This window comes from Aotus nancymaae, unplaced genomic scaffold, assembly GCF_030222135.1.
Source record: "Aotus nancymaae isolate 86718 unplaced genomic scaffold, 86718_ANA_hifiasm-v0.15.2.pri h1tg000017l, whole genome shotgun sequence".
Lineage (NCBI taxonomy): Eukaryota > Metazoa > Chordata > Mammalia > Primates > Aotidae > Aotus > Aotus nancymaae.
In genome coordinates this window covers 415,419-646,081 of record NW_026988429.1, presented here as the reverse complement: position 1 = coordinate 646,081, position 230,663 = coordinate 415,419, and the positions used below count along the sequence as shown (strand labels likewise).

Sequence of the window (230,663 nt, the reverse complement as noted above, 5' to 3'; positions counted from 1 at the left end):
TATAAGTATCCAGGAATTTGTCCATTTCTTCTAGATTTACCGGTTTATTTGCATAGAGGTGTTTGTAGTAATCTCTGTTGGTAGTTTGTATTTCTGTGAGATCTGTGGTGATATCCCCTTTATCATTTTTTATTGCTTCTATTTGATTCTTCTCTCTTTTCTTCTTTATTAATCTGGCTAGCAGTCTATTTTGTTGATCTTTTCAAAACACCGGCTCCTGGATTTGATTTTTTTGAAGGGTTTTTTGTGTCTCTGTCTCCTTGAGTTCTGCTCTGATCTTATTTATTTCTTGTCTTCTGCTAGCTTTTGAATTTGTTTTATCTTGGTCCTCTAGTTCTTTTAATAGTGATGTTAAGGTGTCGATTTTAAATCTTTCCTCCTTTCTCTTGTGGACATTTAGTGCTATACATTTCCCTCTAGACACTGCTTTAAATGTATCCCAGAGATTCTGATATATTGTGTCTTCATTCTTGTTGGTTTTTAAGAACATCTTTATTTCTGTCTTAATTTCATTATTTATCCAGTAGTCATTCAGGAGCAGGTTGTTCAGTTTCCATGTAGTTGTGTGGTTTTGAGTGAGTTTCTTAATCCTGAGTTCTAATTTGATTGCACTGTGGTCCAAGAGACTATTTGTTATGATTTCCGTTCTTTTGCATTTGCTGAGGAGTGTTTTACTTCTAATTATGTGGTCAATTTTAGAATAAGTGTGATATGGTGCTAAGAAGAATGTATATTCTGTGGATTTGGCATGGGAGAGTTCTGTAGATGTCTATTAGGTCTGCTTGGTCCAGATCTGAGTTCAAGTCCTGGATATCCTTGTTAATTTTCTGTCTTGTTGATCTGTCTAATATTGACAGTGTGGTGTTAAAGTCTCCCACTATTATTGTGTGGGAGTCCAAGTCTCTTCGTAGGTCATTAAGAACTTGCTTTATGCATCTGGGTGCTCCTGTATTGCGTCCCCATATATTGAGGATAGTTAGCTCTTCTTGTTACATTGATCCCTTTACCATTATGTAATGCCCTTCTTTGTCTCTTTTGATTTTTTGTTGCTTTAAAGTCTGTTTTATCAGAGACTAGGATTGCAACCCCTGCTTTTTTTTTGCTCTCCATTTGCTTGGTAAATCTTCCTCCATCCCTTTATTTTGAGCCTATGTATGTCTTTGCAGGTAAGATGGGTCTCCTGAATACAGCACACCAATGGGTCTTGACTCGATCCAATTTGCCAATCTGTGTCTTTTGATTGGGGCATTTAGCCCATTTACATTTAAGGTGAATATTGTTATGTGTGAATTTGATTTTGCCATTTTGATGCTAGTTGGTTGCTGTGACTGTTAGTTGATGTAGTTTCTTCATAGTGTCGATGATCTTTACAATTTGGTACGTTTTTGCAGTGGCTGATACTGGTCGTTCCTTTCCATGTTTATTGCTTCCTTCAGGAGCCTCTTGTAAGGCAGGCCTGGTGGTGATGAAATCCCTCAGCAGTTGCTTGTCTGTAAATAATTTTATTTCTCCTTTGCTTATGAATCTTAGTTTGGCTGGATATGAAATTCTAGGTTGGAAGTTCTTTTCTTTAAGAATGTTGAATATTGGCCCCCACTCTCTTCTGGCTTGTAGGGTTTCTGCCAAGAGATCCACTGTGAGTCTGATGGGCTTCCCTTTGTGGGTAACCTGACCTTTCTCTCTGGCTGCCCTTAGCATTTTTTCCTTCATTTAACCCTGGTGAATCTGACAATTATGTGTCTTGGGGTTGCTCTTCTCAAGGAATATCTTTCTGATCAGTTCTCTGTATTTCCTGAATTTGAATGTTATCCTGCCTTGCTAGGTTGAGAAAGTTCTCCTGGATAACATCCTAAAGAGTGTTTTCCAACTTGGTTTCATTCTCCCCTTCACTTTCAGGTACACCAAGCAAATGTAGATTTGGTCTTTTCACATAATCCCATACTTCTTGGAGGCTTTGTTCATTTCTTTTCACTCTTTTTTCTCTAATCTAGCCATCTCACTTCATTTCATTGAGTAGATCTTCAATCTCTGGTATCCTTTCTTCTGCTTGATTGATTCAGCTATCGAAAGTTGTGTATGTTTCACAAAGTTCTTGTGCTGTGTTTTTCAGGTCCATCAAGTTGTTTACGTTCTTCTTTACGCTGGTTATTCTCATTAGCATTTCACCTAACCTTTTTTCAAGGTTCTTAGCTTCCTTGCATTGGGTTAGAACATGCTCCTTTAGCTCAGAGAAGTTTGTTATTACCCACCTTCTGAAGCCTGCTTCTGTCAATTTGTCAAACTCGTTCTCCATGCAGTTTTGTTCCCTTGCTTGTAAGGAGTTGTGATCCCTCGGAGGAGAAGAGGCGTTCTGGTTTTTGGAGATTTCAGCCTTTTTGTGCTGGTTTTTTCCCCATCTTTGTGGATTTATCTACCTTTGGTCTTTGAAATTGGTGACTTTTGGATGGGGTCTCTAAGTGGTCATCCTTTCTGTTGATGTTGAAACTATTTCTTTCTGTTTGTTAGTTTTCCTTGTAACAGTCAGGCCTCTCTGCTGCAGTTCTGCTGAAGTTTGCTGGAGGTCCACTTCAGACCCTGCTTGCCTGGGAATCACCTGTGAGGGCTGCAGAACAGCAAAGATTGCTGCCTGTTCCTTCCTCTGGTAGTTTCGTCCCAGAAGGGTATCCGCCAGATGCCAGCCAGAGCTCTCCTGTCTGAGGTGTCTCCCTGTCAGGATACATGGGGGTCAGGGAGCCACTTGAGGCAGTCAGACCTTTATTGGAGCTCAAGCGCTGTGCTGGGAGATCCATTCCTCCCTTGAGAGTTGCCAGGCAGGGATGTTTAAGTCTGCTGAAACTGAACCCACAACCACCCCTTTTCCCAGGTGTTCTGTCCCAGGAAGGTGGGGGCTTTTTTTTTATAAGTCCCTGACAAGCTGCTGCCTTTTTTCAGAGATGCCCTGCCCAGCAAGAAGGGAGTCTAGTGACAGACTGCCTGCAGATGACTTGCTATGCAAACTTCCTGGCGACTTTACACAGGTGAGGTTAAAACTGCCTCAGCAAAGATGCCCCTCTCCCACCAAGCTCCACTGTCCCAGGTCAAGCTCAGACTGCTGTGCTGGCTTTGAGAATTTCAAGCCAGTGGATCTTAACTTGCTGGTCTTTGTGGGGGTGCGACCCGCCGAGCCAGACCACTTGGCTCCCTGGCTTCAGCTCCCTTTCTCAGGGGAATAAGTGGTTCCGTCTTGCTGGTGTTCCAGGCACCACTTATATAAGAAAAATGAAAAAAAAGTGCTGCCGCTAAAACAGCTGCCCAGTTTTGTGCTGGAAACCCAGGGTGCTGGTGTTGTAGGCAACAAGGGAATCTCCTGGTCTGCGGGTTGTGAAGACAGTGGGAAAAGCGCAGTATCTGAGCCAGAGTGCCAGAGTGTCCAGAAAGTCCCTAATGGCTTCCCTTGGCTAGGAGAGGAAGTTCTCCACCCCCTTGCACTTCCTGAATGAGGTGACACCTCCACCCTGCTTTGGCTTGCCTTCCTTGGGCTGCACCCACTGTCTAACCAGTCCCAGTGAAATGAACCTGGCACCTCAGTTGGAAATGCAGAGATCACTTGCCTTCTGTGGCTCTCACTGGGAAGTGCGCACCAGAGCTGTCCCTATTTGGCCATCTCTTTTTAATTTATTTTTTTAAATATTATTTTCAATGTCTTTCTAAGAGATTTATTTGGCCATCTTGAAGATTCTTTCCTTTTACAGTAAGACTAGAAAGAAGCAATCATAGTGACTAGAGTCAAACAAAACTGAGAACCCAGTGTCTATACTAAAGCCAACCTACTGGATTCAAGCAATTCTCCCACCTCAGCTTCCTGAGTAGCTGGGATTACAGGCACCTGCCACCACTCCCAGTTAATTTTTGGATTTTTAGTAGAGACGGGGTTTCACCATGTTGGCCAGGCTGGTCTCGAACTCCTGACCTCACGTAATCCACCTACCTTGGCCTCCCAACGTGCTGGGATTACAGGAGTGAGCCACCACACCAGCCTAAAGCCAACTGTTAAAGCTGCCACCAGGGAATTCAGTGTGAGTGTAACAACAGACTTCTGCCTCTCTCTGGAAGATATAAAAACAAAAAGTCATTGGAGGCACAAAAGATGATCACATAAAAGAGTGTAACAACTGATGTTCAAGTAATGCCTTTCAGGGTTTTTAAAATTTATTTTTATTTATTTATTTATTTATTTTTTGAGATGGGGTGTCACTCTGTCACCCAGTCTGGAGTGCACTGTCGCGATCCTGGCTAACTGCAACCTTCACCTACTGGGTTCAAGCAATTTTCCCACATCAACCTCCCGAGCAGCTGGGATTACAGGTGACCACCACCATTCCCAGCTAATTTTTGCATTTTTAGTAGAGACAAGCTTTCACCATGTTGGCCAGACTGGTCTCGAACTCCTGACCTCTGCCTGCCTCAGCCTCCCAAAGTGCTGGAATTACAGGCATGAGCCACTGTGCCAATTTAAAAAATATTTTTTTATTAAGACAGGATCTCACTCTGTCACCCAGGCTTGAATGTAGTGGAGCATTCATGACTCACTGCAGCCTTGACTTCTGGGACTCAGCTGATCCTCCCACCTCAGCCCCCCAAGTAGCTGGGAGTACAGGTGTACACCACCATGCCTGGCTAATTTTTTCTTTCTCTCCTTCCTTCCTTTCTTCCTTCCTTCCTTCCTTCCTTCCTTCCTTCTCTCTTTCTTTCTTTCTTTCTTTTTTGTAGAGTTCAGGTCTTACTATGTTGCTCAGGCTGTTCGAACTGCCATCAAGTGATCCTCCTGCCTTGGCCTCCCAAAGTCTTGGGATTATTTTTTTTTTTTTAAATAGCCTTTATTGTTTTAGAACAGTGTTACATTTACAGAAAAATTTTGAAGATGGTGGAGTTCTCATATGCTCCACATGCAGTTTCCCTATTATTCACATCTTCCATTAGTATGAGGCATTTGTTACAATAAATTTGTTGCACTGTTATTAATGAGAGCCCATAGTTTATTCAGGTTTCCTTAGTCTTACCTTAATGTCTTTTTCCTAGGTGGGCCCTCCACGACACCACATTACATTTAGTCATCATGTCCCTTTGGTTCCTCCTGGCTATGGCAGTTTCTCAGATTTTCTTTATTTTTGGTAAGCCTTAGTCCATGTAAATATATTCTGGGGGAATTATAGATGGGTTTGACAGAAAGCAATTTTAAAAACAAAAAACTACAAAAGAAGAAAGTCACAATCAATTGACCAGTTGAAAGTTACTCTATTCCAAACATCTTGGCAAACATTAAATAATCACATTTTGGAAACCACACCAAGCAAAAACAACACCAACACCAACACCAACCACAACTGCCTTGAGTTATGGACATCAAGAAGCAGTAGCTTTGCACGAAAACGATGGGTTTAAGGAGAACATAATCATCATACATTTATTCACACAACCCCTTCTCCCATGCTCTATAGAAACCAATTGAGCTATTTTTCTGAATCAAATTTGCACAACTTTAAAGAAAAAGAAAAAACCTCACAGAATAACATGTTTTTCCAGGCAGGCATTTTAAAAGCTAATTCCAATTTGCCCTGTTTTAGGCTTTTTCAGTGTTTAACTTGCTTTCTTGGGTAGTCTAGAAATGAGTTGATCATCTGATATAGGATGGTCAGATTTTAATATCTTCTGTCTCTAATTCGCTTGGTTAAATGCCTAAAGCTGGTAATCTAGTGCTAAAGGAAGAGAGGAAGCATTTATGGCTCATTAGAACCAATCCTCGTGGTTTCCAGGTCAGCTGATTTTCTCACTACAATACTTAACAGCAAGATGAGAGGCTTTATCAACATCATGTCGGTAAAACCATTAATAATTCAGAAGAAATTTTAATTACAAACCAAAAAATTATATAGTTGTAAACTAGTCTGTCACTAAGTAAAGACTACAATAGTTCACTTTGGGAAACCTTATAAAACGTAAGCTAACTCACTGCTAAAACCTTGAAACAGAGGTCATCCAGATCAACAAGAATGAGTCAGTCCCTTCTGCCAGCTTCTGATCCCCTGATTTGAGCTTATGAGATGAGCCAATAATGCAAGGCAAGAAGCTCATTTTTCTATCTAAAACTAAGTCTCAGCCTGACACTTTCCCTCTGACCCAGTTACAGCTAGTTCTCTGGTATGTGCTTCAATCCTCTTCCCTGGGCACCATTAAACATTGGACTTGGTAGCTGCCTATGCATGTGACCAATTTCACTATCCATCCTCTGGTGTCAGTGCCAATTTTAAGAATGCAAATTCCTACATGGTCAGATTTCTATAAAGGTGATAAATTATTTTATTCTGGGTAAAGTTAATCATATTAACATTTTCTAAAGTTAGCCTTTACATTTACTACTTTTTTTAAAAAAATTCCAGGCCAGGAGTGGTGGCTCACGCCTGTAATCCTAGCACTTTGGGACAAATAAAGAAGGGACTTAACTCTTCATCTTCATTTTTCCAAAAGCAGATTCACCCAGCACCTTCATTTCCCTCTATAACATACAATATTTTTGCTTCCACTATTGAAATTGTTCCTTCATTCTGACATTCAAACATGTAGAGGGCTTTCCAAGTCCCTAAAGCAGGAAGCAGTTCCTCATCATCAAATTCATTATCAAGGCTGGGTGTGGTTTCTCATGCCTGTAATCCCAGCACTCTGGGAGGCCAAGGTGAATGTATTGCTTGAGCCCAGGAGTTCAAGGCCAGCCTGGGCAAAATGGTGAAATCCCATCTCTATAAAAAATACAAAAATTAGCCAGGCGTAGTGACACACGCTTGTAGTCCCAGCTACTTGGGAGGCTGCGGTGGGAGGCCAGCTTGAGCCTGGGAGGTCAAGGCTACAGTAAGCCGTGATGGAGCCACTGCACTCCAGCCTGGGTGACAGAGCAAGACTGTCTCAAAATATATATATTTATTTTTCACTATCAAAATCCATGACCAGAAGTCCTCATCCCACTCTCTTGACTGGCTCCTCTATGTAACTGCCTTCTGAGCCCTTCCAATCTTGTGCAAACTTCTCTGGGATTTTGGATTTGGTTTTTGTACATTCCACTCTGTTGTCAGGCCTGCTCACTTGGTTTATGTGAGCCTGCCTTCAACCTCAGCCAGCTAGACTTCACATTTTTGGGCCTCTGGTTTTTCTATATTTTTGTCTAAATTTTGTTCATTTGTGACAAACTGGCTGGGTCTCCCATTTGAGAATTCTTTCGGTACATGTTTTCCATTTTTGTTATGCCATCTCTGATCCATCTCCGTTTGTGTTTATTTCATTGACTTTCTCTTTAGGTTTTTCCTTTTCAGTTGAGGTGGAAGACTGCCAATATCCTCTGGGGTTGCACCCCTTACACTACAGACTTTTTGTTTTTTTGAGGTGGAGTTTCACTCTGTCACCTAGGTTGGAGTGCAGTGGCATGATCTCAGCTCACTGCAACCTCCGCCTCCTGTGTCCAAGTGATTCTCCCATCTCAGCCTCCCAAGTAGCTGGGATTACAGGCGCACACCGACACCTGGCTAATTTTTGTATATTTGGTAGAGATGGAGTTTCACCATGTTGCCTAGGCTGGTCTCTCAAACTCCTGACCTCAAGTGATCCACCCACCTAGGCCTCCCAAAGTGCTGGGATTACTGGTGTGAGCCACTGCCCAGCCTACGTTACAGACTTTTGAAGCAGCCAATTTTGGGTTTGATCATGAGCTCATTGAAGCAGTCGGTTCCTTTGGCTGCTTCGGAGCCTCATTTATACATTTTTATGAACAGCCAAAAGTTTCCTCTGGATTTGCCACCACAACTGACCCTGGTTTGCCTTCTCCTCAGAAATTTGAAAGACTATTATCAAGCACTTCATTGGCAGAGTGTAATCCTCATATGTCTCGAGGAGGCTCATACTCTGACTTGAAAGTTTTTATTACCAGCTGTGGCATTTTTCTGATCATTGATTCAGCTGCCTTTACTGTTGTCTCTAAGCATCTCCTATTGATTGCTATCACCTGTTGACCGATCGCTCCTATGTCTTCACTGATTCTCCCATTCTCACTATCCTCTTTTCCTCCATCTCTTGTATGTTCTGAAAGTTGCTGGAAATATTAGAATGGTAAAATTCTTGCAGCTCAGTGTCAAATTTCTTGAAGAATTGATGAGTAATTCAATTCTCATTGAGCAGTCTGCTGTCTTCTGCCATTGGTGATGTTTTCTCAGCTTGGTGGTGTGTCTCTTTCAACACTGACTTTTAAAAACGTGTATGTTTTTGAAACATATGGCATCATTTTCTCATAATACTGATGTGCCTTTTGTAATTTCACTCTATTGTCTTTTACTTGACTCAAGTTGCTTCCATCAGGTCTCTGTTGGTGGTTTTCGCTTTTGGTTTTGAACATGGCCTTGTAACTCCATGGTGATCTGAAAGTTCAAGACCTTAGAGAAGATAACTTTTTAATTTATTTATTTTTAGTTTTTATTTTTTGAGACAGAGTCTTGCTCTGTCGCTCAGGCAGCAGTGGCATGATCTCAACTCACTGCAACCTCCACCTCCTGGGTTTAAGCGATTCTCCTGCCTCAGTCTCTGGAGTAGCTGGGACTACAGGCACGGGCCACCACGCCTGGCTAATTTTGGTATTTTTAGTAGTGACTGGTTTCACCATGTTGGTCAGGCTGATCTCAAACTCCTGACCTAGTTAGTGATCCGCCCACCACAGCCTCCCAAAGTGTTAGGATTATAGGCGTGAGCCACCGCACCCAGCCAAAGACGATAACTTAATGTTGCCCAGTGTGATCACTAGTTTTGTTCACAGGAAGGGAAGGAGAGTTTTGCTTAATGTATTCGTTCTCCTTCCGGTTCTTTTTAGGTTGGCATTTCTTCAAACGATTCCTGAGTTGTTTTGCATAGCTGAGTTCAATCTCAGTCCTTTCCTTGGCAGATGTGATGAATTTCTCAAGACTACCATTTTCCTAAGTTGTCAAACTGATCCCAAGCTCTGGGCCCAGCTCTGGGCGCAGGCAGGGACGCGGGTCCCTACCTGGCCATCCCCTCCCCTCCAGAGAGGCGGCTGCCGCCTCACTCTGTGGGCTCCTCGCAGCTCCTTCTTTTGGTCCTCCCTCACCAAGATGGCCGGAGGAACCCGCGCCACGACCTGCAGTGCCGCCCGCCCTGCGTACTTGAACTTGTGAGTGACCCGCCATTCGCAACTTCAGCGGCGCACGCACACTTTCCCGAAGGGGAGGGGCTGGGCACAGCCAGGGCACCTGCCTGAAAGGGATGGGCGGAGAGGTCCGGATGTCGCCCGCCACCTCTCCGGAAGCTCCAGGCCCAGGCTGGGACCCCAGCAAAGAGCCGTGTTGAGAGGTCGCCCCCTGCAGCCACGAAGGCCGTCAGCCAGGGCCACTGACCGAGTGACTGGAGGGCGGAGCCTGCAGCCCGGCTCGGGGGATGAAGCGCTCCGGAGTTGAGGTGGGAGAGGGTGGGGAAGCCGGGCTCCGGGAAGGGAGAGCCCCCGGGAGGAGCCTGGAGCAGTGTCCTTGGGGTAGAGCTCTCCCGGGAGTGCCCAGGGAAGAACCTGGAGGTTCAAGCCGTGGACTCAGAGGAGAAGGGAGGCGGCCTACCGATGGCCCTAGAGGCCGGGGTAACAGGGATCCGGGGGCCACTAGTGCATCTTTCCTGCTGACACCTCAGGCCTGTAACAGAAAACAAGCACCCAAGGAATGATGGGGACAAATGATGATGTCAAAAGGCCACAGGAATAAGTTTGAAGGGGCTGCCATTGGTTGAATTTGGTACAGTTTTGCAAATATTTATTTAAAAACATTCAATTCAATCGTGTTAATAATTGATTCAGCCAGGAATCACCAATGGAAGCTAAACTATTAGCTGAAAGACTGGGAATAGGTTATTTACACAGTCTTAAAGTAGCACCTCCTAGATTACTTATTAATTGTAAAGGGGACAATTTTCAGGCAATGGAGACATTTGCTGGACATTGCCTTAGCCAAAAACCAAACTTAGCATTTCCAGTAGTAGGACAAACTGATGCTGTGTGTCTCCTTGTGTGAGGAACAGGAAGAACACACATCATCTGGGTAGTATTTCTAATACGCTTAACCTGATTAATGAAGAAACAGACAAATCAAAACTGAGGAACATTCTGCAAAGCAACTGACTTGAGCTCTTAAAAGATGGCAATATCATGAAAGAACAAAGTGGCAGGGCAGCAGTCTGCAGATCAAAGAAGATTCAAAAAACTACAACTTAAATGCACGGCGTCATTCTGGACTGGATCTTCGTTTGGTTCTTGGTTTAGGAGGGAAACACCACAATTATATGAGACATTATTTCCAAAGTCGGATAAATTTGAATATGAACTCAATATTAGATAATATTATATCAGTTTCCCGGGTGCAATAATTTCATTGTAGTTATGAAGGAGAATGACTTTCTTCTTAGGACACACAGGCAAAAGTATTTAAAGGGGAAGTGTCCTGATGTCTGCAACAAATTCCCAAATTCTTATATTTGTAATATATGTATGTTAATATATATGTAAATGTAGACATGTACATGTAAATATGTGTGTGTGTGTATATTCAGAGAGAGAAGCAAATACAGTGTGACTTTTGAACAACATCAGTCACACATTCTGACTAACCCACATACAACTTTTGACTCCCCAAAACTTAACTACTAATAGGCTACTGTTGACAGGAAGCCTTACTGATAATATAGTTATTTTGTATGTTATATGTATTACATACTGTATTCTTACAATAAAGTAAGCCAGAGAAAATACTAGTAAGAAAATCAGAATGAAAATACATTTATGGTACTGTACTGTACTTACTGATACCGTAAGTTTCAATTGTCTTTATAAGATGAATCGTCTGTCTGAAATGGTGGGCACCTGCAGCTGCAGACCTCAACCCCTGCTCAATCTACATATCAAGCAATTCAACTTGTTCTTATAATGTCACAACTTTTCTCTGCTCCTTGGGAGCACTTCCAGCATTACTAGAGGCACTCCTTGTGGGTCCCATGGTGTTATTCAAGATTTACAGCATTGCACTAAACACAATGAAAGACATGTGAAAACCACAAGAGATCATTTTTTTACTACAGTATGCAATTTACTGGAGATAGTAACGGCTGTTGTGGAGATGATAATTAGTGTTACAGGCATTTAAAGCAAGTACTCGGTTTTGACCAATTTTAACTTTTTGTAATAGATTTGTGTATATTTTATGGCAGAACATGATAAAATAGACTAATATGTACATATATTTTATGCATTCATGACAAACTGGTGTTCAAGGGACACCTGTATAACAAAATGCTAAAAAATGGTGGATCTAGGCAAAGAGCATGTGGGTGCTCATTGTACCATTTGTGCAACTTTTCTATAAATTTGACATTTTTCCGGACAAAAAGTTCTGTAATCCCATGTGCACCTGTGGTCCCAGGTACTCAGAAGGTTGAGGCAGGAGGATCACTTGAGCCCAGGAGGCAGAGGCTGCAGTGAGCCAGGATGGCACCACTGCACTCCAGCCTGGGATAAAGAGTGAGACCTTGTCTTAAAAAATAATAAATAGGCCGGGTACAGTGACTTATGCCTGTATTTCCAGCACTTTGGGAGGCCGAGGCAGGCGGATCACCTGAAGTCAGGAGTTCGAGACCAACCTGGCCAAAATGGCAAAACCCCATCTCTACTAAAGGTACAAAAATTAGTTGGGCATGGTGGCAGCTAATTTGTAATCCCAGCTACTTGGAAGGCCAAGGGAGAATTGCTTGAACCCAGAAGGCGGAGGTTGCAATTCAAAAACAAATCCTGATTTATCTGTCTGCCTTCAAAACATAAGCACAATCTGACCACTTCTTACTACCTCTTCTGCTCAGAGTTCTCACTGGGTTCTTCTTCGTACCCCTTAACCATCTTTCTGCTCCCCTCTCCCTTGCCTATTTGAGGGGCTTCCCTGAGTTCCCTGACTTCTGCTCACCTCCCTCCTGGCTTCTCTTCCCTGCCAGTCCCTTAGTGTCTGAGTCTCCTTCTCCCTCCCTGGAGCATCTCATGCACAGCTGGGGCTTTGCTTACCATGGACTGCTGACAGCTCCCCCAGCCACACCCAAAGTACTGGGATTACAGGCGTGAGCCACTGCACCTGGCAAGATGCTCTTTTTAATCTTTTTGTTTGTCCTTTTTATTTTTTAAATTGACAAATAATAATTGTACATATTCATGGGGTACACAGTGATTTTTTTTTTTTATTTGAGACAGTCTCACTCTGTCGCTCAGGCTAAAGTGAAGTGAAGTGGCACTATCTGGGCTCACTGCAACCTCCACCTTCTAGGTTCAAGCGATTCTCAGGGCCTCAGCCCGGCTAATTTTTGTATTTTTAGTAGACTGTGTTTTACCATCTTGACCAGGCTGGTCTTGGACTCCCAACCTCAGGTGACCCACCCACTTCAGCCTCCCAACGTGCTAGGATTACAGGCATGAACCACAGTGCCCAGCCTCATAGTGATGTTTTGATACGTGTAATATATTGTGATCAGATCAGAGTGATTAGCATGCTCATCATCTAATTTATCATTTCTTAGTGTTGGGAATGTTCAACATCCTCCTTCTGGCTATTCGAAACTATTTAATGTCTTGTTAGCTATAGTTGTCCTACAGTGATCTAGAACACTGGAATTTATTTCTCCTATCCAGCTGTAATTTTTATTTTATTTTTTGAGATGGAGTCTCACTCTGTTGCCCAGGCTGGAGTACGATGGTGCAATCTTGGCTCACTCCAACCTCTGCCTCCTGAGTTCAAGTGATTCTTGTGCCTCAGCTTCCCAAGTAGCTGGGACTCAGGCACATCCCACCATGCCCAGATAATTTTTTTGTATTTTTAGTAGAGACGGGGTTTCATCATGTTGGCCAGGCTGGTCTCGAACCCCTGACCTCAGGTGATCTGCCTGCCTCTGCCTCCCAAAGTGCTAGGATTACAGGCATGAGCCACTGTGCCCTGGCCCAGCTGTAATTTTGTATCCTTTAGCAAATAGCTCCCTATCGCTGCCTTCTCCATACCCTTCCCAGACTCTAGTACCCTCTGTTCTGCTTTTTACTTCTATGAGATCAACTTTATTTTAGCTTCCACATATGAGTAAACAAGCAGTGTTTAACTTTCTATTGCTGGCTTTTTTTTTTTTTTTAAACTGAGTCTTGCTTTGTGGCCCAGGCTGGAGTACAATGGTGCAATCTTGGCTCATTGCAGTCTCCGTCTCCTGGATTCAAGAAATTCTCCTGCCTCAGCCTCCTGAGTAGCTGGGATTACAGGCGCCTGCCACCACAGCCGGCTAATTTTTGTATTCTTAGTAGAGTTGGGGTTTCACCATGTTGTCCAGACTGGTCTCGAACTCCTGACCCCAAGTGATCCACCCACCTTGGCCTCCCAAAGTGCTGGGATTACAGGCGTGAGCCACCATGCCCACCCAGATATCTCTCTGATATAACAATTTCCTTTCCTTTGGATAAATGCCCAGTAGTGGGATTGCTGGATCATATGGGAGTTCAATTTGTAGTTTTTGAGGAACCTCCATTGTGTTCTTCATAGTGGCTGAACTAGCTTTATATTCCCACCAACTCTTATCCCACTTGCATAAGAGTTCCCTTTTCTCCACTTTGGGAGGCTGAGGCAGGAAGATCACAGGGTCAAGAGATGGAGACCATCCTGGCCAACACGGTGAAACCCCATCTCTACTAAAAATACAAAAAATTAGCTGGGTGTGGTGGCACATGCCTGTACTCCCAGCTACTGGGGAGGCTGAGGCAGAAGGAGCACTTGAGTCCAGGAGGCAGAGGTTGCAATGAGCTGAGATTGTGCCACTGCACTCTAGCCTAGAGACAGAGTGAGACTTCGTCTTAAAAAAAAAGAAAAAAAAAGAACAACAACAAAAAAAGAGTTCCCTTTTCTCTGCATCCTCACCAGCATTTGTTATTTCTTGTCTTTTTGTTAATAGTATCCTAATTGAGATGAGATGATAACTCAGTGTGATTTTGATATACATTTCCCTGATGATTAGTGATATTGGGCATTTTTTCATATATTTTTTGGCCATTTGTATATGTCTTCTTTTGAGAAACGTCTGCTTGGATTATTTGCCCGCCCCGCCCCCCCCCACTCCACTGCCTTTTCTTTTGAGAGAGGGTCTCACTGTCGCCCAGGCTGGAGTGCAGTGGTGCAAAGACGTCTCACTGTAGCCCTGTCCTCCAGGGCTTAAGCGATCCTCCCACCTCTGCCTTCTAAGTAGCTGATACCACAGGCATGTGCCACCATGCCACGCTAATTTTTTTGTATTTTTTGTAGAGACAGGGTTTTTCCATGTTGGCCAGGCTGGTCTTGAGCTCCTGGGCTGAAGCAATCCACCTGCCTGGCCTCCCAAAGTGCTGGGATTATAGGCATGAGCCACTTCACCTGGCTCATTTGCCCATTTTTAATGTTTATTTATGTTTGCTTATTTATTTTTAATTTATAGAAGCAATCACCTTTAGCACATTCCATTGAATCATCTTCAACATTAAATTTTTCTCTCAGCTAGGGCGGGCTCTCTCTCTCTCTCTCTCTCTCTCTCTCTCTCTCTCTCTCTCTCTCTCTCTCTCTCTCTCTTTCTCTCTTTCTCTCTCTCAGATGGAGTTTTGCTCTTGTTGCCCAGGCTGAAATGCAATGGCATGATCTTGGCTCACCACAACCTCCACCTTCAAGGCTCAACCTCTGGGCTCAAGCAATTCTGCTGCCTCAGCCTCCCGGGTAGTTACCAGGCATGTGCCACCACGCCCAGCTATCTTTGTATATTTAGTAGAGACGGGGTTTCTCCATGTTAGTCAGGCTGGTCTGGAACTCCCAACCTCAGGTGATCCACCTGCCTTGGCCTCCCAAAGTACTGGGATTACAGGCATGAGCCACTGTGCCCGGACTCTCTCTCTCTTTTTAGCTCTATCCAAATTAACAAAATTTTAAATATTTCAACAGCTTTAGGGGTACAGTGTTTTTTGGTTACATTGATGAATTGTACAGCGGTGAAGTCTGGGCTTCTGGTATACCTGTTCACCCAGATAGTCTACATCGTCCCCACTAGGTAATTTTTCATCCCTCATCCTCTCCCATCCTCCCTACTTCTTGGTCTCTAATGTCCATTATACCCCTCTGTATGGCTTTTTAACCAATGGCTTAGCTCCTGCTCATAAGTGAGAACACGCTGTATTTGGTTTTCTGTTCCTGTGTAAGTTCACTTAGGATAATCATTTGCCCATTTTTAAATAGCGTTGTTTGTTTTGTTGTTGAGATGTTTGAGTTCCTTGTATATTCTGGATATTAGTCCCCTATCAAATGAGTAGTTTGCAAATCCTTTCTCCCCTTCTGTAGATTGTCTTTTTACTTTGCTGATTGTTTCAACTTTACTGTGCAGAAGCTTTTTAGTACGATATAATCTCATTTGCTTATTTTTGCTTTTTATTGCCTGTGCTTTTGAGGTCTTATTCATAAAATATTTTCCTAGACCAATGTCCTGAAACATTTCCCTGTGTTTTCTTCTAGTAGTTTTATTGTTTGGAGTCTTACATTTAGGTCATTCGTCCATTTTGAGTTGATTTTTTTGTATAGGGTGAGAAATGGGGTTCTAGTTCTTCACATATAGATATCCAGTTTCTCCAGCATTTCTTTTTTTTTTTTTTTTTGAGATGAGTCTCGCTCTGTCATCCAGGCTGGAGTGCAGTGGCATGATCATGGCTCACTGCAATCTCTACCTCCTGGGTTCAAGCGATTCTCCTGCCTCAGCTTCCCAAGTAGCTGGGATTAAAAGGATATACCACCATACCTGGCTAATTTTTGGTATTTTTAGTAGAGATGGGGTTTCACCATGCTGGCCAGGCTGGTCTTGAACTCTGACCTCAAGTGATCTACCTGCCTCGGCCTCCCAAAGTGCTGGGATTATAGATGTGAGCCACCATGCCTGGTTTTTTTGTTTTAAAAGATATTTAATTTTATTGTGGCAAAATATACAGAACATACAATTTATCATTTCAAGTGTACAATTTAATGGCACTAAGTGTAATCACATTGTTTATTTCAGTAAGTTTTGGGGTACAGGTGGTTTTTGGATACATGGATAAGTTCTTTCGTGGTGATTCCTGAGATTTTAGTGTACCTACCACCTGAGCAGTATATGTAGTGTTTTATCCATTGCCCCCTTCCAGCCCTCCCCGAGTCCCCACATTCCATTATATCACTTTTATGTCTTTGTGTCCTCATAGCTTAGCTCCCACTTATAAGCCAGCACCATTTGTTAAAGAGATTGTCCTTTCCCCTATAAGTATTATTGGCATCTTTGCCAATAATCAGTTGGCTGTAAATAAGTGGATTAACTTCAGATTCTCTACTGTATTCCATTAGTCTTTGTGGCTGTTTTTATGCCAGTACCAAGCTGTTTTGGTTATTACAGATTTGTAGTATATTTTGAGGCCTAATTATGTGATACCTCCAGATTTGTTCTTTTTACTCAGGATTGACTTGGCTATTTGGGGTCTTCTGTGGTTTCATACACATTTTAGGATTTTTTTTTTCTTGTATTTCTGTGAAGAATGTCATTGGCATTTTGATAGGGATTGCATTAAAACTGTAGCTTGCTTCAGGTAGTATTGTTATGTTAATAATATGAATTTTTCCAAATCTATGAGCATGGGATGTCTTTCCATTTGTTTGTATCCTCTTCAATATCTTTCATCAGTGTTTTGTAGTTTTTCTTACAGACATCTTTCACTTCCTTGATTAAATTTATTACTAGGTATTTTATTTTTTGGTAGCGACTGTAAATGGGATTGCCTTCTTGATTTCTTTTTCTGCTGAGTTTGTTGTACATGTATGGAAATACTACTGATTTTTATATGTTAATTTTTTTATCCTGCAACTTTACTGAATTTGTTTATCAGTTTTAAGAATTCTTTGGTAGAGTCTTTAGTTTTTTCTATATATATGATCCTGTTATCTGCAAACAGGGACAATTTGACTTCCTCATTTTCAACTTGGATGCCTTTTATTTCAAGTTCTTGCCTAATTGCTCTGGGTAGGACTTCTAGTACTATGTTGAATAAGAGTGATGACAGTAGACATTCTTGTCTTGTTCCAGTTCTTAGAGGAAAAACTTTCAGCTTTTCCCCATTCAGTAAGATGTTAGCTGTGGGGATTTTTAACCTGTTTGAAAGTAGATTGTACTTTCTGTCTGATTGTAGTCACTGTCTAATCTCTTGTATTTCTTGCAAAGCACTCATTGCTAGTCTTTGAGTTCTTAATATTTGTTTTTAAAAATAATTTAAAAAAATTTTTTTTTCTGTCTCGATCGAGTTATAATTTAAAAAATTTTTATACCCCTTAGATCTGCTTGTTTTTTACGTAGTAAAACTTATTTGGCTTTAAGTCACTTGGTTCCCTGTTAATTTTCTACTTCATTGAGTATAATTTTGCTGATGTTTTGGTTCTTATTGATAATTTTCTTTATTTGGAGTTTTATAGTTTATGTAAATGTTTTAATGGATTTTGAAAGGAGTTTCTTAGATACTTTATAAATAAATAAACAAATAAATGGGATGAGTTATTGGTGGTATTACTGGCACTACCATCAGAAGGCCCTTCATATTTGAGAGGCCACATGGGAAGCCACCCTGAGCTATCCAACAGCCCAAACTCATAAGGGAGGTCAGAGCTAGACATGGTTTTGGAAATCATTGGCATTAGGGTCATAGTTGAGGCCTGGTGGCTGAACAAGTCCTTTGAGGGAAAGCTTATAGTCTGTGGAGAAGATTGAGTTGATTCTCTTGAGGGCATTTGTATTTAAAGGACATGAAGTCACAAAGGGGCCTATGAAAGGGGGCAGGGTCCTGGGACAGTGGAATATTTCTGGCTATGCAGTCTGGGAGCAGAGGGTTTTCAAGGCTTTACAGAAGTCAGTGAGGATGAGGATCCCTGGCCTAGAAACTGGCTGTTTCTGGAGAAATGGGTACCGGTGAGTGAGTGGTATGGACCTTGAAGCTAGTAGGCTGTCTACACCTGCAGACATGTGGCGGTGATAGCAAGGAGTGGGATAGGTGTATGAGGCAGAGCAGGGTCAGGCTGGGGTGAACCTGAAAGCACGTGACAGGGAGAAGCTGCAGAAAAGGGTTAATGGATGAAGCATGTTCCACAGGAGCAGCACAGGGTGCACGTGGAGAGAGCGAGTGGGGATGGGGCGGGAGTACCGAGCAGCAGGAGTTAGTGTGTGTGTGGTAAAGAGGATGGACAAACAGGAAGATGGTTTGAAGTGTAGTGAGGGAAATTGGGCAGGCTCCCTGGGCCTGGGGTTGGGCTTCTCAGTAGAGGAAAGCAGGCCTCTGCTAAGACCTCTGGAGTGGGGATGAGGCACTGCGGATATCTAGACTTTTAACAAAGCTTTGTCTTCGTCTTTCACATCTTCTATGTTGTCTTCCTGGCTCTGACAAGAACATGCACCAGATTATGTGTGTTGAACTTATTTTTAGGGCTTCATGAATGGATGGATGCACCATGCCATGGACACGGGATGTTGAATGCCTATTATTTTCAGAGTACAATGGGAGGCAAAGATGACTAATAGGTCTCCAAGCTTAAGAAGCTTACAAGAGCATCAGAATACATAACGATAGTTGCTGACCAAGTTGTGTAGCTGGGTTGGGTAAACAAATACTTTGACAAAATTAAGATTCAAAATAGGCAAGGAGAGTGGGTTAAACAGTCAGTCCATTTAAGATGGCTACACTTCAACTGCTGTGTGAAGCATTAAAAAAAAAAATGAACTGCATGAAGACTGGAGTTGGTGGACCTGATTTGGCAGGAGTTCACAGAAGAGGTCACTATATGGTCCAAAACTAGTCTTGGCCTCCTTAGTGACCTAAAGCTTTGTGTATGTCAAGAGTAATAATGATAGCTCTTATTACCTACTATATATATCCTTAATGCCTGGCACTTTCACTACTGTAGCAACTTTTGGATCCTTATGATCAATCTCATGTGGTATCATTAGCTTGTTTTATTGACAAAATGACACAGGGAAATGAAACGTCTCATCAAATCGCACAATTGCGAAGTGAGGGAGCCATGTTCTTTCCAAGCCACAAGGCTTCAGTAAAACTCAGCTGCTTAAAAAGCTAATAAGCCTCGGTGTGCATTTATAAAAATAGCATGTCCAGATCGTGGGGCTCCTTGGTGTCTTTGTGCTTGGCTTGTGTGAGCCGGATCCCATCTGGAACAAATTGCTCATTTCTAGAGATCCCAGTATGAATAATGATGCTGTAGGTGTGAACAGACAGGGGCGCGGTGGGGAGTAGTGGTGGACAGGGCCTGGACTTGTTACAAGAAGGTTCATGGAATTAAGAATGTAGTCATGTGGCAGAGGGGAATTTACTGTGTCGCTTCTTAGCATAGAAAGAAATAGACCGAGTGGAATTTACATGGAGGCACATTTTGATTAGTTCAATTTATAATTGCAACAAGTTGGGATGTTAAAGAGTTTGGTGATACGGGGATGATTAAATGCTTCTATATCCATACCAAAAAAAAATTGCTAGGCAACTATTTAAAAAATGCTATTCTGCATACTGATAAAGACAGTTTAAGTGCAAAAAGATTACAACATTGTATTATTGTATTCCATTAAAAAAATACATATGGGTCATATTTACACACAGAAAATGTTTGCAACCAATATGCAGTTCTCTTGTGGTGGAATTTCAGATAACTTTTAAGAACTTCTTCTGTCTTTTAATTTTCTATATTTAACATGGAACATGTGTAAGAAGAGATGGCAGCATAGTTTTATAGCTAACCAATAGTGAAACCAGCCCTAGCTGAAGCAGGAATGTCCTGGCCCTCCCCTCAGGCTCTGCAGATGGGGTCATCATGACAGGGGCTCAGGAAGGGGACAGAACTAGGTCTCTTCCAACTCAAGGAGGAAAGCAGCCGGTTACAAAGCACAGTGTGACTCCACTTTTGTAAAACATATAAACATGTTTGAGGATGCCTGGATAGCCAGGTGTGCCAAGGCATTTCCAGTGGGTTCCTTTGCAAGCAAAGTAAAATGGAGATAAAAACCTCTAAGCCCATCACCGGGCACTCATTATGATCATGGGGTTTTCACTGAGATGCCCTCAGAGATGAACTTCCTCATCTAGAGTGACTTGGGATGTTGGGATATTTTGCTGAAGTCCTTATCAACAGTTGGGCTGGTTGTCCCTCAAAGATGCTGGATCAAGTTCAGTCAGATGTTTCAAGCTGGAGGAAGGGGGAAGAGCGCGATGGTTCCCCCCACTCACTCACTCTTCTCCTTCCTCAATTCATATTCCCTTTTCAAGAACAGCTACCTCCAGAATTGGCAATCTGAATTAAAGAAGGTAGCTACAGGCATGGGATCTTACGGGAAACCTTACGGGTCAGCAGAATCTTGGGTTCCATATTGGCCACTCCCTACTAGACTTGCTGTTCAAGCCATCGGAACCAAGCAGCATTCAGTGATCCTTTGGCAAACCTAACAACATCAGATGTTAATTTTGGTAGAAGGGGGGTATCATCATCATCTCCCAGTGGAAAGAAAAGAAAGGGACAAAAACATAAAAGGGAAAGAAAGAAAACAGAGGAACACAGATGAGAAAAAGGCCATCTCTACTTTCCCCCTTTAGATCCCGTTTTAACAGCTGATAGCCTTTGAACATTCCTTTATGTCGGCGGCAGAATGGACAGGTTCTGCCACTGCTATTAGTGAGGGCTTCATTTGTGCATCTACAACATACGGTGGGCAGGTGAAGTTAGTTACAGGGTACCTGACACATCACATTCTAGAACTGGTTCAAGGAGGGGAACAAAAGAGCCCACAATGAATTTGAGTGCAAAAAATAAATATAAAATTTATTAAAACACCCACAACATTTTAAAGATACCAGGAGTAATACAGTTCACAAACCCAGTTGTTTGTGTAAATTATAATAAAATACAAATCAAAAAGGATACATACTTGCAATTTCTAGGCACCCTAAATTAAATTTACTGAAACACTGGGGGAAAAAGGAGGGTAAGGAGGGGTAGCTCAGGAGGCAAACCAATAGAGTGGAAGGAAAAAATATTAACAAAAAGGTAAAAATTATACAAAATAAAATTATCAGCATAAATTTACTGTACTAAGAATATCTACAGTTTAATACACATCCTATTGCCTTGAGACATTGCAAAAATCTACCATTCATCCATCAACCCCAGATAAACTTCATTTCAAGTAGCCACAGTTTACAAAGTCAAGACGGAATATTCAAGTATGGTTGTTAAGTTCACCTCCATTGGAAGCCAAGTAACCAAACAGGAATTCAAAGAGATAAGAAATAAAACACATCAAAAAGCTACAGGGGTTCTAGATTAAGTCTAATGTATTAATATGCCACTATACGACCTGCCCTTGTTTCTTTGATTGGAATACATGAAAAAGAAATGACATCACTCCTGTTTTTCCTCCCCTCTTTTCCCCTCAAAAGAAAAAAAAAAAGGGTATTGAAACCAAGAAAATTTGTAATGTTCAAATGAGCCAATTAGTTTCTTAATTTAAGTCCCCACGTGAAGAGTGATGAGTTACCCCTGAATGACGGGTAGTCAAAACGCGAAGAGGGAGCAAACAAAACCACTACAAAAAGCATCCCTGATATCAGAATAGAAGCCAATGAGGAAGTAGGCCAAATCGCTCGCTGATTCTTAGGCAAAAAGCAACTTTAGACCTCGCATTTCTGCGCTGCGGTCTCTGCTCAGGGGAGAAGCCTATTGCTCTGCTCTTGCCTGCAGCTCTGCAGGAGGAAGGGCTGGGAGCACCAGAGGGGGCCGCCCCTCTCCCCGCACTCGCGGAGAAAACTGTGCACCTGGATGTGGGACTGTGTTAACTTATGCTGGGGGTATGCACCTCAAAAATGTTTTGGTCCAGGGTATACTGAAGTTGGCCATGTACTACAGCAGAGGCAGCTGGCTAATAAAACTAGGTTTTGAGGGAGTCATTTCAAATGACAGCAACAGTGACCGAGAAAGCTCAATGAGATGGGCATAGAAAATTCACATTTTATTCAAAAGCAAAACTTAAACATGAAATACAGCCAACCACGCTCCTTCCTTTCGGCGTTCCGTTATTTTAACTGCTGAAGAATGAAAAACAAAATGATCCCAGATTTTTCAAGGTCAAGTACGTCATGAGACGGACAACCTGCAGGTATCAGACCCTCATGGAATCTACTGAAGTTGTCATGATGTCCTGTTTTTGAGGTATTTAAAAAAATTATTGTGACAGTGGATGACACAAAATGGAGCTTCCTGTTGAGTTTTTAAAACATCAACTTCTGTGGACCCAAGAAGAAATTTAGGTTAGCACCAACTAAAAAGCAGCCTCAGTGGCATCGAGTGAGCAAAGAAAGCTCCTTCCTTTAGTCTGAACATAATGGGTTACCAATGAGAGGCAGAAGCAACGCTGGGTTAGAAAATGAAGCCCCTGCCCACCATGGTCCCGGCCAGTGCCAGGGGAGGAAGGAGGTCCACCTGGTCTCCCTTGGTGTGCCCTTGGGACTCCCAGAGACGTCTGCTTAGCACCCTGGGCTGCAGGAGAAAAATCTGTGTCCCTGGCTATGAGAATGCCTATCATGCTAGGAGAGGCAGGAGTATCCAACTCCCCTTCCTCAAAAACAAAAACAAACTCAAAAAACCCTTTGCCCTTTCTTTCACATCAAGCCTGAGAAGACAGGTGTGGAACCAAAGCACCTGTAAAGCCAGGCAGGCCCACTCCGGATCACAGCAAGGGAGCTAGCTGCCTTCTCGACTTGCTTTGTTTGGCCACCAAGGGAAGAACGATACAACAAAACACAACACTGCTCAGAGCAGATTATAGCACGGTAAACGGGTCTAAGACAGCACCAAAAGAGGGGAGGGAAAACAAAAGCCAAGAGACTGGAGCCCACCTTGTTTTTGGTTGGTTGTGGTTTCAGAACGTTGATAGCACCTCAGCAAGACAGGATCAGGGACAGTCACATTAAAACACCATAGCACCATTTTATTTAGACTATTTCAATTCATAAAAATGCTTCCTAGTCCATAAAACACACTTCAGTAACAAAAGGAAAGAGATACTGGTTGAGGCACGTCAGGGATATCCTATTGTTTTCCACCAGCTTTGCCTTGCTTTGAGATCTCATGGTGGTTAAACCTCTAGAAGCAAGTCTGGCTGGATTTCTCTCAATGAAATCAGGTTATCATTGACTCATTGTCAACCATCCTTGCACATCTGCTGCTGTGTGATACAAAGCAGTTAAGCTCTGCTACTTCTTTCCTTGCTTTAGCACTTTAAAAATCCCTTGCTCTACAAACTACTGTTTCCAAAAGAGGCTGGTGGAAAGACCAAGAGGGGGCGGTGGGGTATATCATCTCTTTCCACGCACACCATCGTCACCTTGGTGAGAAGGCAAAGCAGTACCCATGAAGCCGGGGTGTGGGAAACATTGGCCCTGCTAAAAACCAGACCCAAAACCAAAAACCAAAAAACCCCCAAATCCATGCAACACCTTTAGTCAAGATTTCTGATAGTCAGATAATGATTTCTTGAGCTAGCACCAGTTATTTTGTGAGAACCTGCTGCGAAGCGATTTTTATTTTAAAAATCTCTTAGCACAGAACTTTACAAATACTTCCCTTGCACGCGACAGGCAGGGAAAACAAAACAGAGCAGAAAAGGAACCAAATGTTTTGCACTGCACGTGGATGGTGTCCGTGGACAGGGCACACTGGGGAGATGACTAAGACGCCATCGGTTTCCGTTGCTATAATATTACTCTTCGAACTTGGTCATGCTGTTAGGTTCTTTAGTTGCAATGGCTTTATTTTTCTTCTCATGATAAAAATGTCTGTTAATCATCTTAGGATTTAAAAAATGATAGTGCCAGTAAAAAATAAAAATTTGATTTTTCTCTTTAAGAAACCTTCAGCAGCAAGGGGGGATAAAGAGCTGTGCATAGTTACTTTTTAAATATATGTCTAAAGCATGCTAATTTTAATGACTGAGATTTGAGGTAGGTTAGACATGTAGTGTACAAATCAGCATGGGCTTGAGCACGGCAATCGCACTGCCTAACTCTGGAAACGCTATTCTGAGGGGAGTGGGGACATCCAATGGAGACTGCCTCTTGACTCACCGCTCAGCAGCCTATTTCCTACCCTAGAAACTGATGAACCAAGGCAGTTTGGGCTGGGGGACAGACGTCGCATGCTTTTAGCTTGTATTGGTTTCTCCTTTCATCTAATGGCTTTCCTACCAAAAGGTGATGAGGGGAAGAGTGTATTTAACACACATCAGGAAGATTCACACATGCCAAGTATCAGCATCACCTGGGTTACACTCAGGACCTTCCAAACCAACAGCCAACCTGGGGCTTCCACGGGTCATACAGACGGTCACATTCTCCACATGTTTCGTAAAATATTGTATTTCTTGCTTAAGATCATTTAAAATGAAGTTTTCAAGGCACCCCCGCATCTACCTAAGCACGGAGTCAAATGAGACCTGCATAAAAGTACTGATGCGATAAGCAAAATAGCATTTAAAGGACCCAATTTTTCCTCAAAACTAGAAAATTAGCATGCTTATTAAAGACTCTGCTTCCTTTAGCTTGTCAAACTGAAGGTCAGAGGTTTTCCTATAGATCTGAGTTCTGAATAATTCTAAGTCCTGATAAGCTCTTGGGTATTTATTTCAAAGCAATAATATTTCATTTTTTGTCCTGTAAAATAAATGCAACTTTACAGAATATGGTTAAAGTGGAGGATAGACAAAGCACATTAAATATTCAGCTACTATTTACAGTTTCTCCCACAATTACATGTTAAAACATACTTTTTTTTCAAGTTGCTGTTTAAATCTAGGCAAAAGTGCTTAAAAAAATCTTTCACTATTTACAGTTAAAACCAGACCACATAAATGCTCAGGACATCTTAAAACGACCCTCTGCCAGTGCTTCCAAACAGATACAGTAAACACCCAGCAGGCCGGTTCTCAGCTCTTACACAAGGCACCCGGAAGCTCAGGAACTTGCCTCTAGCTGTCATCTGATTGTTAAACATAATTCATGAAGACCCATATCTGAATACAACTGCTCAGTAAATACCTGGTCATCTCAGGGCTTGGTGGTCATCCACTGTGTGGCCACATTTCCCTCTGTGTGTCCTGATGAAGCCCCCCATTCACCACATCCACATCCACATGGGTAGCGTGAGATCATTTCTGCTAATATCACAAGAACAACCGACACTCCCAAGCAGTTTGACTTGGTGACAATGCATGTTGCTCCCATCAGGCCCAACCTATCTCAACAATGTCACAAGAAGTAAGCACCACATTCTCATTTCAAAGAACCGAATGAATGCACCAGAATTTTACAACGGGTATGTTAAAGTGGATGAAGAGAGGAGAAAGGAAAAAAATGATCAAATGGAGAAATGGCACCAATTAGGGAGGAAAATCATAGCAACCTGTTGAAAATGTTTGACTCTTGCACTTTAAAATTGTTAAGTGTAGGCCCCTGAACCCGACGATAGCATGGAGGAAGCAGGCTCAGGTATGAGGCATGCACCATTGTCCAATGTGGAAATTCAGGGATCAGGATAGATGCATTAACTGTTGTTACACTGGTCTGCTGAGCTCCTGTAGGATGTGACCTGCCCAAGAGTCAAGAAAGTCCCAGCACAACACTATACAGCACCAGGCTCCGCACAGCACCATGCACAGAGCACCACTGGCTTTTCACAGCTTGGGTTCAACTTCCTGTTTTTAAAGATACAGTAGCCCTTTTTCAATATCAGCATAGACTTTGGGGGCATTTTTTTAAAAAACTGCCACTAAGACAAATTCCTTCAGCCCAGCATGCATTGGCTTGGCAACATGGTAGGCGCGGTCCCTAAGAACCTTGCACTCCAGTTCCATCGTGAGGTGCTGCCTAGTGAACCGTGACATCGTGTGACTCCATAAATAACGGACAGAGGATTCAGTGTGGAGACTAGCAAGCTTGAAGCCATCTACTTCCAACCTGGTTTCTGGGGAAAGCTGTGCCAGCATCTCAGGGGCGCTGGCCTGGGGTGCATCTGCCCCTCGACTCCAAGCCGGGGACTGGAAAAGGGACCCCAGATGGTTTTCTGCAGACTCTCCCATCCTATCGGAGAGGACAGAGGCTGTCCTGAGGCTCCCTTCCCCAAAGGGAAGGTGTGTGTGTCAGGAGGGATGAACTGGGTGGCTACCGTCTGCGCTTGGCTCTCGAGGGGCAGATGGCTGAGGACCTCGCCAGCGCCCGAGGGGCTTGGCTCGCCGGGCCCAGCAAGACTGGGCGGGGGAGCACTGCTGGCCTTTCCTGCCCATCCTTTACCATTACTATTGTTGCTTTTAAAAAATCCAATAAATACATTTTAAATGGAATTTAAAACTACTCCTTTGTGAAAGGACACTATAAACTTTCTTTCCATTATTGTGATATACAAGGATAGAGTTTTAAAAACAAAGAGAAAATAAAAGCCCCCCAAATAAGGGGGGGGAAAACAACTTGGAGATATAAATATTAAGATCACGGAAAAATCACCCGACAGCCGTAGTTTCTTCTTCAAAGTGCTGGGGAAGTGGGGGTAAGGGAGGGGCGGGTCAGTTCTGAGGTTTGGACCATAAATACATATATATGATATGCGCATCTATATATGTATATAGAGATAAAAAGACTTCTGCACCCCCAACCCGCCCCCAGGTATGAGGGCAAAAGCACCACAGAGACAGCTCGGGCCGGGCCCGACGCTGAGGTACGCTGGCTCCCTGGCACCTAGATCCAGCGGCTGTAAGGGCCAGTGACCTTCGTGTAGGCATAGGAGGACACGGTGACCGCCGAGTCTGTGGGCAGAGCCAGCGCCTGCCGGGTGGGGACGATCCCCTTCTTCTCTTTCTGCTGAGGCTCGGCGACCATGGCACCCCCCCACTTGCGCTTCTTCCCGTAGAGCTTGGCCTCCTGCTGGCCCAGGCCCAGCCGGGCGGCCTCCTCCTGCCGTGCCCGTGCCCTCTCCGCCAGCTGCTTCATCTTGGCTTCCCAGAGGGCCAGCCCGTGGTTGGGCTGGTTGAGGTTCTTGTGCTGGTAGAAGACCAGCGAGATTCGGGTGGGGTGGCAGCGGTTGGGCTTCTTGAGTGGTGTGGTGGCATGCAGCTCCCGCCGGGCACACTCGATGAGGATGGAGCCGTGGGCCGGGGCCACGGCCACGCCGCCGATGTTCTCGTCCAGGAAGTTGTGTTCACTGTCCGACCACAGCTCCTCCTCCTCCTCCTCTGGACCGCCACCAGCCTTCTCCTCCTTCATGGCTCCCTTGCTCGGGGGCTCCTCGGCCACCCCATCCTCCAGGCTGAAGGGATCCCACAGCTTCTCCTCGGACTTCAGGGCCCCAAACAGCTTTTCGCTGGAGCCCAGGGGCATACCGAAGGACTGCCAGGCCTTGTCCAGCTGGCTGGACCCTGCAGCTGGAATCCTGCCCTCCTCTCCTTTCATGGGGTTCCACAGCTTGTCTTGGAACACAGGACCACCTTTCAGGGCCGAGTTGAAATCTCCTGCCCCCAACCCCCAGGGCTTCTCAGTCAGGCTGGGCCCAGCCAAGGCGGAGGTGCTGTTCCCAAACTTGCAGGGGCTCCACGGTTTGCCTCGCAGCCGTCCTCCAGAGTGGGGAGCCGCCTGCTGCCCCTCGCTGGGGAACAGCCCCCACTGGCCATCTGTGAAATGGGAAGGGGCCAGGCAGCTGGCCCCAAAGGAACTGAGCTTGTCGGGGATGATGGAAGGACTCTCCCCAGATGAGAACACACCCCAGCTGCCACCCACACTGTTAGTCCTCTTGGGGGACATGCTTGGGCCTCCTGAGTACTGTCCCCAAAGGTGACTGGGTCCCCCATTCTGAGATGCCTCAGGCAGAGGTGTCTTGCCCATCCTGCCAGCGTCTCTGGGCACAGGCTCGGCCTGGGTCAGCAGGTCTACTGGCTCTTGCTTGATGGATCTGTTGTAGCAACTGGAGCTCTGGGCAAAGGGGGAGGGGTCCCTGGACACTGAGTGGATTGGGTGGGCCTTGGGAAGCAGATACTCCTTGGGGCCTGGGTACGCAGGCTGCTGGTGGTGAGGAGTGGGGTGGTGGGTGTCCGTGGAAACAGCCTGGCTGGGCAGCTCGGCAAACTCAGCACCACCGTAGGCCGGGCTCAGGCTGTTGTGCAGAGCATGGAGGTCTGGCTTCTTCTCAAAACTGCCACTGCTGCCACTGTGCCCCCAGGCACCAGGACCCAGGAACTGAGAGGGGAAGACGGGGTTGCTGGATGGAAAGCCATAGTAGCCAAATGATGGGAGAGCGTACTTGGAGTGGAAGCCGTTGACGGAGGTCAGGCTGGGCTGTGCATAGTAGGAGTGGTAGGAGTACACGCTGTTCATGCTGTAAGGGTCGGAGGGCCGGCAGTTGCCCAGCACCGAGTAGCTCTCCACCACCGCGTTGCCACTGTACTTGAAGGAGCTGAAGTGATTCTGCGGCTCCATCTTGAGGGAGGGCTTCAGGCCTTGCTGGGACAATCCACCCTTCAGAGACAGGCCTGAGGAAATAGAAGGCAAGATGGCAGAGGGGCAGACACCACCACTGCCTGGAGAGGCCCTGGGCGAGGGACTGAGGATGGACCCTCCCTCTCTTCCAGGGATGTTTCCTCTTTTGGGACAGCCAGGTGAGGACATGCTGAGGCATGTCCAGCCTGGACCTGGACGTGGGTCCCGCTCAGCACAGGCCCCCAGCCTCACTAGGGGTGGGAGGAGGCGATCCCTGGTGGAAGCAGCTCATGCAGGGTCCACAGTCCCCCCTGCCCCCACCCTAAAGAACTCCAGAAGTTGCACTGAAGCACCACCACCCCCTGTGCCCAGCCCAGTAGGGATCACAGCAGGAACCAGGCCAGGAGACGAGAACTCAGATGCCTGCCAGCAACCATCTCTCCCCATAAGCCCCTCTGCCCTGGAGCACACCCACGTGGCCTGAAGTGCTGCTACTCGCCTCAGTATCTCAGAGAATAACAAACTAGAGCTCAGAGGGGAGCAATCTAGATAAACCCAGTGCTCCCCCTCTACCAAGCTCAGTTCCACGCAGATCACAAGTCCTGCTATACTTGCATCCCCACGGCCTCCCGTCAGGCTGGGTGTGTCCTGCGGCTGCTGCTGCTACCTTTCTGAGTTAAGCAGAGGCCGCAGTTCCAGCGTGATGCAGGAGGGTGCGTGGAAGAGTGAGGGCCCTCATGAGGACAGCGCCAATGCCACCCCTGGCAGGCACCCTCCCCCACACACCTGGGTCCGACGTGACGCCTGCCAGCTCCAGGGCCTCCTGCTTGATCTTCTCGGGAGTGCTCAGCTTCTCCTTCTGAATCTTCTTCTTCTCGGCCGCTGCCTTTCTGGCTTCCAGTTGCCGCTGGCGGCAGGACTTGGCAGGCTCGGGCAGGCGCCGGACCTCACGGGGGAAGGCGGTGAGCACCTGGATGGCTCCGCTGCCCACCTTTGCATTCTGGTTCTCCTCGCTACCAAACTCATCCGTGTTGGCCATCTTGTACAGGGGGAGAACGTGCAGCTGCTCATCCTCGGGAATCTTGCCCACGCAGCGATTGTCTTCCTTGGTCAGGGTGCAGACCTGCCCCAAGCAGTTGGGGAGAGAGGACATGGGGTTAGGGGACTGAGTGCTGGCAGAGGGGGGGTCTGAGCACCCCAAACACGTGACCTCGTCTTTCCCCACACAATCCCAACACCAGCCACTACTATTTCCGAGAGTTTCTGGAAAGCACATTGATCTTGGTTCACAGGGCAACAGTATCGCCAGCATTTACAGTCCGCTCATCAACTTTCAAGGCACATTATCTCCTGTGATCCTAAGAAGGCTGAGAAGGGAAGAGATGCCTGGCAAGGGGCCTGGCCAGGACGAGGAGGCCTGCTCTGCCCTCTGGCATAGCACTGAGGCCATGGCACCATGTTGCCCAGTGGAGCTCAGACCGTCCACCATTATCTTCCTTGTTCTAAACGCTCAGCCTCCTTTTGCTCTTAAAAAAATGCTTCCTTTTTATGAAAAACCTCTATGTGCTGATTGTAGAAAATTTAGGCAAACAAAAAGGAAATAAAATCTCCCATCCCACCACCCAGAAATAATCACTTTAAATACCAGGGTCATCTAATTGTGTACATACATAAGTACACAATTACTTTTTGGATATAAAGGGGACATTATGCAAATGGTCATATAATAGCCTCATTTTTTTTAACATGGTATAAATATTTTCCTGTGCATTATTCTCCCCCAATATAAGAGTTGTGTAATATCATTCTATTGTATCAATGTATTAGTTTAACTAATTATCAGATATTTCAACTTGTTTCCAATTTTTTATACCATAAACAATACTTTTCAAAATACCCTTTTAGCTAAATTTTCTAAGATTCTTAATCCCTTAGAATGAATGTTAAGTAGAACTGCCAGACTGCCCTCAGAAATGATTTGGTTTTTCACTCATACCAGCAGAATGTATTCCAACTTTCCTATATTTTTTCCACTAATTTCTTTGAAAACTTTTTCCTCATTGTTAAAATTGATTTTGTTGGTGTACATTTCTCAACAAGATTTGCTTTTTTTCCCCAAGTTTACTCTCTATGCTTGCGTTGACTGTATTTTCTTATTTTCTATATTCTTGATGCTCTGGCATTTGAGGTCTTGATCCCAGACAGGCTGCTCCTCCCAGGGCTACTTAATTCCCAGAGATAGCAAATGACTCCCTGCAAGTGTGCCTTTGATATATGAACTAGCAAATCCAGAGCCCACATCCCCAGCCATCTCCTTTATCATACTCACACACCAAGCCAATATTTCCCTGGCCTTAAATTGTAGACGGCCATGAGGAACCATCCCAAAGCTCAGAGCCGGCCAAAGTATTCAAACTGTCCAATCCTAAACGTCCCCAGTGTAGCTACCCTGTGTCACCCATTCTTTGCTGCAAAACCCCACTAAAGACTCTGGGCCATGCTCCCCACTCTTCCTCTTCTGCTCCTGACTGGCCTGCTGCTTCCCCAAGTGGCCCCCGAGCACAACCTGCCTCCTGTTTCCAGGATCTAAGTATAAACTTCCTTCCTATTATCCAGGTCTGCAGGTCTTACCATACCCACTTAAAATAAATCCTTGGCCCATTTTAACACAATGCTCTCATTGTCCTCCTCCTTTTGTGAGTTTTATGACTTTTGCCCACTACTAAATATGACTAGTCATTTCTTAAATCATGAAGTCATCTTTGTATATTAAGGTTATTGTTTGTTTATCCCATGTTACAAATAGTGTAGCAGTTGGAGCTCTGTGAATTATTAGCCACTGTTAGCATTTAACTACCCAGACGTATATGTGTGTGCATGTATGGCTATATAAAACTACAAATGGGATCATATGATATGTACATGCTATTCTATAACCTGCTTTCCTTTTTTTTTCTTGAGACAAGGTCTCACTCTACTGCACAGGCTGCAGTGCAGTGGCATGATCAGGGCTCAAAGCAGCCTCAACCTTCTGGGCTCAAGTGATCCTCCCACCTCAGTCAGCTTCCTGAGTAGCTGGGACTGCAGGCATGCATAACCATGCCCAGCAAATTTTTGGTAATTTTTGTAGAGACTGGGTTTTGCCATATTGCTCAGGCTGGTCTAAAACTCCTGGGCTCAAGTGAGCCTCCCACCTCAGCCTCCCAAAGTGCTGAGATTACAGGTGTGAGCCACCGTGCCCAGCCTGACCTGCTTTTCTTTTTCTTTTTTTTTTTTTTGAGACAGAGTTTAGCTCTTGTTTCACAGGCTGGAGTGCAATGGCATGATCTCGGCTCACTGCAACCTCCGCCTCCTGGGTTCAAGCAATTCTCCCGCTTCAGCCTCCTGAGTAGCTGAGATTACAGACACGTTACACCATGCTCAGCTAATTTTTTGTGTTTTTAGTAGAGACAGGGTTTCACCATATTGGCCAGGATGGTCTCCAACTCCTGACCTCAGGTGATCCACCCACCTCGGCCTTCCAAAGTGCTGGGATTACAGGCGTGAGCCACCATGCCCAACCTGACCTGCTTTTCTTAACTCAAGGATAATTCAAGTTATCCAGTTTGTACTGGCCTTCCAATTGTGATTCTGGTGTTTTATTACACTGAACAGAAACCTTATATTTTTATGACACTAACTTTATTAACCCTTTCACTTAGGCACTCTAAGTGAGTTTGGTGTCATGCCCTACCCAGCTTGTTTCTTCCCAGACTATGTGTGGGTCTTCGACTTCCTCTGCTCTGACCAGTCTCCTGTGTACTTTCTGGGTGAGACTGGCCATCAGCCCTGCTTCCTACCGGTCTGTCAGACCCAATGCTATAAACAACAGACCAAAGGGAAAATGCAAAGGATGAGATGTGGCAGAAGCTGTAATTCTCACAAGAGATACCTTACAGATGTCAAAAGGTAAGGTTATCCTGATTAAAAAAATAAATACATGAATGGGATAGTCACAAAGATGAAATTAAAATGGTTAAAAAGAAACAGGAAAAAATGTTCAACCTCTCTAGTAACAAAAGAAACACAAATTAAAGTGAGATTGTATGCTTCCCACTCAGGCAGCAGGCAAAGATGAAAGAGACCACCTAAATCCAGTGTTGCCAAGCAAGCAGAATTAGTGCCCCAAGCCTGTAAAAGTAAACGTCAATGCAATCTCAAGGAGGTTACTGTGCCACTGCACAAATACATGAGAAGAATGGCCTCTCCCTGTGGTTTACAGAAGGGAAATGGCTGAAAGCACTTACTGTCCATTGATAGGGGACTGGTTAAATAAATGATGGCAGAGCCATACACACAGCCTCAGAAAATGAAGTCCATTGACACAGAAAGCTTGAGTTAAGAAAAGCAGGTCACAGAACAGCATGTATATATAATGTGACTCCATTAGGGTAAAATTTCATAAAGCCATATACATACACACACATATTTGGGTATCTGAATGGATGCTCAACAAACTGCTAACTAGTTATCTCTCAGATTTCAGGCAACCTTTTAAATATTATTTAAATTTTTAAAAAATGAGTAGTTACTGTTTAGAAAAAAATAATACTTTCCATTTTGGAAGAAAATAGTCCTTTTTTCCACCCCAAACTCTAGAAGCTCTGGGGTCCAGATCACCTCATGGTGCTCTTGCTGTCACCCACCTTCCAGTGCCCCCCGGCTCTTCCACCTCTCTAACCCTGTGGGCCTGCCCTTTCTGTGTATTTCATCTAGAAATCCTCACAACAGAGTGCTGGCGGGAGCTGCCCCTTCTTGCTTCTCAGTCTTGGACGTGGGGATGGAAGACAAGTAGAGAAATGAAATCCTGAGGTGGGGCCATCAATCCCCAGGGGGCATGAGCTACACCTGGAATCTGGGAGCCCTCTTTCCAGGTGAATTTGCTGGTGCCCTTGCCTCTTCCTCAGACCCTGGAAGCCCTGTCTGCCCAGAACCTGGCTAAGAGCAGAGAACTAGCATCATCCCTTCAAGGGAGCCCCTACCCAAGTCCAAACCTCTCTCTTCTCCATCTGCACTCACTCTCCTGGTGATGGCGTCAGCCTCACGGCTCTAACTATAAACCATGTGCTCTCCAGACCCTCCTGCCCCCTGCCTATCCACATCTCCACCTGCACGTCTAGCAGGCATTTTGAAACAGGATTCTTGATTTTTTACTCCTAAATTCAGCCTTTCCCTGCTACTCTACATCTCAGTCAATGTTCTAACACACCCGGACGCTCAAGCAAAAAGCCTTGGTGTGCTCAAGTCCTGCTCACCTAACAATGACACAGTCCTCTTGGCGGTCCCTTCCACAGCATCCAAAATCTGTCCCATTAGCACCTCCCCGCACTCCTGCCCAAGCTGTGTCTCCTCCGGCCTGGACGGCTGCCCCAGCCTCCTCCCTGGCCTCCTTCCTCCTATTCCCTCCCGTCTACCTCACCCTGCCCCCACCATCACACACCTCATTCTCTAACCACAGCAGCAAGAGTGTGTCTAACTTTACAATGCAATCTTACTGCTGCCCAGCTGAGAAGCTCTCAACAGCTTCCCATCACACTTACAGCAAACCCCGCAACCCTCCCCTGGCCCTCAAGGCTCCCTGTGAGCTGGTCCCTGCCGGCCTCTCCAATCCTGCTCCCCGGCCCCTTGCTTACTCCCTTCCTGTTGTTCCCTGAACACACAGCCAGCCTGCTTCCCACTCAGAGCCTGTGTGCATGCTGGTCCCTCTGCTTGGAGCACTCTACCCCCAGACAGTGGCTCCCTCACTCTCTTGCACCACTCACATCTCAACTCAAATGTCCCCTCCTGAGAGCAGTCTCTCATCTAAGGTAGCATCTCCTGTCACATTGTCCCTCACCCTGCTTCATTTTTCCCTCTTGGCCCTCATTGCTACAGGACATTCCCTCACATACTTGGGCAGGAACTTTGTTCGTTTCATCCTGCAGCATGGAGAGCAGTGCCTGGGCACAGCTGGTACTCAATACACATTTGTCCAAAGAATGAATCAAGGGTTTGTCTGCGTTTAAATCCAAGTGTCCACAGAGACCAGGACCCATGCTTTAGATACTGGGCACTCCAGGTGCCCAATGGGCTGCATCCTCCAGCATCTCCCTAAGACACGGACACAAAGCCAGCCTTGTCTGTTCAAGGGTTTTCTGGTGAGAGTTTTCTCTGGGAGGTGGGCAGAAGCAGGCTGTCTTGCAGGGCACCTTCCAGAGTTCTGAGGGTCCTGTCTCCATGTCCCTCCCTACCCTCAGCCTGCCCTTCTGCACAGACCACGCTGGGTTCCCTCCCACAGTCGCCCCACAGGTGGGGCTGTGACAGGGCACAGGTTCCTTACCACGGTGCACCCGTTGTAGAGGTTATGCTGGTCCTTGTGGGCGTGGGCACAGAAGTCCATGCAGGCCGTGACCCCCGCGAAGGGCCGTCCTTCCTTTAGCCCCAGACGGCAGTCAATCGCTACTTCCTCGTTGGTCACCTGTGTAGATGGCCAAGGAGAGGTGCTCACATGACCTGAGGTGAGTGGCCCCGATTCTGCACCTGAGGAGGCCAGGTCTTGGAAGGAGGGATGTAAAGGATCATCGTCACCTTGCCCTTCGACTGCAGGAGGGAGGCTTTCTGGCTGAGAGGCCAGGCCCCAGCTCCAAAAAAGTTACTTTAGGGCTCCTGTAGGAATTACTTCCTTCTGGGTTATCCCAAGTCCCTTTGCCTTGTCTGGGAGATGCAGGTGTGACAGGGGAGAGAAACTCGAGCCTCACCAGTGGAAACCAGACCAGAGGAGGTGGCAGGTTACCAGGGGAAGGGGGAAGACCAGGATGGAAGAGGAACAGTGTGGGATGCAGGTAGCCTGGTGTAAAAAAGGGGTTTCAGCTGGGCGTGGTGGCTCACACCTGTAATCCCAGCACTTTGGGAGGCTGAGGCGGGCGGATCACGAGGTCGAGAGATCAAGACCATCCTGGTCAACATGGTGAAACCCTGTCTCTACTTAAAAAAAATACAAAAATTAGCTGGGTGTGGTGGCCCACGCCTGTAGTCACAGCTACTCATGAGGCTGAGGCAGGATAATTGCTTGAACCCGGGAGGCAGAGATTGCAGTGAGCCAAGATTGTGCTACTGCACTCCAGCCTGGTGCCTGGCGACAGAGCAAGATTCTGTCTCAAAAAAAAAAAAGGGAGTTTCATCAAAGAATGACATCATCGCTTTACTTCTAGGCTGGGCTCTTCCCATAAGAAAGCAAAAGAGCCCACTCTCCCACTTCCCACCTTCAGAGCCTGAGCAGAGATGTGGACGGTGACATTTGGGCAGCAAAAGGCCCAGGGCCCGTTACCTGGTTCTGATAGGCCTGAGGGGCTAGCCGCTTGTACAGGGGAGCAACTTCGGTGGCCAGGTCCTGGAAACTCTTCCGGAGCACTTCTTCCTGCGGAGAGAGGAGCAGTCACACATCCAGAGCAGCCCCTCCTGGCAGACGCTGCACCCTGGAAGTGGACCGGCATTCCTGAAGCATTGTGGGGGAGGCTGGGAGGGTGGTGTCATCAGGTGTCTTCCCGGCCTTTCCTCAAGGAGGGCTGTGGTGCCATGTCCATTTCACAACTGGGGACCCTGAGGCTCCCAGGAAAAGCTGTGGAAGCCATGGCCTGAAGTCTCGTCATCCTGACTGCTAAACTACCGCTCCTTTAGGCTCCCGCCCAGTTCAGCCCAGAACACATCAAACAGTTTCTTGCTTTTGAATGCTGAACACCCTAGGTCAAGGGTGTGGCATAGTGGGAATGAAAAAGCCATGAGGAACAAGTGTGGCTCCTGCCTCCTAGGCTACAGACAGGAAGAGAGGCAGGCAGGATCCATGCTAGAAATTCCATAGCCAGCTCAGTCGAGAGCCTGCCATGAGCCATGGACATAGACTTCAAAGCTCTAGCCGCTAGACTCGTACTAAGTAATGTGTTATTTACAAGCCACATATAGCTACAGAAATACAGATGAATTCTAACTTTTTTTTCTTTGAGACAGAGTCTCACTCTGTCACCTAGGCTGGAGTGCAGTGGCACGATCTTGGCTGACTGCAACCTCCGCCTCCTGGGTTCAAGCGATTCTCCTGCCTCAGCCTCCCAAGTAGCTGGGATTACAGGTGTCCCCAACCACACCCAGCTAATTTCTTTTGTATTTTTAGTAGGGACAGGGTTTTGCCTGAGGTCTTGAACTCCTGACCTCAGGTGATCTACCCGCCTCGGCCTCCCAAAGTGCTGGCATTACAGGTGTAAGCCACTGTGCCCGGGCTGAATTCTAATAAAAATTAAAGGAATTCAGTCCCTCAATTGCACTAGTCTCATTTTAAATACTCAGCAGCCACATGTGGCTCCTGTACAGACAGAAGAGAATGTTTCCACCATCACAGAAAGTGTTGTGGGACAGCACTGCTCTACATGAAGCAGTAGCCCCTGGTCACATGTGACAGAGTTCCAGGAGTCCACAGACTCTGGCCCTCCAAAAACAAGCAGGGCTTGAAGGGCTCCTAGGATACCATGAGCACAGGCACAAAGGGTTTATGAAGAAGAAAGCAGGAAGAGAGGAGAGAGAAAAAGAACAAAGCACACAGAATGAGAAACGGAAGGTGGAGACCCACAGCTCAGCTGTCCATCCAGTGGGGTGACTAGGGCTGCCAGCCACTCTCGACCAGGCCTCCTCCCTGCCTGCTGTCCAGATGCTGCTACCAGCACAGCACAAAGTGAGGCTTGTGAGCTCTAGGGACACATAGGCCTGAGTTTCAATCCTGCCTTCACCATCAGCCACATGGCCTTGAGGAAGCCATCTGCCTCATCTGTAAAGTGAGGGGTTAACAGTGCCTTAGTCACTGGGGTGGAGGGTCATGAAATCATCTGAGAAACCTGTGAGGGGCTTTGCACAGTACTTAGCACATCGCAAGAGCACAGGAAGTGGCAGTTGGTAGAACAGGGAAAGGATTTGAGAGAAATTAAGCCAATGTCTTTCCATTCCCGGTAGTTCATAGGTCTTGGTGGCCCCAGGGTTCCATTCATTGAAGCAACTGCATCTGCTGCTCGTGGGGGAGGGTGGATCTTACCGTAAATACAAATCTAATAACAAATTAGACTATTTGTGGGTCACACAATAGTCTAAAACCCAGGTCTGGGGTAAATAAAGAGTTCTAAATTTTAATATGCTTTCTTTTCCTTATGAGGACCTGGTGAGAGCACAGCAGGTGACATGGGCGTTGGTGTGGAGAGGATGTCCGTGCACCACAGGAAGTGGGAAGCCCGAAGCCCTTCTGGTACTAGGAGCTTGGAGAGATTTGGAAGGTTGTGACTGAGTCCAGATATTTAGATATTGGTCTGTATCCTAGCAAAGGGAGCCAGCACCCCACTCGCTCAGGAGCCCAGGCAGGAGGGAGGTGAAATGGCAGACAACCTGGACAGGCTTGCGCCTTCCTTGCATTTGGAGCTGAGTGGAGACCACCTCCCGGGAGGGCCTTTGCCATGCAGGCATCAGAGAAGAAACGGCAGGGAGGGGGCCTGAGGGCGCCTTCCCTTGTTGTTTCAGGGCTGGGGGAGGCCCTGCAGGCAGGGGCGCAGGTAAGAAGCCTGCAAAGAGGAGGTGCTGTACCTAGTGGCCATACTGTGTGGACGCCAGTCCACAGCTCAGGGACCAGGCCAGGTTCCCGGCATGGAGACTGCAAGGGTCCGGACGACTGCCCAGCATCTGTCCAGCAGCCAGGTAGGGTGGTATATGCCTCGGGAAGTACAGCAAAGACCCAGAGGGTTGCCCATGCGCCAGAGACCGCCTTTCCTGCTAAATCTAACACCTAGAAAGATGACCTGGGAAGATGAGGGAAATGATCTCTGAGAGGGCCAAATTCTCATGAGGAATTTGAATATGTATCTTCAATATCTGGAATATTTGCCTAAAAGAGATGGTTTAAATTGGAAGGGTCTGGGGCACCTGTAACTGCTAAGTCTAATTTTTCACACTTGGTGCCCTCCACACATACCACACCCCTTATTTCACAGCAAGGTAAGGTCAGCTTTAAAAAAAACTAAAACAAGTTCCACTTCCTGCGCATCTGAGTCATGGCGTGCCAATCCTACCTCCCGCTGGACTACTAAGGGTGCCAGGCGAGAAAGGGTGGGAGGCAGGGTTCCTGCCCAGCTCTGCTCACCTCTTTGGGATTGTCCCCCGCGAGGCGGAACTTGCGAGGTGTCTTGCTCCGAGCATACTTGCAGCCGTTGAAGTACATACTCCAGGAACAACCAAAGGAGAAGGAGGCACCGCAGGTGTTGGGGTCTTTGCCTTGGCAAGCGCAGGTCCGGCTGCAACATAACAGCACAGGTCGGGCATATGGATGCGACATCCCTTCGTTCTGGAGTATTTCTCCTCCCTCAAGGGGTGGCCGTGCTGAACCCTGGCATCCACCAGCCTCCCAGTGACTGGGACTCATCCTTCTCTGCTCCCAACCTCTTTCTAAAGTTTCTTTGAGTACAATGCCAGCTCTAAGCAGCCTCTTCTGCCCCCACCACTGAGAACCTACAGGTCTAACACTGAGTCTTGCTGGGAGCAGCACATGGGTTTACTGAACTAAGGGGGAAGAATCTGGTAAAAACCCATGAAGGTTTATACTTTCCCTTAACTCTAATATCTTAACCAGCTCCAGCATAGACCATACGAACAGGGAAATGATGTGAGCCCCAGGATTTGAGCGTGCCTATTTCCTATAGCCCAGATGTTAACAGGCTTTTCAACAAAGTATACTAAGATGAAAATTACTGCTTAATACAATCTGGAAAAACAATCCAAATGCCCCTAACTGGGGAATGAATAAGCGAATTGTGATAGATCCACACGGTGGATTATGACTCAGTGACTAGACTAAAAGGAATGAGCTACTGACACACACAACACAGTTGAACACTGAAAACACTACATTCAACGGAAGAAGCCAGACTCAGAAAGCTACACCCTGTACGATCCCATTTATGTGACATTCGTGCAGAGGCAAAACTAGAGGAACAGGAAACAAGACTGCTGGCTGCCCAGGGCTAGGGGAGGGCTTGCTGATAAAGGGCACGGGAGACTTGCAGGGAAGATGAAACTGTTCTGTATCTTTTTTTTTTTTGAGACGGAGTCTCGTTCTGTTGCTCAGGCTGGAGTGCAGTGGCGCAATATTGGCTCACTGCAACCTCTGCCTCCCGGGTTAAAGTTATTCTCGTGCCTCAGCCTCCTGAGTAGCTGGGATTATAGGCATGTGCCACCACGCCTGGCTAATTTTTGTATTTTTCAGTAAAGACAGGGTTTCCCCACATTGGCCAGGCTAATCTCGAATTCCTGGCCTCAGGCAATCCACCAGCCTCAGCCTCCCAAAGTGCTGGGATTACCGGCATGAGCCACCAGGCCTGGCCCTGTTGTGTATCTTGATAGTGGTGGTGGCAGCTACGTGACTGTAAACATTTGTCAAAACTATCCAAACTATATACCTAAAAAGATGAATTTATTGTAAATAAATATACCTTTATTTTTTTTTTAACCTTCATTTTTTTAAATGGGAAAAACTCTAATAGTAAATATCATCGACACCTTCTACCTTTGGGGCACATGTACTTCACACTCGCTAACATCATTAGTGGCCAGTACATCGACCTGGTGTTTAACAGCGAAGTCAAGTTAGCAGACCCTCCAAAGCCAGAGCTAGAACCCAGCTCAAGCAAGATCTGCGGATAAACCTTCCTCAACCACAGTCCTAACTGTGCAGGACAAACAGTGCCGCAGAGATGGCAGGAGCCTTCCCCGGGGTTGCCCGCAGTCTCCTGTGACCCTATGGGTGGGGCCCTGGCCCTGCAGCCCCCTGTTACGTACTCATCGTTGAGGCCGCATCTCCGGCTGGTGGGGTTCCCATACTTCCGGAGGGTGTCGGTGAGCTCCTGGTAGAGGGTGTCGCCGAGGCTACGGGGGATGCCCTCCCAGGCCAGGATGAGGATGACGATCACGGCATTCTGACAGTGGTGGCCTGCCCGGTGCCGCACCAGGCAGAGCAGCTTCTCCTCCAGCGTGTGCCTGCGGATCACCTGTGGGGACGCAGGGTGTGAGGGGCAGGAGCCAGGCACCTGTGCTCCTCTTCGTGGTGCCACCCCTCCCTCTGTCACACGGACCCAGGGCGCAGATCTTTAGGGCAAGGTACTAGGGGTATCATGCCCTGACGACAGCAACCTCACAGGCTAAGAGACCATTATAGTTAGGGGACAAAAACATAAAAGTTATTTTTTTTTTAGAGTGAAATAAAAAATAATTAGCACAAAGTCTAAGTTGCTGATGACTTACATAGGCTTAGGAGTAAAAATACATGGATAAACACTGTAAGCCAAAATACAGTCCGATTTTTATGTTATCCTAAAACATTTGCAGAGAAAACGCTGCATACCTGCATGTTTTAGTTAAAAAGCAAGTGGTTTGGCACTATAGAAAACAGTCTGGCAGTTTCTCCAAAAACTATGATCCAGCAATTCCATGCCTAGGAATACACTTGAGGGACTGAGAGCAGGACTCGGGCAGATCCCTAAATACCCACGTTCACTGCAGCACTATTCACAACAGCCAAAAGGTGGAAGCACCCCCAGCATCTATCAGCTGATGAACAGGTAAGTACGATGTGGTACAGACAAGACTCACTCAGCCTTAAAGAGAAACAAAATTCTGATCCATGTTACAACATGGATGAACCCTGAAAACCTGCTAAGTGAAATAAGCCAGACACAAAAGGACACATAGTATATGATTTCACTTATATGAGGTACCCAGAACAGTTAAATTCAGAGAGACAGAAAGTAGATTAGAGCTTACCAGGGCCTGGGAGAGGGGAGAATGGAGAATTACTGTTAATGGGTGTGGAGTTTCAGTATGGGATGTTGAAAAAGTTCTAGAAATAGACTATGGTGAGGGCTGTACCACAACGTGAATGTTCTTAATGTCACCAACCTGTACACTGAAAAATGGTTAAAATGTTAGATTTTATTTCTACACACACGCTTTTTTTCTTGAGTCAGGGTCTTGCTCTGTTGCCCAGCCTGGAGTGCAGTAGCATGATCATAGCTTACTGCAGCTTCAAACTCCTGGGCTCAAGTGATTCTCCCACTTCAGCCTTCTTGATTACCTAGGACTACAGGCACACGCCGCCATGCCCGGCTACTTTTTTAAAATTTTTAAGAGATAGGGTCTCACTATGTTGCCCACGCTGGTCTTGAACTGCTGGGCTCACGTGATCCTCCTGCTTCAGCCTCCCAAATTGCTAGCATTACAGACAGGAGCCACTGCACCCAGCTTCTGTTTATATATTGTTACCACAATTTAAAAAATGTTCTACACCAAAAATCATTGAATTGTATGCTTCAAATGAGTTTGAACTGTATGATATGAGAATTATATCTCAAAAGAGCTTTTTTTTTTTTTTTTAAAAGCAAGAGTCCTGGGCAACAACTGCTCTGCTGCTCAGGATCTAGGTTTGAGGTCCAGGTTCTCACTCACTCCCAAACACCGTCCTGGTTGACAAAAAGATTTCAGAGCCAAGAGGCCTGGGAGCTGGGGAAGGAGGTGGCTGAAAATTGCCAGAGAATGCCAGGTGATTCTGTGACCAGATAAGATGTGGGGGCTTGTGGGCAGGGGAAGGATGAGGGTAGACTGGGAAGGGCTCCGAGGGGGCAGGGCCTCGAGGCAGGGGCTCCACCCAGGATGGTGAACAGGGGGCTTACATAAAGAGTTTTATGCTGCAGAGTGTGGGGGCTCACACCTGTAATCCCAGTACTATAGGAGGCTGAGGTGGGCAGACCACCTGAGGTTGGGAGTTCAAGACCAGCCTGACCAACATGGAGAAACCCCATCTCTACTAAAAATACAAAGTTAGCTGGGTGTGGTGGCGCAAGCCTGTAATCCCAGCTACTCGGGAGGCTGAGGCAGGAGAATCGCTTGAACCAAGGAGGTGGAGGTTGCAGTGAGCTGAGATCGTGCCATTGCACTCCATCCTGGGCAATAAGAGCGAAACTCCATCTCAAAAAAAAAAAAGTGTTTCATGCTTTAGAAAGGCAGGGCAGAAAGTTGGGAAAAGGGCAAGATGGGGAGACCACTGGGTACACCACTGACATAACACAAGAAAAATGAATAAAGTCCTAACCACCGCAGCAGGTAAGGAAGTGGGAGAAGGAATGGATTCCTGAGGCTGAGGGACAAGGAAAAACCCTGAGTGACTGGGTGTGGTTTACTGGTGAGTTAACTGGGAGCACCCTGAGGCTGAGGTACCTTAGAGCAGAGGTCCCTGACCCCTGGGTACAGACTGGTACTGGGTCCGTGGCCTGTTAAGAACTGGGCTACACAGCAGGAGGTGAGCAGCAAGAGAGTGGGTATTACTGCCTGAGGCCCACCTCCTGTCAGATCAGCAGTGGCTTTAGGTCCTCATAGGAGCACGAACCCTACTGTGAGCTGCACATGCGAGGGACCTAGGTTGTGCGCTCCTTATCAGAATCTAATGCCTGAATTGTCTTCCACAAAACCAGTCCCTGGTGCCAAAAATGTTGGGGACCACTGCCTTAGAGCACCTGAGTGGTCTCTAAGGATGCCTCCCAGAGTGGGTCTGGAGGTCAGGAGATGCTGGGTTGCAGAGAGACCTGGTCACGAGTGGGTCCATGATGGGAGACACCGAATGGGGTGGCCAAGCAAGCACTACAAGTGAGGAACATGGGCCGGATGCAAGACTAGGGGGTGGTGTGGACTGCGGCAAAGTGAAAAGCGTCTGCCCCGCCAACAGGGGGAGCCAGGCCTTCTTGCCATCAACTGCCGCCTGGGGGAAATTCCAGCCTAGTGAGGTTAATTCTTCCAGTTTTGCAAGAAAAAAATGGAATTCCAGATTTGTATATAAAATCCATCTCCAAAAACATGAGTGTTCCATTATTTTTTTTTCCTGTGGTAAAATATACAAAAATTTACCATTTTAATCATTTCAAAGTACACAGTTGAGTGGCATTAGGTACCTTCACATTAGGTATTGTTCATATCGTGTGCAACAATCACTAACCACCCATCTCTGAAATTTTTTCATCTTGCAAAACAAACTCTGTTCATTAAGAAACTCCCCATTCTCCCCTCCTGTAACCACTATTCTACTTTCTGCCTCTGTTTCTTGTTTTCTTTTCCTTTTTTAAGATGGAGTCTCGCTCTGTTGCCCAGGCTGGAGTGCAGTAGCGTGATCTCGGCTTACTGAAACCTCTGCCTCCCAGGCTCAAGCAATTCTCCCCACCAACAATCTCCAGAATAGCTGGGATTACAAGCACGTGCTACCATGCCTGGCTAATTTTTCGTATTTTTAATAGAGACAGGGTCTCCTCATGTTGGCCAGGCTGGTGTCGAACTCCTGCCCTCAGGTGATCTGCCTGCCTCGGTCTCCCAAAGTGAGACCCCGTGCCTGGTCTACTTTGTGCCTCTGAATTTAACTGTTCTAGGTACCTCATGTAAGTGGAATCATACAGGATTTATCCTTTTTTTTTTTTCTTTTTTCTTTTTCTGTTCACATTTTCTCATGTTTTTATTAGCTCTCACCAAGAAAACCAAAAGAAAATGGTATACAAATCAATGCATGGATAATATCAAGTTACAAAATCTAGGGTCTACTGGGCTGGTAAATATGCACATGTAAGCAAATCATGTAGTCATTTCCCCATCATCCCCCTCAGTGTTTTCAAATAATCTAAAATCCAGATAGTGCTTAAAAAAAAGAAAGAAAAAGAAAACCCTCACCTGCACTTGATTCTATTGTCAGCTTGCTGTGAACAATTTTTGCTTTAATATATGAATTACATTAATACCTCACATTACATATATGAAGCCAAATTACACTAACTTAGTTTGCTTACAACCTCAAATCTTACTCCAGTACACATTCCAATAAATTTATTCTGTAAAAACAATACATTTTTTTTGTTTTTGATTTTTTTTACAGTAAACTTTTCAACTACAAACCTTGAATACGTGAAAGATGTTCCAAGGACAAGCATTAACAAGACTGATAAAACTCAAACTGACTAAATGTGTTCTCACAATATAAGCTGGCATAAAAGTAAATAAAATTCTCTATTATCACAATAGCAACAATAATGTACACATAATAATGGTTTGTGGATGAATATTAACTATTCTAATTGTAGTTTCAAAAGAAAACAGTTTATTTTAAAAGTCTACATTTAAAAGTCAATGCTTTGTCTGGTTTCCCATAGGGCTGTTGCTGTTTCTAGCTTTAAAATGTAAAGTACCCACCTTGAGTGCTTAGCTCAAAATTGTATTGGCACTGAGAAAAAATAAATCATTGCTTTTATTTTGGAGTAACACAAAAAGACTAACTTCACATATAGAAACTTAGTTTGTGTACATAACAATATGAATTTTGAGAAGTATAAGCTGTCAACTAGCTATTTCTAATAGAGAATAGATATTTTACAATATGGTTAAACTTCACAAACAGCCTCAAAACTGAAGGACAATTTTAATTTCGTCTTCAATATACCAACATTATGTACTTAGGATTTAGTTCCTGGGTTCTGTCACAGAGAGGAAATTCCATTCTTAAGCATTATGTTGAGTGGTCATCTAAAAATGTTAATTTATATTTAACTGAGTGTTTGGTGATGGTGGGGTAAAGGCAGGAAAATGATGATCATAACTGCCTTGATAAAAGGATCCTAGACGTGTATAAGTCTGCGCAAAAATCTTGATAATCCTTAGTGGTTAAGGGCAACTTCATGCAACCAAATAACATGAAATTAAATCAGTAACTTTTAAAAAAGGCTAAAATTAAAATGTCTTTTCCCCCCGAAACACAACAGAGAGGAATATGAATAATGTACATACAAACTGGGGTTCTGTCAATGACAACAAGGACTATGTGTTGGTTCTTATCAAATCCAAGAATATTAGACAATCAAACATATAACCTTCTTGTGGTTTCTCTTAATATGCAGCATTCATTATGGTAGTTAGGTCCCTTCACTGGTTTTCTGCAAGTCTGAAGTTGTGTTTCTTGTGTCATTGCCCGCATCTCCACCCTCAGAGCTGCTTTTGTTTTCCTCTTCTTTGCAGTCTTTGTCATCTTCATCTCCTGGAGATTTCCGGGACTGTTCAGAGGATTTCTTTGAAGTATATGACTTTTTCCGTTTTGAGTCTGCTTTTTCATTCTTTCTTTTGCCTTTTCCATCTTCTTCTACTCTATCACCTTCTTCCTCACTGCTTGCATCTGCAGTATTTCCACCTTCTCCCTCAGTTTCTGAAGAGCTCTGGTGCTGAATTGCCTGGTATCCAGTAAACTTTACTCCTGGGTTATTTTCTATTTCCCACAATCCTTCGTTAAATCCTTTCCGTTTGTTTGACTTTCCAAACTTGTCTTTGTACTCTTTATATGGAAAAAGGTCTTTGGGACCTAGAAATGCAGTTTCATGGGTGCCAAAAAAGAAGATAGGATACTTGTTTGCTGGAGGCTTCACAGCTCCCTCTGGGAGTTCATCAATCCGGGCTGGCCAGTGCGGGTAGCCCTTCATCTTGGCGAAGACCAGGTCACCCACTTTGTACTCACGAGGCCGCGGACGCGCCATCCCAGCCACTCCCCTTCCTGGTAGTCCTTGGTCACCGCGAAGATGCTGAGAGGCCGCCCCGCCACGGGCGGACAGACTGCGCCACGTTCCTCGCGGGCCTTGAGCCGGGCAGACAAGCGCTGCTCCGATGAGGGGAAGCAGGATTTATCCTTTTATGACTTGCTTATTTCACTTAGTGGATAGTCCTACGCATGTTGTAGCATGTGTCAGAATTTCCTTCAGACTCTGAAAGGATACTTTGCAGGCTGAACAAAACACATCTCTGGCCATGAATTCCTGTTCTAAGGCACGGCAAGAACAGTGCTTCCCCACTAAAGCATCAATTATATCATTCTTTTTAAATGTGTATTTTGGGTATCAGTAACACCTTAACATGATATTAAATCAGATACTGTGCTAGAACTCCCTGCATGATTGCCTGGCTTCCTGCAGATTAGGCTGAGTGCATCACGGGTATCAACACACATCTGTGGACACTGATAAGGCAGCAGGCTCTGTGACTAGGGTGTGTGAGGCACTACGGTTAACTTCCACTCCCGGCCAGGGCAACGCAGCCAATCACACTCATGAGAGAGGCGTTCAGAGCACACAAGTCACCCAACCAGTCATGGCTGTGACTGAGGCCATGCCATTCTGGTTTCCCAAATGGCAAACACGCAATGTCATTAGACACAAGCAGATAGCCCTCTGTTGCCCATCCTCGCAGGTCTGCGGGTGCACTAAAAAACAACTAAGAAAACAGCACAGAAGAGCTCCCTGCCCACACTCCTGTGAAGGAGCCTGGTAGGGCGGACTGTCAAAGTCAAAGGCGGACAGAGGCACAAACACATCCATACCTGAGCAGAACAACAGAGACAGCTCCAACTCGGCCACAGAATCCTCAACAGCTCATCCAGCTTCTGGGCAGGAATTTGCTGAGCACCAGACGAAGGGTAACACAACCCCCAGCAGAACCCCAACCCTGTCTTCCCATAGCTCACCCACGGTGCTTGGTTCTAACACATGCAGCTTCCTAAGTCTGCTTCACTGTGTCCCCAGTAAGCCTACAAATACCTGCCTTCTGACTTCTGTGACCTTTACACACTGGTCTGGGCAGCATCTCTGGGGTTCTTTTCCCAGAGCCCATCTTGCTGTCCCAGATGTTGTCTTTGGCATGCCTCTGTTGTTCTGAGCCTTCAGAGTGCAAAACCGGGGCATGCCTGGAATCTTCCATATTTTGTACAGGCCACCTTAAAATCACAGATGACCAGAGGGCTCTCTGGGCTGACCCACTGCTTCTTAGGTCATTCTTTCAACATATTTGCTGGGCACCTATGATGTGCCTTGACTGTGTAAGTCAAGTGCAAAACGTATAAGGCACACTGCTTTAAGCTGAAGGTATTGGTTGGGGCTTGGGAGAGGCTGAAACACAGACCCGAATCCTGGTTGGAAAACAAAAGCCAGGCTCTGGACAATGGACCAGGAGGCACTGGATGCCTGAACTCACCCGTGGCCACAGAGCTGGCTCTAGGCTCCTGACACTACACTGCCACCGAGAATCATCCATTCTTCTAAGCATCTGTGGGTCACTTTCCCCAGCATGGCAAGGAGAAGGAGCACCCAACCCCTCTCCAACTTACAAAGGAGGTGGAATTCTTTAAACTGAGCCTTCTCACCAAAATACATAGGGTATTTGGGAGCTGTGTAGCCAAAAGAAAACCCCAGAAATCCACCACACTAAAGGAGATGGCTAGAAAAGAAAAACAAAGCAGCCCTCGGTACTGCCGTTTTCTTGCCACTACAATAGTTCTGTGATTGACCACCCATTCGCTCCTCCCATAAAAAATGATCTTTCCTCTTCTTTTCTCTTCACTCATCAGACATGGGAAGTTCCACCCTCTGCAAACATTATCACCACGCATTCCCTTCTATGCTAATCCACCAGGGCTCGGTAATACCCACAAGCTGTTCCCTCCTTTCCCTCCTTGAATGTGACCACCGGTTCACTGTGCCCCATGCACCCTGCTCTGGGCATCTGTCCACAGACCCCAGAGCAATGGCATATTGGGGACCAAGTTTCTGCCCCTCTAGCCTCCTGTCTTCCTCTCCCAGTTCCAGGAACTGGCCCCAGTCTCCAGGCACACATGCTCTTCCCAGCCCTCATTGGGGTCACAGGGGCCCTGGTCAGGGTTTAGCACTTTACCACTATATCCGGGGTCTAGAAATGCAACTTCTTTAATGCCACCCACAGGTCCAGCTGTTCTTTAAGGGGCCAACTTTACTGAAACTGGAAGAGTCTCCAACTCTACCTATGCCCCAAGATTTTCATTTTTATGTCCAAGACTTTGGAGTTCCTCAACAACTGCATGAATTAGCAGGCAAAAGAGGCAGCTGTCACTCTACGGCTGATGTCATTTCTCTGATGGGTTCTCTGGGGAGGTAACACCTCACCATGATCGGCCACATCAGACCTCTCACTGCAGTGACCACCTCTCATGAGGGCAGGGGCAGCCTGCTTCTTCATACTTGTGAATACACTAAGTGGTTCCAGGTTCCTTGGTTGTATATTATCCTGCAATGCTGACTAAAAATTGCTAAAAACAGTAAGCTTGGTAGTTCAAGTTCAGATACCTTTTTTTTCATCAAACACAAAGACGCAAAGGCAGAGGGTGTAGACCAGGTAAAAACGGGCATGTGCACAGATGGACATGTGCTGACAGGGGTTATCTTACCAGCCTCCCTCACACAGTCAAGCATGGGTCTGTCCACCCAGGCTCTCTGCCTCTGGCCACATGAGTCTCCTCACTGGGAATGCTTCCTCCCTCTCCTCAGCCTGACTAATAACAGCCCAGTATTCACAGCCCCCTGCACTCCCACCTTCTCAGGAAACCTAGCCTGAGCATTCCTCCTCCTCTGAACCACAGCACCAGGTCTGCCTCTCAATCATCCCCATCTCCATAACTTTATGTCATGTGTCTCTGGAGCACAAACAGCTTGAACACAGGGATGGAGCCCTCGTCTTCCACCGATAACCCCCTGCCCAATACAGCACGAGGCTGAGCTTACAGACACCCGAGGAACCTGGCTGCTCCTCCTCAGCATTTGTTCTGCAGAGGCAGATGCCCTGCTATTTAAAGATCTCCCTGTGGACTGGGAGGGCAAGGTCAGAAGGACTCTGTTTGGTGACTTGGGGTCTGAGTTACTGGCATTCTCCCTGCAGAGATGTCCAGACTGCCTGGTAGGAAATTCCTTAGAAGTAGGGCAGGGGCAAGACTGGCCCATAGTGCTGCCTGGAGGCCTGGCCTCTTCCCTCAGGTTGGATCTCAGCATGCCAGCCTTCAGGTTTGTCCCTGGCTTCCAGGCAGCAGACGGAAGCACTGGCAGCTGCAGGGCACATGGAAGGGAATGAGGAGGCTGACAATCCACAGGGGGGTCCAGCATCGAGTCATGACAGCATCCCAGCTTCCCTCTTCCTACCCCTCCAGCCCTGAGCCACGGGGACAGAATGAGCTGAGTGTGAAGATTAACATACTTCCAAGGCCAGCCCAAGACCCAGGGACTGGCATTTAAACAAGATGAGGACAAACAGCTGAGGCTGGGGGAAATGACCCCAACCCTGAGCCAGATTCCAGCTCCAAGGCTCCCCTGGACAGTCAACATGTCGTCTCCTACACAACACACACCTGGCCCCTGCCCCTGCCCCGGCCCCCACCCCACCCCCACCTGCTCAGCTACATGCAGCAAGGGGAACCAGGCACAGCCATGGCTCTTGGGTGGGCTCAACACTCACCCACTTTGCAATGGGGCAGCCGCGGGAGCTCTTTCCCTCCTTCCCCGTGTAGATGACCTTCTCAATCCGGATGGCTTTCCCCTTCTCTCCATACCTGAAGAGGGAGACAGAAGCCACCATTAACACAGCAGAACCCCAACGGAGAACAACTTTCAGTCAGAAGGCAGCCTCAGTGTGCTTTTGTTTGAGTTTCTGGTTACTGTTGGGACAACAGAGAAGAAAAAGGTTTAAATGTTATTTGGTACCTAAAGGCTCTGGAGACACAGTGGCCACTTCTGGGCTTCCAGGTTCACCTGCTCCTTCTCTGCTCCTGTCCATCGGGCCCCCTCTGATCTAGGGCAGAAGGACAGTCAAGCAGAATGTCCCTGATTGTTACTTCTGAGCTCCAGAAGGGAACTGAAACCAAAGGCTAAACACAGGCACTTGTATCCAGCCCTGTTAGAGGAGTCACCCTGAGAGTTAGCTATTTATAAATACAATAAAGTAAATGGAGGAACCTTTATTGTTCTCTTTGAATAATCCCCAGCTGACATTGGACCATGATGATGACAAACAGCTGAGGCCAAGGAGAAGCAGCTCTACCAAGCCCGAACGCCAGCTCTGAGGTTCCCCTGGACAGTAAACACATCTGGTTCCTGCACACGCCACCTGCCCTGCCCACCCCCCCAACCACACACACTCAGGGCTTCAGAATCCCAGCTCCCTAGGACTGTCTAAACAACCACACTATATTCAGAGATGGTGCAATTATGGCCCCTGGAGCTGAAATGACTTGTCCAAGGCCACACAACTACAAAGAGGCAGCAGTGGTCTAAGCACAGGATATCAGACAGACTAAGTTTGAGTGCCAGCCCTGCCACCTTCTTGCTACGTAACTGTGGCCAAATTACTAAACTTCTCTAAGCCTCAGTTTTCTCATCTCTAAAATGGAGATTAAAATGGTCCCTGCCTCCTGGGCTTAGAAAGATCAAACAATAGTCCACAGGGAGTATATTATTTAAAGTGCTTTGAAGTTTCTGGCATGAAAGAAGAGCCCAATAAATAGTAATTATTTTTAATAATGTAAAAGCCATCTTACAGAATCTCATTTTTAACAGTGTTTTAGTTTCAGGTGCAATGTCATATCACCTGCAGTTAATGGCCATTTGCCACCTACTCCTTTCCATTCTTCATATCTCTAGCCTGACTCCTGTCTCTCTGAACTGGCCAGGTGCTCTCTGAAGGGCTTGCAGGCATCTCTGCTTATTTCCTGACTTTACTGAAAATGTTTCCACAATTCATCCCTGAGCAGGAAACTGGCTAACTCTGGGAAAGAGACAGATTTCCTTACTTTGAAGGGTGCCACTAAGAGTCTCCTGTCCTAAGGACTTTTAATCAAGAATTATTTTTATAAAATACATTGTTAACACATAAGGAGACAGATGATTGAATGTTTTTCCTTTGATCAATTAACATAGCATGCTATTTTAACAGCTCGTCTGAATCTAACTACCCTTGTATTTCTGTAATAAATTCAATTTGATCATGGCATGTTATTTTAATATACTATTTAATAGAGCATTAATGTTATCATAGCTTCTACAGTTCAGCATGCCCATATTCTTTATCTTATCCACTCCACTTCTAGGAACCTCTACCCCAGAAATAACTGTACAAATGCACAAAGCTTTAGGAACAAAACTAATTCACTGTCTCATCAACAACAGGAAAATGAAAAAACTTAAATATCTAACATGAGACTGGTTAAATAAATTATAATAAATTTCACAAAAAAATAAAATCAGTTTTCATGCAATGAAAAACCATGTCCCATCAAAAATGATTAGGTTTTGTGTACTGACATAGGAAGAAATTAAGTGGGGGGAAAAGCAAGCTACAGACAGTGCATATATTATGATGGGCCCCATTTGGTTTAAAACTTCTCTATATACATATTAATACATTTATCTTTGTGTATATACATATATAAACCTTTGTAAATGCTTAGAAAATACTGAAAGGTAAGCATCAAACTTCAGAGCTTCATTCATTCTTTAGACTTCTTTTAAAGCCTTTGTTTCATGTTTATAATTGAAAAAGAGAACAGAGTTTAAATGTTTTTAATTAATGAATTAATTTTTTAAAACAAGCTCTTGTCAGGCCACAAAGATTTTTTTTTAAATGCTGATCTAATGTTCCACTGAGTTCCATGTTCTCCATTTCACTCAAGACCTTAGCAAAAGGATGAAAAGTGTTTCTCATAATTACAACATTAAAATTCTAAGGCTCTGTTCATCCCTTATAGAAAGTGTTGGGAGACAGGACTCAGGAGTTTATATAGCATGGTCTGGATGAAGAGGAAAAGATCACATAATGCTGCTCTTGTCTGGTTCCTGAACAATTTTCATTTCAACAAGCACTTATCAGGAAGCCACCCACAAGGGCAGGTCCTGGGCCCCTGGTGTGTCCTGGTGATCCCTGTCGGGAGAACAGCCTGAAGTGACCACACTCCTCTGGCTGAGACGGAAGCACTATCGAGTTCCTCACAGGAGGGTGAGCTGAGGACACTGCCGCCACTTTCCAACCAGGTCCTTCCCCACCATTCCGCCCCTGTGAGAAATGTGACCTGCAGTGAACCTCGAATTAGACAAATAAAAGGGCCAAGCACTGTCTGATCAGCTAGACTTTAAAAAACAAAACAAAACAAAACAGAACTGTCTCTCTGTGTTTAAAGACAGCCAATCAACTTTCCCTTTAGCTCTTTCTTCTTAAGTGTCTTACTTTTTGGCCTATCATGAAGAGGCCCTTCTAGTATTCAGATTAACTATTAGACCCTAAACTAAGTCTGCATAGATAGCCTAAAATCTTATTCTAAAGGATAACTGATCACCCAAGCCAGTGGCTCTACAAGGGTGGTCCCAGGGCCAGCAGCATCAGCATCCCCTAGAAATCTGCTAGGAATGGAACATAAATTCTCAGGTCCCATCCCAGACCTGCTGGGTCAGAAACTCAGGTGAGGCCCAGTCATCTGTGCTTTAACAAACCCTCTGGAGACTCTGAGGCCCAGTGAAGTCTGACAACCACTGCTCTAAAGCTTTGCTTTTTCAGGATTGTCTCTATCACACAGTAATGAGACCATCTCTCCCACCAAAGCTCAGAGAACCTGCTAGCTCAGTGTTGGTTCTTTGTTTCTGGAACAAATATTTAATGAACTCCTAGGCTGCAGAGAATCTCCTTCCCAGACAGAACACACGAGGCTCCGGGCTGTGCACCCGTCTCAGATATGGGTTTGACAACTGACTCTAATTATCTATGAAGATAAGGGCCTAGATACCCACAAAGTATGAAGCCCATAAATAAGTTGGGATATTTTAGGATTTGCTTTAGACCTTCCCCTCCTTTCTCCAAATCTTTACTGGAAGAGCTAAAAGAACCAACTTTCCCTGATTTCAGTTTATTTCCCCTCCCTGCCTTCAGCCAACTCCTGACAGCAGAGCAGTCCTGGAAAAGAGAAAGGGTTGACGACGAGTGTAGGCAAAGAGACAGCCTAGACCTGCCATTCACAAACTAGACCCCTACACCCAGGGGACTTGCAGCAATCACTCATAACTCCTCTTGTTCCAGAAAGGATCTTATGAAGATGTCTCTTAGATGAAACCAACAGGTGACGAAATTAAAGTAAAGGGCGAAAGAAAAAAAGGTATGTTGGTATACAAAATGCAATCAGTGGGGTTTTGTGTGTATTTTTGAAAGATGAGCCCGAAATATCTTGTTATATGAGAAATCCAAAAAAGGCTTGTTAGGGTCATGTCAAAAACAAAACAAAATCAAACAAACAACCCAGAGGAGTGAACCTGAATAGGTCCAATAGCCAAAGATGATAAATTACCTTCCTCCTGATGGGGTACACAAATCTGGCTCCAAGTTTACTAGCAGGCAACATAAAGATGGAAATGCAATCTGTTACATGATTTGCAAGGTCCTTAAGATAAAAATAAAACAGTTGCTAAGGGAAAACACAAGTATTCCTGGTCTTGAGAGGAATTCCTCCCTTGGATCGGTTTCTGAAGAATCTACAGCTGGCTGTTATTTTTAAAGGAATCAGGGGCAAAAAAAAAAAAAAAAAAAGACACATTTCAACCTTATCTTACCAAATTTCAAAGATCTCTTGATCCTTGTTTCAAAATGTACTTTTCTAAAATGAAAAGTTGTTTAAGAGAGCTGTCTGGAAATCTTATAAAATTGTTACCCCAAAACACCCCAGAACAAAAAACCTGCCCCAGATCAAACTTGTACATTTGACTCCCCTGCAGCAAATGATAGTGTCAGGATTCCTTACAAAAATCACTGGCCCAGAAGCTGCCTGGTCTAATCTGCAAATTACAACACACAGGCATGTGAGCACATGCAGGCAAGCATGACAACACTTACACAGTGTCAAATCTGTCTCAGGCTCACGGACTCAGAACTGCCCTCATACCAGGCTGGAGTTTACAGATTGGTGAATATAAATGTTTCCAGATGGTCTAGGAAATTAAGAGTGATGACTGCAGAGCACTATCCTCCATGTATCTTACCTTTTATTCATTCAGAGAAGCTGTTATAGTCATTCAGTTCAAAATCGTGTTCCCTGCTACACAGACAAGAGTATTTGGCTCCTTGCCAGGCACAGTAGCTCATGCCTGTAAACCCAGCACTCTGGGAGGCTGAGTGGGTGGATCACCTGAGGTCAGGAGTTCGAGACCAGCCTGGCCAACATGGTGAAACCCCATCTCTACTAAAAATACAAAAATTAGCTGGGCGTGGTGGTGCACACCTGTAGTCTCAGCTACTCGGGAGGCTGAGGCAAGAAAATCCCTTGAGGGATTGCAGTGAGCCAAGATTGTGCCACTGCATTCCAGTGAGCCAAGTTACAGTGAGCCAAGATTGTGCCACTGCATTCCAGCCTGGGTGACAGAGCAGACTCCGTCTCAAAAAAAAGAAAAAAAAAGAAAAAAAGAAAGTATCAGGTCAGACAAAATCTGATTCCCAAATTTGTGAGAACTCTAAGCCACACAGCTTTCCATGTATCTGTATGTATATGTATGGGCAAGCATATGCCTGTATCTACATCACTTTAGCTTTTATTATTAAAATGCTAATGCTTGTTCTAAAAAACACAATCAGTGCATTTGTATGTGAGCTACTTAATGACTATCTACCTTTTCTGTAGTACTCATGACAAGCACTACGTGTTTCCACACATCAATTCAGTTTATCCTCTCAACACTCCTACAGTGTATGTGCTTTTATCATCATCTCTATTTTTCAGATAAGAAAACTGAGTCACAGAAGAGCAGAACAACTTGCTAGGGACCCAGCAGTAAGTGGCAGGGCCAGGACTGAGCCTCAGCCTGGCGCAAGTCTCTGCTTTCAGTCCCAGAGCCACACACTGGAACTCTGAGCGTTTACTACCTGCCGTGGACACACACATGGGTTTCCAAGTCTCTGTCTATATGAACTACTTAAAAACCACAACTAGGAAACAGAAACCCTAGAGTCCTGAATTTGAATTGGGAGTATCAATATAAACTTATGATGTATATAATCACTAAACAATAACAAAAATGAAAAATCCACAGACTCAACATGGCTCTTTCTACTTAAGCGGCCTAAAACAATGAACAACGCTGTGAGGTCATGAGTGACCCTAGTAGGCAGAATCTGTTTTCTAAATACTTTTTCCTCCAATAAAAGGAACCGGGACTTCTTGGATAAACGTACAATGTGAACCCAGGATATCTTGTCATATGAGAAATCAAGAGAGTTATGAAAGACTCCTACGATCCTGTCCAAAGGATTTAGGGAACAACCTGAATAGCTTCCCACTGGCCAGGAGTGAGATATTACACTCCTTTTAGGGGAGGTAAAAAATTCCACCTATGAATTAGTTTTGAAAAAATAGAAAAAATAACCTGATCCCAATCAGGCCTTTAGGTTTAACTACCAATTTATAGGACACAGAGGCATGTTAAACACTTTTAATGATATCACAATACCATGGGAAAGCTATCAGCAAAATTCAGACTGTGGGAAATTAACTCTACAGGACATAGAGCTATATAACCATGTTTCTTCAATAAAAACATTTCAAGACAGAGAGAAGCGGGGGGACATAAATTGGGCAGAACTACAGAATAAAGAAACTCAGAAACAATGTAAGTGAGGATCCCACAGTCAGACTTCCATAACCCAATTATCAGGGCTTCCTTTCTGTATGTGTCTATTACAAGGCAATGAAAACTGAGAGCTGCTTAATATCCACATTTGATTAACAGCACACCCATTTCTCCATGGACATCTGTGCATCACTCACCGCTCCTCCATGAGTTCCCGGATAGAGGCGACCGTGGGGCCAGATCCCAGGTGAGTATAATATGGACCTTCATCTTTCTCCACTATTTGTTCTGCAGAAACACAAAGAGTAAACATTATTTGGAGTATGAATTAGTCAATATTAATTTAGAAAGGCAAACCACCAACAAGAAAGGTAATAGGCATATCCCAAAACAGGAAACCCACATGGCTTATGAACATGTGAAAAGGTGTTCAACTCCATTAGAAATCAGAAAATACAAATTAAAATCACAACAGAACACCATCATACACGGACCAAATAGGCAAAAATTAAAAAATTTGATAAAACCGGCTGGGCATGGTGGCTCATGCCTGTAATCCAAACACTTTGGAGGCCAAGGTGGGCAGATCACCTGAGGTCGGGAGTTCAAGACCAGTCTGACCAACCCGGTGAAACCCCGTCTTAAAAAAAAAAAAAAAAAAAATCTGATAAAACCAAGTGTTGTCAAGGCTGTGATCCAAACACACTGGGATTCCGCCTACTATTATCGATGCATCCTGCATGACCCAGTAATTCCATTTCTAGACACACACTCAAGACCAGGGGTCAGCAAGCTACTCCCCTCCAGTGAGCCACCACAGCCAGCCAAAAATATTTTGTTAAGTGAAAGAAGCCGTCCTGGGTAAATACCCAATCAAACTGAAGACAGAGGCTCAAATAGATACTTGTATGCCAATGTTCAGAGCATCATTTACTCACCACAACTAAAAGGTGAAAACAACGTAACTATCCATCAGCAGGTGAATGGATACATAAAATGTGTATGTCCGTATGACGAAATATTACTCAGCCAAAAAACGAATGACGTTCTGATGCATGCTATTACATGGATGAACCTTAAGAACATTATGCCAAGTAAAATAAATCAGACACAAAGGACAAATCCTGTAGGAGTTTACTGATATGAATTATCTAGAAGAGGCAGATTCATAGAGACAGAAAGTAGATTAGAGGTTAGCAGGGGCTGGGAGGAGCAGGAAATGAGGAGTTATTGCTTAATGGGACAGAGTTTCTGTTTAGGCTGATGAAGTTTTGAGAGTGGTGACAGTTGCACAATATTGTGAATCTAATTAATGCACTAAACTGTACATGTAAACATGATTAAAATGGCAAATTTTATGTTATACATACTTTATAATTTAAATAAAAAAAGTTCTGATACATGCTACAACATGATGAACCCCGAAAACATTTTTTCTTTTGAGACAGAGTTTCAATCTTGTTGCCGAGGTTGGAGTGCAATAGCATGACCTCGGCTCACTGCAACCTCCGCCTCCTAGGTTCAAGTGATTCTCCTACCTCAGCCTCCCGAGTAGCTGGGATTACAGGCCTGCACCATCATACCCAGCTAATTTTGTATTTTTAGTAGAGACGGGGTTTCACATGTTGTCTAGGCTGGTCTCAAACTCCTGACCTCTGGTGATCCACCTACCTCGGCCTCCCAAAGTGCTTGGATTACAGGCGTGAGCCACCGTACCTGGCCAAAAACATTTTGTTAAGTGAAAGAAGCTAGATACAAGATAGGCCACACGTTGTATGATTCCATTCATATGAAATATTCAGAATAGGTAAATCTATAGAAACAAAAAGCAAATTGGTGCTTGCCAGAGGCTGGAGGCTTGGGGGGTGGGAGCGGGAATGAGGAGTAACTGCTTAATGGGTACAGGGGTTTTTTTGGAGTGATGAAAATATTTTAAAACTGGAGGGAGATGATGGTCGTACAACATTGTGAATGTACTAAATGCCACTGAATTGTTCACTTTAAAATAGTTAATTTTATGTTATGTGAAGCTCAACTCAATTTTTAAAAAGGAACAAACCATTCATGTAACAACATGGATGAATTTTAAATGAGTTTTTCTAAGTGAATGAAAACAGACCCAAAAGGCTGTATAGTAGCAGCTCTGGAAAAGAGTGTTTTGGCTGGATGTTAGGAGGCTAAAAACAAAAAACTACATACACAGTAGTGCACCTACTATACTACAGTTGGTAAGTTTGCTTCCTATCTAGAAAGACATGACAATTAAATGTAACAGAGTATCCTACATTGGGTCCTATGACAGAAAAAGGAGCTTTGGTGGAAAAACTGATGAAATTCAAAAAGTCTAGTTAATAGTATTGCACCAACATTAATTTCTTTGTTTTAAATATATCATAACTACATAAGACATTTATAAGCAAGAGAAAGTATATAAAGGGTATACAGGAACTCTCTGCACTAACTTCGTAACTCTCCCATAAATGTAAAATTATTTCAAAATAAAGTATTTAAAGAGTAAAAGAAGAAAACAGTGAGCCATCATTTGCTGATCCTTAGGAGAAACCTTAGTTACACACATTGAAACCTACATACAAAGATTTTCACAGCAACACTGTCTGCAAGAGTCAAAGCTGTAGACGGCCTGCTGTGGACTGAAAGTTTGTGCCCCTCCCAAATTTGTATGCTGAAACCTAATCCCCAGTGGGATAGCATTTGGAGGTAGGGCTTTGGGGAGGTAATTAGGTCAAGAGGGTGGTGCCCTCCTGAATGGGGTTAGTGTCCTTATAGGAAGGGGTACCAGAGAGCTTGCTTCCCTCCCCTTTCCCGCTCCCCTCTTGCCCATGTGAGAATTGTTTTTTTTTGAGACAAGGTCTTGCTCTGTTGTCCAGGCTGGAGTGCAATGGCACAATCACAGCTCACTGCAGCTTTGACCTCCCAGGCTCAAGTGATCCTCCCCCCTCAGCCTCCTAAGTAGCTGGGACCATAGGTGAACACCACCACGCCTGGCAAATTTTTATATTTTTTTTGTAGAGACAGGGTTTTGCCATGTTGCCCAGGCTAATCTCCAACTCCAGGGCTCAAGTGATCTGCCTGCTTTGGCCTCCCAAGGTGCTAGGATTACAGGCTTGAGCCACCAGGCCTGGCCGGTATTTTTGTTAAAGTAGTCCAAATAAAGACATAACCCATAATCCAGCAACAGTGGAATAGATTTCTCTTGAAATGCAGTAGTTATTATTATGGAATATATTCAGCAATGAAAATCAGAAACCTGCAACATCGTGGTTGACTACAACAGCAGTGAGTGAAAGCAGCACAATGCAGATGATGTGGTCCAGCTGTGTCCCCACCCAAATCTCCTCTTGAATTGTAGCTCCCATAATTCCATGTTGTGGGGGGAGATAACTGAATCATGGAGGTGGTTTCCCTCATACTGTCCTTGTGGTAGTAAGTCTCATGAGGTCTGATGGTTTTATAAGGGGAAACCCCTTTCACTTGGCTCTCATTCTCTCGTCTGCTGCCACGTAAGACATGCCTTTCACCATGATTGTGAGGCCTCCCCAGCCACGTGGAACTGTGAGTCCATTAAACCTTTTTTTTTTTTTTTTGAGACGGAGTCTTGGTCTGTCACCAGGCTGGAGTGCAGTAGGGTGATCTGGGCTAACTGCAACCTCCGCCTCCTGGGTTCAAGCAATTCCCCTGCCTCAGCCTCCTGAGTAGCTAGGATTACAGGCACACGCCACCACGCCCAACTAATTTTTTGTATTTTAGAAGAGGGGGGGTTTCACCATGTTGGCCAGGATAGTCTCGATCTCCTGACTGGTGATCTGCCCACCTCGGCCTCCCAAAGTGCTGGGGTTACAGGTGTGAGCCACTGCGCACGGCCTTTTTCTTTATATATCAGAAATGTGAAAACAGACTAATACGGCAGAATACAGTTAAGATTCCATTTAAATGATATTCAATAACAGGCTCAAACTATACTGCTTAGAGATCCATACATAGCTGGTAAAAATTACTAGGTTAAAAATATGAAATTTCAAAAAGTCAATGATTTTTGACCTACCAAAAAATGATAATTTTATATGGTTCGACCTTAATATAAAAAAAGCAAGGAAATCACTATCATGAAAGTTAAGAGAATAGTTACTTTTGGGGGATGGAAGAGGAATGTGACTAGAAAGGCACAGAGGTCTGGGCATGGTGGCTCATGCTTGTAATCCCAGTACCTTGGGAGGCCAAGGTGACAGGATCACTTGAGTCCAGGAGTTTAAGACCAGCCTGGACAACATAGTGAGATCCTGTCTCTACAAACAAACAACAACAAAAACCTGGCCAGCCTTGTTGGTGTGTGCCTACAGTCCCAGCTACTTGGAAAGCTGAGGCAGAAGGATCACTTGATGTGAGGAGTTCAAGGCTGCTGCACTCCACCACTGCACTCTTGCCTGGGTGACAGAGCAAGACCCTGCATCAAGGAAAATAAATAAATAAGAAAGGGCACAAAAATGAAAAATAAAATGAAACAAAACAAAAAAAAGAAAATAGAAGAAAGGGCATAGAGGTGACTCCTGGGGGGCTAGAAGTGGCCTATTTCTTGATCCAGGTGGTGGTTACACAGGTGTTCATTTTATAAAATTTCATTGAACTCTACGTGAGTATTTTGGGTGCTTTCCTACATATACAAATCACAACTTTTTAAATGTAAAAAATTAATTTCATCCCCATTTTATTCAGATCATTATGCTCAGCTTTATGGGGGATACAAGATAGAGTAATACCTGATTGTTGCCTTTAAACAGTGTATGATCTAGCCAGGCAGACAAACCCCACACATAAGATACCCAATGGCATTTCCTATCAATAGGGCAAGATCAAACTTTCAATGCATAGTGTTAGGATAACTGGGGGAAAAAAGTTTGATCCATACTTAATACCTTATCCCCCATATCCATTCCAAATGGCTGAAAGATTAAAATACAAAAAAAAAAAAAAAAAAAACTATGCATGTGCTAGAAAGAAAAAAATGGAAGTTTTAAAAAATAATCATGAAGGGTCTTCTCTAAGTATAACATAAAATTCCGAAGCCACTCCCAAAATTAAATAAAACTCTGATAAATCAACTAAGAAAACTTGGTAATAACTACTGAAAGTCAAGCTGAAAGACAAACACCACACTGGGAAGAGAGATCTGGAACTCACATCAATCAAAAGGCTAATTTCCTTAATAGATCAAGAGCTACTGCAGCTAAACAAAGTCAGCAACACAAGAGAAATGAAAAAAAGATACCAATGGGTCCTCAGAAAATGCAAATGGCTCAAACACACATAAAGTTACAATGAGATGTCATTTTCCCTCTATCAGAGGAGTTCCTATCAAAAAGTCTGATAAGTCATTGTGTTGGTGAGGATACAGGCAGTATGAAAAATAATTTAGCAATACATTAAAATGACAAATGCATAATCTGTTTGAACGAGAAATTTCAAAGAACTTCAAATTCCTCAAAAAACTTATTTCTAGGAATCTCATCATAATTGTGTATGTAAAAAATGACCTATGTAACAAGAATACTCATCATATCATTGTTTATAATGAAAAAATATCAGAAATAACCTAAATGTCCATTATCATGGACTAGTTAAATGCATTACAGCATATCCATATAATGAAATATTAAGCAGTTGTCAAAAGGAATTAAGCAGCTTCAGATTTACTGATAGAAAATGACCTCCAAGATATTTTAAGTGGGAGGAAAAAAAAATTCAGCATGTATAAGATGCTACAGTTCATGTACACACAATCACACATACATATGTACATACACACATGTACAAACATAAAGGTATATACATATATCATTATGAACTCTAAGAATAGCAGAGGAAAAGCAAGTTTAAACTGAGTTCCATTGTGTTCCAGTAAAAAAAAATTTAGCCACGGAGCGTGCAGCCGAGCAGATGACCTGATGAAAGTGGCTTACCACTGACGGCATCTACTCATGGAGATTCCTCGTCCCTCCCTACTGCCTTGGGTCAGGCTCTTGCCTGAATTATCACCATGGTCCCCTAACAGTTGGTCTGAGCTCTCCTAAGTCATCCTATCCAATACCACCAGTTATAGTCCTCAAACAGAAATCTGTTTACATCATTTTCCATTGATGATGCCACGCTGGCCAGAAGATAGAATCCAAATTTCAGAAAGTGGTCCACAAAGCCCTCAACACACCATCTCCACACACCTCCCTGCCTTGCAACCTGCCCCAGCCACCAGGGGCTCTGCCACACAACCACTCAGAACCCTGTGTCCTTAAATATGTTATCTCACTGACGACAGTGCCTTCCTAGATGTCTCCCTTTGGAAAAACTCTTTTTTTTTTTTTGCCTTTCTTTCCTTGGAGCTCCAGCTCCAAGAAAAGGCCAGTTTGCCACCTTTTCTGTGAAGCCCTATTGGACTTTCTCAGGCTGTTTTCCCTCTGGACTTCTAGAGCATCTTGTATACAATGTCAATTATCAAGACATATATATATATATACATTATATAACTGTTATGTAATTGTTAGTGTGGCACAGAATAACAAATACAGATCTTGCAGACGGAAACCTGGGCAACTACAATGGATTACCTTCCCAACCTCTCGAATCCTCATGCCTCTATGTGTAAAATACACAAAAGGCTTAGCACAGTATTTGGCAAATAACATGAGCTCAATGGGTAGCCGTTGTCCAGGCTCCGCCAAACAAATTACATGACTGTGGGCAATTTACAAAACCTTTGAGCCTTAACATAGTTAAAATAATGTATTTACATAATAGAACTGTTAAATATTAGATGAGCTGCAAGGTACCAGTGCTTAAACATTTCACGAATGAATATTTTCAACTAAAGAGTTAGAAACGACTCATTCCAAGTGGGCACTATTTTGAACCATAAAATAGAACTATAGAAGGATGCATGTAAAGAGGTGGAGAGAGGGGAAGGCCAAGGGGGAGCAGGGGGCAGTGGGGAGGGAGAGAAAGAGAATATGAGAATATGGGTGCTGGAGGCAGTGGTCTGAAAGCTCTTTATAAGTGTAAGAAGACAACACGGCATACAGAAAATAGAACATAAGAATATGCCAGAACTTCTGGGCTCTTTTCCAGTTTCTATCATCTGGAGAAAATTCAGAGTAACAAATTGACTGCAGGGTCTTATGCTGGGAACAGAAACATCATGTAGCTTTTGGTGACCACCTTCTGCCCTAAATCACAAAAACTCAAAACTTATATGGCTAAAGGCAGAGAAAGGAAATTTTCAAGGAGAAGGCACAAACTAAATCTTAGCAACTCCTTCCCAACAGCTGGAAAAGAAGATACGAAGATCTAAAACCAAGCCAACCTAGAACTGGCTGGTCAGGTTTCTCTGGGAAGGCCACTAAAACACAAAGGGCAGAGAAAGCTCCAAGTGCCAAACAAAACCAAAGCCACTTTGAGCAGTTTACAGGGCAGCCCAAGGAATCTCTTGAATGCATTGTTTCTTTTAATTATGTTCCCCTCCCCTGAGTATATGTCTGTATAGAAGAGAAGATACTCTAGAAAAGAAATCTGACAACCAAGTTGCTGACTTACAACAAAGTTATAAAACTAGTATACATGTACAAATTTAATTATTATCCTCATATATGTTATATGAGGACATATATAATATATATATTATCTTCTGTTGATGCATATGTGTAACATATATATACACTACCCCCATTGATTTCTTGTTATGTAAATGTCTCAATTTCATATAGTTTTCACTTTATTACTTTATATAGTGAATAAATGGTATATATGTTACTTAAAGGATACTGAGCTAGGAATTAAGATATTAAGTATCTTATTAAGTATAAGTTAAAGGAGATACAAGTATAAAAATCAGAAAAAGTAAAACCTCTGTACTTTAAGTCTGAATTATAAATATCATTATGAACTCTGGTCCTATGCACTCAAGGAACATAAGAGCAACGGCATTCTAGTAGCTGTAAGTACCCATAGCTCTCTTGTTTTGATTTCTAAACACCATTATCCTTTAAAAGGAACCAGGTGGGCCGGGCACAGTGGCTCATGCCTGTAATCCCAGTACTTTGGGAGGCTGAGGCAGGAGAATCATGAGCTCAGGCGATTGAAACGATCCTGGCTAACACAGTAAAACCCCGTCTCTACTAAAAGTACAAAAAATTAGCCTGGCATGGTGACATGCGCCTGTAGTCCTTGCTACTCGGGAGGCTGAGGCAGGAGAATCACTTGAACCCGGGAGGTGGAGGGTGCAGTGAGCTGAGATTGCGTCACTGCATTCCAACCTGGCAACAGAGAGAGACTCCACCTCAAAAAAAAAAAAAAAAAGAATCAGGTGGCCTTGGATAAATGGTTAATTCAAGGTCTGAGGCAGGAAAAGTATGATGTGCCCTGAATATTTCTTGTTGAACAAAAAGCAAAGAAGGGATCAAAGAATGATCCGTCCAAAGACCACAGGAACTGGCCTGAAGGGGCATCCCACTGGCCAAATTTGAGATAACCTGAGCAAAAAGAATGACTAAAACTAAAACACATTACATATATACATTAATGAGTTCATAACAATGCTCAAAAAAGAGTAAAGACAAAAAAAAAATGACAAACACTCCTTTGTCCTTGAAGATGACTATTCATTTTTCATTTCAACTGCTATAATATGCACAATTTTTATTAGTTACCATTAAAAGATAAACCCTGTCCCTTAGACCATGGCAATACTATACACATATCACTTTCACTTTTTATCTCATACTCATTGAAAAACCGTTTAGACTTGCTTGGATGGATCTATCTATCACTATATATACATAAAAAGAAAAATGTAAGCTAAATACAGTAAATGAGTTGCATGTTCTACAAGAATACAGTTGACTCTTGAACAACAAGGAAGTTAGGAGCACCAACCCCCAGCGTGGTTGAAAATCTGCATATATCTTTTGAATTCCCTGAAACTTCACTAAATAGTCTACTGTGACTGGAAGTCTTACTGTTAACAGCTGATCAACACATAGACTAGTATCTACACATATTTTATGCATTTGTAACATAGCATTTATTAAGAACTTTTTTTCAATATTTCTAGGCTATGCATTTTGCTTGTCAGTTTTTTCAAGCTTTTACAAATCTCCAAAAAATGTTTCAATATGTTTAGTGAAAAAAAATCTGGGCCAGGCACAGTGACTCATGCCTGTAACCCCAGCACTTTGGGAGGCTGAGGTGGGCAGATTGCTTGAGCCCAGCCTGGGCAACATGGTGAAACCTCACTTCTACCAAAAAAAAAAAAAAAATGAAAAAATTAGGCAGGTGTGGTGGCATGCGCATTTGTAGTCCCAGCTACTCAAGCAGCTGAGGTGGGAGGATCATCTGAGCCTGGGAAGCAGAGTTTGTAGTGAGTGGGGATCACACCACTGCATTCCAGTCTGGGAGACAGAGTAAAGCCTTGTCTTAAAAAAATAAAAAATAAAAATGCTCAGAAGCTTAGTTTCCATGTTTGTACACACAGTAACTTTGTTTCAATACTGAATCACACTGTACTCTTTTTGAAAACAATTTAAACAGTATTTAATCTTAACACATAATAATACTAACAATATTCATAACTCAACCAGATAAAAATATGAAAAGCTATGACCAAATTCATATGTATATGCAGATGCCATAATGGCTGCCTGGCCAACAAATAGTATAAAACACCATTGATTATAAAGTATATCCAGACTTCAGAGAGCTTCGAGATGGTTTTAGAGAAGTATAACACACATATACTCACACTTCTTCCAACAGATGAAATATGATATTAAGCCAACTCTTTTTTTTTTTTTTTTTTTTGAGATAAAGTGTCACTCTGTTGTCCAAGCTGGAGTGCAGTGGCACGATCTTGGCTCACTGCAACCTCTAACTCCTGGGTCTGAGTGATTCTCCTGCCTCAGGCTCCTGAGTAGCTGGGATTACAGGTGCCCACTACCATGCCTGGCTAATTTTTGTATTTTTAGTAGAGACGGGGTTTCACTACGTCGGCCAGGCTGGTCATGAACTCCTGACCTCAGGTGATCCACCTGCCTCAGCCTCCCAAAGTGCTAGGATTATAGGCATGAGCCACCACACCCAACCTTAAGCCAACTCTTATATTCTGACAATTGGTAACTAAGGGGAAAATTATGCATTTATCTTGGCTTTCTTACTTAGTAATGTAATGAAGAACAGCACTTTTTTTGGTAAGAACTCTTAAGCTAAGATCTACCCTTCTTTTAGAATCTATTTTACTTACCTATTTTTTTGTCTGTAGAGATGGACTTTGTTGCCCAGGCTGGTCTCAAACTCCTGGGTTAGAGTGATCCTCCCACTTTGGCCTCCCAAAGTGCTGGGACTGCAGAAGGAGGTATTGCACAGGGCCAGATCTGCCCTCTTAAACTTTTAAGTGCACAATACCATATGATTACTATGTTGTACAGCAGATCTCTCGAACTTACTCATCTTGCATATCTGTAACTTTGTACCCACTAAACAACTCATTTCCCCTCCCCCATCCCTTAGCAATCACTTTCTATTTTCTACTTCTATAAGTCTATTTTACAAAAACTCACATAAGTAGAATCATGCAGCATTTGTCCTTCTGTGACTGAACTATTTCATTGAGCATATCTTTCAGGTCAGATGGATAGAATTAGAATATAATCAGTTTGCAATCCCTAATGAAAAATTAGCTTACATAAGGATCATCAGTAGACATGAAATGACTAAAGACTGATGGAGAACTGGATAATCACATGGTGGTGAAGTACTGCCTGACGAATTACTTGCTGGACACAAGGGGGAAAACATAACCTTACAATGGCAAGACCTGGTTCTTGCTCTTATCACCTTAATCTCAGCTTCACCAACAGCGGGACAATCAGACTTCTGAATGCAATTTTATAAGAAAAGCCTGGCACATTCCATTAAAAAAAATTTTTTTCAGGCCAGGCGTCGTAGCTCAGGCCTGTAATCCCAACACTCTGAGAAGCTGAGGTGGATGGATCACTTAAGGTCAGGAGTTCAAGACCAGCCTAGTCAATATGATAAAACTCCATCTCTACTAAAAATACAAAAATCAGCTGGGCATGGTGGTACATGCTTGTAATCCCAGCTACTCAGGAGGCCAAGGCAGGAGAATCACTTGAACCCAGGAGGCGGAGGTTGCGGTGAGCCATTATGCCACTGTACTCCAGCCTGGGTGGCAGAGCGACACTCTGTCTCAAAAAAAAAAAAAAAAAGTTTCACCTTAACCTAACCAACCAGATCTTTCAGTATATGGTTCTCTTTTTTCTCATAGCGAAACAAGGTTTACTAACCTTCTTGGTGCAGTTTAATGCTATTCATCTTAAATTCAATAGGTGACCTTACCCTACTTATATTTATTGTTATAACATATTTCTGGCGTTTTATGTTTTCCATGTTTAATGCTTCCTTGTCTTCTTCTTTTGCTGCAGATTTTGTATTTTTTATTTCTCCCACCAGCACCATCCCTGGTAATCTGGAAAATCTATAGAAAGTTTTTAGAAACGCTAACGGTACTTCTAAAGAGAAAAGTTAGCACCTCTGTACTTTCTCCCACCTCTTCCTTTACTTCTGCTTTTCACTGGTATCCTCAGGAATATATTTCCCTCTGTTACATGTTAAGATGTTTAACATATTTTAAGTAGAGTTTAATATCTTTTGTTTTAGAAAAATAACTGTCAGTCAGTTAGACTTTACATTTGAACAGATTTAGTGTTCACTGCCAGCTTCTCTATACCACAACTTCCTCATCTATTATTATTTTGATTCATCTCTAGAAAATTCGAGTTCTTGCATATTTGAAAATGTTTTTATGAAGACTTTACACATGGATGGTGGCTTAAGTGGGTCAAACTTGGATCAAACTTCTTAATCTCAACACTCTACTCTGAGAACTGCAATGCATATATCTAACAAAGGACCCATATATCCAAAATAAAGAACCCTTACCAGTCAATAAGAAAAAGAAACACAACAGAGAAATGGGCTTGAACAGGAACTTGAATGTCTTGAACAGGAACTTGAACAGAAATGATTTAAACAGGAACTCTACAAAAGAGGGCATATGAAAAACTGCTCACCCTCATTAGGCATCAGGGAAATTCAAATTAAAACCACAGTCAGATACTATTATACGTCTACCACAATGGCAGACTGATGGCACCATTTGCTGGTGAGAATGTGGAGCAATGCTGGTGGGAGCTTAAACTGTAACACTTTGGAAGACCAATGGTACCTACTAAAGCTGAACACACACAATTTCAGTCCTAGGTAAATACCTAAGTATATACATGTATACATAAATGCACCAAGAGACAAGTATAAGAATGTTTTAATATCAGCATGATTCACAATAACCCCAAGTTGGAAACAACCCAAAAGACCATCAGCAACCTACTGGATAAATTGTGGTGTGTTCAAAAAATGGAATACTGCACAGCTATGAGAATGAATGACAGAGGCAGATAACAAATGTATATACATACAGGTAACACACGGCCAGGCACAGTGGCTCACACCTGTAATCCCAGCACTCTGGGAGGCCAAGGTGGGAGACTAGCCTGGGCAACAAAGCGAGAAACCATCTCTAAAAAATAATTTAAAAATTAGCCAGGCACAGTGGCATGTGTCTGTAGTCCCAGCTACCTGGGAGATGTGAGGATTGCTTAAGCCAAGGAGTTCACGGTTGCAGTGAGCTATGATCACATCACTGTACTCCAGCCTGAGCAACAGTGACATCCTGTCTCTCTAAAAATAAATAAACAGGCCCAGCGCAGATTACACCTGTAATCCCAGCACTTTGGGAGGCCAAGGAGGGCAGATCACCTGAGGTCAGGAGTTCAAGACCAGCCTGGCCAACGTGGCAAAACCCTGGCTCTACTAAAAGAATACAAAAGTTAGCCAGGCATGGTGGAGCCAGGAGAATCACTTGAACTGGGAAGGTAAAGGTTGCTGTAAGCCGATATTGCGCTACTATGCTCCAGCCTGGGGAAAGGAGAGAGACACTGTCTCAAAAAAAAATAAAAATTTAAAAAATGAGAAACAGATAATTAGATGAATCTCACAAACACATCATTGAGCAAAAGCCAGAATATGAAAGAGCACATACATATATATGCATGATTCCACTGCATAAAGTTCAAGAACAGGCAAAAGTGATCAGTGTGGCAAGAAGTCAGAACAGAATAGTTACCTTAGGACAGGGGTCAGCAAACTTACTCTGTTAAGCACCAACAGTAAATGTCTTAGGCTCTGCAATCTCAGGGGCAACTACTCGACTCTGCTGTTGTAGTGCAAAAGTGGCTACAGACCACAGATCAACAAATGAGCATGGCCATGTTTTCATATAACTTTACAGACTCTGATATTTGGATTTCATATAATTTTCATGAGTCATGAAATTTTATTCTTTGATTGACTTTTTTTTTCCCAACCATTTAAAAATAGAAAAACCACTTTTATTCATGAATGTGGGCCAGGTTTGGTCTGCAGGTTGCCAGCCTATGCTTTAGTGGACTGTGGCATGCACCTGGAGGGGTGGACTTCAGAGGCTTCCAAGGTGCTGGTAAAATTCTGTTCTTCTGTTTACATGAGTGTGTGTCTTTTATAAAACTGTACTGAGCTGTGCACTTGTGATTTACATACTTTCCTGTAGGTCTATTTCAATACAAAATGTTTTTTTTTTTAATGCTTTTAAAAAAGCATTTAAAAAAAAAAAAACACTTGTTTACAAAAACCTAATATACGTGACCAACTTTTTTTTTTTTTTGGTTAGTTTGTAGGTGATTCTTCATCCTTGAAATTCTGTAGGTTAATCAGCATTGTTCATCTATTTTTCCTCATTTTTTACTGGGACATGATAACTTCTTATCATAACACTTTTTCACCTCAGAAATGTTTTTTATTCTACCTTTGATTCTCACGTTTGTTCAGTTTGCTCCACACTCTTCGCTAGGAACACTGAGTGTTCTCAAGATTCCCACCAGAATGTATCTGTGTGTGGGGTCCTCTTCTACCTCCCTCGCTGTATATCACAGCGATACTGTTCATTTCTACATTTTCCCCTGTTTTAGGGTGATCTTTCAAGACCATGCCTCTTCCTCACAGATCTGCTTTTTGTGTTAACTCTGATTCTGCCTTTTGTAGCTTCTCAATGCACCTTTAAGTGCTTTGTAATGGCGTGGTTCTTCTGGAATTTAGTCCATAACTCCTACGACTTCTTTATAACTTAGCACCTCATCTTTCATTTTTTATTTCATGGTGAATGTTTTCTTCAACTTCCCTGAAGACATAAGTCAGTGGTTTAAACAATTCCTGTATTTTCTCATTTTTCTTTTTTTAGCTTAAGTATTTGTTTGCAATGAAGCTTGTTAACACTAATGAAAATGTACAAAGAATTATAAATTTTCATATTAAATGTTATACGAATCCCTCCACTTTTCCTACATAATTTGGCTACCATGTTGACTTTGTTTGCTAATCAATATTCTGACAAGAGAAGTTGATCTCTAGTCTCTCCCCCTTGGCAGAACTGATATTTTGGATCACTTAGTTCTTTATTGTAGGGGTTATTCTGTGTGTTATAGGAGGCTTAGCAGCATTCCTAGCTTCTAGACACCATTTGTGACGACCAAAAATGTGCTCAGATATTGCCAAATGTCCCCTGGGGGAGAGGAACAGTAAGCCTCCCATTGAAAGCCACTGGTCTATACTCATTTGCCCAAAAATAGAGTGGGCAAAATTTCCTTACTCCTTTTTCTATTTTTTTTCTTTTTCTTTTCGCCACCTTGTATGTATTTCTTTACTCATATTTAACTGGACACTGCCCAAATTCTTCCCTTAAAAATTCAGCTAGATAACTGGATGCTGCAGAGGTTTCAATCACTAGTTTGAAAGTTCAGCAGTCTGAGAGGGGATAAGAGAACTGGGCTGGCTGTGGACAGCTGCAACTGGGAAATTTCATCTCCAAGCACTCTGTCTGTTGGAGCCAATGCCTATAAATTTTTATGTGTATGTTGAGGGTTGGGTTGTACTCTGTCCTGATGGGGAAAGACACTCTAGGATTTTGGTTCATTCCCTCGAAAGGGACTGAGCTGGTCACTCTGATAAGACGTCAAGTTAAAATAAAGCCCTACAGTTGGCAGGATTTTTGTTTGGTGGTTCAGCAAATATTTTTTCTTTGCACAATAGCCCTTTCAGTACCGTTGGCCCTCAGCTATAAAGCCAGCTCTTAGGATGTGACTTCCTATCTCTCTAGCCCATCATCCTCAGCCCAGACCTCATCCCCTTCAGAACAAATGGGGAACATGTTCTGCCTGCATTCCCTGCTTTCCAGAGAGCATGCTTCTAGACGGTGGTCTCCCTTCTTCTAGTCCGTTTCTCCAAGTTGTGGGGTCCCTCTGTTATTCTTCCCAACACTGAGAGTTGTGTACCCAGTGTCATCCTTTATTTTAATTCACTTTGATCTTAAAGTGACAGACAGCCATTGGAATTTGTGATTGAAGACTGGGGCTATTCCCAAATTTCAGCTGATGAAACCATCTCCTCTATTTTTATTGCTTTGGTTCCTTAATCAGGTTTCAGCAAAGGAGTATTTTACCATCTTGCTGTTAAGTCACCATTTTTCCTTGCAGTCCCCAGGGTAATATTTCTTCCTTCTCCATAAAGGTAAAGTGGCATCGCTGGGAAATGGCTCAACTTCTCTTAAAGAAAAATCTATTTTATGTCTTGTTTTGATCACTGAGAGAAGTGTTTTTCTTTTCTTCTTTCTTTCTTTCGTTCTAAAATACATGGTAGAAACCTCTGGGGGAGAGCTCAGGAGAGCAAAATCCAATTTTTGAGAAAATGCTGGTTATATGGCTTCAGGTGTTTTTCTTAACCCTGTGCACTTAATTCTATACTCATTAAAATAGAAAAATATGTTCTGTTCCATTTCTGCTCTAGGCTGGGAGAGAATGAATATATCCTTTCTGCTATCAGCAAGAGACACTTAACACAAGAAACCATTCATTACTACCTAACAGAAAGAGAGATGCTTAATTTCTAAAAGAATCTTCCACCTTTCCACACTCTACACACAGACTGAGGCATCCACACTTTTCCAGTAGGGAACCAATGGCCAGGAATATACACGGAGCACAGCTGAGGCATTTCTTTTTTATGACACTGGTACAGAGAGACAGTATACAATTAATGAACAGATGTCAAGTTCACACAAAGGTTCCATTTGTACCTATCTACTCTTTCCAAACAATCCTATATAACTGCCTCAGTTTCTTAGTCTATTTTCTATTGCTTATAACAGAATACCTGAAACTGGGTAATTTATAAAGGAAAGGAATCTATCTCTTACAGTCCTGGAGTCTGAGAAGTCCAAAGTCAAGGTGCCACATCTGGTGAGGGCCTTTGTGTTGACAGGGACTCTGCAGAGCCTCAGGTGGTGCAGGGCACATGGTGAGGGGCTGGGTGTGCTAGCTCACATCTCTCTTCACCTTCTGAATAGAGACACCAGTCCCACTCCCAAGCTAACCTGTTAATCCATTAACCCATTAATCCATGAATGAATTAATCCATTCGTGAGGGGAGAGCCTGCATCACCCAATCACCTCTTAAAGGCCACTCCCCTCAATACTGCCTTTTGGAGATTAAGTTTCAACATGAGTTTGAGGAAACAAAAACATTCAAATCACAGAACTCAGTTTCCTGATATAATTTTAGTGGACTTAAAGCTGAAGAGCTTAAGATTATATAGCTAATTAGATTCCACTTTAATGACAGTCAATGACTGCTAGCATGATGCCTCCTGATAGTCACAAATCCACAGCCATGGGCAAGTAGAATGTTAGGCCCTACTCTGGATCAGGTGGGCTAGATGAATTTTTTAACACTAAAATCTCAGGTCAGCTGCCTTGAAACCATGTACAGCATGCTGTGCCTTTATAATAAAGGGCACATTCACGACAACAAAGATGAAAGGAAAGGAGATCATTCCTAAACCCATTTGACACCTTCACATAATATAAACATAGAGGTAGAATAGGGCTGATCAGTAAACAAAAAAATATGAAGGTACTTGCCATATGCTTAGCACCAGTCTAGATGCTTTATAAAATAAATACAACAGGTGGCCAGGCACGTTGACTCAATCCTGTAATCCCAGCACTGTGAGAGGCCAAGATAGGTGGATCGCTTGAGCCCAGGAGTTCAAGATCAGCCTGGGCAACATGGCAAGACCCCATCTCTTCTACAAAAAATTTAAAAAATTAGCCAGGCATAGTGGTGCATGCCTGTAGTCCTGGCTACTTGGGAGGCTGAGGCAGGAGGATCGCTCAAGCCTAGGTGGTCAAGGCTGCAATAAGCTGTGAGCACGCCACTGCACTCCAGTCTGGGTGACAAAGCAAGATTCTGTCTCCAAAAAAAAAAAAAAGTAATCCCTTTTCTTAAGGAACCTGGGATCTAATTGCAAAGACTGATGCACACAGAACAAAAATGTAAGACAAGAAAGAACCCGGCATTAAATCCTGACCCTTCTTTTCTGATGCTGTTAGCCCTCCCAACCTTGAAACTATCCATTGATTCTTTAACCTACCCTCTCTTGTATTTCTTCCTACATCTTTTCTACACTTTCTTTGAAGCCTCCTGTTTGAGCTCCTGTCCCCTAGATGGTGGTATCCTCCATTCTCAGGCTTCTTTTTTTTTTTGAGATGGAATCTCGCTCTGTTGCCCAGACTGGAGTGCAGTGGTATGGTCTCGGCTCACTGCAACCTCTGCCTCCCAGGTTCAAGTGATTCTCCTGCCTCAGCCTCCCGAATAGCTGGGACTACAGGTGCATGCCACCATGCCAGGCTAATTTTTGTATTTTTAGTAGAGACAGGGTTTGACCGTGTTAGCCAGGCTGGTCTCGATCTCCCACCTCGGCCTCCCAAAGTGCTGGAATTACAGGTAGAAGCCACTGCTCCTGGCCTCAGGCTTCTTTTTAATCTATACAGTCAGCCTGGTCAAATGATTAGGACTGAACATTTCAAGTACTATCAGTCTGCCAAAGAACCACCAGTTCATAGATCTGACCAGACAGACACTGCCAGATCCCACAGACATCTCAAAGGCCAGGTACCCAGACTTGATGCCCTCCTGGTATTTCTAATCTTGGTGAAAGGCAGCACTATCAACCTGGTCGCCCAGCCTGGAACCTCAGGAGTCACCTGTGACCTCTCCTCCTCCTTTAATTCTACATCCAACCAGTCACTGGAGCAGTTAATTCTTCTCTTACTCTTTATCTCCCCTCTCCCCTCCTCCTTCCTACTCAAGGTCACTCTTGTAGTTCAGACGCCCATTATTTCTTGCCTGAACTACATTTGAGCCTGCAAACTGGTTTCTCTGGCTTTGGTATCATCCCTTCTTCCCCTGAAACTCTCCTCTCTAGCCACTCCCAATCTTTTATCCTCCACACCCGTCACACCAGAATGACCTGTATTTCCCCACCTTCTCTCATCTTCCGCATATTCATGGGGCTTTCCACATGCCTTTCATCTGCATAAACTTCAGGCCCCTTCTCTGTGTTCCTCTATTAAACTTCTATTTATCCTTTAAAACTCAGTAAGACATCATCTCCTGCAGGAAGTTCTGATACCCTCCTGCTCACCATCAGATTCCCCATCCTTTATACGGTGTCTAAATAGTCATTGTCTCAAAAAATATTTAAAAGAGATGAAGTTTCTCTTCATCTCAAAACTAATGCAGTGGGGCAGGGGATTTATGTGATAAATTCTCATAAAAACAAAAACTGTAGAAAATAGACTTTACATGATTGTAAAGAAATAACTTTGTGTCCTCCATTCAGGTCTATGTCCCATATCAAGTTCCGTCGGCCACATTCACTGGACAATACCACTCTCCCTCACCCAGACTTTCACCATGCTCCAGGCAAAGGAGATATTTTCCCCGTGGCCACTTCTTCAGGGCGAACAATAACAATCAACTGGTTGAAAATACAACATATTTCTATGAAGGCTACCACTAAAATCTACACCTCCTAACCTCCTGCTTTTGCTGTGGTTTAGTCTCTGCAGCTTCCTGTTGGCTGCTCCTCGGAGACATCAGGACGACACTTACAAACTAACACAGACTGCTTCCTCATCTCTAAGACAGTGACTAGATGATCTCAAAGGATGCTCTGCCCACTAAAAAGTCATTTGGATTCATTCTCTGTCCTAAACTGGCTCCTCTTGGAAATTTCCCTGTCACTGAAAATAGACAAAATACACAAAGGCGTAGGGAACAACAGTCTCTATAGCTCCTTGTTCTGCTTCTGACAATGGTGTTATAGGAGGTTGGGGGCAGGGGGGAATCTCCAATGTGCATTTTTAAATATTAGAAATGTATCCACAACTGCAAGTCACCTGCAATAATTGAATATAGAAATTCAACTTGTGTTAAATATTCTCAAACCTATAAACATCATACTACCTTTTATTGAATGGCATTTCCTTTCATAGCTTATAAATTTACTTCTTTGAAGCTTTAAGGCGTGCCTTTAATTCTAGTACTTCAAGATTCAGATAAAAAAAAATACATATGAGTCCTATCCAGACCTTCAGAAACTCATCATTTTTATATAAGGTGGTTGGGGACTTTGGTTATGTGGTGATGCCCATATTGGCCAAATTGCTTATTTGGCAAAATTACCAAATAACTTGAGAGGCTGGTTGGTTTGTTTTGCTCTAAGAACTTGTATGCTTTTATGAAGTTGTTCCCATATTCTGTTATCAGTTACTGGGTGACTTCATGGAGTCTCCATATTTTACTTCCACTTCTGTGGAAAATTCTTCCTTATATCAACCTGCAACTCTCTACCTACTACTGGTGAGCGGGTAAGTTTCTGGAATATGAGATCATCCCATTGTAATCCCGGAGTGAGTACTTTGATTTCTAAGCCTTGTTCTGAGCCTGAATACAAAGACAAATTCTACCATACCAAACGAAGAAGCGCCTGTTCAGGCACAGTGGCTCACGCCTGTAATCCTACCACTTTGGGAGGCAGAGGCAGGAAGATTGCCTGAACTCAGGATTTTGAGACCAGCCTGGGCATTATGGTGAAATCCCATGTCTACTAAAATACAAAAAGTTAGCCAGACCAGGTGGCATGTGCCTGTAATCCAAGCTACTAGAGAGGCTGAGGCATGAGAATTGCTTGAACCCAGGAGGCAGAAGTTGCAGAGAGCCAAGATGGCACCACTCCATCCCAGCCTGGGCGATAGAGTGAGAAGCATCTGGCTAGACAATTCTTGAAAACAGAATGGGTTTTCCTAACACGAACCTCAGGCCTTCCAGAAATTGTTTCAGAGCAAATCTCTTCGTTTGCCCTCTTCATTCTACTACCATTGTTTTAGTGAGGACTTGTTTCTCAACTGACCAATTTTGATCACAATATGGTATGGTCGTTAAGAGTCCAAATGCCCAGGTTCTAATCTCACTTTCACTAGTTTGTATGGCCTTGGTAAATTACTTAATCCAATTTCTGTTTCCTCATGACTAAAATGGAGCCACTGACAGTACTTACCTCATATAGCTGCTATGAGGATTAAGTGAGGTGGTGACTATAAAGTACTTGGCAGGGTGCCTAGACCAGAGCAGGTGCTTCCTAAGTACCATTACTCTCAACAGCTTCCTAGCAGGTCTCCTGACACAGGGTTATCACTCTCTGCCAATCCACCTTCCATGCTCCTGTTAGCGTGCACTTTCACATATATTTCTTGGTCATAAAATACAAATTTCATTGCGGAAAATGCAGAAAACACATAAGGGAAATATCATCCATACTCTGACCATAGAGACAATCCACTGTTGATAAATTTTCTCCTAGTCTTTTTTCCATTTTCATGCCTTCCAACTTAACTGAGAAGATTGTTTATAATTTGTTTCTGCTGTTTTCACCTAAGTATTTTCCTCTAATTTAACAACACAAAGTGTTGTTACCTCCCAGTTTCTGGAGGTCTGGTTTCTCTGATGCTGACAGATGCTTACACTTTTGCTTACTGCCTTCAAGCGAAGACGTATCCTCTCTAGTGGGGGCTCCTCAGGTCCGAGGAATGCAGGAGAACAGAGGTTTCAGGTCACCCTTGCAGTCTTGACAGGCTTGCTCCTTCTGCCCCATCCTGCAAGCTTGCTCTTTCTGCCCCAAGACTGTGCTTATGTATTCCTCGGTCTGAAGAGCCTTTTCGCCTCTCCCCATCTGTGTTCAATACAGTTTTCAAAACCCAGCTCTAAACAAGTTTCCTAGATAAAACGTGACCTCCCATGATGACAACTCAGCCTGGAGCTACAGGGCACTCCTACAATTTTGCCACTTCCATACAACAGCATGGGACTCAGAGGTAAAAGGCACTCAGCACACACTGGTTGAGTGGGTAACTAAATACTTTATTGTCTATTTTTCTCTTCTTAAGTAAACCATAGGCTGGGCACAGTGGTTCATGACTATAATCCCAGCACTTGTCGAGGCTGAGAAGAGAGGATTGTTTGAGCTCAGGAGTTTGAGACAAGCCTGGGCAACACAGTGAGACTTTGTCTCTACAAAAAATATTTTTAAATTAGCCAAGTATGGTGGTATATGCCTGTAATTCCAGCTACTCAGGAGACTGAGGTGGGAAGATCGCTTGAGCCCAAGAAGTAGAGGCTGCAGTGAGCAGAGATTGTGCCACTGCATTCCAACCCAGGCAACAGAGTGAGACCCTGTCTAAAAACAAAAAACAAAAAACAAACAAACAAAAAAAAACAAACCACAAAGTCCTTCAGTGATGAACCATTTCTCTTAGTTTTATCCTTACTGGTAGTTATACATGGCTAGGTAATTAATAAATGATTAAGAAACAGCCAACTTTTTTTTCCTTTACAAAGGTACTGTTTTACTTTTCCTGCCTTATTGAACTTGATAGGCTTGATAACAGCTGACGCTCTTGTGCCAACACAGCTCCAAGTGCTTTACACATAGTAACTAATTTCATCCTCACAACAGCCGCCGTGAGGTAGGTACTATTATCATTTTCATTTTACATATGAGGAAGCAGAAACCCTGATGGGTTATGTAAAATGCCCAAGCACTCCCAGCTAGTAAGTGATGGAGTTGGGATGCAAATTTAAAAACTAGTTTGACCACACATGATATCCATATAATTAAATTCAACAATTAAAATATTTACTAAGGATCAACTATGTCTTAAAACACTAGGTAAGAAAATTTCCCACATTGTAGAAGGAGAAACGAGGTGCTAAACACAGGTGGATGAGACAGACACATACACACACGGAGAAAAGGGTAGGCAGACCCCACGATCAGAATAAGTTTCCCCTGTATGCTGCTAAATAAGAGGACCCTGGAAGTCATGTCATTACTAGCCATATCTAAGAACGGACAGGGCCAGTGGGAACCACAATCTCGGAGCATGTCTGTGAGTGCCTGGCAGCATATCGGTTCACCACCAGATATGAGCCCTGGGGCCAGCTTTTCCTTCTTCTGCATGTGACTCCTTGTCACCCACCCCTCTGCCTCACACCCCAGGAGTCAGGGGGTGGCTGTAGCAGGCAGAACAGCCCAGCTCCTCCTCACTGACCAGGAGACAACATCCCAACAAGTCCATGACTTACTTGATATTTACATATTTTCACAAGTAGGGAAGACAGCCTTTTCCCAAGACCCGTCTGTGTATCATAAAAAGACAAGAATTCAATATGCTCATCGCCAGCATTACTGTGTTTTCTGTCAACATCTGAAACGTACATATCTTTCACAGAACACTCCATAAACAGAGCGTGGGAAGCAAGCGGACCTGGTGCTTACCACTGCCTCAGGGACCTCCCAGAGACAGCACACTTAGAGGGGAGCTCAGCGGCCTGCACCCTTCTCTCATTCCAGAAGGCAAGACTCTGAAGTTGACTCAACTCCTTAGCGCACTCTTATGCACAGCACAGCTTCAACCATGACTTGCATGCTAACTACGTCCAAACGTGTAACTCAGACCCTGACCTGGTCTCCTGGCCCCTTCAGATGCAGCTCATCCAAAGGGAATTCACTTCCTGTCCTCCCAATCCATGTTCTCAGTGAACACCACCATCTCAGGCAGAGGCCTGCAGTGTCTCATCCCCTCCTCCCACAAGCCTTCCTCTGGAGACCTTCCAACCCCTCCCTCTGCCACCGGCTCTTTCATGCCAGGCCCTTGTCATTTCTTGCCTGGCTCATGACAACAGCTTTCTTAACAGCTATGCCTCCTCAACCCCTCAAAGCTTTCCTCCCCACCACAAGCCAGAAGTCTTTCAAAAGCATGAGGTGACAGGGCATTCCTTGCTTTAAAATCCTCAGGAGCTCATTACTACCTATGGGGTCAAGTCAAATGCTTGGCCTTGGCTCCCTGGGCCCTATACAATCTGGCCCCCAACCATCCTCCCCACCCACCAAGCCACCTTTTGTTCATCACCACATATATCCAACCCCTTCTGCTCCTGCATGATCAAGAAGAGTCCAAGTAAGTCCCACTCCCTCATAGCCACTAAGCTGTTGCCCAAGCTGTCCCTCTTCTTAGAATGTGTCCTTTCTACCTGATGGTTCTGCAGGGCTCGGCACAAACACTACCTCCTACAGGAAGGCCTCTATTATGCCTTCGCCTCCATTTGTGTATCAAAGCACCTATGCCCACCTCTACCAACGTGGCATACCCCAACGTATCACGTCGGTTTCTTTCAATGTCTTTTCCACTAGGCTATGAGCTCATTTCTGTGTTCCCAGAACTCAGTGTGGCAGTTGGCACACAATAAATGTTTGCCAAATGAAAGACAGAGCCTAGAAAACGTAGTTCACCAGGCCACAGCCCTTTCTCTGCCCTTCCCTGATACCCAGGCGGACTTACCGACGCAATCGCAGGTGGGGAACTCGGCCTGGGCTCTCTTGGCAGGTGTGTCCAGCAGACTCTTGGTGGGTGTGTCCAGGTACTTAAGAGGTGACTCCAAGAAGCCACTGAGGGTAGGTGTGAGTGGGTTCTCAGCCTTGGTGGGTGTGGCCTCCTGGCCTCCCTCTTCTGAATGGAAGCAGGTGGTTGAGAGCACAGTCACAGCCCCTGAAGACTCAATCTTGATTTGCTTGGGGGAACGGGTGGCAAAAGGGCTCTCAGGGGCTGGGAGACATGTTTGCTGGTTCTCAGGGTCCTGAATGGGCACAGAAGGAGGGCCGGGAAGCCCAAAGCTATCTCCAAATTCAGCCTCAAACTGCCGGATAAGTTCTTCCAGCTTGTCATCGGCAGGGGGAAGAGGGCCGGTGGAGCCTGGCTGCAAGGTTGTCATGGGGCTGGGGGACCTCATTTCCTGAGTAGGGGGCAGCAGGCTGTCCCTGGAGGGACTAGGTGCAAACAGCGCAAGAGAAGGTTCTGGGGGCAGGGGCACAGCAGAGCCCTGTGAGGCAGGCAGAGGGGCCAGTGGATGAGCCTGCGCTTCCTCAGAGGCCGGGGACCTGAGCCCTTCTAGGACAATCTGCCGGACAGGTGGGAAGAGGGGCTGTGCTTCCCGGGGCCTGGATTTCTTGATCTGAATGGGCTTTCGGACACTAGGCTTGATCCCAGGGGCAGCTTTCTCTGTTCCCAAGGGACCTCCGGCTGGTGTTGGGAGCTTCTTCTTCTTCTCCTTGGGTGGTCTGTCTGGAAGCCGTGGGGCAGGTGAGCTTGGTGGGGGCCACCAGCCAGGAGCAGAAGGCTCCGAAGGAGCAGGGAAGGAGGTGTCATGTGCCTGTTCTAGGAAGAGGCTACGCTTGTGGTGGAGGTGCTGCTGCAGGGCGGTCTGGGCCTTCTGATGGGTGTCGGGCTCTGAGGATGGCATGGGAGCCTCCCTCTGAAGTACGGGGGATGGGGCCGGGGCTGGGGAGGAAGAGGGTGCCTCCACCTTGACCTTGGGCTTGTTAGGCAGGGCCTCAGGCCGCTTGAATACTGACTGGATGTAATCACTGGCGCTGCCTAACAACTGCTCCAGTTCAGCCATGGGGTCGGGGCTTGGGCGAGGCATGGGCCAGGAGCTCCGGGGCGTTACTGGAGAGGTGTCGGTGCCCCAGGCTTCAGGGAACTCAGTTCTAGGAGTTGCCGGAGGGAAGGCAGAGCTATCAGGAGCAAAAGATGAGTGCTCTTCAGGGGGAACCACAGGCCACGAGGGAGTCCGGAGGTAAGACTGGGGAGATCTGAAAGGGGCAGGAGGTGACAAGGCCTCAGGAAGGGGGCAGGAAGCCTGGGGGGTGGAATGAGAAGGCTGTGGGAGGGCGGAGGAGAGCTGTGTGAGGGCCTCGATGGCAATGGCGGTCTGCAAGCTGATGTTTTTTTCCTTGGCGATGCTCAGGGCACTCTGGGACAGGGGCAGGCCCTCTGGGGGAGAGATCTGGGGCACCTCAGAGCTGAGGAGTGGCCTGGTGCTTGGTGCTGGGAGGCTGGCCTCACCAGGAGGCAGAGGCCCTGGGAGCCTGGGCCGCTCCTCCCCTCCTTCCATGACCACAGACTTGATCTTCCCCTCCAGCCACTCGAGGTAGTCAGGGCATTCTGGGCCATCGCAGTTGCAGTTGGGTGGCTTCATGCCATGCCGCGCGAGGGCCAGGGCCGTCTGCAGTGTGTCAAGGTCTTCGCTGCCAGCAGAGCAGCCCTCGGGCCCTGGCCGGGGTCCCCTGCTGTTGTTCCCAGCCTCACGACTCATCTCACGGTTGAAGGTTTCATAGAGCCGGGTGCTAAGGACCCCATAAGAGGATACAGCTTCGGCCACAGCCGAAAAGGCCACCAGATCGTGGGCATCTTCCAGGCGAGCAGTATGAGCTGGGCCTGGGGCAGCCTCCCAGTCGGGCTTTTGGTCTACCCGCCAAGGACCCCCAGTCCCCAGTAGACTGGGTCCAGCGGGTTCTCTAGCACCATTGACCGGCACCCCTGAGGTGCTTAGCTGCCGTGAGTCCCCATGGTACACTGGCCCTGAGTCCATCTGACCTGGAACAGGTCCATCAACTGGGCTGAGCTCTGAGCCTGTCTAAAGAGAGAGAGAGGGGGGAAAAAGGAAAAAAATGAACCACACTATTTGAAAAGCATTTCCCTGCTTCATACCACTCAGGAATCACATCTGACCCCCAACTTTTCTCGCAAATTCTCTCTCTGGTACTTCTTGAGCCTCCAGTTCATCTTCCCATGTCTCTGGTTCCCTAGCGAGCTCCACCAGCAGAAATAAAAAAGATCTTTAAGATACTTTTAAAGAGAAGATCCTAATGTGACATTCTTAATGTTGCTCAGAAACTTTCAGAGCCTCAGATCAATCACACGAATCAGGCTCTCCTAAAACCAGGGACACACAAAAAGATCCTTAATTCACAATGACTAAAGTCACACTAGGACTTTATTTTGCTTTTTGTCAAGATGAAAAGAAATCCAACCAAGCCTGTGTGTACACATATGCTCTAAGCATGAAATGTGGGCTTGTCTGGGTAGGGAAAGAGGAACTTTGATTAACAAATTCAGCCTAGACCAGGGTCAGCCATGGCTTCCTAGTGGGAACCCATAGTTCTTTTCTCCCCCTAAAACTGTCCTCACTTAAGCCCAGACTGAGCACGGAAAGCTGGCAACAGACCACATTCCCACACACAGCCCCACGCCTGAGGGAAACACTAATGATCTGACACAGCATGCATTTAGCCCCATGCCGGGTCAGTCATGCCAAAGACAAGCAAGTTGCTGCTTAGAGAAGGATCCAAGCCTCTCCCTGAGCCCAGGAATGACCACTATATACCTCATACCCACAAAAGCACACCAAAGGAGGAGGATGAGAAGGAGGAGGGCCAGGAGGACCCAGCCCAGCAAGTTAAAAGTGAATACAAAGATGTGAAATTGAGTTTGCAGACCCATCCCTGAGGAGAGGAAAGCTCTTCCTTACTATAGAATGCTAAGAGAAAATACAGAAGAATTGAGGGATTTAGAAAACCATCAGTGGCAGCAGGTGAAAGCTTGATAAGGTATAGGATATATGCATGGTCTTAAAGCATCTCCTCGAAAATTACGTGAGTACAATAGTAACTGCAGTGGAGAGATCTGGTAGACACCACCTTAACCCAAATGACAAAGTTATCATCACCACCAATACTAAGACAAACCAACACCATATGCCTCTTGATGTAAGACATTGCGAATGACTTAATACTACTCACACAGAACTCCTGCCAAAACGTATAACCTGAATCTAATCATGAGGAAACATCAGATAAACCCAAATTAAAGGGTGTTCTAGGAAGTACCTGGGTTGTTCTCTTCAAAAAAGTTCAAAGTGAAGAAAAGCAATCTCTTCTAGCTTACACAGACCAAAAAGAACAGCTAAATGAATGTTCATGGGTTAGACCTTAGACTGGGGAAAAACAGCACTATTTTTACTTGGGACAACTCGTGAAATGTGAATATGGATGTGGATAAGATAATATTCTGTCATTCCTAATCTTGACTTGGATCATTAGACAATGAGTTATGTAAGAGAGTGCCCTTGTTCTCAAGATACACACACTGAAGTACTTAGAAGTAAAGGGACAGTACAGACAGTCCCCAACTTACGATGGTTCCACTTAAGATTCTGACTTTGTGACATGCATTCAATAGAAACCATACTTTGAATTTTAATCTTTTCTGAGGCTAGTGATACTTTTGCGACGCTGGGCAGTGGCAGAGAGCCAGAGCCCTGGGTCAACCACACAATCACCAAGGTAAACAACTGAGGCTCCACAGTGTTCCGCACGGTTAGGGCTTTCTGGATATTGTGTTTTAAAATCTCATCATGTCTATAAAATGCCCATTTTGTTTGTTTTTTGTTTTTTGAGATGGAGTCTGGCTCTGCCACCTAGGCTGGAGTGCAGTGGCGCAATCTCGGCTCACTGCAACCTCCGTCTCCCAGGTTCCAGTGATTCTTCTGCCTCAGCCTCCCAAGTAGCTGAGATTACAGGCGCCTGCCACCATGCCCAGCTAATTTTTGTATTTTTGTAGAGATGAGATTTCACTGAGTTAGCCAGGCCGGTCTCAAACTCCTGACCTCAGGTTATTTGCCTGTCTCAGCCTCCCAAAGTGCTGGTATTACAAGAACGCACCTGGCTAAAATGCCCATTTTTGACTTACAATACTTTCAATTTATGATTAGTTTATTGGGACGTAACTCAGTCATAAGCTGAGGAACATCGTGTACTCAATCTCAAATGGTTCAGAAAAAAACTATATGCATATGTAGAAAATACGTATATATAGACAAAATAGTAACTAAATGAGGCAAAACCTACAAATTTGGGGTATATGGGAGTCCCAAGTATGATGCCTGCTTTTTTCTATACATTTTTAAATTCTGTAAAAATAAAAAGCTAAAAAAGAAATCAGTCCTTCAGGTAGAACACAAAGTGTTTTATTTATTTATTTTAGAGACACACTCTCACCCAGGCCATAGTTCAGTGGCATGATCATAGTTCACTGCAGCCTTGAACTCCTGGACTCAAGCAATCCTCCCACCTCAGTCTATCAAGTAGCTGAGACTTCATGGATGTACCACGCCCAGCTAATTTTTTTTTTTTTTTAAGAGCCAGAGTCTTGCTATGTTGCCCCAGGCTGATATCTAACTTCTGGCCTCAAATGATCCTCTTGCCTTAGCCTGCTAAAGTGTGGGGATTATAGGTGTGAGACACTGTGTCTGGCCTCAAAGTGTTTTAAATAGGTGGCTAAAATGATGCCACTCCTAAAAACTGTCAGACAAGACCATCATGGGCTCCTAAGTGTGGTGGGAAACTAGGGTTTGGGATGAGCTCTGTGGGAGGTTGGCAGAGGCCCCAGCCTGTAGTTCCTGCCTCATCCTCATCTCTGCCCCCATTCTGGCCACAAAAGACCCTCATGCTTTTCTAACAGGCCATGTTCTCTGACGTCACCAGGCTTTGTATACGCAGTTCTCATTGCCTGGAATGCCCTTCTCAGCCTCTTAGAGCGGCCTCTCTGGCTTATCCTTCAAGCATCAGCTCAGTGTCACCTCCTCCCCTACCTACTTCACAGAATTATCTGTGGCTCCTTCCCCAGGTTCTCAGGGCACGTCTATTAGCACTTATCACATGGCACTACTGTTATTTGTTCAAGCAGCTGCCTCCCTCCCCCACTGGATGGTGGCTCCTGCCAGGCAGGGTCCAAATCTCAATGACTCCTGTGCTTCCTGCCCATAGCTGGAGCAGCAACACTCAGGCAAATGAAGGCCCTGCCAACCCCACTGGCCACGGAATATAACAGCCTTTCCCTGACCCCAGTGGAAGACTGCCTGCCTTTCAGAAGTCTAGAAATGTGGCGGATCACCCAGCACTCTGTTCTTTCTTAGAAGCCTACACGAATGTGGCTCATGAGGCTCTACAGTCTGAAGTGGTCAAATCTTACATGCGCCTGCATAAAAGATGGAGGGAGCATATATAGCCAAGGAGAAACACCAGAGTAGCATGGATTTACGAAAATGTCAGGAAGACTAATGCTACATGAGCAAAGGCTTCCCCAAAATGGTCAGGACAACTAAAAGGGATTCGAAAAGTTATTTTTGGTGTGTGAATAAGAACAACGAAGGGCTAGGATGGCTCTTGTGCCTCTGAATTCCCTGGGAAGGAAAATGCTTCTTGGACCAAAAAGAGGAAAAAGGGAAAACCAGACACAGATAAGAGGTAAGTGAAGCCAGCATGGATGGGGAGATCTTAACAAACTCTAAATTCCCATTTCCCAACCAAAGGATCCCACGGACACCTTTCTCAACACTTGTCAGTGATGCCAGAGGAAACCTGCCAGCAGGAGACGGGGCCAACAGGCAAGAGAAAGAGAAGCGTCCTTCCCGGCTCACATCAGTCTGCTGCATTTAAGAACAGCTCAGGTAAGAACCACAAGGAGTCAGGTTCCACAGAAGGCCATTAACCTACCAACATTCAAACAATCTTAGTGCTTTGAGTCATGGGGTCACTGGACCAGCAGATGAGGAGATACTGTGGCTGACAGGTCACAAAGCCGAGAGCTTCAGGCCAAATCTGCCCCAAGTTTGTTTTAATTGCCTATATGGTGTTAATGTTTTGTTTTGTGTTTTTTGAGATGGAATCTCGCTCTGTTGCCCAGGCTGGAGTGCAATGGCGCAATCTCAGCTCACTGCAACCTCCACCTCCTGGGTTCAAGTGAGTCTCCTGTCTCAGTCTGAGTAAGGGACTACAGGCGCGCACTACGATGCCCCGCTAGTTTTTTGTATTTTAGTAGAGACAGGGTTTCACCATGTTGGCCAGGATGGTCTCGATCTCCTGACCTTGTGATCCATCTGCCTCGGTCTCCCAAAGTGCTGGAATTACAGGCCTGAGCCCCTGCACCCAGCCAGTGTTAACGTTTTTGTTTTCCCAACATTCGAAAATCAAATTCCACATGAAACCCGATTTTCTTGAAGGTCCACGCTTCTATGGGCAAATCTGTCTGTAACTGAGCAGGCTACTGCTTACATAGAATACAACTACTCCAACTCACCCCCAGCTTTCCCACTCCACACTGCCTTCTTGAAACCAAGGCTGGGGTCAGGAATTACTTATTAATTGCTTGAATTAATTATCACTTCATTCACTTGTGTTACCTGCCAACCTCCCACAGGCCTTTGACTTTGCAACTTTGGCTGTCTGTGTTCAAGTTTCACAAGGTCTGCCATTACCCTTTTGAGGCCAGCTACAGAGAACGACAGGCTGGAAGCGCTGGTTCACCGCTGTGAAATGACCATGCTCAAAGGATACAAGAGGTGTATCAACTTAGTGGTCTGCCACAGGGCTCTGTTCTTGGAACTATCTTGTTCAATATATTTATCAATATTAATAATATTATTATTGATTTATTGATATATTATAATTAATAATATCAATAATAATTTCAATTAATAATATCAATAATTTATCAATAATATTATTGATATATTATAATTAATAATATCAGTAATAAATAAGTAGATGTTGAAAATAGAAGGGATAAAGCTATGTTGAGTGACAGAACCAGGTGCCAAAAGGTCAACAGACTAGAGAGAAAAAAACCTAAAAGTTTAAACCGGGTCTCATACTTAGACCCCAAACCACATCAATGCAAATAAATTAAAGATGGGAGAAGCACATAATAGCAGCAGCGGTACCCACAAAAATGTCTTAGGAATCAGGAGAGGTAAAACCCTGAGAGCTAAATAACAGCACACCCAGTATGACGTGATGCAGCAGCTTCAAAGGGTCTTATAACCCGGTTTTTTTTTCCAAAAATTTTCACTGCAATCCACAGTAAGAAATACATTTTACACTGTGATCCATTAGCTACTTATATACGGCAAGTTTTGTAAAATAGTACTTTCCCTTAATAGATACATTAATGCATCTTTCTTCTTTATTTCTGAATGCAGGTTGCAACCTTCCAAATTGACTTTGGGGTCTACTAACGGGTCCTGACCCACAGTCTGACACACATAGCTGCGACCTGACCTGAACAGGACTACAGCACAGGCAGTGACAGCCCTGCTGTGCCCGGCAGTCCCCGCCTGAACGCAGACTTCCCTGTGGGGCTGTACCCTCTGGGCAGAAAGGAAGGCAAGTACCATGGTTCAAAACCACAAGAGGAACAGCTCCCTTTTGGTTCGGAAGGAGGTAAAACTCCAGAAAGTCCTTCAACATCTGAAGGCCTGCTGTTTGGAAAAAGAATTAGACTTGTTTTGGGTGGCCTTAGGCATGGAATTAGAAAATGGGTAATGAGAGAGAAAAGTTTAGGTTCCATTTAGGGAAAAGTTTGCTTCATACTTAGAGATACTAGAAAATGCACTGAAACCCATCCCCCTAGCAACCAGAGGAAACAAGTTCTTATCAATGGAGATGCTGAAAAGAAAAGCAAGCAGCTATTTGGCAATTATGGGCAGGGAGGCAGGACAATGCCAGAGGAGGGTGGGGACCAGTTTAGGCCCTTTCAAAGCCTCAGCTTAGACCAGTCCCAGCTCAGAAACCCTCCACTTTACCCCTCAATTCTCATTCCCCTCCAGGCTCCAGCAAACATCACTGTGAGATGTTCCTTTTTTTGAGACAGGGTCTTGCTCTGTTGCCTAGGCTGGAGTGCAGTTGCGCGATCATGACTTAATGCAGCCTCAACTGATTCTCCCACCTCAGCCTCCCGAGTAGCTGGGACCACAGGTGTGTACCACCATGGCCAGCTGATTTTATTTTTAGTAGAGACAAGGTCTTGCTATGTTGTCCAGGCTGATGTCAAACTGCTGAGCTCAAGCAATTTTCCTGCCTCGGCCTCCCAAAGTGCTGGGATTATAGGTGTGAGCCACCACCTCCAGCCTAAATGTCTGCTTTCTCTCAGAACTTCTCAACTACCCTCCAGCTAGCTTCAACCCCTAGACCGTGCTACAAGCCCACTGAGAGTCAGCTTGTCTAAAACAGAACTGAACTCTCCCTCCTAATAGCTCCTTTCCCAACTTTCCCATTTTTGCATTCATGAACATTCCCAATCCAAATGTTACTCATATTCTTCCAATGTGTGCAGTCAATAGAGCCAAACAATTCTAAATGTGAACTGTCTCTCAATTTTATCTCGTCCCTTTCCATCCCTGCCTTCCTAATCTGGGTCTTTCTGTGTATACCTTTTAATTGTCTCACATGACAGTGGGTCCTTTAAGCAACTCTATGTATCCCCAAACCCCCTCCCTGTCCACACATACATGTGCATGCGCGTTTGCGTGTGCACACACACACAGACAAACACACACTGTTCTCCACTGTACAATCTCTTGAACACACCCTCTTGAGACTCCCAGCCACCAACTTCATAACTCTTCCTCATAGTCCACCCTGGCTTCAATCTTCAGTTTAAGAATGCCATTCGTATGCCTCAAGTGTTTAATATGTGTGACAGACTGTGTGTCCCAAAGAAAGCCACAACATTCTCTCCAGCCCACATGCTCTTCTTACTGTGCGACTTGGACACTTCCCCCATGGAGAGGTGGGGTCTATGTTCCCTCCTCTTCAATCTGGGTGGGCTTGTGACAATGGTGGAAGTGACACTACATGACTTTCAAAGCTAGATCATAAAAGGCAATTCAGCTTCTGCCTGGTTCTCTTGGGACACTCACTCTTGGAGCCCAGCCACCATGCTGTGAGGAAGCCCAGGCCATGTGGAGAGGCCACATGGAGGAGTCAGCTGACATTCCCAGCTGAGATACCAGCCAACAGCTGCCATCATCTGCCAAATGTGTGGGTGAAGGAGCCCTTTGAGGATTCCAGCCCAGTCATCAAGTTACTTCCAGCTTTTATGTCTTCCCAGCTGAGGCCCTAAACATCAAGGAACATATACAAGCTACCCGTGCTGTTGTCATTTCTGACTTCCCTATCCACAGAATCCCTGAGCATAACAAAATAATTACTGTTTTATACCGCTGTGTTTCGGGGTGATTTGTTACCTGACAACAGACCAGACTATATATTTCAGGAAACTCAAGAAGTTTTAAGATGAAAAGGAAGAAAAAGGCCTATAAATCAATGCCCTAAGTCATTCCAGTGCTGTGAAAGCAGTATCTACAGGGGCCTGCGGGGGCTCAGTCTCTACTGCTATCTGGGCAGGTGGCTGTCCAGGAAGGTTTCATCTCAAAGAAATCTCAGAGAGGTTGGAAGGAGTGGCAGGTATTTTGGAAGAAGGGGAAGCATTCTGCAGGAATTCCAGATGGAAAGAACAGCATGTGCAAAGCCACAGAATCATAAGGCCAGGCAGGCTTGGAGACAGGTAAGCTGTTGAGTGTATCTTGATTGCAAAGGCAGGGGAAGCAGATGTGTGGACCACAGCCTGAATGCTACAGGGAGTAGATTTACATTTCAGGAGGGGCATTCAGGTATCCTGCAGAAGACAGACTGCAGGGTTCAAAGCTAGTGATCCAAAGACCAGTTAGACTATGCAACTGTCCAGATTAGTAACAATAAAGACCTGAATTAAGGCAATAGCAGACAGATGGGGATGAAACATGGTTATGGAGGTAAGTGATTAACTGTAGCAGTGAGACATGGAACAGAATCAACCTCTCCCTGAGAAAGTCCTCCTTGACTAGTCCTGCCCACCACAGATTGCCCCAGAGTCTACAGTCACTGTGCACAGCCATGTTCTGTTAGGGATCTTTTCATAAGACTGTGTGGTCAACTACACCATATGCTCCTAGGGGACCCGGCGTCTGCCACACCTTCAAAACATAGTGGAGTTCAAAAAGCTCTGTCACTTCCTCCTCCTCAGGGACCTGGCTGGTGCAAGCCTCATCACTCCCATACTTTGAGAAGATAACCTGTGGAAGCTCTAGGCAAAGTTGGCGATCTCTCTGTTATTATGGCACCCATTACAATGCACACATGGTAGAGGTCTGCAAAGGCTGTAGGGGGCCTCCAGAGAGGCCCACCAAGGTGCTGGTGCTGCCCATCTTACTGCCAACTTCCAGGTGCAAACCCCTTTTCCCTGCCCTCGCTAGGGCCCTCACACCCAACCGCATCAGGTTTCTTCCCTGCTTCAAAGTACCACTGAGAGGGGTTATGCTCATCCCAGGCTAGGTCTTCAAATCCCTGCTGCCCCTAGGTGATGGGAACACACCCAAGTTGGAGGTGTGTTCCCATCACCTAGGGGCAGCAGGGATTTGTTACTAAGAGACTGAGAGTCAGGAAACATTTCTCAGGCAGGGAAAATGTCCTTCTCAGATCCAAGAAGAGATCTAACTCTTCACTATACTCCATGAAGAGTTCATGTGCATTGAGCAGCACCAATCCCAGTCACATTTCCCACCTTCAGAGGGCTGAGGACCCTGTGCTGAAGGTGACCCTGTACCCTGCCTGGCTAGCTCAAGAGGTCCTCTGCCTCCTCCTCTACACTGCACTCCCTTCTTAGGCTCCCAAATCCCCAGAGCTGGTCCTGTGTTCAACAGCAGCAGCCTGCCCTCCTCACCCAGGGGGCTCCAGAGCCCCCCGCAGATGCCAGGCAAGGCTGGAAAAGTGTGGAATGCCTCTCCCCAAACCCCTCATTCAGCCAACAACACAGTGAAGGGTGCAGAAATGACACCAGGCTTCCCAAATCTTTCCTAACTCTCAACACATCAAAACCAGATCAACAATTCTCTATTAAAGGAAAACAGAAGGGAAGAGGGAAGATGAAGAATGTTATCTTGAAAGAGCAAATTTCTAACTGGCTATACCTTTCTAAGGCCTCTAAGAAAGGGGAAGTTATAAGAGGAACAGAATCTGAAGGGCTGTTCTGCTGACCATCAGCAGTTACACACCATATTAGAAGAACCATGTCCAAGAAGGTGTTTTTAGCCAGAATGAACTAGCCAGTAGTCAACCTTCAGAGGCCAGTGGCCCATCCTCTGCAGGGGAATCTCTTGAAGCGAATTCTCATGGGACTTCAAGATAGTGGTGGCTGCTCCCTACCCTGCTGGCTGGTAAACTCCACCCAGTAATTTCCCAACCACACATACCACCAGCTCAGCTACTCTGATCCACAGCAGCTGTTCAAGGGGCTGCTCTTTCCAGCCTCATCCTTTATCTCAGCCCCAGAGTTCACAATCCACCTCCACACAAAGCCAATTCCTTCTTCCTTGCCACCAAATGGATGGCCCCACTCTCTCTAATAGCAAATGGATTGTATTTATGGTATGTTCTGTCTAGGGTTGATCAATTATTCATTTCTTAAGGGGATTCTTCCTTCCAAAGACTTACTGATAAAACCAATCAGTGAGTGCAGAAAGAGACTTTTAGGGGAACCCTTGCAGAGGATGTGCACATCTGTCTGTTCTTGCAGAAGTGAAGGTGTGTGTGTACATGGGCACACTGGCTAGCCAGTCCCATGTCTACACCGTCTATACCCAAACTGGCCCTCTCTGCAGACAGCAAATCCAGGAGGATTACGTCTAACTTCTTGAGAGCATTATACATTGGCAGAGGGTATTCTTGTATGAAGTGGGGGAGGCAGTTGTTCTTGTGGTTACTACACGCTTATCAGTAAAACATGTTTTTCCTACTACAAAATGGGCAGATACGGCAAATCTTCCAGTGGCTGGGGTGATACTTAGGAAAAAGCTTAAATGGGCCTAATTGCCTGAGGTCATCATATCTGGCAGAAGCACAGGACTTTGTTCATGTCCTCTGACCTAACGGTAATTAACGTGGGTTCCAGGAAGAAAGGAAAAGAGAAGGAACCAGGAAAAGTCTCCATGTGACTCTGATGGAACCCTCTCACAACAGGCAGAGTATCACGCCACAAACATTGACTTATCTCATTTAATCACCACACACTCTTCCAAAGTGGAGATCAGAGATGAGGACACTAAACACAGAGAAGGGAAGTAGTTGTCTCAAGATCACAATGCACGAAGTATCCTTAATTTCACTGGAAATGCAAAAGTAAACAAGCCAATAGAAAATATAAAAAAGCTACATGTGCCAACGATTTTCCCTCAAGCATAAACAGTAGAGAATTACAAACCTGAGTGCCCAAAAATAGGGAGGTGGTTTTAAATTTTATATTTCTTCTTCATGAAAAGAAAATGGGGACTAAACATATGAAAAAAATAATATCATCAGTAATCAGAAAAATACCAAATAAGATCACAAGATTCCATTTTATACCTATCAGTGGGATTGAAGAGGAAGAACATTTAGTTTGACTCTTGGCCCCACCACTTACTAGCTGTGTGAACATAAGCAAGTTAGCTAATCGTTCTGTGCCTCCCTTTCATCACCTGTAAATTGCAGATGAGTAACAGCACCTATCTCACAAGGTTATTTAGAAAATTAAACAATATATGAAGAGCATTTATAATAGTACCAAGTACATAGTAAGCACTGCAAGAGTTTTAGTTTAATACCAAGTGTCAATGGGGTTTAGCAAGAACTTTTTTTTTTTTTTTTTGAGACAGAGTCTCACTCTGCAGCCCAGGCTGGAGTGCAGTGGTGGGATCTTGGCTCACTGCAACCTCTGCCTCCAGAGCTCAAGTAATTCTCATGCCTCAGTCTCCCAAGTAGCTGAGACTACAGACGCGCGCCACCACACCTGGCTAATTTTTGTATTTTTTATTTCTTTTTTTTTAGTAGAGTTGGGGTTTCACTATGTTGGCCAGGCTGGTCTCGAACTCCTGGCCTCAAGTGATCCACCCACCTTGGCCACCCAAAGTGCTGGGATTACAGGGGTGAGCCACTACACGTGGCCCAATAACCACTTCTTTTTTTTTTTTTTTGAGACAGAGTCTCGCTCTGTCACCCAGGCTGGAGTGCAGTGGTGGGATCTTGGCTCACTGCAACCTCTGCCTCCAGGGCTCCAGTGATTCTTGTGCTGCAGCCTCCCACATAGCTGGGACTACAGGCGGTGCCACCACACCTGGCTAATTCCTGTATTTTTGTTTGTTTGTTTGTTTGTTTGAGACGGAGTTTCACTCTTGTTACCCAGGCTGGAGTGCAATGGCATGATCTCTGCTCACTGCAACCTCCACAGCCCAGGCTCAAGCAATTCGCCTGCCTCAGCCTACCGAGTAGCTGGGATTACAGGTGCCCACCACCATGACCAGCTCATTTTTGTATTTTTAGTAGAGATGGGGTTTCACAGGCTGGTTTCAAACTCCTGACCTCAAATGATCTGCCTGCCTTGGCCTCCCAAAGTGCTGGAATTACAGGCTTGAGCCACAGTGCTCGGCCCCAGTAACTACTGCTTATACCTCACTGGCAGGCAGGCAAAACAGAACAACTACTTTGGAAAGGTTTGTGGTACTGTCTTTTAATGTCAAACATGCACATCTCCTATGGCCCTGCAATCTGACTCCTAGGAAAGCTTTGTACACATCCATTAGGAGACATGTACATAAATGTTCATAGTAGCCTTACACATAAAAACCACATAATGTAAATATTCTAAGGGCTCATAAACTACAGAATGGACAATGGAATACTATAGAGCAGTGTGAATGAATGAGCCCCAGGAACATAAATGAATCCCAGAAACCACAACTGGGTTTAAAAAAAAAAAAATGAAGGCTCGAGAACTACGTACGTCCTACTGAGTCTACAAAGCTCAAACAAGCAAGCAAAATCAAACGTATTGTATAGGAATGCACACTTACATAGTGAAAACTTTAAAAAGCAAGGGAAAGATAAAAACAAAATTCAAGGTAATGGTTACTTCTGGAGGTGAAGAAGGGAGAAAGAGTTGGGGGGAAAACACCCAGGTAATTTCAATGGTGTTGGCAATGTTCTAGCTAACTTGGAGAGGTGGCCTGTGTTTATTATTATGCTTCATCTGTTTAACATATATAAAACACTAGAGTCAAGTATGATTCAAGTAATACATAAAATAAGAAAAATTTTAATACAAGCATACCTCATTTTATTGTGCTTCATTCTATTGTGTTTCGCAGATATTAGGGGTGGTTTTTTTTTTATGACAAACTGAAGGTTTGTGGCAACCTCACATTGGGTGAGTCTTACTGGTATCATTTTCAATAGCATGTGCTTACTTTGTTAGCATTTTTTTTTAGCAAAGAAGTATTTTAAAATTAAAGTATGTACACTTTTTTAAAAGCCATTATGCTATCACACACTTGACAGACTACAATATAGTGTAAACACAACTTTTATATGCACTGGGAAACCAAAAAATTCACGTGACCAGCTGTACTGCCATATTTACTTTATTGCAGTGGTTTGGAGCTGAACCTGCAATATCTCCAACATATGTCTGTCTATAATATTTAATCAGTAGACGCACACAACTGCTTAAAATGATATGGAGTAAGAATATAAAACAAAACAAATGTATTAAATGAAAAAGTGAAACTCAAGAATGTATTTATTAAATGAATGCTTTCAGAGGTTTTTATGATGGGGGAAGTACGTACTATTTGAAATGGGGGGAAAAACAGGATTCGAAATATTGCCCAATTTAACAATTCAATTCAATCACAATGTATGCCTGTGTACACAAAACGGCAAGGGGAAATATACAGAAATGTTAACAGTGCTTATCCTCTGCACGATAGAGAGTGAGTAACTTTCTTGTTTATAGTTTCCAAAATTTATCATAGGTATTTTCATTTTTATTTAGGGGAAAAAAGATTTAAGAATACAGCACCTATAACACACCTGAAACTCTGTGCAAACTACACATGCCTGTGAACAGGACGAGAAGGGAGCAGTCAGGGAGAATTTCTGGGTATTTATTGTGCTATTTCTGTTGCTAGAATTGACTGCAGATATACAGAAGCAGATCACACATAATGCAGAAAGAAAATGGAGAAAATTTCTAAGAGATGAGGCGCACTGGAAGGTGAAGATGACCCTGGTTGAGATGGGGTGCCAAGCCTGAAACTTCCCACCCATTAAAAGTTCTAATGTAACTTGCTGTTCTCCGACCAGAACTCCAAACTACAGCCCTGCAACTCTGACCCATGCAGAGCTATCCCCTGGGCAGCACACGCTCCCCTGCAGCAGGCGGGGGTGAAGGGGGAGCACAGCTGCAGGCTGCTCTGCAGGCTCCCCGTGCCCCACCCCCAGCCTCTTGATCTGCGGCCCAGAGCAGGATCCAGCTCTCCTGACGGAAGCCCCTGCCTCAAGCAGCCGGTGGCGGCCCGGCCAGAGGCCAGCGGGGAGGAAATCGAGCCTAACCACATCTGAGGCCTGGCAAAAAGCAGCACAGCTGCTCTGAAGCTGCCAGCACACAAGAACCAGGTCATGACACGGAGGCAGCTCCTCAGCCAGACCCAGCAAGAGCCCCAACTCCCCTAACACACACACACACACACACACACGCACACACACCCTCTTGCAGCCACTGGAGCCATTGCCAAAGTCCCGCAGTGCACATCCCATGGCCAGAAAAGCCCCCATCAGTTCCCAGCGAGGCAGGACATTTACAGCTCAGACCCACTTCTCATCACCCACCTCCTAATGCAAAAGTCTAGAAGGCTAAGGAAACAGAAAGCATGCATTGCTAACACCACAGTCCCCCGCAGAGCCGTCCTTTGCTAAGGGCTCCACACACTTTCCCTAAAGAGGTCTCCAATCCCTCAAAATCCACTGACAGCTCAGGTGTGTCAAAGGGGCCAGAGTTAGAGGAGGAGGAGGATAGCAGCCCACAGTTTTGAGTGCTGAATGCAAACTTTAAATAAGCACTTTTATGTTTAAATGTAACCTTTCTATTCTTTCTATTCTATTTCTATTCTTTTCTTGTTGAAAAGAATAGAAATAACTAACACACTCCAAAGCTCAAAACTCCAAACTGGTGAGTGGCAAAGTCGAATCCAACATCAGAGTCAATAGTGGATGCTCATAGCCTCCCAGGTACCAAGGTTCTAATCATTCTTTTGGAAAATGAGCTCCCAAATGTGTCTCCATAATTATTCATGGATTTCAGCTTTTCACAGGAACCCATGTGTTTGCCCCCACTCAATCCTTTCTCAAAGACTTAATGCATAATTTTTTCATTCAAAGAAATAAATCTTTAAGTGACCACCCAAAAATCTAGAGGAAAACTAACTTCTGGCAGAAAGGCATCCACCTATCAGTTGTAAGATCAACTTCACAGAGAAGGCTAGGAAATGCCATTTAGGGAAGCCTGCTGCTGTCCAGAAGGAAGGAAATTGGGGAGCACAAATTAATTATCTTTATCCTAAACTTCAACTCCTGGAAAAGTCACATAATTCATCTCAGTGTAAAGCTTCATTATCCACAATCACTACTGGTTTATTAGCCCAGATAACTGAAAGATGCCAGTAATCTGGGTTTGTACATGTTCATCTGTAAGACCTGTGTGCAGTGCTGGAGAAACAGAATAGGAATCTTGGCATCTGTGAGTCATTATCTATTTCTGAGGGTCATGAGGAAGGCCATGGGGGTCCCTCATCTCTGGCCTGTCTGTGGTAGCAGATCACCCACCCACCTGCCCACCCTGGGTTTCTGAAATCCTGCCAGTCCCTGGACCTCCTCCATTCTCCTTTTCCTCCTATGTCTCCTCAACAGAGCTGTTTCTCCACTCTCCTGCCCTCACTGCTCTCCATCGCCCCATGCTCCCCTCGGAAGCCTCCCCCTCCTATCAAGGCCTCACCACTCAGCCTGCACCAGCAGCCCCAAAGTTTCCTTTTTCCTTGACTGCTCTCCAGCTACCAGACACACTTCCACTAGGTGCAACTTAAGCCCAATACATTTAAAACCTAACTGAGCTCCTGCCTCCTTTTCCTCAGCAACTCCTCCGTGGGACATCCCTTTTATTTAAAAAAAAAAAAATCATGCTAAAGGCCATTTCCCTGAGCATCCTGGCTCAAGCCCTCCAACCCCTCTGATGTCCTCTTGATGTTTTCATATGCAAGCAAACCCTAGTCCTGCCAACTGTTCCTTTAGAGCCTTTCAGATCTGCCTTCTTTTTGTTTTCTCCTCATTTATCTCTCACAAGGACAAACACTGTAGGTGGCTCGTTGACCAGCCACCGCCTCTGCTTCCACCCGAGCACACTACTGTTGGACTCATATTCAACCCACTGAGCTTTGAACCCCCATCACCTAGCTCCCAGGCCAGGGTGCCCTCTAATTCACAACTTCAATTTTCTGTCTTGGTTCAAACAGTAAAAATAAATAAATCTGTAGATAAGCAAATAAACGAACACATGAACAAATGTTATCAAGAACAATAAAGACTACTTCCATCAATCAGTGCTGCTCCTAGAAACTCAAGCTGATAAGTTTGCATAAAAAAAATCTTTCCCACACATTAGTGAAAGCAGAAAACTCAGTGTGAGGGGAGTGGTTTGGTAAACTATGATACACCTCAACAGAATATTACATATTCATCTAAACCTGTAATTATAAACACTAAGGAAAAAAGCTAGATGAAATAGGAAGAACAGCAGAATACCATACTGTATGAAGGTTAGATTGCAACTATGTGAAACCAAGCACACACATGAGATAAGTAGGTAGTTTTTTTTTTTAAAGTGAAAATAGGTATTTGTAGCCCACAGAATTATGAGATGTCACCTACTGATGCTATCAGCACATTATAACAACCATTCCTTTCCTATGTGCATACATAATTATGTATTCATTCCTGTATCTCTCAAACATATATTCAGCATCTCTTCTTTGTGGATGCAGTAGTGAACAACAGAGTCCTTTCTCGTGGATAGGGACTTTTTAGACGCTTGAATTTGTCTTAGATCCTATTCAAAGGTAAGTTTCTTTAGGAACTGGATACTGTATCATTATTGCTAACACGCACAGGGCAACATAAACCTATGTAACATACATAGTCTGTGGTTTTGAGTATGTGATGAAAGCAATGAAAACTGATATTAACTGTGACTTTATCTCCAAGTGAAGCTGCCTCTTATGTAATTACTGATAGGATATCAAAGGCATACTATAACTCATTATAGAGCAAGAAAAAACCCCAGTGGATGATCCAAGACAATAAAGAGAGGTCATAGGCATAGAATAAGGAACAGAAAGGACAGCTTCAGTAGAAGTTGCTGAGACAGATGAACAGGAGGTTTTTTTCACTGTTAGGTGGAAAATAAAAAAGATGTAAAAAACTCCCACTGCCCAAAGATGACTATAGTTTGTATTTGGTATCTTTTTAAACTATGCAACATGCACTTAATTTACAAAATTGGGATGACTGAGTATATCAGTAGTTTTTTCTTATATGCTAATTTCTTTCCTGACTATATTATAAACATTTTCCTATAGAGTTAACTCTTCTTCAGTAATTTCATTTTTAATAGTTGTACTGTTTTCTCTGGCATGTATATAGCATACACAGGGCCCCAGAGGCTGAATCTCTAGGTTTGCTCCTGTTTTGCTATATTCCCAAGGCACGTGTTGACTGTTGGGGTAGTGTCTTTTCTCCTCCTCCCATGTCTAGTTGGGCTTATTATTCTCTTGAGGACAGAGATGGCAACTTGGCACTAAAGGCTGAATAGATGAATTCTACTCACCCTGAAGGCTGTAGGAAACAAGCTTGATAACAACAGGTAGGGGTAGGATTTTACTCACATTAGCACAAGGGTTTCATCTTATTTGGGTGGCTAAAAATTTTAAAGGTACGTGTCTAGTAAGCCTTTGGGGACAACTGCCCCTTTCAAAATAGAAGGGGAAGCAGTAACACTAGTATTTGCTGTTCCAGTGCCCCAAGGCAAAAATGATGAAATCCCCAAGGTCCATGGTTCTAGAAACACTGGTTGAAGACATGCCCAGCAAGAGAGAAGCAGATTGAGCATGGCCAGCTGGGTCTTGGCTAGGACTCCTGTAAGTGTGATCTATGGACCAGCACTGTTCTGCAATCTCTATCAGCCCGTGACAAGGTAAGTACAAAAGCTAAGAGTAAGTGTTAACTTTAGAAACTTGTATCACAATTTGACATTGCCATGGCATCTAAGCACATGATCATTTTTCTAGTAAGTCATTCTTATATTTTTATGAAATTATCAGTCCATGATGAATTAGAAATTTTTTAAACTTAGTCTTTCACCAGAAATTCTGAAGAGAACTGACATACATCATATAAATGTTGATACCAACCAATACATGCGAGTAATCAATAAAAATATAATGATCAATCTAGCTATCTCATCTAGTATAAATATCTACAAAACATTTAGAGGAAAACTAAGATATTCAACGGGAAAAGAACAGTCTTTTAATTGGGACAACTGGATATCCAATTGCAACAGAATTAATGTGAACCCCGCCTCACACCATATACAAAAACTCACTTAAAATGGACCAAAGACCCAAGTGTAAGAACTAAAACTATAAAACTCTTAAAAGAAAACAGACATAAATCTTTATTATCTTGGATTAAGAAGTACTTTCTTAGATATGAGACAAAAGAACAAAAGATAAACTGGACTTTATCAAAATTAAAAACTTGAGTTCCAAAGGATACCATCAAGAAAGTGAAAAAAACGGCTAGGCATGGTAGCTCACATATGTAATTCCAGCACTTTGGGAGGCTGAAGGAGGACTGCTTGATCCCAGGAGTCCAAGACCAGCCCAGGCAACAAAGCAAGACCCCAGCTCTACAATTTTTTTTTTTAATTAGCCAGGCATGGTGGAAGCATGCATCTGTAGTTCTAGCTACTTGGGAAGCTGAGGCGGGAGGATCCCTTGAGCCCAGGGGTTCCAGGTGGAGTGAGCCATGATGGCTCCACTGCACTCTAGCCCAGGTGACAGAAACCCTGTCTCTTTAAAAAAAAAAAAAAAAAAAGTGAAAAAAAAACCCCCACACAATGGGGAAAAAATTTACAAATCATATACATAATCACATACAAGGGACTCATATAAAAGAGATAACAAACTCTTACAAGCCCTTAACCAAAAAGCCCCAATTTTAAAATGGGCACATTCACACAAGAACACATATATGAATGTTCATAGCAGCATTATTCATAACAGCCCAAAGCGAAAATAACCTACATGTCCAGTGATTAAAGAATGGATAAAGAAAACATGATCTGTCCATACAATGAAATAATATACAGTCACGAAAATGAATAAAGTATTAACACAGGCTACAACATGGATGAACCTTGAAAATGTTACGCTAAGTCAGTTGGACACTAAAGGTACATACTATATCATTTCATTTATATGATTAGGATGATTAAATGCATGGATTAGGTAAATCCACAGAGACAGAAAGATAAATGGTTGCCAGGGGCTGAAGGGGTGAGGGGAACAAAGGGGGTGAATGTTATTTGCTGCAGGGTTTCTTCTGGGGATGACAAAAATTTTGTGAACCAAGAGAGTGGTGTTGATTGCACAATCCTGATTATACTAAAAACCACTGAACTGTACACTTCCAGTGGGTGAACTGTGTATTATATGATTTATATCTCAATAAAGCTGTAATTTCAAAAAAATAGTCACTTTTTATCACCCACCTTCTACCTCAAAAGTCTAAAAGGCTAAGGAAATGACAAAGCATCCATTGATCCTTCATCTCCATCTTCATAAGCAGCTTCGAGGCAAAAGCAGAAGCTGAACTTTCACAAGCTCAAGGACAGTGCGTGAGCTGCTGACCTCACCCTCAAACAATGGTGGGGTGACAGGGACAAAGGAAAGGAAGAGGCAGGAGTGTTGTGAAAATGTTCTCTGCAACTCTCTCATCAGAGTTTCTCCTTTTATTTCTCTGCTGGGTTACAAGTGAAAGTGAAAACAGGAGTGTCTTATCTAAGGGAAAGTAGTGGTGGTCCATGTTCCATCAAAGGAAGATGAAGAGAGCACCTCCCATGTCACTGCCTGGGACAGCAGGAGTAGTGGCAAGTCTTGAGAGGGGAGGAAAGCAAGCTGGGGGGCGGCCCTGAGCTCTGGAAATGCATGGGCAGGGGGCCCAGAAAGAACTACTGACAGAAAACCAGCTGATCCTCAGGGTAGAGTCACAGATAACAGAAGACAGGAAATGGAGCTTGGTTCAAAGGCCCTTAGAATAAAAAAAAAAAAAAAAAAAAAAGTTGGAGGGGATGAGTTTGCGAGAGATTCAATAAAATAAAAATAAGTGAGACAAAGAATATATAATATGCAATAAGCATGCCCTTAAAAAGCTAAATGCAAATCATCTGCAAAAAAAACAAATCATGTTTTTAGTATCTATTATACAAGGGAGTTCTGCTACTACAAGATAACCGAACAGTCAATTATCTGTTAAGCACTGCCCTTGTAATGCAAATAACCGCTCTGGAACCTTGTTAGGCAAGGAGGCCCTGGAACAGGCGACCTGCACCCTCTGGCTCACCCTCAGGACATATCTCAGTTAGGACACATCTCAGGCTCCCACCTCTGACTGGGGATCAAAAATTCCTAGCCACTGACCTCAAAGTTGTGGCGTAGAGGAAGAGGGAAGTGACAGGGCTGCTAAAACCCATACCCCCAAACCGAGGGTGTTACTGTTCAGAAAGCAGCAGCTGGGCCCTATCCAAGGCAGTGATCTTGGTTCCTCAGCCCTGATCTCAGGGACAGGCAGTGGCAGACCAGTGTCAAAAGTCCCTCTCTCCCCCGAGCAATGCCCTCCATCCCAAGCTAACACCAAACCAGCCAGGGAACACGTGGGGTGGGGTGGGATGCTGTGTGGCCTGGCATTGTAAAGACAGAGGGGGAAAGGGGACAGCAGGAGAAGGCAGCTCCCTGGGGCGCTGGGCCCTGCCCCACCTCTCTACCTTAGGCTTCTCTGGTGACACACACCTAGGAGCTGAGCATTCACTGGGAGCTATGAGGACACAGTCAGCCTCATGTGCTTAAAAACAATTTTTTTTTTTTTTTTTTTGAGATGAGGTCTTGCTCCGTCACCTAAGCTGCTCTCAAACTCCTGGCCTCAAGTGATCCTCCTAACTTGGCCTCCCAAAGCACTAGGATTTACAGGCTTAAGCTGCAGTGCCTGGCCAAAAACAATTCTTTAAAAATATCAGGAAAAACTGAGAATCTGCTCCAGATTAAAGGAGACTTCAAAAAAACAAACAAACTGGCCACCAGACATGTGATCTGGGGGGTTTCTCTCACAAAAGAGTTTGTGACAATTGGTAAAATTTGAGTAGGTCTAGGTTAGCTGGCATAATAATGCTGTATCCACATTAACTTCCTGATTTTGGTCACTCCTTTGTGGTTATTGACATGATTTTAGAAAGTCTACATTCGAGTATTTAGTAGTAAAGGATGTTTGCTACTTACTTTCAAATGGTTCAAATACAAATTACAGAGAAAGAAAACGATAAAGCAAATGTAAAATATTAACATTTGGGTATCCGGGTGAAGAGAATTCTTTGTACTATTCCTGCAACTTTTCTGAAGGTCTGCAATTATGGCAAAATAAGATATATACATATATATATTTTAAATACATGTATTTTTTATTGTACTTTAGGTTCTGGGGTACATGTGCAGATAATGCAGGATTGTTGCACAGGTACATACATGGCAATGTGGTTTGCTGCCTCCATCCCCCTGTTACCTATATCTGGCATTTCTCCCCATGTTATCCCTCCCCAGCCTCCCCACCCCCCAAAAATACTTTTTAAAAGAGTGACGTTACTGGATGTATCTACGGCTCTTCCAGTTTCTGTGAAAAGGTAACATTCCCCAAATCTTACAACGAGGAACAGGAAACAGGGTGAAGCATGCAGTCACTGACAAATGGCTGGTCAGAGGCAGGAGAGGCTCCAGAACTCAATTCTCTGACTTATCCCATCCCCCTCCACCAGCCCCCAGCTCATCTAACACTCAGGGACACTGAGCCTCAGACACTACCCTGGGTACCAGACAACTACTGCAGAGCAGAGGACAAGGAAGAAGGGGGCCTCCTGGATGTTCTCCAGGCTGGGCTGCAGCCTGAAGAGGCAAGGCTGATAGAAGAGAGAGCCTGGGAACAGGGTCCACCCGCTCTCCTCTCAAGACCCCTTCCCTGCACCCACAGACGGCACAGACAGCCCCTGTCAGATGCTCCCCAGAGGGCCAAGTCAAAGCTTCAGCAACGCACATACACAAGTTCTAACCATGAACAAACAGGACCACGCAGAGCACCGACTCACAGCCTGGTCTGCCAACGAGTAGAGCCCTGGGAAGGCAGCCTTCAAGCCCTCGCTAACCCAAAGGAACACAACATCTGAAAATCCTAAGCAAGCCTCCTAAATAACTCCAGGATGAAGGAAAAAAATAAAGTCACAACTACAGATCTGAAGATTAAATAGTATCAGTGAGAACAGTATCTATTAGAAAAATTCATGTTTCCATAAATAATTTTACTAAATGAGAAAAAAATAATTAAGGCTTCAATCCAAGAAGCTAGAAAATAAAAACAAAGAAAGGTAGGAAAAACTGAATCAGGAGGGATAAAGACAAATAGTCGATTAGAAAACAAAATGTAGCGGTATTTATAAATGAATCCAAGAGATGACTCTCCCGAAAACCAATAGAACAAACATATCTCCAACAAGACTGGTTATTTTTAAAAGAAAAAAACAAATATTAGAAATATAAAAGGAATAGGCAGGGTGCAGTGGCTCACGCCTGTAATCCCAGCACTTTGGGAGCAATAGGTGGGTGGATCACCTGAGGCAAGGAGAATGAGACCAGCCTGGCCAACATGGTAAAACCCGGTATCTACTAATAATACAAAAAATAGCTGGGCGTGGTTTCGGGGGTCTGTAATCCCAGCTACTCAGGAGGCTGAGACAGGAGAATCGCTTGAACCCAGAAGGTGGAGGTTACAGTAAGGCAAGATTGCGCCACTGCACTCCAGCCTGGGCAACAAAGAGTGAAACTCCATCTCAGGAAAAAAAAAAGAGAGAACTATAAAAGGAATATAACAACTATCTGTGAAGCGCTTTACTACAAACTTTGAAAATATGAATTAAAGTCTCTGTATGATATGAATTGGGCTGGGGCGGAAAAAGAAACAAAGAAAGAAAATATTAATTAAAGAACAATTTTCTAGGAAAACATATTCAAGAAGTAGTAGAAACACTGACAATATCAATCACCAGAGCCACTGGGAGCCACTGTCTTGAAGTCATCCAACCAGATGTGGCCAAACTAGGCACAGTCTCACAGTCTAAAGTCTCTGGATTAAGGCGCAGAAATCTGAGCTCCAAATTGCTCCTCAAAATCATAACTAAACTGGGCACTATGGTTCACACCTGTAGTTCCAGCACTTCGGGAGGCCAAGGCAGGAGGATCACTTGAGCCCAGAAGTTCAAGACCAGCTCAAGCAACACAGTGAGACCTCATCATTACAAAAAAACAGAAAAATTAGCTGAGTGTGGTGGTGCACGCCTATAGTCCCAGCTACTCAGGAGGCTGAGGCAGGAGGAGTGATTGGGTCCAGGAGGTAGAGGCTACAGTGAGCCAAGATCACACCACTGCACTCCAGCCTAGGTGACAGCAAGACCCCGTCTCAAAAAATAAATAAATAAAAATAAACCATAACTACATATCTGAAGATTGATTAGTATCAATGTTCATGAGGTACCTCTGATGATCACTGAGGTTTGGAAACTCCTGGCCCCTTGCTACTCAAAAATGTGGGCCAAGGAACAGCAGCATCAACATGACCTGACGGCATGCTTAGAAATATAGAATAAGGCCAGGCACAGTGGCTCATGCCTGTAATCCCAGCACTCTGGGAGGCCAAGGCAGGCAGATCACTTGAGGCCAGGAGTTTGAGACCAGACTGGTCAATTTGGTGAAACCCCATCTCCACAAAAAATACAAAAATTAGCCAGGCATGGTGGTGGGTGCCTATAGCCCCAGCTACTTGGGAGGCTGAGGCATGAGAATCGCTTGAACCCAGGAGGTAGAGGTTGTGATAAGCTGAGATCACACCACACCACTGCACTCCAGCCTAGGGCAACAGATCAAGAGACTCTATCTTAAAAAAACAACAAAACCAAATAAAACAAAAAAGCAGAATCTCAGGCCTCACCCGAGACCCACTGAATTTAAAAATGCATTGTAGTAAGAATCCCAGGTTTTATCTGGATGAAGAAGATAAGTGGAGAAGCACTGGTTTGGCCTATACCTGCCTAGTTGCCCTTTAATTCCTCTTAATTTGCAAAAGCAATACCTGTTCTGTGTTCTGTCTGGCACAACCAAAAGAAAAAAATAATAATAAACTGATTACTGGAGCTAGATGTGATCACACGAGCATGCGAAAAAAAAAAAAAGGTTGGTAAAATTAAAAAAAAAAAAATTAAAAGAAATTTGCAATACTTGCCGAAGCATGATAAAGAGTTAATACCACTAATATATGAAGCTCTCTTACCATTCATAAAAAAAGTATACACAAAAAGTAGGTAAAGGAAATCAAAATATATTCGCAAAGAAAAAAAGCACATCACAACTAAACACAGCAAGGAAAGATTTGCAAATCAAACATTTTGCACCCATTTTTTACCAATTAGAAAAGAAATAGTTTTTATAATAAACATGTATTATTTTGATAATCACAGAGGAAAAAACCAAAGATATTTAAAATAAAAAAAAAGGCATCCTAGAAAGACTGAAATAGTAACAGGAGTTCTGAGTAGAAAAATTATGTGCTTTTATATTTTTCTCTATCTGCTTATCCGAACTTTCTGACTTTTCTACAGTGAGTTTTCATTCTTTGTAACAGACAATGGCAAAAAAGTTTTAACTATTTCCTAGAGTTTGATCATATCTGAAAGGTCTTCCGGTGTTTTCACAAGCGTTTGCATAGCATCTGGTCTTTTCACAAACCATCATGGCATTTAAAGGCACGTCTTTTCAGTCCTGATCAAGTACTGGAAGCCCCAAACAGGCAGCCTCTTTTGTTACAGTAGTCCATAGGCCAGCAGTTCTCAAACTCCAGTGGGTGTGGGAATCACCTGTAGGAAGCTGGCAATGGATGCAGAATCCCAGGTCCCACCAGAGATCAACCCTGCCTGACCATGGAGGGGATTCTGACCCAGGTGGCCCCTGAACTACCTTTTGGGAACCCCTTCCCATAACCCTATGGGTCTGAGGGTGAGTGCAGACGAGGGAAAGGCCTCAGTTGGTTCAGAAACAAGGTGAACTAAGGTAGTCTCTTTCCACCTGGCCCATGTGCACATGCAGGCCTGGCCAGTCAGTGGTCAGTTCTGATGCTCTTTGAGAGGCCAAAACATGGATGGGGGAGGCAGTGTTGAAACAGACTTCGTCCAACAGGTGAGCTGAAGCCCTCAGCAGCCCTGCATCACAGCCTTACTGCCAGAATGCGCTCTGCTCCGGAAGGAGGCATCTGGAACAGCTCCATGGGTTCATAGAGGTCCATCTGTCAGAGTCTCTGCTCGGTACCCCAAGAAGACAGCTCCTCCAGAGCTGGCAGAGATGCAGCCGTGGATGCAGCTAGGGCCTCTTGCAGCCTCAGGGCCACCTGACTGGAGACTTACAAGCCCCAGGTGGGCACTGGGAAATGAAGTAAGAAACCAACAGGAGGGGTGGGAGCAAACAGAGCAATACTTGCACATCTTTTCCGCAATCCAGCATTTCTTGAGTGTACTCTTGGTTCCACTCTTTTCTGGGAATTAAAGCAAACCAGCAGAGGAGCCAGAGAAGCCTTTCTATATCCTCTCCCACCCTGAGTATGAAAGATGAGTGAGTGGGAAGAGGAGGGTGAGCACAGACCACGGGCTAAATGAGTAACAGCTCACCGCTGCCATCAAGCAAAACTCAGGGAAACCCCAGGACACACTGAACCAGACGCATAACTGCTATAGAGGTATTGGAAATCAGCTCACGTCCTCAATCCCACCTTCTTTTTATGCAGGTGGAGAGGCAGGAATCCTGACCCTGCTTAACAACAGCAGGGATTCCCATCTATCCAAGGACATAGCCCTCAAGCCCTTGAACAAGAGATGGGAGTTCCCTTGTTCCTGGGTCCCACCGAGGCAGGTAGACATCATCACCATCCTGGCTCCAGGGGCAGCAGAGACCAGTTGGGGGGCAGGGACCTGAGGGTCTGGAACCACTGCCAAGGGTGCAGAGTGAATTGGCATGCCCCAGACAGCTCCATCAAGGAATAGTGCTCCCCAATTACAAATAAAGGCTTACATATAAAATGCAAACACCAAGAGGGCACTGTGGCTCATGCCTGTAATCCCAACACTTTGGGAGGCCAAGGCAGGCAGACCATTTATGCCCCAGAGATCAAGACCAGCCTGGGCAATATGGCAAAATCCCATCTCTACAAAAAATACAAAGAATAGCTGGGTGTGGTGGTAGGAACCTATAGTCCAGGCTACTAGGGAAGCTGAGGTGGTAGGATCACTTGAACCCAGAGGTGGAGGTTGCAGTAAGCTGAGATCGCCACCACTGCACTCCAGGCTGGGTAACAAAGCAAGGCTCTGTCTCAAGGGGGAAAAAAAGCAAATGCTATGATAAAGATTAGCACATGGATAGTAATCAACTTCATGTAGGACATATTGGGTTGAGGGAATGCATATACTATGGAGGAGAACAGTAAAAGAAAAAAGAAAGGCACTACCATAAGATAGGAGGCAACTGGGCACATAGGTTTGTATAAGCTCTGCCTCCAGCCTTTCACAATGGTCTCCATAAGCTCTGCCTCCAGCCCTGATGAGTCCTCATCCCCTAAGGGAAGTTGCAGGTAAGTTTGTTTGTGCTACCTTGAAATGACTGGGAACTAAGAAAGCAATTCTCCCAACTAGTTAGCACTAATGAGGGTTAATGACAAGTGGGCTGTGGGTCTCAGGATAATAATGAGATACAGGCTCAGAGGGCTCCTCCCTGATGTCTGCATGTGGGAAAATGGCCCAGGACCTCCTTTTTCCTGTGGGGACAAGGCGGGTGCCCCATCTGTTATCCGGATCACAGCCTGCAGGCTTGGAGCCAGGGCTGCTTGAGATTCTGCTCCTCACCTTGGCCCAGGCTGTCACACTTTGAAGAGGTGAGGCTCACTGCCTCTCTCATCAATCTGATGTCACGGCATTTATTAAAAGGATTTACTGCATGCTAGGCTTTGTGCCAGGCACTGGGGACATGAAATGGACTGAGATGAGCACCCCACCACTAGGAACTCACACCCTGGCATACAGTATTGCCACAGAGGTACAGACAATGTACCACGAAGACTTGAGGGAGAAAGGGACAGAAGTGTCAGAGAAGGCAGCAGAGAGCAGCTGGATTTCTAATATGCCAGCAAAGATGGGATACAAAGTATAACAGAAAAGATCCCATTCCCAAAGCAACAACAGCAGCTACAGCACACCTAGGAAGAAACTTCACAAGAAATGTGTAAGAAGAAAACCTTCAAATGTTTCATTTATTTTGTCTGTTGGGTTTTTATTAGAGACAGAGTCTCCTTCTGTCGCCCAGACTGGAGTGCAGTGGCCACATCATAGCTCACTGCAGCCTCCAATTCCTGGGCCAAAGCACTCCTTCCACATCTGCCTCCCAAGTAGCTGAGAGTATAGGCATGCACCACCACACCCAGCTAATTTTGTTTTATTTTTTGTAGAAACGAGGGGTGGGCGGGGGTCTCACTATGTTATTCAGGCTGATCTCAAACTCCCGGCTTCAAGCAGTCCTCCCGCATCAGCCTCCAAAACCACTGGTGCTACGGGCATGAGCCACCAAACCTGGCTCTAAAACTTTGATGAACACACAAGACAGACTAGAATAAATGGAAAGATATACTTCCCTTTCTCCGGATAGGAAGACTCGTTGTAAAGCTGTCTATTCTCCCCAAAATAACCTGTAAGTTTCATGTGATTCCAACTGAAAAATCCCAATATTTTTCACAGAACATGACAAGTTGTTTATAAGCTTATTTGGAAAAAGAAATGCTTTAAAAAAAAAAAGGCAAGAAAAAGTACGTTTTAAACCAAATTGTTATATAAAAATGGTGGTAATTAAAGCAATGGAATACACAGACTCAGACAAATAGTTAATGAAAGTGAAAGAGGCCTTAAAACACCCATGATTGTAAGAGTATTCATGAAATGTTTAAGGTAGAACTCATAGACCACAAGGGAAGCTACAAATAATAGATAGATTGGGGATAATAGGCTTTCTATTTAGGGAAAGTTCAATCCCTATCTTACATCACATACAAAAATAAATCTCACCTTACAAATATGAATATCTAAAATAAAACTGAAGTAAAACAAGCCAAAATACTGAATTCTGGTTGTATAAAAATCAAATTTTTATGATAGACACAATGAAAGACCAAATAGGCCAAAATTTTTTTTCAAAATTTAACAGAAGTTAGTATCAAAACCCTGATAATGATGAAAGCTATACTATGTTTTCTAATTTAAGATGACAGAAGAGGGCTGGGTGTGGTGGCTCATACCTGTAATCCCAGCACTTTGGGAGGCCGAGGCAGGGGCGGATCACCTGAGGTCGGGAGTTCAAGACCAGCCTGACCAACATGGAGAAATCCCATCTCTACTAAAAACAAAAAATCAGCAGGTTGTGGTGGTACGTGCCTGTAATCCCAGCTACTCAGGAAGGCTGAGAGAGGAGAATTACTTGAACCCAGGAGGCAGAGGTTTCGGTGAGCTGAGATTGCGCCATTGCACTCCAGCCTGGGCAACAACAGCAAAACTCCATCTCAAAAAAAATAAAAAGATAGCAAAAGAGGTATCATCTCATTCCAGTTAGGATGGCTGTTAAGAAGGACAAAAAATAAATGCTGGCGAGAATGTGGAGAAAGGGGAACTCTTATGACTGTTGGTGTAATGTAATGTAAATTAGTACAGCCATCATGAAAAACAGTATGGATGTCCAAGATATGGACATCCATATCTTTTGTGTAAAAACAGTGACGATGTCCAAGATATGGAATTGACCAAAGTATCAGTCAATGGATAAAGAACAGGTGGGATACACACATAATGGAATACTAGACAGTGATAAAAAAAAAAATACAAAGTAAAAAAAAAAAAAAACAAAGTACTGTAATTTGTGGCAACATGGATGAGCTTGGAGGATATGTTAAATCAAGTAAGCCAGGCACAGAAAGATAAATACCACCTGTTCTCACTTATCTGTGGAAGCTAAAAGAAAGTTGATCTCATAGAAGCAGAGAGAAAAATAGTGGTTATCAGAGGTTGGGGAGGGGAGGGGTGCAGGGGAAATAGCCAAAGGTTGGTTAACACATTCAACAGTACAGCCAGATAGGAGGACTAAGTTCCGGTATTCTATAGCACTATAGGGCAACTATAAGTAATGATTTATTGTTTGGTTGTATGTGTGTGGAGTGGAGTACAGTGGTGTGAACATAGCTCACTACAGCCTCAAACTCCTAGAATCAAGCAATCCTCCCACCTCAGCCTCCCAAGTAGCTGGGACTACAGGCACACAACACTGTGTGGGGCTAATTTTAAATTTCTTGCTATAGAGAGAGGGGTCTCACTTTGTTGCATAGGCTGGTCTTGAACTTCTGGCCTCAAGCAATTCTGCTGCCTCAGCTTCACAAGTAGCTGGGATTACAGGAGTGTGCCACTGTGCTTGGCTTATTGTATATTTTCAAATAGCTAGAAGAGTAAATTTTGAATGTTTTCAACACAAAAAAAATTAATAAATGTTTACGGTGATGGATATTCTCATTACCCTGATTTAATGATTATACATTGTACACATGCATTGAAATATCATACTGTATCCCACAGATATGTATAATTATGTGTCAATTAAAAATAATAGTAAAAGAAAAAAAAAAGACAGGAGAATCTATACATTTTTGTTGGGTTTGTGTGTGTTTTTTTTTGGAGATGGAGTCTCACTCTGTCCTCCAGGCAGGAGTGCAATGGCGCGCCATCTGGGCTCACTGCAACCTCCGCCTCCCAGGTTCAAGTGATTCTTCTGCCTCAGTCTCCCAAGTAGCTGGAACTACAGGCATGTACCACCACACCTGGCTAATTTTTGTATTTTTATTGGAGAGAGAGTTTCACCATGTTGGCCAGGCTGGTCTTGAATTCTTCACCTCAAGTGATCCTCCTACCTCAGCCTCCTAAAGTGCTAGGATTACGGATGTGAGAGCCACTGTGCCTTGCCTACATTTTGGATAATGTTTATCATAATGCATGTAAGAATCATGTCACTCTTTTTTCTTTACCCCTATCTAACAGCACAGTGCCTGGCACAGATGAATTAGTAAAAGCTCACTGAATTTTTTTTTTTAAGAGACAGGGTCTTGCTCTGTAGCCCAGGCTGGAATGCAGTGGCCTGATCATAGCTCATTGTAGTCTCCAATTCCTGGGCTCAAGCAAGTTCATCTTTAGTAGAGATGGAGGTCTCACTATGATGCCCCCACTGGTCTTGAACTCTTAGCCTCAAGCAATTCTCCAACTTAGCCTGCCAAAGCACTGGGACTATAAGCGTGAGCCACCATGCCCAGTCTAAATTATTTTTTAAAAAAAGAACACTGATAGGCCAGGCGCAGTGGCTCACGCCTGTAATCCCAGCACTTGGGAGGCCGAGGCAGGTGGATCACAAGGCCAAGAGATCAATACCATCCTGGCCAACATGGTGAAACCCCATCTCTACTAAAAATACAAAAATCAGCTGGGTGTGGTGGCACGTGCCTGTAGTCCCAGCTACTCAGGAGGCTGAGGCAGGAGAATTGCTTGAACCTGGGAGGTGGAGGTTCCAGAGAGCCGAGATTATGTCACTGCACTCCAGCCTGGCGCCTGGCGACAGAACAAGATTCTGTCTCAAAAAAAAAAAAAAAAAAAGAACATTGATAATGTATCTTAATATACTGAGAATATATTAAGAACTTGGCCAGGTGTGGTGGCTCATGCCTGTAATCACAGCACTTTGGGAGACTGAGGGAAGTGGATCACGAGGTCAGGATATCGAGACCATCCTGGCCAACAAGGTGAAACCCCATCTCTACTAAAATACAAAAAAATTAGCTGGGTGTGGTGGCACACGCCTGTAGTCCCAGCTACTCAGGAGGCTGAGGCAGGGGAATCGCCTGAACCTGGGTGGCAGAGGATGCTAGGAGCCAAGATTGTGCCACTGCACTATAGCCTGGATGACAGAGCAAGACTCCATCTCAAAAAAAAAAAAAAAAAGAACTTTTGTGGATCAATAAAAAGACAATCTAAGAGTAATATGGATGTAATATGTAATGGACATAACAGGTAATATATAGAATAAATGCAAAATGGCTAACATTTTTAAACATTCTCATCTTTGCTAATAGAAGATATTAAAATGAGATATTTTACCTAGCCAAATGGCAAAAATTAAGGACAGATAATTCCTCACTCAGTGTTGGTGGAGAGGTAAATTTGATAGATATTATCAAATTACCTTTGGGGAAGGTAATTTGGTAATGTCAATTAAAATTTCATTTGTATGATTTTGTTCTATACAAACACTTAAGTAACCAAAAAAAATCTATGTACAAGCATATTGATAACCTCACCATTTATAATTGCAAAAAAAATTTTGAACCGTAAATATCCATCAATAAGAAACAAGTTAAATTACAACACAGCCATAAAATGAAATACTCAATAGTCTTGTAAAAGGCACAGATAGATGTACTGACATGGAAAGGTGTCTTCAACATATTTATGAGCAAATAAAAGACTACTAAAAAATAAGTATGGTACAGTCAGGAGTTCAAGACCAGCCTGACCAACATGGAGAAACCCTGTCTCTACTAAAAATACAAAATTAGCTGGGTATGGTGGCGTATGCCTGTAATCCCAGCTACTTGGGAGGCTGAGGCAGGAGAATCGCTTGAACCTGGGAGGCAGAGGTTGCAGTGAGCTGAGATCATGCCATTGCACTCCTGCCTGAGAAACAAGAGCGTAACTCCATCTCAAAAAGAAAAAAAAAAAGTATGGTACAAACAGATTACTGCAGGAAGGCAGTACATTCATGTACTCATTTTTAAATCTGGAAAGATGTATAAATTGTTAATAGAGATTATACTGGGGTGAAGAAGAAATAGGGATTCTCATACTTTTAATTGTTTGATATATTTAAACGGGCATATATTATTATCACTGAAAATTCAAAACTTTCTTCATTTTGGAAAAAAAAAAATGCTACCATTAGTTTCTAGGTTGAACTCGAAGTCCATCCTTTCTTCCTCTACCTGCCCATCCCTTTCTCCTGACCATCATGGCTCTCTAAGGAGTTAGGATAAAGAGTAAGAATCTCTTCCCCTGAAGCACTGCACATTCTCCCTTGGGTGTGACCCTTGGTCCAAGTCATTCCTCTGATGACTTGAACAGGTTCAGACTGGGACAAAGAGGGCTGTCCCCACTGCACCAGGCCCTGCTGGACCCAGAGAGGGGAGACTGTGCCTTTATCACATCATCATTGTTACCCTAGACTCTGCGCTCTAAGGGAGGAACCAGAAATGGGTTTTCAGTGGAGCCCAGGAGGTGGTGTGTAAGAGATGCTCACCACATTATTCCTGGCACTGTGGATCCCTCTCTTCTGTTCTCTCCATTCTTGGACACTCTTGAAGGATCCCATTGGACCATATTTTCTAGAGGCTCATGAAAGATGCAGGGAACAAGCCTTTAGCCTGCAGTCTAGACCAGCTCAGTGGGGCCATCAACTCGGGGTCAAAGTCTCGGTTTTTCTTCTGGCACATAGCTTCATTTCTTCTGGTGCTAATGTATAGACTTTTCTACATACTACCCAAACTTTCATTTAGGCTTAGGATATGCTCTCATTCTAGGCAAGAAATTCAAACTGATTTTGCTTAGGGAAAAATAATAATTCCACAGGTCCTGGTGGCTAAGCTAGAAGGCTGTTAGGGTCCCTACTTGGGGGTTTAGAGACAAAGCCCAAAGGAGTCACCACGTACTGCGCTGCCTAGCTGTGCCACTGAGTCATGCGTAGGGACTCTCCTCAGGGCCCCTACTGGGAGGAAGAGTGGTCGGGCTAAATCGGGGCTTGGAATTCTCATGCTGGGTATACCATCAAAACCTCTCCAAGAACTCCAGACAAAAAATATCAAAACAGAGAGAATTAGGCCACAGTGGAACTTAGAGAAAGTCATATTTTTAAATGTATTTATCAAAGAAGAAAAAAATAGAAAAAATGTGCTAAGGATCCAACTGAGAATCCAGAAAAAGGACATACCAAATAAACCTAAGGAAAAGACGATAATTTATGCAAGACTACAGCAGAAATTAATACTTTGGGAAACAGCCCAACTGACAGATCTGTGTGTTTTTAAATTACATAAAACTCCAGCAAAGATACAGAAGAAAAAGAAAAAATACACAATATTAGAAATGAAGAAAGTTAAAAAAAAAAAACACAGCTACTGAGGTAACTGAAAAGCAGTAACTGTAGACAGATTATGCTAATAAATTTGAAAAGGATCACTTTCATGGAAAATACAAAGTAAACATTTAGTAACATTTGTTATGGGGAGTAGTGGGGAGATCAGAAAGCTGCAAAGACCCATCCCTCAAAAAAGAATGGAATTATCATTTAAGCTGTACTAAATTATACCAAAGGATAAAGAAAAAAAGCTTTCACAGTCACTAATATATGAAGTTACTATTATTCTAATACTAACATCTGACAACAAAAACACTAAAGGAAAATTAGAGGTCAATCTGATTCACAAATATAGATGCAAAACTCCTATGTCAATAAATCAAATCAAACAGCATGTTAAAAATAAAAACCCATTACCAAATATAGTATATTCAAAGAATGCAAAAATAATTAAATGGAAGAAATACTATTTGATCTTCGAACCATGCTAAAAAGACGTGACAAAATCAAACATCCACTACAAATACAAAAAAAATTCTTAATAAAATGTAATGAGACCATTTCTTCAGCATGATATAGAAGAATTCAAATCAACAACCAGAAGACCTCAAACAATCAGCAATACCACACTTAACGGGTAAAACACTAGAGTCATTCACATCACAGCGGAAAGAAAAAATACTAAGGAAAAAGATGTCCTCTACCCAGTACATATTTGGCAAATGAATTCAACATGCAAAGACGGTCCTAGGAGGGATGCAGCAGTCTACAGACACAAGCATCAGCTCTGAAGTCAGATATCCTTGGCTTGGATTCCAGCTTCATCCCTTGTGAAACATCACACTCTGGTCAAGCTCCTGGCCTGAATCTCAGTTTCCTTTCTGAAAGGTGGGGCTACTACCACCTGCCTCGGAGCTGTCCTGAAAACTAAGAGAGAACTATGAAAACTTTGCCTCCGTGTGCCTGCCTCGCACATAGTAAATGCTCAATAAATGACTGCCAGTTATTATGTAGAGGAAAGTGTGCTACAATGTGGCATGACTCCATTTCTATAAACAACACTAAACAGGTATGTAGTACACAGAGAATAAAGTCTGGAGGGATACTCCAGTTAGCAATGACTATTAACTCATGCCTGTAATCCTCACACCTGTAATCTTAACACTTTGGGAGGCCAAGGTGGGGGGGATCCCTTGAGCTTAGGAGCTCAAGACCAGCCTGGGCAACATGGTAAAACCCCATCTCTACAAAAATTACAAAAATTAGCTGAGCATGATGGCATGCGCCCATAGTCCTAGCTACTCAGGAGGCTGAGACAGGAGGATGGCTTGAACCTGGGAAGCAGAGGCTGCAATAAGCCGAGATCGAGCCACTGCACTCCAGCCTTGGCGGCAGGCTGTCTCACAAAAAACACACAAAAAAATGACTAACTGGACTGAGAAATTATGGGCAAATTCCTCCCTTTCAATCCTTTCTATTTTCTTTTATTTTCCTTTTGGTAGAGATGAGGGTCTCACTATGTTGCCCAGGCTTATCTTGAACTCCTGACCTCAAGTGATCCTCCCCACTTTGGCCTCCCAAAGTGCTGGGATTATGGCATGAGCCACATACCCAGCCCTATTTCTATTTTCTAATTTTTCAAAAGAATATTTATTACTTACATAATCAAAAAGAGAATAAGAGGCAAAAAAAAAAAGATAAAATTTTGGATTCACCTGATAGGGGACTGGGACATCTAAAGCCCAGGTGGAAAAGAAACTAAAGGTGCTAAGGGAGAGAGTGACACCAGGGAGGGGCTGGAAGGGTCCCCTACCCTTCCCTGCACTGTATCACAGGAGGAACCCACTCAGTTTCAGGAGAGCCCACGTAGGTGTGAAAAGTATTTAAAGGTATTCCCAGTGGAGGCCAACCTGAAGCTCTCCAGGCCCAAAGCCAGCATGCAGTACTGTACTATGGCCTGGCCTGACCTTTGTCCAAATGCCGTAGAAATTCTGGGCAATGGAAACAGAGTGAGGGTACTTATTTCTTGAGCCAGGTGCTGATTACACAGGCATTTACTTGTGAAAATTCACCAAACTGTACACAGTCTGTGCCTCCTGTGTGTACACTATACTTCAATTTTAAAAGTTTTTAAAAATTAAAAACTAAGGAGAAAATTCAGTTTCTATCATTTGCTGTAGTTTCCCACTTAAGTTCTGGTTTTAATAACTATGAACTCATGGAACAGTCTCATGAAACATGAAACAGAACACTAAATCCAGTATTTTGTCTGACACGTCTGTCTTCACTTTTGCAGACTCTGTATTGATTATCATTAAAATTATCAATGAATGAGAAAAAATTTCTGGGGCAATCCAGGGGTATGGGAGAGGAAGGGAGACCCAAACTGGATATGGCAGCAGCTCTCAACCCTGACTGCACATTCAAATTACCTGGGGAGCTTTAAAAAATGCTGGAGCCCAGGTTCCACTCGACACCAGTAACAGCAGACTCTCGGGTGCTAAGGCCCAGGAATTGATAGTTTCTTTTCTGAAATCTCCTCAGATGATTCTAATATGCAGTTGGTGTTGAGAACTACCAAACTCATTGAACCAGAGGGACCGGACCCTGGAAACACTCTTGGCAAGTTGAAGCATGGCCCTGTCTGTCCCAGTGGCGGCCGTGGGGGTGGGAGCATTTAGGTGAGGTAAGCTTAGGGATGAAGTGCCCTGGCATCCACCCAGGTCCTCCTTCACATCCAGCTTCCCCCAGACCTCTGGCAACGACCCAGCAGGGAGCAACGCTCCCCACATGGAGGCAGCAGCATCTGGAAGGTGACGAGGAGGGGTTTCCCGGGATTCCCAGGGTGGACACGGAGTCCCGGCTTCTGGCTCTTAGCCAGGGTGTTCAGACTACTTTGGCCCACTTGCCAGTACAGCCCTAAGACACACGCCACTCCAACCACACAACCCCAGAGCTCAGCCCTAACTACTACCCAGGGTCCAAATGACGCCTCTGGGAACCCGCAGCTGGAAAACAGGAAACCAAGGAGAAATAACAGTGGGAGGAAAGGCCACAGGGCAGAGGTCGCCGTACAGCTCAACCATCAGGTAGGACCTGGCTCAGAGACCATTGGCAGGGCTAGTGAGGAGGGGGATGCCACAAGGCTCACCCACCCAGAACTTCCAGCCCTCATACCTGAAGCTCTATGCCACCCTTATCTTGAGCCCATTCTACCTAACTGTGCAGCAGGAGCCCACGAGTTTGACTCTACCAGATAGCTATCCTGGCTGGGCAGCCCCTTGGCATCTTACATATTACCTGGATGATTGACACAGAGCCCTGGGCCCATGCTTCATAAAGCAAGTCCTTGGAGGCTCTCTCTGCTCAGTCTAGGTTTTAGAGCTGAGATCAAAGCACAAGGGGAGGACCAGGGATGGACTGAGGCCATGAAGAGTGTCCTAGGACGGAGAGGACAGCAGCAGAAAGAGATCCACAGTGCCAAGAAAAAAATATCTCTTGGGCACCACCTCCAGGGTTCCCCTGAAAACCCATTTCTGTATTCCTCCCCTAGAACTCAGGGCATAAGGCAACAATGATCCATGTGGTGAAGGCACAGTCTCCTCTCTTTGGGTCCAGCAGAGCCTGATGCAGTAGGGACCTGTGCCCCAGCCTGAAACTATTCAAGCCACCAGAGGAATGACTTGGCCAAGCGTCACACTCAAGGGAGAAGATGCAGCAGAGAAAGTTAGTCTGGGGATCCAGACAGTGCTCTCAGTCCAGAATCCCTTCAAGGGCCTCTCTCTGCCTCCTATAGGAGTTACCAGCCTCCCTTAGCTCTTCCCCATCTGCAGAGTAGCCAGCAGGAGTCAGAGATGGAGCCTCCCTGAGGTACAGGAAGGTGGACTGGCAGGAAATGGCTCCTTCTGTAAATTCCATCTGCTTAGCAGGGCTAGGAACCAAGGCCTGCAGGCTAGAAAAACAGACTCCTATGGACAAGGATTTTGGGAGAGGCAGTGGATGCTGCAGAGGAGGCAAAGAGGACAACTCAGTCGGCACGGCTCACAGCTCAGGAGCTCAGTGTCAGGGACAAGTTGCAAACCCTTTCAATGCCTTTGTTTCCTTTGCAAAGCCCATGAGGTTAGGATTACACAGGAGAAAAATGCCTGGAGGCGGGGTTGAGAAATCCAATTACTTAAGCACCAAGGGCGTAAGAGTTCCAGGCCACAGAGGTAACCAGGATTTCTTTAGACCCTAATCTTCCTATCCTTGGAATGTTTGCCTCTTAAGGAATATTTCTGCGGCAAGATACTGTTACCTCCCCCTACCCCTTCCTTCCCACTCTCCTCTAGCTAAGGCAGCCAGGGTAGTAGAAAGTATTTTTACTTTTTTTGTCTAATCTTTAGCATCTCAAATACAAAGGTCATAGATCCTCAGCAGGAGAAAAGTACAGGGAAGATGGCCAAACTCATGCTGTCAGAAATATTGAGATGTCTGTGTTTGCAGAAATCAGGGCAGATTTTGCGATCAATCCCCAGAGGAAAAAGTGTATACCTCTAGGTTATTAAGAGCCACTGCATGGAAAAAGCTCAAAATTCAAGGTGGCCTGCCTGTGGCAATGGCGCTTTAGTCTCCTGCATGGTCAAGTCCACACCAGCATCCACAGGAGACTTGGCCTCTTCTTCAACTGTTTTCTTCCTCCAAGGCACGCAGTTCACACACATACAGTCCTGCCCTTTCAGGGGCTCCAAGGGCTCTGACAGGCCTCCATCAGGTTCCCAGACTTGCAGAAGTGAAAGTGAAGGCAGGAGGCATCCTTATCTACAGAAGCTGAGATGCAAGTAAATCTTTTGGGGCACTCAAGAGAATTTCTGGGACAAAAAGATCTCTACTCTTTCAAGCGGAGGCTTTGTCTGTAAGATAAAGGTATAGAAGAGTGAAAAAGTCATGTCCAGAAAGGGTGGGGAGGCATCAAAACAGAGACCCTCAGCTCTCCCAGAAAAAAGTTCAAAAGCAGTGCTATTCAGGATATGGCCCGTCAACTGCTTAACACCAATCCACCGCCACATACATGCAAGAACCAAGAGGAAGCCTTTGGGATCCGTTACAGCAATTTAAAGCTACCATGACATCCAAGGGCATGATCACTAGGGTCGTCTTACTTTGGATGGTGCTGGGCCACGCATGCAGCAAGCTGCAAACTCGCGGTACAAAGTGGGACCATGTTTTGGTTTTGTAATCTTTTGGGAACACTGCAAAAAACAAACCAAACCACAAGAAACTGGTGGTCCTTCCCCAGATTTAGTGTGAGAAAGAATTAACTTTGGAAGGCAACCCCTTCACTTTACACAGAAAGCTGAAGTCCAAAGACAGTAAGTGACCTCTCCATGGCTAATGACAGAACTCAAGAGTAGGAGCAGAAAACAGGGAGGAAGGAAACTAACAACTGCACTTCTCACCCTCCTCCTCTCAGTCAGTGGGTCTCACTGAAGCCCCCTGAAGCAGTAAGGGCTGCAGGATCCACACTGTTAATGAGCCCAAGGCAATTTCAGGTTCATGGTAGATTGCTCAGGCACAGTATTTCCATCCAGCTTTCTGAATCTCAAATCCAACACATCTAACGCCAACACATGCCTTTCAAAACTAAGCTCCTTTCCCAGCTAGTCCATTTCTGACCCCACTGCCCTCCTCTGTCATTGCTAGATCCCGGAAACACTGACTTATTGAAAACAAACTTGGCATGTTGATTCTTCCTTCAAAGTCCCTTGAGGTTCTCTGAGCCAGAGAGAAAGCAAATGTAAAGTACTGGGTGCATCTGGGGTGAGGATTCTGTCTGCCATGTGCAAGTTCAAAGCCCCAAACACAATGTTGAGGTCAAAAGCATTCAATACACAAAACACAAAAGCTGCCAGTGCTGGCTTTCTCACTCAAGAGTTATAATTTTAGGTATTAATAGTTTAGTCAATGTCTTTTACTTCCAATAGTTTCATGAGAATCAAATAACAATGATTTATCTTATTTTTCAGGACCTAATGCTGTACCTAGAACATGATAAATGCTTAGTGGATGCTGAAAGACAAAGGAAGAAGAAAGGGGGAGAAACTAGATAGGGACGGGGGTCACAGTCCTGAATAGTACAATAATCTACAGATTTGAATCATTCAAGCTTTCCCTGCCTCCTATTTGCCTAAAAGCTTCCTAATCTAGCTCCTTCTCCAAAGCTGTGGAGAGGCTGAGAACAAGGGGGAATCCTCAGCTAACTGCCAGATGCCCGGGTGTGAGAGGAAATGAGGCTGAAAGCCCAAGAGGTCAAGGGTAGGAAAGAGAGGACTTAACAGGATTGGGAGACCCAAAAGCTGAGCCAAACTATAGCCCCTCCCATACTCCCTGCCCCCACCCCCATTTAGCCAAACCATTTGCTGCAGCCTCTGGGGCATGGGAGGGGACTTGGCAAGACCACAAAGTCCAGTTCTAGCAGAAACCTCCATCTGCAGCTGGAGGGAGCCCAGTGCCCAGGCCCCTCCTCACCAGGCCCAGCTAAAGGGCTGCAGTCATCCTCACAGTGGTCCCTGAGTGCAGCTCCAGGGCCCCTGCACCACTGTGGACAGGAGGGCTCTCCCGTCAGCTCACTCATGTGTATATCTTGGAAGACTCTCTCCCTCTCCCATGACATTCAAAAAGGGTGAGGGTCACCAAGGAGATGTAGCTAAGCTCTAGACTCCAACTCCAGTTCTTACCATAGATGGAAAAAGCCCCCTCTTTCTCTCCATCCTCAAACTCAACTCTGAAAATCTCTTGCTTAGTTCCTTCGCTGCTCTAGCTTGACATGCTCACCTGCTTCCACATCTCCCCAAGGTGGCTGCTGATTGTAAACATACCCAAGAGAGAAGGGGTGGGAAACAGGAAGAGAGGAGCAAGCAAGAAACAACTAGTGGGAAGGACCCACAGTGTATAGAAAGTTCAGGATCACAGATCCTTGACAACAGGGCATTTTTGCAGTGGTCAAAAGGAGAGACAGAAGGCAGAGATCCTGGGCACAAGCCCAAAATAGTTTCCAGACATCCTCAGCCAGTCAAGGGTTCCCATGGGGCAGAGTGTGGGAGCCGCGTGGGAGCCTTGAAAACAGGGTAGCCCGGTGTTCTCGGCACTAGGCACTCACTCCTCTCCAGGCTGCCAGGGAGGAGGTGGCAGCAACAGTGTCTGCTATAGCACGTTCCTTGGGATGTCATGGGTGGACATGTAAGACACCAAGCAATAAAACATCAACTTGCATTTATCAAGTTTAACTCTGTGCCTATGCTAGGCACTACGTAGACTGATACATACATCGCAGATATTCTTGAAACCCTGGCAGGACTCAGCACACAGTATATGTGTCTATTCCCACTGGCTACTAGATACCACCCTCCCATGGGGCTTCCTCAACCAGCACCCATCTCATGGGAACACAGATGGTGACACCCCCCTTTGTCTTGTGTTCCCGAGTCTTGGTCTGATCTCATACCATTCCAAAACAAGCTCACACATCAGACATATCCTTCTTACATCACAACCTGATAATGGAAGAGCCTCTGGCAAAACTGCCTCACCCTGGGTATGTGGGACACTGTAGCCAACTGGCCACCTAAGGAAACTTTATGCGGGGAAGTGGCACCAGGGACAGAAGACTTAGAAGCGAGTGTTTGCTGGCAGTGCCCGAGCCGCATATTGTTTCTCAGACAGACAACTGAACAATAAAAACAAGCATAGATACAATCTCAGAGTTTTAACAACTCAGCCGGCTCAGGCCCTACTCTGAAAAGGGGGAAGAGGGAAGACTTGTTAGGAGGGCTTCCTCTGAATTTTCAAGTAGCCCCTGCCACACATCCACAACACTAAGGGCTGGGGTATTAGGCTGGGAGCCTCCAGCAGGACTGCGGAAAACCAGCCTCCATCTGGAGCCAGCTGAATGCAGGCAGGGAGACACAGAGAACACACTTGGAAAGAGCTGAGGAGAAGCGGGTCTGCCAGGGAGCCATCACTACAGCGGGAGGGGGTGCTTTGGGGAGTAAACAAACCTGCCAGCCCGTCCTTTCTCCCAGCACAGAGGGAAGCTCTAGGCTGACAAGGCTGGAGATACAGAGGAGGGAGGGGGCTGCCCCCTCCCTGAGTCCATCTGTCCTCATCCCCTTGGCCTGCTTTCCCCAGGCTGGGAGACAGAGCAGGTCTATTCCATGATCTCTGTGCCCACACCCCTGCAACAGCACATGAGGTGATTACAACTCCCCCAGCCAGCATCGGGAGGCCAGGGGAGGAAGCGGAGGTGGAACCTGGGGGTTCTGCTCCAGAGAAGAGCGTGGAAGAGTATGTAGTGAGAGACAGCATGAGGTGAGCTCAGCTCTCTCCTCCCTACTCACAGTATCAGCTATACCAATAGCCCTCTGTTGCCTCCGAGTCTCCCACCGCCTCATCCGAGGTGATCACCCACTACTCCCAGTCTCACCAAAACACACCCACTCAACAGGGGAGCCAATGCCACCTGGCTCCTCCTTCCCAGAAGCTGCTCCAGAAGCAAAATTCACATCCTTCCCCAGGCACTTCCTTGCCTCAAGTTCCTTGGGACAAAGCCAGGGAACTATCCAGGCCTCCTGATCCACCCTGCAGCCTTGTCCAGCAGCCCCTATCTCCCACGTGGCAAGCAGAGCCCCTATCTCCCACGTGGGAAGCAGAGCCCTTCCCTGCCAGCATCCCTATCCAGTCACTGAAGTGGCAGGATGCCACTTCCAGCACCTCCACGGAGCTTCCCACAGCTTTCCCAGGAGGCGGGAGGAGAATTTCCAGGGAGGAGACTAAGAGCATCTGGGGACACTAGCAGCTCACCCACCTGCTACCCAAGCAACCAAGATCCCCAGCTCCCTGAAGACTCCTGTGGTTGAGGGGGCAGGTGGGCTGAGGCAGGGGCAGAAATGGGCTTCCTCTCTGCTAGGAAGTCCCATAAGCCCTGACCCTGCCCACCTGTCCCCACACTCCTTCCCAGCCTCTCCTTTCTTGGACTTGAGAGGCAGCTACACAGAGCCCTTCCCAATCTGTTTTCTCTGCCCTGGGCCAGCAGAAGATACTGCTGAGTAATCCCAAACTCACGGTGGCTCCTCAGCCCTGAAAAAGGGGACAAAAGCTCAAGGAAACCTACTGATCGGGTCCATGCCAACCTGGGAGGAATATCTGTGGTTTCCTAGTAATGGCTGATACTCCACTGGACTCTCCCCTCCCCTGCCCCAAATACCCAAGCTTCCCCCCTCCCTGCACCCCAGACAACCACAAGGGGAAGCTCAGTGCCCCCTTCTCGGCTTCCCACGCACCTGGGAACACTCTCTTCCCAGTCCCCTAGACACCAAGCCACACAGAGTAACAGCAGACGCCCGCCGGATTCCCAGTCATGATGTTGCATCAGCCCCCACCCTACCCAAAATATCCTCACCCCCACCACCTCCTCTCCTCTCCAGTCATCTCCATGGTGACAGCAGCATGACTAATGACACCCTATCAGCTTCAGACTCAGGAGCGCAATTCTCCCTCCCCCTTACGCCCCCCCCGCGCCCCCCCCCGGGATTTCTGCAGATTGGATGCAAACCAACAGTGCCAGGGACATTCTCGAGAGATTTCCAGAGGCAGGGGTGGGGAGTGGGTTGCATGTCTTAAAAAAACAAAACAGTTCAACAAACCAAACCCCAAACCCCAACTGCACCCAAAACCATCCAGCTGAGAAAGCAAAAAGAATCCAAACAAAACCCACACAGGCCTGAGAATTCATTGGCCGCCCACACCCCCGCCGCCCCTCCCCCTCAGCTGCTGCTACACACACAGTGGGAGATTAAGGGATCACCAGAGGAGACCCTTTATTTTTATCCAATCCGGTCAAACACTTCACCGCCACCACACACACGCGCACACACACAAGGTACCTTGACAGCCGCTCCTTGTCCCCACGGCCCGGCTCCTTCACCAGCCTTTATTTCCACCTGCAAAAGAAGCCAGAGGGACGCGTGAGCCAGGCGGGTACTGGGAAGGTAGCAAAGTCTTCCTGCTACAGCCCCCAGCCTCGCCGGAGGGGAAGGAGGCGAGCAGGAGGGGAGGCAGCTGGGGCAAGAAAGGCTATCGGGGACCATCTTCCTGCCTCCAGCTGCCGCCCAGATCACGGCAGACCGGCTCCCTCACCTTCCAGAGTGTTTCTGTTTTCATTTCTCCTCTGAGAAGCCCCCCGAGATCTGAGAGGACGCCGCCCCCCGCCCGACCTCCCGCCCGCGTCCGCCCGGCTGTCCCCGGCCCCGTGCGCTCTACCTCGGCCGGCCTCCTCTGGTGCATCGGCCGGCGGGCCTCCCATTATCCCCGCCGGAGGGAGCGCACGGAGGGAGGCACTGCAGAGGAGGCGGCGGCCAGCTGCCGGCTGCGCTCCCCTCCCCGCCGCGGGACTGGTGTGCGAGGGGGGCGGCGCGCTCGCCAGCCAATCCCCGCGGCCGGCCCTGCCCCCGCCCGGCGGACCTGCCCAGCCGGGAGGCGGGGGCGCCGCCGAGGGTGCTGCTGAGCCGCGCTGGCGGCTTCCCAGGCCCGCCGCGCCGCTCCCCGGCAAGCTGGGGCATCCCAGGGCACCCCCGGCCTCCTCCCGCGGGGACCCCGAAGGTAATACCCAGAAGGCGTCCTCTGCGCCTCCAGGGTCAAAGATGACAGACTGCGCCTCCGGGCGGGGCGGAGCGGAGCGCAGCGGAGCAGACGCTGGGGGGGATTCCCGCTCCGCCACTCTCTAACCCCAGCAACATCCTGGCAGCAGCTAGGACAGCACCAAGCCCTGTGACAAGGGCATGAGGTGCAACAGCCCATTCATCCTCAAAGAAGAAGAAAAAGCCTAGGCAGCACGAACCTTTACTCCATTCTGCAGATGAGGAGATAGAATAAGTAAAAGAACTTACCCAAGGTGACGCAGCTAGGAAACAGCAGAGCCAGGACTCCGAGCCAGGTCTGTCGGCTCTGAAGACCATACTCTTAGCTATGCAGCTCTCCTCCTTCCTGCTCCAGCGCCCATCTCAGAAAACAGGCTCCTCGGAGCCCACACCGCCTGTGTCAACCCTGCTTTCCTCCACACACACAACACCCACACCTTACTCTAGGATCACCCCCTACCTCCGCCAGAACATACCTACCCAAGACAGCCTCCCCGCCACCACCCCACGATGGGTTCTCCACTCCTGGAGAGGCTACAGGAGGTACCCCCCAAGACCCCAAGGGCCCCCAGACCTCAGGGCTTCCCATCTCCGAGAAAGGCAGAGGAGGGGAGGTAGCCGAGACCCCAAGAGCTCTGGCCTTCCAGTTTCCAGACTCAGCCTTTGAAAGGTGCACCAGGAGGCTGCAAGTGGGTCCAGATGATAAAGAACAGAGTGGAGAGAGGAGGGCCCTGCAATCTACTCCTGGATTTACTTCCTGGGCCGCCCGGGGCACATCGTTCTCTACCCCAATCCCTCCCTGTAGCTGAACACCCCCGAGCTTCTGCCTCCCAGGAAGGTGACTTCCACACTTTGGCAGCCACAAACTCCAGGCTCTACCACTACCTAGCTGGTTGTAACTTACCTCTCGTAGCCTCTCTTTGCTCATCTATAAAACTGAACTACAAATAGCAGCTACCTCATCCAGTTTTGAGTATTCACTGCAGGTGAATCAATTTCTAGAAGAGCTCACTGGGTGCTCCTTCTCATTCTCACAGATGAATAAGCTGAGGTCAGGGAGAAGTGACTCACAGGATTCATTAGGATGTGTGACAGCCCCTGACCCAGTGATTCGCTCTCCTACCCACTCCACCACAGATGCTTGTTGTCCCCTCCCTGGGGGCCCAAAGTGGGTACTCAAAACAGGATGAGCTGCCTTTGGAGAGACAGCAAAGCTGACCATCCAGTAAGGAGACTCCAGGAGGCATCAGGGCCCACACCTGCCTCCCCGTGAGAACAATGGGCAGCCCTCCTGGGCTCCTCCCAGGGCGGGGAGGAAGGCAGGTGGCAAAGCATGGCAAGAAACAGTGCCCTAAGCATGGCTCAGGTGGAATAATGGGTTTCTGTGCCCCTCAACTTTGACAATGACCAGCCAAGTGGGGTCCCTCCTTTATCATGGTCCCCAAAACCCCTGCCCTCCCACCCACCCCACAGTCTGCTGCTGGATATGAGAGACAAACACTGCTTGGACAGTAACAATTAGCACAGTTGCTGCAGCGGCTGCCACAGTTTATCAAGCCCCTGCTACGTGCCAGGCCCTGTGCCAACCACATTGTAGGATCATCTCATTTGACTTACTCCACATACCACCTCACCTCTAACAGGGCAACGGAAGGACTTCGCGATGTTAACTTACTCGCCTGTCAACACAGCTGGTGAGTGGTGGGCTGGAATTCAAATCTAGGTCCTTCTCTTTCCAATTCTCTAAGCTCTGTCTGTCTCTGCCAACCCCAGTGAGATACAAAGACGACCGACCGAGGTCACTTGAACCTGATCACTTCCCTTTACGTCCTGGATCTAGTAATGTTTACACGCCTCAGAGACTTCCCAGTGCTGCTCCTTCTGCCTGGATCCCTCTCCACCTCCTCCGATCCAGCAAGCTAATATGGTGCAAGGCTTAGTCCAAACACTGCCAGCTTCTCAGATCACCAAGCTCCCATGAGCATCATCCGCTCCTCCCGGGTCCTGACAGAGCAGTGTAGTGCCTTGTCCAGGGCACCAGTCACAGTGAGGCGCCATTATTTATTTATACGGCAGTCCTCCCACGTGGGCGGGGGCCCTGTCTTCCCTACTTTTCTAGGCTCTGCACAGAGCTGGAATGTGCTGAGCCAAGTTTCTACACAAGGAGGGGGAGAGGCAGGGGGCTGGGCACTGAGATGTGGAGTCCCCGCTCCTGGTCAGCCTTCTCCCTGAGGTCTTCAAGGATCTGAGGGACACCCGCTGTCCTGGGAGTGCAGGACCTGACAGAACTGAACTGTGATCTCCCAGACTTGCTCAATCAGCACCTGTCTTCCTCAGCAGCCTGAAGGAGCCACAGAGCCAAGTTCCCACCCCAACTCCCGGCTCCACTCATCTCCCCATGGTAATTCAGCCCTACCCCAAACACATGTCCCACCCTGCCCTCCAGCAGCCCTTGGCTACACCAGAGGAGTATCCCAGAGGAGGAGCCCATAGTTCCCCAGGGGGTCCACCTACTCCCAACCCCATCTCACCCTGGCCTCATTCCCTCTTCTGAGGTTCACGGAATGCCGGGGGCTCTAGGGAGTCACAGAGGTGCATGCCAGACCACTCTGCCTTCAGCTGGTACGCTCTCCACTCCCCTCTTGATCCTCCTCCTATCTCTATCTGTCCCCTTTTCTAAACTTTGTACTTCACAGTGACCATTTGCAGATACTTGGAACCCCTCTGCATGGGGCCAAGGGTCCCTCCCCTCCCCACCTTCCATTACAACCTCCAGACCCTACTGTGCTCCCAGCAGGAAGAATGGGGCCACAGACCTCCCCAGTGGAGAGATGAATGGATTCACTCACTTCCAAGACACCTAAAATGCCCTAACACTGAGAACCTCAGGAACATGGATACCCACAGGCCGGATTCCACACAGATATTCAAAGACCAAGGAGTGCAGACACAACCAGACACATTCTTGGGGACATTTGCAAGAAATCAACCAGGCACTAACCCCATGTCAGGCCTCATACCTACAGTATGATATACTGCATCTTTTATTTATTTATTTATTTTTTTAATAGAGACGGGGTTTTACCAGTTGGCCAGGTTGGTCTTGAACTCCTGACCTCAAGCAATCCACCCACCTCAGCCTCCCAAAGTTCTGGGATTACAGGCGTGAGCCACCGCGCCCGGCGATATACTGCGTTTTATTTAACTCTCTAAATAAACCAATGAGACAGGAAATATTCGTGCCCATGTTACAGATGGAGAATTGGAATACAGAGAGGCTAAGTATCTTCCCCAAGGTCACACAGCCAGAAAATGAAGGGACAGGGTTCTTGCCACTCCCTCACCTGCAGCAGCACAGCCAAGGCTGCTCTGTGTCGACACGCTCTATGATTTTCATATCCACCTACCTCTTCTAGAGCTGGTAGAGGGTAGAGGGAGACAGGCTTCTCATCCTCCCTCACCATGGCTGTGTCCTGAATGAGGTCACTCTTCACAGGGCTTTAGTTCAAAGCTCAGTTTAAGCCCTGCTTCCTCCAGGAAGCCTTCTCTGATTATACCAGTCTTCTGCCAACCAACAGCACTTCTAACATTTCTCATCTGACTCCTGGTACTGTTATTTGTCTCTCTGTGTGTCCTGCATCCCCAACCAGAATGACTGGAGTCGTGCCTCTCCAAAGCCTCTGCAGGGCTGTGCCTACATTCCACACACTGAAGGCACTTGGAATTGACTATGAGAGAAGTCTGTGACCTCCTTTTCTCTCCATCACACAAAGGATCCTGCCAAAAAAAAAACCAACACCCCCTCCACCTTCAGAGCCTATGTTTGAAGTCCCCGGTGTCCACGCATCAATTTCCACCCAAGTAATTGCCGCCCATCACACACACATCATCCCCTATATTTGAAACTCTTTACGGTTGTCATGGGAACTGCCTTTGCCTTCATTCACTGATCAGGCCTCACAATTAGCTTTGGCAGCGGAAGTCTGTGTCAACGACAATCACAGGGGGGAGGAGGAGGCTGAGGAGGAGGAGCAGCAGCAGCAGCAACAGAAGAAGAAAAGATGCTCCTCTCCTTGGAGATGCGGCAGAGCCAGACTGAACCAAGGCACCCAGCGACACTCGAGGGAAACAAGTCGGAGCCAGCCAACAACTCCATCGTCGTGCTTCTGTACCAACAAACAGCATGCGTCCAGGATCTCCCAGGCTGATAGGTAGCAGCTGACACTCTACCTATACCCTACGTGCCCTTCAAGATGCTTGTGGAAAGATCTTATAGTCTGTGAACCTCGTCAGGGTCTCCTTGCCCCAAATTCAACAGCCTTGGACCACCAAATGTTTCAGGACCTAAGCAAATAACAAGGTACTGTATGATGCTATTAAGAAGGTGGGACACGAATGCAGAGCTAGAAATCTGGGGACAGCCCCAGCAGAAGACTTCCAAGAGAAATTAACACACAGCATCTAACCTTTCACCTCTAGGATCCTCAGGCGGTATCCAGCAATCTGTCCTCATCCTTCTACACTCCTACTGCCAGCATCGAACAGCATCTCTACACACTGCAAGATCAGGGAGGTGCTTCCCCCTCCTGGAAGTCCTCCTCTTCCTTATCCTTCACATGTCACTACACTCTCAAGACATGTTCCTTCCCTTCCAGGCTGGGCTCTATGGGTCCAAAGGTGACTAAGGCCAGTCTCTGCCCTCAAGACATCCCTCCCTTTCAGCCCTGTCAGAATGTACTTTAATTATTTGTTTTCATGCTTGTCTTCCTCCCCAGACAGCAGGATCATTAAGGACAGACAGAGTTAATGTGCCTCCCTTTACCCACCGCTCAGACTCAGTGTGGCGCCTGCCAAACAGCTAGTCCCAGGCGAGGGGCCACCTGCCTGTCTATAGTTCAAAGCAGATGATGTCCTGCCTCGGGAAACTGAAGCAGCACCAGAGAGAGGGACTGCCCACTGCCAGTACAAGGGACCTTGTAGATCCTGCGACCCCGGATACACCAGGAAAGTGTTTCTCTCTCCTTGTCCTTCTGGCACCAGCTCTTCTCCCACTGCACCTCACCCTATCCTACAGCACAAACATAGTACAGACTGGACCCAGCCCTCACAGAAAGAGTCTGCCATCCTTCTCTCTTTTAGGCCTCCAGGATCATTCCCAGCATTATTAAAGGAACTGGGGCACAGAGAGCTTACCTCAAAGGGCAGATCAATCAACCAAAAAGTAAGACAGGAGAGAGCCCACTTATGTCCTCCCCACAAGAAAAACTCAGAAGTGGAGCAGATCTAGTCTAGTACTTTGTTACTTCTTTGTGACCCAGCATTTCCGTACTCCTTTCCTGAGACTTCCCCCACCCAGCAGCAATTAGGAGGGGCAGGTGGCATGGGGGGGACCCACAGTCTGGCCAATACCACCAAATAATTCCATCCAGTGCAACTCCCCATCCATTCTGAGAATCTAGAATTGCTGCTCTAGCAGGAGTGAGAGGTGCCTTATTTCGTCCATTAACACCCTAATTAGGTGTGCTGGAGATAGGACACAACGGAGCTAGAATTTGTACAAGTCACAGCCAGCAGTACAGGAACAGCCATCAACAGTACCCCAGCTGCATGCTCATGCTACCTGAAGCAAGCAGGCAACAAATCCCCACACCTGTGGCCACCTGAAGGCCAGCCAGCTATCCCACAATGGGCTGCCAACCTTATTTTTTACCCCTCCCTCAGTGGTTATTAAAATTCAGGTTATTGAGCCAGTCATGATGGCTCATGCCTATAATCCCAGCACTTTGGGAGATTGAGGCAGGCAGATCGCCTGAGATCAGGAGTTCAAGACCAGCCTGGCCAACATGGCAAAACGCTGTCTCTACTAAAAATACAAAAATTAGCCAGTTGTGGTGGTGCATGCCTGTAATCCCAGCTACTCAGCAGGCTAAGGCACAAGAATCGCTTGAATCTGGGAGCACTTCAGCCTGGGTGACAGAGTGAGACTCTGTCTCAAAAAAAAAAACAAAAAACCCTTAGGTTATCAGATTTCCTATGCAAATGACAGGAGACAAGGTCACCAACGGGTCTGTCCACCCTGGGTGTGGCAGCAGCCTCAGCCCTGCACAGACATAGGCAGAGGCCCACAGCAACACAAAGGGCTCTCCCAGAAACAGCCAGCCAGGTTGCAGCAGGACTCAAAAGGAAGATGAAGGGGTCTCTTTCCTTTCCAATACCTCCTCTCTTCCTGAGCACTGTCCCCTCATTCCAAAAGGGAGCTGTAAAGAAGTGAAGGGGAATGGAATGGGAAATTAGTGACAACTCCTGAGACCCAGGAGCTGGTCTCCTAGCCCACCCAGTCACCACACTGCCTTTTCCAGAACAAGAAAACCCATGACAGAGAGGACAACTCAGACAGGACCCAGGAGATAAGTTTGGGGCTGGAAGTCAACATGAACACAGCTCAGTGGGGCTGCTGACCAAGACTGTAGGTGGGGAGGAATGATTTTCCCCACTAGGGATCCTCGGAGAGCCTCTGGGTGGAATGCAACACCTCTACCCATGTATCTGTGGTCTCCCATAGCAGACAAGTAAAGCATGGCCGTGCCTTCAAGGAAAGGCAGTGGGCTGTGCAGTTAGAACCCAGGAAAGTACTGTTCAGAGACCTCACCACTTACCTTGGGGTGGGGGCTGGGATACCAAACCCTGAGAGCTGCCAATCCAGAAGCTATTTCCCAACCTAGAACAAGCCCTTGGTGAGGGTTCAGGCACCACATAGGATCCCTCTAATGCTGGCTCCCAGCACTGTCCTACAGAACCTCCTGTGATGGCAGAAATGTTCTCTATCTGCACTGTCCAATACATGAGCCAGGAACCACTACCAACTATAATAGACAGCTCAGGTTTTGGACCCGCTCCCCTGAGAAAACACAACCCTGCACATTCACATAACATTTGGCTGAAATTTCCAGAAAAGTTCAGAGACCTTAGCCCAACTAAGGTCTGAGATGAGGTCTAGGTCTAAGATTAAGTCCAAAAGTTGACCAAAATGGTGCCAGCCTAAGATTCATGCCTCTTGCAATGTAGTTGTCTAAAAAACATGAAAATAGGCCAGGCACTGTGGTTCATGCCTGTAATCCCAACACTTTCGGAGGCCAAGGTGGGCGGATCGCCTGAGTTCAGGAATTCGAGAACAGCCTGGCCAACATGGCAAAACCCCATCTCTACTAAAAATACAAAAATTAGCCAGGTGTGGTGGCACGTGTCTGTAGTCCCAGCTACTTGGGAAGCTAAGGCAGGAGAATCACTTGCACCCGTGAGGTCGAGGTTGCAGTGAGCTGAGATCGTGCCACTGCACTCCAGCCTGGACAACACAGTGAGACTCTGTCAAAAAAAAAAAAAATTTTAAAGTAAAGCACACACACACATGTACACAAATAGACCTGATAATATACTTCACATAATCTTAGCAAGAGACTGCCAAATGTGAATCTCCCTTCCCCGCCTCACCCCAACCCAGAGGATATCCTCAAAACTTTCCTGCTAGGCAGCACCCAGACTCGCGCAGGCACTGGTCACACAGGACCTCTCAGGGCTAGTCCCTCAGTGTTGGAATGGTCAAAAATGTTAGCCAATTCTTTAACATGCGTTCAGTCTGTCTAATAACTTTCACCCACTAATTAAACTCCTGCATACTCCTCCAATGAGGGAATCAACTTTCTCTTCATACAAGCTTTGCCTGAACCTGTGTTCCTCTACCTGCCAGCAGCTGAACAGTCCTGCTTCCTTCAACTGTCCTATACGTGACCACTCTGACAGATTTCAAGACTGACTGTCAATATTCTTTTTAGAGTTTCAGTTCTTTCTACCTGCTAAGAAGCCAGAGTTCATACATTTCTTTTTTAAAACAAGTATAGGCCTTTGCATTTGCCCTGATTAAATCCCACTGAGTCTTGCTGGGACTCACTGTACCTGACTGCCCCAACCTCCTTAGCCCCTTGTTCTATTATTCAATGTAATAACTGCATCATCACTGCCACCCACCCACCCACAGATCTCACTCGCCTACTACCTCATCTTGTGAAAAGTGCACACATCCATTCTGCTCCATAAGCTTCCAGATCCTTCCATGAGACCCAAGATTTTATGAACACACCCCCTCCTCTGCACAACCACCACCATCTACTACTGTGTCAGGGAGCTCCAACCTCCTGAATCAGGCTGCTGAGCAGCAAAAATCATGTGAAAGCCTTTTCCTGACTCTTCTCAGAACAAATACATGAGTTCTCTGATAACTCTGTAGATCAGTTTATTGATAGGTTTTACTGATAACTCACTAAACTAAAAGGAAACAAATGCCAGAAGAACAAACAGAAACATGCAGTAAATCAAGAGGTTTTGTCTCCTTGGCTTAGAGGGTCAAGAAATGGGTTGGATCACCCTCTTCATCCTTGCTAGCACTTGGAATTCTTCATCACGGCTTATGTGTCACCTCACCCCCTCCCCACCTCCACATGTCTTTCTGGTCATAGAAACGCTGTAGACAGCTCCTCAAACTCTCATGGACATACAAATCACCTGGGGATCGGGCTAAAGTGCAGATTCTAATTCAGCAGTTCTGGGGTAGGGATAAACATTCTGCAGTTCTAACAAACTTGCAGGTGATGCCAATGCTGCTGAGTCACTGAGCAGCATGGTGGAAGTGAGGCTGTAGACCAAGAAAGTGTCCCAGGACTCAGGTGAGCAATTTGCCATAAAAGAGTCCAGGTAGGTGTCCATCGTCTCTCATCTGGACCAGAGGGTTTCCATGCTAACTACATACCTGGGAGCCACAGACCAGTTTGGTCCACTCTGGATCAATTAAATCAGAATCCCTGGGGGTGGGACCCAGGCACCGTGTTGTGTTTTATTAGGTTTCCCAGGTGATCCCAGTGTGGAACTCCTGGTCTACATGGTTGATAGAAAGACTGAACAGGGCAGTTACATCAGTGTCCTCCCAGTTACATCAGTGTCCTCCCTTCAGGATGACTTTAAGTCAAAAACTGGACTTCTCATCTATCCAACAAACTGGCAAGAGATGCCATCATTTATTTATGGACTTCTAGATCTGTTGGTTTGCCTCAGCTGCTTTGAAAAGAACCACAGGGATCCTCAAAGATTATCACTTGCCTTTCTAAAGTTTCACAAACCACCTTTTAAACAATCTGTTGTAGAACTGTCAAAAACTGACATTAAGCTTACATGTTTACAATTGTCAAAACCTCTTTGAGAAACTGGACTTTCAGCCCATCTCTGGTCTTTTGGCCCTCTTTCAACCATCATAATTCCATAAAAACTGTGATTCACCAGGAGTTCAAGACCACCCTGGGCAACATAGTGAGACCCTGTCTCTACTTTTAAAAAAACAAAGATTGTGATTCTGCGAGCATGAATGCAGGTGTTTAAGGAGAAAGCGAATGACTCAGACTTGGGTAGGGGAGCTGGCTGGCTCTCTTTTTCCCCAGGTTATATCTTCTGACACCACAGGGACCCAGTGTCTGTCCACACTCTCCATCCCTAGAAAGTTGTAAGCCTACTTCTTCCTTCTCCTTCTTGCTGGAACTATATATAAGACACTATCATGAGCATTCTCCACCAGCCTTAGCACATTCTGGCCACTGGACTCCCTGATGCTCCTCTTAGGAGCTCACACCACACTGCTGACTCTGCTTCAGTGCCATGTCCCCACGTTCCACATAATGTGCTTGGCCTTTTACCCACTCCCTCACTAGAAAACAGCCCATACAGCCACACAGATGGTTCAGTCCTCCCCTAGTCTCACCAACACCTTCCTCCTGAAGCTACCATTCATGACTGTTCTATCAGTGTTTCCTTTTTAACAAGCAATCCTATCCCTCCAGCTAATTTTCTTTTAGAATCTGTGGCCATGGGGTTAAAAACTGCTTGCATTTGAAAAACAGTATTCTAAAGCCTATGGTAAACACCCCTCCCTGCCCAGCCTTCTCTCAGGCTTGACAAATGCTCAGATTGAGGTACCTTTCTCTAAAGATTCTTGTCACTTCTACTTCTCCAGTCAATCCTCCCTTTGATGCTGGGACCAGCCTGAAAGCATTCCTCTCCATAGCCTCCATCTTCAGGAAGACAGAACTACCAGTAAGATGGGCAAGGATTCATCAGGTGTTCTGATATTGTTGAAAGATTCCAAATCCCAAGGTATCTTGTCTCAAATCTGGCAGAGATCTGTTTCAAGATCTAAGTCCACTTGGCTGAGGGCTAGAAAGTATTCTCATAACATGTATCTTTCCATTTCTCTAATTTTCACCCATAATGTTCTCAGTCATACTTCCAAACTCATGCATACATTTTGCTGCGCTTTTTTTTTTGGTAAAGGGTTATTCTTCTACTCTAACAGTTATTCACTTCCCTCATCCATGGGCAACTTTTCAGTCAAGCCCAGGACCACAGTTACTCCTTGGTGTCTAGCCTCCTCCCCCACATGGAGGTTAGCAAACTCCTCCCTCCCTCCCTCTGCCTGGCTCTATGGTTCTGCCTCACGGTTCTTCTATGAACAAGTGAGGGGAATGCTTTGAGATAAACACTTAATTTGTATTTCGTCTGGAGTTGTATGCAAGCTGGAGTCCAGTGGCCCGACAATGGCCCACTGCAGCCTCAAATTCCTAGACTCAGGCAATTCTCCCACCTCAGTCTTTCCAGGAGCTAGGACTACAGGCACCTGCCATCATGCCTGGCTAATTTTTCTTTTTTTATTTTTTGTAGCAATGGGGTCTTGCTATGTTGTCCAGGCTGGTCTCAAGTAATCCTCCTGCCTCAGCCTCCCAAAACTCTGGGATTACAAAAGTGAGCCACCATACTCAGCCCTTGTATTGCATCTTTACAGCTCAAAGACAAATCCATAGTTGTTTATGCATAAAGATTCATCCCTTTCTAGATGTTTAGGAATGTTTTGTCATCATGCATTGATTACCTACTATGTGTCACACATTGTACACATTTTATCCCATTTAATCCTCATGACGACCCTACAAAGAAGGGTTGCTCCCATCCTACAATTGAGAAAATAGACACAGAAGGGATGGAGCACTGGTCACCCAAGAGAGTAAGGGCACAGCACTTACTCTGGGTTCTGAGCCCTACCTTCTGTGCCTCCATACTCAGCAAACCCGACTTTTCTAATCAGTCATCTTCATTGTGCTACCAAGCCACCACTCAGATAGAAAGAATATGAAATCAAACAGCCTCCTCTAAATTCTTCTTGGAACTAGGAAAGAAGATCACAGCTACTACCAACCTGCCCAGCCTCACATTAGGACCCAGAGAAGTAGTCACCTCCCCGCAGAGCAGGAAGGCCCATCCTAAAGATTCTCATCACTTCTACTTCTCCAGTCAATTCTCCCTTTGATGCTGGGACTAGCCTGAAAGCATTTCTCTCCACAGCCTCCAACCTCAGCAAGATAGAACTACCAGCATGATGGGCAAGGATGCATCAGGTGTTCTGATATTGTTAAAGGATTCCAAATTCCAAGGTATCTTGTCTCAAATCTGGCAGAGATCTGGCTCTAGTCCTAAAATGCTGAACTTCTTTTCTGAGGGATTCCCCTGCACCCTTCCTCCTCACCCACAAAGCCCATTGAGAAAAAGAGTGAGGAGCAGGGAAAAAAGATGGAAAACCCGTAATCTCCTTACAGGATGATATAAAGTAGCCGCAGGCAGACAGTTCAAAGGAAGCCCCAAAGACAGCTAGGAGAGATGGAGACAGAAGGGAAGTACAGAACAGTGGCCAGAGGAGCACAGCACTCTCACAGAGGAGGAAATGCCACGCAGCAGGGGCGCAGGTAGATGGTCTGATGTCCGAGAGGCTCCTAGGATACTACGTCCTGCCCCACCTGAACAGTCACTGCCAAAACAACCTCCCCAATCCCAGGACACGTTCCCTCTGCCACACAGCTGCTAAGATCTAATGGTTATGGTCCGAGCAGTCCCCAGCATCTATTAAATGCTGGGCTGGTCCTGGGGTCTCATCCACTCAGGCAGTCTCTCAGGCATGTCTCAGCTTTTCAATTATGCCAGAGATATGCAGCATAGCCTTGACAGTGACTCCCTGGCATTCAGCCTTCATGGACCAAAAAAAAAAAAAAAAAAAATTCAGACAGGCATTGGTTACCATTTTGTATTTTACCAAGCGAAGACTTAAAAAAAAAAAAAAAAAAAAAAAGTCTATCTTTTTATCACACCTTCACTTCACAAAGCACATTTTAAGAAAGCGTATTTTAAACATCAAGAAGTAGAAAGGACCTATCCTTAGAAAAAGGTAGAAGGCTCTTTAATTCACAGAAAGTTAGCTTTATGAAAAAACTTATTCCACTGTCCCCTTTTGTTTCTCTAGAAACAGAGAACTCCACTGTGGGCCAGCACTGATCCACAGATCAGCATGTAGACCCTTTGTCCTTGGACACCCAAGACCATCCAGCCTCACCTTACCTGACCCTGGGGCTTAGAGGGGCAGTTGGCCATGGCAAGGTCCACAGGGACGCAGACACCTCTCAGCAGGGTTGTCGCTAAGCCTCAGCCACCCCAGATCCATGATATCTTAACCAAGACCACCCGGCAGCCTGGGCTGACAGCTTACCCACAGGATGACAAGGCCCTGGCCTCACTCCCAGCCCCTTTCACTCAGGTATGTTCTGTTGTTGCCAAAAGCAGCACTTCGACTCGGTTCACAAGAGCCACTGCTTCCAAGAACATCTAGCCCAAGCAGCTCAGCATCCTCACCCCTCCGGTTTGAGTATGGGAGGAACTGAGTGAGACAATGGGGGCTGGGGAAGAAAAGGAATGCTAGAAGGAAGGGTGCAAAGGAACCAAGCTTTACAAAGTAGACTCAGCAGCTCCTCCTTACACCAAAGCACCAGCTCTTATGTCCAGAAGTAAAGCCTCACCAGCTTCATAGCATCCTGCTTTCAGTAGTGACCCACGGAGCACTGGGCCAGCAGGATGCTAACTCCCCCCAATACCAGCAACAGAGAGGTCTCCCAGGCTGGGGCTGGTGGCTGCATATGTGATCCAGATGTCTGCTTCAACCAGAGACAGAGGAAACGGGGCCCCGAGTCTGCAGTCCCTGGGTTAGGACATACAGCTTCCACAGGGTGAAGACAAGACAAGGTGAGAAGGGGCAGAAATATTCAGCAACCCCACCTCCCCATCTCCTACATTTAAATCTTTCTTCCTGGCCACAGGACCACAGCCCCACCGGCTCGCCATGCAGCTCTGCACTGAGCGGTCAGGGAAACCCTGAGCAAGAGCTGCCAGCCCACCGCCAGCCTATCGCAGCCACAGGGGCCCTAGTCCTCAGAAGCAAGCAGCTTCCAACCCAGCTGGAAGGGGCTTTGAAAGCCATCAAGTACAACTCCTCCACTTCCCCCAAGGAAAAGACAGATCCAGAGAGGGGGCCTGAGTTGTCTGGGCCCTTTGGACAAATGAGTGGTAGAGCAAGGGGGAGCTCCAAGACAGTGCAGGCCTCTGTCTCTGTCCAGCGCCAGTTGCCCTGCCTGGAGCGACCTCCGCGGCTACACTGCTCCTAAGCTGCTCAACTTCACTCGGCCCTACTTCTGCCAACTCTCTGCTGTCGCGGTTGTCACCAACCCCAAGCCGGCAGTCCGCCACTATAACGGAAGGGAAAGACGGCCAAGGTAAGGTCACTGTCTCTCCCTTTTCTTCCCGCCCTGCCTGCTCTCATCCCAAATCCTCCTTTCCTCCTCCACCCTCCTACCCCCAAATAAAGGGAGTACACCTCCCTGGGGTTGACAGTGTCTCAAAAGCATGTCATTCGTTCATGCAATTAGTATCTGAGTCCCTACTACCTGCCAAGGAACTGTGCCAGGTCCTGAGAACACAGAGATTAAAGTTTTTGACCACAAGAAGTACTAAGATAGGGGAACCCAAATCATCGGTTTCTCATTAGATTCCCAAACAGTTTCAACTGGCTCTCTGGCCATCTGAGAAAAACGATGCAAGAAGCATCCCACTCCATCAGGGCTGCATAAAACCACCCTGTCAACCCAAAACTTTCTCTCCGAATCCATCAGCCTCCATCCCCTATCTTACACCATCACTACCCAAGTCATCCAAGCATTAGCATGACCTTGAAATACATCTGAGGCTTCAAGCAGCAGGACCAGAAACTTCTAGAGATAAAGATAGACATCACCATCCTCTAACAAATGCAAACATCAGAGATGAGGGTGCTAGCTCAGAGCCCCCTTCTTCCCAGTTACTCTCATACAAACTGTCAGCGCTGCAAAGGAGCCCAAACATGTCTGTTACACTCCTACTCAAAGTTGGACCAAGAGGATCAGAAATGGGAGAATGGGCTCAACTGGACAAGCCTTGCTTAAACAAGACCCCCGGATCACCGTGCCCTCGAGGAAGGGACAAGGCAGTCTAACAAGGGCCGGCTTACCTCCTTGAGAAGCCCCACTTTTTTCTTCAGCACCTCACACTTTCGAAGTTTGCAGATCTGGTGCGTGCGGCGGTTGGTACAGCTAGTGCAAGCCCCACAGTTTTCCAGCCGCCGGCAGGGCTCACAAGTACCACACCGTTTCCGTTTCTTCCGCCCATCTCCACCCCCTCGGAGTTGGGACTCACTCCCAGCCATGGGGAGCCCAGGCCCCGGGAAGCCCCCTACCATCACCTGGCCCTGAGGGAAGTCATAAAGGCCTGGCAGGTCCGGCTGGACGGCCAGGGGCACCTGAAACTGACTCATGATGCTGCCAGAGGTGGGGGCATAGGTGCAGGGGCAGAGCCACAGTCCAGTTTCCTGCCACCTGCAAAGGCCACCAACAGGTCCTTCTCGCCTAGAACAGTCAAGAGTCTATAAGGATGAAGGCAAGTGGCTTCAGTCTCCCAGATGGATGCCTCTTCTCAACCCCTCTTCACCTCCTCTGCAGCAGTCTGATCGGGCTCCGTAGGGGGCCACTCTCCCACCTGCTGGGGCCCGGGATCTGGGGGAGGACACCAGCAGCAGCCCCCAGAAAAAGGATCATCTTGGCCCGGTGGGTTCTTCACCCTCACCCACCCTGGACCCAGGCATTAGGTGAGCAGGTGGGGGTGTGGTGGGGTCAGAGCTGAGTGAGCAGTTAGTTTCTCCTGGTATTTTTCCTCCAGGGTCTGGACGCTGGAGAAGGCAGCGCTGCCTGAAAAAGACAGAAAGGGGAAGCGCATCACTCGGGGCTCAGGGACAACTTTCACGTGTCACTTCTTCCTGCTTCTGGGAAAAGAGAAAATGGGGGAAGAGATGGGGTTGCTGAAATGAGGTCCTGCCCAGAACCTCAGACAGGACGCACCCAGCACCCGCTCCCTGTCTGAGGGAGGCGGCCTCGGGTCTCAGGGTTGCTGGGGGCCCTGGACGAAGGATTCAAGGGGGTGGTCAAGGTGAGATTTCTAAGAAAGTTGCTCTCTTCCCCACCCCCACGGGCTGGTGAGAGTTTCGCCCAAATTCCCCCACACACCCTGGCTGGAGGCCGCCGGGCCCTCCAACAGGGAGCTGAGCTTTCAAAATAAAGTTTGTTGAGAACCTCGCTTTGCGGGGCTGCCCCGGCGCCCCCGGCAAGGAAGCGGCCTGGAGGTGCGGGCGCGCCCGGGGCAGCCCGCGCCCGCTGCCTCGCTGCCCCGCCGCCCGAGCGCAGCCCGCCGGCCGGACTTGGGAGGGCGGCCCGCGCCGCCGAGGGGCTCAGGGAGGGGGGCGCGCTCGAGCCGCGGGCCGGGCCGCGCGCGCGCCGCCGCTCGGGCTCCTTTGTTCTGGGGCCTCCGCCACTCGGCTCCGGCGGCTCCGCAGCCCCCGCCCCCGCCCCCGCCCCGCCGCCCCGCCGCCCCGCCGCCCCGCCGCCCCCGCACAGCTCCGCCGCACAGCGCCCCGCAGCACCCCCGCCCGGCCCCCCGCACCGGAGGAGCGGCCCCCCGCCGGCTCCGGGCCGCCCCCTCCCCCGGGCCGGGCCCCCCGCGCCTCCCGCCGCCCCTCCCCCACTCCGGAGCCGGAAAGGCACCGACTGCACCGACCTGCCCGCCGCCTCCGGGGCGGAGCGCACAAAGGGGCAAAGTTTCCCGGCCCGCACCGCCGCCGCCACCACCGTCGCGGCCGCCGCCGCCGCCGCCTGGGGCGCCCGCCTCCCGGAGCGCCCGGCCCGACCGAGCTCGGCGCGCGGAGCCCCCCGCCCGGGCCGAGGAGGGGACGGCGCAGGAGGAAGGAAGAGGCAGCGGCGGCCGCGGCGGCAGCAGCAGCAGCAATGAAGGCGTCCGCGGGACTCCCCGCCCCCCGCGCACCGCGGCACGTGCTCGCCCGGGGACTCCCCCGCCCGGGAGGGCGCACACGTGCGGCCCCGCCGAGCCCCGCCGGCTCCGCTGGGCCCCGGACCGGGCGAGGGTGTTGGTGGTTCCCGCGGAGGGGAGGGGTAGGGCGGGCGGCCCGCGAGCAGCGGGGGGCAGACTCCGGCCGGGCCGCCGCGTCTCTGCACCTGCAGTGGCTCCCACCCCCGTGGTCGGCCCTCCCGGGACGCGGCCGCCCCCTTCGGGCTGGTCACCCTCGCCCTGCGGCGGGGCAGCAGCCAGGGCCGGCGAGGCGGGGTGGGGCACGCGGACCTCCCAGCCTAGGCCCTCGGCCGAGCTGCCCTCGGTGTCCCCACTTCCTGTCACTCCCTGCGGACCCCAGCGGTCCGGGACGGCCCCGGCGCTCCCGGGAGGCCTAAGCGCCGGGCCCGACTGACCCCCCGGTCCTGGCTGCCGCTGGCTCGTTCCGAAGCAGGACAATGGGGGACATCGCGCGTTTGCGTACCGAGTCAGCCTGGCCGGCAAAAAGGGGTTGCTTGGGGGCAGAGGCTAAGGGCACCCTTGCGGGGGTCACGGCCGAGTGCCCTGTCCAGGTGGACCCCACGGCCCCGCCATCGCGAGCCTCCCCTGCTCCGCGCTCGGCTCTTTCGCGTCGAAAACAAAGACTAATCCGATACCCCCGCCCTGCCTCCCAGAGGAGGGGGAACGGGCGCGTCGCGGAGGGTAACTGAGGAGGACAGCGTTCAGGACGGGCTTGGACAGCCTCTGAGGGGGCCGTGGCGCGACCGAGCCCTAAAACCTGGCTCAGACACTTTGGAGAGTCACCCTGGGCTATGTTCCAGGCAAGGGGTAAGGGGCAAGGCTCAGGAATATTTCCAAGTTGCCAAACTGCCCGTTCTCTCTGCTGCTTTTTTCCCTCACCTGTTGTGCAGGCCAAGTTGAAATTCCAGGTTACATTAATTCAGCCCCACCCATCTGGCCTGACTGCCAGGCTGCTGCCTGCAACTGCCTTCCACCTACCTGGGTTGCAGGGGAGCAGGGTGGGTCTCTATGACACACACGCGTACACACACTTGGGCGAGTCCTGGCAGAAACAGCCACAGGACGGACTGGCCTGACCAGTTTGGGCGGTGTTCACGGAGCCAGGTACCTGGCAGGCGTCGGCGCCCGGCTGCAGCTAACAACTCAGCCAGAACTGGAAAAAGAGCATTCGGCCGGCTATTTAGAAAGAAAGAAAAAAAAAGTAACTGATCTGAAGTAGCGCTGTCCAGAAAGCCCTAGGCGGTAAAGCAGCCCGGGTTCTGTCTGGAACGTCCCTCGGATTTTGACAGCTTGCTCCAGGATCCAGGTTGTCAGCGAGGGGTGGGTGGAGGTGGACATGGCTGCAATACCCGCTTCCTACCACGGCCTTTGAGAGGATTGAAGAGTTTCTGTTCAGGGTAGTAAGACTAGAACCAAGAAGAAATATCAAGAAGAGTGTAATTTTCAATCAAACAGGGAAACAGATTGTAGACTCATAATTGTTTTTAATGTAATGTATTTTTGATGTTATAAGTAATTTAATAAAGTGTATACAGAAAATATGAGAAATACAGATATTAGAGGGAAAAAATTACCAAATTAACAACCATATTTAACCATTTGCTCTATTTCCTTGCAGCCTTTGCTATTTGCGGATTTACTCGCACTGATTTTACAATTTGCCATCCTCTTAACATTGTACCGTAAGCATTTCCTTATTTGGTATACAGTCTTCAGAAAGTGTGACAGTTAGGTGAAGAAGGTGGCTCTGGAGCCAGAGAACTCTGGCTTCCAAACCTGAATCTGCCACTTGGTAACAGTGTGACCTTGGACTAGGTACTCCATCTTCAAGGGAATCCAAGTAAAGGACTTAATATAGGGCTCAATGAATAACAGCAACTAATATTGTTTAATCCATATGACAACCTTGTGAGGTAGGTAGTATCATCAAAGCCATTTTATGGATAAAAAAACATATTAAGTAACTTGCCCAAGATCACTCGGCCAGTAAGTTGTGGACTTTCAGAGGAGCTCAGCAGCCATCCTCTTGTTTTCTGTCTGGGTAAATGGCACCAGCAAGTTCCTGTGCCATTTACTCTTCTCCAGCAATCTATGAGAGGGTCATTTCATAAAGCCCTCTCGTTTAGGTAAGTGGGTGAATGGTGGTGCCATTCACTGTGACAAAATGCACAAGGAAGGATGCCTGGGGATGGGGACGTCCTCTGGAGGTGAGTGTGCAGCTGAGGGGGCGTGGCCTGGGTTTGAAACAAATTTGGGCCCCATCAGTGAGGCCTCAGGAGTGGAGGAGCTCATTGGTGGTAAAAGTGGAGAGAGAGGAAAAGGCTGCCAGGACAGAGCCCCAGGGAACACCAGCCATGATGGACAGGAGCTGAGAAGGGGCCACCAGAAAGGTTGGAGGGAACCTGGCCAGGCTGGAGAGCTGGCTGTCAAACCATCCCAGCCTCTGGAACCTTACACTTCGGCAGTCTTGTTGCTCATTCCTTCTGCCTGGGGAAAACACTTCCTATCCCATCCCTTCTCAGCTACCGCTTCTCAGCTACCGCTTGTACCTGCCAAATTCCCATTCATCCTGCAAGTCCTAAGTGCTAGTTCTTCCGTGAAACCTCCAGCCACTCAGACAGTTCCAGAGCCCCACCCACTCTCCCTCCACAGAAGTTTGACTCTCCTTGCATAGGAAGAGTTATCTCATCAGCACTGGGCACTGTAATGGTTTACATGTTTCCTTCCCAGTTCCTACAAACTCTGGAGGGCTAGCACGCTGTCTTTTCACCTTGTAACCCTAGAGCTAGCACCCAACCACTGTGTTGAAGGAAGAGACGAGGTGAGTAGAGCCTGATCAATGAGAGACCCCAATAACACTGAAGACCCATAGGATTCTTTCCTGCCTGCTTCATGACTTGCACAAACTGATCAGGGATGCCTAAGATAAAACAGTCTACACTCCTCAGGTCCTGCCTTCCAGTTCTCCTGCCTCCTGGGCTGCTGCGGCTATTCCCTATTCACACTGTGCTCAGGGCAGGAGAGCAGCGGAGGTGGGCCTGGGGATGGGATGAGCCTCTCCCTCCTGGGGCTCTATTAGCCTACACACAGTGGTTTCGAGAAGGGAGCTCTGGCACCAGCAGCATCACCATCTCCTGGGAACTGGCTAGAAATGCAAGCTCTCAGTCCCATCCTAACCCCACTGAATCAGAAACTCTGGGGGCGGGTCCAGCAATCTGTTTTAATTACCCTTCAGGTGATGTCAAGTTAGAGAAGCACTGGACTACAGCAAGCCGGGAAGAAACAAGTTCAGCACCTAGGCAGACTGCAATTAGGCCCCAAGGCGCTTAGAGTAGACAGAGGGAGAGAGGCTCCTTTTAGGAGCAAGTTGGGCAGGCACCACCCCAAGCGGCTGAGGGCGGAGCCTTTTTTAGGCGACTGTTCCTGCGAGGTCAGAGCCAGGCTGTGCTGCTGCCCCAAGGGCTGGAAAGGGAAATCTTGCTAGAGGAGGAAGCCCTAAGAACTCAAGGGATAATGGGGGTGGCAGGGGCATTTCCCTGGATGCCTGGAGCATGGAGGGAAGGCTGCAAAACAGGGAGGCTTTCCTACTCCATTGATGAACTGAAGTGGATTCCGCATGGGGAAAGAAAGGGACAGGAAGCGTAATTGGATGTGCAAGCCTGTGGTTCTTCAGGAAGTTAACATGTGGAACTAACACTGTTGGATGCTGCTGAACTCAGATGATTGATGTGACTAGCCTCCTTTGAGGTACTTGACCTCTCTCCTCTTCAGCTAATAAGTAATTTGTCCTTAATTTAAGAATGAGATTTGTGTAGGGGACCTTTTGTAGAAATGTAAATACATACCGATGTCCATATCTGGGCTTAGTTTTAAAGACTGAAGGCATCGGGAGGTTTATTTGATTTTGGATGTATTATTTCTCTGATCATGTATTGGCTAAAAATATTATCGACTAATATTTGCACAGAGCTTTCCTTTTTCAAAGCACTTCCACACACATTATCCTTCTGTCAGCACAGAGTGGTGAATACAACAAATGTGTAAATGTTAACTTTCCTTATCTATGACACAGTTTTTAGTATCATCACCATTTTACAGATGAGAGAACTGCGGCTCAGAGGGTTAATTTGTCCAAGGTCAGTCACAACTATGTGGCAGAATCAGGCCTACAATCCAGGACCTCTGAAATTAGCCCACTAATGCTAGAGCTGATACTGGGCAGAAGCCAGCATTTTGCTCTCGGGGAAAGGGAGACTCATTAGTAAGTTGCTTGTGGACCTGCGTTGGTGAGTGTGACGTGTAGGATATCTATACTATGTTTTTTTTGTTTTTGTCTTGTTTTGGGGTTTTTGTTTTTTTGAGACGGAGTCTCACTTTGTCATCCAGGCGGGAGTGCAGTGACACTATCTCGGTGCGCTGCAACCTCCGCCGCCCACGTTCAAGCGATTCTCCTGCCTCAGCCACCCGAGTAACTGAGATTACAGGCGCCTACCACCGTGCCTGGCTAATTTTTGTAGTTGTAATAGAGACAGGGTTTCACTATCTTGGCCAGATTGGTCTCAAACTCCTGACCTCGTGATCCACCCACCTCAGCCTCCCAAAGTGCTGGGATTACAGGCATGAGCCACCACACCTGGCTACTATGTTTTTAAATAGCCCCACACAAATGTCCTCATGTTTTATAACTAGTTTTGTGACTGCATTTTGAATTTAGGTTGAATCATACAGGCTTCATTACTTCATTACATACAGGGGAAGACAATGGTACCCATCATAATGGAAAGAATACCAACAGGGATAAAGGCCTTGGTGCCCCTGAGCCTTGGTTGACAGGGTGTATCCGTCAGGATCAGTTAGGCTGTGCTACAGTAACAGAAAATCCCCAAATCTCAGTGGCTTAACGTAACAAAAGTATATTTCTCAATGACAAAATGTGTCCATTATGGGTCATTAGGAGCTCCGTTTCCCACAGTCACTCGGGCATCCAGGCTGCTGCAACTGGACATGCATCTTAACCCTGAAGGCAGGAAACAAGAATGGGGCAAAACTAGCTCTGGCTCTTAAAGCTTTTACCTGGAAGTGACACACATCACTTCTGCTCTCATCTCACTGGCCAAAGAAAGTTACAAGGGGGCAGGAAAGTGCAATAAGGTCAATCCTGCTATCTGCAGGAAGAATAAACGGAAGTATTTGGTTAACAGCACTAATAACATATAGGGAGTGTGTGTGTGTGTTGAATGTATATGTGTATACTTGAATGCCATTTCCAGGGCATTCCTCCCTCCTGGCAACGCATATTAGAGAGTCCTACTGTAAAGGATTGCCATTCCTTGCACTAGAGCAGGTTCAAAAATTTAGAGTGAAAAAAAATTGGAGTTAAAGGAAGCATGGTAGAAGAGGTGAGTGGCCGTGGGACAAACTCAGTAGAAACTCATTTGTAAACAGGGAAAGAAATCCAGTAAAGGAAGGTACTCAGGGTATATGTGACACAAGGAGCCTGCCTGCTAAAGGAAACTTCTAAAACAGCGTAGCTTTAGCAGAGGCGTTTCCTGCCTTCTTGCCATTAACACCCACTCATCCTTCCTGGTTAAGCTCAGATGACACTTCAGGAAACCTTTGATGGTCTCTTGAGATTGGGTAAGGGGCCCACCAATCACATCACAGGCATGCCTGGGTCTGTCCCATCCCCTCAGATGTGTACAGGGACCACATCTTATACTGGCTGCTATATAGAGAATGTATTAGAGGAGGGTGTCAGAATAGAGGCAGAGAGAGCAACTAGAAGGCTGTTGCAGAAACCTAAGTGAGAAAACAAAATGATGGTCTACATTAGGGTAACGGTGGTGGGGAGGGAGAGAAATGTCAAGAAAGATTTACCAAGTCAGATCCACAGGACGAGGGTATAGGAAGGGAGGTTTCTGGAAGAACAACAGGGTAGATGGTAGTGCCAAGGAGCCCAGAGAAGGTGCAAGTTGGTGAATTAGGTCAGCAAGAACACATCCCAAGCAAGAACACATCCCATTTGAGGTCCATTTTGACAATGGCCACGAAGAGACCCAGCAGCAGCCCCTGTCAGAGCCTGAGATTCTGGTGGGGAAAACCAGGTCCTATGATCTGCCTCTTGATTAAACTCCAACATTAAATCAAGGTTAGTACTTGTTTAAAAAAAATATCAGGCTGGGCTTGGTGGCTCACACCTGTAATCCCAGCACTTTGAGAGGCCAAGGCAGTCGAATCACTTTAGCTCAGGAGTTCAAAACCAGCTTGGGCAACATAGTGAGACCTCAACTTTACAAAAAAATTAGCCAGGTACAGCTGTGCACACGCTGAGGTGGGAGGATCACTTGAGCCCAGGAGGTTGAGGCTTCAGTGAGCAAAATTGCGCCATTTCACTCCAGCCTGGGCAACAGAATGAGACCCTGTCTCAAAAAAAAAAGACACCAAAAATATGTATGTATTCTGAGGGGAACCACAGAAAATACATATAGTATAAAAGTGAAATTCCTGAACTACAAATCACAGGAATCCATTTAGAACAGTGCTGTATAGAAGGAGCTGAGCATCCCTAAAAGATTGGTTCAATTTCAGTTGGCTTGTCTCATGATCTTGTTTCCATGTGTTGCTTCTGTCCCATCTCCTGCTCAGCAGAAGCCTGCTTGTCCCATCTGAGACTTGAACATGGTATCAACCCCTTTCATCTTCGAGGCTTCCCTTCCCCATATCCTTTTGTGGGTGAGGACTGAGCCCCGTTTGTAGGTACTTCACAGTGCCGTGGCACCCATCCTCAGAGACCCTGTTCTTTCCACTTGGACGTTGTGCTTCCCTGTCCCCCACAATGTCTACCCCCTTCCCCATGCATTGAGATGCTCCCACTGGTTCCTTGAGTTCCATTTTCAGCTCCTCCGTATACTAGTTTGTGACTGTAGGTGAGGTAATTTCCCCCTTCTGGCCTCCTTCCAATCTCTAAAGATGGGACTCATGATACTTCCTATGCAGACTCCTTTGCAGAGGACTGAGTGAGCCAACCTATGGCAAAGTCCTGCCTCAGACCTTGGTGGACAGTAGGCACTCAAACTGTCCTATCCTTTCATTTCCATTCAGTCCTCTGATTCTTCCTCCCACTTATCAGAGAAATGGTCTTACAACAGTCTTACCATATGTAACCATGACAACCAGAGTTAAACTATATACAATAATCAATTCAGATGTTATGTGCTACAGAAGATAATTGGCTATAATGGCATCCAGGTGCCCAGGATGAGGCTTGACATTAAGTAGGAGCCCCTAGCCAGCCTCCCCAGGTGGAGACAATTTGCCAAGTGCCTCCCTCGTTCTCTCTCTCCCTCCATATTCAATCAACGCTAGGTCCTACCAGCTCCAGGCTAAACTGTCCTGAACTGGTGCCCTTTCTCAGGCTTCATGCTCTCCCCTCTTCAGCCTGTCTCCCTTCCCCTTACTTCGTGGTCTCTCTCTCTTACAGACACAGATTTCATTGCCATTGATTCAGACCTCCTGGGCATGGGCAGGCAGGGTCCTGGAATTAAGATGATGAGGTGCCTGGGCCATCCTGTAGCAGGTCAGGAATAAAAGTTTCAAACTCCTGCTACTCAAAGTGTGGTCGGTCTGTGGGCTTGCAGCAGCGGTACCACTGAGAGTTTGCAGAAGTGCACTATCTCAGCAGGCCTTAGAGCCACTGAATCAGAATTTTTTTTGCTTCCCCACAAGAGACAGGGTCTTACTCTGTGGTCCAGGCTGGAGTGCAGTGGCCTGATCATAGCTCACTGCAGGCTTGAACTCGTGGGCTTACTTGATCCTTCTGACTCAGGCTCCTCAGTAGCTGGGACTACAGGTGTGTGGTACCACCCTGTACTAATTTTAATTTTAATTTTTGTAGAGACAGGGTCTCACTATATTGCCCAGACCAGTCTCAAACTCCTGGCCTCAAATCATCCTTCCACATCAGCCTCCCAGCCGTTGGGATTATAGGCGTGAGCCGTGGCACCTGGCCAGAATCTGCATTTTGACAAGACTTCCAGGTGATTCCTAGGCACCCTTATAATTAAGAAACTCTGCTTTAAAATCCCTCAGAAGGTAGGGTTACTTAGGGCAGAGATAAAAAGGACCCAGGCATCCCTCATAGAGCTGGGAGAGGCCTTCTTGGAAATGCCTGCACTAATGGATCAAGCCATATGGTGTTATATCAGCATCATTCCTGGGGAGATATGCTGTATTCTCCACATTGTACTATTTATCTGCTAAACCAGGGAGGGATGTGATTAGCTGATGTCTCAGTCTTCTTGTCATTCTTTAGGACATCCCCATGACACTCAGCCATCTCAAACCACATTACACTTTAATTTTAACATCCAGCCTCTGGAAAACAATCTAATTATTTATAGTGAATCAAAAATCTGTAAGATAGGCCAGGCGCTGTGGCTCATGCCTGTAATCCCAGAACTTTGGGAGGCCAAGGAGGGCAGATTGCTGGAGGTCAGAAGGTCGAGACCAGCCTGGCCAACATGGTGAAAACCCTGTCTCTACTAAAAATGTCAAAAATTAGCTGGGCATGATGGTGTGGGCCTGTAGTTCCAGCTACTCAGGAGGTTGAGGCATGAGAATTGCTTGAATCCAGAGGCAGAGGTTGCAATGAGTCCAGATCGCACCAGTGCACTCCAGCTGGGTGACAGAGGGAGACTCTGTCTCAAAAACAACAACAACAAACTCTGTAAGACAGAAAATAGGGTATTAAAGGCTGAAAGAAGCCAAAGAGGAACTAACAGATTGGCCACTGGAACAGGAGCATGCAGTGGACCAAGGGCATGTGAGCGAGGTGGTGATGGCCACCCATGAGCAGCATCATGGCTGCTAGAAAAAAAGAGGAAGAAGGACAATGACGTGTAGGAAGCCTGGAAGCGACCCATGAGGTCTGGGTGAAGAGCTTAGGTTTATAAGCACATGGCTGATCTGTGTAGAAAAGGTAAATGCAGTGGGTTTTTTTTTTTTTAATGTCTCAGGGGCACAAGAGGGAGGTTCCCCTTAGCCATGAGAGCCCTCTTTGAAGGTAAACAGGTAAATTCCTTTATGCAGCATGCCAGAAGTGCCAGGTCTGTCTGCTGCTTCCTGTGGGCCCTCCTGGGGCAAGGGCACGAACATTAAGACACAGAGAAAAACCAAAGGATCAGGGTTGTCAGATTTAGCAAATAGAAACACAAGACTTCCAGTTGAATTTGAGTGTCAGATAAACAAATAATTTTTACTATGCATATGTCATATCCCAAATATTACATGCCAGAGTAACCCTGTCCCCAAAGCACTTGACCAGGAGAAACTCAGGCTAAAGGAACATCTCTCCCCAGGGCTGAGAGAGCCCAGTGGTACCATCCTAAGACCCACCCTATTTTTGAAAACAGGATGGAAATGGGCTTTGTTAGTTTTGGGGTGGGGCAGTCTTTTGTGAGAGGCTATGCTGTATTGCTTGCTTTGTAAAATGTTTTGCCCTACAAAGTAGGAACTACCAACATGGTTTTTTTGTTTGGTTTTTTTTTTGCATCATCCTGTGTTGGGCAAGGTAGTTCAAGGAACATATATTACAAAAGTAGTGTAGTTTTGATAATTCCAAGTCATATTCCTGTAGGAGATGAACAGTTTCTTAGTCCAGAACAATAAAATCCCATGTAGCCAGATAAACTGCTTCTATATAACCAGGCATTTCTTTTTTTTTTTAATGAGACTGAGTTTCGCTCTTGTTACCCAGGCTGGAGTGCAATGGCGCGATCTCGGCTCACCGCAACCTCCACCTCCTGGGTTCAGGCAATTCTCCTGCCTCAGCCTCCCGAGTAGCTGGGACTACAGGCACCTGCCACTATGCCCAGCTAATTTTTTGCATTTTTAGTAGAGACGGGGTTTCACCATGTTGACCAGGATGGTCTCGATCTCTTGACCTCGTGATCCACCCGCCTCGGCCTCCCAAAGTGCTGGGATTACAGGCGTGAGCCACCAAGCCCGGCCCCTACCAGGCATTTCTTTATTGAGACCTATAGAAGAAAATGTTGGTAACTATTTACCTTATCATCAAGGAACATTTCTAAGCATAAAATCAATAAATCCTTTTGTATGTCAACAAACCAAATTAAATGATAAACTATGGGAAAATATTTACAAAACAAATGAACAGGAAAGGTGTTATATACTTAGTAGGTAAGAAAAGATGGACGCACAAAAGGGAACAAAAAGGCAAAGGATGTGAACATTCACAAAAGAAGGAATACAAATGGCCAATAAAGACATAAAAACTCCAGGCCAGGTGCAGTGGCTCACACCTGCAATCCCAGCACTTTGGGAGGCTGAGGTGGGCAGATCACCTGAGGTCAGGAATCTGAGACCAGCCTGGCCAACATGGTGAAACCCTGATTCTACTAAAAAAAACTTTGTGAGTCTGAGGCAGGCGGATCATGAGGTCAAGAGATAGAGACCATTCTGGTCAACATGGCGAAACCCGTCTCTATTAAAAATGCAAAAATTAGCTGGGTGTGGTGGCTTGCACCTGTGATCCCAGCTACTTCGGAGGCTGAGGCAGGAGAATTGCTTCAACCCGGGAGGCGGAGCTTGCAGTGAGCCGAGATTGCGCCACTGCACTCCATCCAGGCGACAGAGAGAGATTCCATCTAAAAAAAACAAAAAGCAAAAATTAGCCAGGTGCCACTCACCTACTCAGGAGGCTGAGGCAGGAGAACTGCCTGAGCCTGGGAGGCGGAGGTTGCAGTGAGTCAAGATTGCGCCACTGCACTCCAGCCTGAGCTGCAGAGCAAGATTCCATCCAAAAAAATATATATATATAAAAACTTTATTAATTGCCGGACGCGGTGGCTCACGCCTGTAATCCCAGCACTTTGGGAGGCCGAGGCGGGTGGATCACGAGGTCAAGAGATCGAGACCATCCTGGTCAACATGGTGAAACCCCGTCTCTATTAAAAATACAAAAAATTAGCTGGGCATGGTGGCACGTGCCTGTAGTCCCAGCTACTCAGGAGGCTGAGGCAGGAGAATTGCCTGAACCCAGGAGGCGGAGGTTGCGGTGAGCCGAGATCGCGCCATTGCACTCCAGCCTGGGTAACAAGAGCGAAACTCCGTCTCAAAAAAAAAAAAAACAAACAAAAAACAAACAAACAAACAAAAAAACACCTTTATTAATTAATAACTATAGCAAATTGGCAGATCACAAAACAAAAATACTCAGTTTTGCAAAGACTGTAAGGATCTAAGTACAAGGATCTTGTTGGAGGACTTATTTATAATAGCAAAAAAAAAAAAAGAAACTTAAATGTTCAATATTAAAGAATGATTAAGGCTAGGTCCATGGCTCACACCTGTAATCTCAATACTTTGGGAAGTCAAGTCATGAGTATCACTTAAACCCAGGAGTTTGAGACCAGCCTGGCTCACATAGGGAGACCCCATCTATACAAACAAAAAAGAAAAAAAATTAGCTGGGCATGGTGGGTGTGTCTGTGGTCCCAGCTGCTCTGGAGGCTGAGATGGGAAGATTGCTTGAGCTCAGGAAATTGAGACTGCAGTGAGCCATGATTGTGCCACTGCACTCCAGCCTGAGTGACAGAGCAAGAGTCCGTTGAAGAAAGAAGAAGGAATAAGGAAGACAAAAAGGAGGAGGAGGAGGAGAAGAAAGAAGAAGTAAGAAGAAAGAAAAGGAAGAAGAAGAGGAAGAAGGAAGAAGAAGAAGAAGGAGACTACGACAAGTGGAACGTCAATGCCTTTAAGTAGATCTTTGAAAGAGAAGTGAGCAAATTCTGATAATTCTCTAATAGAATAACCAAGACTTTTCGCGGTGGAATCACCTGGAGAACTTGAGGAATACCAATGTCAAGGCCCCACTTCCAGAGATCCGGTTGTATGAACCTGGTGCCCACCCCATGGGGTCTTTAGCAATGTCAGGTCACGCCCTGAGGCATGGGGACTCCAGTGTGAAGCCAGGCTGGGAACCACTGCTTGCAGTAGTGAGTAGGAGTTTTGGAGTTTAGGCCTCTGTGGTCTGTTGGAAGAGCACTGCAGGAGGAATGGCAAGACCTAGTTTCAAGCCTAGTAGGTGGTCCTTTGGGCACATGATTTAAATGAATCTTTGTGTGTCTGTCTGTAACATGAAAATATTTAATGTTCCACCACAAGAGTTGTGGCTTCAAGGAGAGGATAAATGAGGAAGTAAGTACTGTGTGAAACAGAAAGTATATACAAATGTACTCTTGTTAGAACCTGGATATTCAGACTATAGCAATGATCTTTGATCAATGGAATATCCTTGACAACACTGGGACCCATGCAAATAAGCAGGTTTGTTTCCAAACTGTCCATCTTGTCATTTGACTTGATTTGCAGGTCTTTTAGGCAGGTGCTGTCAAATGTGGATGCCTGGGGCAGTCCTAGCCAGAGGACTCATCAGCAGGGGAAGGCAGCCAATAGACCTGGGTTGGTTCAGATCATATGGTCGTTCCTGCTTTGAAAAGTGGCTGGCCTCCAGGAGTCAAAACCTTGTTCTCCTGACAACGTGCCTTTGCACTTTTAACAAACACACCAGAACGTCTACTTCCAAATAAATGTTCTTATCTAAACTGTTTCCTTGTGAGGTTGTATTACCATAGCTTAAAATGTCTTGGGAATTCCTCATTTGAGATTGCCTTTGTCTAAGCTACTTTTTTTTTTTTCTGAGTATTTTCAATCAGTGAATTTATTCTCCATCCTCTGTAGAAGAGCTTAATTTTAGAAAGCAGCCAAAAATATCTTTCAGAACCAAACCTGGTGATTAAGGCGGTAGTGTAACCTGGGTAAGACATTTTATTTTTTAAGTAGAAAGGTCACTTGTAAGTATGTGTGTGTCTGTCTTGCTACCCACTGTACTCGGTGCCTGCCATACAGACACTCAGTGTGTTCTTGCTGAATGGTGAACAGAGCCTGGCTCTACAGGGACCCATAAACTGGCTCCAAAGGTAACTCCGAAGAGGTTTTTGAGCAACACCAGCCTATTTGGGACTAATAAATTTTAGCCTGTATGTTGATTAGAAGTCAATCCATTCCTTGTTAAGTATTCTGTGCATTTGATCAAGGAGAAACTGTGGTAGTTCCTTCTACCTTACTAAGGCTCATGCTGGATTTAGTCTTCTAAAGCAACCACTAATCAGTGATGTCGGACAAATCCAGGCATTTTTGGAGTTATTTTGCATGCCAGCCTGACCACAGAACATCTAAGCATGTGGTGGGTTAATAAGGACAATGCCTGAAACACAACTCACTTTTTCACACAAGGATTTCAAGACGCTGACATTAATCTTGACTTGCAAATTGACTAGCTGAGGTCCACACTTCCCTGCCTTACTAAATTTGAGGTATACAGAGTTAAGGAGCTCAGAGGCAGGGCAGCGAGCACTGGCTTGAGTGTGAGGACACCTGGGCTATTCCAGCTCTGCTAACTAGCTATGTCTGCTTGGGAAAAACATTTCTCACACAATCCCATTCGTACAAACACACCCTTAGTCTTTATATACTTACCTATACAATGATCTAGCACCATTAAAATCATCATTCTTTGGGAGGCCGAGGCGGGTGGATCACGAGGTCAAGAGATCGAGACCATCCTGGTCAACATGGTGAAACCCCGTCTCTACTAAAAAATACAAAAAATTAGCTGGGCATGGTGGCGCGTGCCTGTAATCCCAGCTACTCAGGAGGCTGAGGCAGGAGAATTGCCTGAACCCAGGAGGCGGAGGTTGTGGTGAGCCGAGATCGCGCCATTGCACTCCAGCCTGGGTAACAAGAGCGAAACTCCATCTCAAAAAAAAAAAGAAAAAGAAAAATCATCATTCTAAACTGAGAAAAGGCAGACAACGGCAGACACCCTACTGGACAAGGTCCTGTCCAAGTACTGGGGAGATTTTGGGAGCTGCAAAAACCAGTTTGAGGCCAGGCTCTGTGGCTCACGCCTGTAATCCCAGCACTTTGGGAGGCCGAGGTGGGCGGATCTCTTAAGGTCAGGAGTTTGAGACCAGCCTGGCTGACATGGTGAAACCCTGTCTCTACTAAAACTATAAAATTAGCTGGATATTGTGGCACACGCCTGTAAATCCCAGATACTCTGGAAGATGAGGTGGGAGAATCACTTGAACCCGGGAGGAGGAGATTGCAGTGAGCCAAGATTGTACCACTGACTCCAGACTGAGTTAGAAAGCCATCTCCAAACAACAACAACAACAACAACAAACCCACTTTGAGCAGAGAGAAAATCTCTGCTTTGAAGGAGAAAAAAAGCCAAAGATGAAGCTCACTGCTCCTGGCAGTGGAACTGAAGGGAACATGCAGGTCATCTGAGGTCAAGTTCAGGGCATGCAGCCAGCCACCAGGCGGGAAGGAAGCAGAGTGAATGCCTGCCTGCTCTCCCAGCCCTCCACCTTCTGAGCAGAAGTCTCGCACCAGCCCTCTTTGCTGGGTCTCCCAAGGGCCCTCAGTGACTCCCTCCAGACCCGGGCATTTGAGCTGTGGCCTCAAAGACACAGCTTATGCAGAAATGCTGAAAGAAACAGGTAAGAAAACAGTGTGAGCAACAGAGGCTTGGCTGACCTGGCTTGTCTTACCAGCACTCTATTTAAAACATTTGAGCATTTCTCTCCTGCTATTGCTCTCTACTCCAGCCTTGCGGTCTCCCTGCCCAACCCCCCTGCCACACAGGATCTTTTCTTAGCTCCCTGTCTTTGCTTATGGTGTTTACTCCAGATCACCCTCAACCTAGTCTTGCTCTAAAAATCCTGCTTCACTTAATGCCCAGCTTGAATGCCATGTGATCCAGGTAGCTCCTTAGCTGCAAGCAGCCCTCACTTCGGTCTGCAGTGGTATCACACTTAGGGGCATGCAGTCTAATCCCACTAGGACCTTGGCGCACCCCACCCTTCACCATCGCATCATGTGTGTCCCTTCCTTTGCCTGTGCTGCTCCCCTGCTTGGACCATCCTGCCTGCCCTACCTGCCCAAATGCTCCTCACCTCACACTTCAAGGCTCAGCTCAGCTAGACTCTGTGAACACTCTCCAACTCTCTCTCTCTCCACTCACATGCACCTACCAGCTCCATTTACTGAGTGACTACTCTGTGCCCAGAAGTTTGTCTACAATATTTCTAATTCTTGGTACCACTTGAAAAGTAGTTGCAAAATTAGTTTCATTTTCAGAGTTAAGGAAAACAGAAGCTCAGAGAGGCAGAGGAACTTGTCCAAGTTGCGCTGCCTAGGAGTGCCCCAGCTAGGATTTGAACCCAGATTTGTGTGATGTCTAAACCCAAGTCCTCCATCTACTCCAAGCTACTTATTCATGTGTAAGGCAGGTATTTTAAGCAGGAGACTGTCAGGACCTTAAAGATTGTCTTGCTTGTTTTCAAAGCAATGGAACGTAAGGTATAGAGATGTTCAGTGACTCGCACAAGGTGGTTCAGTTTCTCCCAACCCCCTTCTCTGATTCCTCCCATGTGCCAGCTCTGGTGGCCAGGGAACTACCTATCACTGCAGAGGCTGTCCAGTACCAGGTAACATCTGTCTGGGGTCACCAAATGTAAGCCGTGGGGCACATACCTGCATCACAAGCTGGGCCCCAAATTAGGCATGAGAGAACGTTGCAACAAGCTCAGAGCCACAGGATGTATTAGCACAATTGTATACAATGATAAAATCCTAAACAGTGGCGTCCAAGTTTATAGCTTTCCGGTCAGGCATGGTGGTGGCACACCCCTTTAATCCTAGCTACTTGGGAGGCTGAGGCAGTAGAATTGCTTGAACCCAGGAGGCGTAGGTTGCAGTGAGCTGAGATTGGGCCACTGCACTCTAGCTTGGGTGACAGAGCAAGGTTCTGTCTCAAAAATACAAAAAAAGTAGTTTGTAGCCTTCTCATGTAGAAGAAGTCTGAGAAGGGAGTCCAGGGCTAATGTTGCACTTCTATGAAGTCAGAGCCTGAGGCTTCTTCTGTCTTTTGCAATTCCCTCCTTATGAGGCACTTCATGATCCAAAGTGGCCTTCAGGATCATGGGGAGGGGGTGGCTCTGAGGGCAGAATCAAAGGGCTTATCATCATCTTCTGTTTCTGCCATCTGTTCTAAGGGCCTCACAGTCACATAGTCTAGTCCAGAGTCAGAGAGGCTGCTCAGAGCCCACCTGCAGCTGGCCTGAATCTTAGCAGGTATGTAGCTAAGTATGTTAGCAGGTATGTTGCTGGCAGCATGGAGGGGTAAGGGCACGGGAGGTGTTTCATTGCTTAGTGCAAGGAGTCTTTCTCAGGCTCAGCCTGCTTTCCTTTTTCTTCTTTCTTCCTACTTTCCATTTGTCCAGTGTCTTTTGAACTACTCACTCCCATGTGCCAGGCACTGGAGATAAAAAGCAGGATAAGATGTATGCCATGCTCTAATGAGACAAAGAAAGAAATGATTTTAGGCTGAGTGCTGTGGATCATGCCTGTAATCCCAGCACTTTGGGAGACCAAGGCAGGTGGATCACCTGATGTCAGGAGTTTGAGACCAGTCTGGCCAACATGGCAAAACCCTATCTCTAATAAAAATACAAAAAGTAGCCAGGCACGGTGGCGGGTGTCTGTAATCCCAGCTACTCAGGAGGCTGAGACAGGAAAATCACTTGAACCCCAGGGGATGGAGGTTGCAGTGAGCTGAGATTGCGCCACTGCACTCCAACCTGGGTGACAGAGCAAGACGCTGTCTCAAAAAAAAAAAAAAAGAGATGATTTTAATGCTATGTGTAAGAGCAACAATAAGACAAATGCAAAAGACATTTGACAGGAGCTCGAAGGGAGGCACCTGACACAGAGCCAGGGTAGAGCCAGCAGAAGTTTCCTGATGATGGCAATTTGGATGCTGAGGGGCTTACAGGTGAAGGGCACTCCAAGGAGAGCGCACAGCATGAGCAAAAGCAATGAGAGTTCGGGGACTGTGGGGCAACCATGAGTTTAATGTAAACACAAACAGAGGAGGGTTTGGAACAATGTGTGCCTGCTCAGGGCCCCCAGGGTGGGGGGCAAAGACACATTCTGGAGGCACCTGGTGGCGTTCAAGGCCCTCTGGCTGCTCTGTGGAGTAGGAATTCGGAAGAGCCATAGCAAGAGGCAGAGAGCCAGGTGAGAGGCCTGTATTGGGAGAGAGGTGGGAGAGTAGACAGATCTGAGAAATGTTAGCAGGAAATTGGTAGCATCAGACATTTGCCTGGCTGTTGGAGAGGAGTGAGAGGGAGGAGTCAGAGGCTCCCAGTTTTCTAGCTGAGGTGCTGGAGGGATGATGGAGTCACTGCTGACATAGAGAATATAGGGTCTACTGCCATACCACCCTGAATGCACCTGATCTCATCTGGTCTCGGAAGCTAAGCAGAGTTGGGCCTGGTTAGTACTTGGTTGGGAGGATAGAGGGTCTTCTCCCAGCAACCTTTCTTGCCTTGGGGAATACTCCCAGCTTCAGAGTAGGATATAACCTCGCCTATGTTTCCTTTTGCATAGTTGATCCTAAAGACATGCACATGGACCCTTTTCTCTCTCTCTTTCTTCCTTCCTTTCTCTCTCTCTCTTTCTTTCTCCCTTTCTCTCTCTCTCTCTTTCTTTCTTTTTCCACCCAGAAGGTGGAGGTTGCAGTGAGCCGAGATTGTGCCACTGCACTCCAGCCTGAGCGACAGAGCAAGACTGTCTCAAAAAATAAAAATAAAAATAATTTTAAAATAATAATAAAGGTGTTTTAAGAAAATCATCGGGTGAGCTGGGAAGTGGAGTAGAAGGCATCTGTAAAGACATTCCAGAACATTCACCAAATTTCCACATACATTCTGATGTCTAGTGCCTAGATGGGTTTATAAAGGTGCAATTGCTGAGAAGAGAAAATCTAGCCCCCTGGAAGCATCTCTGTGCCTGTTCAGGGACCCAGGGGCCAAAGGCACAGGTAGGATGCACCTGGTGGCCTCCACCTAGCAGGGCTGGTAAACTAGATTTTCCTGCCCAGGCTGCAAATGTTGGCTGATAAATCCAGACAGGCAGCCAAAGAATTGCATGCTTGCCTTCTTTTCCGAAAGTCAGTCTTATCTCCTTACATAATGGTTTGGTGTTATGCAGAGAACAGACTCTGAAGTCAGGATGGACCTGGGTGTGAGTCCCAGTGCTGTCAGTTACTGTGGGACTCTGGTTGAGTTACTGAACCCTGAGCTTCAGTTTCCTCACTGGTAAAAACTGGCACCTTAAACCTCCTTCACAGGATTATTGAGAGGATTCAATAACATTTAGAAAGTGTTCAGTAGGGTAGCTGGCACGCAGTAGGCATCTGATAATCATCAACTCCTTTGACAATTTAAGGATAGAGTCTGGGCCCCAATTTCTTGCATATTCTCAGTGCTTAGGACACAGAAGAGACTTCACAAATTGATGATCACAATATGGGGCTCACAAATAACCGAGGAACCTGAGAAAGGGCAGAGCATGTCTCCAGTCAATCATTCCTTTATTTAAGCAGTCTATCTTAGGCACTCGTGAAACAGCAATAAAGAAATAAAGGCCAGGCATTGTACTAAATGACGAAGACATGGTCTGTGTCAAGAAGGTCAAGGCCGAGGACATCAAAGAGATGTCTCCAGACAACTTTCATTCAGGTATGACACATTTGACAGAAGTTTAATAAACAGGGTGCCCAGGGGCAGAAAGACTGGCAACTGTGTGGGGTGAGGGAAGAGCTCCACAGACAGGAATGGTGGGCTTGGGACTGGCAGGATTAGTTCTTCCAGTGTAAAAGCTTTGAGGGGGCGGGGAGAGGGAGAGAGGGAAACATTTTGTCGTGTGGGAAAACACATCTGAAGCTGTGGGTGGTCTCATCGGGTTTATGGTAGGAGTGGTGGGAGATAGGGCTATAAAAACATGGCAGCTCTCTTACCTCCATACAGGAAGGGCTGAGGGGCAGCTCTGTGGTGGCAGGGATGGGGCAGGTGACCTGACTTCAAGTTGTCCTTCTGTATAGCAACCACTGTTCTTTTTTGTACATAGTTTAGTTGATGTGGCTTGGGGAAGAAATGATTACTGGTAGTAGTAATCGGGGGGCAGGGGAGGGGCCATTGCAGCCACTCCAAGGCACGGCCACTGCTACAGCAGGGACCATATGACTGCTCTGGAAGAGGACAGGTGGGATGAATGTTGGGGAATCAACCACAATTTCCACTACACCTTCAACCAGAGAAACAGAAATGGGCACAGAGAAGATTTGAAAGATTTCAGAGATGAATAGGCAACGTTTGTTGAGAATGAGTGTAAGTAGCGGGGCAAAGATGGCACCAAGGCCTTTAATGTGGCCAACGGGGTGAATGGAGAAGCAGGGGAAATGGGGAAATGGCTTTGCTGGATGGGGTGGGGTGGAGGCGGTGGTGGGTATGCAGGTGGGGAGGAGAACTGTTTTGTACCCTTTGAGCATAAGGGATCTGGGTTGTGAAATCCATAGTTTTATATGGCTCTGGCTTTAAAAGTCACCCTCATTTTGGGATTTGCTTCAGAATAATGAGAGTTGAGGCAGGCTGTAGGTGAAACCAGATTGGTTCTAAGTAGATAACTGAAGTGGGTGAGAAAGTAAAAGTTGGCTCATGCTAAGAAAGTAAAAAGCTGCCCTGCGACTCAATGGGCTGGGAGGACATTACACAGCTAAAGCCAGCTACAAGGTTACCATGAAACTATTTCTCCCACGGGCATGTTGTAGCTGTAAAGTGTCATAATGACCCCTTTCCTTGTGTGACTACTGCTTTCTGACTCACAGAGAAACCTTGTTCTTTAAAATCATGAACTATCCGAATCTTTGCTGTGTGAAATGTTAAATGTTATATCAGTCAAAATGAAACATTCCTTTTTTTTTCTTTTTGGACAGAAGATTCGAAGTCACTTTGACATAGAGAAGTGGGCTTAGTTTCTAAGCCAGGTTCAGATTTTCACATAAGGAGCTTCTGAACACAAATTCCATGTTTGTCTTAACTTTGTACTTTCTAGGGAAACAAACCTGGGTTCACTGCACAGTTCAGAACAAACTCCTTTATACACAGTTCTGCTTTGCTTTGCACCTATCCAAGCAATGCTTCATTCAGTTTTACCTAAACTCTAGTTTTCCTTAAAATCCTGTAACTGTGTCTTTTCCTGTTTGGTGAGATACCCCACAGTACCTCTGGTATGTGGTCTTCCTCTTTGCAATCTGACCTTCTCAAACTCAAGGTTTGGTTCTGGTGGTCTTAGACTGATTGGGCTAGAATGTGGATATGGGGGTATGGGGGTGCTTGATACCATTCCCTCTTGCGTATGATTCACATTTTCCATTGAAGTTCCAAGTTCATAAGAAGTCTTTAGCCCATGAGAATAGTAGGAGCCGTGATAATGTTTGAGATCTGTGGAAGGCAGAATAATAGCCTCCTTCTTGCCCACCAGCTTGGATTTCCCAGAGGGGCCTAGTATAATCACATGGGTCCTTAAAAGCAGAGAAGAGTTCCTGGCTGTGGTTAGAGATGCAACATTATTGGCTTTGAAGATGAAGGGGCCACAAGCCAAGGAATGTGGGCAACTTCTAGAAGACAGTAAAGGTAAAGAAACAGAGTCTCCTCTAGGACTTCCAGAAAGAAAAGTAGCCCTGTTGATAACTTCACTTTGTCCCAGTGAGACCCATGTCAGAGTTCTGACCTCCAGAACTGTAAGATAATAAATATGTGCTGCTTTAAGCCATTACATTTGTGGTAATTTGATAATGGCAGCAATGGAAAACGAATCCAAGATCATGCAGAGGGAGTAGACAAAGAGAAATGAGCCAAGGGTGCCTTGGGGACACCAACACTTTCAAGAAAAGGAAAAAAAGATGTCAGCCCAGGAGACAGAAAGGGAGACATCAAGCGTAGGGGAGCCAGGAGAGACCCACAAAGGAGAAAGTGTTTCCGAGAATCTAAACTGCTTTTAAGTGAGGGCTGAAGGAGGTTAAATAGTCTTAAAATTTTAAAGTGCAGGTTATTTCGTTCCATCACATCCTCTGTAATTCTGGTATTTGCATATAACAAGCAGCCTCTTTTACCTGAAACTATCACCTTCTCCCTCAAGTTAAAAGCCTGAGAGTTTCAGAGGCAACACTACACATCTACAACCATCTGATCTTTGACAAACCTGACAAAAACAAGCAATGGGGAAAGGAGTCCCTGTTTAATAAATGGTGCTGGGAAAACTGGCTAGCCATGTGCAGAAAGCAGAAACTGGACCCCTTCCTGACACCTGACACTAAAATTAACTCCAGATGGATTAAAGACTTAAACATAAGACCAAACTCCATAAAAACCCTAGAAGAAAACCTAGGCAAAACCATTCAGGACATAGGCGTAGGCAAGGACTTCATGACCAAAACACCAAAAGCATTGGCAACAAAAGCCAAAATAGACAAATGGGACCTAATCAAACTCCACAGCTTCTGCGCAGCAAAAGAAACAGTCATTAGAGTGAATCGGCAACCAACAGAATGGGAAAAAATTTTTGCAGTCTACCCATCTGACAAAGGGCCGATATCCAAAATCTCCAAAGAACTAAAACAGATTTACAAGAAAAAAACAAACAAGCCCATTCAAAAGTGGGCGAAGGATATGAACAGACACGTTACAAAAGAAGACATATATGAGGCCAACAAATATATGAAAAAATGCTCATCATTACTGGTCATTAGAGAAATGAAAATCAAAACTACATTGAGATACCATCTCACGCCAGTTAGGATGGCAATCATTAAAAAAATCTGGAGACAACAGATGCTGGAGAGGATGTGGAGAAATAGGAACACTTTTACACTGTTGGTGGGAGTGTAAAATAGTTCAACCATTGTGGAAGACAGTGTGGCGATTCCTCAAGGACCTAGACATAGAAATTCCATTTGACCCAGCAATCCCATTACTGGGTATATATCCAAAGGATTATAAATCATTCTACTATAAGGACACATGCACACGAATGTTCATTGCAGCACTATTTACAATAGCAAAGACCTGGAACCAACCCAAATGCCCATCGATGATAGACTGGACAGGGAAAATGTGGCACATATACACCATGGAATACTATGCAGCCATCAAAAACAATGAGTTCGTGTCCTTTGTAGGGACATGGATGAACCTGGAAACCATCATTCTCAGCAAACTGACACAAGAACAGAAAATCAAACACTGCATGTTCTCACTCACAGGTGGGTGTTGAACAATGAGAACACATGGACACAGGGAGGGGAGCATCACACACTGGGGTCTGTAGGGGGGAAATGGGGGGGACAGTGGGGGGTGGGGAGTTGGGGAGAGAGAGCATGGGGAGAAATGCCAGATGTAGGTGATGGGAAGGAAGGCAGCAAATCACACTGCCATGTGTGTACCTATGCAACAATCTTGCATGTTCTTCACATGTACCCCAAAACCTAAAATGCAATTAAAAAAAAAAAAGCCTGAAAGTTTGAGAACTTTCACAACCTTGATCCTTGTTATAAACCCCATCAAGGTAATATTCAGGTTCCAGAACAGAAGGTCTTGCCACATCGTAAGCCAGAAAGAAACGCAGCTATTTTTTATGTGTTAATCCAAATTTTTTGACGCTGGGAGTTGGCCTAAACCAAGAATAACAGCCATCCAGACTGGCTTGACAGTGTAGAGTAGGGGCCATTTTAATGCAACCTCTCTCCAGAGTCCCCTTTAAAAATCTAAGGTGCCCGAGGTTTCAGTCTGCCTTTCTGTGGTCCTAATCTCCACACTTACAGGCTCCACCCAGACCTACTCACCCCTCCTCCGCAATTTAAGGCTCAAAATTACTGCTGCTCATTAAGATGTTTACTCTCTACAGATGATCTCAGCTACCAATTTGGAAAATGACAAATTATTTCACCCAGGTGAGACTTGTGGCCCGTACTATCCTAGAGGATATTTCCTTTTCTTTTCGAGATGGAGTCTTGCTCTGTCACCCAGACTAGAGTGCAGTGGCACAATCTCAGCTCACTGCAGCCCCAACCTCCCAGTTCAAGTGATTCTCCTGCCTCAGCCTCCCGAGTAGCTGGGACTATAGGCCTCCATCACCATGCTCAGCTAATTTCTGATTTTTAGTAGAGATAGGGTTTCACTTTGTTGGCCACAGGCTGGTCTCGAACTGCTGGCCTCATGTGATCCGCCTGCCTTGGCCTCCCAAAGTGCTGAGATTACAGGCATAAGCCACCGCACCCAGCTGACCTTTACTTTCTAAAAGGCAATGTTTATCAATAGAGATGCTGAAATTGTAGACTTTCAGGCTTTAAAACTAGGTAAAGAGCTGGGTGCAGTGGCTTACACCTGTAATCCCAGCGCTTTGGCAGGCCAAGGCGGGAGAATCACTTGATGCCAGAATTGGGAGACCAGCCTGGGCAACATAGCGAGACAGTCCCTACTAAAAATAAAATAATTAGTGGGCATGATGGTGTGCACCTATAGTCTCAGCTACTCAAGAGGATGGCTTGAGCCCAGGAGTTCGAGGATGCAGTGAGCTGTGATTGCACCACCGCACTCCAGCCTGGGCAACACAGTGAGACTATGGGGGAAAAAAAGGAATGAAGTATTGATACGTGCTACAACTTGGATAAACCTTGGAAACATTATGCCCAGTTTAAAAACAAAGTTATAGAAGAAACATATTATGATTGTATTCATATGAAATGTGCAAAATAGGTAAATCTACAGAGACAGAAGTAGACTAGTGGTTGCGTAGGGCTGGGAGTTGAAGGCAGGGGAACTTGGGGGAGATGGGGTTTGGGCTTTCTTTTAGGGTTAATGAAAATGTTCTAGAATTGTGGTATTGGTTATACAGCCCTATGACTACTATACTAACCGTTGAATTGTATACGTTTTTTTTTTATTTTTATTTTTTTGAGATGGACTTTTGCTCTTGTTGCCCAGGATGGAGCACAGTGGCATGATCTTGGCATACTGCAACTTCTGTCTCCCAGGTTCAAACCATTCTCCTGCCTCAGCCTCCTGAGTAGCTGGGATTACAGGCACCTGCCACCACACCCAGCTAATTTTTTGTATTTTTAGTAGAGATGGGGTTTCACCATGTTAGCCAGACTGGTCTCAAACTTCTGAGCTCAGGTGATCCACCTCCTCGGCCTCCCAAAGTGCTGGGATTACAGGCATGAGTCACCGTGTCCAGGCTGTACACTTTAAGAGTGTCTCGCTCTGTCACCTACGAGTGCAGTGGCAGGATCATAGCTCACTGCAGCTTCCAACTCCTGGGTTCAGGCAATCCTCCCACCTCAGTCTCCCAAGTAGCTAGGACTACAGGCATACTCCACCATACCTGGCTTTATTTTTTATTTTTTTAATTTTAATTTTTTTGTAGAGCTGGCCTCTTGTTTTGTTACCCAGGCTGGTTTCGAACCCCTGGCCTCAAGCAATTTTCTTACTGTGGCCTCCCAAATCTCTGGGATTACAGGTGTGAGCCATTGTGTGTGGCCTGAATTGCAGTTTAAATCACTGAATTGTATAGTATGTGAATTATTTATCAATAAAGCTATTAAAATGTTTTAAATAAGTAGGATAAGGAAATTGCTGTACTTTTATATTAAAACATTACATATATATTTTGAGATGGACTTTCACTTGTACCCCAGGCTGGAGTGCAGCAGTATGATCTCAGCTCACTGTAACTGCTGCCTCCCAGGTTCAAGCGATTCTCCTGCCTCAGCCTCCCAAGTAGCTGGGATTATAGGCATATGCCATCTCGCCCGGCTAATTTTTGTGTTTTTGGTAGAGACAAGGTTTCGCCATGTTGGCTAGACTGGTCTTGAACTCCTGACCTTAGGTGATCCACTTGCCTTGGCCTTCTAAAGTGCTGAGATTACACCTTGCCCAGCCTATTTGTTAAAACCAATCTCACATTCATTTCCCCAAAGCATAAAGGACAGAAACACAGATTTATGTCTTCTGGGACACTCTTACGTCCCCAGATCATTCATCTTCCTGTGTCCCTGCAGAACTGTCAAGGGCTCAGTGCAGGAGATCCACTCCTGTGAATCATGGACTTGCAGGCTTCTGGCAATGAACCACTTGAATCCTATAGGGTTATGTATTTTTCTTCCCTTAACAATAAACTGTATTTGAAGGTTAAAGAGCACAACAACAAATTATTATTTTTTTCCTGCACAGAGAGATCCACTCCATTAAGGTTATCTGAAACTCACTGGGTAAGGTATTTACACAAAGGTAGAGTGCCAGGCTGGCCAATCTTAAACGTCAGATGCTTAACTTTTGGGCTCTTGCTGTTTTCTCCCTTTCTTTTGGCCAGGTTCTTTAGCTCTAGGACAAGGGACTAAGTTCCCCACACCTGTCCCCCATACCAAGAATGCAGATGGAAAAAACAAAGAAGCTTCTTGGAGTTCAAGCTCCATTTCCTGTTCTGGGGGCTCACACTTAAGATCCCACCCACTCCTGAGCCACTTTATTTCCCTTCTTCATGCACGGCAGGCAGGGCTTGGGTGAGGGTTCCGGGAGCAATTTCAAAACTGCTAGTTGATACAGTGAGGCTTTGTGTCCCCACCGAAATCTCATCTTGAATTGTAATCCCCAGCTGTCAAGGGAGAGACCTGGTGGGAGATGGCTGGATCACGGGGCAGTTTCCCCCATGCTGTTCTCATGGCAGTGAGTTCTCATGAGATCTAACGGTTTTATAAGGCAGTTTTCCTGGCTCTCTCTTGCACAGACTCATTCACCTGCCACCACGTAAAAGATGTGCCTACTTCCCCTTCTGCCATGATTCGAAGTTTTCTGAGGCCTCCCACACCATGCAAAAATGTGAATCAATTAAACATCTTTCCTTTATAAATTACCCAGTCTTGGGTAGTATCTTTATAGCAGTGTGAAAATGGACTAATACACTAGTCTAGAGGTGAATTCAGAGCAAGCACCAAGAGATACATGCAGAAATAAATGAACAACTGAATTAGAAAAACAAGCAAAACTTAAGTAAACTTTATTTTCAAAATGTTTGAGATAGAAAAGACAATGGCAAAGCCTAACAATAATGAACAAACCAGCCCTAGAATGGCAGAGTGCTCCTGTGATGAGAGGGGCTAGGGATGGAAAGATGGTGGAAGACACAACATTTTTCTAGCTTCAGAAAGTCAGGGAGCCCAGATAACAGGCTGAACATCATGGAATTGGTTACAGATTCTTTACAAAGGTGTTTACCTGTGGGAAAGAGAAAATCAGAAATTTAATTTCAGATTTTTAACAGAATTTTCAATAGTCCACCCCCAATGCATATGCAGCCATGGGGTTTTTGTAAGGAAAGGAAAATAGGCATGGAGAAGAAATGTGAGTAGCCCACGGTCATATAGCATCAAGTGGCAGATCCGGGAATAGAATCCAGAAGTCTCATTTCCCTAGTTTTAGAATGCCTTAGAGAAGAAAGTCAGCTGGCAAGCACATGTTACAAGTCAATTATTTAACAATTATTAGTCCAGCATACTTTCGAGAATAGGGATTATATTTGTAATTTGTACAAGATCTCATAGGCCTTGGAGTGTGAAATGCAATGTGAGATGCAAAGCACAAGACTCATGATACTGAACTTTGAAGCAAGGGCCAGAAAGATAAAAGTAGAACAAATAAAAACCACTAGAGAGCAGGAGTTATAGTCCTTCCCACCTCTCTCATGAGGTCTTCTTGTTTGGTTACTTCCTCAGAAAAATCATCATTGACATCCAACACCAGCACTGGAACATTCATCAAAGCCTCAAAGTGGAGCCTATGAGCAGCAGGAAAGTTTGGGAGACAGAAAAAAAGAAAGTAACTTGAGTCAAGCCTCACATACTTACCAAGTCTTAATTATTCAGAGAACAGATCTAAATTCAACATGGCTTCTCAATGAAACTGCATGTAAACAGCAACAAATTCAATAAAGGTGGCTGGAAAGAGAAAGGTTGAGGTTTCACTTCATTCTTGAGAGTGATACTAGCAGTCACAGCGCCAAACATTTTAAGTGGACAACAAACCAAGCCTAAAGGAAGGACAGGCAGAAAATAGGAATGCCAACTTAGTAAAATGGACAATTTCTCTAACATTTTTTAGCCCTTCACACTGAGCCAACTATCACCATCGATCACAATGTTCAATCTAGGGGAATGTTAAAAAAAGAAAGAAAAAGCTGGAGAAAATAGAATCTAATAAAAAGGGCCTTAGAATGTACAGATTATATTCAATATTAAACAACTTTTTTTTTTGGAGACAGAGTCTCACTCTGTTGCCCAGGCTGGAGTGCAGTGGTGCAATCTTGGCTCATTGCAACCTTTGTCTCCCAGGTTCAAGCGATTTTTCTGCCTCAGCCTCCTAAGTAGCTGGGATTACAGGCATCCAACACCATGTCCAGCTAATTTTTGTATTTTTAGTAGAGACAGGGTTTTACCATGTTGGCCAGGCTGGTCTTGAACTCCTGACCTTAGGTGATCCACCTGACTTGGCCTCCCAAAGTGTTGGGATTACAGGCGTGAGCCACCGCGCCCAGCAATATTAAACTTCTGAGTTGGAAAATGCTTGACATTTCCAATCATTTCCAGTATATTCTGAACCTTCCTAAAGGGGACTGCATGCTGAACTTGTTTTTAACAACTGGGTGTTGGGAGGCAGGTCTCTATCTGATCCATTCTTTTCTCCACTTACTTAGCTGTCTTGTGAATAAGCCAGGCTTCGTGTTGGCCATGCAGCTGCTCTAGATAGGCCAGTTCGATTCCTTTCTCCTCCTCCCTGGCCCTCTGGTACAGTCTCTTCAAACAAACCTGAAAGACAGTCCCCAAGCCCCGATGAGCTCATTTGCTGTTTTGGCCGCTACAATGCAGTCTTAGCGGGGCTATGAGGCCCACCTGTAATGTCTATCTTGGGCATTATAAGCCATGCCTTTGCTTCTGCTGCCTTGTTTTCTTATGCAATCAGAGGATCTACACCATTCTTTCCATCTCCACCTTAAACCTGCTCTTCCTCTGGAGTATCCTAAGCTGGTTAATGGCGAATATCGTCCATCCAGTCATCCAAGCCATGGACCTGGAATTTTCCTTGTTTTTCCTCCTTCCTACTACATTCGGGAAGTCACTCAATTCTCTTTCATCTCCAGTTGGTTCTTTCCCCTCACATCTGCCCTTGTCGGGTCCTCATTGCCTCTCACCTGGATTACAGAAGAAGCCTTCTGACTTTGCCTCCTGGAGGCTGGGAAGTATACGGACAGAGCACAGGCCTTAAGTCCGAAAAGTCCAGGAGTAAATTCCTGCCTTCATCAGGTACTTGCAGTACAATCTTTGTGGGCTTCTATTTCCTCATCCTCTACCCATCCACAGGTCACTGAGGTAAGTCATATTGAGCTCCTGGCAAAAGCTGTTCCCTCCTTCCAGTGTGTCCCCTTCACTCGACCCTTCTTTGTGTGGCAATATAATGACATGACTTTCCTTGCTGAAAAGACTTCACAGGCTCTTTACTGCCTACAGCCATAGCCCCAGGATTCAAGGCAGTATGTATGAGTAGCATCACATCTATACAATGTTAGGTAATTTGAAATATCTCTTTCATATCATACCAAACATTCACTCAGGAATAGAATGTAAAATTTGCACAGGTCGAAGATAAAACAAAGTGGAAAAACAAGTGAGGCTTGAGACTAACTCTCCTCCCCCTGACTCTGCAGAGTGTGCATAATTCTATTCTGCACTCATCTGGTAGTGAAGTTTTAAGCACATTGGTTCAGAAAATGACGTCTTCTTTACCTGTCACACAAAGCTACCCCTCCTACTTCTCAGCTACCTTAGCTCTTCCCCTGGACTCACTGCTTTAGCCAGATTTGACCTCTTTCCTGGGGAACAGGCCAGGCTCTTTCACATCTCAAAATTTTTGCTCCAAATGTTTGTTCTGACTGAATTATCCTTGGTTCTCTCTCTGATTGACAAACATTTCATCATTCAATGTCATCTGTCCTGGAAGAATAGATGGATTAACTCACTGATTTAAGACTTCTCACTTTCAAATACTTAAGAAATGTAAACTTAATTTCCAAATGTAGTACACAATAATCCCAAAGACTTGGGGATCTTTGCTGTTTCCCTCTTGTCTTACCTTTTCTCTAAGGAAACAAAATTATACAAACAAATTTCATTAATGATCAAAAGGTATATGCAATTGCAATTATATACTGCCAGACTGCCTCGTTTGAGGTTAACCAATTTACATTCCCACCAGCAAGGTAGCTTTAGGATTTCTAAGCATAGCAAAGCTATCTAATTTTCCTTTCTGAGAAAAAAAAAATTGTCTGCTTCGTGAAATAAATTTTTTTAAAAAATTGAGATGGAGTTTGCTCTGTTGCCCAGGTTGGAGTGCAGTAGCATGATCTCAGCTCACTGCAACCTCCGCCTCCTGGGTTCCAGCAATTCTCCTGCCTCAGCCTCCCCAGTAGCTGAAACTAGCATGCCACCATGCCTGGCTAATTTTTTTTGTATTTCAGTAGAGACAGGGTTTCACCATGTTGCCCAGGCTAATCATAAACTCCTGAGTTCAGGCAATCCAGCCACATTGGCTTCCCAAAGTGTTGGGATTACAGGTGTGAGCCACTGTGCTCAGCCAAAAAGAAATTTTTTTTAAATGTGGCTTTATGTTTCCAAGTACACACACAAAGGCAGAACAATTCTTTTTATGAAAGCAATTTATAATTATTCATTCACTGCTTGCAGACAAACATTGACACTAACATTGATCTATTAAAATAGGCTAACATATCTCTCTTTACTATTAATTTGCTCAACAGAGCAAATGGTTTTCCTTTAGAAGTTAAGTCTTAACTGGTGGCAGTATTGAGAGAGAAAAAAAAGAAGTCGAAGTAAACTCCTACTTTGAGCATTTGTCATAACTCTTGCTTTACTGATATAGTTATAACAAATTCTATCCTGCCTCAGCCTCCCAAGTAGCTGGGACTACAGGCGCACACCACCACGCCCAGCTAATTTTTGTATTTTTTTAGTAGAGACAGGGTTTCACCACATTGGCCAGGATGGTCTCAATCTCTTGACCTCGTGATCTGCCCGCCTCGGCCTCCCAAAGTGCTGGGATTACAGGTGTGAGCCACCGTGCCCGGCCTCTATTTTTAAAAATCCCATGCAAACAGTGCTTTAGTCTGGCCCCTCTTCATCTCAGTCCTCATGAGGAAAACACACCTGAATGTGAACAGGAAAGACAATGTAGCTGCAAGTGGCAGAGGAGACCTTTTACTGGTCTTCTTAACCTGCCCCACCCAGGAAGAATTACTGTTCTGATTGCTTGAAGTCAGAGACAGGAAATGAACTGTGACTGCTAGTGGGTCTTTTCACTATGAGTCTCAAGCCCAAACCCAGGTACCATTCATTTGTCCGCATGCACCTTCTGCATGCTGTCCTCATGCTATGCCAATCCCAGGCAGGGCCTGGCTTTTTGATGTACACTGATCAGCTGCACTCTCTTCTTGATTCCATGGGGCTGGGTAGGAACACTGAGACCCAGCCATTTCTCTTCTGAGTTTTAAAATTGTTGGCTTGCTTTTTTTTTCTTTTTAATTTTTAGAGATGGGGTCTCCCAATGTTGACCAAGCTAGTTTCAAGCTCCTGGCCTCAAGCAATCCTCCTATCTCAGACTCCCAAAGTGCTGGAATTATGGGCATGAGTGAGCCACTGTGCTCGGCCTGACTTGTTTGCTTTAAAAAAAAAAAAAAAAAAAAAAAAGGTTTATTTATTTATTTATTTTAGACAGGGTCTTGCTTTGTGGCCTAGGCTGAAATGCAGTGGTGCAATCATGACTCACTGCAGCCTCAATCTCCCAGGCTCTAGTAATTCTTCCACTTCAGCCTGCTGAGTAGCTAGGAATACAGACACACCACCTGCTTGACTAATTTTTAGATTTTTTGTAGTGGGGGGCGGGGGTCTCACTATGTTCCCCAGGAGGGTCTTGAATGCCTGGGCTCAAGCAGTCCTCCCACCTTGGTCTCCCAAAGTGCTGGCATTACCAGGTGTGAGCCAACACACTTGGCCTGGCCTGGCCTGGCTTGCATTTAAGAAGTTAAGGAAGTAGGCCTGGCACGGTGGCTCACGCCTGTAACTGAAGCAGGAGGATCACAAGGTCAAGCGATGGAGACCATCCTAGCCAACATGGCGAAACCCCGTTTCTACTAAAAATACAAAAATTAGCCATTCGTGGTGGTGGCACCTGTAATCCCAACTACTCAGGAGGCTTCGGCAGGAGAATCACTTGAACCTGGGAGACAGAGGCTGCAGTGAGCCAAAATCACACCATTGCACTCCAGCCTGGGCAACAAGAGCAAAACACCATCTCAAAAAGAAAAAAGAAAAAAGTAGTTAGGGAATAGGCAGAAAGGAGCAGAAGGTCCTACGAAGTCCATCTGACATGCTCAAAACTCAGTATTTACTAGACCTCTGAACTGGAAGATTGGGCACTTGCACAGCTTTTTACACAGTGATATGTCAACTTCTATTCTGCTCTTCCCTTGGGTACAGTTACCTCTGAATTTCACAGAAGAGGTCAAGTGTGACTTCAGGGAAGAAATATGGGCATTCCTGGATCTCTGGGTCTAATGCCATCAAAACAGCATTAAAATCCCCATCTAATTCCAAAATGAATAAGCTATTTTTCTTTTCTGCCATTAAGTTGCAATAATCCTTCAACTCTTCTCATTCTACTCCAGCTAAAATATTTCAACTACCCACTCCAAAAGGGCGGATCTGCCCCCAAGTGATGATGATCGTCATCACCATTTGCTATGGTTTAAGAGTATATCCCCCAGCATTCACGTGTTGGAAAGTTGGTCCTCAGGGTGGTAGTGTTGGGAGGTGGGGCCTTTAAGAGGTGATTAGGTTGTTAAGACAGATTAATGTCACCCTCCCGGGACTGGGTCAATTCTTGCAGGAGTGAGTTCTCACTCTGGTGGGACTGGGCCAGTTGCCATGAGAGCAGGATGTTATAAAGCAAGGCTGCTCCTCCTGTCTTGTCCCTTTTGCACGTCCCTGCTCCCTTTTACTTAGCCATGTGATGAGGCGGCAGGAGGCCCTCACTGGAAGTTGAGGCTGCCCAATTTGGACTTTTCAGTCTCCGTAACTGTGAGCCAAAAATAAGCCTCTTTATAAATTAACCAGTTTCAGGCATTCTGTTACAAGATCATTTAGAGTGCACAAAGAAGAAAAGCGATTAAGACTTTCTTGCTCTCTTTGCTGGGTCCAACTTCCACTACCCAGAAACAAGAGCCTCTTCAGCTAGCCCAAGTAGCCCCATTTTGCTCCCAGGAATGAGTCAGCCCACTTCCTCTCTCACTCCTCCCCAGTGCTGGCTTCATGGCACTGAGCTGATTGTGCTGAAGTTCTGTTTCTCTTGGAAAAGGTTAAGTCAGCATTCTCACTTCTCCTAATGCTCAGCTCCTCAACCTCCTGCTTCTTTCAGTCCAGCCACTCCATGACTTCCACAGGAAACCTGTTACCTCTTCAAATTCCAACTTGGATGTTTACGCAGTCCAACCTTACAACACTCTCACTTCTCTTTGACCCAGGCCACAAGCCTTCCTGGGGCTCAGAACTTCTCTCTCAACTTGAACCCTACACTTTTGACACTTCAAACTGTCCTCTTCGTGAGGTGACTCCTCTCCCCACAATCGCTGACACTTATCCCTACCCCTAAAGTATAATCCCCTTCTTCTATTCCAGCTTCCAGGCAATGAAGACTATTGAAGTAAGTCAAATACACATGACCCATCTGGTTAACTTGCAATCAATGCATCTAACTTTTGTGTAGTTCTATTTATGGAAGTTTCTTAGCCCTCTGGCCTCACTGAAACTTCAGTTTAGTTTTAATTTATTTTAGAGACAAGTTCTCACTCTGTCACCTGGGCTGGAGTACAGTGGCATGATCACAGCTCACTGCAGCCTCAAACTCCTGGACTCAGGTGATCCTCCTGCCTCACTTCCCCAGTAGCTAGAACCACAGGCACACATAACGACACTTGGCTAATTTTAAAATTTTTTTGTAGAGATGGGGGTCACACTATATTGCCTAAGCTGGTCTTGAACTTCCGACCTCAAGTGATCCTCCCATGTCAGCCTCCCAAAGTGCTGGGATGGCAGGTGTGAGCCACCGCAGCCAGCCCAGTTTCATTTTAAACCTTAACCCTTATTTATTTCTGTAGAATCTCTTATTCCCTCCTATGATCTAGCTTTTGCCTCATAATGTCCAGAAACTCTCAACACAAAGATTCCCAATATCTGGTCCCAGTCACATTCAGGGGCCTCATTCTTCCTGGTTGCCACCTTTTTTCCAGTCCTCTCCTCGTTGGCTGGTGTGAAGCTGTGTGATGGGAGCTCTCCCACTCATCCTCTGGTTCTGCTCAGTCTGTTCTCAGGCTCCTTTCTGCCCACAAGTCTCAGTTTCATCTCTAAAAGGCATAGCCTCTAGCTTGGAGACAGCTTTCCTTCCTTTTAACAGTATGTGGTATATCTGGCACTTGACTACATATTGGAGGTATGTCTCAAAAGCTGAGAACAATACATCTCATTAAAAAAAAAAAAAAAAAAAACAACAAACACCTCTCACCTTGACTCAGAATCCCACTCCAGAAGAGCCCTTAGAGATCATCTAGATTAAGCCAGTGGATTTTACAAGCAAGGATCTTTCTAATGGAAAGGTCTCCAGGGGCTGCCCAAAGTCACTACCAGTCAGCAGAAGCCAGAGTTCACTTCCATCTCCAGAGAACTTTGGTGCTCCTGCAATGACATCATCCTACTGCATGCAGGATGGCACCAGTCAGAGTCACAGAATGGAACTACTATAGTCCCTCCTCCCTTCCCATTGGCATCAGGGTTCAAAAAAGAGCTATTAGGGCAGTATCGATGAGAAGAGAAAATTCTCCTTCTCCTCCTCACATCTTATTCAGGAAACCATTGAGACTACTACACACTCTGATGACCCTGTCAGAGTGAAGGAAGAGTTGAGGCAAGTGGCTACAGGTCAGAGCGTCCCACCTGCAAACCCTGAGTGATAAAGATGACGCTCGATTTGCTCTGTTGTTGCTAAATCAACAGAGGGATCCTTTCATGCATAGTCAATGGCTTTAACACTCTGCTGCATGAAGCCAGTGGGAAATGGGGTGCTCAACGCTGGGACAGGAGGGTATCCCCCACTGCTCTCCATGCTGCAGGTAATGTCTATGCTCTAATTTCTCCAACCAGAAAATCAGGGGCTCCACGAATGTCACTTCTTAGGTTTCATATGGCCCTAATGTCTAAGGCTTTAGGTTCTGTGTTACCTGGGGAGAAGCCTGGAGGTAGATGAAGCCATGTAATGTGAGCCGGCTGGCAAACTCCCGCAGGAGAAAAGAATGCCAGTCCTGATAGATATGCCACTCGATGTCACTGAGGGAACCATTTTCAAAAAGATTCTTTGCAAAGATATACCTGGTTGGAAATGGAAGTGGGATGGGGATGGGGAGGGGGAGGAGAATGGGAAATTGAATGAAAGTCACGAGAGAGAGAGAGAGAGAGAGAGAGACAGAAGCAGAAAAATCAATAACCAACTTGTTCCATGTCTGTTCAAACCATACTTAACCTTTCTAGCTCCTCATCAATCTTTAAGAAATCTAAATTCTTTTTTTTTCTTTTTTTTTTTTTTTTTTTGAGACGAAGTTTCGCTCTTGTTACCCAGGCTGGAGTGCAATGGCGCGATCTCGGCTCACCGCAACCTCCGCCTCCTGGGTTCAGGCAATTCTCCTGCCTCAGCCTCCTTGAGTAGCTGGGATTACAGGCACGCGCCACCATGCCCAGCTAATTTTTTGCATTTTTAGTAGAGACGGGGTTTCACCATGTTGACCAGGATGGTCTCGATCTCTTGACCTCATGATCCACCCGCCTCAGCCTCCCAAAGTGCTGGCATTACAGGCGTGAGCCACCGCACCCGGCTAGAAATCTAAATTCTTAACCCATTATCTCCCTCCCTGCTCAATACTAAGATGGGAAATAGGATCTAGACTTTGGAGGCTGAAACCACACCTTTCCAGATGGATTGATTCATTGGAAGAAAAGGAATAGAAGATAATATCATTGGTCCCTAACAATTTTCTCTACTAGAAACCAGTCAGAACATACAGCAAATAATATATGTAAACTTGAACTTTTGAGATTTCCTTATTATTATTAAAGCAAGGCCCCAAACAAACAAGTGAATCCAGTATAAAGTCACACACCAAATTTCATACAAGGACTGAAGGCTTCTGAGTCTCCAGGCTACTTAGCCATCATTTTGTATAGCTGAAACATGCAGAAGAAATAGTATTTATGTGATGTCCTCTATGGAGCAGAAAATGCACTTCCTACTAATTTCAGTATTACCAAGAAAGCAGACTCTTTTGGAAAGTGCATATGAGCTGTTGCTTGCTTCCTCTGCTGCTGAGTTTCTAGTTCAGATAAAAGAAAGCTAAAGCTAAAAATCAAACTAGCTTTGTCCCCTGCTTATTTCTACGACCAAAAGAGCACCTGGTAAACAGGAAATCAAAGCTACACACAAACCATGGCTTCAAACCCAGGTCAATTCTGCTTTCAAACCTCAGGCATTTTAATACAAAACATAATTTGCATCCTAAATAAGGGACTTCAGTTTTCAAGGCTATGCTCAGCAACTGGCCACTTTGGAGAAAATTAAATTCAGAACCCTTGTGTATGATGGCTCAGGAAAATGCACACTGCAAGGCTGTGAGCATCACCCTTAAGAGAATACCTTCCAGAATAACATTCCAGAAACATCCACTAGCTATGTTACCTTGGGCAAGTCACCTAAATCCTTTCAGCCCATTATTATGAGGACTTGTATATAATCCTCATAAAGTACTTAGAAGAGTGACTGGCACATAATATTCAAGATATCTTAGTTATTATTATAACTGCTTTTTGTTAGGCTATGAAGAAGCTTAGAAACTCCAAAACTAAACTTTCCCAGTCTGGAATGGTTTAGCCATAGTCTAGTTGATGAAAACAAAGAAAAGGATAACACTTTAAACTCAAAATGTTTTTGGCTTCTTCACAGATAACTAGAAAATGAAATTAAGAACCTATAAAGTGGCCACGGGCTGTGGCTCACACCTGTAATCCCAGCACTTTGGGAGGCCGAGGTGGGTGGATTACCTGAGGCCAGGAATTTGAGACCAGCCGGACCAACTTAGTGAAACCTCGTCTCTACTAAAAATACAAAAATTAGCCAGGTGTGGTGGCATGTGCCTGTAATCTCAGCTACTTGGGAGACTGAGGCACAAGAATTGCTTGAACCAGGAGGCAGGGTTTGAAGTGGGCCAAGATCACACTGCTGCACTCCAGCCTGGGCAACAGAGCAAGACTGTCTGAAAACAAAACAAAAAGATCCTATAAAGAGAAATTAAAGATTTGATAATAAGCCCTATGAAAGGGGTTCTTGGCTCTCTTGAGAAAGAGCACTTCCTTTATTTTTTCAAAGCTCGTGGTGGTGATGGGGTGAAGGGGTAGAAGGGTGTGGCGCTGAGTGGGAGGGAAGTACTGCAGACTGAATGCAGGGACTGCAGGGCAGAACAAGGCGTTAAGGATCTAGGAGTCAGGGCCTCTGCTCTAAAACCATATGCTACTGTTTCCTTTAACTCAAACAGAAATGACTAAGATTTCTTCCTCCCTATAATCAACTCTCTCAGATAACCTGTGTTCCTCCTTTGGAACAAGTATCACACATGTGATCATGTGTTCAGTCCCTGTTAGGCAGGAACTGGTGCCTCAACGGAGGAGGCATTCAATAAATCTGTGCTGAGTGAACAAAGTCTAAATTACCCTCAGGATTAGAACTTGTAATTAGTTTTCCTTTTTGTCTCAAAAATGCCCTCATTGAATATAGCACCTGGAAGAATGCTGTATGCCCATAGTGTAATCAATTCTTACCTCTTCCTTTACAAGTAAAGGTTAAGATCCATGTAACTTATTAATGCATTTCTAATTAACAAAGTGTTTCTACTTCACTGTTTTCCTCTGAGGGTCTCACATGCCTACTTTATGAAGGGACTAGAAATAAAAACTGACTCTGGACCGGGCGTGGTGGCTCACACCTGTAATCCCAGCACTTTGGGAGGCCAAGGCGGGTGGATCACCTGAGGTCAGGAGTTCAAGACCACCCTGACTAACATTGTGAAACCCCGTCTTAAGAAAAAAAAAAAAAAAAACTGACTCTGTTTCCAAGTAACTCATATGATTTTCCAAGTAACCCATTCAACTTCTGAGTCCGAGAGGCATGGCTTGGGAGAGAAGAGAGGAAAACAGACAGGTGGCATATCCAACAGCTGAAAAAGAACTAAAACCTACAGCCCAGCTATTTGTAATTCACATGTTTAGCTTTTATAAAAAGTAGTTTCTCTCGGGTTACATAAAGAAGGAATGCATAGTCTATAGGGTTTGTTTTACATATCTTACATGATTTGGGGGTAAAGTCAGAAAAATCACTTGTCATTTACAAATGTCCCCTTATTTTTTCTTCTAGGAGGCTTTCTGGGAGCACTAAGAAATAGAACTAGTTTGTCTAATTTGGAATTAAAAGAGTAACCGAGTGTGTCTTCAGCAGTGAATAGATAACAAAAACGTACCGTTTTCCATTTTGATAATTCAAAGAGGCTTAAGAAAGACCATTCTGCTTGAAAGCACCAGTTCATGCTGATACTGGTCATTCATAGGCTTCAGACAAGAAAAACCCCAGCAGTGTCCAGATCAAGCCATCCTGACTTTGTCTGTAGGCAGCTTAACCTCAAGTCACAGCCTGGTCTCTGTGGCAGAGCCAAGCATTCTGGAGCCTGCATGGCCTACCTCTTCTGGAGCAGATGGGCTCACTTCCCAGGGTAGCTGCTAGCCTGCATTAAAAGTGACCTCACATCTCACTCCCTCAGGTGGTCGGGATGATGCCATCCCTGATCTGACACAGGCACTGATGCCCACTAGACTCTGGCCAGCAAGAAGCCCTCTCACAGAAGAAGGGGTCAAAAAGGGCTAAATCTGAGAGAGAAGCCAGTTTCACAGATGTGCTATTTCTGCCTAAGCATCCTTTCTTGAAGAATTAAAAAAGGCTGAAAATATCTCTTGTATCACTTTTAGGAACAGAAATTTTAATTCTGTCTGTTTTTTTCTTAAAGAGGATAGCCAACCACTGATTCATTTGATTTCCTAGAATATACACTGCTACTTAAGTGTCTATTCTGTGCCTTTTAGCATGTGATGATTACATTAGGTGGCTACCAGCTTGCTCCATGCCAGAAAACAAGGAAACGTTAAGGTAATCGGTAGCAATGTAAGAAATTCAAAGCATCAGTTTATGAAAACTACAACTTCCTTTCTTAACATAGATGACAATTTGGTAGAAGTAGAACTCTGGACAAATCTGTATAGTGTTGTCTTTAAAAAAGAAGACAATTTTTCAAAGTATAATTCTCAATGACCAGAGCAGTGTAGGATCTGTGCAAGAAGAGTAAACAGGCAGCATTGAGCATGGGGCTTGTGACCGGTGGAGGGCTTGGCGTCTTACCTGTCACTGTACACAGATCTCTCAAAGATCTGTACTGGCTTCCCAGCCTGTAAGAGTTCCTCAGGGAAGGGCTCCAGCTGTACTTTTAGGCGGCTCATAAAGGAAAATGTCTGGAATGTGTAGGACCATCGTGCTGGCTCCCGGTACATCATATCCAGCAAATTTCCAAGACTTTGGGCAATGCAGGCCTAGAGGATGATTTAAAAAAAACAACAAAACTTCCTAGAAAGCATATTTACTCTATAACGTACACCTCTCCACATACACCCCTACCTCCCCCAAACAGGTTTAATAATAAATGAGGGAAGGAATTACAAGAGTTTCCTTCCACCAAAAAGGTAAAATCAGACCCCCAGCTTAGTCAAAATTTCATAATCAGGCTAGGTGCGGTGGCTCATGCCTGTGATCCCAGCACTTTGGGAGGCCGAGGTGGATGGGATCACCTGAGGTTGGGAGTTCAAGCCCAGCCTGACCAACACGGAGAAACCCTGTCTCTACTAAAAATACAAAATTAGCCGGGCGTGGTGGTGCATGCCTGTAATCCCAGCTACTCGGGAGGCTGAGTATAATATAATCCCCGCTACTCGGGAGGCTGAAGCAGGAGAATCACTTGAACCCAGGAGGTAGAGGTTGCAGTGAGCCAAGATTGCGCCATTGCACTCCAGTCTGGGCAACAAGAATGAAACTCCGTCACAAAAATAAATAAATTAATTAATTAAAAAATAAAATAATCAGGGATGAGATTTTTTTGGGGGGATGGAGTCTTGCTCTGTTGTCCAGGCTGGAGTGTGGTGGCACAATCTCGGCTCACTGCAACCTTTGCCTCCCAGGTTCAAGCGATTCTCCTGCCTCAGCCTCCTGAGTAGCTGGGACTACAGGCATACACCACCATGCCAGACTAATTTTTGTATTTTTAGTAGAGACGGGGTTTCACCATGTTGGCCAGGTTGGTCTCGATCTCCTGACCTCAACCTCGTGATCCATCTGCCTCAGCCTCCTAAAGTGCTGGGATTCCAGGTTTGAGTCAAGCGCCGGGTCAGAGATTTTCCTACCTATTAGACAAGACTCTCTAAAGGGAGATTACAAGCCACTTTCAATATAACAAAAGCAGAGGAAGAACCATATATAGAATTAACACAATCACTGATTGAGGAATTTGTGAAGTCTGTCTGGGGAGGAAATAACAGTTGACAACCAACTAAAATTTAACTTGGAATCAAATCTTTCCACTATAACACTATCTCTTTTAAGCTTCCATCTGTAGCTATTTGTTTCTAAAATTTCAAGGTAAACAAAAAAGCAACTGCTTATTTGAAAATCCAACCAATCAACCACCAAATAGAATTCTATCTTTCATATAAGGACTAGAATTTGTTTTAACAAACAAAAACAAAACCCTCCTTCATTCTAGAGACTTTGTGAAACATAATTTGAAGTGTTTCACTTACTCGGCATGTGCAAGTAGGCACAAGTGTGGGATATTCAGCAGCCAGGATTCTTTTTTTTTTTTTTGAGACAGAGTCTCACTCTACTCCCCAGGCTGGAGTGCGGTGGCTCGATCTCAGCTCACTGCAACCTCCCAGATCACTGCAACCTCCACCCCCTCTCCCCACGCCAAGAACTGAAGAGATTCTCCTGCCTCAGCCTCCTGAGTAGCTGGGATTACAGGCGCCCATCACCACCACCAGCTAATTATTGTACTTTTAGTAGAGATAGGTTTTCACCATGTTGCCCAGGCTGGTCTTGAACTCCTGACCTCAGGTGATCCACCTGTCTCACCCTCCCAAAGTGGTGGAATTACAGGAGTGAGCCACCACGACTGACCGGCCCCAGATTCTTTTCTGGGTCTGCTGTTGACTCAACAATGCAAAAGTGAGTTTTGTACAAAAACACTTTGGATCTATATTTATTCATTTAATCACCAGTAACTGAAGGCCTATGTGGATGAGGTGCTACATGGGCAGGGTACCATAAGGGTGTAGAAAAAGGAACTAACATTTATTTAAACCTTTACTGTGCATACCACTGTCCGCTTCTACTTTTTAAAACTTTTTTTTTTTTTTTTTTTGTAGAGATAGGGTCTCACTTTGCTACCCAGGCTGGTCTCAAACTCCTGGGGTTTGAACAGGCAATTCACTAAAGAATACAAAGATACACAAAACATGGCTTTATGTTAAAAAACAAACGGCATAGCTACAATGATATTCATCATTGCAACACTGTTTATAATAGGAAAAATTAGAAAACAAAATATTCAAAATAAAGGACTGGATAACTAAATGATAATATTCACATTGTGTAGTACACTAAAACCATTAAAAGGACATCACTGGGAAAGGAAGATCTTGTCTATTAAGTGACATGCAGGTGACAATCACAATTTTTGTTTCAAAAAGTAAATGTATATATATTTTATACATGTAAGTGTACGTAAATCTATACATTTTCTCTGTAGAAAAAAGTCCATTTTACCTGTGAATAATGGGATTATAAGATGATTAATTATGTATTGCTGCCTAACTAATCACTCCAAAGTTCAGTTGCTTAAACATTCACAATCTCAGTTTCTAAGGGGCAGGAATCTGGGAAGCAGCTTAGCTGGGTGGCTGGGCCTCAGGGTTTCTCATGAGGTTTCAGTCAAGATGTTGGCCGAGGCTATGGTGGTCTGAAGGCAGGACTGTCGCTGGTTCCTCTGGTGTGGGCCCCTTGAAAAGGTTGCTTCCTGACACAACAGCTGGTTTCAAACCCCCAGAGCAAGATGAAAGCTAGGGTTGGTCTTATGACCTACCCTAGAAAGGTATTTCTTGTTTTTGCTACTTTCTATTTACTAGAAACAAATCACAAAGTCCAGCCACATTCAAGGCAAGAATCATGCTCTACTTCTTGAAGAGAGGAATATCAAACAATTGTGGACATACAGTCATGTATCCTTAACAACAGGAATATGTTCTGAGAAATGCATCATTAGGCAATTTTGTCACTATATGACCATCACAGAATGTACTCACACAAACCTAGATGGGATAGCCTGCTACACGCCTAGGCTATATGGTATACCCTATTGCTCCTAGGCTACAAAGCTGTATCGTATCCTACTGTATCACATTCTACAGGCAACTGTAACACAATGGTAAGTATTTGTATATCTAAACATAGAAAAGGTACAGTAAAAATATGTTGTTATGATCTTATGGACCCACCATTGTATACATGGTCTATCATTGACAGAAACATCATTATGTGGCCCATGACTGTATTTTGAAATCTCAACAGGTGACCTGTGGCATACTCAGAAAAAGATATATAATTTATTCCTACATAGGAAAGTTAATTTTACAAATACACACACAGGCACACATACAGACATATCAAAAGACAACTTAAGAAGCAAAAATCCTCAATAGGCATGATATGCCAGCCACAAAAGGCAACACAATTCTGGATTGGAATAAAAAAGAAAAATGGCACCCAGGAACAAGTTCCATGATACTCTGTCCCACTTAGACTATAACCAGAATGTCCTGTTCACCTCCAAGTAGCACTCTGAGTAAATTCAAAGTGGAAAGTGAACAAATTAGGGGTCATCACTTAGGTAAAGTTACTTCAGAGTAAAGAATAGCCTGGAGGAAAACTGGAGGTGTTTGGCTTGAAAGAGAGAAGACTTGACCAGGCTTGGTGGCTCATGCCTATAATCCCAGCACTTTGGAGGCCAAGGTAGGTGAACTGCTTGAGCCCAGGAGTTCGAGACCAGCCTGGCCAACATGGTGAAACCCCATACAAAAATTAGCCCAGAGTGATGGCATGCACCCATAGTCCCAACTACTCGGGAGGCTGAGGCATGAGAACTGCTTGAACCTAGGAGGTGGAGGTTGCAGTGGGCTGAGATCACACCACTGCAACCCAGCCTGGGTGATAGAATGAGACTCTGTCTCAAAAAAAAAAAAAAAAAAAAAAAAAAAGGGAGAGAGACTTGAGGGGGAGAAAGAACAGGAAAATCATTGCCTTCAACTATATATAGGGTTGTTACAGGGAAAAGTTAAAAGACTTAGGAGGCAGAACTTGAACCAATGAGTCAGAGTCACAGGGGTGCAACGTGGCTCATTAAAAGGCAGAATTGTCTAGTAATTAGAGTTAAGAACCAGAATGCGCCACTTGGTGAATGTTCAGGTGGTGGCAGGAGTTCATGGTGCTTGAGGAGGCATGGTGCTTCCATTCCTGAGGGTCATGTCAAAACAGGTCCTTCCTTACTCACTCATGTGACTGGATATCAACCCTATGGCCTCTGCCAAAGCTGTAGTCTTGATACCAGGGCCTAAGCCATGAGGTATAAGTGAAATGTACCATGCTTGGCATAGTACAGTGCCTGGCACATAGTATGTGCTCATAGATGTTAGCAATTACCTTTCCCATGGACTCAAAGTGTGGCAGGAACCTCTCTAATATCCCTTCCAATTTCTAAGACTTTATTAAAAAATCACTATAATTAGTTATTAATCCTAGTGGTTAGCTTTAGTAATAACATACATACTTAAGTGTAGGAATGACAAAATTCATCTTCAAAGCCATACATGATGGTTGGACATGCTTTGGGAAACCACAAACAACAGAGGCAGTCACTTAGATAGACATATAAAAAACCACAAAAATCAAAACTACACATATTCAAACAAGTCATATCCTCTCTGGTGTATGTGGTCTGCTTTCTGGAATGAAGCTATTTTAAAAAGGATACTCAAACTGGGCTACTTTACCCACTCAGTAAATTAAATTATGACAATTAGATTATTCACCCATGCCTGCCAACTACCCACCACAGCTAAAAACTTACTTTTTGGGTGCCAGCAGCCTGGATATTCTGCCATCTCGCTACAGGTTCTGTAGCTACGTGCCACTCTGGGTAAGTTTTCATGAGTAACTTCATAAAGGTGGACTTTCCCACAGCTGCAATGCAAACAGCATGTATTGGGATGCTTCCCAAATCAGGGCTGAAGGAGAAGGCTAGCTGCTAAACTCTGGCACAAACACCCAACTCAAGGGAATAAGTATCAGTTTTCTGAATTTCAAACTCAGCAGCCAAACCATTGTCAGGCTGATAATAGGTCAATCCATGCAAACCAGAGCCATCATAGTGAATACAGCCAACAAGGAAGAAAAATTCCTTCAAGATTTAATTTGCAATTTCCATGTCTCAACCTTCCAGAGGCAGAGCATTTATTAAGTTGAAAATATAAAAGTAGATGAAATCAGCTCCATAAGTTCTATCACTTGAGTCACCATCCTATTTGTACTGTGACAGTGTAAAATTTCTAAGTTTTTCAAGATAAAAACCAAAAATGATTATAATCCTTCATTCAACAAATCTAACAAATATTCATAAGTGCTGACTATGTGCTCAGGACTGTTAGTCACTGTGGGTACAATGGTAAACAAAACACAGAATGGATTTTGCCCTCACAGAGCTTGTATGGGTAACAGATTGTAGACAAACACACAATTAAATACTAAAAAGTTGTGTTAGGTGCTACGAAAAAATGCAGGATGGCCCAGGAGGTCAGAGAAGTCTCCTTTGAAAAAATGACATCTAAGGTGAGACCTGAAAGATGACAATTCACGCAACGGGAAGAGAAAGAACTTGCCACACAATACAGAAGTTTGAGGCCCTAGAAGAAGCCAGTATGGCTACAGCATGAGCAAGTGATGGAAGAATGGCTCAAAATGGGTGTGGCCACACACACAAGGAGGCCAGGGCCAGGTCACACACACAGGCCTTCATAGTCATGATAAGAAGACTGAATTCTATTCTAAGGGCAATGGGAAGTCAGTGAGGATTGGTTTTAAGTAGGGAAATTACAAGACTCCTTCTCTTTTTTATTTTTTTTGAGATGGAGTCTCACTCTTTCACCAGGTTGGAATGCAGTGGTACAAACTTGGCTCACTGTAACCTCCGCCTCCTGGGTTCAAGCGATTGTCCTGCCTCAGCCTCCCAAGTAGCTGGGACTACAGGTTCACACCACCACACTCAGCTAATTTTTGTATTTTTATTAGAGAACAGGGTTTCACCACGGATGGTCTTGATCTCTTGACCTCATGATCCACCAGCCTTGGCCTCTCAAAGTGCTGGGATTACAGGCCTGAGCCACTGCGCCTGGCCAACTCCTCATTTTTAAAAGATCACTCCACCAGCTGTGTAAGAAAGGGCTGAAGCAGAAGCAGCAGACTAGTTAAAAGATATAGCAGCTTGCCCTGGGGTGACGGCAGAGGAGTAAAAAGTAGTGGTTGTTTCGAGAAGTATTTTGGAGATGAAATCAACCTAGTACCACAACATTCAAGTTATCTTTTCCCATTTATACCAAGGTTTGGCCCATACCTCCCTGAGCTCCACAAACACTATTCAAAAACCCTCCAGACATCACCACTTGGGACATCCCACAAATACCTCAAAGTCAACCTATTTCCTAAATGAACTAATCATCTTTCCCACCAAACTGAGCTTCCTCCTGTATCCCAGACCACAGGGTATGAACACACCATCCACTCACTGATGGAAGTCCCTCCTCTGGCAAACCTCAAGTGGCCACCAAATCCTTCTGCATTTGCTTCTAAGTTTTTCATATTTGTCCTTTTCTCTCCATTCCAACCTCCATGCTCAAGAACAGCCTCTTATCGTGTCTTGCCTTTCTGATGCTGGCCTTGCCCTCTTCAATCCATGCTCCATACTATGGTCAGACTGAACACAAAATAGCACTGCTTACAATTTTTTGACAGCTCCCTATTGACTACAGCATGGGAAAGTGATGGAGGAGTGGCTCAATATGGGCATGGCCATATGGGCAGTCCAGGGCCAGGTCACATAGGGCCTTGTGGCCACGGTAAGAGCTCTGAATTCTATTCTAAGGGCAATGGGAAGCCAGTGACATCTGAGCTAAGACCTGAACAAGCTTCATGACAAACTCCAAACTCTTTAACATGGTCTGCAAGACACAAGATCTGATCCCTGCATATCCCTCTCTAGCCTGGGCTTTCCTTCAGGCAGCCTACACTCCTGCAGAATCAAACTCCAATCACGCCATGTTCTCTCTTGCAAATATGACTTTGTATATGCTCTCCCATTTCCTGTGGCACCTCCTCTCCTCACCTGACCAACTCTTACTCAATCCTCAAGGCTCTAAGATGTATCTCCTGTGTGAAGCCTTTCCAGATCCTGACACCTCTAAGCTGGATTAGCTAGTCCTCCTCTGTGCTTGGCTTGGTATTCTGGGTGAGACTCCCTAACTGCAATTGTCATTGTTTCTCCAGCTAGAGGATGGGGCTCCTCCAGGGTAGAAAACAAAGTACAATCTAATAACCTGGCCAAATGAATAAAATACACAATATATTATTAATTTCAGTTCCCTCTAAAACCTACATTTGTGAAAAATAAAAAATGAATCTTTAGACTGTATCTGGAGCTCAATCTCCTCTATCAGAAGTAATCTTTCTCAAGGGAAAGAAGGGGGGCATCCTTCCACTCATGGTTACTGATTGGGGTGCTGATGTCTCAGCATAAGAACCCACACATCTAATAGATGACATTTACTACATGCCACCCCAACTCCTCTCTGAATAGGCAGGATAAGAACAAACAGCATGAATCTGTGAATTTGTACAGTCACGCTCATCGCTCAGTCCCCACCTCCACCTAACTTGTGTGTGCTTCTTCACATTTGTTCAAACTCTGCTCTTCCCACACTCCAATGAATAAATGCCCTCCCCTGCTCTCCTAGGCCTGTGTCTAAATTCTTTCCCCCACTAAGCCTAAGGTCCCACTTCTTCAGGACTTCTCTAGCTCTGCATTCCTACCACACTAGTCAGGTGCCAAGTGGTTGAATGTGTATATTATCAGATACCTGTCTGCCCTGTGTAAGCCCTCACTTAAAATATTTAACCCAGATTGTCAGTATTTAGATTGTAGGTTGTTTAATAAGTCTAAAATATGGTCCCTGCCTATAGGCTAAAAAGCTATTTTAAATATGAAAAGATAAACATAGCTGATTTGTTAGATGGCTGGGATTGAATAATTGTTAGAATTACTTATATATTTTAAAAGTTAAAAACAATTACCTTAAAAAAATTGTTGCAGATGGAAAGGAAGGGCTCTGAGGTTTGAGAAATGCCAACTTCACCTCTGAGGTCAGACACTATTAGTTCATCTAACAGCAGTCAGGACTCCAAGAAATTGACTCATGCAATTTAAACACATAAACTCTGGAATGCCAACAAATTAGATGTAATAGGAAATATACAGTTCCAATGACTGGAACAGTAACATCTAATACCCAGGGTACTCTGTAACCCATGCCCCATTCCAAGGCTTCTGGAAAGCCAGGTTAGTAATCAGAAGGCAGCTTCCACACACAGTGACAGTAAATGGTGGTGAAAGGTCCTGAGAGCTGTGCCATTCATGTTTCTGGGGCTTGGAGAGCCTGAATAATTCACTATGGGGCAGTATGTCTTAAACTAATTCCACTGCAGTTGAGCTATGCCAGGTACCACCCTCAGATGTGGAATAATTACTTTAAAAAATAATTCAAGGTTGGGCGCGGTGGCTCACGCCTGTAATCCCAGCACTTTGGGAGGCCAAGGCGGGTGGATCATGAGGTCAGGAGATCGAGATCATCCTAGCCAACATGGTGAAACCCAGTCTCTACTAAAAATACCAAAAACAGCTGCGTGTGGTTGCATGTGCCGGAAATCCCAGCTACTCGGGAGGCTGAGGCAGGAGAATCGCTTGAACCCGGGAGGCGGAGACTGCAGTGAGCAGAGATCGTGCCACTGCACTCCAGCCTGGTGACAGAGTGAGACTCCATCTCAAAAAGTAATAATAATAATTCAAAGTTATATACTTTTATTAAAGCCAGACACAGTATAACTTTCTCAGTGCTGTGATACCTGATCATAATAGGTTGTTTTTTTTTAAGACAAATGTTTCAAGGTGTTCACAGGGGATTTGTAAGAATGGTGGTATTTGGCTCTCCACTGCTTCAGACGCCTCCTCCTAGTGACCAGAAAACCCTGGTCTACAGAAAGTCATACTTCTTTAGCCAATCTCTTATGATGTCATTATCTCAGACTTACCGCAATTTAGTTATATCTTAGCTTAGCTGTTAACTTTCCTTTTGTTGAGATGCGGGTCTCTCTCTGTCACCCAGGCTGGAGTGTAGTGGTGCAATCCTGGCTCACTGCAACCTCCGCCTCCAGGGCTCAGGTGATCTTCTCACCTCAGCCTCCTAACTGGAACTACAGGCTGGTGACACCACATCCAGCTAATTTTTTGTGTGTATTTTTGGTGGACATAGGGTTTCACCATGTTGCCCATGCTAGTCTCAAACCCCTGAGTTCAAGTGATCAGTCTGCCTCAGCCTCCCAAAGTGCTGGGATTACATGTGTATGCATGAGCTACTGCTGTTACCTTTTTTGGAGACAGAGTCTTGCTCTACTGCCCAGCCTGGAGTACAGTGGGGCCATCTTGGCTCATTGCAACCTCTGACTCCCAGGTTCAACTAATTCTCCAGCCTCTCAGCCTCCTGAGAAGCTGGAACTACAGGCATGTACCACTACGCCTGGCTAACGTTTGTATTTTTAGTAGAGATAGGGTTTCGCCATGTTGGCCAGACTGGTCTTGAACTCCTGACCTCAGGTGATCTGCCCACCTCAGCCTCCCAAACAGCTGGAATTACAGGCATGAGCCACCGCACTCAGCCGGTACTTTTTTAAGAGTATATTACTTCAACATGTTGATTTTCATTAGCTCCACAATTCTCATTCCACAAGCTGGGCCAGAATTCTGTTGTTACCACTCATCTTTTCCTAGGTCACGCTTTTTTCTCCCCACAAAATTTTCTATAAACGTACAATGCCTACCATAGCTATGTATTGCTAAACTCTAGCAGTAAGATAGCATGTGATATAATAACCAAAATAATAGATCCTATTATTTTACATTTAATACAGTTGTATTTCATAGGAGTCTATATTTATCACCTCTCGGCATTTTCATCTACTGAACAAGATGAAAAACATGAGGAAAAAAAATCCAATTCTGAAATTTTTTACCAAAATCCAACAAAGGCAGAACATATAAAACTGTCTAATGTCTTTTTAAAAAAAAATCCTTCCAAAGAAAATTTGAAGTCTTTACTTCAGGAACTGTATTTGATGCTGCATTCATTCACTCATTCATTCAACCAACAAATGTTTATGGAGTAGCTACTAAATGATAGGTACTGTCACTGAAATGACGATTTAGGCTGACAGCTTGCCCTCAAGTTATGTTCCAACCCCAAGACTGAGTACCCAGGATGACACCGGCTCCAAGCTTAAAAGCATTCTGGGCAAAGTTAATAAAAATCAGTCAGCAGGCTTAAAAAAAAAAAACCCTTAATGCATTTTACTCTGATGCCTTTTTTTTTCATGAAAAATTGTTTACAAAAAAAAAAAAAGCCAAGAAACTTCCTCACACCTTCCTGAATATGATCCAAACTCATCTGTTCGGCATAAAAGACCCTCACTGATCTGGCATGCCTTCCTCCCCGCCTTGCCTACCAGGTGATTCAGCTTTCCACTGCCACCTTCTCTGTGAAGCCTCCTTGAACTCTCTCCAGTTCCACTTCATTTCTAGGCAGAGTTAATTACCACCTGCTCTGGTTTACCAAAGGATTACACTGTAATTATTTGTTCACTCATCATTCCCTCCAGCTAGACTGGGAGCTCACTTTTGAAGACAGAGACTGAACCTTTGCATCCCGAGTATGAGAATAGTGATAGATGGATGGAAGGAGATGAGTCATAGACAGAGAATCCACTATACGGTATTTGAAATAAATAAGCTATTTTTTCCCAAGGATTCTTTCCCCAATCATTTATACCCAAAATAAGTAAAAGACACATATCAGTGATGTGAAATCCCTAATTTTGAATGCTGGAGGAAACATGTTCTTAGGGAAGCCCTCTACTGCGTTATGTACAAGTCTTTTGAGTGAAAAGTGTAAAAGAGTTTCCTCTTCTCTGGCTGAGTCTTCAAAAATAAAGTAAAAATGCTCTGAGATGACTCACTGACAGTAAGATTTCATACAGCAATCTTTTCTTCAAGTTAGGCTTGTAAATATAAGATAATCATAAGGAGATAATACACTGGAGTGATGAACAGTCTTAAAAGACAGGCTATGTGTTTTATTTTTTAGATTTTCCAGGAGTTCTAGGTACCAAGCTTTTGACTTTCTTTATATATATATGTATAATTTAAAATATATATATATATATATATATATATATATATATATTTTTTTTTTAGAGACGGGGTTTCAGCATGTTGGTCAGGCTGGTCTTCAACTCCTGACCTCAGGTGATCCACCCACCTTGGCCTCCCAAAGTGCTGGGATTACATGCTTGAGCCACCATGGCTGGCCTAAGCTTTTGACTTTCAATCAGACATCTTATATGGCTTCATAAGTCATGCTAGATGACTTACGAAGTTGTAAGTTGCTACTTCACTGATCCATTTTCCTTACATGCCACTGTCTGCACCTTCGGGATCAGAATAACAGAGTAACAGGACTCAGAACAGAAGGAATACAAGAAAAGCCTCTTTAAACCTACCTAACTTTGGTTAGGACAGGGGTTCACCTTCCCTGTTCGGGATTCCTGAATCGGTGCTCTCATTCTGATTTGCTTGGGGACGTTACCTGTGATTACAGATCATCGCTCTTGATTTAAAAAGCAGTTTAATATATTCCCTGTGTGGGTACCAAGCCTAACTTCCACATGGCTATCTTAGCACAGAATTCAAGAATCTGGTCAGCACTGACTGAGTACACTGGGTCAGTATACTGGGTCAAGGTGGGTGCTAGGTGTCAGCCACAGAAAGATGAACAGCACACTGAGTGGTCAGAGCCCAAGGAAGGTGGTGAATGTGCAAACAAGCTAGGCAGAACTCAAGTGCTGCAGCAGTTGTGGGTACAAAATGTTATGTCAGCCCACAGAGGAGGCAGTGACTAATTCTGTCTGGGAAGAGTCATCAGGGTGTGTGGGGTGATGAAGAGTAGTGGGAGATGAAAGTAAAAAGAGTCAGATTAGGTTTCCCCATTCTACTTTGCATCACCCTTTTCTTGGGCAATTGCATTTACTTCCAAGGCTTCAACAACTACCCCCACCAGTCAACAACTTCCACATCTGAAATCTCAGTGCCCATCTCCGGACTCTCTTGACTTCAGGCACATATTCCAATCTGCCTCAGAACACCTCTCTTTATGTCTCACAGGCACCTCAAACAAAATATATCACTCTAACCTCCCCTGACTCCCCCTTCCTCATGAGCCTCAGTGCTACCCTCCTCTACTCTTCCTTATCCCTCACCTCCAAGTGGCCACCAAGTCCTGTCAATCCCACTTCCAAAATCTCTCTCAAACCATCACTTCTGTCTCTCCAGTTCTTCTATTCAGGCCTGCATCTTTCCTCCCTTCAATTACTCCAATAGCCACAAAACTGATACACAGACTCAACTGTGTTCCAATTCATCTATTCATTCATCCAACAAACTGGATGCAAGGCACTATGGGTACTGCAGCAAACAAAATATACAAAGAAAGTGCCTGTTTTCTGAAGCTTTCTTTCTCATCCTACACAGTTTCCTTTTTAAAATTCATCTGGTCATGGCACACACTGGCTTCAAGTGTTCAACAGCCTCCCACTGCCAACAGGATAAACTGCTAGCATGGTCCAAAAGGCTCTTCAACATATGGCAAATCCCACCCTTCCAACCTCTTGTTCTGCCACCCTCTCACAGGTCCCTTCAACTCGAGGGACATCCAACTACTTCTCTTTTGTTAAAACTGCATGTGTTAACCAGGCGTGGTGGCACATGCCTGTAGTCTCAGCTACTTGGGAGGCTGAGGCAGGAGAATTACTTGAATCTGGGAAGCTGAGGTTTCAGTGAGACGAGATTGTACTACTGCACTCCAGCCTGGGTGACAGTGAGACTCTGTCTCGGAAAAAAACAAAACAAAACAAAACAAAAAACTGCATCTGTTTCTTCAGGCTTCACTACCTTGGCATATGTTGCTTTCTATGCCTCCAACACCTTTTCCTCTTCTTCCTCTTGTGAATTCCTATCCCAGATTCTTGCTTTCCATGCCCAATCATGGATCATCACCATACAGTATGAAAATTATGTTGAGTCTGTTTCTCCCACTTGGTTGTGAGCGCCTTGAAGGATAGGAGCTGTATTCCATTCACTGCTGTGCTCAGCCTGAGAGTGGACTCATAGTCTGTACTCAGTAAGCCTCTGTTGTATGAGAAAGCAAGGAAGCAGCAGAGAAACACGACAAGGGTAAGAAGCAACGGTCAGGAAAATAGAGGGAGCTCAAACTTTGTTTGATGACCTGTCCTAAGAACTTCTTTTGTGATATACCCCGTTCTCTCTCTGGACTTTGAGGACAGAGCTTCCTTTAGGGGTGTGTTTCTCAAAGTACAGTACAGAACATCTTTAAATAATAACATCATCAGGCAAGTAGCAGGACTCTCCCTTCTCAATCCTTTCAATGTTTCGGATTTGGCTGGAGAAAAACACATAGCCATGGTGACTGGTCTCGCTTTAAACTCATGACCACTAACTCCAAGTGGGTCCTAAATGGTGCCCAGCAATTCAACATTTCTCTTTCTCATTCACTAGAGTATTTCATGTCTTCTGTCTCCACATTCACTCTTAGCTGATGACCTTTCTTCTTATTTCACTGTGAAAAGAGACACAACCAAAAGACCTCCCCAAGTTCCCACCACACCCACTCAAGTTGGTGCTCATGTATTTTGCCATCACTCCTGTTACTAGGGATGAATTGTGCTCCTAGCTAAGGCTAAATTCTTTCAAGTTGGGCAACAGATCCCATTCTTCCTTGCTTACTTAAAAATCACTCCAGTGGCTGGGCATGATGGCTCACACCTGTAATCCCAACACTTTGGTAGGCCAAGGCAGGTAGATTACAAGGTCAAGAGATTGGGACCATCTAGGCCAATATGGTGAAACCCCATCTCTACTAAAAATACACAAAAATTAGCTGGGTGTGGTGGTGCACGCCTGTATTCCCAGCTACTTGGGAGGCTGAGGTAGGAGAATTGCTTGAACCCAGGAAGCAGAGACTGCAGTGAGCCGAGATAGTGCCACTGCACTACAGCCTGGGTGACAGTGCAAGACTCCGTATCAAAAAAAAAAAAAAAAAAAAATCACTCTAGCAATTCTATCCTCTCTCCTGATTTACCAATTTTCCTTTCTACTAGACCACTTCTATCAACTTACAAATATGCTCTAATTCTCACAAAAAGAAAAAATGTTAAACTCTCATACCCTCTTCTAATTTCAGCTACCACCCCATGACTTCCCTTTCTAAGAACTTCCAGTTACCTTAACCCACTCTCCTCACCTCCCATTCTCCTTGAACCTATGCCAATTAGGATTTCACTCCTAACACTCCTAAAACTGCTGAAGTTCACCAAAGACCTTCACTTACTTAAACAGTATAACACAGCTGATCATTCCCTCCCCTTGAACACCTTCTTCACCTGGCTTCCAGGATATCATTCTCTTTTGTTTTTCTCCTATCTCAGTGGTCATTCCTTCTCAGTCTCTGCTTATTCTTTCCCATCTCCCCAGTCTCATAATATTTGCACGCCCAGGACTCAGTCCTTTTCATCAACACACATAGTCTCCTAGCATTAAATACCACCTACATTTACAGCTTCAGCCCAGGGAGACCCTAATTCTGAACTTACATATCCAACACCTCTATTTGGATATTAACAGGCATATAAAAACCTAACATGCTTAAAACCAAGGCTGACACCTGAAATCCCAGCACTTTGGGAGGCCAAGGGAGGAGGATTGCTTGAGCCCAGGAGTTTAAGTAAGACCAGCCTGGGAAATATTAGTGAGACCCCGTCTCTACAAAAAATATAAAACATTTTTTATATATAAAATATATAAAATATAAAATATAAAACATTTTTAGCTACTCGAGAGGCTAAGGTGGGAGGATGGCTTGAGCCTGGGAGGCAGGCTGCAGTGAGATGCAATTGCATCACTGTATTCTAGCCTGGGCAACAGGGCAAGACCCCACCAAAGGAGGGGAGGGGAGGGGAGGGGAGGGGAGGGGGAAGGAAAGGAGGAAATAAAGAAAGAAAATCAGTAGTCTATCTTTCAAGTGCTCAAGTCAAAATAATTGCAGTCATCATTGGCCCCTTTCTTTATCTTACACTCCGCATTCAATCTGTCACCAAATCCAGTTGGCCCTACCTTAAAATATAACTAGAACCCAATCATTTCTCACCACTTCCTCTGCTAATTTTACTTAAAATTTAACTTTTAGTTAACATATAACTGGAATTCAATCATGTCTCACCACTTTCACAATGATAGAACATACCATAATTATTGCAATACCAACTAACACCCTTTACCTTCAACATATCAGCCACAGTGAGTGATCTTTTTATAATTTAAGTAAAACTGTCACTTGACTTTGCAAACATCCCAATGGCTACCCATCTCAGTAAGATTAAACATCCATGATAAGGCCTATAAAATCTGCCACCCCTTGGGCTTCTGCCCTCATTTCCCTCCATTCCCATCCTTGCTCACTTAACTTCAGTCACAATGACTTCCCATCTATTCCCTGAACACACTTTCCACCTCAGGGCCTTTTCACTCTGCTTAGAAGACTCTTCTCAGCCGGGTGCGGTTGCTCACACCTGTAATCCTAGCACTTTGGGAGGCTGAGGTGGGCAGATCACCTGAGGTCAGGAGTTCAAGACCAGCCTGGCCATCAGGGTGAAACCCCATCTTTTAAAAAAAAAAGAAGACTCTTCTCCCAGGTATCCACATGCTTCACTCCCTCACCTGTTCCAGTTTTTTGCTCAGATGTCACCTTCTCAGGGAGGCCTTGCTTATTTTATTTAATATGACAATTTCAGCTGGATGCGGTGGCTTACACCTCTAATTCCAGCAATTTGGGAGGCCGAGGTAGGTAAATCATCTGGGGTCAGGAGTTGGAGATCAGCTTGGCCAACATGGTGAAACCCTGTCTCTACTAATACAAAAATTAGCTGGGCACGGTGGCACACACCTCTAATCCCAGCTATTCAGGAGGCTGAGCCAGGAGAATTGCTTGAACTCGGTAGGTGGAGCTTGCAGTGAGTTGAGATGGAGCCATTGCACTCCAGCCTGGGTGACAGAGTGAGACTCCATCTCCAAAGAAATAAAATACAAAATAATGACAACTTCCCTCAATTCGTCATCCCTGATTTTTCTCCATCATATTCATTACTCTCTAACATATTGTTCACCTTGCTTAATTTATGTTGTTTATTGTCTGTCTCTCCCTATTTGAATTCCAAGAGAACAGTGATTTTTATTTGTTCTATTCACAGCTGTATTCTCCAGGCCAAGAACAGTGCTGGCATATGGAAGTGGCTCAAAGGGTGATTTGTTGAATGAATTAAAAAAAAAAGAAATTCTCAGTTTGCTGCTAGAATGTCTTCAGTATTCAACACTTGCTAAGTCCCTTTTAGGGCTCAGTGCCTTGGTAAAAAGTATCGAAGGAATTTATTAACACTAAATTGAAATGCTTTGCCTTCATTTTACTTTTTGACTACTTTTTATTTAAGATACTGGCTCTAACAAAATTATTTTTAATACATGCTTTTTTAAGTTTAAAAAGTGAGGTTCTTCTAAGAAAAGCCTTAAATTATTATGCAACTAGCACAGGCACAGGGCAAAAATTGTGAATGTGGTTATTTGAATGACTGAAGTTTAGGAACTCTATTAGAATAGGGTGGCCAGATAAAAGTACAAGAGACTCAGTTAAATCTGAATTTTAAATTAGTTATTTCATTGTCGTTTTGGTGTATGTCCCAAGTATTGCAAAGGACACACACTCAAAATTATTTGCTGTTTATCTTAAATCCTATTTTAACTGGATTTAAAAAATTTTTTTGCTGAATTTGGCAACTCTATCTAGGAGAACAAACTGCGCTCCCTTGTCACTTCAATTTCGATCTATTACAAACAGCTAATAACATTCTTGTCCTATCTACTAACTGCGTGGCTTTTATGCCCCAACAAAAGTGTCCCTGTGGGCGGGTACAGAGGCCCGATATCCTGTAAATCAAGGAGGCAAAGATCCGCAGTGCAGTTTGGGAGAGGAAAGGCCCTCTTGGCAGCCCAGAAGGAGAGGCCGGCCGCATTAGACGCGGGGCTTACCGGGCCCAGCTCCTTTCCCAGCCTCTGTCACCTGCGTGGCGGAGGCCGAGGCTTGGCAGCCGCTTTCCAGCCCTTACCAATGTTGCCTTCGATGGAGAGCCTTCGGGGCCCGCACCCTGCGTGCAGGCCCCTGGAGGTGGGAACGCCCTCGAGTGGGCTCTGGGCCATGGAACTGAAGGGTGCTCGAAGCCGACTTAGAAAGAGGCGGCCCGCGGCCATCCCACCCACGATTCACACAGCGATCACTTCCGCCGAGAGAACTTCCGTCCTAAGTACTGCGACTCACTCCAACGCACCTCTGACGTAAGGAGGTCGTCAGGCAGGAAGTGGGTGGGGTTGAACATGCGACGGGGTGCGCCCAGAGACTACTCTGCTCTCGCGATGTTTGTAAAGAAGCGCCGTGGAAAGAGTTTTGCAAGAGTGCAGAATTTGCTAGTGAGTGGCTCCTTGGTTTTTGTCTATTGGTAACATTTTAAAAGAGACATAACTCTACAATCCACCTCATTGTTTATAACTTTAAAATAAATTTTGTAACTGAAGACAAATTACTAATAGAAATTTTAATTTTAAGAGGGGATTTCCGCCCCCCAACCCGTGCTTGTTGTCTGATTTTTATTTTAATATGGGAAGAAAATGGAAGTTTTAAAGTAGAAAAATAACTCAATCTAATGATTTACAACCAATTTAACTTTTTCCTGTTCCCTGTAATTACCTGCACACTGCTGGCATATTGACTAACGAATTAGCTAATCAGCTACACCCCATATCTTAGTTTGTGTCTTGAATAAGTAGATAAATGTTTGGTCAACGATTTGCATAATAGACAAAATTCCTTCAGGATAAGGTGGTGATGGCTCAGGTATGTGACTGGAACTCGTTTAAACCTGGTTGGTTGGGTTCTGTGGACGTGAGCAATGGCGGTAGAGACTTGCTAGTGTATAAAACCTGAGTCCTGCTATTGGTGAAGTGTGCTCAGCAGGAGGGCAGGGACCTGCGCTGCTGCCACAGGTGAGGCGGGACTGGCCTTGTCTTGCCACACCCCGTCCTCGTAACAACCTCAGAAGTAAATCACTAGAGTCAAAACCAGGAGTCAACAGGCCAAACCCGCCTTCAGGCAGCACTCAGGTTTGGCAGGTTTTAGAAGACAAGGATCTGATTGCAAGGGGGCTGGGGAGGGGCCAGGGGCTCGGATACCTGTCTTGAAGCTGTTCCCGTAAAAAGCACAGGACCTTTTTCTTATGTTGATGTGTATATAGGATGGCTGAGGTCATGCTTATATACTAAGCACCTTATTTTTTTAAATGGATGGAATCGTTTTAGGATAACCAGGGTGGGGCGTTAATGGCTACTGGAGCGGCTAAAGTCCTACCCATTCAAATCCCCACTCCAGCAGCCACTTCTGTAAAAAAAAAAAATATATATATATATATATACACACACTGCTTACATTTCTTAACCTAGGTAAACTCAGACTTGGAAAATATCCGTTCAAAAAAGCTTGAGAGGCTCTCAGCATTGCCTAGGTCTTGCTGCCTCAGGGGCGTTGTGAAAGTTAAATGAGGAAGTTGTCTGCAGGCAGGCATTAATTTCCTAAAAGTTACAGGCAGGAGAATAGGATCTGGAGACAGGGTACCTAAGGCTAATTCAGGCTGACTTCCTAGAACTAAATCAAAAGGAAAACCCCAGTTTTCCAGCTCAAGTAACAAAAGGACCAGAGGCTAATCCCTTTGCAACCCCCACTTTGGGTGGCAGATGAAAAGTTGAAAGTCCCCTCCAGCAACCAATCAGGCTGGTGGCAGGCCAAGTCTTCATTTGCATAGGATATAACTTTGTAACTTCACTTCAGCCTCTGATTGGTCCCCTCCTGCAACCAATCAGACTGATCGCTGACCACTACTTCATTTACATAGTGTGTACACCAAGTAACCAATGGGAAACCTCTAGAGGGTATTTAAACCCCAGAAAATTCTATAATCGTGGTTGCTTAGGGCCTTCCTACCCTGTGGAGTGTTCTTTGGTTTACAATACATCTGCTTCATTCTTCCCTTGCTTTATTTGTGCGTTTTGTCCAATTATTTGTTCAAGATGTCAAGAACCTGGATACCCTCCACCAGTAACAAAGCTCTTAGAAATTACTTTTTTTAATTTTATGGTGAAGCATAGTATGTAGTGAGGAAATGAGGATGTATTGTATGTACAGTTCAATGAAATTTTCACAAAGGGAACAGTCCCATGTTACCTGGATTCGGATAAAGAAACAGCATTATCCGCATCTCCAGAATCCCCCATGTTCCTTGCCGGTTACTATCCCCCAAAGGTAACATTAGCCTGACTTCAATAGTCGAGATTAGCTTTGCCTTTTCTTTATATAAATGGAATTATATAGTAAATACTTCTTTTATTTAACATATCTGTGAGATTCATCCAGGTTGAACAAATTAATTGCTCACTCATTCTTGTTGCTATGTAGTATTCCACAATGCTACTATATCACTGTGTACTTGGAAGTTTCTAGATTTGAGCCATGATGAATAGTGTTACGATAAATATTCTTGTATATGTGTTTTGATAAATAAAAGTATGCATTTCTCTTGGGTGTATACCTAAGAGTGGAATTGCTGTGTGATAAGTTACATGTATATTCTCAGCTTTGATAGATATTCCCAAATAATAGATAGTTCCACAGTGTTTGATTGTTCTAGTTGACACTGCCATATTCAGTGGGAGAGAGTTCTGGTTGTCCCTCATTCTTTTTTTTTTTTTTTTTAACCAACCTGCAACTGTCTTGATCGAGTTGTATGTGTATATTGTATGTGTGTGTGTGTGTGTGTGTATATATATATATATATATATCTTTTTTTTTTTTTTTTTTTTGAGACAGAGTTTCCCTCTTGTCACCCAGGCTGGAGTGCAATGGTGCGATCTCGGCTCACCGCAACCTCCACCTCCTGGGTTCAGACAATTCTCCTGCCTCAGCCTCCTGAGTAGCTGGGATTACAGGCACGCGCCACCATGCCCAGCTAATTTTTTGTATTTTTAGTAGAGATGGGGTTTCACCATGTTGACCAGGCTGGTCTCGATCTCTTGACCTCGTGATCCACCCGCCTCAGCCTCCCAAAGTGCTGGGATTACAGGCGTGAGCCACCGCGCCCGGCCTTTTTTTACTTTTTTATTCTTCCCCTCCCCCTCCTGGTTGTCCCTCATTCTTACCAACAGTTGATATTGTCAGCTTTTTTTATTTTATCCATTTTGCTGTGTATAATTATAACTTGTGGTTTTAATTTGCATTTTTCTGCTGATTAATGAAGTCAAACATCTTTTCATATGTTTATTGGTCATTTCAGTATCTTTTGCCTAAATTGCCTGTCAGTTATCTTTATATCATTAGTAATAATCTTTCTATCCCCCTTTAATAATTTATGTTTGTTTTGTTAAATGCCATATTTTTTTGGTCCCAATTCCAAATTCCCAGAAGGGAGAATCTTACTGGCCCAGCTGTGTTCAGTTATCTAATCTTGGTTCAATCAGTTGTGGCCAAGTAAGAGGGTTGGGGCCCCACCTTTATGCATGAGGAAGTACAGTTAAGGAGATCATCATGAACAAAGAAGACACCTCAAAGAGGTGGTGATTAGTTCCTCTGGGAAGCAGTAAACAGGGAGTTTTCATCCCACTCGGGTGCTAGCCAGAAGACTGAAAGTAGTGGCACATTGGTGAGTAGAATTACCTCCCCATTACCTGGGAGAATAAGGCCACTTCCTGCCCCTGGGCGGTTTTCAAATATATGCTGGAGTTTGTAAGAGCTGATGTTTCCCTGCAGGAACTCTAGTCATTCGGCATCCATTCATTCATTCAGTGTTTGCTCAGCATCTACTGCATGCCAAACACTCTGCTTAGTCCTTGAATTGCAGCTCTGAAGGATTTACTATATTTCCAGTGTTTGTAAATGCTACTATATACATAAAATGCTGACCAATATTATATAAAATGTCATGCAGCCATTAAAAAAGGGAGATACACATATAAAAATCTGGCCCAAACTCTTCTGCAGCTTGGACTTTTAGTCATCTATATCTCACCTACATTGAAAATTTTCTAACGTGCTGGATTGTACTAAATCAATTTGGTTAAACTGGTAAGCACACTTCCAGAATGCCCTGCCAACAAGTCTCTGAGTTAGAGCTGGCCAAAAGAGGACCTGGGGTGAGATTTGGAAGGCAGAGTGGGAGTGTCAGCCACTCCTCTGTGGAAATCTTCTAGTCAGATGCTGTGGCAGACAGAGGTGCCCAGCAGATAGGTTTCACCTAGTCCTCCACCCATTTGTGACTCTCCTCTCGGATTATCCCACAGTGCCTTGCTGACTTCCTCAGCTCCTTCAGGCTTTGGGTAAAATCTCATTCCTGTAATAAAGCCCTTATTACCATAATACCCACAGTGGCTCTGCTCCCCTGAATGAACTGTATTGATACACCTAATCATAAAGGGAGACATGTCAAAAAGGTGGTTAAGAGTGTGGGCTCTGGATTCCAATGACCTGGGGGCGAGGATTAAGAGAGAGATTCCACTTGCAGCACCTGCCACATAGTTACCACCCAATAGACGTTATATAACACTTAGTAAGTACTGGCTGTCTTCATGGGCCCTCAGTGCCCGGCACGCTCTCTCGCTCTCTCGCTCTCTCCTCTCTCTCTCTCTGTCTCTGATGAGGTCTCGCTTATCAAAGGCTGGTTTTAATTGGGCTCAAATGATCCTCCCAGCCCAGCCTCCCAAGCAGCTGGGATTAATGGTGTGAGCTATCACACCTGACTTTGACTTCTGTTGATCTTTAATAGACTTCCAATTGGAAGTCTCCACATCCACCACAGTATTTTTTAAACTTGAAGTGGAGAAAGACTGGAGTAGGGTGGAAGGAGGGGAAAGGATGGTCGGACGGTTGCGGGGTTGGGGGTTGATGAGAATGGCCTGGGCAGCCTGCCCTTCTGCATGTGGAGGTCCGGATGTCTCTCCATAGCGCAGTGTCAGTGTCCTACATCTCAGTTCTCTCCTGCCTCCTCCTGTGCTTTCTCTTCCAACAGCCATAGCCTGCAGCTCTTCTTTGGAGGAGCCCTTTGCCCAGCATCTACTGTGGAAAGCCTAGAACTTCAGTCGCCCCGGGGAATGCCCTCCCCAATTACTGGCAGGTGGGACTGTGAACACCTGGCTCCCTTGCCTCCACCAACTCGCCTTAGACTCCAGAGCTCCTGGTGGGCCGCTCCAGGCCGAAGCTGCCCTCTCCAGGACTTTACCTGCAATTGCCCCCTTGCCAGGTTTCCTCCCCTTTCCTCTTCTGCACCCCCAATTCTGCTTACCAGCTCTCCTCAGAGCACTTCCTTAATAAGTCATTTGCAGGGAATCCTCATTTCAGGGTCTGCTCTGGGAAACCCATCCTCACACAGAAATCCCCTAAGGGCTTATGAAAGCTGCTCCTCCAGGCCGGGCGGTGTGGCTCACACCTGTAATCCCAGCACTTTGGGAGGCCAAGGCCAGTGGATCACGAGGTCAAGAGATTGAGACCACCCTGGCCAACATGGTGAAACCCCGTTTCTACTGAAAATACAAAAATTAGCTGCACGTGGCAGCATGCCTCTAATTCCAGCTACTCAGGAGGCTGGGGCAGGAGAATCGCTTGAACCCGGGAGACGGAGGTTGCAGTGAGCCAAGATCATGCTACTGCACCCCAGCCTGAGCAACAGAGTGAGACTGTCTCAAAAAAAAAAAAAAATACAGTCTAATCCTCAATGATGACCTCATAGAGATCTTAAGCCCACGGTGACCCTCCTTCACGTGAGTGACAGTAACATTGTGACCCTCCTTCACATGAGTGACAGTAACCATTGTGTGTGAACTACTCGTGTCACGTCCCATAAGCCTGTGTGAACTCCGTGTTCATGTTCCCTAGTGAACTGCCCTTGAGCACAAGGACTTACATCACTGAAAGCCTGTTCTCTCCGCATCCCAAGAGTCATCTAACCTCATTCTTACTTACATTCAAGGAAAAGAAGACAACATGACAGAGTAGGAGCACTAGCTTTGCAGTCAGATACTTGAATTTTAATCTTGAATCTGTGTGATCTTTGTAAGTCCTTGACTTCTCTGAGCCTCAATTTCCTCATCTGTAATATCGGGATAATAATAGCACCTACCTTACAGCATTATTGCATGGATTAGAAGTAAGTAATATGTGAAAAATCCCTAGCATTGTGTATGAGACATAGCCCTGGAAGAAAGAGCCCCACACAGAGAAGTAAGGCTTGTAGGTTTTAATGTTTCATGACTGGTAACAGAGTAGTCTCAAGGGGATCCTTGGAGAACCTGTTCTGAGTTTAGAAGCACTTCCTGTGGACAATGGAGGGCCCTGCCTCATCATACTCAGGCTTGCTGATCCACATCTGCTGGAAGGTGGAGAGAGAGGCCAGGATAGAGCCCCCAATCCAGACTGAGTACTTCCGCTCTGGGGGAGCAATGATCTGCAAAGAACAAATGTGGTGAATCATGATCAGTCCCCAAGGGAATAAGCAAGGTGATCCAAAAATCTACTTATCCCAGAGAAGAGCAGCCCCATGGTCAGAAAAGAACAGGAGAAACATTGTGATAGATTAGATTATTGCTCAAAAACTTCACTTCCTCACCCTTCCTTTATTCCCTCCATGGGAAGCGTGCACTGCTCCATGTGACTCTGGACTGGGCATTGTGTTTGCTTTGGCCAATGGGATATCAGCAGACATAACACAAACAGGGGCTTGAAATATGCTTGTGCACTTGGGCATGTTCTCTTTTTTTAAAAAAAAAGATTTTTTTTTTTTTTTTTTTTTTTTTTTAATAGAGACGAGGTTTTACCATGTTGGTCAGGCTGGTCTCTAACTTCTGACCTAGTGATCTACCCACCTCGGCCTGCCAAAGTGCTGGGATTACAGGTGTGAGCCACTGCGCCCGGCCTGGGCATGTTCTCTTGCTCTGCCATCTTCATGAGAAGAGCTGCCCCTGGGGAGCAGCTAGCCCTTCAGCCTGGGCCCATTAATGAGAAATATGGTCTTGACCTGAGCTGGCTGGACCTGCACTTAATGTAATGTAAATGCTACTATATAATGCTCTGCTACTTAATGCAGAGCCACTTATTTAGCCAAGCCTGACCTTGATCAGCTAAGTCCCAGCTAACCCACAGATGCATGAGCAATAAATGCTCCCTGTTATGTGCCCCTGATATTCCATAGTTGTTTGTTACTCAGCAATAGCTGATTGATACAAATATCTATAAGAGGAACCTTGTTATGTTCTTGCCTGGAGTTTGGATGCATGGACAAGTTGGGCTGGGCTTCCTCCATTCCTGAGTATAAACCAGTCTACCTAAACCCTGTTTTGAGCTATTGGTTATCAGCCAGTTATATCTCAGAAGTTCTCAAATTTATATCTACATTGTTCATGCTTTCCACTAGGAATCCTGGGCTTAGCTTTTAGAAATTGGTTGTCATGTCAAACAACTTTGAACTCCACCTAAAAGGGGACCCAGAAGGACTATGATTCTTCAACTACTTTTCCAGTTTTTGAAGGGTATAAGAATTCAGTGCTAGAACGAACCAGATAATAAATTGTTTTTTTTCTGTCTCCTTAGAATCTCTTTACGTATTCCCCAAATTGCAGAGATCATGGAATTGTAGAGTAAGAAGGATCTTAGAAGTCATTTTATTATCCAGGCAGACAAAAGTCACCTAAATGCTCCTTAGACAGATTATTTCAAGGATTGGGAATGCACAGCCCCTAAGAAGGTAACAAATTTTATTGTTGGACACTTCTCATGAGAAAACTCTGGCTGCTCTTAGGCTGGTGGTTCTAAATATGAGCCCCACGCCCACCCCAAATCTCTTCTTCCATGTCCCTGAGACTTGCCTCATCTCCCCCAGTTCCCCTATACAAATCCTGCTGTCCAATTTGGATACGTGCTTATATAAGCACACACTCACCTGGACACGTTTGCTCCTTCTACCTCCTCTGCTTGGAGTGTCCTTTCCCTTCCGCTTTTATTTAGGTTGTCCTGGTATTGATCATGTTTACTAATTAGATCCTAAACCCCATGAAGGCTGGCACATACTGTTAAAGTCAGAGCAATGGCCCATGAATTAGGAAATGGATCAGATCACTGGTGGTTGCTTATCAGTGTAGGTAACAGGGGCAACTCAGACTTGTTGGACCAGAATCTGGGGGTAAGGCTAGGCGTGGTATCCTGACACAGTCCTGGTAAAAAGGCCCTGCCCCAGGCCTGGCACGATGCTCTCCATAGGACAGGCCTCAGTAATGCACCACTCCTTTGGCTCTGTGTGAGAAGAACCAACAAGTTCTCACCAGTTTCCTGCTGGTCTGCTCCATTTCTCTGTGATGAACACCATCTGTCAGGCAGGGGGAGGCCCGGGGCAGCCTTCCTTCATGGAGGTTCTTAGAATATTGACTGAGAACACATTTCCTCACATCAGGCCTACTCCCAAGAGACCAGCTTTATTGTGAGACTGTAACTTTCAACCAATGTGTTATTTCTATTCCCAACTCTTTCTCTAAAACTGTTAGTAGCAAAGTTCGTAGAATGAGCTAAAAATGTCTGTGTGACTGCTTGGAGACCAGAAGCAGGGGAGAAGCTCCCATCCCACAGATGCCCAGGAGGCAAGAGGCCCTCTTGGGAGGCAGTCTGAGGAAGGCCATGGCCAAGATGGGACAGTAGATCAGAGATGTCCAGGAATCAAGGAATGTCCCTGCTGAGTTTGAAGCGGAGCTGGCCCTATGACCAAACATCCACTCTTTGGAACTTTTACCCTCCTCTGGAGCAATAAAGTTTAAAGATACCATAGGGTGACCTCCTTCTTTTCTTTCCCTGTCCTGTCTCCTGATTTCCTTCTTAACCCTCTCAATGTTCTCTTTATTTATTTATTTTTAGAGACAGGATCTATCTGAATTTATATTTAGAGACAGGCTGGAGTGCAGTGTCACAGTTAGAGCTCATTGTGGCCTTCAACTCCTGGACTCAAGTGATCCTCCCACCTTGGCTTTCCAAAATGCTGGGATTTTGGATTTTTTATCCAGGTGTGCGCCATTACACCTGGATAATATTCTCATCATCCCAAATTCTTTCAGCCTCTTCCTGTGTGACATTCCTGTGATTGTGTTTGAGATTCATGCTAAAAGGGTCTTCAGCCATCAATGCCCAAAGAACATAATCTCCTAGGATGAAATTGGCTCCAGTCCAGGATGATACTGAACCCAGGAGACCAGCAAGTTACTGGGCCTAGCAGCCTGCCTCTGAGGAACTCCCAGATAGGCAAGATTTTATACAAAGAACATGATGAAGGGAACTGAGGCAAGACCCACCTTGATCTTCATGGTACTGGGGGCCAGGGCTGTGATCTCCTTTTGCATCCTGTCAGCAATGCCAGGGTACATGGTGGTGCCCCCAGAGAGGACATTGTTGGCATATAAGTCCTTACGGATGTCAATGTCACACTTCATGATGGAATTGTAGGTTGTCTCATGAATTCCAGCCGACTCCATGCCTAGTGGAGATTACAATATCTAGTCAACAGGCATCACTTCATAAATATGCACACCATTCGCTCTTCAAATGACCCTTCTTTGATTTTGCAACTACCCTAGTTCAGAACCTTAATACTTCCCAAAAGGATTATAAGATTAGACCTCCTACCTGGCCATGGCCTTTCCTTTATTGTCCCTTGTTCTGATTATCATCTGCCTGGTCTCCTTGCCTCTAGTCTTTTTTTATTTTTTGAGACAGGATCTCACTCTGTTGCTCAGGCTGGAGTACAGTGACACAATCATGGCTCACTGCAGCCTTGATCTTTGGGACTAAAGTGATTCTTCCACCTCAGCCTCCTGAGTAGCTGGGACCACAGGCATGCACCACCATGCCCTGCTAAATTTTTTATTTTTCATAGAGATGGAGTTTTACCATGTTGCCCAGGCTGGTCTTGAACTCCCAGGCTCAAGTGACATGACTGCCTCCGGCTCCCAAAGTTCTAGGATTACAGGCATGAGCCACTGTGCCCAACTGCCTCCAGTCTTTTATCCATGCAATATGATTCCACACTGTAGATAGAGTAATCTTGCTAAAGTACAACCTGACCTTGCTACATTGCTGTCTACAAACTTTCTGTGTTTTAACCTCATTCTTAGTTTCATGTTATATTTCTTGTTCTGCTTTTCCTGTATCTTGATTTCCTTTTCCTTTTATTTAAAATGAGACTTTCTCTATTTAAAAAAAATATGTTTTTGGCCCTTCCTAGGAAAATGTGAGGTATGATTATATCATTAACAAAGTGTCCATGACTCCTGGTGTTTCTCTCTCCATACCTCACCCAGCCCTCCACCCTCCCCTCCTGAGCGATTGGCAGGGACTGTGGGTAGCATCTCACCAATGAAGGAAGGCTGAAAGAGGGTCTCAGGGCAGCGGAAGCGCTCATTGCCAATGGTGATAACCTGCCCATCTGGCAGCTCATAGCTCTTCTCCAGGGAGGAAGAGGAAGCTGCTGTGGCCATCTCATTCTCAAAATCCAGGGCCACATAACACAGCTTCTCCTTGATGTCTCGCACAATTTCTCTCTCAGCTGGAAGGAGCAGCAATGACAGCAGGTGAATACTGAGCTCTGTTAGTTTGGTTGTCCCATTTTAACCTCCATGAAAACCTCCTTCTCACATCTACTTTATCCATTTTTTTTTTTTGAGATAGAGTCTCGCTCTGTCGCCCAGGCTGGAGTGCAATGGCGCAATCTCGGCTCACTGCAACTTCCCCCTCCTGGGTTCAAGCGATTCTCCTGCCTCAGCCTCCTGAGTAGCTGAGATTACAGGCACCCGCCACCACACCCAGCTAATTTTTGTATTTTAGTAGAGACAGGGTTTTACCATGTTGGCCAGGCTGGTCTCAAACTCCTGACCTTGTGATCCTCCCACCTAGGCCTCCCACAGTGCTGGGATTACAGGTGTGACCACTGCAACCAGAATTTTTTTTTTTTTTTTTGAGATAGCATCTCCCTCTGTCACCCAGGCTGAAGTGCAGTTGTGCTATCTTGGCTCACTGCAACATCCACCTCCTGGGTTCAAGCAATTCTCCTTCCTCAGCCTCCCAAGTGCTGGGATCACAGGTGTGCGCCACCACGCTTGACTAGCTTTTGTGTTTTTAGTAGAGACAGGGTTTCATCATGTTGGCCAGGCTGGTCTAGACCTCCTGACCTCAAGTGATCTGCCTGCCTTGGCCTTCCAAAGTACTAAGATTAGAGGCATGAGCCCCATACCTGGCCTCACAACTACTTTAGATTCAGTCATAGGATAATGATAAACTTGCCCCTGAAGAGGGTCAAGGATCACTCCATCCAATCTTAATTGTTCTACTCCTCTTTCTAAAGAGGGAGTCTCAAATCTTTATTCCCAAGCAGGACTTTGCATAAGATTTCTGACAAAGCCTTAGGCCTTCCTGGGGACTTTGCAGAACACATTTCTGGTCTAGACTCAGACTTAGATATTTGATCTTACAGAATCTAGAGAGGCTCCCACCTAAAAACGTCTGTTGTCCAGGTGGGCCACATGACACCTTCCCCTTAGCAATTCGGGCCTTGCTTATTCCATTTGTCCTCAAACCATAGGTGCCCCTAGGTAATGAAATGTATCAGCAGATCTTCACTACCATTCAACCCTTTGGAAACTAGCCCTAGTCCTGGTGTGGACATGGACAGAGGCAGCTGGTCACTGGGGAAGGAGGGACTGTTTCCATGACTATCTGGTCTTTTTTTTTTTTTCTTTTTGAGACAGAGTTTCGCTCTTGTTGCCCAGGCTGGAGTGCAATAGCGCAATCTCGGCTCACCGCAACCTCTGCCTCCCAGGTTAAAACAATTTTCCTGCCTCAGCCTCCAAAGTAGCTGGGACTACAGGCATGCATCACCATGCCTGGCTAATTTTTGTATTTTTAGTAGAGACAGGGTTTCTCCATGTTGGTCAGGCTGGTCTTGAACTCCTGACCTCAGGTGATCCACCTGCCTCGGCCTTCCAAAGTGCTGGGATTATAGGCGTGAGCCACCACGCCTGGCCAACTATCTGGTCTTATCCAGAGGCCCAGCCCCAGCTTAAGACCTCCCAGTCTATCTTAGGAGAGTTTAAAGACACAGAGCAGCAGATTTCTCATTGGTCCTGAGAACCTCTGGTCCTAAACCAGATTGGTTCTCAGCTCCAGTCAGAATCAGGAAAAGGGCTGGATACCTGTGGTCACAAAGGAATAGCCTCTCTCTGTGAGGATCTTCATGAGGTAGTCCGTGAGGTCGCGGCCAGCCAGGTCCAGGCGCATGATGGCATGGGGCAGGGCATAGCCTTCATAGATGGGGACATTGTGGGTGACACCATCCCCCGAATCCAGGACGATGCCTGTGGACAGAGAGGATCAGCCTTATAAAAATCTCATTCTTGTCTTTCACCAGTCTTTTTATAGCACTGTTACCAATGAGCTCTGACTACTATATTTTCCTTTAGCAGTTAAGAATATTCACTCACCATGAGAATCATCAATCATACTTTTTATTTTTTATGTATGTCAACTTTTTTCCCCCAAATGAGACTGTAGGCCTCTGGAAGGCAAGTAAAATGTGTCCTTTTCTTGTATTTCTTGAAACACATTACTGGTAATGCATACTTGTCAATTTGCATTAAATCTATACTGCATATTCTTATAGTGAAATTGGATAATTTTCACATCCTTCAGGTCTCTAACACATAAGCCCATACAGTCTGAATGTTAGATTTGGAAGGGGTTATGAAACCCAGTCAATCTGAAAAAAGTAACATTCTCTACTGACGAAACTTTTAGTTAACTGTGACAGGAAGTAAGAGTTTCTAACATAAGAAACCCTTCCACCCTTCCTTCCTTCCTTCCTCCCTCCCTCCCTTCCTTCCTTCTTTCCTTCCTTTCTCCCTTCCTGGTAATATATACCCTTCCTTCTTTTCTTTTTCCTTCCTTCCCTCCTTCCCTCCTTCTTTCCTTCTTTTGAGATGAGGTCACTCTGTTGCTCAGGCTACAGTACAGTGGTATAAACATGGCTCACTGCAGCCTCAACCTTTTGGATTCAGGTGATCCTCCCACCTCAGCCTCCTGGGTAGTTGGGACTAGAGGCATGCACTGCCACGCCCGGTTAATTTTTGTATTTTTTTTTTTTTTTTTTTTGGTAGAAACAGGGTCTTGCTATGTTGCCCAGGCTGGTCTCAAACTCCTGGCTCAAGCAATCCACCCGCCTTGGCCTCCCAAAGTGCTGGGATTATAGGCATGAACCACGTTCAACCTCATATTTCTTTTTTTTTTTAAATAATCTTTTTTTCTTTTTTTTTTTGCACATAAGGTCAGTGGAGACAGCCTCATATTTCTTAATCCAACAGCCACATCATAACTGATGAGAAAACACTACAGTATCACCACTATTATTTAATGTTGTCCAGGATGTTCTAACCAATTGCAGTGAAACAGAAAATAGAAATAAGAGGTATGACTCCCAAAAGGAAACAAAATTGTCATTATTTGCAGATAATGTGGTTTTATATAGAAGACCCAAGAGAATCAACTAAGAAACCATTAGACCTAATTAGATGGTTCAGTAAGGGCCAGATGTAAAATAAATGTCCATAAACCAGGAACTTACTCTTGTACAAGGATCTGAATCATGGCATATTTTATAATAAAAATTAGAGGCAACCTAAAGCTCCAGCAATAGATATATGGTAAAATAAATAAATAAATAATGAAACCGTCATACAATGACTACCACGTAGCCATTAAACATGATGTTTGCAACAAAACAAAGTGCAGGGTCAGGTGCAGCGTCTCACGTCTGTAATCCCAGCACTTTAGGAGGCTGAGGCGAGTGGATCACCTGAGGTCAGGAGTTTAATACCAGCCTTGCCAACATGGTGAAGCCCCATCTCTACTAAAAATACAAAAATTAGCCAGGTGCAGTGGCTCACGCCTGTAATCCCAGCACTTTCGGAGGGTGAGGTGGGTGAATCACGAGGTCTTGAGCTCAAGACCATCCTGACTAACACAGTGAAACCCTGCCTCTACTAAAAATACAAAAAATTAGCTGGGCGTGGTGGCACATGCCTGTAGTCCCAGCTACTTGGGAGACTGAGGCAGGAGAACCGCTTGAACCCAAAAGGTGGAGGGTGCAGTGAGCTGAGATCACGCCACTGCACTCCAGCCTGGGCAACAGAGCGAGACTCGTCTCAAAATAAATAAATAAAGAGCCAGGTTCAGAGGCACGTGCCTGTAATCCCAGCTACTCAGGAGACTGACACAGGAGAACTGCTTTAACCCGGGACATGGAGGTTGCGGTGTATCAAGATCGTGCCACTGCACTCCAGCCTAGGCGACAGAGCAAAACTCCATCTCAAAACGAAAACAAAAGCAAAAATAAAAGTGCAAAGTGCAAGATACAAAACTATATAAGCCATGCATTTCTGCATCACTGTCCTTATCACATGCAGTGAAATTATCTTTTACTTTTGTCTACCTCCCACTAAACTGTTAGCTCCATAATGGCAAAGTCTGTTTTATTTGTCAGTGTATGCCCATGGCCTGGTGCCATGTTTGGCACATTGTAGGGAGTAATGGAAAATATATGATGGATAAATGTATGGATAAATCGGTAAATACATGATGAATGAATGTTTAAACAATGCTTATGGAAGCTGTCAAGTCCCTATTAAAGACCATCTTATTTTGAGATTTCCTCTGTTATCCCAAGCACACTTCTGTACCAAGGCCACATACAGTCATGTCCACATAATGATATTTTAGTCAACTGTGAACCAGATACACAATGGTGGTGCCATAATATAATGAAGCTGAAAAAGTCTTATTGCCTAGTGACATCACAGCTGATGTCACGCCATAGGGCAACGCTTTACTCACGTTTGTGGTGATGCTGGTGTAAACCTACTGCGCTGCCAGCTGTATAAAAGTACAGCACATACATTATGTACAAAATACTTGATAATGATAATAAATGACTATGGTACTGGCTTATGTATTTCCTATACTATCCTTTTTTTTTTTTTTTGAGACAGGGTCTCACTCTGTTGCCCAGGCTAGAGTGCAGTGGTGAGATCTCGGCTCACTGCAGCCTCTGCCTCTTGGGCTCAAGCAATTCTCCAGCTTCAGCCTCCTGAGTAGCTGGGACTACAGGCATGAACCACCAATGCGTGGCTAGCTTTTTGCATCTTTTGTAGATACAAGGTCTAGCCATGTTGCCCAGGCTGGTCTTGAACTCCTGAGCTCAAAGAGATCTGCCCACCTTGGCCTCCCAAAGTTCTGGGATTACAGGCTGAGCCACGGTGACTGAGCCACCCTGCCCAGCCTCTTATACTATGTTTTAAATCATTGTTTTAAAGTGTAGTCCTTCTACTTATTGAAAAAAATGTTGACTCTAAGGCCGGGCATGGTGGCTCACGCCTGTAATCCCAGTACTTTGGGAGGCCAAGGTGGGTGGGTCACTTGAAGTCAGGAGTTCGAGGCCAGCCTGACCAACATGGAGAAACACTGTCTCTAGTAAAAAATACAAAATTAGCCGAGTGTGGTGGCTCACGCCTGTAATCCCAGTACTTTGGGAGGCCAAGGCAGGTGGGTCACTTGAAGTCAGGAGTTCGAGGCCAGCCTGACCAACATGGAGAAACACCGTCTCTAGTAAAAAATACAAAATTATCCAGGTGTGGTGGCTCATGCCTGTAATCCCAGCTACTGGGGAGGCTGAGGCGGGAGAATTGCTTGAACCTGGAAGGGGGAGGTTGCGGTGAGCCAAGATCGTGCCATTGCACTCTAGCCTGGGCAACAAGAGCAAAACTCTGTCTCAAAAACAAAAAAGTTGACTGTAAAACAGCCGTAGGCAGGTCCTTCAGGAGATAAGGAGGCATTGTTATCATAGGAGATGACAGCTCCATGCATGTTATTAACCCTGAAGACCTTCCAGTGGGGCAAGATGTGGAGATGAAAGACAGTGGCATTGATGATCCTGGCCCTGTGTAGGCCTACGCTAATGTGTATGTTTTAGTTTTTACCAAAGAAACTCTAAAAGTAAAATAAATAAATACATTTAATAGAAAAAAGCTTGTAGAATAAAGAATATAAAGAAAGAAAATATTTTTGGCTGGGTGCGATGGCTCATGCCTGTAATCTCAGCACTTTGGGAGGCCAAGGCAGGCAGATCGCTTGAGGCCAGGAATTCGAGATCAGCCTGGCCAACATGGTGAAACCCTGTCTTTACTAAAAAAAAAAAAATTAAATAATTAGTCAGCCATGATGGCATGCTTCTGTAGTCCTAGCTACTCGGGAGGTTGAGGCGCTAGAAAAAAGAAAATATTTTGTATTACTGTTATTATAAAAAAAGTAAAAATGGTTTTAAAAATTAAAAAGTTTATAAGGTAGAAAAAGTTATAGTAAGCTTAAGTTAATTTATTATTGAAGAAAGAATAAATATTTTTTTTTGAGATGGAGTCTCACTCTGTTGCCTAGGCTGGAGTGCAGTGGTGCGATATCGGCTCACTGCAACCTCCGCCTCCCGGGTTCAAGCGATTCTCCTGCCTTAGCCTCCCAAGTAGCTGGGATTATAGGTGCTGACCACCAAGTCCAGCTAATTTTTGTGTTTTAAGTAAAGATGGGGTTTCACCATGTTGGCCAGGCTGGTGTCGAACTCCTGACCTCATGTGATCCACCCACTTCGGCCTTCCAAAGTCCTGGGATTACAGGCGTGAGCTACGGCACCCGGCCAAGAATGATATTTTTATAAATGTAGTATAGACAATGTCTACAGTAGTGAACAGTAATGACCTAGGCCTTCACATTCTCTTACCACTCACTTGCTGACCCACCTAGAGCAACTTCTAGTCTGGCAAGCTCCATTCATGGTAAGTGCCCTATACAGGTGTACCACTTTTTATCTTTGATACCATATTTTCACTGTAACTTTTCTATGTTTCAATATGTTTAGCTATACAAATACTTAACCATAGTGTTACAGCTGCCTACAGTATTAGCTATAGTTAAATGCTATAAAGGTTTGTAGCCTGGGAGCAATAGGCCATGCCATACAGGCTGGGCATGTAGAAGGCTACAGCATCTGGGTTTGTGCAAATACAATCTATGATGTTCCCACAGTGATGAAGTCACCTAATGACACACATTTCTCAGAACCTATCCCTGTCATTAAGCAATGTGTAACTGCACTTACATTTTCACCACCACAAGTTCTCCTCTTTCTGCTTCATGAAGCAGAAACATTCCAGTATTGTTGGAATGTCTGTATGTGTATAAGCTCCTGGAATGACTACTGTGAAGGAAACAGTTCTCACTGGATGTTTTTTCCAACTATACCAGGTTGAGTCACATTTGGCATTCTGCATGGGCATTCTCTTCTCCCTAAGCAAGATTTTGCCTGGACTTCATCTGTCCCTTTTATTCTTCTGAGCAGGAACCTCTGCCAGACCCCAACTTTTCCCTACCTCCCCCGAAGTCAGGAAAGGAATGAATTACAGGATTACTCACCTGTCGTGCGGCCGGAGGCATAGAGGGAGAGCACAGCTTGAATGGCAACATACATGGCAGGGACATTGAAGGTTTCAAACATGATCTTAAAGGACAATGAAGAATAAAAGATTATCTGGCAAAAATCACAGCACTTGTTGGCCTGTAGAATGGTTTTCAATCTCATTAAGGGCAGGAACTATGACAGTTTGGTAGTTCTTTATTCTATGCCCACTCCCCTAGGGCCTAGCATGGACTATGGACATAGCAGGTCCTCAAAGAGTTCTGTTGCATTGATGTTTGAAGGGGAGAAAGTATCTGACCAAGCATCCATGTTGCATTCTTGTGCCAGTGCTCAAGTCTTCCTGGCTTCTTACCTGGGTCATCTTCTCCCTGTTGGCCTTGGGATTTAGGGGAGCCTCTGTGAGCAGGGTAGGGTGCTCTTCAGGTGCTACACGCAGCTCATTGTAGAAAGAGTGGTGCCAGATCTAGTGGAGACAAGAGCCAGATGAACCTGGCAGACTCGCAATGGGCTAGAAAATTCTGATTGACATTCCCATGCTGGGAGAGTGTGGCACCATGTTACACTGGATGGGGTGGATCTGGAGGGGAGAATGGTCAGCCCTGGACATTTCTGATTGACATTTAAAGGGTATATTCCTTCTTAACAGGGCCCCACCCAGGACTCAGACCTGGAACCAGTATTTCCTATGTGTTATTATTTGACCTTTCCTCTTCTTCACTCTACTACAGGCTTTCCCCTGCCTTTGTGCCCTGAGTGATGCAAGGCACATTGCATCACTCCAGTATTCATTGCTTTCTGGCTTCTGGCGATATTTGGCTGATAGAAGATACCTGCTGGAGACTGGAAAGTAGGAGGGCAAAAGATGTCAGGATATATCTCCTGAAAATGGCGTGGCCCTCCAGGAGCACAGTTCCTGTTGGGCAGCCCCTCTTCCAGAGCCCAAGCTCTCACTAAGCTCCAATGACACTGCCCTCATCACCTGGCCCCTTCATGTTTAGGGGTGTGAGAGCTCCCTCTGTTGCTGGTTTTTGAGTGCCTCAACATCCCTTTGTAGTTGTCTTAACGCTATGCACACTTCTCTGTAGGACATTCATTTAACCAGTTGTAAAACCCCAGCTGAGTATACACGTCAATCAATTTCTAAAGCCCAGCTGAGTGTACACTGTCTCCTGCTGAAAATCTGACAGAGACAATCTTGGGCTCAGTTTTCACTGTCTATTATTGGCCAGGCCAGTGCTTTAAGCAGGGTTTCTCATTGCAGTACTATGACATTTTAGGTTGGATAATTCTTTGTTGTGGGGGGCCAACCGGCATCCCTGGTCTCTATCCACTGGATGCTAGCAGCAGCTTTCCAGTTGTGACAATCAAAAATGTTTCCAGATATTACCAAATGTCCTTTGGGAAGCAAAATCATCCTGGTTAAGAACCACTGCTTAGCCTGAGCAACATAGTGGGGGCCTATCTCTACAAAAAGATAAAAAATTAGCTGGGCATGGTGGCACCTGCCTTTAAACCCAGCTACTCAGAAGGTTGAGGCCGGAGGATTGTTTGATCCCAGGAGGTCAAGGCTACAGTGAGCTCTGATCACGGCACTGCACTCCAGCCTGGGTGACAGAGTGAAACCCTGTCTCAAAAATAAAAATAAAAAAGAACCACTGTTTTAGAGGAAGTTAATTTCTTCCCGTGTCCAGTTCCCTCTTCAGTGATCAAGTACGACCGAAAAGGAGTCTTTCAGAGGGATTGGGCAAAGTGTAGCAAGAATGTGGAGCTTTGGTTTCCTCAGAGGTGAGGCACAGGGTCATTTGATGCCACTGGACCCATGTGTTTATGGATCCCCAGGTTTTGTGCTAAGATGGTGGTAAGTGTGTTGAGGGCAGATATGAATCAGACATGGTACCCAATTCTTAGTTGCAAAGTCCAGAGGGGAGAAAAATGGTCAAAAAGACCAAAACAAACAAAGAAAAACACAAGCCACATTTTAAATGAAGGAAGAGGTAGAGTAATTCATTATCTGAGGGATTTAAACAGGCCTTGAGGGCAAAAGAAGGTCTCCAGAGGCTGCTGTGAAAGGCATCCCAGGCAGAGAGAATGTTGAATAGTCCTTTCTTCCTCTCTGGTGTTGGAAGTTTCATTTATTATATATTTCCCCTTCACCTTTTTGCTGGTGCCAAATTGTTTTAACTTTACAATTTATACTGTATTTTATTATCTCTCCCTTCATAATTTTTAAAATTCATTTTGTTCTCATAATTTTTGCTTATTTATTTCTGCAAACATACTTTATAATTATGTTGCATAATTTTTATTGGAATGCAATGAGCGTATAAATTAATTTGAGGACATTTGACACTTTTACCCAATTCAGTTTTTCTTTTAAGGCACTGTGTGTGTGTGTGTGTGTGTGTGTGTGTGTGTGTGTGTGTGTGTGTGTGTGTAGTTATTTATTTATTTATTTTGAAATGGAGTTTCGCTCGTGGTTGCCTAGGCTGGAGTGCAATGGCACAATCTCTGCTCACTGCAACCTCTACCTCCCAGGTTCAAGTGATTCTCCTGCCTCAGCCTCCCAAATAGCTGGGACTACAGGCATGCGCTACCATACCTGGCTAATTTTGTATTTTTAGTAGAGACAGGGTTTCACCCTGTTTCCCTTGCCCAAGCTGGTCTCGAACCCCGGACCTCAGGTGACCCACCCACCTTGGCCTCCCAAAGTGCTGAGATTACAGGCATGAGCCACCGCCCCAGGCCTTTTTTCAAAAAATTTTAATTTTTGATAGAGTCTCACTCTGTTGCCCAGGTTGCAGTGCAGTGATACGATCTTGGTTCACTGAAACTTCTGCCTTGTGGGTTCAAGTGATTCTCCTTCCTCAGCATCTGGAGTAGCTAGGACTACAGGTGCCCACCACCATGCCTGGCTAATTTTTGTATTTTTAGTAGAAACGGGATTTCACCATGTTAATTGGCCAGGCTAGTCTCAAACTCCTGGCTTCAAGTGATCCACTTGCCTCAGCCTCCCAAAGTGCTGGGATTACAGGCATGAGCCACTGTGCCCAGCCTTAAGGCACATAATATATTTTTAAGGGTTTCTTTAGAGTTCACACATTGTCACTGCTATGAATAAAATATTTTGTCTATTATGTTTTCTTTCCTTCCTTCCTTCCCTTTTTATTTTTTTTGAGACAGGGTCTCACTATCACTGAGGCTGGAGTGCAGTGGTGTAAACACAGCTCACTGCAGCCTCCATCACCTGGGCTCAAGTGATCCTCCTGCCTCAGCCTCTTGAATAGCTAAGACCACAGTCATGTGTCACCATGCCCAATGAATTTTTAAACTTTTATTTTGTAGAGATAGGCTCTCACCATGTTGCCCAGGCTGGACTCAAGCTATCCTCTTGCCTTGGCTTCCCAAAGTGTTGGGATTAAACTGCATCTGCCTCTATTATGGGTTTTTTTTTTGTTTTGTTTTTGAGATGGAGTCTCACCCAGGGTAGAGGTGCAGTGGCGTGATTTTGGCTCACTGCAACCTCTGCCCCTGGGGTCAAGGGATTCTCCTGCCTCAGCCTCCCAAATAGCTGGGAGGTGCCCACCACCATACCCAGCTAAATTTTTTTATTTTTAGTAGAGACGGGGTTTCACCATGTTGACCAGGCTGGTCTCAAACTCTTGACCTCGTGATCCACCCGCCTCAGCCTCCCAAAGTGCTGGGATTACAGGCATAAGCCACGGCACCCAGCCTATTATGTTTTTAGATTAGATACTGTTAGATAAATATGAATCATATGTGTCACTTATTGAGCACATAAGTATGTTCCATGCCTTGGGATTATACTAAGTATTTACCTAATTCAATCTCCAAAGCAACCTAATGCACAAAGTATTTTTATCTTCACTTTACAACTGGGAAAACTAAGACTTATAGAGTGGGATTTGCACCTGGATTTCCTGCCATTGCCTCTAATGTCTGTGCTCTTCCCCACTCCACTGTATAACGTGAAATCTATTGCATTTTATGTGCAGTACTTATCTCACATCGAGTGACTCAATCTAGGATTTAGAGAAAAGTGTAAGTGAATTACAATGAGGAATTCAAATAGACATTCCTCATTTCCAGTTATAGTCTGCTCAATAAGCCCTATATCACATTTCCAAAGACAGTCATTGCAGAAATAAGAACTAGCCAACTCAGCAGAGTTAATCAAAAGAATATTAGAAAGGCTCTATTAGCATTTTGCACACATAAGTTTGTTTATCATGAGCTCCACCATTTAAAAATTCCTCTCCCCCTCCCCACCATATTTTCTTAAACAAAAAGGCTTCTGAAACCCTGAGAGAGTTCTACTTAAAAATTTTCACTGGAGACTCATCATCATAATCTAACATCAGTTCACCTATGTGAAGTCATAACGGGGAAGATAAAAATGAAAGATGGCTGTTTGCCTCTCTTGAGGCAGTGCCAGCATTTTAAAGAAGGGTTGAGCACTGGCCTGAGTAAATATTACAGGAAAAGATGATCCTGGGGATTAGGCGGGGACATGTCCCCTGATGCCAAGACAGGGAGTTAGGAACCCACTGTTGGTTAATGAAGAGCTACTGAAGATTTCTGAGGAGGTTAGTGACATGAGCTGACCTGTGTTTAGAAAGATCAGCTTTGCAGCAGTGTAGAGAATTAATTTGGTGAATGAGGGCAAGAGACCAAGAAATCAGCCAGGAAGCCATTGTAGTAGTCCAGGGAGAGATGTTGGCAGCCTAGGTTGGAGAAATGGTTGTGGGGCTGAAAAGAAAGGAAAGACAGAAGTGAGAAGCATTTTAGGGGAAGAGTTGACAGAGCACAGTGGCCTGTGGATACGAGGGTCGTGATGACGGGTGATCTTTAAAGCAGGCTTATTAAGGGGGAGTCTACAGATACCTTCTCCATGTCATCCCAGTTGGTGATGATGCCATGTTCAATGGGGTATTTGAGAGTTAGGATCCCTCTCTTGCTCTGAGCCTCATCCCCCACGTAGCTGTCTTTCTGGCCCATTCCCACCATCACACCCTGCAATGCAAAGAGAAGAGAAATGAATTGGCTGAGAGCTCCACACAGAGGGATTCAGGTACTGGAAGGTCTCTGAAGGATGAGGATGGAAAACATAGCCTTTCTTCCCCTAGAAACAGGATAGCAGGAGACAGAATGGAGCAGATGTCAGTGAGTATGGAGGTGACAGGAAGAGAAGGTGGAGGATTTCTTGTGGGTTGGCCTTTCTTCTTTCTCTTCCGACAATGTTGTTTTTTGAGATAAAACAAGCCACACCCATATACTTCTTCCCCTCATCCTACTACACACAGATACACAGACACACACACAAATACACACACACACACACAACTTGTACACTTACCCTCCTCAAATCCCCTGTGCCTGCACTTTTAGATCTCCAAATCTTTGTATTCTCTCCACCCGCTGAAATCCTTCTAATTCTCAGGTATTCCTTTTTCTGTGATGCCTTCCCCTTCCTGTGAAATATTTTGCCTCTATTATAGCCCATGATCTCTGGTCAGTTATGTGTATTTCTTCACAAAGTGCAGATTTCTTGAAGGTAAGAGGCTTGTTCAGTTGTATACAATTTAACTTTTCCAAACCTAGCAACTTCCCAAATTTAAGCCGATTGTAATGGTGTCATTGTGTGCCTGATAGATATTGGTTTTGGCACTGGATATTTCTATTTAAAGGGTCCTGCTCTATCAGTTAATCAGAAAAGAACTCCCTACACCTGGTGTGCATGCACGCGCACACACACACACACACACACACACACTCCCCTAACCCTAACCCCCAGCTCAACGGAGTATCCACAGAGCAGTGCTTACTCCTAGTGGCTCAAAGCCTGGCATCTGGATGCACACACACCTGGTGGCGAGGGCGGCCCACGATAGAGGGGAAGACAGCCCGGGGGGCATCATCTCCTGCGAAGCCTGCCTTGCACAGGCCAGAGCCATTGTCACACACAAGCGCAGTGGTCTCCTCTTCACACATGGTGTGTGTGGCCGAGTGAGCTGGGGACTGGAGCACCTTGGGGTTTGGGGGAGAAAAGAACTAGTCAGCCACTTGTCAAATCAGTTTGGAGACAGTTTCTTGCCTTTGGGGCCTGACCCTACCTGCAACCAGGGCACATTTCCAGGAGGGACAGTCATGGGCTTGGCCTCCCACTCTCTGGCAGTTGAACTTCCTCCCTCTATCCTGAATTGAGAATTGTGTCCCCCCAAAAATTCATGTTGAAGTCCTAACCCCCAGTACCCAGAAGGTGACTGTATTTGGAGATAGGGTCTTTCAAGAGGTAATTGAGTTAAAATGAGATTAATGCAATATGGCTGTCATCCAATATGACTACTCCACCAGGATGGGTGTCTTTATAAGAAGAGGAAATTAGGATCCAGATGCATGCAGAGGGTAGGCCATGGGAGGACACAGTGACAAGGCGGCCATCTATAAGCCAAAGAAAGAGGCTAAAAGTTCTGGAAGGATACCTAGCAAACCGATCATCATAATTACCTCTGGGAGTGTGGAGAGGGACTGAGAGGGGAAGTGCTGGGTTATATCTATAATATTTTAGTTTTTTTAACAAGGAAGCTGCATTTGCATATAGCTTATATAATTAAAATCCAATAGTGTAACATACCACTAAAGAAAAAAATAGGCAGTGGTTATACATAGGTGAAACGTACACTTCTAAGGGTAGAAGCACCTTGACGAGGAAGGAGCACTCTGGGAGGAGAGAGGAAAAGAAGGGACTCCACCATGGGACTCACTGTTTGCTGCCTCAACAGATGGGGACAACAGAGAATTCCCTCCCCCATGCTGAGATCTGAGTTAGGATGGATGCAAACTAATGAAGAAATTAACTTTCCCAACATCTGCTGCACGCATTCTTTCTCTTTTTCTCCCTTTTTTTCTTCCTTCATCTTTTTCTTTCTCTTTCTTTCTTTTGAGTTACAAACAACATCTGACAAATTCCTGGCATTTGGGGCTGAAGGAGAAGCACCAGAGCCTCGGATTTCCTCCTCACCTGGGAGGACCCAGTGGGGTGGGGCAGAAGCAGGGAAGGCCCCAGCTGAGGGGCCAGGGAGGCAGACTTCCAGAAGTCCAGAGACAGAGGCGCCAGGCACAGAAAGAGAAGGCTGGCTGAAGATTTATCTGGAATATAGGACCACAGGTGCCTGTGTCATGGAGTGGGGAGAGGGGAACTTCTGAAACCTGTGACCTGGGCCCCACATGGCCTTGTGCAGAAGCTGAACAGAGAAGACCATGACCGAAGCAAAGAGGAGACAGCACCACAGGCCTAAGAACGTGAGGTCTGAAGGCTAGGCAGAGACTGAGCAGAAGCTTGTTAACAATTTGAAGACTAAGGCCAGGCATGGTGGCTCACGCCTGTAATCCCAGCACTTTTGGAGGCCGAGGTGGGTGGATCATGAGGTCAGGAGTTCAAGACCAGCCTGGCCAAGACAGTGAAACCCTGTCTCTACTAAAAATATAAAAATTAGCTGGGCGTAGTGGCGGGTGCCTGTAATCTCAGCTACTTGGGAGGCTGAAGCAGAGAATTGCTTGAACTTGGGAGGCAGAGGTTGTGGTGAGTTGAGATCACGCCACTGCACTCCAGCCTGGGTGACAGAGCAAGACTCTGTCTCAAAACAAACAAACAAACAAACAATTTGAAGACTAAAAGGAAGCCTTTCCCAGTTATGTTCAAAGCAGGGCTCACACTAGGGGAGAGGCCTGCTGTGACTTCTTAAATCCAGCTTTGCCTCTGTCTGTGTTGATCCTTATGTCTCCCATGGCCCCAGTGATGAGTCCTTACTCTTTCAACCAGCCCACAGAGTTCAGAGTAGGATATCCTTCTTGATAAAGCCACGTGCTAAGCAATAATACAGTTAGGTGTATTTGCAGCTGCCTCAGTCAGTGTCAGTGAGGAGGCAGCAATATGTCTCAGGGCTCTACTCTTGATCCTTTCTCATGACATTTTTATAAATGAATTGGATGAAAATATACAGCACAGGTTGATCAAGTTTTCAAATAAAACAGTTGGAATAGAGAGTAATATTAAATACACTGGGTGAAAAAATAAAAAAATCCAAGAAGATCTCAAAAAGCAGAGAAAATGAGCTGAATCAAACAAGTTTTTTTTTTCTTTTTTTGAGATGGGGTCTTGCTCTGTCACACAAGCTGAAGTGCAGTGGCAAGAACACAGCTCACTGCAGACTCGACCTTCCGAGCCCAAGCTATCTTTTCATCTCAGTCTCCCAAGTAGCTGGGACTACAGGCATGCCCTACCATGCCTGGCTGATTTAAAAAAAATTTTCTGTAGAGACAGGGTCTCCCTCTGTTGCCTAAGCTGGCCTTGAACTCCTGGGCTCAAGTGATTCTCCTGTCTCAGCCTCCCAAAGTGCTGAAATTACAAGTGAGCCACCACACACAGCCAAGGTTAAATGTGATAAAATGAATATGAATTCCTATATTGTGGGTTTCAATAACCAAACTATGAAAGCTCTTGTTTAGCCTCTGTGAGCAGGACTTGGTGTCTTGTCGACTCTCAGCAGTATGCCATGGCAGGATAAAATCTACCTCTGCCCTTAGCTGGGGTACTGTGTGTATTTCTTGGGGCCACCCTTGCTGGCAAAGGTATGGAGAAGTGGCTTCACATTCACTGCTGGTGAGTGTCAAATTGTACTACTTTTCTGAAAGGGAATTTGAAAATACTTATTAAAAGCCTTAGATATACATACCTTTTGACTCCACAAAAGTACTTTTAAGAATCTATCTTTGTGAAACAGTCATGGGTGAATGAAAAGATTTGGCCTGTTTTTCACACCTTTGTTTAAAATGATCAAAATCAGGAACAATCTCAATATCAAAAAAAGTTACTGAATAATAAATAAGTTGACTTGTAAACTAATTGCTAGAAGGAAGGAGAAACTAAAATAATGCAATAGAAAAAGTGCAAGTTGCTTTGGTAGGTGAAACAGCAGTATGTTCAGTGTTTCCATTTTTGGTAAAAATGGATTTTTAATTTTAAAAAACATGGAGTCTTCCACATATATTATCTATTTAATCCTCAAAACAGCCCTGAGAGAAGATATCTTTAATTCCATTACATAGATTTGGAAACCAAATCTCAGAGAAGGTAAAGAACTTAGCCAGAGATCCCCTCACTGAGAAGAGGCTGGGAGAGGCAGGCCTGGCGCCCACTGAGGACACTTCCCAAGCCTGAGATGTGCCTTCCTTGCTACTTGGGGGAACCGTCATAACTTCTCCATGTTTGGTGTTTTTGCTTCAGCCTGTCTCTCCAGAGCTGTTGGCAGCAAACACCCTAAAACAAAAGGGTCTGTGTTCTTTTCTCTCTATGAAATGGAGTCCCTCCTGTGCCAGGGCCATGCCTGGATTTACTTTTACAGCCCAAACACCTAACTGGCTGTTTAACACATAGGCGGTGCTATGGCCTGAATGTTTGTTGCCTTCAAAACTCATGTTGAAATTTAGTTACCTATTTTAACAGGAGGGCTCTGCCCTCTTGAATGGATTAATGTCCTCCTCAGGAATTTTATATATATATATATATGGGCTAATTTGGTCCCTTCTTGCTCTCTCTTGCCCTTCTGCCACATGAGGGCACAGCAACAAGGCGCCATCTTGGAAGCAGACTCTGGGCTCTCACCAGACAGACACTGAATCTGCTGGTGTCTTGATCTTGGACTTCCCAGCCTCCAGAACTTTGAGAAATAAATTTCCGTTGTTTATAAATAACCCAGTCTCACATATTCTGTGGTAGCAGCAAACATGGATTAAGACAGTAGGTGTTCAATAAATGTTGAATGACAATCTCGCCATATGAGTGGCCTTCTACCAGAGCTGGTGTGCGCTGCCCCTGGGATCCCCGAGTCACCGCAGTCCAGCCTCATGATGGTTCCATCACAAGGGCCTGACTTACAGTCACATGGCACAGTTTTCTCTCCAAGCTGGCCAGTGAACAGCAGTCTTGCCCTGTTCTAGCAGGTGGTCCACCTTGAGGGAAAAGCAACCGCCAAAGTGAGGAAGTAGCCAAAGAGGCAAAACTGTACTCCGTGACTGTCTCCCTCTAGGGTCCCCTCAGCATCCCTCTCCTGTGTAACTTACAGTTCAAGCCTGTCTGGCTTTTCAATGAGCCCTTTTGTCTCTCTCCCCAACCTCACTCTGGCATTTCCCACACACAGAAAGAGAGCCTGGGACTTTGTTTCCAATGCAGAGCAGCAGCTGAGACAAGCCACAAGGCGACTTGAAGCTGTCAACAACGCTGTTCTGCAGCACTTGAGGTGGCTTGGAGTCCGCTGTTTTGAAGGCAAAACCCAATGCAAAGTAAGGGCAGGGAAGGCAGGGGGAGGGCTGGCGGAGCTGAGCCTCTGAAGGGCCTCATGCTGCTCTGGGAAGGAGTTCACCCTGGAGCTAGACTCCTGGACCGTCTCTGCCAGGGGAAATTCTAAACTTTCCTCAGCTGCTTTCTGGTAATTTGTGGCTAGACTCGAGCATGTCAGCTGAACCAGAGCCAAAGTCACTGTGGTTTCCTGGGGTCACAACCACTCCATGCTGGCAGGGAGCAGAGAGAGTTGTTCTAGCTCTTTCAGCATGAACGACAGCTGGGCTTCATTGAAGCTCTCACTGACTCAGGAATGAAGCTTTTATTCCTCTTGCCCCAAAGGTGGCCAGAAACCAAAGACAAAATGAGTGCAAGTCATTTGCTCACTCACCCGTCTCCCTGGCCACCCCAAACCCAATGTGAGGGCAGAGCTGTTAAAATCCACCCTCCCCAGCACCTGGAAGGAGACAAGTTTGGCTCTGGAACTCCTCTCACTGCTCCTTCCTTTACCCTCTTCTCCCTCCTGGCACCCCCTTCCACAGCCCAGTCCCTTCGTCCTTTCCTCGGCCTTAGTTTCCTCCACTAGAAAATGGAAATGATGGTGTCTCTCTCACAAGATAATGGAATGAAATGAAGGTGCCATAGACACTGTAAATCAGGGTAGGCAAACTCTGCCTGTTTCTGTATGACCTATATCTCAGAATGTTTTTATTCTTTTTTTTTTTTTTTTTGAGACGGAGTCTCGCTCTTGTTACCCAGGCTGGAGTGCAATGGCGCGATCTCGGCTCACCGCAACCTCCGCCTCCTGGGTTCAGGCAATTCTCCTGCCTCAGCCTCCTGAGTAGCTGGGATTACAGGCACGCGCCACCGTGCCCAGCTAATTTTTTTGTATTAGTAGAGACGGGGTTTCACAATGTTGACCAGGATGGTCTCGATCTCTCGACCTCGTGATCCACCCGCCTCGGCCTCCCAAAGTGCTGGGATTACAGGCTTGAGCCACCGCGCCCGGCCAGAATGTTTTTATTCTTTTTCTTTCTTTCATTCTTTTTTTTTTTTTTTTTTTTTTTGAGAGAGATAGGGCCTCACTCTGTCACCTAGGCATTGAGTGCAGTGGCACCATCAAGCTCACTGCAGGCTTGAACTCCTGAGCTCAAGGATCCTTTCTCCTCAGCCTCCCCAGTAGCTGGGATGGCAGGCATGTGGCTGGCATGGCCACTACATTCTACTAATTTCAAAAAAATTTTTTGTAGAGACAGGGTCTTGCTGTATTGCCCAGGCTGGTCTCAAACTCCTGGCCTCAAGTCATCCTCCCAAAGTGTTGGGATTACAGGTGAGAGCCACTGCTCCCGACCCTATATGTTCAAATGGTTGAGAAAAGACAAATAATATTTCATGATCCATGGAGATTATATGGCATTCAAATCTCAGAGTTGAATAAATAAAGTTTTACCGAAACACAGACACACCCATTCACTTTCATATTATCTATGGCTGCTTTTGTTACAATGATAGAATTCAGCACTTGTGACAGAGACCTTCAGGCTCTGAAAGCCTAAAATATTCACTATCTGGGCCTCTACAGAAAAAGTTTCTCAACCCCTGTCGTCAAGGGCTGCAAAGAATAATAATTCTTATTAATCTTTCTTACTCTTCTCCATCAAAACTTGCTCCCAGGATGAAGCCTGTCATATTGAAAGGAATTGAATGATCCATTTCACACATCAATGACTATTGAAAATTGAATTTATGTCAGTTCTCAAAGACAGTTTCATTCTGACAGAAAATATTAGGCCTAAAAGGAAGGCCTATGCGATGATGAGATTTCAAACAATAGTTGGGGACAAGTTTTTGGGTGAGAGCTTCAAATGACATGTGAGCAGCTGCCTCTCTGCCTTTCATTATTTGCCTACACGTATATACAAACCATCAGAAACCCTGGCAGGGAGAAATCATCTATGAAAAACACTGCCATGGTGGAAAACTCTAAAAGCCCCTCTAATTAACTTTGGGGTATCGTCACTGGGTTCATATACATACATGAGTTCAATTAAAAACAACTCTGCTGAGTAATATTTTGGATCCTCCAGAATTTGTCGTGGGTGCCCTCTCTTCTGGCTGTTACCCAGACTCCCATTCACTCCCCTGGTTCCACTCCTATTCAGACCCTTCTCTTGAGTTCTAGACCTGCAGAGCCTGCTGTGCATCTGCCCCCCAACCCACCAGTACCCCAACTCCACACCTTCAGGACTGCTCTCCTCATCATCAGCCTCTGCCTGGAGCCTCGCTCAGAGACTCCCACCACCCACCCTGTGCCCACACCCAATGCCCTTGTGCCACCCTCTTCACTCCCAACCTACCACCAGCCCCTCTTACTTCTACCTCCATGCCACTCATGCCACCAGCTCGGGACCAACACATGCTGCAGTAGCACTCTTGCCCTGTTCCAGTCCACTCTCCTTACAGCTGCCAAAGCAGCCCCTTCAACAGACACCCTCCAGATTAAAACCCTTCCGTGGCTCCCCATGGCCTGATCCTTCAGAGTCTAAAGCCTTTGTAATCCAGCCCTGCTAACCTCTCTGAATTTAGTTTTATCTGATTCCTGCCTTGCCATCTAAATTCAGTGGAGTTGAGCCACTTGAGTCCCAAAGACCATGCTTCCTCTTTACCAGGACTACCTTACTTCAGCACCCAGCTCAAGCACCTCTTTCTTCAGGAAGTCTTCCCTGATAACTCCTGGGCTGAGTGATGGGCTCCTTCTGGCCTTTACCCCTTTCATGTACTTATTTGCTCCATGGTTCTCATCTGTTTATCTGTCTCTTCCAGTAACTGCAGAAGCCCCTCCACTGTCCCTAAGGAGGAGGGATAGTGCCTGGTCCACAATAAGTGCTCAATAAACGTTGGCGGAATGTGGAAGAGGAAAGAGGAAAGCTATCTCACCCCAAGGTCATGATGTCACACTGTCCATCCTGTTTTCTCAGGCCTGGCATGTAGCATTTTACTGCTTATTGCAGTTTCTCTAGGACCCATCCATCTGTCACAGGAAGCTCTGCCTCTGTTCAGCCCAAGGGTTAGTATTAGAGTCCAAACCCACATTCAAGTAATCGAAGTGAGCACTTAGAGCCTCCCTGTACAAGGTGTCTTCCCAGACCAGCAGCCTCAGCATCACCTGGAGCTTGTTAGAAATTCCAAGTATCAGGCCTGATCTTGGCCTACTGGAATCAGAATCTGGGGTGGGGCATAGGGCAATCTGTTTTAACAAGCCCTCCAGGTGATTCTTAAAGTTTGAGAATTCAGGCCGGGCCCTGATAGCCTTGAGCTGAGTGCTGTATATATGCATTCTCTCATTTAATCCTCACACCATCGCCAAGTAGATATTATTCTTGCCCCCATTTTACATGTGAGGAAACTGAGGTCGCTCAGTAACTTGGTTAGCCTGGCAGTTTGCCTTCAAGGCCTGCACCGCCACACCAGCCTGCCTCATCTGTGAAGAGATGCTAGTGAATTCTGATGCCGAACGTGGAAGTGGCCCCTTAGTCTCATCTTCCTCTTAATTCTTTGTGCATGTGTGTCTGTGTGTGTTGGGTGGGTTGTGGGGAGTAATGACATCCGTAAATCGTTTCACAGTTGGGTGTGAGTCTTTTGGATGAGTGGCTGAATGTCTCTAGGCCTCAAGAGCCTCATCAGAGAAGAATGAACTAGACAGGTCCCAAGTTCCTTCTACCCTAAAACCTCATGATGCTACAGGGCAAGTGGGATTTTCCCCATCCCCCAATGATCCTAGAGTCTTCAAGGACTGCAAAACCCCTCCATTCTCCTCAGTCAAGCACAAATCAGCAGACAGAGAGAGACCCACATGGGAACTGAAGAAAATACCCTCCCATTCCCAGCACAGACATTTCAGGGACTAAACCGCTCACAGGCACCAGAACCACTGTTGGCTTTGACTCAAATATTCTGAAAAGAAGCTGTTTTTCTGCAAAGTATCTGATCCCCTAAAACAGCCTCCCAGACATTCTGACCCAAGACAAAGGACATCAGGGTGTGGATCTGCACTGGCCCTGGGGAGCAGGGCTAGTAGAATCTGCAGGCATTATATCCCACCAGCCCCTAGTCTGAGGCAGGGAGCACAGTTCCAAGCTGCCCCAGCCCAAGGATGTCCCATGGCCAGAGATGCCTTTTCCCAGCAGGCCACAGTATGCTTGCAGGTGCCGCTGCCCACCAAGGGCCCTGGCGTGTGATCTGGACCAGCGTCACAGAAGCCAGGCCAATCTGAAGGCACCTCCCGCACCCAGGAGGCCAGGCAGCCCGGAAAGGAAGAGACAGCAAAAGCCGTACAGTACTCACTGAGGGTATGAGAGGTTCTTCTCCCAGTGACTGAAGGCTGGTGTGTCTTTGGCATGAATACCAGAGCAATATAAAACCCCAGAGGCGGATCTTCTTTAAACAAAGTCCCTAAAAAGGCCAGCTGACGGTGTGTTAGCAATATTACCATATAAGGTGGTTTTTTCAATAAATCGCCTTGGGGGTAGGGAAGGGGGGTGGATAGAGTGAATTATCATTTGAAAAATGTATGCAAAAGGACTCAGTGGCAACAGCCCCGGTGCTGGTAGATTTGTTCCTTTTATGCTGCACTTGCATAAACAAAACTCACACCAGGCCTTATAAGCTTCCCAG

At 45.4% G+C, this 230,663-nt stretch overlaps 4 protein-coding genes across 11 annotated transcripts; all 4 read right to left on the bottom strand.

Moving 5' to 3' along the window:
- Positions 1-20,948: 20,948 nt before the first annotated feature.
- Positions 20,949-142,045, bottom strand: TET3 (tet methylcytosine dioxygenase 3). 2 transcript variants are annotated; one of them, XM_021670954.2, is made up of 12 exons: positions 141,798-142,045; positions 140,203-140,935; positions 124,998-125,054; positions 80,172-82,305; positions 56,403-56,493; positions 50,069-50,162; positions 40,535-40,743; positions 38,844-38,994; positions 36,006-36,095; positions 35,019-35,156; positions 29,447-29,783; positions 20,949-28,713 (listed from the first exon to the last, which is right to left on the bottom strand). In XM_021670954.2, exons 2-12 carry the CDS (start codon positions 140,503-140,505, stop codon positions 26,930-26,932), a joined length of 5,388 nt encoding a protein of 1,795 aa, XP_021526629.2. In that variant the 5' UTR covers positions 140,506-140,935; positions 141,798-142,045; the 3' UTR covers positions 20,949-26,929. The 2 variants fall into 2 exon arrangements, with proteins under 2 accessions (XP_021526629.2, XP_064233896.1); XM_064377826.1 differs by lacking the exon at positions 141,798-142,045 and having other exon boundaries at positions 140,203-141,290.
- Positions 44,466-46,319, bottom strand: LOC105717174 (hepatoma-derived growth factor-related protein 3-like). Its single transcript, XM_064377827.1, has one exon. It carries the CDS (start codon positions 46,297-46,299, stop codon positions 45,688-45,690), a length of 612 nt encoding a protein of 203 aa, XP_064233897.1. The 5' UTR covers positions 46,300-46,319; the 3' UTR covers positions 44,466-45,687.
- A 26,071-nt stretch (positions 142,046-168,116) lies between the features above and the next one.
- Positions 168,117-198,316, bottom strand: DGUOK (deoxyguanosine kinase). 7 transcript variants are annotated; one of them, XM_012452204.2, is made up of 7 exons: positions 198,110-198,316; positions 185,577-185,689; positions 180,749-180,936; positions 176,484-176,631; positions 169,835-169,950; positions 168,824-168,923; positions 168,117-168,364 (listed from the first exon to the last, which is right to left on the bottom strand). In XM_012452204.2, the coding sequence occupies exons 1-7, from the start codon at positions 198,249-198,251 to the stop codon at positions 168,338-168,340; spliced, it is 834 nt and encodes a 277-aa protein (XP_012307627.1). In that variant the 5' UTR covers positions 198,252-198,316; the 3' UTR covers positions 168,117-168,337. The 7 variants fall into 7 exon arrangements, with proteins under 7 accessions (XP_012307627.1, XP_021526625.1, XP_021526626.1 ...); XM_021670950.2 differs by lacking the exon at positions 185,577-185,689 and having other exon boundaries at positions 198,110-198,282; XM_021670951.1 differs by lacking the exons at positions 185,577-185,689; positions 198,110-198,316 and adding an exon at positions 198,033-198,103.
- A 5,997-nt stretch (positions 198,317-204,313) lies between these two features.
- Positions 204,314-230,431, bottom strand: ACTG2 (actin gamma 2, smooth muscle). The gene is made up of 9 exons (XM_012452203.3): positions 230,334-230,431; positions 221,516-221,677; positions 220,535-220,663; positions 215,985-216,095; positions 215,629-215,713; positions 210,312-210,473; positions 208,478-208,669; positions 207,420-207,601; positions 204,314-204,535 (listed from the first exon to the last, which is right to left on the bottom strand). Exons 2-9 carry the CDS (start codon positions 221,639-221,641, stop codon positions 204,392-204,394), a joined length of 1,131 nt encoding a protein of 376 aa, XP_012307626.1. The 5' UTR covers positions 221,642-221,677; positions 230,334-230,431; the 3' UTR covers positions 204,314-204,391.
- Between the last annotated feature and the right edge of the window lie 232 nt (positions 230,432-230,663).

What these genes read in the sequence shown, in the direction of transcription:
- ACTG2 (XM_012452203.3), bottom strand. Translation starts at nt 221,641, where the DNA reads ATGTGTGAAGAGGAGACCACTGCGCTTGTGTGTGACAATGGCTCTGGC. An exon ending in TGCCTCCGGCCGCACGACAG is followed by an intron (nt 210,474 to 215,628) that starts GTGAGTAATCCT and finishes CTCTGTCCACAG; the next exon opens with GCATCGTCCTGGATTCGGGG. An exon ending in CTATTCCTTTGTGACCACAG is followed by an intron (nt 208,670 to 210,311) that starts GTATCCAGCCCT and finishes TGCTCCTTCCAG; the next exon opens with CTGAGAGAGAAATTGTGCGA.
- DGUOK (XM_012452204.2), bottom strand. Translation starts at nt 198,251, where the DNA reads ATGGCCGCGGGCCGCCTCTTTCTAAGTCGGCTTCGAGCACCCTTCAGT. An exon ending in AGGCTGCTGGCACCCAAAAA is followed by an intron (nt 180,937 to 185,576) that starts GTAAGTTTTTAG and finishes ATCATCCTCTAG; the next exon opens with GCCTGCATTGCCCAAAGTCT. An exon ending in AAGAAGACCTCATGAGAGAG is followed by an intron (nt 168,365 to 168,823) that starts GTGGGAAGGACT and finishes TCTTTCCCACAG; the next exon opens with GTAAACACCTTTGTAAAGAA.
- LOC105717174 (XM_064377827.1), bottom strand. Translation starts at nt 46,299, where the DNA reads ATGGCGCGTCCGCGGCCTCGTGAGTACAAAGTGGGTGACCTGGTCTTC.
- TET3 (XM_021670954.2), bottom strand. Translation starts at nt 140,505, where the DNA reads ATGAGTCAGTTTCAGGTGCCCCTGGCCGTCCAGCCGGACCTGCCAGGC. An exon ending in AAGTGGGGCTTCTCAAGGAG is followed by an intron (nt 125,055 to 140,202) that starts GTAAGCCGGCCC and finishes CTTCTTTTGCAG; the next exon opens with GTGGAAATAAAGGCTGGTGA. An exon ending in AGATGCGGCCTCAACGATGA is followed by an intron (nt 38,995 to 40,534) that starts GTACGTAACAGG and finishes GTTATGTTGCAG; the next exon opens with CCGGACCTGCGCTTGCCAAG.